The 266,076-nt window shown below is 39.5% G+C and overlaps 2 protein-coding genes, 1 long non-coding RNA gene and 1 pseudogene across 12 annotated transcripts; 2 read left to right on the forward strand and 2 right to left on the reverse strand.

Moving 5' to 3' along the window:
- Positions 1-8,664: 8,664 nt before the first annotated feature.
- NQO1 (NAD(P)H quinone dehydrogenase 1) lies at positions 8,665-28,950 on the forward strand. The gene is made up of 6 exons (XM_016188819.2): positions 8,665-8,973; positions 19,290-19,454; positions 19,571-19,701; positions 23,946-24,059; positions 24,879-24,980; positions 28,052-28,950. Exons 1-6 carry the CDS (start codon positions 8,967-8,969, stop codon positions 28,355-28,357), a joined length of 825 nt encoding a protein of 274 aa, XP_016044305.1. The 5' UTR covers positions 8,665-8,966; the 3' UTR covers positions 28,358-28,950.
- On the reverse strand, positions 18,402-28,103 carry LOC132536754 (uncharacterized). The gene is made up of 4 exons (XR_009548268.1): positions 28,029-28,103; positions 26,567-26,675; positions 23,735-23,822; positions 18,402-18,481 (listed from the first exon to the last, which is right to left on the reverse strand). It is a non-coding gene; the product is annotated as an uncharacterized LOC132536754 (long non-coding RNA).
- Positions 28,951-34,261: 5,311 nt separating the features above from the next.
- Positions 34,262-140,781, reverse strand: NFAT5 (nuclear factor of activated T cells 5). 10 transcript variants are annotated; one of them, XM_060185248.1, is made up of 16 exons: positions 140,295-140,781; positions 138,436-138,489; positions 102,780-102,905; positions 84,195-84,753; positions 79,759-79,951; positions 73,145-73,335; positions 69,393-69,565; positions 63,837-63,971; positions 63,662-63,714; positions 58,204-58,336; positions 54,763-54,843; positions 50,387-50,535; positions 45,429-47,907; positions 44,083-44,326; positions 37,717-43,326; positions 34,262-37,682 (listed from the first exon to the last, which is right to left on the reverse strand). In XM_060185248.1, exons 1-14 carry the CDS (start codon positions 140,365-140,367, stop codon positions 44,091-44,093), a joined length of 4,635 nt encoding a protein of 1,544 aa, XP_060041231.1. In that variant the 5' UTR covers positions 140,368-140,781; the 3' UTR covers positions 34,262-37,682; positions 37,717-43,326; positions 44,083-44,090. The 10 variants fall into 10 exon arrangements, with proteins under 10 accessions (XP_060041231.1, XP_007524642.2, XP_060041234.1 ...); XM_007524580.3 differs by having other exon boundaries at positions 54,763-54,846; XM_060185251.1 differs by lacking the exon at positions 54,763-54,843.
- Positions 98,455-99,578, forward strand: LOC103114858 (large ribosomal subunit protein uL14-like; annotated as a pseudogene).
- Positions 140,782-266,076: the final 125,295 nt, after the last annotated feature.

A 266,076-nucleotide genomic window follows, 5' to 3' on the forward strand; every position in this document is an offset into this window, starting at 1 on the left:
CTCTCCACCTGCAGGGGAGTCACTTCACAAGCAGTGAAGCAAATCTGCAGGTGTCTATCTTTCTCTTCCCCTGTCTTCCCCTCCTCTCTCCATTTCTCTCTGTCCTATCTAACAACATCAACAACAATACAACAGAAATAAAACAACAAGGGCAACAAAAGGGAAAATAAATAATTTAAAAAAAAGAATAGGGAGGATATCAAGGGAGGGAATGGGATACAGAACTCTGGTGGTGGAAATTGTGTGGCACTGTACCCCTCTTATCCTATGGTCTTGTTATATTTTTTACTTTATAAATAAATAGGGAGTTGGGCGGTAGCGGAACCGGTTAAGTGCAGGCGGCGCGAAGCTCAAGGACCAGGCGGGCATAAGAATCCTGGTTATACTGGTTATATCCCCTGGCTCCCCACCTGCAGGGGAGTCACTTAACAGGTGGTGAAGCAGGTCTGCAGGTGTCTGTCTTTCTCTCCCCCTCTCTGTCTTCCCCTCCTCTCTCCATTTCTCTCTGTCCTATCCAACAATGACGACATCAATAACAATAACTACAACAACAATAAAAACCAACAAGGGCAACAAAATTGAAAATAAACAATAAAAAAAGAAAAAAATTAAAAATTAATTAATAATAAAATATAGAATTTTAACTTTTATTGATTTTAATGACTTAATACAAATTATATATAGGAGAAAAAATTATATAGAGAGATAATTGTTAGTGAGGAGAAACTAACCTTTATACTTTGCTAGTGGTAATGTACAATAGGATAATTATCCTGGAAAATAGTTTGGCAGTTTCTCAAATGCTAAACACAGTTATCAGCAATTCTACTCTTACATGTCTATGCGATGTAAGTGAAGACATATGTCCACAAAAAAAAACTTGCACACAAATGTTCATAGTAGCATTATTCATAATAGCATAGAGTAAAAATAAACCAAATTCCCATCAATTAACAAATGGAGTCTCCTCTCCTCTCCTCTCCTCTCCTCTCCCAGATCAACTAGAATACCAAAGGAGACCACCCGGACCGAAACAAGACAGGACAAGAATGACCACAGGAACCCAGTAAATCACCCGTGAGTACAAACACGCGTGGCTGGTGACAGAGAGGAGAGAAGAGCCTAAGGAGAGATTAAGTGACTGCTAACAGTTCAACAGTTTATCAGTGGAGACACCACCTCCAGTCTGCTCCACAACAAGGGGACAGCTGAAGGGAGGAAAGGACTCCCCAGAGACTCACCAAGTGCAACTCTGAGTCTCCATTGCTACTACCCTCAGAATCTGGAGCAGCAACAGGGAGGGACACCAGGGGACAGAGATCTAACCGGGAAACTCAGGAGAAGACCTATACCTCGGTGGCATAGCTGAGGGGCTGTGAAAGTCTCTTTGCATAACCACTGGATTATCTCTGCCACACCCTGCTTTATCTCTTGGTCAGGAGTCAGTGATTAAGCTAAGAAGCCTATTGATAGTTTAAAAGCCCTCAGGCTCCCATAGCCTACAGGGAAGAAAAAAAAAAAGGCTTTTACACCACTGAGCTCCAACTCAGGGATTGAAAAAACTGTTAACTTCCACCACGGTAAACCCTTTAATTAAATTACTTAGACACAAGTCAATCCAGGCAATAGTGATCAATAATTTGAAAAGTACTGATAAAGGGAACTCATAACATAATATATAAAATGGTTAAAACAACAAGAAAAAATATTGGAGACTCGAACCAGGACAAGAGTCCAGCTAAAAGTCCTCCAGAGGGTGAAGCACAAAACAACGAGTTCAACATCCAAACATTAGCTAAGGAAATAATAACAGGAGTGAGTAAAGAATTTGAAAAAATTGAAATCAGAAATGCAGGAACAACAAATGAGAATATGGAAGAAAATTCTAATTATCTCATGGTTATTAGAGAGCTGAAAGCTGAAATCGCTGAGCTAAGAAGGCAGCTAGCTGAACAAGCTAAAACAGTATCAGAGCAGGGCAACAAAATAGATGAACTCCAGAAAGCAGTAGAGGGCAGAGAGAATAGAATCTATGAGGCTGAAGACAGAATTAGCAAGATTGAGGATGAATTAGAGACAACTAAAAAAGAAGTAAGAGATCCCAAAAAGAGATTAAGAAATGCTGAAAACAACAACAGAGTCCTATGGGATGACTTCAAAAGAAACAATATACGCATTATTGGCTTACCAGAGGAAGAAAGAGAAGGAGAGGAAGAAAGCATTCTCCAGGCCATAACAGCTGAAAATTTCTCTAGTCTAGACAACACCAAAGACATAAAGATTCAAGAAACCCAGAGGGTCCCAAACAGAATTAACCCAGACCTAAAGACACCAAGACATGTCATACTTAGAATGGAAAGGAATAAGGATAAAGAAAGGATCCTCAAGGCTGCAAGAGAAAAAGAGTCACCTACAAAGGAAAACCCATAAGATTAGCAGCAGACTTCTCCATACAGACACTACAGGCCAGAAGAGAATGGCAAGATATCTATCGAGTGCTCAATGAGAAAGGCTTTCAGCCAAGAATACTATATCCTGCTAGACTGACATTCAGACTAGATGGAAGCATCAAAACCTTCTCAGACAAGCAACAGTTGAAGGAAGCAACCATCACTAAGCCTGCCCTGAAAGAAGTTCTGAAAGGTCTCCTATAAACAACCAGACCACCACAAATAGGACATATATCAAAACACTCTAAAACTCTACAAGAATGGCGTTCAAATATCTTCAATCTTTGATATCAATAAATGTCAATGGCCTGAATTCACCTATTAAAAGACACAGAGTAGGAAGATGGATCAGAAAACACAACCCAACAATATGCTGTCTACAGGAAACCCACCTAACTCAACAAGACAAACACAGACTTAAAGTGAAAGGATGGAAAACTATCATACAAGCCAATGGCCCACAAAAAAGGGCAGGAACAGCTATTCTCATATCTGACATGATAGACTTTAAAATAGGTAAGATTAAAAAAGATAGGAATGGACACTACTTAATGCTCAGAGGATCAGTCAATCAAGAGGACTTAACAATTATTAATATCTATGCACCCAATGAGAAGCCATCTAAATACATCAAACTTCTACTGAAAGAGCTACAACAATATATTAACAGTAACACAATCACAGTAGGGGACTTCAACACCCCACTATCTCAACTTGACAGATCATCCAGGAAGAAAACCAGTAAAGACATAAGGGAGCTAAATGAAGAGACAGATAAACTAGAACTATTGGACATTTTCAGAGTCATTCATCCCAAGAAACTGGAATACACATTTTACTCAAATCCACATGGATCATTCTCAAGGAGAGACCATATGTTAGGACACAAAGACAGCATCAGCCAATTCAAGAGCACTGAAATCATCCCAAGCATCTTCTCAGACCACAGTGGAATTAAACTAACACTTAACAATCAACAAAAGATTAGTAACAGTCCCAAAATGTGGAAGCTCAACAGTATACTTCTTAACAACTTCTGGGTCAAAGAGGAAATCAAGAAGAAATCAAAATGTTTCGAGAGTTCAATGAAAATGAAGACACAAACTATCAAAATATTTGGGACACAGCTAAAGCAGTCCTAAGAGGGAAGTTCATAGCTATACAAGCACACATTAGGTAACAAGAAAAGGCACAAATAAACAGCCTGATTGCACATCTCAAAGACCTAGAAGAACAACAACAAAGGAATCCTAAAGCAACCAGAAGGACAGAAATCACTAAAGTTAGGGCAGAAATAAATAACATTGAGAATAGGAAAACCATACAGAAGATCAATGAAAGTAAATGTTGGTTCTTCAAAAGAGTAAACAAAATCGACAAACCTTTAGCCAGACTCACAAAACAAAAAAGGGAGAAGACCCAAATAAATCGGATAGTAAATGAAAGAGGAGATATCACAACAGACACTGCAGAAATTCAACATATCATGCGAGGCTTCTATGAACAACTATATGCCACCAAGCTAGAGAACCTGGAAGAAATGAATGATTTCCTAGACACCTACCAACTTCCAAAACTAAGTAAAGAGGAAGTGGATAACATGAACAGGCCCATCACAGCTAATGAAATTGAAACAGTTATCAAAAATCTTCCCAAAAATAAAAGTCCTGGACCAGATGGTTTTACAAATGAATTCTACAAAACTTTCAAAGAAGAACTAATACCTCTACTCTTAAAAGTCTTCCAGAAGATTGAAGACACTGGAATACTCCCTGCCACTTCTATGAAGCCAACATCACCCTGATACCAAAAGCAGACAGGGACACAACCAAAAAAGAAAACTACAGACCAATATCTCTGATGAACATAGATGCGAAAATACTGAACAAAATTCTAGCCAACCGGATACAGCAGTATATCAAAAAGATTGTTCATCATGACCAAGTGGGGTTTATCCCAGGCATGCAAGGTTGGTTTAATATACGTAAATCAATCAACGTGATCCACCACATCAACAAAAGCAAGACCAAAAACCACATGGTCATATCAATAGATGCAGAGAAAGCCTTTGACAAAATACAACATCCCTTTATGATCAAAATACTACAAAAAATGGGAATAGATGGAAAATTCCTGAAGATAGTGGAGTCTATATATAGCAAACCTACAGCCAACATCATACTCAATAGTGAAAAACTAGAAGCATTTCCACTCAGATCAGGTACTAGACAGGGCTGCCCACTATCACCATTACTATTCAACATAGTGTTGGAAGTTCTTGCCATAGCAGTCAGGCAGGAGCAAGGAATTAAAGGCATACAGATTGGAAGAGAAGAAGTCAAACTCTCCTTATTTGCAGATGACATGATAGTATACATGGAAAAACCTAAGGAATCCAGCAAGAAGCTTTTGGAAATCATCAGGCAATACAGTAATGTGTCAGGCTATAAAATTAACATTCAAAAGTCAGTGGCATTCCTCTATGCAAACACTAAGTTAGAAGAAATTGAAATCCAGAAATCAGTTCCTTTTTCTATAGCAACAAAAACAATAAAATATCTAGGAGTAAACCTAACCAAAGAAGTGAAAGACTTGTATACTGAAAATTATGAGTCACTACTCAAAGAAATTGAAAAAGACACAAAGAAGTGGAAAGATATCCCATGTTCACGGGTTGGAAGAATTAACATCATCAAAATGAATATATTACCCAGAGCCATCTACAAATTTAATGCTATCCCCATCAAGATCCCAAGCACATTTTTTTTGGAGAATATAAAAAATGCTATAAATGTTTATCTGGAACCAGAAAAGACCTAGAATTGCCAAAACAATCTTGAGAAGAAAAAACAGAACCGGAGGCATCACACTCCCAGATCTCAAACTGTATTATAGGGCCATTGTCATCAAAACTGCTTGGTACTGGAACATGAACAGACACACTGACCAGTGGAATAGAACTGAGAGCCCAGAAATGAGGCCCCACGTATGGACACGTATGGACATCTAATCTTTGACAAAGGGGCCCAGATTATTACATGGGGAAAGCAGAGTCTCTTCAACAAATGGTGTTGGAAACAATGGGTTGAAACATGCAGAAGAATGAAACTGAATCACTATATTTCACCAAATACAAAAGTAAATTCCAAGTGGATCAAGGACTTGGATGTTAGACCAGAAACTATCAGATACTTAGAGGAAAATATTGGCAGAACTTTTTTCCGCATAAATTTTAAAGACATTTTCAATGAAACGAATCCAATTACAAGGAAGACTAAGGCAAGTATAAACCTATGGGACTACATCAAATTAAAAAGCTTCTTCACAGCAAAAGAAACCACTACCCAAACCAAGAGACCCCTCACAGAATGGGAGAAGATCTTTACATGCTATACATCAGATAAGAGTTTAATAACCAACATATATAAAGAGCTTGCCAGACTCAACAACAAGACAACAAATAACCCCATCCAAAAATGGGGGGAGGTCTTGGACAGAATATTCACCACAGAAGAGATCCAAAAGGCCGAGAAACACATGAAAAAATGCTCCAAGTCTCTGATTGTCAGAGATATGCAAATAAAGACAACAATGAGATATCACTTCACTCCTGTGAGAATGTCATACATCAGAAAAGGTAACAGCAGCAAATGCTGGAAAGGGTGTGGGGTCAAAGGAACCCTCCTACACTGCTGGTGGGAATGTCAATTGGTCCAACCTCTGTGGAGAACAGTCTGGAGAACTCTCACAAGGCTAGAAATGGACCTACCCTATGACCCTGCAATTCCCCTCCTGGGGATATATCCTAAGGAACCCAACACATCCATCCAAAAAGATCTGTGTACACATATGTTCTTGGCAGCACAATTTGTAATAGCCAAAACCTGGAAGCAACCCAGGTGTCCAACAACAGATGAGTGACTGAGCAAGTTGTGGTATATATACACAATGGAATACTACTCAGCTGTAAAAAATGGTGACTTCACCATTTTCAGCCGATCTTGGATGGACCTTGAAAAAATCATGTTGAGTGAAATAAGTCAGAAACAGAAGGATGAATATGGGATGATCTCACTCTCAGGCTGAAGTTGAAAAACAAGATTAGAAAAGAAAACACAAGTCGAACCTGAAATGGAATTGGAGTATTACACCAAAGTAAAAGACTCTGGGGTGGGTTGATGGGTGGGGAGAATACAGGTCCATGAAAGATGATGAATGACATAGTGGGGGTTGTATTGTTAAATGGGAATCTGGGGAATGTCATGCATGTACAAACTATTTTATTTACTGTTGAATGTAAAACATTAATTCCCCAATAAAGAAATAAAAAAAAACAAAAACAAATGGAGAAACAAAAATATGGTCTGTTCATTTAATCAAGTATTGTTTTATTTATAAAAAGGAAAGCACTGAGAGGGGGTAGACAACATAATGGTTATGAAAAGAGACTCTCATGCCTGAGGCTCCAAAGTCCCAGGTTCAGTCCTTTGCTCCATCATAACCAGAGCTGAGCAGTCTGCTCTGATAAAAAACAAAACAAAACCCAGATCAAACCTAGGATCTATGGTGTGCAAGTCCTATGTACTTCCGCTGAAAATCTCTCAACTTCTGTTTTTCCTTCTTTTGGCAGTATGTCTTTTATTTGTTTGTTTTCTGCTCTGTAGGACGAAGAGTTTACTTTAATTATTACTATGTCGGGCCAGAGAACTAGCTTATAGTATAGGGCAGGTGCCTTGCCATGTGTGCTCATGTTCCAGTCCTGGCACCTGATAGCAATAGAAGTTCTAATGCTGTGGTGTCTGTCTCTTTTTCATTCTGTCTTGCTATCTGAATGAAAAAAATGCTCCAAGAGTGTTAGGTCCCCAACTTTATTTTTTAGGCCCCTGGTTTTAAAACACACACACACACACACACACACACACACACACACACACACACTTTACTCTCTAAAGATTTAGAGACTTGTGGTCCAGGAAGTGGTGCAGTGATAAGGCTTTGGACTCTCAAGCATGAGGTCCTCAATTCAATCCCTGGTAGCACATGTACCAGAGTGATGTCTGGTTCTTTCTCTCTCCTCCTATCTTTCTCATTAATAAATAAAATCTTTTTAAAAATGTAAGGACTTTGGCTCTGTTCGGTTCAGTTACTGTACATAGGACTTTGTGTACAGTCATAAAACCTTACTACCTGGGGGCTGGGTTAAGGAAATACATTATCATGCATACTGACCTGGGTGCCAGCCCTGTTCCCCAACTGCACAGGGGTCCATTTCACAAGCAGTGAAAAGTTCTGTAGGTGTCTTTCTTTACCTCTATCTCTCCTCCCCTCTCAATTTCTCCCTGTCCTATCAAGTATAACAGGAAGGAAAAGAAAGGGGCCAGGTGATCACACACCTGGCTGAGCTCACATGTTACAATGTCCACAAGGACCAGGGTTCCAGCTCCGGGCCCCCAATTGCATGGGGGGAAGCTTTGGAGTGGTGAAGCCGGGCTGCAGGTATCTTTCTGTCTCTCTCCCTCTCAATCTCCCCTGACCTTCTTGACTTCTGGCTGTCTCTATGCAACAGATAAATGAAGATAATTTTTTAAAATTAAGAAAAAGAAAAAATGGGGGAAAAGAGGCTACTTGGAGTGGTGTCAGTACCAAGCCCCAGAGATAATCCTGGTGGCAATAAACAAACAAAAAACTTATCTGAAGAGAGTCCTCTCATGTGGTGTCTGAGCTCAAACCTGGCTACACAGGTAAATAAAGCAAATAAGGCAAAACATCTGCATTATTTACTGAGCTAACTCTCCAACTCTGTCCTGGTTATTTTTTAAATGCTTTTCAGTTACAACTATCTCCCCACCAACCATGAACTGGGGGTGAAGCCCAAGTCAGTAAATTCCCGGCTTATGTGGAATAGCGATTTGTCCCTAGAAATGCAGAATCTGAATCTTACAAAGGAAGAAATACATTTACTCTCCCAGAAACAAGTCTCTTCGTTTGGCATACTTGTTTGTCTCAACCCCCTAAATCCAAGACTGAAGTCACAATGACTCAGCGGAATCCTAGTCTAAAAGGCCTACAGTCCTCCCCACCTCCTTTTGTCAGCTGTTCCAAACTGAGGTTGGGTGGGGAGAGACATGAAAGGGTGCGCCCAACCAGCCTCCAGACTCCACTGGAAACTTCCTGCTTCTGTCTCTAGGTTGTTTCAGGATGAGGCCAGATGGGGATCCTGTCCACCTTACCTCCCCTCCCCCCACATTCCCCACCTTCTGGGGCCCTTCTATACTTAAATTCTTGAGGACCCCTCCTCCAACTCCCAGACTCCCTTCCTTCCTAAAACTGCAGCCAACGCCCTACCATGCACCCCGCCCTGCTCAAGGGGGCTGGACTTGCGTTGCTCTGGGTATAAAGTACCAGAGGTTCTCAGGCGGCACCCAGTAGCCACCCAGGTTGCAGCTGCAGAACCTTGACCCGGCCAAGGTCGCCCCGGCAACCAGCACCTCAGCCAGTCAGCACGCAGCCTGAGCCATGGCCGGTGAGTGAGCTGCAACCCTGCAGGAGCCCTGAAGGGGCCCAGGATGAGACCGGGGCAAGTGGGAGCTCTTTGATCCCATCCTCACAGACTCTGGTGGGCGTTAGGGAGACTTGATCTTGGGAGCAAAAATCTCCTCCCTAGCAGGTAGAAAACCTGGCCACGGGAGCCCAGATTCGGCTCACTAACATTCCTCCTTTTACCTGAGAGTGTCTATCTTTCTCTCCCCCTCTCTGTCTTCCCTTCCTCTCTCCATTTCTCTCTGTCCTATCCAACAACGACGATATCAGTAACAACAACAATAATAACCACAACAACGATAAAAACAAGGGCAACAAAAGGGAAAATAATTTGTTTTAAGTTAAAAAAAAAGAGGCAGTAGTGCAGTGGGTTAAGTGCAGGTGGCACAAAGCTCAAGGGCAGGTGTGAGGTTTCTGGTTCAAGCCACCACACCCACGTCCTGGGGAGTCACTTTACAGGTGGTGAAGGAGGTCTGTAGGTGTCTTTCTCTCCCCCTGTCATCCTCTCTCTCCATTTATCTCTGACCTATCCAACAACGACATCAATAATTACAACAATAAAACAACACGGGCAACAAAAGGGAATAAATAAATAAATAAATAAATATAAAGAAAAAAGAAGGTTCCTTCCTTCGCTGAGGCAAAAGGCTATCTTTTTGTAACTTCCTTCTGGACCTAGTGCTGCCTTGAGAAAACATGCAGAACTGTTTCTTACCTAATGTAAGGGAAAGAGACTGTTTGCACTTGACAAATTACAGTTAAGATCTCTTTGAAAGTGAGGAAACTTTTTTTTTTTTTGCCTCCAGGGTTATCACTGCACTGGGGCTTGGTGCCTACACTACTACGAATCCACTGCTCCAGGTGGCCATTTTTTTCCAGTTTTATTGGATAGGAGAGAGAAAAATTGAGAGGGGAGTGGGGATAGAGAGGGAGAGAGAAAGACACCTGCAGACCTGTATCACTGCTTGTGAAGTGACCCCCCTGCAGTTGGGGAACTTGGGACTCGAACCGGGATCCTTGTGCAGGTTCTTGTGCTTCATACTATGTGCGCTTAACCCAGTATGCCACCACCTGGCCCCCTGGATCTGCTTTGTACACTGCTATATCATCAAGTACCTACAACAGTGTCTGGTCTACACTAGATGCTCCCCACATGGTGGGGAGGCTGAGAGGATGGGTTAATGACAGCACTTGAATCTCATAGTGAGAAAAAACAGGACAGTGGGGAAGGAATTAGGACACTAGGACAAAGAAGTGAAGGTACACTGGGGGCATATTTTGGGAGTTGAGATTAGAAAGTCAGCTATTAACACATGGAGAGAGCTAAGTATTGTCAGATGTGTTTGTTTCAGTCAGATTAGGGGTAGGGAGCTTTTTTTTTTCTGCCAAGAGCCATTTTATACTTATTATTTGTGGGCCATACAAAATTGTCAGTTTAAGGGGCAGTTGGTGGTACACTGGGTTAAGCGCACATAGTATGAAGTGCAAGGACCCACTCAAGGATCCCTGTTCAAGCTCCCTGTGCCCCACCTGTGGGGACGGGGTGGGGGGGGGGTCGCTTCACAAGCAGTGAAGCAGGTCCCCAAGTGTCTCTGTTTCTCTCCCTCTCTATCTTCCCCTCCCCTCTCAATTTCTCTCTGTCCTATCCAATAAAAATGAAAAATGAGCAGTGGATCCATAGTGCTGGCACTGAGCCCCAGTGATAAACCTGGAGGCAAAAAAAAAAGGAAATTATCAGCTTAAAAATTAATGTTGATAAGGGAGTCGGGCAGAGCGCAAGGACCGGTGTAAGGATCCTGGTTCGAGCCCCCGGCTCCTCACCTGCAGGGGAATTGCTTCACAAGCTTGGGTGAAGCAGGTCTACAGGCGTCTTTCTCTCCCCCTCTGTCTTCCCCTCCTCTCTCCATTTCTCTGCTCTATCCAACAACAATGACAAAAATAACAACAAGAATAATAGTTACAACAATAAAACAAGGGCAACAAAAGGGAATAAACAAACATTTAAAAAAATTAATGTTGGTATGAAAAAAAGGCTCTAAGACACTGAATTTTAAGTCCTGCCTGTGGTTGCTTTGGCAGGATGTTCCTCACCCTTGAATTAGATGGAAGATACCATAACATGAGAAGCAGAAATGAATGTTTAACTAGAGATATTAGCAATAATTTCATTTATCACCCCCTGAATTAGATGGTAAATAGCATAACATGAGAAGCAAAAATAAATGTTTAACTATCAACAATAATTTCATTTACCATTCAAGACTAAGTTTAAATGGCAGTTCCCTCAGAAGGCCTTTTCTAATCTGCTAGCCCTGAACAGAATTGTTTTTTACAATATTTTATTTATTTTTAATTAGAAATACAGAGAGAGAGAGAGAGAGATATCAGAGCACTATTTAGCTCTGGCTTATGGTGGTGCTGGGGACTGAATGTGGGCAGGCTAGTTTTCCATTGTGGAACTCTGTCCCCAGCTTCACCTATCAGGCTGGTGCCATGAATTATTTGTGTTTCAGTTTTGCTGCCTTCCTTTGGGTAAATCGTGAGAAAGTTTTACTTGTCATATAGTTAGTTAGTTATGTGCCAAGAAGGGCATTGAACTCTCTAAGTCCAAAGAAACATTGTCCATTGAAGGGGACCAAATTAAGCCCACATATTACCAAGTGCAAGGACCCAGGTTTATGCCCCCGCCTCAGCTCTCCACCTATAGGAGGTTGGTTTCACAAGTGGTGAAGTAGTTCTGCAGGTGTCTTTCTCTCCCTCTCTCTATCTCCCTATCCTCTCAATTTCTCTATACTAATAAAATTAGAAAGGAAAGGGAGTCAGGCGATAGCACAGCGGGTTAAGTGCAAATGGAGCAAAGCTTAAGGACTGGCATAAGGATCCCGGTTTGAGCCCTGGGTTTGAAACCCCAGCTCCCCACCTGCAGGGGAGTTGCTTCACAGGTAATGAAGCAGGTCTGCAGGTGTCTTTCTCTCCCCCTCTCTTGTCTTCCCCTCCTCTCTCCATTTCTCTCTGTCATATCCAACAATGACATCAATAACAACAACAATAATAACTACAACAATAAAACAAGGGCAACAAAAGGAAATAAATGAAAAATATTTTTTTAAAAATAATAATAACTACAACAATAAAACAAGGGTAACAAAAGGGAATAAATAAATATTTAAAAAAATTAGAAAGGAAAAAATGACCATTGAGAGAGGTGGATTCAAAATGCTGGCACTAAGCACCAGGTGGTGGTATACCTGGTTGAGTCACATGTTATAATGCACAAGGACCCAGGTTCCAGCCCCCTGGCACCACCTGAAGGGAAAGTTTCACAAATGAAGTGGTCCTGCGAAGGTCTCTCTTCCTTACTCCCTTCTCAGTTTCTGTCTTATCAAATAACATAATTAAAATGTTGTGCAAATGGCGACACAGTATTATGATGTCTGTGCAGTTATTTTCTGAGAAAGTCAGCATGACTGTGCAATAATTGCATGGTAACATGAGCGCTCTAGTAGGAATGCCACTGACTTATCAGCGCCTATAATTGTAAATGAATGCTCTGTCAACTGTTTTTACTATCTCCTACCATTTTTTTTTCATACCTGCTAGGGTGTTTTGAAGGACCAGTATATTCCAGATACAGAATTTTGTTGGTTATGTTTCTTTTCTTTTTTTGTTTTCTTTTAAATTTTTTAATATTTATTTTTTCCCCTTTTGTTGCCCTTGTTTTTTTATTGTTGTAGTAGTTATTATTGATGTCGTTGTTAGGACACAGAGATATGGAGAGAGGAGGGGAAGACAGAGAGAGGGAGAGAAAGGCAGACACCTGCAGACCTGCTTCACCACCTGGAAAGCGGTCCCTTGCAGGTGGGGACCCAGGGGTTCGAACCAGGATTCTTATGCTGGTCCTTGCGCTTTGCGCCAAGTGCGCTTAACCTGCAGTGCTACCGCCCGACTCCCCTGGTAGGAGGTACTTAAAGAGAAGTTAACCAGGGGGCAGAGTGGTGGTGTACCTGGTTGAGTGCACATGTTACAATGCACAAGGACGCAGGTTTGAGTCCCCAGTCCCCACCAGCAGGAGGAAATCTTCACAAGTGGTGAAGCAGTGCTGCAGGTGTCTGTCTGTCTCTCACTCTCTGTATCACCCCTTCCCTCTCGATTTCTGGCTGTCTCTATCCAATAAATAAAAATAAAGACAATAAAAAGAAATTAAAAAAGAGAAGCTAACCAGAATTATATCTACCTTTCACTATCCAAAGCAAATATTCCTATGAAAGCATAAATTGTGTAAAGAGGAAATTATCATCACCACCATTATTATTACTACTACTATTACTATTTTGCCACCAGGGTTATTTCTGGGACTCATGATTAGTGCCTGCCTGATTAGTCCACCATTCCTGGTGGCCATATATTTTTTTTCCTTCTGATAAAACCAAGAGAAATAGAGATAAAGAAAGAGGGGCCAGATGGTGGTATACCTGATTAAGTGCACACAATTTTCAAGGACCCAGGTTCAAGTCCCTGGTCCCCACCTACAGGGGGAAAGCTTCACGAGTGGCGCAGGTGTTTCTCTTGTGCTCTATCTTTCCCTCCCTTGTCTCTTTTGCTCTATCGTTCCCTCCCTTCTGTCTGTCTCTATCCACTAACAAATAAATAAAAAGATTTTTAAAAACATTTAAGAGATAACTGCAGCACCGTCTCACCACTGTGAGGTTTTACCCCCTTCAGGTGGGGACTGGGCACTTGAACCCAAGCCCTCAGGGTAACGTGTGCACTCTACCAGGTGTACCACCACCTAGCCCCCAATTACTATTAATTTATATGAACCGCTTAATAGCATTCCCCAGACCTCCAAAAATAGCCTATAAAATTATACCAAACATTGACATATGGTGCAAATAGGAATATCACACTTTGCACACAGCCAATACAAAGTAGCTCCCGGCTCAGGAGCCTGGCAGGGCCCTGCCCTGCTCTGAGCTGCTGCAAACAAATGCTGAACTCTGTTCTTGCTTTCTCACTTTTTCCATAAAAAAACAAAGAACCTCTTTGGATTTCTCTTGGTTCATGAAAACAGTCACAAACATGATCTTGTATATAAGTGAAGTGGTACAGTCCAGACTTTCAGACAGTGAGAAACACCTGTATTGTGGTGAGCATTTAACATTCCATACCCTTATGAAATCATTCAGGTGTACACCTGAAACTCATATACTGTCAACATCTCAATTCAAAACCAAAGTAAGTGGTCTGGGAGGTGGTGCAGTGGCTAAGGCACTAGACTCTCAAGCATGAGGTCCTGAATATGATCCCGGGCAGCACATGTACCAGAGTGATGGCTGGTTCTTTCTCTCCTCCTATCTTTCTCATGAATAAATAAATAAATAAATAAATAAATAAATAAATAAATAATATAATATATATGCAAGCCATGAGGATTAAAAACAAACAAAGCTGGGCAGGGATAGATAGCATAATGGTTATGCAAACAGACTCCCATGCCTGAGGCTCTAAAGTCCCAGGTTCAATCCCCTGCACCACCATAAACCAGAGCTGAGCAGTGCTTTGGTAAAAAAAAAAAAAAAAAAAAAAAGCTATCTTCAGTACACTTTGATGTGACTAATGCAAAGGTAAACCACAGGGAAAATGCATGTCAGAGCTTATTATACTCACCTTTCTTCCCCATGTAAGTACCATGCACTAACTGATTTCACGACTGGAACATCTTCTTTCTTCCAAAGATATTAATTACGTTTATGAGCTGATAAGAAAGGTGGGGGTGGAAAATTGTTGAGGCAGCCTCTGGAGTTCCTTTCCTTTTTCCCAGTTCATCCAAAGCAAAAATATATCATTTCCATAGCATTCAACTGTTCATCATATTTATCTGAGTTTATAGTCTGGAGTCTAAGCTTGGAAATCCTCGTTCTGGAAGTGAAAAGCCCTGCAGCCTTGGCTCGGCTGCATTTAAGGCAACAGGGCCTGGCTATAACAGGTGTGGTTAGTAATAAAGGCAGAAAGAGGTTGAAGGTGATTTTCATGTTGTTTTTCATTAGACAAAAAAGTTGCAGGTGTATTTGCTCCCTGCTCCGCCCACTGTCACAACTGTTAAGATTTAGGTATGAAAAAGGAGCACCAATTATTAGGGAAAACTGTGGTAGTAAAGGTCTTTTTCTCTGTACTCCTCCCGACACATTGTTACATGAATTTACCTATTTCTACATATATATAAAATATTTATGAGGCCAGGCACACATTACCATGCACAAGGACCCAGGTTCAAACTCTCCCCACCTGTGGGTTGGGGGGCTACACTTCACAAGTGGTGAAGCAAGTTTTCAGATGCCTCTCTCTCTTTCTCTCCTCTTCTTCCACCCCTCTCAATTTTTCTCTGTCCCATCAAGTAAAATAAGAAAAAAAAAAAAGAGAGAGAGAGAGAATAAAAAGTAAAAAATGGCTGCTGTGCTGAGCTCCAGTGATAAGCCAGGTGGCAATAAAAAAAAATAAAAGAGGTGGGGGAGTCGGGTGGTAGAGCAGCTGGTAAAGCGCAGGTGGCACAAAGCACAAGGTCGGGCTGTAAGGATCCCGGTTGGAGACCCCGGCTCCCCACCTACAGGGGAGTCTCTTCACAGGCGGTGAAGCTGGTCTGCAGGTGTCTGTCTTTCTCTCCCCCTCTCTGTCTTCCCCTCCTCTCTCCATTTCTCTGTCCTATCCAACCAACAACGACTACATCAATAATAACTACAATAAAACAACAAGAACCTGCTTCACCACTTGTGAAGTGACCCCCCCGCAGGTGGGGAGCAGGGCTCAAACCAGGATCCTTACAATCATCCTTGTGCTTTGCGCCACCTGCACTTAACCTGCTGTGCTACCGCCCGACTTCCATATTCACCCCATTTTACCATTGAACAATACAGCAAGAGTATCTTTCCAGGTGACTAGATGTAATTAACTCAGCAACAACACAATATTTTGTAGTGTGTATGTACCATAATTTGTTCAGTGTTTCCTATACATAGGCAATTGAATTTTATCTATATTTTTTTCCAATGAAAAGAAATGTAGAGGACCAGGAGATAGCTCACTCAACAGAATACATACTTTACCATATGCCTGGACCTGGGTTCGAATCTCCAGCCACCACAAGGCATCACCATGCAAGAGAGAGGCTTCACCAGAGGTGCAGTGCTGCTGTGATGTCTTTCTTTCTTTCTTTCTTTTTTTAATATAGAAAGTCATAACATTTTGTGGAAACTCAAAACAGGTTGGTTAAGTTAATTGCTTAGTTTTTGTTGGTGGTGCTGTTTTTTTCAATTTCTTTATTTAGGATTAATGTTTTATATTGGACAGTAAATACAATAGTTTGTACATGCACATAACATTTCTCAGTTTTCCACATAACAATACAACCCCCACTAGGTCCTCTGTCATCCTTTTTGGACCTGTACTTGCCCCCTCACCTACCCCAGTCTTTTACTTTGGTGCAATATGCCAATTCCAGTTCAGGTTCTACTTGTGTTTTCTCTTCTGATCTTGTTTTTCAACTTCTGCCTGAGAGTGAGATCATCCCACATTCATCCTTCTGTTTCTGACTTATTTCACTTAACATAATTTCTTCAAGCTCCATCTAAGGTGGGCTGAAAATGGAGAAGTCACTGTTTTAAATAGCTGAGTAGTATTCCATACACAGACCTTTTTTTTTTCTTTTTAAATGAAATGATTTTTTAAAAATTTATTTTCCTTTTTGTTGTCCTTGTTGTTTTTCATTGTTGTTGTTAGACAGGACTGAGAGAAATGGAGAGAGAGGGGAAGACAGAAGGGGGAGAGAAAGACAGACACCTGCAGACCTGCTTCACCGCCTGTGAAGCAACTCCCCTGCAGGTGGGGAGGCAGGGGCTCGAACCGGGATCCTTTCACCGGTCTTTGTGCTTTGTACCACGTGCGCTTAACCCACTGCGCTACTGTCTAACTCCCTGGTATACACAGATCTTTTTGGATGGGTGTGTTGGGTTCCTTAGGATATATCCCCAGAAGAGGAATTACAGGATCATAGGGTATGTCCATTTCTAGCCTTCTGAGACGTCTCCAGACTGTTCTCTACAGGGGTTGGACCAATTTACATTCGCACCAGCAGTGCAGGAGGGTTCCTTTGACCGCTGTAGTGTCTTTCTTTCTCTGTCTCTCACCCTTGATCTGGAAAGGGGGAGAGAGAGAGAGAGAAAGAGAGAGAGAGAGAGACACTCTACTGCAAGTGGTGGGATTACTCAGGTGAATAGCCCTGAGGAAATTTCTGGTGGCAAAAACAAAGTAATAATCCTTGTTTATAAAGCCTATGTCCTGTTACTTTCAGTCTGTAGGATAGATTCCTTAAAGTTGGAGAGCTAGATGGAAGATTTGTTTGCTTTTTAAAAGTTTAAGAGATTCACGGTGGGGTAGATAGTATAATGATTATGCAAAGAGACTCTCATGCTTTAGGCTCTGAAGTCCCAAGTTCAATCGCCTGTACCACCATAATCAGTTGAGAGGGAAAGAGAGAAGGAGAAAGAGAGACTCCTGCAGACCTACTTCACCACTCAATAAGCATCCTTCCTGCACCTGGAGAGTGGGGGCTTGAATCCAGGTCTTTGTGTTTGGTAGTGTGTGCACTCAACTAGTACACCACTTCTTGGTCCCTACAATAGTTTTTTTTTTAGATAGAGACAGAGAGGTAGATAGAAAGAGAGTATGTGTGTGCATGTGAAAGAGACCATAGCACTGAAGCTTCCTTCAGTGCAGTGAGGGTCAGTTTGAATTTGGGTCTTGCACATGGCAAAGTAGCACACTATCCAAGTGAACTACTTAATCAGTTTATTTTATTTTACATTTTATTATTTTATGTTTTACCAGAGTACTGCTCAACTCTGCCTTGTGGTGGTGCTGGGTATTGGACCTGGGAGCTTAGATCCTAAGGCATGATTGTTATTTTGCATAACTATTATGCTGCCTCCCCAGCAATTTTTAAACTTTATTTGTTTTTTAAGAAGTTATTTATTCATGAGAAAAACAGGAGAGAGAGAAAGAACCACACATCATTCTGGTACATGTGCTGCCAGGGATTGAACTCAGGACCTCATGCTTGAGAGTCCAGTGGTTTATCTACTATGCCACCTCCCAGACCACACAATTTTAAAATTTAGATGTTTCCTTTTCCAGAAAAAAATTTTTTTATATCTAGTTGTAGTAGCATAATTAAAAAAAAAAGGCAGGGATAGAAAACATAATGGTTATGCAAAGTGACTCTCATGCCAGAGGCTCCTAAATCCCAGGTTCAATCCCCTGTACCACCATAAACCAGAGCTGAGCAGTGCTCTGTTTTCCTTTTTTTTTTTTTTTAAAGTAATAGTAACTTGGGCTGGGGAGACAGCATAATAGTTACGCAAAAATACTTTGATGTGTAAGGTGCCAAAGGTCCCAGGTTTAGTCCTCAGCACCACCATAATTCACAATTGAGCAACACTCTTGTGAAAAAAAAAAAGAACAAAACAAACAAAAATACTTTTAAAACAGCAGACACATTGACAAGTGCACATGTTCTAAAGTGAATGTGCATACACTGAACTCACATTTGTGTGATCAACACCTAGATGAAGAAACAGACCATAGACAATAGCCCTAAAGCTCTTTCTACACTTGGGCAGTCACTTCCCCTATGACAAAGGAAACCACTGAACTGACTTCTCACATCTGTTAACTTTCTAGGGGCATGATTTATTTTCATACAGATTAGTAAGCATGGCAGTACCATTTATTTAAGTTAGTTGCTGCTTTCCCATTGTACTGAAATGTCACCTTTACTTTGTGGTATTTGCAAGGAGGGATGCCTGGTTACAGTGATAGAACTCCATAACCAGGAGTTGGGCGGTAGTACAGCAGGTTAAGCGCAGGTGGTGCAAAGCACAAGGACCAGCGAAAGGATCCCGGTTCGAGCCCCCAGCTCCCCACCTGCAAGGGAGTCACTTCACAGGCAGTGAAGCAGATCTGCAGGTGTCTTTCTTTCTCTCATCCTCTCTGTCTTCCCCTCCTCTCTCCATTTCTCTCTGTCCTATCCAACAATGATGACATCAATAACAACAGTAATAACTATAACAATAAAACAACAAGGGCAACAAAAGGTAATAAATAAATAAGTAATTAAAAAAAAATAACTGTATAACCTAATGTCTTGACAGAGTTGTCCCAATCATTATGAATCCTGCTTAACTTTGTTCTTGGTTTGTTTATATGGTAAATGATTTTCTCCCAGTGACTTCTGTGCTCTTTAAACAGTCAGGAAAGCCCTAATCGTTCTGGCTCACGCAGAGAAGACATCCTTCAACTATGCCATGAAGGAAGCTGCTGTAGAAGCTTTGAAGGCGAAAGGCTGGGAGGTGGCTGTGTCAGACCTCTATGCCATGAACTTCAATCCCCTCATCTCCAGAAAGGACATCACAGGTAGGAGGAGCACTGTCATTCCCCACCTTTAATGAGGTCTTTGTGCAACTTCTTGCCTGTGGGTTCTCTGGCCTGGTCTTAGTCCCCTTTAGCCTCAGCCTTTTTCCTCTCTGCAGGTAAACTGAAGGATTCGGAGAACTTTCAGTATCCTGCCGAGTCTGTTCTGGCTTATAAAGAAGGCCGTCTAAGCCCAGATATTGTAGCTGAACAAAAGAAGCTGGAAGCTGCAGACCTTGTGATTTTTCAGGTGTGGTAGGACATCAGAAGGGGTGGTAGGACGCTTGAGTTCTTACTGTCCTAGACTTGTAGCTTAATTGGCTCTGTTGTGTCAGAAGTCGCTGGCCCACTTTATCATATTCTCTCTAAAGAAGGGAACTGTTTTCAACTATGCAGTATTGCATAGATTTACAGATATTGAGTCTCTGGCTGTACTGTTCTGAAAATATGAATATGACTATAAAGATGACATGTGAACCTTAAGTTCCCCCCATCCCAGATGTTTAATCTTTCTATCAACCAGTGATTCCTTGTGGAATTGCTTAGTCTACAGTCCTCCCTCTTTCTGGCGTGAAGCATGAGAAATTAATTCTCTGTGGTTGAGGCTCTCCCACATTTTTTCTTTTACATTTATTTATTTATTTTCCTGTTTGTTGCCCTTGTTTTTTATTGTTGTTGTAGTTATTATTGTTGTTATTATTGATATCGTCATTGTTAGATAGGACAGAGAGAAATGGAGAGAGGAGGGGAAGACAGAGAGGATGAGAGAAAGAAAGACACCTGCAGACCTGCTTCACTGCCTGTGAAGCGACTCCCCTGCCTGTGAAGCGACTCCCCTGCAGGTGGGGAGCTGGGGGCTCGTACGCTGGTCTTTGCGCTTTGCACCACTTGCGCTTAACCTGCTGCGCTACTGCCCGACTCCCGCTTTCCCACATTTTTAACACCATACCTACTGAGTTCTAGCAGCAAACTGGCCTTTTGTCTCCGGGAAGCTGCCTCACTATTTAACAGATTTAGTAGTCAGTATTGGAACTGTTTATGCTTCTTGTCACTCATTTTTAATTACTAATACCAAGCTTTTTCTTCTACTGATTTCAACTAGTATTTTTGATGCTGAACATGGACACAGGACACTTCACAAAAAAAGATTATACTAACTCTGGTTTCTGCAGTTATTCAATCAGTTGCAAAAGATTCAAATCCCAAAAATTCCTAGTCACTATCGCAAGAGGATGCTTTCTTGGTCTAAGCTTCTAACTGCATCCAACCCTATGGAAGCCAAAGCAGCAGCAGTAGTCAGGTCTGCACCTCACAATCACCATTTCTTTTTTTTTTTTTTTTTTTTAATTCCAGGGTTATTGCTGGGACTGCTCCTGGAGGTCATTTTTTCCCCCTTTCTTGTCCTTGTTGTTTTATCTTTGTTGTGTTATTATTATTGTTTGTTATTGATGTTGTTGGATAAGACATAGAGAAATGGAGAGAGGAGGGGATGACAGGGGCTGGGGAGAGAAAGACACCTGCAGACCTGCTTCACCGCCTGTGAAGCAACCGCCCCTGCAGGTGGGGAGCCGGGGGCTAGAGCTGGGATCCTTGCATTGTTCCTTGCGCTTTGTGCCATGTGCGCTTAACCCACTGTGCTGCTGCCTGACCCTCTCAATCACCATATCTTAAAATTGGAAAGAAACTTGGTGGTCTTTACCTTAAGCTTCTTTTTTTAAAATTTTTTTATTTATAAAAAGAAAACATTGACTAAATCATAGGATAAGAGGGGTACAACTTCACACCATTCCCACCACCAGAACTCTGTATCCCATCCCCTCCCCTGATAGCTTTCCTATTCTTTTTTTTTTTTGAGCACTACTCAGCTCTGGCTTATGGCCGTGTAGGGGATTGAACCTGGGACTTGAGAGCCTCAGGCATGAAAGTCTCTTTGCATAACCATTATGCTATACCCCCACCCTAGCTTTCCTTTTCTTTAACCCTCTGAGAGTATGGACCCAAGGTCATTGTGGGATGCAGAAGGCTGAAGGTCTGGCTTCTGTAATACCCTAAGCTTCTATCAGGGGCATACACTTGCTCTACTATGTTGGGTGGGTTGTACACTGCAAAAATAGCAACATACTGAAGGACAATGTCAATTTTGCATTTCTGTATATTCTTGAAACAGTTTTCTAACAGATGGGAGTAAAACTTTGCATTCTAGCAAAATCAGCCTTTGATGGTAGTCTTTAAATTTGTGAGAAAGTGGGAGTCAGGAAGTAGCGCAGTGAGTTAAGCGCATGTGGCGCGAAGCGCAAGGACCAGTGTAAAGATCCTGGTTCGAACCCTCGGCTCCCCACCTGCAGGGGAGTAGCTTCACAGGCGGTGAAGCAGGTCTGCAGGTGTCTATCTTACTCTCCCCCTCTCTGTCTTCCCCTCCTCTCTCCATTTCTCTCTGTCCTATCCAACAATGATGACATCAATAACAACAATAATAATTACAACAATAAAACAAGGGCAACAAAAGGGAATGAATGAATGAATGAATGAATGAATGAATAAAATTTAAAAAAAAGTTGAGAAAGCAGTGCCTTAATTCACATCAAGGTGCCAAAGGACTAACCCCCTGATTAATCTTCTCACTTCTCCAGGAACAACTTGAGGGACAGTTCACTTTTATTTTTTAAATATTTATTCCCTTTTGTTGCTCTTGATGTTTTATTATTATAGTAATTACTGATATCATTGCTGTTGGATAGGACAGAAAGAAACGGAGAGAGAGGGGACGACAGAGAGGGGGAGAGAAAGATACCTGAAGACCTGCTTCACCACTTGTGAAGCAACTCCCCTGCGGGTGGGGAGCCAGGGGCTCAAACCAGGATCCTTACGGTCCTTGTGCTTTGTTTTGCTCCACGTACATTTAATTCACTGCTCTACCACCCAACTCTCTGGGACAGTTCACTTTTCATGCCCCTCAAGCTAATCCAATTCCATTTCAGCTTGGAGTCAAGAACATTCATAGAGGACCTATTTTCCTGAACAACCTACACATTAACATAAAAACCTTTAGATTTGCCTGCTCACAATGGAAAGTCATAAATGTGAGAATGTGACAGGCTAATGGAGATCACTGAAGCCCTTCTTTTCATAGGTGAGGCACATGAATCATAGAGAAGGTAGGAGGCTGGTGAAGCAAAGGTCAAGTTGCTGGCAGATATATTCTTTCACTCAACCCTGTGCTCTGTTTAAAAACTCTATCTCCATAGCCCCCCTTTCTGTTTGTCAGCCCTTTTCAGATATTGCTTAAGTCTATTAAATTCTGCAGATTCCTTCTCTACCTTAGTTTGCTTTTACTCTGTGCATGTTCCAGTTAAGTTGTCTTTAAATATTTATTTATTCCCTTTTGTTGCCGTTATTGTTATTGATATCGTTGTTGTTAGATAGGACAGAGAGAGGAGGGGAAGACAGAGAAGAGGAGAGAAAGATAGACACCTGCAGACCTGCTTCACCGCTTGTGAAACAACTCCCCTGTGGGTGGGGAGCCAGGGGCTTGAACCGGGATCCTTATGCCGGTCCTTGTGCTATGTGCCACCTGTGCTTAAACCACTGCACTACTGCCTGACTCCCTAAATTGTCCTTAAATTGTGAATCAAGGAGAAGAAGGAATACTGGTATTCTGCTTGTATGAGGACTAGAAGCTAAACAAGACTTTTTTTTAAAAAAAAACTTATTTATTATTATTATTATTATTATTTGTTTGCCTCCAGGGTTATCACTAGGCCTCAGTGCCAGTACTAAGAATCCACTGCTCCTGGCGGCCATTTTGTTTTCCATTTTTATTGGGTAAGACAGAGAGAAATTAAGGAGGGAAAGATAGAAAGAGAAAGACAGGGAAACACCTGCAGTCCTGCTTCATCACCTGTGAAGCTTTCCCCCTGCAGGTGGGGACTGCGGGCTTGAATCCGAGCCCTTGCACATTGTAACGTGCACTCAACCAGGTGCGCCACCATCCAGTCCCCCCTAAACAAGACTTTCTCATGCACTTCCCTGGTAAATCTTGGTCACACTAGCCACCTGTTTGCATGTGAGTCATTCTGTTTATTATACACATAGGGTTTAACATCCATGAGCCTAAGTACATGTTTAGGATTTTTAGTACCACACCTACTAAAACAAGCTCTTGGGAAGCTAATGATTTAGGCATTACATTGAAGCAAACATTGTACTCCTTGTGATTTAGACTTTATTGCCAAATATGATTTCACATAAATACCTTACCTGCAAATAACCTGCTTCATACTCACCCAAGATCTGTATCTGCAGGCAGAAACAGGAGTGCCCATTTAACGGGTCAGGGATGGAAAGTTTCTGTTCTTGCAGTTATTCAGTCCCCTGCAGAAGGATAATAAGGACCTGAAGAAAGGTTTGCAAGGGACATATAGAGAGCTGCTAAGTTCTGTTTGCCTTTGGTGCTGGAGGTCCCCTCATGTGACTGCTTTGTGCTCTTTTACACAGTTCCCAATGTACTGGTTTGGACTTCCTGCTATCCTGAAGGGCTGGTTTGAGCGAGTGTTCATAGGCGAGTTTGCTTACACATATGCTTCCATGTACGACAAGGGACCTTTCCGGGTAGGTGAATGATTCTATGATTCTGCTTTTTTTTTTTTTTTTTAACAGAATCTTCCCTGAGGCAAAGTTTGAACATAATTAGATATGAAAATCAGACTTCAAGTCCTTTCGGGTGCATGATAAAGCTTTTATAGTTGAGATGACATGTTTGGGACTTGCTTTAAATCCAAAAACACTCCATTCTGAAAAGGAGTGGTGCAGGGGTTGAGTTCTGAATTCACAAATGTGAGGTCCTGAGTGTAGTCTCTGGCAGTGCACATGCCAGAGTGCTGCTCTACTTTCTCTATCTTGTGATATAAATAAAATAAAGATTAAAAAAATTTTTTTCAGAGGAGAAAAAGGAAGCAAAGGTTTAGATAAAATTAGAGTGGCAAATAGGGAATGCAAAAGCTGGAAAGTGGGTGCATCATTCTCTTCTTTTTATATACTTGAGATTTTCCATAAAAGTGAAGTCTGTCATCATTTTTCAGACCCAAATATGCAAAAGAAATATTTTTAGATCTTCTAAATCACAGGCCTAAAACTTTAGATTAAAACAACAAAGAACTTCACCTAGGCTCCAGCCAGCGCTGACTGTGTCACAGAACAACTTGCACCCAGCTCACCAAACCCAAATAAATATATGGGATCCTGGGCTGCCTGCCTGACTAAGTCTTCCAGGCTGGTACTTCTGCAGAGTCATGCTGTGTGGCTCAGAGAAGACAAGGTGTAACATAAACAGCAAGTAGGATAACTTTTGTGTTCTTTTCTCTAGGGCTATTTAATTAACTTCCTGTCACCAGGGTGATGATGTAAACGGTCATGACTTTTCTCTTACAGAATAAGAAGGCAGTGCTTTCCATCACCACAGGTGGCAGTGGTTCCATGTACTCTCTGGAGGGTGTCCATGGGGACATGAATGTCATTCTCTGGCCAATTCAGGTACTTTATTGTTATTATTATTATCTTTATTTATTCCCTTTTGCTGCCCTTGTTGTTTCATTGTTGTAGTTGTTGTTATTAATGTTGTCGTTGTTGGCTAGGACAGAGAGAAATGCAGAGAGGAGGGGAAGACAGAGAGGGGGAGAGAAAGATAGACACCTGCAGACCTGCTTCACTGCTTGTGAGGTGACCCCCTTGCAGATGGGGATCCGGGGGCTTGAACCAGAATCCTTACGCCAGTCCTTGCGCTTTGTGCCACCTGTGCTTAAACCGCTGTGCTACCACCTGACTCCCTATTGTTATTAGTATTTACTAGAGTACTGTTCATCTCTGGTTTATGGTGGTGCTATGGGGCTGAACCTTTGAGTTTTTGTACCTCAGGCAGGAAAAGCTTTTTGCATAACCATTATGCTATTTTCCCCAGCCCCTGGTACCTCCTTTATTTTTATTTTTTATTTTTATATTTACTTATTTTTTGACCAGAGCACTGCTCAGCTTTGGCTTACTGTGGTGCTAGGGATTGAACCTGGTACCTCATAGCCTTAGGTTGGAAAGAAAGTCTGTTGTGTACCACTGTCTCCCTGGCCTCCAGGTACCTTCTTTTTCAGTGAACTTTCAGGGGGATTAATTAATTGAGCTTTCTTTGGGGTTTAAAACCTCAAGTTCACAGTTGAAAGGAGACCTGATATGTGAAAATTAAAGCACAGTAAATAAGAACTAGACAAGGTTTTCTTTTTTAATATTTATTTATTCTCTTTTGTTGCCTTTGTTTTATTGTTGTAGTTATTATTGTTGTCATTGTTGTTGGATAGGAAAGAGAGAAATGGAGAGAGGAGGGGAAGACAGAGAGGGGGAGAGAAAGACACCTGCAGACCTGCTTCACCTCCTGTGAAGCGACTCCCCTGCAGATGGGGAGCGGGGGGCTCAAACCGGGATCCTTACGCCAGTCCTTGCGCTTTGCGCCACCTGCACTTAACCCGTTGCACTACCGCCTGACTCCAAGGTTTTCTATAGGACTTGTTCCCTCTCAGCTCCTGTACTTATAGAAGAAAGCATGCCTTCATGTATTCAAATATCATTCTGTCCCAAGCAAGGACCGTCTTGTGGCCTCCAAATTTGTTCAACCATGTGGCCAACTCTTACTAGATAACTGCTGTTACTCTTCAATTTTCCTGTCTTTCATGTTGTTCCTACAGATTCACATACTTAAAACTCAAAGAAAGGTGGCGCAGTGACAGGGCTCTCAAGCATGAGGTCCTGAGTTTGATCTCCGGCAGCACATGTGCCAGAGTGATGTCTGGTTCTTTCTCTCTCCTATCTTTCTCATTAATAAATAAAATAAAATCTAAAAAAAAAAAAACCCAAAGAAATTTAGTCCTTATAGTTGGGGAGATGGCTCAGTGTGTGGAATGCAAGGTTTGTAGAGGGTCTTGAATTTGATTCTTAGCACCACATATGTTGGAGTGATGTTCAGGTTCACTTTCCCTCATTGATAACTACATTAATTTTTATTTTTTTAGTTAAGCTAATAAAATTGAAGTCTGGGGGGGCAGGAGATAGCTCACCCAGTAGGGCACATGTCTTACCTTGTGAGAAATCCTGGGCTTGAACGCTGGCACCATATGGCAGTCCTATGACACAGGGGAAGCTCCAGAGATAGTGGAGAATTGCATCTTTCATTGTTTCTGACTGTATCTGGAATAAAAAGAATGAAAAAAATTGGTCAGGAAGCAGTAAATTCATACATGTGGGAGGCCTTGCCCTCTGAAACCAAACCAAACCAAACCAACCTGAAGTTGAAATAGGCTTTTTGGGGTGTTGGGGAATGGCAGCATTGGGGGATGGGGTGGGGGAGAGAAAGAGAGAGCAATATCATTGCACTGGAGCTTCCCCTGAGGCTACTGTACTCCCCATGTAGTGCTGTGGCTCAAACCTGGGTTGTGTGCACATGGTAAGGAAGGCCGCCTATCCAATGAGGGTCTCTTCGACCTGAAATAGGTTTTTTGGTGGTTATCAAGATAATATCTCTTAAATTTTTTTTTACTTTATCTTCATTTATATATTGGGTAGAGACACCAGAAAAGGAGAGGAAAAGGGGAGACAGAGAGACAGAAAGATACCTGCGGCACAGCTTTACCACTCCCAGAGCTTTCCCCTTGCAGCTGGGGATCAGGGGTTGGAACCTGGGTCTGTGTACATTGTAACGTGTGTTCAACCAGGTTCACCACTACCTGGCCTCAATAATCTCTCTTTTTTAAAAAGTTAGTGGTTTATAAGATTATAGCATTACAGGGTTATCAATCCACACCATAACTACCAAAGGTCTCCCATAACCACTATAACTCTTTTTTTAAAAAATATTTATTTCCTTTTGTTGCCCTTGCTGTTTTATTGTTGTAGTTATTCTTGTTGTCATCGTTGTTGGATAGGACAGAGAGAAATGGAGAGAGGAGGGGAAGACAGAGAGGGGAAGAGAAAGATAGACACCTGCCCGTGAAGCTACTCCCCTGCAGGTGGGGAGCCGGGGGCTCGAACTGGGATCCTTATGCTGGTCCTGTGCTTTGCGCCACGTGCACTTAACCCGTTGCACTACTGTCCGACTTCCTACCATTATAATTCTTACAAAGTTCAAGATATAAGAGGGTTGGAAAGAGCTAATGAAGTGTATACTACTGGAGAATAAGTAATATTTTAATACTCATCTAATTATACAGAGAGGCATTAAAAGGCACATATGCACATCTTGGCAAGTTACCTGCTAAGAAGCTGAAACTCTCCCTTATGTAATACAATTTTTGGCAGAGGTTCCCAAGCTGGCACAGTTTCGATATTTTATTGATTTAAAGAAGAGCACAGCTAAGCAAACTCCAATAAATAACAATTAGGCATAGAGAGAGCAGAAGGTGAGAGACTGTGGCTGTGAACTGATAAGTCACTCCATGGTACCTCTGATCTCCACATCCAGGTGTTCCTAGGAAACCAAGATTCTCTCTCCTTGTTTGTATCAGTGTATGGAATGAGTTCTACAGGGTTTGTTCTGTAACTTACCTCTGCGTTTTGTGTATCCTTAGAGTGGCATTCTGTATTTCTGTGGCTTCCAAGTCTTAGAACCTCAGCTGATGTACAGCATTGGGCACACTCCAGCAGACACCCGAATTCAGATCTTGGAGGGATGGAAGAAACGCCTGGGAAGTATTTGGGATGAAAAGCCATTGTCTTTTGCTCCAAGTAATCTCTTTGATCTAAACTTCCAGGCTGGATATTTAATGAAAAAGGAGGTAAAGGAGGAACAGAAAAACAAGAAAGTTGGCCTTTCTGTGGGCCATCACTTGGGCAAGCCCATTCCCACTGACAACCAGATTAAAGCAAAAAAATAAGATTCACAGAATTTATTTCCTTCTAAAATATAGCCCACATCTAGGTTTCTTCCTCAAATTTCCTTAATTGACTTTAGTTTTCAAGATGTGTTTTTCTTTTCCCAAAGGAATGAAAGAGAATATAATCATATATTTTGGAATAACTTTATTATTAAATGTAGCTGATTCTTCTGATCAATGTCATGACAAAATGATTAGACTTAAGGGGTCACTTAGGATGTAGAGCAGGGGAAGATATAGAAAGATGCTAAACAATATAATAAAAGGCCCTCCTTTTAAGAGAAAAACATTCATTTTGGGCCAGATATGACTACACAGCATCCAACTCCTCAATGATCTATTTTTCTCTTAAATTGTCTCTCTGGTTTATGGCAGAAAGGACTAGCTCAAAGAAAGAAATGACTGAATCTGCCAGGCCTCAGGGACTTGTTTAGTAATTAGGATTCTATGGTTGTTTATGATATATATTGGTTTTAATAACTACAGTGACTAATATGCCTAATATATGTGTTACTCTTTCTTCAACTTGTGTTTATATATAGTATGAACATGTACCTTGGAATGAAAACCTAATAAAAGTCTCTTTACCTCAACTTTCTAAAGTTAATGTCTGCATAAATAAACCAGCATGTATACATACTACATTTGCTACAATAGATAAACCAAAGAAAGGAAATAGTACCCTTAATACTTAAAAAACAGTGGGCCAGGCAGTAATGCAGCAGGTTAAGCGCACATGGTGCAAAGCGCAAGGACCAGTGTAAAGATCCCAGTTTGAGCCCCCGGCTCCCCACCTGCGGTGGGTGGGGGTGTTGCTTCACAGGCAGTGAAGCACGTCTGCAGTTGTCTATCTCTCCCCCTCTGTTTTCCTCTCTTCAGTTTCTCTGTCCTATCTAGCAACCACAACAGCTATAACAACTACAACAAGGGCAACAAAGTGGGAAAAATGGCCTCCAGGAGCAGTGGATTTTTAGTACAGGCACTGAGCCTCAGCAATAACTCTGGAGGCAAAAAAAAAAAACCCAAACAAACAAAAAAAACACCTTAAAAACAGCCTTCTATAAAGTTATTTCTGACTCTTACCGACATTTCCCCTGGCATCATTGCTAAGTACTGATTTTCCTTTTAAAGAGGTGTTCAGCTCCCATAGCTTTAGGAGCAAGATTGTAAGCTTGGAGTTTCATCAACTTAGGTAAACAAGTTTAGCACAATCGTCCAACTTGACTTTTTTAATTGGTTAAGTAGAATATGGTGAAAGGCCACCCTCTGGTGGTGCACTGAAAGAAAACATGAGAAATGATACAAAGCTAAGCTGTCCAAAACTGGGATCAGTCTTGTACCTGTCAAGGAAATGCTGCTGTCTGGCTGAAAAAAATCTCACTTGCTAGATCCTAGGTACTTCTTCTACTACACTGTCCACAATGACAGGTGACTGATGACTGACTGGATGCTTGTCTGAAAATATTTTGGTGGGCTGGAGAGGGGTAGGGTATGTGCCTGGCCATGGCATGATATGAGAAATGCTATGGCATCAAGGAGAAACTCCAGTGCTAGTGTGTCTCTCCCTCACTGAATGAAAAACAGTCCAGATGGGCTGAAATCATACAAGCCTAAGTACTCCAGCTCCAGGAGAAGAATTTATAGCCTTTATCCTCACTGTAATTCAGAGTAAATTTCTAAAAATTGCAAAGTGGAGTGAAATAAAATCCATGTTTTTTTTAAAAAAATTATTTATTCCCTTTTTGTTGCCTTTGTTGTTTTATTGTTGTAGTTATTATTGTTGTCTGTCTTCATTGCTGGATAGGACAGAGAGAAATGGAGAGAGGAGGGGTTAGACAGAGAGGGGGACAAAGACACCTGCAGACCTGCTTCATCGCCTATGAAGAGACTCCACTGCAGGTGGGGAGCCGGGGGCTCGAACCAGGGTCCTTATGCCAGTCCTAGTGCTTTGCGCCACATGCGCTTAACCCACTGTGCTACCATCTGACTCCCAAAATCCATGTTTTTTAAATTCATGTGATTTATCCTAAGAAATCAATTTCTATAAAAACAGACTCATGGGAGTCGGGCAATAGTGCAGCAGGTTAAGCATACATGGCGCAAAGTGCAAGGACTGGCATAAGGATCCCAGTTTGAGCCCCTGGCTCCCCACCTGCAGGGGATTTGCTTCACAAGTGGTGTATTTCTCTCTCCCTCTCTGTCTTCCTCTCCTCTCTGACATCAGTAATAACTACAACAATAAAACAACAAGGGCAACAAAAGGGAATAAGTAAATAAATATTTTTTAAAAAGAGGGAAAAAAAAAGACTCATAAGGGCCAGGTGGTGGCACACCAGGTTAAGTGCACATAGTACAAAATTCAAGGATCCAGGTTCAAGTCTCCGCTCCCCACCTGCAGAGGGGTCAGCTTCAGCTTCATATGCAGTCAAACAGGTCTGTAGGCGTCTTTCTTTCTCTCCTCTACCCCTCTCCATTTCTTTTTGTTTTTTACTTTTTTTTAAATACTTTTTATATATATATTTATTTTATTTATTTTTTTCCCTTTTGTTGCCCTTGTTGTTTTATTGTTGTAGTTATTATTGTTGTTGTTGGATAGGACAGAGAGAAATGGAGAGAGGAGAAGACAGAGAGGAGGAGAGAAAGATAGACACCTGTAGACCTGCTTCACCGCCTGTGAAGCGAATCCCCTGCAGGTGGGGAGCCGGGGTTCGAACCGGGATCCTTATGCCGGTCTTTGTGCTTTGCACCACCTGCGCTTAGCCCGCTGTACTACAGCCCGACTCCCTCTCCATTTCTTTCTGTCCTATCAAAAAAAAAAAAAGGCTCCAGGAGTAGTGCTGGCACCGAGCCCCAGCAATAACCCTAGAGGCAATAAATAAGAACAGACTCACAGTCAATAGTTCCTTTGGATATGGCCAGTGGAGTGAACAAGACTGCTTGGAGGGAGTCGGGCGGTAGCGCAGTGGGTTAAGCGCACGTGGTGCAAAGCGCTAGGACCAGCATTAAGGACCCTGGTTTGAGCCCCTGGCTCTCCACCTACAGGGGAGTTGCTTCACAGGTGGTGAAGCAGGTCTACAGGTGTCTGTCTTTCTCTCCCTCCATCTGTCTTCCCCTCCTCTTTCCATTTCTCTCTGTCCTATCCAACAATGACAGCAATAAAAACAATGATAATAACCACAACAACGATAAAACAAACAGGGCAACAAAAGGGGAAAAAATAGCCTCCAAGAGCTGTGGATTCATGGTGCAGGCACCGAGCCCAAGCAATAACCCTGGAGGCAAAAAAAAAAAAAAAAAAAAGAGCATAACAGTAGCAACACCTTTGGAGAGCAGGACTATTAAGTGTTACTGCTGAGAAACTATAGCTGTTTTTATATTTCTTAAGTCCCAAATGTCTCTGACCAGGGATAAATGATATTCCAGTTACCTTATAAAGCTGGCTTATATGGCTGGTGATAATTTGCTCCTCACAGCACAGCCTTTCAAATTCTGTAACTTAAATCATGTAATACGAGATTATAAATTTTTCTGGCAGTCTGCTATTGTCTCATCTTTAAATTCATCTTTTGCCCACATATACTGCTACTAGGAATAACGTTTTTTTTTTTTTTGCCTCCAAGGTTATCACTGGGGTTCGGTGCCTACACTATGAATCCACTGTTCCTAGTGGCCATTTTTTTCCGTTGTTGCTGCTGTTGTTGGATAGAGAGAAATTGAGAGGAGACACCTGCAGCCCTGCTTCACTACTTGCAAATCAACCCCTCCCCCATAGGTAGGTAGGGAGCCGGTGGCTCGGACCAGAATCCTTGTGCAGGTCCTTGCAAACCTCATTACGTGTGCTTAACCCAGTGTGCTACTACCTGGCCCCCTAATTTTGATATTTATACTTACTACCTTCTTTTGTCACTGGACCGTCTATCTGGAAAAAAAAACTTGATGGAAAGACACCATAGCACCACAAGTTTCTTTAGTGTTGTAGGGGCTGGGCTTGAACCTGGGTTGTGCACACGATTAAGTCAGATACACTTATCCAGGTAAGCCCAAAATTAATACTAAATTTCATTTGGTTGTAAGTCCTTGCTAGTGCTGATTTAAATCAGTAATGTCAGGAGACAACTTTTAGATACAGTTAGAACAATGGAACTATTGTTGAAATACACATATGGTCTCTTAAAGGGACAATGCATTTAGATGTATACATAATACTATATTAAATTCAGTCAGTCATAGAAGCAACATTGTATTTAATAAGGCATATTGTCTAAAAGCAGTGCACTTAATGAATGTTGTAGTTATTTATTATATTCATACCCATGCACTATCTTTATTAGTATTTAATCTCACATTTATAGCGTAGCTGGTGAAAACGTATTTTTTTTTCTTTTTACTGGAGCAGTGTTCAGCTCTGGTTAATGGTGGTGCTAGGATTAAATCTGTGACTTCAGAGCCTCAGGCATGCAAGTTTTATGCATAACCATTATGCTATGCCTCCACCTATACATAGGTGCACTTATACATAGGTTTAAAAATATTTTCCCAGAACAGTTTGGAGAACTCTCAGAACACTAGAAATGGACCTACCTTTGTGGTCTGGGGGGTGGTGCAATGGATAAAGCATTGGACTCTCAAGCTTGAGGTCCAGAGTTCAATTCCTGGCAGCACATGTACCAGAGTGATGTCTGGTTCTCTTTCTCCTCCTGTCAAGTCTCATGAATAAATAATATCTTAAAAAAAAAAAAAAGGGCCTACCCCTATGACCTGAACTTCAATTCCTTTCCTGGGTATATATATCCTAAGGAGTCAAACACACCATCCAAAAAAAGTGTGTATACCTATGTTCATAGCAGCACAATTTGTAATAGCCAAAATCTGGACATAACCTAGGGTTGCTGAGAAAGCTGAGTGGCAGGGCCAGGTAGTGGTACACCTGGTTAAGCACTCACATTACAGTGGGCAAGAACCTGGGCTCAAACCCCTGGTCCCCACCTGCAGGGGGAAAGCTTCACAACTGGTGAAGTAGGGCTGCTGGTGTCTGTTTCTCTCCCTCTTATCTTTCCCGCCTCTATCCAATAATAAATGAATATATATATACATATATATATATGTGGCTGAGAGTTGTGATATATACACAATGGAATACTACTCAGCTATTAAGAATAATGAATTCACCTTCTTTACCTCATCTTGGATGGAGCTTGAAAGAATCATGTTAAATGAGATAAACCAGACAAACGGAGAATGAATATGGGATGATTTCACTTATAGCCGTTAAGTTACCAATAATTGTATTTACTGCAAACCATTAATATTCCCAATTAATAAAATCCCATTATCACCTAAAATCATACTGAGTACCATTAGTGATAATTTATTATATGTTCCACATTCTAGTAAACACTAATCTATATAGATGGAAATAAAAGAGATTACTTCTAGATGTGGGGTTGAAGATAGGGAGACATGAGTTACACAAAAGTATATCCATGCTCCATAATTGCTACCATGTATTTAAATTTTTTTTATTTTAAAAAAATATTTATTCCACTTTGTTGCCCTGGTTTTTATTATTGTAGTTATTATTGTTGTTATTGATGTCGTTGTTGGATAGGACAGAGAGAAATGAAGAGGGGAAGATGGAGGGGGAGAGAAAGATAGACACCTGCAGACCCGCTTCACCACTTGTGAAGAGACTCCCCTGCAGGTGGGGAGCCAGGGGCTCGAACTGGGATCCTTATGCTGGTCCTTGAGCTTTGTGCCACGTGCGCTTAACTCGCTACACTACCGTCCGATTCCTTTTCCTCGTTTTTCTAACTTCAGTACATATTCAATACTTCTCAAAACTGACCCACGAATATGCATCCATCCACAAAGATTGAGAAAAAAAGACAGTTGTCCACTGCAAACTGAAAACTTTCAATATTTTATTTTTGACTGCAGCTGTTTACAGAAATATAGTTGCGATTATACAAATGTTCCAATAGAAGCAAAATATCTTTTTAATATTTAACAAGTTATCACAGGTAGCTTAAAAACATAGATGCAAATGAAATTCCCCCAGATAATAAACTGAAAATAACTGGTGTCAGTGCTCTGAAATCCCAACTATGAAAGCTGTATACACAAAAACATACCCCTTATTATCACTGCAGGACAATGGAAGAACGCAGTTCAGTGGTTGATCAGAGTGCTCAAACTAGTAAAATCAAATAAAAATTTAAATGGCAGAATGGTAGTTAGACCAAAAAAAAAATAATAATTAAATAATTGCAGTACATTTGTTAAAAGTCTAAGTAAAAGAAGTGAGTGAAACTCAGTAAAAGTTGTAAAAAAAAAAATAGCAACAACTACTTGGAGCTTATCAACTAGAAGTAAGGGAATAAGATGAACAGATATTCATTAGATCAAAAGGTTCTTAGCTAAGGTCATCGGAATCAGTTTGTAACTACTAAAGTATAAATACTTCAGTGCATTACAGTTCTTTATTGGACATATTAGTCTGATTCCAAACCTACTCTCAAACATCTAAGATGGTTGTGTGTGTGTGTGTGTATGTGTGTTTTTTGTGTGTTGTCCTGAGGTTCTAAAATAATAGTAAGCAATCATTATAAACTAATTCAAATGAGGCAAATTACTTCTGGAAAGGGATGATGTGATTAAACATGGGGATTTTAAAAGGAAATAATGTAAGCTGAAGTTAACAGAACTGTGGTAGAGATGACCTGGGTATACAAATCTATTGTGGAGGCCAGGAAGAAAGCATAATGTTTACACAAAAGGATTTCATGTCTCAGGCCAGGAGAGTGCAGGTTTAATCCCCAGCAATGCTGAGCAATGCTTCTGCGGGGGTGGGGGGTGGGGTTGGGGAGAGAAAATAAGTAGGAATGTAACCAGAGTACCTCCCAACAGTCTGCCTACTTATTTGCCAGCACCAAAGTTTGTAGAGTAAGCCACTTACAATTTCACTGCTAGTATTAAGCAAAGATAGCAGTGGTGAGTTTTATAGTAGTATATATTTCTATTTTGTAATTTTCATTTTTCTTTCATGAATTAATTGGTGATTTGTAAACAATGGCATGAAGATTAGAACAATTATTTAGGTACTGAATTATACAGGGAGAGTAAAATAAATGAGAAAAAAAAACTTATATTGGTTAATTTACATTTACTATGAAACACTAAGGAGAAATGTCCAAATTATAAAATGTATTTTACTATTTAATATTTATCTTAGTAAATCTCTTATCTAAAGCATAAGTTCTAGCAATTATTATATCTACTGCATCAGTTCTCACACAATGGAAGCTACTTTAAAAGAAGTTAAATCTATTAAAAAAAATAAATTAAGGTGCTCTGTTGATCTGGCTAGCCATCTTGATCAATATCTCAGACACAACTATAAATGCAAGGAATGACAAACACTTTCTTCTGAGAAATGGCCTAGCCAGGTAAAACTGTGGTCTGCTGGTAAAGAAAGAGGCAATGAAAAGAAAAGCTTGTATTAATCACTGCCTACAATGTACCCATTTTATGGATCAATAGGAGACTTTAGCACCCATCAAATATATTAGCTACTTAAATGACTAAATTGAAATAAAAATAGAACATTGCACCTATTTAAGTTGTTAACTGTAAACGTTTTAGTTAAGTGGTAGGAAAAATGCCGAAGTTAACTAGATTATCAGTAACCAGACTAATTATGTATGTACATAAGTTATATGCATGTTCAAAAGCAGTACTGAGAATAAGTTATCATTGCCAATAAAATGATCATTGATAACCAGGTTAAGTTGAATTTACATAAACAATAATATATAATGGCACCTGTACAAATGAAATGAGAAGTCTATTTAGATTTTATTGTATATAGTATACAGTAAAATATAGAGTATTTTATTGTATAGTATTTTTCTGTATGTAGTATATACAGTGGCTCCAAACTTTAATGTACATCATCAGAATAACCTGGAGAATTTGTTAAAATACATATTGCTGGCCCTACTCTAGAGTTTCTGATTCAGTATAACTGGGACAGGGCCTACAAGTTTGCATTTCTAACTAGTTCCCAGAGGATAGTGATGTTAGCTGGTGGGGCTGAGGACCATATTTTTGAGAACCACTGTTTTATACATTCTGTACATGTAGAAAATTATATACTATAATGGTCTCACACATATGAAATAAGTATAAAGGAAAAGGGATGGCTCCAATGAACTTTCAAACATATGGACTAACAAGCTCAACATTTTAACGTTTTCAAAAAGATTTCCTAAAGTATAATTATTTCCTGTCAATTACATTACTATAGTCTTAAAAAAAAACAAACCAAAAACTCAGAAATTGACTATTGAAAATGTATTAAGAAGGAATCATCACTATACAGCATTCTTGACCTCTTTGGAATGATTAAAGTGCATAATCTCACAGCATACTACAAACACTGCATGTAAGTTTCCTATCTTCAGTGCCACTAGTAGTCATGGAAGTACTTGCAATTATCACATGGACTAAGCAGCTCTATCCCATAACTACTATTACCTTACCCCTGTTGTTAAATGGCCCTTTTTAAAGGTACCATCACTGTGATAAAGAAATGGAACGCAGGCAAAATGAACAAGAGAGGGACACTCAATCCAACTGTATGTAGATGAAAGGAATATCTTGGTTATGAAACAACTCAGATATAATGTCTTTTAAATTTTATATTATTTATTGAGAGAGACAGAGACAGAGAATGAACCAGAGAGACCAGAGCAGTAGCACTATGGCATACACGGTGCTGGGGATCAAATTCAGAATCTCATGCTTACAATTTCAGAGTTCTGCCACTGTTACCTCGTTTTTCCTAGGCAGATTAACTGAGGTTCGTCTGATGGGCAAGAAGCGCTCTATAGGGAGTTGGGCGGTAGCACAGTGGTTAAGTGCAGGTGGCGCAGAGCAAAACGACCAGTGAGAGGATCCCAGTTCAAGCCCCCAGCTCCCCACCTGCAGGGGAGTCGCTTCACAAACGGTGAAGCAGGTCTGCAGGTGTCTATCTTTCTCTCCCCTCTCTATCTCCCCTTCCTCTCTCCATTTCTCTCTGTCCTATCCTACAACAAAGACATCAATAACAACAATAATAACTACAACAATAAAACAACAAGGGCAAAAACAAAGGGAAAATGAATAAATAAATATTTAAAAAAAAAGGAAAAAAGAAAATACTAAAAAAAAAAAAAAGTGCTCTATAATGGATTATTTAGCCTTGCTTAATTGGAAAATCTGACAATACCACTTCCAAAATATCAAATATATGCTTAGTATTGAGATGTAAACCCCCCATCTGACCCTCCCCCCAAAAAAAACCACATACACACACACACACACACACACACACACACACACACAGACATGACTGTTTCTTAGAAGTACTTTGGGTTTCTATCTTTTGAATGGTATTTTAGATTAAATTTCTAAGTTCTCTTTCAACTGAAAACTTGTTTGTGGCTGTATAGGTCTATTTTATAGTTGTCAAGTAATTTAAATTATTTCTAAAGAAAAAAAATTTGTATTATTGGGGTACTATGTAAACTATGTATTAAATGATTTCTTTTCATCTACTTAAAATCAAAAAAGATATTTTAAATATTTCCTTCCTGAAATTTAATCCACATCAGTTGTGTGTATGGAGTGTTTCAGAGACAGTGAAATTTTCATCAGCATTCATTTAAGACCTATCATTAGTTAATTGAAAAGACAGATTTAATTAATTTACATACAGCCCAAACAGTGTAATTCTACAGTATTTTACTTAACCTTGCTCAAAGGAACAATTCTAGCAAGGTATTTTCTATTACACTTATGCTTCCAGATGTTAGAAACATACAAAGTTGTTTTCTTATGGTGGTTAAAAATGGAGAAAAAAAATGACTACATGGAAAAAATTTAAGTTGAATTTACTTAAAAGCACTTGTTTGTGTGTCTGTTAATAGTGAAAAATGAAACTATATGGGCACTGTCATGAAAAAAAAGGCACTTTTATCCAAGTATTTAATCTAGATATAAAATATTAAAATACTTTTCCTGAAAGTTAAAATATAATTTATTAATAAGTGAGGCAGAATGAATGGCATAAAAGTAAAGATCAAACAAGTATTTTGAGCACTGGGACAATTCACAAATAATACAGTTATCCTCCTACTTACTAGCTTAGAAAAATTATTTCCATGATTTATCTTTAGTAGCATGAACAGGAAGAGGAGGAGACATCTTTTCATATAATTTATCTGCTTATTACTTCTTTCACTGAGTCCCTCAATAACAAAGGTATGGCTATCTTGGTTAAGGATAAATCCTGTGGTCATGGAACAGATTAAGATGAATAGGTCTTATACTTCTCAATCTGAAAAATAAACATAATATATATTAAAATATATTTCACAGTGCTGGAAAATGTAACTCACTTGGATGGCACACTTTTAACAACTATGTGACCAGGTTTGAGTATAGATGCCATCACAGTGGAGAAAGCACTGGTGCTGTAGTTTCACTTTCTGTCTCTCTGCCACTATTATCTATCTGAAAAAGTCATCTCAGAGTGGAAATGACAAAACAAAAGAGATTTCACCAGAAAGATGAAACATCCTCAAATTACTCCTAGTGAATATCTATAAATGGCCAATTTGAGACTTTAATTTTGATCTTTTAATTATTGATCTGTTTAAAGAGATTCCACCTTTCCAGAACAAGAATTTGGATTGTGTGACTGGTCCTTCTCATAACCTGAACTATATTGGATATATATTTTTTTCCTTGATAGGGATAGGGAGAAAAGAGATATACTGAGAAAAATGCTTTTGGCTTACAGAATTTATAAAGTAGTTCAGGATATTACAAGATGGGGAAATGGTACTAAAATTACAAACATGTTTTTTATAATAGCTCTAATGGTCTTAATAATTTCCTTAGTTCTAGAGGGACACAGATGTAACTTCTTTCTCATTTCAACTAACTTTTTTTTTTTTTAGGCATACTAACTCAGGTTCTGATAGGCAAGAAATAAACTATAATGAAATTCCCAACATAGCATATCCCATATTCCAAAAAAAAAAAAAAAAAAGGAATGCATGAAGAAAGGAATAAAGAAAAGGATGGAAGGAAGACTCCTTACTAATACTGCTTTTATAATAAGCAAAAACTTGTTCTAGGAGGGCTGGCAAAAAAGCTCACTTGGAGAATGTGCTGATTTGCCATGTGCATGACCCAGGTTTGAGCCAGGCCGTCACTACACTGAAGGAAGCTCTGGTGCTGTGGTCTCTTTTACTCTCTCCTCTCTATTGCTGCCTATCTCTATCTTAAAAAAATCCCTTTTCTAGGGAAGCCATTTAAAAATGAGATTTGCATTGGTAAAGAACTTTAGCCAAATCATAATGGTAACATGTTAAATTTCAGAAATAAAACATGAGTTTTAATTATCTACCCCATGTTGTTGTAGATATACAATGGGAATGACAGTAAGGAATAAACAGACACAGAGATAAGCTCCAAGCATTAAGTTGTGTTGTAAAAAGCAAGAACAAGTGAATTTAACAATGGAAAGGAATAAATGTGGCTTATGCTTTACTTAGTCCTTCTGCCATAAATAAATATAATAAATTGTTTCCAAAGCCCTTGCTGGCTCACTGAGTTTCTCCTGTAAGTAACTATAATTTTTGCAGAAACTGCAATTAGCACAAATATCAACCACTGACCACTGAATAACTCTTTAATAAGAAGACAAATGGGCAATTCTTAACATACAATTTGATTACTTTTTGTGATCAAATTGTATGTTAAGAATGTTCACTTAACATTGACCTTTACAGGAAAGAACATTTAACAATGTTAAAAATAAATCCATCACTATTGAATAAGAATATGGTAGCATAGCACAGCCCTTGTATAAATAACCACAAAGTTTATGAAAATAAAAATTGGGTATTCAGCCTTCACTCAACCAAACCACTACAGTTCAGGTATATGTTCTGAACATTAGGTAATATAAAACAGAAAATTGGTCCCTGGTGACTTGGCATTGGCAATTAGCATTTTATAAATAAATCCCTTGCTAAACAACAGAAGTCAGCACACAAGCCAGTCTTCTTTTCATCACTTTATCCACAGAACAATGCTAACATTCTACCTGGAATTTGGTGAGCAAACAATTCCCAAGTCTGTTCTGAAATTTAGAAAAAAATTCAGCAAATTTAGAGAAAAAATAGTATTTTACTTTTATTTTTACACCTCTTGGGTAAACTTTCTCTAATATTAGTCAACTCTGTGCAGTTAGCTTTACATTTTAAAGTTGAAGCACTGGATTGTGTGACTGGTCCTTCTCATAACCTGAACTATATTGGATAATTTTTTTTTCCTTGATAGGGCTAGGGAGAAAAGAGATATACTGAGAAAAATGCTTTTGGTTTAGAGAATTTATAAAGTAGTTCAGGATATTACAAGATGGGGAAATGGTATTAAAATTACAAACATGTTTTTTAGTGTCTTTATAAATAAAAGGCATAGAATACAGAAAGCGAATTAATAGTAACAATAACAATAATAAAATATTAAATATATAGTGAGCAAAAACTGAACGGCTCATTCATGTGAAACACCATCTGACACAACTGCCTAGGTGGGTTTCCTTACTCTAACATTTTGCTGAGTGAAAGATAACAGCAAACACACAGTAAGCTGTCTTTAGCTCACTAATAACATCAAGGAACTGCCTGGTGGAATGGCCACAGATGAACAAGTCATTTGTTTCAAAAGATACTTAAATACTCAATAAAGACATAACAAACCCCCCCCCCCTCACTGTTATCAGACGCCACGTTGTGGTAGAACATCAGACAAACTCATAAATTTACCACAAAAATGTGTGGCAAAAAAAGAATAGTTTATATATATGTATATATATAAATTTCTATATTTATGCCAATGTACTCACTCAGTACAAATAGCAAAATAGTATACCATTTCCTAAATACAAAATATAGCTTTCCAAAAAAATGAAACACACATTAGATATAAACCATCCAAAACTTGAACGATTGAAAACTGTATTCAAAATTAAATGACCCAGAGTAGGTCTCTTTCTGAAAAGTTCCCTTCATATCAGCAAGAAGCCTGTACTACTGAAAACGTAATTCAAAGCCTCTCAATCAGAGAGAGAAAGAAAGGGCTGATGGTAGAAGGAAGAATATATGAGAACAAGGAGAAAAAATAAAATGAGAAAAGTACATTCAAAGAACCAAGGAAAATCATGACAAAAAGAAAAAAAGGGGGGGGGGATCTGGTTGTATAAACAAACCCATCACCACAATTCAACACAGATTAACTTAAACGTATAGGATAGAAACAGAAAAGTAACCTTCGACAAACAAATGACAGGTTATTTTTTATACACTAAGAAAAATAAACAAAATGGACAGGAATACTAAAATCTTATCTACATATAGAAGCCACATACAACTTGGCCTTAAACTGTATTAACAGCTTTCTACATGCCAAAAGTAAAGACATAAGCATGTGTCCAGACAATGGGTTGTAGTGAGAAGCAAGCATCCTAGACACTCAAAACTGTGTAATGCTACAACCGCAAATTCTGGAGTGTGTTATTTTGCTCTCTATAAATGTAACATGAGTAATTCATCACTTTAAGTCAATGATATGACCCTGTAAAGCCCAAAGCTTATGGGAACCATCAGATAAGTGTCTACTTCAAACCATAAAGCACTGAGGTGGCAAATGAATTACACTCACTGCAGCTCAGAGAGAAGTGATGTTTCAAGAAATTTTAAGTTTGCCTTTTTTTTAAAAAATAAAATTTATACTGTTTCCTATTAGAGGGAAAATTTTGAAGACTTCAGAACAGCACCGTTCATAAAAAAAAAAAATGCATTGTTTCTTGTTTCTCAGGAATGAGGACACCCCCAGCCCCATCCCTATGCTGCAGGAGTTAGTTGCTGGGTTACCCCAGATTAAAGTGGCCTTTTCCTTTAAGTTACTATCGGGTCACGAAGCTAATATTATAGTACTAATTGTCTAAAATAAAGTGGAAAAAGAAGAAAGATAATATAAACAGATGTAAAACGGGAACAGAGGACCAAAACTGGGTTAAGAAGATAACAAACTCAAATTACTCAGTTTAAACTACTGTAGGAGGATGTCAGAACATAATCTACCATATATTCTCCCCTTCATATTTTACACAGTAAGATAACTATTTCTCAAAGTACAGTTATGGCTAACCCCCTTAATAGAAATATAGAGTTAATAACTCTGAAAAATAAAATCAATAGCATTCCAGCTATCCCCAGTTTGTAAGTATGTTATGTTGTCTGTCTTGGTGTTAAATAAAAAGATGTCTTATCTGTGTAGAGTTCTCAATACAGCTTAGTTATCAGAATGTTATTCTTTCAGTTACTCCATAAAAATTGGAAAAAGAAACCTTTCACTTTGGCCAAAAGCTGTGCTTTTTATGCTGAAAAAACAAAAAATCACAGCCTTAGTTCTATTATTTGAACTTTACATTTTCAAAAGCCATTATTTGATTAAAACAATACAGGAAAGGAGAAATGAATACCAAAAGTAAACATGACAATATGAGTTATTATCTAATAGCAATAATAACCAAGTTATCCAGCTTTTGAATTTAAACTTTATAAAAGAAACAGTGCCTAGGAAAATAGCAAGAATTAATGGTGTTAGCTGGAAATTCAAGTAGATTCTCAGTCATTACTGTTATTAGGAATGAAAAATGAAGATTTAACAATGGTGGTTAATCACTGCAACAGGCAGCACAGGTGTGCTCTTTTGCAGTCAGTAAAATCTACCTATTTACTCAATCACAGTTTTACATGTTTTGTTTTGCTTTTAAAGTAACAGTTGGACAATCCTCATGGAGTCACAAGATCTCAGGATATCTTGGGATTGGGATTTTCTTCAGGAAAGTTCTAAAAAAAAAAAAAAGAGATTTAACATAACTTATCAAGAAGGGATAGTATTAAAGTACAGGCCACCCTGAATTATTACAAAAATAAGTATATTATAGTACTTTAAATGATACTTTGTTAGAGTAAAACTTCCACAGATTTTTCTGTAATCATACTTATTTCTTGAAGAAGATGAAAATGAGATATCAGAAAGTTTAATACATGGTATACTCATTGGCTATTGTCTTTGCAAAGCAAAGAGACTTAGAATCAGAAGAAATGTGCACTGTGTTTTGTTTTTTGCCAGCACAAAACTCAATTCTGGTTTATAGTGGTATAGGGCATTGAATCTGAAACTTTGGTGTCTCGGGCATTTAAGTCTTTTTGTGTAACCATTATGCTATCTCCTCAACCCCATAAATGCTTAGTGTTAACAATATGGCCACTAGCTAGCAGTTGGAATAGTTTATTCAGAGTCAAAAGTAAAAATGTATGGTCCGGGAGGTGGCACAGTGGTAAAGCTTTGGAATCTCAAGTATGAGGTACCGAGTTTGATACCCAGCAGCACATGTGCCAGAGTGATGTCTGGTTCTTTCTCTCTTCTCCTTTCTCATAAATAAATAAAATCTTAAAAAAAAAAAAAAGTAAAAATGTACTACTGTCTTATGAGAATGGTGTATCTTAATATAGTGCTATTATTACCTATCCCAATTTCCTAAGAATGATACAAATTACTGATATTTTTAATAAGACAGAGAGCCAAAATCCATTACTTACATCTTCAGTTAAAAGGAGCCAGTCAAGTTGTTCCCTTGGCTTTGCAATGAAACAAGTAAATCAATCTTTTCAATGTTCTGGTTTGTGTTTATAGAGGATGCCAGTGGAGAATTCTCTGGCATTTGCTGAGAAAGAAGTGTAGTCACAGGTGATTGCCCCTCATTTTGTGGTTGACCTGGCTGATTTATGGCCATCAACTGATCTGGCAATGTTGCTGGTCCAGAAGATAAAAGCTGACTACAGTCTGCAGAACATTTAAAATAGAGAAGCTACTTGATTAGCTGTTTCTTGTTAAGATTCATGAGACAACACCTGTTTGTTACTAGGGGAAATTCACGACTGTGCTTAAAGAGTACAGAATTAGAAGTGAGGCATGTGACAGCCCTCCAGAAAAGATCTTCACTGAACCACAATTCATCTTAGGTTTCCTCTAAGCTGTACAAAAATACAGCTTTTTAAAAAAACTTTTTATAATTTTTTAAAAATTATCTTTATTTATTGGATAGAGACAGCCAGAAACCAAGAGGGAATGGTTGACAAAGGAGAAAGAGAGATAGACACCTGCAGCCCTGCTTCACCACTTGTGAAGCTTTCCCCCTGCAGTTGGGGACCAGGGACTTGAACCTGGGTCCTTGCACACTTTATTGTGAGCTTTTAACCAGGTGTGCCACCTCCTAGCTCCTGTAATGACAATACTTAACACCATAGTCCTGTACAAATCACGGGTATATAAACATTAAGTATAGGTTTCTACTTCCCTGGAAATTACTTTAAATGGTTGAGATATTTTCTGTCTTTGCTGTTTCATTTTCTTTCAAATTTATAGATGAAAGTGGCAAACAACTTCATATAGATCACTACATTTAATCGTCCCCGTAGTATCATTGTCAAGTATTTTTTTGTCACTGTTTTATTATTTAATGAAATGTGCTGGAACTTTGTGCCTGCACAATTTTACTGTTCCCAGTGGCCACCTCCCTACTCCAATTCTAAGAAAGAGAGAGGGGAAAAAGAGAGCATGAGGAGAAAAGAGACACCAGCTGTTGTGAATAGTGCTCCCATGTGTGTAGGGGGTGATCTGAACCTAGATCTTCATGCAAGGTAATGTATGTGCTCTTGCTGGTGAGCTATCTCCCAATCCCTAACCACCATTGTAGGTAAGGAAATGGAGGCTCATGCAAGTCAGATAACTTGTCAAGACATCAGTTGATAAATCCTATTGTTGGGACTTGAATTCACTGTACCTATATACTATCTGTGCTCATAAAACTGAATTTTACTTTCTTCTAAGTAACTTGGCCATTTCAATCAACAATATTTAAGAAATGAGAAAATATTTTTCTTACTATTTTGAATGCCAAATAAGAACATTCCTGAAGTCTGCTGAGATGAGCCAGGAGAATTCTGTATTTGGCTCATTGTGCCTCCTGTAGTGTTGTGAAACAAAGTAGTCTGTGGTTGAGGTGAAGATGTGGCTCCTTGAATTCCAGACATGTTGTTCTGAGGGGAATAAAGAGGAGACTGTTGCATGTCTTGTTGATTTATACTGGTCTGCAATGCAGACATGGATGCTGGAGAGAGGAAGAGTGTTACTTGCTGCTCTTGAGAACTGGGTGACCCTTGGACCAGCTGAATCTGAGGAGAGCTATGGAACAAGGAGCTCTGTGATGATTCAGGCTGAGTAGGACCTGGATTCTGAAGTGATGAAACCGTGGGCTGGTTCTGAAATTGCATGGGCTGCTGCTCTTGATTCATTGGGGCCATGCTATTTTGTTGATGGAAAATTGACTGACTTTGTTGCTCCTGATTAGCCATTGGATTTTGAGTTGGGTTGAATATCATGTTTGGTGGTGGCTGCTTCTGAGACGCCATTGTAGCCATGGTGTTCTGATTACTGAATAAAATGTTCTGCTGCTGTTGCTGTTGTTGTTGCTGCTGCTGCTGTTGTTGCTGTTCCTGTGATGGAGAGTTATTTTGGATGGCAACCATTGAGTGCTGTGACTGAAAGATTGTTCCTTGTTGGTTCTGAGGCATTGGATTAGGGGGGAGAGAGCTCAGGGATACCTGAGCCTGAAACAGACCTTGCTGAGAGGACTGTGCCTGTTCTTGGGAAAGCATAGATGTCTGGATATGTGATATTGGAGCTTGTTGTGGGAAAGCAGCTTGCTGCTCAGTGTTTGAAGTTGACTGAAGTGGAGAAATTGAGTTCTGAGCTGCAAAAAATGAAATCTGTTCTTCTTGGGTTACTGTGTTAGTTTGAAGATTATTCATTGGACTCTGGGAAAGAAATATACTGGCGGACTGCTGGTCTTGAGGAACAGAAGAGCCCTGTAGCACAGCCATGGTACTTTGAGAGTGAAACAGCGGAGGCTGCATCTGTTCAGAGGAGGTGGTAGAAGTCTGGTTGTGGACAATAGGACTAGGACTATGAAACATAGAACTTTGTGTTTCCTGGGAAAGGTTCTGAGCATCAGCAATAGGATTTTGAGGATGAAAAAGTTGAGCCTGTGAATGAGAAGACTGTTGCAAAAAATTTCCAGACTGTAGTGACATCATTTCATTACTTTGCTGGAATAAACCATTACCTTGTTGCTGGGCACCATTCTGAACACTCATCATACTTTTCGTAGATGAAAAAAGATTAACTTGAGGTTGATTGTCTCCACTATGCTGCATCTGAACCATTGTCTGAAAGACACTGTTCTGAATCTGTTTGGCTTGTGCTCCAGTTTCTTCTCCATCTCCTGGACTTGCTGTTGGAAACATGGTAGTGCCAGGGGTTGCAGCCTGTTGTGTGGTAGTTGTAGTAGTTTCATTTCCAGAAACTGCAGGAGGAGAAGAAAATAACTCACACTGCATTTGCATGTCTTCACTGGAAGGTAATGCACTCATCATATGAGAAGTTTGTTGGTACACTGGAGATTGCTGAAGGTTTCCATTTGCTGAAGCAGTTGAAGGAAACAGCTCTGATTGAATCTGGGCAGCTGCCTGGCAGATACTCTGTTGCATCTCCATTACCATTGCAGCAGAAGATTCCATCACTTGCTGTTGCTGTTGTTGCTGCTGTTGATTAGATAATGTGTTTTCAGTCTGGGGGTGAACACTTTCAGCTATTAAATTATCTGGCCTACTATGAACTGCTGGTTCTGTTGAGGAAAACATTCCAGGGCTTACATTATTCTGAATTTGACTGACTTGTTGAAAGATGTCTGCACTAAGCTGTTCTTGAACATTCTCATTACCATCTGGAGCAGAAAATAAAACTGAAGATAACTGTTGTTGTGCCTCTAAAACTTGTTGAACCAAGTCAACATTTCCACTGCTGCCACTAGCAGTACTGCCTGTAAAACTTCCTGCCTGTAACTGTTGAATTGTATTCTGTAGCTGACTCACACTACTTGGTGATGGAAAAATATTTGATGAAATCTGCTGCTGTAAAGTTTGTGCTTGTTCTTGTAGTGGTGACTGTTGCTGCTGCTGTGATGCCTCAGTCAGGTGTGACAAATTAACTATTGTACCATCTGACTGTAATACCTCTCTAGATTGAGTTTCTCTTGTCTGAAACTGTGTAGCCTGTTGCAGTAGTGCATCATTATTGGGCAGCTGACTAGAAGCAGAAACTGCAGGAAAGGTACCAGGCTGTGAAATGTCCTGTGTTTGGATAGTTGTCAGGGTCTCTGGATTGTATGCCTTGGGTTGTATTTGTTGCTGCTGTTCATTTTCAGAAGGTAAATGAGAAGATGATGATGATGAAAAAGATGCACTTCCTGCTATGTTAGAGATACTTTCTAATGTTTGTTGAGTTGATCCAACTGTTTTTGTAGCCTGACAAAAAAATCCCAAATAACATACACAAATATTAAAAGAATTCATATAATACTTCAAGAAGTATTAATCTAAGATAGATATATATGCAGTTTTTTCACACTATATTATTTTTGGGAAACAGGCTTAAGACAGTATGTTTGATTGCCATAAGAATTACTTTTTTATATAAGTAAAAGATAGTCAAACAAAAGTAAAGAAAAATCAATTACTAACATGTACAAGACAGTATTAACACACTAATTCTATAGTTTCTAAACTAATAGCAAATTGAAAACTAATCTATATTTTGTGAACCACTAACATTTTATTGAGGAAAAACAAATGGGAGGGAGGGTGCTATCAAAAAAAAAGACTGAAGAAAATAAAATTAAAAGACATCTCATTTTTTTAAATTTTCTTTTTTTTAAAAAAAATTTATTTATTAATGAGAAAGACAGAGGAGAGAGAAAGAAGCAGACATCACTCTGGCACATGTGCTGCCGAGGATCAAACTCAGGACGACCTCATGTTTGAGAGTCCAAAGGTTTATCACTGCGCTACCTCCCGGACCACATCTAATTAAAAAAAATATTTATTTATTTATTTATTTATACCCCTTTTGTTGACCTTGTAGTTTTATTGTTGGAATTATTATTGTTGTTGTTTTTGATGTTGCTGTTGTTGGATAGGACAGAGAGAAATGGAGAGGAGGGGAAGACAGAGGGGGAGAGAAAGATACGATACCTGCAGACCTGCTTTACTGCTTGTGAAGTGACTCCCCTGCAAGTGGGGAGCCAGAGGATTGAACTGGGATCCTTACACCAGTCCTTGCGCTTTGCGCCACGTGCGCTTATCCTGCTGCACTACCGTCCAACTCCCAAAACATCTAGTTTTTTAAATGCCAAGTCAGTACTTTCTACCAGGCATAGGTCTAGATAGTATATTGATTTCTCCCATGTCAAAAAAATTATTATTGAGAGTCACTTTACAGGCCATTTTTGGAAGCACAAATGCATTCTCACTAATTGCATTTAAAACTCACTAAATTGTATTCAAAAAGAAACAAATATGAACTAGGAAAATTAAAAACAATGAAAATAGGGAAAAGAAAACAAACCATCGAGAGACTGAGAAGGGAGGGGAAGATAGAATGGGAGAGCAAGATACGTGTAGCACTGTTTCACCACTTATGATGCTACCAAATACTGCGAAGGGGTGGGGAATAAATAGAATAGGGGCTTGAACTCAGGTCCTTGTGCATGTTAACACTCTACTGGGAACACCACCATTTGGCTCCACAAAATATACTACTTTTTGGGGTCGGGTGGTAGCCAGGGGGTTAAGTGCATGTGGAACAAAGTGCAAGGACCAGCGTAAGGATCCCAGTTTCAGCCCCTGGCTCCCCACCTGCAGGGGTGTCACTTCACAAGCAGTGAAGCAGGTCTGCAGGCGTCTATCTTTCTCTCCCCCTCTGTAACCCCTCCTCTCTCAATTTCTCTCTGTTCTATCCAACAACAACAATATCAATGGCAACAATAACAATGACAGCGATAACAAGGACAACAAAAACAGGAAAAAAATGGCCTCCAGGAGCAGTGGATTCATAGTGCAGGCACTGAACCCCAGCAAATAGCCCTGGAGACAAAAAAACAAAAAAACGGGGGTTTCCGGAAGATGGCGGACTGAGAAGCTGCTAGTGGCTTGAGCTCCGACCACATCGATGGGAAACGCTCAAACTGTGTCCAGAGACTTCATGTGTGGAATGACAACCCTTCAGCTTCATTACTCGGGTGAGACCTTTCCTTACATAGTATTCTCTAATTACATCCCAGGTGGTTCACTTTCTAACAAAAACCCAAAACCTAGATATACACCAGGTTCTGTGAGAGAGAGCATATTTTCACACGTATCCATAAACTACTGCAAAATATATACCTGAAAGCAGAAGTACAGTAGAGTTTACAGCGAGTACCCCCCTAACACTTCCTCTCCACTATTCCAACCTTTGGGTCCATGATTGCTCAACAATTTGTTTGGCTTTGTATTTTAACTCTCTTTTCAGTCACCAGGTTCCAGATGCCCTCAGGATGCCGGCCAGGCTTCCCTGGACTGAAGACCCCACCAATGTGTCCTGGAGCTCTGCTTCCCCAGAGACACACCCTACTAGGGAAAGAGAGAGGCAGACTGGGAGTATGGACCGACCAGTCAACGCCCATGTTCAGCGGGGAAGCAATTACAGAAGCCAAACCCTCCACCTTCTGCAACCCACAACGACCCTGGGTCCATGCTCCCAGAGGGATAGAGAATGGGAAAGCTATCAGGAGAGGGGGTGGGATATGGAGATTGGGTGGTGGGAATTGTGTGGAATTGTACCCCTCCTACCCTATGGATTTGTTAATTTATCCTTTCTTAAATAAAAAACAACAACAACAACAACAAAACACATTACTTTTCATACCCCAGTTTAAGATGTGGGGCAATAGTCAATGTAACTCACCTTAAAAATTGGGGAAGATCGCTTTTCTGCTGTTACTTCCATTGGAGTAACGTCTTCACTCTTAATCATACTGCTTGATATGAGTGGAGTCATCAGAGCATTAGGGAGAATATTTACCTTGTCTAAGTTACATCCAGTAGTTTTCATTGCTGCACACACACACACACAAAATAGTTTAAAATCACAAAACCATCAACTACTATATTCTATAGTATGTTGACTATTCACCATGATTTAAATGTCTGTTTTTTATGCTATGATAGTACCATGAGATACAAAATTAGTGTATCAAAGTGTACCCTTTCATTTTTGAAGTAGCACTGACTTGACAACTCCGGGTTTGAGCCTGAGATGACAGATTAAATACCAAAGAGCTTAACCAGCTAAGTTTATTAAGCTATTACTCTGTCTCTTCCTAGACCCATCCAAGGTATACTGAAATATACTGCTTAACACCACTAGGCTATATTGCAATATACTACTGGGGACTCTCTAAGAGGTTACCATTACTTCATCACAACTGCCATACTTTTTTTCTTACCACATGTCATCCTCAAAGTATAAAGTCTAGGGAGTCAGGCGGTAGTGCAGTGGGTTAAGCACATGTGGCGTGAAGCACAAGGATCGGCGTTAGGATCCTGGTTCGAGCCCCTGGCTCCCCACCTACAGGGGAGTCGCTTCACAGGTGGTGAAGCAGGTCTGCAGGTGTCTGTCTTTCTCTCCCCCTCTGTCTTCCTCTCCTCTCTCCATTTATCTCTGTCCTATACAACAACATTAATAACAACAATAATAACTACAACAAAAACAATAAAAAACAACAAGAGCAACAAAAGGGAAAATAAATATTAAAAAAAGTATAAAGTCTCTTAGAAGCAACCCAGGTGTCCAACAACAGATGAGTGGCTGAGCAAGTTGTAGTATATATACACAATGGAATACTACTCAGCTGTAAAAAATGGTGATGTCACTGTTTTCAGCCAATCTTGGATGGACCTTGAAAAAATCATGTTGAGTGATATAAGTCAGAAACAGAAGGATGAATATGGGATGATCTCACTCTCAGGCAGAAGTTAAAAAACAAGATCAGAAGAAAAAGAAAAAAAGAAAAAGTAGAACCTGAAATGGAATTGGTGTATCACACCAAAGTAAAAGACTCTGGGGTGGGTGGGGAGAATACAGGTCCATGAAGGATGATAGAGGACCTAGTGGGGGTTGTATTGTTATATGGGAAACTGGGGAATGTGTTATGCATGTACAAACTATTGTATTTACTGTTGAATGTAAAACATTAATTACCCAATAAGGGAAAAAAAACAAAAACAAAACAAGATGTCTAGAAATGGAAAAAAAAAATTACTTATTTACTCATGAGAAAGATAGGAGGAAAGAAAGAACCAGATATCACTCTGGTACATGTGCTGCCGGGGATCAAACTCAGGACCTCATAGTTGAGAATCCAATACTTTATCCACTGTGCTGCCTCCCAGGCCACAATGGTTTCTTTTTAATACCTCCCCCCCCTTCCTTTTTCAAAAGAATGAAAAATTTGGCCATAAATATTTCTTAGTAATATTATGTATTTGCAAGGTCCTAGGTTCATTCTGCAGTGCTACATTAATAAAAAGAGAAATTATCTAAGACTTTGTAAGAACTATCGTGGTTATCATCTGGTTGGGGGTGGGGAGGGGCACAAAGAACATTGGTAGTGGGTGTGGAGTAGAAATATATCCCTGTAGAGTTGGGCGGTAACACAAGCAGGTTAAGTGCAGGTGGCACAAAGCGCGAGGACCTGAGTAAGGATCCTGGTTCGAGCCCCAGGTAAGGGGTCAGGAGGTGACACACTGCGTTAAGTGCACATAATAGGAAGTGTAAGAACCCATGCCAGGATCCAGGTTCAAGCCCCCGACTCCCCACCTTCAGGGGAGTTGCTTCACAAGTGGTGAAGCAGGTCTGCAGGTGTCTTTCTCTCCCCCTCCTCTCTCCATTTCTCTCTATCCTATCTAACAATGATGACATCAATAACAACTACAACAATTAGGGCAACAAAAGGGAAAATAAATAAATATAAAAAATATTTTTAAAAAAGAAATATACCCATGTAATCTTAAACTCTTGTAAACCATTATTAAATCACTAATATAAATTCATGTTAAATTTAAAAATTAATGTATAAAACACATAAAAAGACAAAAAGTTTAAGCAGTAAGGTAGTTTACTATGCAATTTAACTTTATTTTTAGCTTTATAGAATTATTTTCACCAAGTGAATATATTCAAGTGAATACAAGTGGTCTCACTCTTTTTTCTTTTGTTTACCAGAGCACTGCTCAGCTCTGGCATATGGCGGTACGTGGGATTGAACCTGGGACTTCAGAGCCTCCGGCATGAAAGTCTCTTTGCATAACCATTATGCTATAACCCCACCCTCACTCTTTTTTTTTTTTAAACATAGCACTGCTCAGCTCTGGCTTTTATGGTAATTGGAGGATTGAACCCAGGATTTCAGAGTCTCAGGCATGAGAGTCTATTTGCCTAACTATTATGCTGTCTCCCCTACCCTTACTTTCTTTAATATCTTGGTTTCCTTATTGTGAAAAGAAATAATAACAAATTATCTATCTAGTAAAGTTTGGAAGATTGAGATAAATTCAGCAAAGAGCTTGGTATATAGCCTCAGTACTTAATATATGCTCACAGTGTAGATTTGTAAAATTTCCTTTAGTTGAATCAGACCATCTTGTCAGTTTACTTCCTAGTGCATAATCACTTATTAATCTATTGCAGAAAGTGTTGGGGGGGAGCTGGATGGAGGGGCACTCAGCTGAGTGCACATGTCACCATGCCAAAGCACCACTCCAGTATATGCAGTGCTGAGGAGCAAACCAGGAAGTCCAGACATGAAATACTGATGATCTACCAGTTGAGCTGTTTGCCCAGCCACAAATATTTTAGTTATAAACTTTAACTCATAAACTTCAAGCAGTAATATCTAACTAAAAGCTATAGAGTTACAGCAATAAATCAATGTTCATTATGTAACTGACATAAATAATGGAACACAAGCATCAAAAAGTTGTATTAGAAATTTGCTAATGGGAGTTGGGCAGTAGTGCAGGTTAAACGCACATGGCGCCAAGCGCAAGGACTGGCATAAGGATCCTGGTTTGAGCCCCCAGTTGCCCACCTCCAGGGGAGTCGCTTCACAGGTGGTGAAGCAGGTCTGCAGGTGTCTGTCTTTCTTTCCCCCTCTCTGTCTTGCCCTCCTCTCTCCATTTCTCTGTCCTATCTAACAATGGCAGCATCAATAACTACAACAATAAAAAAACAAGGGCAACAAAGGGAAAAATAAATAATAAATAAATAAATTTAAAAAAAAAGAAATTTGTTAAGAAGGCCAGGAGATAGTTCAGCTAGTAGAATATACATTTTACCATGCATGAAGACTCAAGACTTGAGACCCTACAACCAAGGGATAATCCATGAACTATGGAGCACAGCTGTTATTGTTCTCTCTGTCTGAAATTATAAAGGAAAAAGAAAAAAAAAGTCCTCTAGGAGCTATAGAATTATACAGGCACAGGCCTCAGTGAGCGAAAAAGTAAAAGAAGTCTGCTAAGAAGTGAATCAACTCCATTATATTATAATACCCTACAGATATCTTTATAGTCTTCTGGGACTGGAAAATGTCCTAAGAATAGTAATTGAACCTAAGGCAAGTATATTAAAAGAAAAACTACTTATTATTATGAGGGACAGAATGAGAGAGAAAGAAGAAAGGGAGGACTAGAGCACTGCTCAGCTTTGGCATAAGGTGGTAGGTATTGAAGACTAAAATATAACCTGTGACCTCTGAGTTCTCAAACATGCAAGTTGGTACTCTGCTAGGCTGAGTTATACCCAGTCCCTAATGCAGGTTTTGTTTTTTTCAAATGTCTACAGTACAAATTTGTTTTTTCATTTTTGACTTTTACAATATCAAGTACTAATCTTATTGGTAGTAAGAAGTTTCAGAGAGTTTAATTCACATTAATTATTATTGTTCTTTCATATATTTTTCATGATGATTGAAGGAAAAATGTCAATTTTATTTTCCTTTTTGTTTTATCAGAGGACTGCTCAGCTCTGGTTTATGGTGATGCCGGGGATTGAACCTGAGAGCTCAGAACCTTAGTCTTAAAAGTAACTGGCGTAACTGTTTGGCTGTCTCTCCAGCCCTCAAATTTTTGTATCTGGTACTTAAGCAGGTATTTATTTGCAATATGGAGGTAGTCAGCTAAGTGTTCCCAGGACATAAAAGAAAACATGATAGCAGGGTTTGCTATAGGAAATATGAAGGACTATATATTTATTTATTTTGAGAAGATTCAATTTACTACCTTTCATGGCCTCTTCAAAAGAACAAGGTCTTGCTGGACTAGATATTTCCTTCTTCACGTTTACATTCAAAGCACCAGCAGCTGCTATTAAACACAAGAGTTTTACTTATTTTAATTTATTCATCCTAACAAAATATACATTTTAAATTCTACAAATGGAGTATTATATCATAAAAAAATCATCAAATACTTTGTCTAGTAGAAATTTTAGGTTGAGATGAGTTTTTGTAGCCACCAGCCTATACTCAAAAATTCAACAGTCTTTATATAGGCAGGAGTATTTATACTTAGGTATGAAAACAAAAGCAATAGCAACTTAAAAAAGTATTTTAACAATACTTTGTTTTTTCATTTTGTCAGAGGTTTAATGGTTTATTTTACTTATGAGAGAGATGATGAGTAGTGGGAGAGAGAACCAGAGCATCACTCTGGCACATGTGATGTCCAGATCTGAACTCAGAACCTTAGGACTGAGACTCTTAACACATTATTCACTGCCTCTTGCTGTATCTCATATTTTTTAAAGCAGAGCACTGCTTAGTTCTGGTTTATGGTGGTGGTGGGTTTTATGTCTGAGGCCCTTAGAGGCTAAGACAAGAAAATCTTTTGCATAAGCATTATGCTATCTCCCTGGCCATTAATGAAGACATTAAAAACTTATCAAATATACAGTGACACTATAATGAAAATTCATTAGTCATCTATAAGTGATCTATTTAGAATATGAATTCAGAAACACTAATCAACTGTTCTAAATTAAAAGAAAACCTGATGACTATACTGAATGTATTAATTATGAACATTTTTTCTTTAAATACCTGGAGAAAATAATCTTTACTATTAATAACAGAGAATTACTGGGTGATGATATCTAGTCTTAACCTGACTGATTGTGAAAACTTTAAAATTTAATGGGCCTAAGAATAGATAATTTCTGAATGATCACATTAAGTAAATTCCAAATAAACAGGTCTTTGCTTAAAATAATTATGTAATGGCTTTATTTAAGTAGATTTAATATCCATTTTTTCTTTTCCTTCTATTTATTTATTACTGGACCAAGACAGAGAGAAACTGAGAGGAGAGGGGGAGAGAGACAGAGAGACAGACACCTGCAACCCTGCTTTACCACCAGTGAAGTTATCCCCTTGCAGGGGAAATAACCCAGGGGATTGAACCTGGGTTCTTGCACAGTGCAATGTGTGCACTTAACCAGGTATGTCACCACCTGGTCCCCTTCTTTCTTTCTCTTTTATCTTTCTTTCTCTTTTTTGTCTCCACTAGCATTATCATTGAGGCTTGTATCTGTAGGATGCCATGCTTCCCAGTGATCATATATTCATTTGAGAGAAGATGAGATGCAGAGAAAGGGAGAGGTAGAGGGGTGAAGGAGGCAGAGAGGAGAAACACCTGCAGCAATTCCCCTTGCTAGTTACTACAAAGAGATGATTTTTTGTGATAACATTAAGCAGCTCAAAATAAATTAAAAAATACAAAACCTCAGCGTTGTCTAGAGAGCAGAAATTTTTATTTTTATTTTTTTTATGTTGGGTTCCTTAGGCTATATCCCCAGGAAAGGAATTGCAGGGTCATAGGGTAGGTCCATTTCTAGCCTTCTGAGAGTTCTCCAGACGAGAGCAGAAAATTTAATATTAAACTCTGAAGGGGCCAGGTGGTGGTACACTTGGCTGAGTGCACATGTTACAAAGTGCAAGGAGCCAGGTTAAAGCCCCTAGTCCCCACCTTCAGGGGGGAAGCTTCACGAGTAATGATGCAGGGCTGCAGGTGTCTCTATGTCTCTTTCCCACTCTACCTCTCCCTGTCGGGTTGCATCGTGAGGGAGAGAGAAGAGACCGGATCGGAGCAGGAACACAAATTTTTATTCACTTGGGCACCTCACAGTTGGGTGTGGGCACGGTGGTTCTGGCCAGGTGGAGCTAGCAAAATGGATGCCTCCTGCTATGCGCAGCAACCCTTCTCTGAGTCAGGTTGCCCAAGTGAGGAAAAAGACAAGACAGAGAAAGGTGTAAGCAGGAGGGCTTTTATGGGAGAAATTCTGGAAGTGGCAAGTCGGACAGGACTGGACAGGAAAGGGGGTAGAGAGAACAAAGCACTCTGGGAAACTAGGGTTTCAGCTCTCGCAGGAATGGGCGATACCCTGAGGGTATCTGCACAATTACCCAACATCCCTCCCTTTTCAATTTCTGTTTTTATCTAATAAATATAAATAAATAAAAAAAGGATTAAACGCTAATACACATCTACTTCCCTTCCGAGAAATTAAGTGTATCATTAGTAAGATGTTTTAACTACCATTATTATTATTTTTTTCCTCCAAGGTTATTGCTGGGGCTCAGTGCCTGCACTATTAATCCACTGCTCCTGGAGGCTATTTTTCCCCCTTTGTTGCCTATCGTTGTTATTATTATTGTTGTTGTTGCTGTCACTGTTGTTGGATATGACAGAGAGAAATTGAGGAGGGGAAGACAGAGAGAGGGAGAGAAAGATAGACACCTGTACACCTACTTCACCGCTCGTGAAGCGAACCCCTTGCAGGTGGGGATCTGGGGGGGGCTCGAACCGGGATCCCTGCACTGGTCCTTGCACTTCATGCCATGTGCGCTTACTTAACACTCTGCACTACCGCCTGGCCCCCTCTACCATTAATTTTAAGTCAAACTTTTAAACATTTTCTTTGTGTGTGTGTGTGTGTGTGTGTGTTTATTTTTGAGGCCTTCCTAGAAAAAACAGTAAGAGCTGGCAAGATAGCTGCCCTGCATAGCGTTGTGCACATGACCCACCTTCAACCCCAGCCCCCGCTATACTGGAGGAAGCGTTGGTGCTGTGGTATCTTTTAAGATCTCTGTCTGAAAAAGTTGGCTCAGTAAAGTTCTGGTGACAACAGCCATCGGGGGAAAAAAAAGAGAGAGCGCAAGAGAGAAGAAAAACTAGTAAAACTATTTTATCTTTGAGCATATTTTTGTTGAAACCAGTACACTGCTTCTAAACTTTGCATTTTCTGATACTATGCTAATATTTATAATTTTTCATTCTGAGACAAATAATAAGATTTCACTGGCGCTGTTATACACATACTGACATATTTTTGTAGCAAATTCAAACAAGATAGACAATTTTGAAAAATTCATCCATGACAAATGAGAACACTAAGTGAGTAAGTAATTATCAATACTAGCTACAACTGGTGTCCTAGTAAGAGAGCAAAAAATCTCCTTTAGATGACAAATGACATCAACTTGTCCATGTAAGAATTTTGGAAACAAGAAACAAATTAAAAAACTGTAGCATTAATTAACAATGTGAATTAATTAACGTTAACAATGTTCATTTTTGGTTGGTTTGTTGTTTTTCTACATATCATTCTAAAGAGCTAGAAATTATTATTCACTTTAGTTCATGTCTTTTTTTATTTTTACATACCTGGGTCTGGAGTATAAGTGAATGGCTGAACATCATGAGATCTTCCAGCATTGGTCACTACATATATTCCCACAGATACAGGCAAAGTTATATGTTGGTCATGATACGGGGGAACCTTCACAATAAGATGGTTCTAATTTAAAGAAAATTACGAAAGTCAGAATATTTAAAATGAAATAAAAATTATGATTAAGCATCTTTGCTATTAGCTGTAGTTTTAAAACTCTGATGAGAAAAAAAAAGTATTTCAGATTCACAGGCATTGGGACACTAATCTGAAGATTACTTGGTACTTTCTCAAAGGGACTTCCTTGTACTTTTTGCAAGATAATGTGAACCACATTTGGAATTTTTCTTTTTATCTTTAATTATTTATTGGATAGAGACAGTCAGAAATCAAGAGGGAAGGGGGTGATACAGAGGAAGAGAGACAGAGAGACACCTGCAGCCCTGCTTTAACACTTGTAAAGCTTTCCCCCTGCATTTGGGGGCTGGGGGTTCGAACCTGGCTCCTTGTGCACTGTAACATGTGTGCTCAACCAGGTGCACCACCACCTGGTCCCCCACATCTGAAATAAAAAAAAAACAACATTTATTCCCTTTTGTTGCCCTTGTTTTTTATTGTTGTTGTCGTTGTTGGATAGGAAAGAGAGAAATGGAGAGAGGAGGGAAAGACAGAGAGAGGGAGAGAAAGACACCTGTAAACCTGCTTCACCGCCTGTGAAGCGACTCCCCTACAGGTGGGGAGTCGGGGGCTCAAGCCGGGATCCTTATGCCGGTCCTTGCGCGTTGTGCCATGTGTGCTTAACCTGCTGCACTACCGCCCGACTCCCCACATCTGAAATTTTATCTTCCTCCCTAGTATATTACAGTAATGGTAAGGAACACCAAAGGGAAGTGATTATTTTTTCTACTAAGACATAAGCTTTTCAGGAGTTCGATGCTGATGGCTGCAGGTAAAGACAGTTTATTGAAATTTTTTAGACTACACCTGGTTGACTCAGTTGAATGCATGTGACATCTAACCAAGGCCAAGGTCAAGGTGTCAATTTCTGAGTCCTCAATTTGTTTCTGAGAAATCTTAAAATACTCTTGAAAATAGTTAAAATTATACATCTATTCTGATTTATAACATTTGCAGAATGCCTCCTGAGCCCACGTAACTCAAAAAAAATTGTGAGGTGGAAAAAACATGTATAAATGGAAGCTGGGCGGTAGTGCAACAGGTTTAGCGCAGGTGGTGTGCAAAGCGCAAGGACCAATGTAAGGATCCCGTTTCGAGCCCCTGGCTCCCCACCAGCAGGGGAGTCACTTCACAGGTGGTGAAGCAGGTCTGCAGGTGTCTTTCCTTCCCCCTCTTTGTCTCCCCTCCTCTATTTCTCTCTGTCCTATCCAACAATGACGACATCAACAACAATAATTACAATAATAAAAAAAAAGGCAAGAAAAGGGAATATTTTAAAAAAACATGTATAAATGTGTGGACACTTGGGCAGGGGTAGATAGCATAATGGTTATGCAAAGAGACTCGTGCCTGAGGCTACAAAGTCCCAGGTTCAATCCTTGCACAACCATAAGACAACTGAGCAGTATTCTGGTAAAAAAAAAAAAAGAAAGAAAATGTGTGCACATTCATTAAGTCCTGGGGTACAACAATCTGAGAGAATATATGCAATTATATCTTGGAACATAAAACAAACAACACATATTTACATTAATAATAACTTTAAAAATTTTAATTTATAAAAAGGAAACACTGACAAAACCATAGGATAAGAGGGGTACAACTCCATACAATTCCCACCACCAGAACTCTCTATGCCCTTCCCTCCCCTGATAGCTTTCCTATTCTTTATCCCTCTGGGAGTATGAACCCAATGTCATTGTGGGATGCAAAAGGTGGAAGGTCTGGCTTCTGTAATTGCTTCCCCGCTGAACATGGACATTGGCGGGTTGATCCATACTCCCAGCCTGTCTCTCTCTTTCTCTAGTGGGGTAGGGCTCTGGGGAAGTGGGGCTCCAGGACACAGTGGTGGGGTTGTCTGCCCAGAGAAGTCTGGTTGGCATCATGTTAGCAAAAATTAAAAATACATTCTTTAAAAATACTTTGATATTTATTTTTTTGCCTTTAAGGTTATCACTGGGACTCGGTGCCTGCGTGATGAATCCACTGCTCCTGGAGGCTATTTTTTCCCTCTTGTTGCCTTGTTGTTTATAGTTGTTGCTATATATTGTTGTTATTGCTATTCTTGTTGGATAGGACAGAAATTGAAAGAGGAAGAGAAGACAGAGAGGGGGAGAGAAAGACAGACACCTGCAGACCTGCTTCACCACCTGTGAAGCAACCCTCGACCCCGGGGGTCTGTCAGTAGCGCAGTGGGTTAAGCCTATATGGTGCAAAGCGCAAGGATAAGTGTAAGGATCCCAGTTTGAGCTCCCCACCCGTAGGGGAGTTGATTCACAAGCGGTGAAGCAGGGCTGCAGGTGTCTGTCTTCCCCTCCCCTCTCAATTTCTCCCTGTCCTGTCCAATAATAACAGCAACAAAACCAATAATAATAACAACAACAATGATAAGGATAAACAAGGGGGAAAACAGCCTCCAGGAGCAGAGGATTTGTAGTGCAGGCACCAAGCCCAGCAATAACACTGGAGACAAAAAAAAGAGAGAGAGACAGAGAGAGATGGTGAGATGAATGAGCTTATGTTATTTTAAAAAAATATTTATTCCCTTTTGTTGCCTCTATTTTTTATTGTTGTTGTTATTGCTGTCGTTGTTGGATAGGACACAAGAGAAATGGAGCGAGGAGGGGAAAGAAAGATAGACACCTGCAGACCTGCTTCACCGCTTGTGAAGCGACTCTCCTGCAGGTGGAGAGCTGGGGGCTTGAACCAGGATCCTTACACCAGTCCTTTCGCTTTGTGCCACCTGCGTTTAACCCTTTGCACTACTGCCCGATTCCCGAGCTTATGTTCTTTTGTATTTTTAACTTATTTGGGAAAATCTGTAACTGAAATTATTCTTGGGTCAGGAGATCTTGGGTCAGTGGGTAAAGTGTATAGTCCTTGGTGCCATCCTTGGCACCATAGGGGAATACCATGGGTAGCAAAGGGAACTTGTAGATCATGGGATAGTGCTTATGTGCTTTTTCCTTTCCATTCTCCCACTCTTAAGTATGCACAATTAGGAGAAAAAATTGGGCTGGTATGGGAGAGGGCACTTGATAATTACTGTGCATGCACAATGCCTTCAGTTCACTCTAGCATACTAAAAGAAATTATTAGCCTGAATAAAAGTTGTTTCTTAGTAATCAGCAACAGAGTCAACATATGAAAGTGTGATGTGCTCAGGAAGGTGGCTCAAAGGTTGAACACCTATCTACTATGTGTTAGGTCATGGGTCCAATCCCTGGCACTACATAAAAATGAAAAGGAAGGGTGCCAGGCGGTAGTACTCTGTGTTAAGCATACATAGTGTGAAGTGCAAGGACCTGCGCAAGAATCCGGGTTCGAGTCCCCGACTCCCCACCTATAGGGGGGTCACTCTGCAGGTGGTGAAGCAGGTCTGCAGGTGCCTTTATATATATTTAAAAAAATTTTATTTATTTTCCCTTTTGTTGCCCTTATTTTTATTGTTGTAGTTATTACTGTTGTCATCCTTGTTAGATAGGACACAGAGAAATGGACAGAGATGGGGAAGACAGAGAGGGGGAGAGAAAGATAGGCACCTGCAGACCTGCTTCACCACTTGTGAAGTGATGCCCCTGCAGGTGGGGTGTTGGGGGCTGGAACTGGGATCCTTATCCTTATCTTTGCAATTTGCACCACGTGCGCTTAACCCGCTGAGCTACTGCCCAACTCCCATGTTTTAATTTTTTCTTAACATTTTTTTTTAGCAGGTGTCTTTTTCTCCCCCTCTACTTGTGACTTCTCTGTCCTATCTAAAAACAATAATAACAGCAACAATAAAAAAAAAAAAAAGGTAACCAGGAGTAGTGGATTCATGGAGCAGCGGCACTGAGCCCCAGAGATAATCCTGGAAGCAAAAAAAGTAAAAGAAATGTGAACACTAAATGTAAAGGGATATTTTGGCTCCTTACTCAGGGAAAAAAACAAAAAAACAACCAACCTCTTACTACACTTGCACTGAAGAATAAATTTTAGAAATCTTAACTTGGGGGCTGGGCAATGATGATGAGCATACATATTACAATGTATAAGAACATGGGTTCAAGCCCCAAGCCTCCCACCTGTCTTTTTAAAGATAGAGACCACACTACTGGAGCTTCCTTCAATGCTATGGGGACTGGATTTGAAACTGGCACATGGCACATGGTAAAGCAGAACACTACCTAAGTAAGGTATTTTGCCAGTCTTTGCCACACTAATTCTTTTTTCTGCCTCCAGAGTTATTGCTGGGGCTTGGTGCCTGCACTATGAATCCTATGCTCCTAAAGGCCATTTTTCCCATTTTGTTGCCCTTGCTGTTTTATTGTTGTAGTTATTATTGTTGTTATTGATGCTCTCGTTGTTGGATAGGACAGAGGGAAATGGAGAGAGGAGGGGAAAACAGAGAAAGGAAGAGAAAGACAGACACTTGCAGACCTGCTTCACTGCTTGTGAAGCTACTCCCTTGCAGGTGGGGAGCCGGGGGCTTGAACCAGGATCCTTATGCCAGTCCTTGTAATTTGTGCCATGTGCGCTTAACCCACTGCACTACTGCCTAACTCTCTCCCTTTGTTTAAATATAGCATATTAAGATCATCCAAATTCTTAGAGCTAATAAGTATTAGTAAAGAAATGTTTTGGGAGTCGGGCAGTAGCGCAGTGGGTTAAGCACACGTGGTGCAAAGTGCAAGGAACAGCATGAGGATTCCGGTTTGAGCCCTGGCTCCCCACCTGCAGAGGAGTCACTTCACAAGCGGTGAAGCAGGTCTGCAGGTGTCTATCTTTCTCTCCCCCTCCTCTCTCCATTTCTCTCTGTCCTATGTAACAATGATGACATCAATAACAACAATAATAACTACAACAATAAAAAAACATGGGCAACAAAAGGAAATAAATAAGTATTGAAAAAAAGAAATGTTTCATTTATTATCAATGATAATTTACTGATGTTCTCAACTTTTCAAAATAGAGTAATAAAAAAAATTCTACCTCAGTTAAAGAAAAACAAGAAAGAGAGGAATGGAGACAGCATACTGGTTATGTAGAACACTTTTCACACCTGAGGCTCCAAGGTCCAGGCCCAGTCCCTTGCACCACCACAAACTAGAGCTCAGCAGTGATTTGGTGAAACAATTAAAAAAAAAAAAAATCAAAATCAAGAAAGAGACTTTAAATGATTTACAATAACCATATATGAAGAGGAAATTTATCTGCTGATTCAGGAAAATTATTGAACAAAAATGAATTTCTCAGAGAACAAATAAGCAAACAATAAAAAGGTTTACATTATACCTGATGAAATAATTCCATGTCGATTTCAGCTTCTGACTTCCAAGAGCTTTCATCTATTCAAAATAAAAATAGTGATATATTAAATGTTTGAATATGTTTCTTTATAAATATGATTATATCTTTTAACAAAAATAAAACATGAAACAATATCTGTATTAGTATTATATCTACTTACCAGAAACATTTTCTTGAAAAATAACTTTAGTCCCTTTCAGAAAATTCTTGCCTATTAAAAATACTTCTTCTTCTCCTTTCACTGAACAGCTATGCAAACTTTTCTTTAATATTTCTGGCACTCCTGCTGGCTGAGCTGTGAGTAAATATAAACATTCCATAAGCAGAGCCACAAATCATATTATGTATGCTATATTGACACATAAAATATTTAATTTTTCCTCCAAATATTACATAGTTCCTAACAGAATAGACTCCACATTAAACAGAATTAAAGCCATTATTATTTAAACATTAACTTTTATTTTTTCCCTAAGTAATTTAGCAAGTTGACTCATGCAAGTAATTACAATGTTTAAAAATTATTTTACAAAAACAGTCACCTTTCTAGTATTCTAAAAAGTAATATGCTTTGAAGCTGTTTATACTCCCCCTTTCCTCTCAATTTCTGGCTATCTTTATCCAATAAATAAATAAATAAAGATAAAAAAATAAAAAAAAATTTACATAGTATCACCCTTTTTCTTAAACCCTTTTTAGTTTTCCCTCCAGTTATCGCTGGGGCTCAGTGCCAGCACTATGAATCCACTGCTGCTGGAGGCTAATTTTCCCATTTTGTTACTCTTGTTATGGCTGTTATTGTTATTGCTATTATAGCTGTTGTTGTTGGATAGGACAGAAATTGAGAGAGTACGGAAAGACAGAGAGGAGGAAAGACATCAGCAGACCTGCTTCCCCACTTGCAAAGCAACCCCCTTGCAGGTGGGGAGCTGGGGGACCGAACCAGGATCCTTATGCTGGTCCTTGTGCTTAGAGCCATGTGTGCTTAACTCACTGCACTTCTGCCCAGACCCTCTACCCTTTTTCTAAAGTTGTGGGACAGACAGATAGAAATAATAAGAGTAGCAACTTGTTAAATTCAGTCAGTTGGATACAATAAGTATTAGAAAGCTATGATTAATTTCTCCCTATTAAACAGAAAAAATATTTGTTATTGTTGGAAGTTACTACTTCAAGTCAACTTTTTCAAACAGAGAGATAAACACCACAACACTAAAGCGTCCTAGTGCCATGGGGCCAAGGGCCCTTTCTATTTATATTATATATTATTTGTGGTAATTAATTAATTTATTTATTTTGCCTCCAGGGTTATTGCTGGGGCTCAGTGTCTGCACTATGAATCCACTGCTCCTATAGGCTATTTTTTCCCTTTTTTTTGACCTTGTTGTTATCATTGCTGTTGTTATTATTGTTGTTAGATAGGACAGACAGAAATCGAGAGGAGGGGCAGACAGAGAGGGGGAGAGACAGACACCTGTAGACCTGCTTCACCGCTTGTAAAGCAACCCCCCTTGCAGGTGGGGATCCGGGGAGGCTCAAACCGGGATCCTTATGCCAGTCCTTGCACTTCGTGTCATGTGCGCTTAACCTGCTGCGCTACTGCCCGGCCCCCTATGGTAATTTATAAAAGATCATTTAAAAAAGGGAAATGTCAGTCTTCAGGATTGTCACTATCATGGTATAATTTCAATTCTAAAACTTCTTCCTAGCCTATTTCCTGTATTTCCCCTCTCCTGCTACTGTAACTATTCAAACCTACTCTGACTTTTTCAGATAGAAACACACACAGAGAAAAAGAGATAGAGAAGTAAAGAAATCATAACACCATGGTCTGGGAGATGGCACAATGGATAAAGTGGCGAACTCTGAAGCATGAGGTACTGAGTTGAATTCCCAGAAGCACATGTACCAAAGTGATGTCTGGGTCTTTCTCTCCTCCTATCTTTCTCATAAATAAAAAAATAAAATATTTTTAAAAATCGTAACACTAAAGCTTCCTCCAATGCAGTGAGGGCTGGGCTTGAACCTGAACTGCATGCACGGCAAAGTAGTGTACTATCTTAGTGAGTTATTTTGTTGTTTGACTTACTTTAATTTTAAAGGTTTATTTATTTATAAAACAGAGAATGAGACACCAGAACACCACTCAACTCTAGGATATGAGGTGACAATGGTTGAACTTGGGGCCTGATACTTTTATGTCCTGTGCTCTACTACTGAGCAAACTCCCCAGTCTCACATTTTATTTTGAAAAATGGGTTAAAAGAGCCAGGCAGTGGAGCACCCAGTTAAACGCATATTACCAAGTGCAAGGATTTGGATTCAGGACCCCTATCCCCACCTTCAGGAGGAAAGCTTCATGAATGGTGAAGCAGTACTGTCTCTCCTGTATCCTCCTTCCCTCTCAATTACTCTTTCACCTAGCAAATAAACAACAATTTAAAATAAAGTTAAGAAAATAAAAAATAAATTAAAATTTAAAAAGGTTAATAAATACATGATTGCAGGAATAGAGACAAAATAATGATCAAATTAAAGCAAAGAGGGCAGGGAAGATACCATACCATAATGGTCATGCAAAAAGTCTTTCATGCCTGAGGCACTAAAAGTTTCAGGTTCAATCCCAGCACAACCATAAGCCAGAGCTGAACAGGACTTTGGCAAAAAAAAAAAAAAAAAAAGTCAAAAAAAAGAAGAAAAAAAAAAGCTGAATTATATGGTATGTCAGTTATGTCTTAGTAAATTATTAAAAAAAAAGAAAAAAGCCTCTTCTATGAAGAAAAGTGAGCCAAATTGTACATTTTAAATAATACATGAAGTGCCTATATGACAATATCCACTAATAAATTATAGGTGATACAACTTAAGATTTATATTCATTACTCAATTATAAAAACAAAAATCTTTCTTATACTATATAGTGTATTTCAGTTTAAAACAATGGAAAAGTAAAATCAAGTATCTCCTTCACCTGTCATGTATTGTCTTGAACAAAATATTTTTTTCCTGTTTTGTTAGATAAAAAGAGAATCAAATTTCTTCTGTTCTATTAATATCACCAAGCTGACACTGGTATCGAATGGTATAATGTAGTATAATTATTAATAGGAAATTCCATTGAGCAATATTCACTAGAGTAGAGGAATAACTTTTAACTACTGAGTAGCTGCAAATGAGAATTTGGGCACCATTAACCTAGTTATATATATATATATTTTTAATTTTTTAAAGTATTTATTTATTTCCTTTTGTTGCCCTTGTTGCTTTATTGTTGCAGTTATTATTGTTGTTACTGATGTCGTCATTGTTGATAGAGAAATGGAGAGAGAAGGGGAAGACAGAGAGGAGGGAGAAAGATAAGACACCTGCAGACCAGCTTCACCACTTGTGAAGCAACTCCCAGGCAGGTGGAGAGCTGGGGGATTGAACTGGGATCCTTACTCTGGTCCTTGTGCTTTGTGCCACCTGCGCTTAATCCCCTGCGATACTGTCCAACTCCCCCTAGTTATCTTTCTTTCCCCTTTTCTGAGACTGCCTAACTGCACCAGAATGTATTTTAGAATGTTTCCCGTTGGTAAGAGACTTATAATTGTGAGGATAGATTTGACTGATTGTATAGATGTATCTTACTGTCAGGGAAAACTAACATAATCCTTCAACTCAAATATGGCTAGATTACTTTACCTCACAAAAAGAACCTGCTAGCCTTATCAGGTAATTCCTGACTTCCAACTCAATCAAACCCTGTATCCACAAAGTCTTTTCTAATATTCTATTAAACTTTGTCCCCAACCCCTGTCCCCCTGTCCCCGGCAGTGTTCTACTGATTGTAAGCCACTGTACACCCCTGAATCCATGGATTTTTCCCCCCTAGAATAAAGGGTATCTAATTCATTACACTAAACTACAAACTGAATGAGCAACTATTCTCTTTCGTTCTTTTGGAGGAGGTTCTAGCAAGGGAGTGCAGCTACACACATACCCTTGGCCAAAGATTGATCTATATTCATTATTGAATAAGATTGATCTATATTCACCCTCTCACTAAGAATGCAATTTAGAGAAGTGAGCACAGAGAGTGGTGAGGGAGGAAGGGGATACCTGCCTAGTCAGCCAGATCAATCCTCGCCATCAATGGGGTGACATATATTGTAGCCAGATCACCTCTCACATCCATAGTTTTTTGATTTAAACTATAAATTATAAAGAAGCAATGGCATAGAAAATTATACTTAATGAAAAATTTCTTCTAAATATATTTATTTATTTGATAGACACAGAGGGAAACTGAGGTGCAAGGTGGGGGGGGGGAGATACCTGCAGCACTGCTTCACTGTCACCAGGGTTGTTACTGGGGCTTGGTGCCTGCACCATGAATCCACCACTCCTGGCAGCCATTTTTCCTTTTCTTTCTATTTTATTGGTTAGTACAAACAGAAATTAAGAGAGGTGGTGTATTGCACCAAAGTAAAAGATTCTGAGGTGGTTGGGGGGATAGTTCAGGTCCTGGAACAGGATGGCAGAGGACCTAGTGGGGGTTATATTGTGTGGAAAACTGAGAAAAGTTATGCATGTACAAACTATTGCATTTACTGTCGACTGTAAAAAATTAATCCAATAAAGAAATTAAAAAAGGAAAAAAAAAAGTAATTGAGGGAGTTGGGCACAGCGGGTTAAGCGCACGTGGCGTGAAGTGCATGGATTGGCATAAGGATCCTGGTTCAAGCCCCCAGCTCTCCACCTTCATGGGAGTTGCTTCACAGGCAGTGAAACAGGTTTGCAGGTGTCTATCTTTCTCTCCCCCTTTCTGTCTTCCCCATCTCTCTCCATTTCTCTCTGTCCTATCCAACAACAACGACATCAACAACAACGGTAACTACAACAACAAAAAACAAACAAAAAAAAAGGGCAACAAAAGGGAAAATAAATTTTAAAAAAAGGAGTCTTAAAAAAAAAAAAGGGAAATCAGGTGGTAGCGCAGCAGTTAAGCACAGGTGGAAGCCCAAGGACCAGCGTAAGGATCCTGGTTCGAGCCCCTGGCTCCCCACCTGCAGGGGAGTTGCTTCACAAGTGGTGAAGCAGATCTGCAGGTGTCTATCTTTCTCTCCCCCTTTCTCCATTCTTCTCTGTCCTATCCAACAACGACAACATCAATAACAATAAAACAAGGGTAACAAAAGGGAATAAATAAATATTTAAAAAGAAAGAAATTGAAAGAAATGGGGAAGATAGGGAGAAAGACACCTGCAGACCTACTTAACCATTCATGAAGCATTAACCCTGCAGGTGGGGAGTGGGATAGAGCCTGGGTCCTTGTGCATGGTAATATGTGTGCTTAACCCAGTGTACCACCACCTGGCCCCTGTCTTATTTTTATATTCTGAAACAAGCAGTGTTAGGATTATAGGAATTTTATCATGCGATGAAGATAACTTGGAAAACTTCTGGCTTTGCTGTCTACTTCTCTTTACCTATTCCAAGTACTTTGATAATCAATAGGAAATTACAAAATGCTACATGCTTCTTGAATTTTACTCAAGAATTATCCACCTTTGTTTAGTCTAGAAAATGTAGGTAATATTAAAAAAAAAAAGCACTTTAAATTGTATATAACCATAAGAAGGAATAAATAAAGTAACTAAAGTTTATGATTGTCTAAAAAGAGAAAAATGAGAAACCTTTTATATATTTAATATCTCCATGTTTTATTACTTACTACATAAAATTGGGGAAGAGGGTGTTTGTAGTGTCAAAGTAGTGCCGTCTTTCCTTGTGATGTTAACTCGGAAAACCAATCTGGCACGAGTGCTTTTCTTCTTTGAGCCGGCAATTCCTATTCTGGCTTCAACATCGGCATTCCTCAATTTCAGTATCCCCACACAATCCACCCTAAATACAGGGGAAAAATACATTATTGATATTTCTGCTGTATAAACATTCTTAATCAAGTTTCTTTTTATTAAAAAATATGTAATACAATTTCAGGTTTCCAAATTCAAAAGATCTAAACTGAAGTATAGATCCTGAATATCCATAAATTCCTAGCTTGCTAATTTTTGACTATATTGGAAAAATAAGAAGTAAAACCATTGTTTAAATCTGGACACAAGGAACAGCTTGTTAGAACAGCTTGTTTTGTCAGGAGTCAGGCAGTAGTGCAGAGGGTTAAGCGCAAGAACCGGTGTAATGGTCCCAGTTCGAGCCCCTGGCTCCCCACCTGCAGGGGAGTCACTTCACACAAGTGGTGAAGTAGTCTGCAGGTGTCTTTCTCTCCCCCTCTGTCTTCCCCATCTCTCTCCATTTTTCTCTGTCCAATCCAAAGACAGCAGCAACAACAACAACAATAACCGTAACAGTGATAAAACAAAAAGGGCAACAAAAGGGGGAAAAATGGTCTCCAGGAACAGGGGATTAGTGATGAGGCACCGAGCCCTGGCAATAACCCTGGAGGCAAAAAAAAAAAAAAAAAAGCTTTGTGGACCAGGAGATATATAACACCCACTTAATCATATGCAAAGAACCCAGGTTTGAGACCCTGGCACCACATGGGGGTACCAAGCACAGTAGAAGTACCATGATAGGTAGACGAATGCTGTGGCATCTCTTTTTCTCTGTCTCTTGACTTTCTCTTGGAGAAGTTAAAAAAAAAAATCCACTGGGAGTAGAACTGCAAAGCTGTGATAGCCTCAGAGAGGCCCTAACAGGAAAACAAAATTAAAAGAATACATTTGCTGTTATTTTAAAAATTAGTAACTTGGGAGTTGGGTAGTAGTGTAGCGGGCTAAGCGCACGTGGTGCAAAGCGCAAGGACTGACATAAGGATGCTGCTTTGAGCCCTGGCTTCCCACCTACAGGGGAGTTGCTTCACAAGTGGTGAAGCAGGTCTGCAGGTGTGTGACTTCTCTCCCCCCGTCTTCTCTTCCTCTCTCCATTTCTCTCTGTCCTATCCAAAAACAACGACAACAATAATAACTACAACAATAAAACAACAGGGGCAACAAAAGGGAAATAAACAAATATTTAAAAATATAAAAAAAAACTTAGTCTCTTTGATTTTGCAGTTAATTAAGGCACTATTCAAACAGCAGCCCAGAAATGGCACAGTGACTAGAACATTGGACTCTCAAGCATGAGGTCTGAATTTCATCCCTAGCACTACAATCTCTGTCCCAATAAATAAAATAAACAATAAAAAAGGTACTAATTCTGGCCAAGTGGTGGGACACCTGGTAAGTATACATGTTACAGTGCACAAGAACCTGGGTTCAAGACCCAGTCTACACCTGCAAGGGGGGGGTAGCTTCACAAGTGGTGAAGCAGTGCTGCAGGTATTGCTGTCTCTTCCTCCCCTTTCAATTTATCACTGTCTCTATGCAAAATAAATACTTGCTAATTTAAAAAAGGATACTAATAAAACAGACGGAATGGATTAAAACAAATATTCCATCTACTAATGAGAGAGAGAATCAGAACATTACTCTGGATGTGATATGCCAGGACACCATGCACACAAGTTTGACAGTCCATCCATAGTGCCATCTCCCAGGATACCAGAGGGAATGGATTTTACTTTCAAGAGAAAAAGAAAAATTTATTTTGGTGAAGTCTGAGAGATAGCAGAGATAGCACCAGCTAGGGTGTTTGAATACTGGCACCATCTAAGAGATGATGTGGCACTGGAGTGGCACTGGAGAAAGCTCCAGTGCTATGTATGGTGTCTCTTCTCCTTTATGAAGGAAAAAGCAGCCCTGCTGAGAGCAGCAGAACTGTGCATACATGAAGCCCCAGCTTACAGAAAAAAAAAAAAAGATAATCTTTCAAAACTATGAACTACTATATATGTTATATATATACTTCTTTTTTTCCCCCAGCACACTGCTCAGCTTTGGCTTATGGTGGTAAAGGAAACTGAACCTGGGACCTTAAAGTCTGAGGCATTAGAGTTTCTTTATTTAACCAGTATAATATCTCCCCAGCATATGTTATGATATAGTACTTACTGTTACGAAAAATGCTAACTAAGTGAAAAACAGATTACAAGGGGCTGGGCAGTGGTGTACAAAATAGAGTGCACACATTATTATGCACAAAAGTCCAAGTTCAAGTCCCTGGTCCTTACTAGTAGGGGGAAAGGGGGAGTTTCTCAAGTGGTAGAGCAGTGCTGTAGGTCAGGGTCTCTACCTCCCTTCCCCTCTCCCTCTCTGTCTTTTAACAGTAAAGGAAGAAAAAAAAAAAAAAAAAAGAAAAACAAACATAAAAAGGTTCTTCAAGATAAAAACAAAAAAGAAAGCCAGATTACAAACCAGTAACCTGTAGTAGTTAATAATGCATCAATTTTATCAGAAAAAAGAATGGAGGGGGCTAGGCGGTAGTGCAGTGGGTTAAGAGAACATGGCAAAGCGCAAGGACTAGCTCAAGGATCCCAGTTCCAGCCCCAGTTCCCCACCTGCAGAGGGGTTGCTTCACTGGTGGTGAAGCAGATCTGCAGGTGTCTATCTTCCTCTCCCCGTCTTCCCATCCTCTCTTGATTTCTTTTTGTCCTATCCAACAACGACGACAGCAATAACAACAACAATAAAGAACAAGGGCAACAAAAGAGAAAAATTGGCGTCCAGGAGCAGTGGACTCCTAGTGCAGGCACCGAGCCCCCACAATAACCCAGGAGGCAAAAAAAAGAATGGAGAGATGATTTAAAAAATAGTGGTTATTTCTGGGAAGCTGAGTTTTAATGGATTTATTTTTAGTTTATTATTATTTTATATTATTATTCTGTATTTTAACTTTATTATTCTTTTTTTTTTTTTTTTAAAGATCTTATTTATTTATGAGAAAGGAGGAGAGAGAAAGAACCAGACATCACTCTGGCACATGTGCTGCTGGGGATTGAACTTGCGACCTCATGCTTGAGAGTCCAAAGCTTTATCACTGTGCCATCTCCCAGACCACTATTGTTCTATATTTTAAATTGATTTTGTCAACTATATACATCTACTTTTATAATTAAAAAATCATTATTAAGTATTTTTCAAAACTTCCCTTTTTCAATTAATGTCTTGGTAACAGAAAAATAAATAGTTCTAGTATATATTTTAACATTGTAAACTAAAAATAGGTGAATTTAGACCAACAATATGCTTTATAGAATAAGATGAACTAAAGTATCATAGTTTCAGTTAATTTTAATGAAAGAGGAATTTAGAAGTGACCAATTTATCTGCCATCTTCTTTTTTTAATAATGTTATAAATTCCAAAATAAAGTCTGTATTGTTTCTTGAAAAGCTAACATTCACCAGGTTTTCATTTCCATGTGAATTCTCTTGCAAGAGGTAAAGGAATTTTAATCTATCACTGTTCTGCAATACTTTAATACAACATGCACATTTTTCTTTTATAATGGAAACTAAACATGTTTCCTTCCTATTGCAAAAGTGTAATGTGCAATAAAAACATTTTTACTATAAACTTACGCCAGTGTCATGTTGTTACTTGGATCAAGGCCAACTTCTATAACAGTAGTGCCTTCAATGTCCACTTCTTTGCATGGAGTTGTATTTCGCCCAGTTACCCTACAGGCCTGGTAAAATCCATGTGGTTTCACACGGCCAGAGTCATTGCCTACAAACACTTGCAATACTACTGGTTCGTTATGACCTTCCAGCTGTATTCAGACAACACAGAACATAAAACATTAATTAGCTTTTCAAACAATCAAATATTTGATTATAAGATCAAACATTTAAGATCAAGCCTTATATTTACAACTGGATTACTATAACTAATTTAAATCCTTAAGAAAGATATAGAAGAAGCAGGAGAAGTCCAGAAATAAAGCCCAGGATTTGCATGCATAAAGTCCTAGTTCTACATTGTACATGCTAGAGGTGAGTGGTAGTCTGGTTGTTGTCTTTCATAAAAATAAATAAATTTAGTGGCAATGTGTTGATAATTCTTTAAAGGAGAATTGTTTAAATTTCTATAGAAAACTACACCTTGAGGCTGGATGGTGGTACACTTGGTAGAGTGTATACATTACAAGGACCCAGGTTCAAGCCTCTGATTCCCACCTGCAAGGGGGAAGCTTCATGAGTGGTGAAATAGTACTACAGGTGTATTAAATAGCTCCTACGCTATTTAATATTTACATCAATGACCTCCCAGAAACTTCTTCAAGGAAGTTCATCTACGCCGATGACATCTGCTGTGCAACTCAGGCATCCAAGTTCGACATCCTCGAGGAAACACTCACGAAAGACATGTCTCTGATATCTGATTACTGTAAAAAATGGCGACTAATCCCTAGCACTGCAAAAACGGTATCATCTGTTTTCCATCTACACCATGCCTCGGCCTCTCGTGAGCTTAATGTGCAGCTTGGCGATACGAGAATCCGGCATGAAGCCCAGCCAGTCTATCTTGGCGTTACTCTCGATCGTACTCTGTCATTTCACAAACATCTCATAAAAACTGCAGCAAAGGTGGGTGCGAGGAATAACATCATTGCAAGACTGGCCAGCTCCTCATGGGGTGCAAGCGCTTCCACACTACGATCATCATCTCTGGCATTATGCTATTCCACTGCAGAATACTGTGCCCCAGTATGGTTCCATAGCCCCCATGTCCACTTGGTTGATTCCAAACTATATTCCTCCATGAGGAATTTCTGGAACCATCCGTTCCACCCCGGTTCCATGGCTGCCAGTTCTTAGCAACATCGCCCCGCCAGATATTCATCGGGATGCGGCATCATCTAAGTTCATTTCCCACGTCTACGCTTGACCGGACCTGCCAATATATGCGGATATCTTCGCCCACCCTGTCCAACGCTTGACATCTCGTCACCCAATCTGGTCCCCTACGCCTACACTGAACTTCTCTGTTCCAGACTCTTGGAAACAGAGTTGGCAGTCAGCTGAGGTAAAGAACAAACACCTCATCACAGACCCCTGCAAACGTCAACCGGCTTTGACCTAGCACGTTATGATTGGGCCCTCCTCAATCACTATCGAACAGGCCATGGCCGGTGCGCCGCTATGTTCCATCGCTGGGGAGCCAGAGACGACCCGAACTGCCCCTGCGGCTACAGACAGACTATGACCCACATAGTCAACGACTGCCACCTCTCCAGATTCAAAGGAGGTCTCGAAACTTTACATCAGGCTCAACCTGACGCTGTTGACTGGCTACGAAAGAAGGGCAAACGCTAGAAGAACTACAGGTGTCTCTCTGTCTCTCTATCTTCCCTTCCCTCTCAATGTCTCTGTCTTTATCCAAAGTAAATAAATTAATAATTTAATAAATTATTAGTGTAAATAAATGAATAGTGTAAAGTAGCATTTTAATAAACATTTAGGTATTTAATGATAAATTAGCATTTCTAATTAATTGTACAATTAGATGAGAATATATGAAATAAGGCCAGTTAATTTATTCCCTATCAGATAGGCAATTAATAATACTCTGACTAGATAAATACTTAGACAAAGCATGACTTACTGACCAAACTTAAAATGCCTGGCTAGGTAAATATTTATATATAGCACAACTTATATTCCCCACTTGCCCATTATCTGTTCTGGGGGGATTCAAAATGGATGAATGTGATGAGCAGGAAATAAAGGTAAAAACAATGTACATGTGACCAAGCTTAAAAGCTGTCATGGGAGAGGGGCAGGCAGTGGCACACCTGATTAAGCACATATATTACCATGTGTAAGGACCCAAGTTTGATTCCCCCACCCCCACTCCACTGTGCAGGGGAGATGCTTTATGAGAGGTGAAACAGGTCTGCAGGTGTCTTTCTCTTTCCCTCTCCATCATCTCCTTTCTCAATTTCTCTCTGTCCTACTCAATAAACTAGAGTGAAAAAAAGAAAAAAAAAAAAAAAAAAAGGAAAAACATCCCTTGGTAGCAGTGGGTTTATAGTGCTGGCACTGAGTCCCACCAGGTGGCAATTAAAAAAAAAATCATGGGTAAGTTTTTACTGAGAAATATTCTTTGTAACAAGGTATCCCAGCTGCTGAAAACTGAACTCCCTACCTTTCCTTTAGTCTAAGTTCTAAAATGATGAGAAACTCATTTGTTACCCTATTTGTTTAAAAAAAAAATTTTTTTTTTAAATTAACACCAGGCTTATCACTGCACTTGGTAACTACATGATGATTTCACCACTCTAGGTGGACTTTTTTTTCTTTCTTCCCCTTTTGGATAGAGACAAAGAGAAATTCAGAGGGAAGGGGAAACAGAGAGGAAGAGACACCTGCAGCACTGCCTTATCACTTGTAAAGCATGCCCCCAGCAGGTGGGGACTGGGAGCTTTGAACCTGAATTCTTGTGCTTGGTAATATGTGCACACTACAGGGTGTGCTATCACTTGGCTCTAATATTCTATTTCTTCCCTTATTAGTGATTCAATACTAATTTACAAAATTATAAGGCAACGGGTATAATTCCACAACTTTCCCACCACCAGAGTTCTGCATCCCCATTCCTTCCACTGGAAACTACATTAGTTCTCCCAACATCACATATATGGGTTGACTATTACTTATATAACTATATTTTTATATATTGGCCCATTTTTTTCTATGGTCCTGCCCTCTATTCCTTTCTAAGTCATACCTAGTACTTCTGAGTGTCCTGATGGAATTGGAGTTCAGTGCCCTCTGGTTATCTTCCTCTAACATTTATCCCTCTGGGAGTATGGACCAACATTTTTTATGGGGTGCAGAAGGTGGGAAGTCTGGCTTTCTGTAACTACTACTCCAGTGGACATTGGGTGTTGGCAGGTCAATCCATATCCCCAGCCTGTTTCTATATTTCTCTAGTGTAATATCCTATTTATTTTAAGTTTATCATGAACTTAATTTATTTTTAGTTATCTTTTTTAAAGTGTAGTAGAAATTCCAAGTTTTTTTTTTAGCTTTTTAAAAAAATTATCTTTATTTATTGGATAGAGACAGCCAGAAATCAAGAAGGAAGGGGGAGATAGAGAGGGAGAGAAACAGAGAGACACCTACAGCCCTGCTTCACCACTCTCAAAGCTTTCCCTCTGCAGGTGGGGATATTTTTTAGTTAAGCTTTATTTGATATAGGCAGCCAGAAATTGAAAGGAGGGGTCGGGGGAAGACAGACAGAGAGAAATTTGAAGACCTGATTCACCACTCACAGAGTTTTCCCTCTGCAGGTGGGGACTGGGGGCTTGATCCTAGGTCCTTGCACACTGTAACATGTGCACTCAACCAGGTGTGCCATCACCCGGCCCAATATTCTATTTCCTTTTTTTTTTTTTTTTTTTTGCCTCCACAGTTATTGCTGGGGCTCAGTGCCTGCACTATGAATCTACTGCTGCTGTAGGTTTTTTTTTTCCTTTTGTTGCCCTTGTTGTTTTATTGTTATTATTATTGTTGTTGCTATTATTTTGGTCATTGTTATTGGATAGGAAAGAGAGAAATCGAAAGAAGAGGGGAGAAAGGGAGGGGCAAGAGAAAGATAGACACCTGTAGACTTGCTTCACTGCTTACAAAGTGACCCCCACCCCCCGTAGGTGAGGAGCTGGGGGCTCAAATTGGTTCCTTAGGCTGGTCCTTGGGCTTTGCACCTTATGCGCTTAACCGGCTGCTCTACCGCCCTGCCCCTGGCCCAATATCCTATTTCTTAAAATGAAAACCTACCATTTCTAGGAGCTGGACAGTGGTGCACCTGGGTGAGCATACATATTACCAAATGCAAGGACCCAGATTCAAGTTCCCATTCCTAATTCCTAACAAGCGGGGGCTTCATGAGTGGTGAAGCAGTGCTGCAGGTCTCTCCCACTCTCCTTATCTTCCCTTAGTTTCTATCAAATAAATAATATATATTATTGGATAAAGACAGAAATTGAGAGGGGAGGGGAGACAGAGAGGCACCTATAGCCCTGCGTTATCAGTTGCGAAGCTTTCCACCTACAGATGGGGACCAGGGGCTTGAATCTGGCTCCTTGTACACTGTAATGTGTATGCTTAGCCAGTTGTGTAAGCTGTAGCTGATCAGTGCTCTTGTCTCTCTTTATTTTGCCTCCAGGGTTATGACTGAGGCTCGGTGCCTGCACTACAAATCCACTGCTTCTGTTGGCCATTTTTCCCATTTTTGTTGCCCTTGTTATTATTGCTGTTGGATAGGACAGAGATAGGAAATCAAGAGAGGAGTGGAAGACAGAGAGGCAGAGAGAAAGACAGACACCTGCAGAACTGCTTCACTGCTTGTGGGGAGCTTCTGCAGGTGGGGAGCCGGGGGCTTGTGCCAGTCCTTGCACTCTGTACCATGTGTGCTTAACCTGCTGCACTACTGGTCCCCTCTTTCTTTTTCTTGTAAGAGGAAAAATAATAAAATCCATATAGTAACAACAAAAATTTTAGTAGTCCAGGAAGTCTGCAGTGGTAGAGCACCAGATTTGCAATCATGCTGTACTAAGTTCAAACCCCAGCATTTTATATGCCAGAACAATGCTACACTTGTCTCTTTCTCTTTCTTGAAAAATTAACAACCATTTAAAAAAACTATCTGGGGGTAGGGTGACAGCATAATGGCTATGCAATCATCTTTCAAACCTGATACTCCAAGATCTCAGTTTTAATACCAAGCACAACCATAAGTCAAAGCTGAGTAATATTCTGGTAAAAATTAATCAATTCTGGGGGGTCGGACGGTGGCGCAGTGGGTTAAGTGCACGTGGCGCAAAGCACAGGGACCGGCGTAAGGATCCTGGTTCGAGCCCCCGGCTCCCCACCTGCAGGGGAGTCGCTTCACGGGCGGTGAAGCAGGTCTGCAGGTGTCTTTCACTCCCCCTCTCTCTCTGTCTTCCCCTCCTCTCTCCATTTCTCTCTGTCCTATCCAACAACAAAGCAACGTCAACGATGGCAATAATAACCGCAACAAGGCTGCAACAACTAGGGCAACAAAAAGGGGGAAAAATGGCCTCCAGGAGCGGTGGATCACCGAGCCCAGCAATAACCCTGGAGGAAAAAAAAAAAAAAAAAAATCAATTCTGGGGCTAGGCAGTGATGCATCCAGTAGAATGTGTATTACCAACCACAAGGGCGAGGGTTCAAGCATCCTGTCTTCACTTGCAGGGAGCTGGGAGAAAGCTTCATGAGTGGTGGACTAGTACTATAGGTATCTCTCCTTATTAAAAAAAAAAAAAGAGGGGATCCCCTAGGGAGAAGTAGAGTTGTCATGAAGGCAGCATGCCCCAGAAAAACCATGGTGGGGAAAGAAAAAACAAAAAACACTGTTTTTAAATTTTACTATACCCCTTCCTCCCTCCCTCTATGTCTGTCTCTATCTCTTTCTTTCTCCCTTTCTTTCCCAGAGCACTGCTCAGCTTTGGTTTATGGTGGTGCCTGGTATTGTATCTGGGACTCTGTGGAGTCTCAGCCATAAAAGCCTTTTTTGTACAACCATTATGCTACCATCCCAGCTCTATAATATCTCTTTTAAATTCACTTAGTTTTTTTTAAAGATCTAAAATATGAAAAGAATCAAATAAGATTGTTACCAATGTGAAATATAAGGGAATAATTATTTCCAGATATTTTATTTATCAGAAAATATTTATTTAAATGAAGTTGGTATAAAATGAACAATATCTGAATTATAGTTTTTTAAATTTTAAATAGCTAGTAATTCTACTATTTTAATGCAAGCAGTTTTTTGTTGGTTAAAAACAAAATAACGTGGTATGGGAGGTGGTATAGTGGGTAAAGCACTGGACTCTCAAAAGCATCTGGTCCTGAGTTCGGTCCCTGGCAGCATATGTGCCAGAGTGATATCTGGTTCTTTCTCTCTCCTATCTTTCTCATTAATAAATAAAATCTTAAAAAAAATAACTGGGCTGAGGACATAGCATAATAGTAACACATAAAGACTTTCATGACTGAGGCTCTGGGGTCCCAGGTTTCATCCCCAATACCAACAAAATCCAGAACTGATCAATGCTCTGGACTCTCTCTCTCTCTGTACTTTACATTCATTAAAAATAAATAAAAATATTTTTTAAAATAACTAAAAAGTAAAATTTTCTTATATTGCTAAACAAAGTAAGTACCTTTACTGTAGGAAAGCCTTGTTGTGTTCTATCTTTTACTGAGCCGCGGCTACCTTCAGTTAAGTACCGTGCTCGGTGCTGGGTCTCAGGCTGTACAACTATCTTCAGTTCTTTTCCCTCACTTTTAACAGGATACTGTCCACACAACATAGGGCTCTTCTTTACTCCAGTTCCTTTTTGGTTTTCCAATGTTCTGAAAAATCAAAGCACAACATGAAAAAGGTATCAGAAAGTTTTCTATAGAAGTGAACTAAGATGAAGGAAGAAACAAGAATAGCAGTTAACACTGAAAAACAACTGATTTTCCTACTTAAAAAAAAACAGCTAAGGGAAGAGACATTTCATAACTAACTATCTTTCAAACTTTGCAATAATGTCTAACTAAAATGATGTCAAAGTATAAGAAAGCACATCAGAGATGGAAGACAAATACTTGTCCATGTGGTAGGAAAATTAAGTACAATAAGTCATTTAACACTGAAAATATGTGATGAAAATGAATAGCTTTAAAATAGATTTTAAATAATCCACATACATTTTAAAATAGAGTCAAGAGCCTTCTTTATTTCTCTATGTATGTGAGGTTTATCTGTACCTGAAAAAAATCCAAGAGCCAATAGATGACTGAGGACAAAAGAAAGGGGGGGAGGGAGAGTGAGAAGAAGGGAGAGAGGGAGGGAGGGAGGGAGGGAGAGAAGAGTGAGAGACCCTCCCAAAAACAACAGATCCCAAGAGGAATAATATAGAAAATCAATGGTGACTAAGCAGTCTAAACCTTGGCTGTATTGTTTACTCTTCCAACTCTAATTACACTGTTACCTCAACCATCACAAAAAGAAGAAAGGCTTTACCCATACTGTAACCAGGAACTGGTTGAATCCCATTGATAAGAAATGAACAGAAGAATGGAAGGGAAAAAGATGCATAAGAATGCAAAAGATTGACTAGATAAGACAGTAGGTTCTGAGGGTAACTACTGTGCTCTATCATTTTCATATTCCCTTCACTTTGCAGTTCCTAAAATAGTAAATGCTGAAAAACTATCTGCTTATGAAAATGAAGAGTTAAAAAATAAGGGGGGGGGGTAAGAGAAAGGAAAGCATGGGGAAAAGGAACTTCTATAATATTAAGACAAGAAGACTAGATCCTAATGGATCAAGTAATGTCATTCTGGTAAATTTCATAGAATTAAGTTATATATTACCTGTGTAAGTCACTTAAGGGGCCTAAAAGAATAAATTATCTCTATAAAAAGCATCAAGTTGGTGTAGGGATAGATCACATAACGTTTATGCAAAGAGACTCTCATGCCTGAGGCTTCCAAGGTCCCAGGTTCAATCCCCCAGGCACCACCATAAGTCAAAACTGAGCAATGCTTCAGTAAAAAATAAATAAAAATTATATATATGTGTGTGTGTATATATATATATATATAAATAAATTTTTTAAAGTATCAAGTTATAGATGGAACAATGGACACTAAGTGCTAACTTCATTTTATCACATTCTGGGTAGATAATTCAAACACTTGATCTGAATATTAAAAAAATCTCCAAATTTGCATCAAAATGAACTAAAAGAAAATAAAACAAAATGCTAACAGCAGTTTTAGTAAGTTGCAAGATTATGGTTTAATTTTTTTCTGCACTTTGAAATATTTATTAATATTTATTAATATTTATGAATCTTAGAAAAAGAAACACTTTAGACTGCATAAAAAATTTTAGACTATCAATTAATATGGTATGGCAGGGTTTTCATATTCATTTGTCTAGCCAACCTAATGCTTTTGAGAATAAACAGTGATTTTTATTGTTTTAATAAAACAGAGCATTTTTGAACAAAAACTATTGTGACATTTGGCACACAGTATAGCTTAATGCACAGTGCAAGTAATTGTGAAGCTAGCCTTTAAAAAAACCTAATATATTTATTCTTTAAGTGAAAAAACAGAAGACAGACATATACCTATACATGACTGTAAAATAATGAAAACATCAACCAATTTTAAGAAAGTAATTGTTCAAATTATTGATTTTTATAGCACAATGACTTAGAAAAAAACAGGAAAGTAGGCAAAACCACTCTGGCATTAGAAGTGTCAAGTGTTCGGAAGTGTTACAACGGCATACTAGCTCCTTTGCCCTGTAAATGTTCTAGTTTTCTTTACTATAAAAATATTTTTCATTATAAAATGTCTATTACTGGTTTCACATCCAGATGACATATTTTAATATCCAGTCTAGAAGAGATGCAGAATCACTAATTCTTTGAACATTTAGTCAGAATTTAAGGATAACATGGATAGGAAGATTTAAATCTAAATACTAAGCACATTTTTAAAACATGGTTTACTTTCTAAACAAATTCTAATTTTATATATTTTAATAACACAAAATATTTCCATTTTGAAGGTTAGTTTCTGTACACATATGCTCAAGAGCACATTTCTAAATACTTGCATTATGTATTTGTAATTATGGCACATTAGATCCAAGGTTATATACTGTAGCCCTCAAAATATTTCTAAAATTCTTTCATGTTTCTGATACCTTTCTTATTAAAGAATATAGGGTTTTGGCTTGAAATCTTCCTAGTTTTCAAAAATCTACTTTCCTATATATTTATATATCTTTTCTCTTTTTACTGATATGTTTTATAAATTCAAAAATTCCTTCTATCATTTCCATGTATGCTAGTGTTAAATATTTTTTGTTACCTAAGGAAGCTGGATATTTCTTCTGCTGCTTGATGAGTTTCTATTCCATGAATTAGTTCATGAGAGATATTTTTCTTGACAATTATTATTATACTTTCCCTGGATAACCTCAAATCATTTCTAAGATATATTTATCATACAAAAGCAGAAGTAGAAAAGATGTAGGTCACATTACCTCTTTAACAGCAACTGAAAATAGTATGTTGACTACTCTTGTCAAAGTATTCTTCTTTATTTGAAACTTTTAACATTTACTTCAGTATAAAAATGGAAATCTCTCCTGGAATTTAAAACTTTTTTCTACTGAAGTTCAAATAAACACATACCATACTTAAGGGTAGAAAAGCATGAGCCTTATAGATCTTTGTCACTATGTTTAGAGCCTTATTCTAGATGTAATAGTTCTACAAATATTGTGTTCTAGAGTTCTTGACTCTATTAATGACAACATTTTAAGAAAGAGTATACAATATTTTCTTTTAGATATTTCCTAATCTGGATTTTCTGGGAAAAAAATCTTTTTTAAACTGGTATTTTTATGTAACTCTATCACTCCAAAGGAGTTCTAAATAAAAATAAAGAAGGCAGTAGTATTGATTATGGCTCAAATGGTGGAAACTACTTTAAAATGTAACAAGGGAATACTTAAGGACTAATAAGGCCCAGGAGGTGGTTCAGTGGCAGAGTGCATGCCTGGAATGGGTAAATTTAATAACCAGCTCCACATAAAATGATGGAGAGATGATCTGGTCTCAGTTTCTCTTGTCTTCTCTTACACAAAGTAAAAAATAAAGTTGAAATAAAACAAGTTAAAATAATCTAAAAAAGAAATAATCCATGTAATCTTCAACTAGAATTTTAACATAAAAAGATGAGTGGCGTTATCAAGTAGTAAACCAATCTAAAGCTCTCTATCACTTTGTGGAAACCTGAAATTGCAGGAGTCAACTAAAGGGTCATATCTCATACCCTCAAAACAGTAATCAATCAAAATTCAGTGAGATATGTTACCAAATTATGTTGAATATTCTACAGAAGACTAAAAGGCCAGCAATTAAATATTAAAATAAGAGTACTGAAGAAATAAAAAAAAATCTTCACTATGGCAATAAGTACTCTATAAAACATAGCTATTGAAATATATTTAGTAAATGCAATGAATTAAAAAACACATTCAAATATGTACCATGATTCTATCTACCACCTTAAACCTAAGCAACAAAAAAAAACTATCCTAGGAATATATACTTTTAAAAACCCTGAACTGTACAATATTATAGGAGAAAAACACATGAATCTAAATGATGAGAATAAAACCATAAATTTAGTCTTCTCAAAAAAAAAGTACAAACTCGACTTTTGTGAATGTTATGAGCTGTAGCTAAACTCATTAAACAGCTAGTTATTTCTATGAGCAAAAATCTTTTAAGCCTTTTAAAGTAAAATCCATTTTAAATTCATAAGTTATTTAAAAAATTATTTTGAATTTCTACCATTTAATCATACTCATAACAGAATACCTATCGTTAAATTCTATTAGCATTTTATTTTTTTCTAGAGTGGAACTTGGTAATTTGAAGTCAAATTTTTCCAATGACAAAATTAGTAGTTTTGCTTTATATGCAAATCTGAACTGAGCAGTTAATAAAAAGTGGGAATTTCTTTTTATGTTTTGCATAATGGTGATAGAGCTTTAAAAAAAAATGTGAATACCAACCCATTTCCTGCTTTTGAGTTGCCTTTGTTGTCCGTGGTAAGCTGAGAAAGCACATAGTGAGGTGCTTTGGCACTGTCGGCATCAAATATATCCATATTAGATTCTTCACAATCTCGTCGTTTGACCCCCGGTCTCTGCTTTGGATTTCGTTTTCGTGATTTACGAGGTACCTCAGTGTTATCATTGTAGGAACTGGTGCTCATGTTACTGAAGTTGGAGGGGGAATCCTCCATCCACATACTGCAGCTCTGCTCAGATTCCAATCCACACCCCTCATCCTGGCAGGACATCCGACTGTTATCCAGCAAGTCCTCAGGTGGTGGTGAGATGTACAAGACTGTGTGCCTCTTCGGTGTTGATGGATGCTGCTGGACTGTGTTACCAGTTAACTGCTTTTCACTTACCCCTCTGTTACTTACCCCCAAGGCTGAGGAGCAGCTCTCCACTTGCATAGCCTTGCTGTCGGTGACTGAGGTAGAATAAATGGTAGGGCTGGAAGAGGTGGTAAAGGAGCTGCAAGCACCGCCCATGGAGGAAGAGGAGGGAGCTGAAGAAGCATCTGCAGTGTACAATTTAAGAGTAAATACACTATACATGTTTTCACCTATGCTGGCTAGCAGTCCCATTGAAAATGTGATTTGTAAACTGATTGTTTCTCCCCAAAATGAATAGTTGGAATTTGGTTAAGTTTTAGAATATAAATGCTTCAAGCAATACAAGGCCTAAGATATACAATTTTTAAAATGTCCAAATAGCATTATTTTACTGGTGTTATAATCAATGATTAAAAATTCTAATTTAATGTTTTAAGCTGTAAAGCAAGAATAAAGTTTTTTATTGCCTCAGCCAGATGTTCTGTTGAATTCAAATCATTTTAAATAATAAGGAAAACCCCAATATGAAATATATGCTTGTGGTCCACATTCAATGCCAATTAAATGATTCATTATGAAATTTGAAAAGTGGGACTGTGCTTAGCCACAAAATATTAAAGTAAGTTTCTAACCTATGAAGCAGAGAACTACAGGTCATTTTTAATGCAGACACTCCCTGCTTCAGAGGCAAATCCTGGAATAAAAATATGAGAAAATAAATGAGAAAAGAGCTGCTGATTATTCCAGATATCAATTATAAAATGAGAAATAGAAAAAATATATAATCAACTGAATTGGAGGCAAAATGGAACTGGTACCATCACTATGATTGTAAAATCTAAAAGTATGTTAAGTTTGAAAAAGGTTTGATTTGTAACATGCTAGACTGTAGAAGATAAACAAGCTGACCAAAGAGGGCTTCCAGAAATTGGAAGTGATAGTTCAGAACTATCATCTCTAAAACAAGTAAATCCATCCTTTATAGCAAGATAAGGAGCAGGGAAGAAACTGATTATTGAATGGATTTTCCTTATAAAGTATTTGATGTCACAATCAACAGTTAGTTACCACTGTCCATTTCCTCACTCCTTAAGAGTCTATATTATTTTAGTTATTAAGGGAATTTTCTAATATGAGCAACAGTAACTTCTATTGGCTCAAGTCTAACAAAAATAATTAAGCAGATAAAAAATCTCTGGAAAGGATCAGAATTAATTTTATTGGACAAAGAATTAAAATTATTTTACAAAACCATTTACCTATTGTGCCTAAAAAATAAAATTTAAGCGTAACTTTTCAAAATGTGTGGCAACTAGCAGAATAGCTAATTGAAAATACTACTTTAACCCTTAAAAGCATTATCCCTGAGGCACACCAATATTGTAAAGGTTGAAAATCATCAGTCTTAAAATTTTTGAAGTACCAGTTTATCTTGTGTAAGCTATGGGAATGTTTAGAGTCATACACATGAATAAAAATTGGTAACTTGACAGTTAACTAAATGTTTAAATCTAAAATTATTTTTTAACTACAGCCACATTTGCCACTGTTTTTTAAAGTGGTATGATAAAACTTAAAACTGATGTGCAGTTATTGAATTTGTAATATTCACAGTAATAACAACTGAAATGTAAGAGCACCAATGTTTAATTAAAAGTCCAGTGCCAAAATCTATTTTAAAAAAACAAAAATATAAATCAAAATATTTATGTCACTGGAAAGAATTAAATTTGCACATAATATATCATGACTGTCAAAGCTGAAGAGCACAGAAGTTAATATAATTCTCAATAACATAATCTGCATAATGCCACACAGATTCCTCTCAACTAAGATAGTAAGTCAAAGAACCTAAAGCAGTTAGATGATATCAGTTCCATTTTCCAATCTGTATCCTTGTCAAATGCAGTAGCTGAAATTGGAAAATTCAGTCACTTTAAACTGCATTCCAATGTAAAGAAAAAATTGTCAATTTTGTTTCATGCATTAATGCAATGTTTTCTTAGTAAATAAATATTTTAAAAGAATTGTGAAAACTACAAAATCTAAATGCTAATGTCAATGACAGTTTAGGAGCTGATTTGTAGCCACTTTGAGTTTAAATATAAAAATGTTTTCCTTGTTTTTTGAAAATCACTGGAGAGTACATTTTAGAAAACATAATAAAAATATATCTAAAATCCCTCCATCTGTTCCAACTATTGGTAAAAATAAAGCTAATTTTTGTGTGAATATGTGAACCTATGTTCTTCATTTTCAGAGAAATACAAGTATGCAGCATGCAATATTTGCAGTGGAACACACAAAGCATGCAGCATGAATGCTGTGAACTTGTATTTCTACAATGCATCCCTCCCCCCATTCTGAATCTAAGTACCATGCACATGAAAATGCAGAATATGAACATCTCAGGGATTCCTGTCCATGACAGATGGAAAGTATAGGTGAAAAGCAATCATGAAATCAAAATCAAGTTATATGGCATTTATGAATAAAAAAAAAATTTAATGTACGGTAATACCTCACATTACTCTTTGAGGTATATGATTTTTTCCTTACAAATCTTATCAAAAGCCACCAATTGATATAATCATATTTAAGTGTCTGTTCTGGGACAGGTATGCCAAACTGTGATCTCATACCCTACATAAATTAAAATACTCTACACATATTCTTTGGATACCTAACACAAAATATTTTATATTTTACCTGAAGTTCCCTGGAAATACTTATTAAATAAAAAAGTTAATTAGCACAAAACTATAAAACTGAAGACATAAACTGTCAGAAGACAGCAGTATGTATGCATACTTCAATTTTAAAATATCACCTTTTTAAAAGTCTCTGTTTGATCCTAAATTACAAAGAAACTACTAATTTTAAGATGATAACAAGTGAGATAATCTTTTAAAACTATAAAACTCCTTACAATAGTGTTATTGTTGCTCTGTTGATGATACTAATGGTGCATACAATCTTTCCATCAAGTTGTTACACTCTGGTTAGCAAGAGAATACCCAAGTACATTAATAATGCCAGGTAAGGTGGTAATGTGGCAGTGAACACCGTGAGAGCATGGAAAACCCTAGTATCTAACATTGTACTTTGGAGTCTAGTACATTCAAAATTTTATTAAACTATTTATGGGAAACCATTCTTTTACATACATATTATATTAAAATTAAATTAGTAAATAAATGTACCAATGTGTCCTTAATTGACACATTAGATAATTGTAAAGAAAAAGATCACTATTAAAAGTGCTTAGAACATATAATATTAAAGAGAAAAGGGTTTAGAAGTAATTTAAGGGTTTACAGGTAAATATCTGCTATTTCTGCAGAGTGAGCTAAAGACTTTATTTCTTGAAATTATATACAAGTCAAATTATTTGTGCATTAATCTATACATTTGCTATAAATGAAAACTGTTAATACTGTCTAGTAAAATGAATGCATAAAATAATATCAAGAGCTATTTCAGAATTTTAAATTCTAGTTTTTTATTTTCAAACATTCCCAGAAAGTAGTAAAAGATATTCCTGGGAATACTGTAAGTATATTTTAAACATCTAAATGACCTTTTGGCCACTATGCTATTAAATATCAAGAAATAGCTTAAATGGCATTTTACAGAACTAAATACTAACACAACCCTGCCTAATTTATATATTTTTCTAATTTGTGAATTCTTAAAGACAAAATATACTGCCTTTTTTTTTTTTTTTTTTTTAGTTTGAATGCCCATTTTTACCTGTTAAGAATATAGAGACTAAGTTTCACTATGACATAGGAAAAGCACAAAGGGCCAGAGAGGTGATATGGTACTGGAAGGTGGTGTCTGAGTGAAAAATGTGGACAAGAAGTGATGAAACGACACCACATTCAAGCCTTCAGGCTCCACAGAAATAGAAGAAGCCTTCAGCAGAAAGATTTTTTTTTTTTAGAAAGATGTTTTAATAGTTGATTTTATTAGTTCCTTAGATCCCTTGCCAATCCTTCATAAAATTGGAAGTTTTTCTTATGTTTATCTTAAAATTATTTTTTAAAATATTTATTTTCTTTATTTATTCCCTTTTGTTGCCCTTGATGTTTCGTTGTAGTTATTGTTGTTGTTATTGATGTTGTTGTTGTTGGATAGGACAGAGAAATGGAGAGGGAAAGACGGAGGGGGAGAGAAAGACAGACACCTGCAGACCTGCTTCACCACCTGTGAAGCGACTCCCCTGCGCTACCACCCGACTTCCATTACAATTATTTTCATACCTAGCATGAATAAATGTTTATCATTTATGAAAAAATTGTGTGAACCTAGAATTTTATTTTTCTATAGAAGTTTCTGTGATCATAAAGGGCACAGAAAACCAAAGGGAAAACTGACAGACCATCGCTACAACTTACTAATGAAAATTCATAAGCTTGAAAAAAAAGCAACACAGTGTCCTATTTTTAACTCTAATAATTTTGTTTTTTAGCAGTAGCCAATTATTTAACCAAATGCAAGCAGTGATGGTAAACTTATATGTGTATGTATATATTTGTGTACATGTATATGGCTACTTTAAAAAAAAATTATTTATTCCCTTTTGTTGCCCTTGTTTTATTGTTGTAGTTATTATTATTGTTGTCATCATTGTTGGATAGGACAGAGAGAAATGGAGAGAGATGGGGGAAGACAAAGAGGGGGAAAGAAAGATAGACACCTGCAGACCTGCTTCACTGCTTGTGAAGCAACTCCCCTGCAGGTGGGGAGCCAGGGCTCGAACCGGGATTCTTAAGCTGGTCCTTGCGCTTTGCACCACCTGCGCTTAACCTGCTGGGCTACAGCCTGACTCCCACAGCTACTTTTAAGAATGGATGAAATCATTAAAGTCAACTATGGATATTCGAAGTAGTTAGGATAAAAAGTGGCAGATAGGATAGTATATCTACATGGATATACCAGAAACTGAAAGTATTATTAATCTGATGAAAGTATGCTTTAAAAGGTAGAACATACTGAAACCCATATAGATTTTATATACTCTTTGAAATTCCCTCTCATGTATAAAAAAACCTAAAAGAGAGATAAATTTGGGGGGCAGTATGTGGCTTATCTAGTAGAGCATATACATTACCATGCATGAGGACCTGGGTTTGAGCCCCTAGCCACTACATGGGAATGCCTGCAAGGGAAGAAGTTTCATGAGCAGTGGAGTTATGCTAGTGTCTCCTCTTCTCTGTCTCTTTCTCCTTATTCAACTCTTACCCTTTATCTAAAGTAGTGGTGGATATTTATTGGATACCTATAACTATAATTTGCAGGCCACATAAAATTATCAACTTTAAAAATCATCATTTAATGTCACTGAAAAAAGCTGTAATTGTATTGGCAGGTTCAGGCCGTGTTATTTTGTGCACCTTACATGGCTGTGGGTCAGATGTCCCCCTCCCTTGATCTAGAGAAAAGAAAAATAAAATGGCTGCCAGGAATGGTGGAGTTGTGCAGGCACTCAGCCCTAAAAATAACCCTGCAGGCAAAAATACATTTTACATTAAACTTTTAACAGAAAGCTTTGAAACCAGTTATAGTCTATGTAGTCCTCAAAAGAAACAAATACTTCCCACTGATTTCAAATATATGACAGAATGTTCTAGAAACCTAAGGTGGATGAGCAAGACATGTGTCCCTATGTAGCCATCCCCAGGGGGCAAGCACAGCAGTCTGCAGCTCTCCTGCCACAGAAGATCTCAAGTCCAAGCTACAGTACTGCTGTACTGCTGGCTTCTCTGGAGTTTCTGTTTTGCTGGGGGGGAGGGGGGTGCGCACAACGGGACGGGACGCAATATGTAGTTTTGAAGTTTATTTAACAAAGAGTCAAACATTCATTATTGAAAATGACATTTCACTAAATTTCTAAGAAAAAAACGTGATCACTAGTATGTACATATGCACACATCTTCTAAGTTTTAACATCAGTGCAAAATAGAATTTCCTTAAAAAGTCACTTAAACAAGTCATAAAATGCTGCAAGTGTGCTAAGTTAACCAATAGTGGAACGGAGAAGGAGTGAATTACTAACTGTTCTGAAAATAACCATATTAAACAATACAGGATGTTTGGGAAATTTCCAATGTAAAACACTTGTTTAATCTTAGCTGTTTTTATATATTTTATTTTTCTTACTGGTAACAATGACTTCAAATCTAAAAATCTTGTCTGATAAAAGTCACCAGAAACAAGAGCATATTTTCAGATAACAGAAGGGAGATATTCAGAGAAAAAAACGCTAAGGCCAACATTCATGTTGCCAAGGAATTGAAAAATCTAGAACACACAAAGTGGCTGCAAACTTGCTTTGTTAACACCTTACATGCCAACCTTCATTTTCTACTTTTCTTCTTCTTCTTATAATATTAATGTAAAGTCTGAAACTTTGCAAAATCTTTTAGTTTCAATCAGTAACAATTCACTATTTAGAAACAAACAAAAAAGGTAGGAAGTAAAGCAGGGTGAAAGGAAGGAAGAAGGGAAAGAACGAAGAAAGAAAGAAAAAAAATGACTTATGAAGAAGTCTGAAAATGAGACCGACCTATACCCTGGGTGAGACTGGATGGGTTAAGTGTCTCTGGCACTATTTGTCTTCACTATTGACAGACACTGTCACACAACCCACCACACGAGGCCTGTCTCTGAATGGCGAAGCTAGAATGCAAGTTAAGTATTATTAAGGAAAAAAAAAAAAAAAAACAACTAGCATCCCAGCATACAAAATATAAGCAAATCAGATTACATTATAAGACAAAACAAAAACCAGAAACAAAAAATTGTAGGGTCAATCATTCCATTTACATGTTTAAAACAGATTCAATTTCCCATTTGTACTATTCCCACCCAATAGAAGTCTACATGCTACAATAGTCAATGCTCTACAACAAACTTAAAAAATTAAAAATCAACATTCAAATAAGGGACTACGGAAAATTTTCTTATTCAAATTTTTATTAACTCATATTCACCAATTTGTTCTCCGGTTTATTAATGCAATCTAATCCATAAACCAGAATGTTCTCTCTCTCATATTCTTATGCTGTGTCCTTAGCCAAGCTCTTTTAAAAAGTAGAGGGCTATTTATTTATTTATTTTTGACAGATCCCTTGACTTCTTCAATGTTCCATATATACTTATTTATTTCCTTTTTGTTGCCCTTGTTGTTTTATTGTTGTTGAAGTTATTATTGTTGTTGTTGGATAGGACAGAGAGAAATGGAGAGAGAAGGGGAAGACAGAGAGGGGGAGAGAAAGACACCCAAAGATCTGCTTTACCACCTGTGAAGTGACTCCCCTACAGGTGGGGAACTGGGGGCTCAAACCGGGATCCTTATGCCAGTCCTTGCACTTTGCGCAATGTGTGCTTAACCCGCTGCGCTACCGCTGGATTCCCTATTTATTTTTAAAATATATTTGTTTATTTATTTATTTATTTATTTATTTAGAAGATAGAAGGAGAGAGAAAGAACCAGACATCACTCTGGTACATGTGTTGCCGAGGATTAACTCAGGACCTCATGCTTGAGAGTCCAAGGCTTTATCTACTGCGTGCTACCTCCTGGACCACTGCTTTTTATTTATTTTATTTATTTTTCTTGCTTAACACAATATAATATACTCAGCCATAAGAAAGGATGAAATCCAGCTTTCTGCTACAACACTGATTAAACTGGAGGATGCTAATGCTAAGAGAAATGTCAGAAAAAGACAGACAAATAGTGAACAATTTCATTCATTCACATATATGATGTAAAAACAAAACAAGCAGACAAAATCTGACAACAAACCCTGAGATTCTGACACTCAACTAAGGTTACTAAAGAGAAAAAGGACAGGAGAATGAAAGGATGAAGGGCATTCAATGGACTATGGTGGAGGGATGGGGATACCTTGGTGGTAGTGGACACAACAACATAATTTAAATGTAAGTCAAATTGTACCCCTAGACCATATAAGATTATACAAACCAGTTATCTCTATTAAAAGAGTGGAAGAGAATGTTTTGATCAACATGAACTGTAACACACACACATATATATTTTAGAAATATTTGTATTTTAACAGTAAAATAATCTTTTTAGTTTCTCAGGCCAACTTCTATACATTTTCTCATATCCACTGCAAAAAAATGATCAATTTATACTCTAAAGTTATATATGTTATTGTGCATAAAAGGTTGGATCCTGGGAGTCGGGTGGTAGGTAGCGCAGCAGGTTAAGCGCATGTGGCCTGAAGAGCAAGGACCAGTGTAAGGATCCTGGTTCGAGCCTCCGGCTCCCCACCTGCAGGGGAGTCGCTTCACAGGCGGTAAAGCAGGTCTGCAGGTGTCTATCTTTCTCTCCTCCTCTGTCTTCCCCCTCTTCTCTCCATTTCTCTCTGTCCTATCTAACAATGACAACATCAATAACAACAATAAAAAGACAACAAGGGCAACAAAAGGGAAAAATAAATAAAATACATTTTTTAAAAAAAAGGTCGGATCCTAGAGACTCTACTTTATCTAATAATTAGCATTATTGCTGAAGCTGAAAAGGTTTGTTAATAATTTATTAGTGACTTTCCCTCCAGGTCTTTAAACTGTCAGGTAGGATACTAAAAAAAGTTATGGGGGGGGGGAGGGTAGGTAGCATAATGGTTATGCAAAAAGACTCTCATGCCTGTGACTCCAAAGTCCCAGGTTCAATTCCCTGCACCACCATAAGCCAGAGCTATGGTTAAAAAAAGAGAAAAAAATTGAGTTCTCCTAAAACAATTATTTTTTTTACCTTGTTAAGAGTACCATAAATGTATTCATAGACTATTTATTGTTTTCTGAGAGACAAAATGCTTATAACACTTGTTAAATGTCCTGCTATAGAAATGTATCTTTGTCCTATTTAACACAAAGTATCTCAGCACAGTGCAAAAATATACAAGGCCATTTGTCCAAACCCAGATTGGGGTTTATTGTACCAAAGCAAGGAACTATGGGGAAGAAGGAGGAAAAGTAGGCAGGGGGTGAAAAGAACTTTGAGGTCCTATTATATACAGATGGAAAAAGACCTAAAAGCTGTGGATAAGTGTTCTGCAGAAAATTTTCATATGGGGAGATGAGAGATTATACCCATGTGCCAAGAACTGCACTGTATTATTATTAACCTTACAATGAAAATGATGAAAGAAAGTAAGAAAAGAAGGAAGGAGGGAGGGAGAAAGAAAGGGAGGAAAGAAGAGAATTTACTTAGGGGCTGGGGAAAAAGCATAATGGTTATGCAAAAGACTCTCATGTCTGAGGCTCCAAGGTTCTAGGTTCAATCCCCAGCACCACCACAAACCAGAGCTGAGCAGTGCTCTCTTTGTGTGTGTGTCTTCCCTCTCTGCCCCTCTTTGTATGCCATTAAAATGAAATAAATTTTTTTTTAAAAAAAGTTCTCCTAGGTTAACTCCAAAGATAAACAATGAACTCTGGGTCATTATGGTGTACTACTGTAGTTGTATGGATTATAGCAAATGCAGTGACAGTGGGAGAGATTGTGAGTATATAGGGACAGAGGATATACTGGAACTGTATTTTCCACTGAAGTTTTCTGTGAAACTAAAACTTCTAAAGACAAAGTCTATTTTAAAAAAGTAAATGTAACATCAGATCTTTTCTTAATCATTTTATGTATCTAGAATACTGCATGAGACCTTGAAATAAATTTTATCTTTAAAGACACACACAGCATTGATTATAATAATTGTTTTTTCACCTCTTTCCTACTGGTGAAAAGACAGTTTCCATCACCTAGTGATTTAAGTACTATGGGGTAACATCACTGGTATTGAATGAAGATATTTAAAATTCAGAAAGAACATTCTATTTGAAATAATGTAAATGCAAAAGGGAATAATCAACTGCCTAGGCCCAAAAGGATAAATTATAAACTGTTCTATTATAAGCCCTGATAAATGATCCTACTACTTTATCATTTCATTAAAAAATAGTGGAAAGATGGGGGTTGTAGTATATGGGAAACTGGGAAATGTTATGCATGTAAAAACTATTGTACTTCCTGTTGAATGTAAAACATTAATTCCCCAATTAAAAAAATAAAACAATTTAAAAAAAATAGTGGGAAGAAATCTAGGAAGAACTCTTAAGCAATCAACTTTGCAGAATCAACCTCTCAGGAACAATGTGTTTTCTCTATAATTCATCAACCTCTTTCAATGCTTCTTTTCAATGCATAGGTTCCTCTTAAGAAAATGTCAATGGGGGGAGAATAAACCAAAAAGTAAATCTGTGGACCATGTGCCAGTATATCCTGACTGATTCAATAACTTAAAAAATAGGCCTATAGAAATTGGGTAAGAATGGAAAGAAGCAAAATCAAGTTTTTTAAAGTTTATTTTTTAAAAAGTGAGAACTACTTTAAAATGTTACTAACACATGGGAGGTAGGTCAGTGCAGAGTGAATGATGACCAAATGTCAAGAACTGTTATGTATTCTACATATATACCTTCATAATAACCAAATGTTGTCAAGTTCCATGCATATTATAAGACATTTGTTAATTTCTATAAGATTCCCCCTATCTGACAGAAATCAGGCTCATATGACATCTCTGATTACAAAGACAATGTCTGATACCCTACTAAAAAATAAGTGAATAGGTAGAATAAATTTTGAACCAGTGGGCTAGAGAAATATACATACTCGCACTTAAAGAAAAAAGGCTAATGCACCCTTACTAATGGAAAAATAAATTGATCAAGAGGGTCAGCAAGACAGTTCACCTGGAAGGGTACCTGTTTTGCTATGAATGAAAGTCAAGACTTGAGTCTCTGGTACACTGTATGGGAGTACTACAGCATTGAGGGAAGTTTTGTTGCTCTGGTGTTCCTCAGTACATGCATGTGTGCCCTATCTCTTACCACTTCCCATGCCCCACCCACCCTCCCACTTACTAACCTACCTACCTACCAATTGAGAAAATAATAAGCTTTACTTATTATATTAGTAATGTTAGTGATATGAAATGTCCACTTCTGTGCATTGATTTCTTAATGTGAAAGTATACAAAACGCATAGATTTAGAAATGGTATTTATTTTATATTTTTATTTGGCTTATGAATAAGAATCTGTTAGTTTTAAAATCCTAACCTATAAATTATATTACTACAAAATGTACATATCCTATCAGAAATTGTATGAATTTCAATATTTGTGAAAACTGTTGCTGGGTCCATGAGATATCTCAGCATATATTTAAATATATATGTGTGTGTATATATATATATATATATATTTAAATATATACAAATACACTTGTATATTTAAATATAGAGCACCTATTTAAAAGAAATTCTGGAGGCAGCAGAGGCACAGATTAAACTCCCGGAAAAACCATATGCTAGAGTTGAGCAGTGCTCTAGGTCATTCTCATAATGAAACAAATAAAATTTTAATAATAAAATTTCTGCTAAAAATTACTAAGAGGGGATCAGGCAGTGGTGCACCTGGTTAAGTGCTCACATTACAGTGCTCAAGGCCCCAGCTTCAAGTCTCTGTTCCCCAAATGCTGGGGGGAAAGCTTCACGAGTGGTGAAGCAGGACTGCAGGTGTCTCCCTCTCTCTCAATTTCCCTCTGCCTCTATCCAGTAATAAATAAATAAATAAAAATATTTTTTAAATTATTAGGGGGAAGGGAAGTAAGGAAGTAACAACAGGTTCTATGTACTTTTGCCACTGAGAATTTACCATACAGGTAGCTTTCTGAATTGGTTGTTTCTGAATTACCAAAGCCCAAGTTTGCCTATGCTTTTCACTGGAATAATGTAAACATTAGCATAGATCAATATACATATATTATCTTTTCATACGTATGAAAGTACACATTTAGATTTACTATGTAATTTCTATAAAATGACAAAAGAATAGAGTTTTTAAGCCTAATGACAACATATTTGGGATTAGGATATTTTCTTCTGAAAGTAGTTTCATTTTTTATTTAATGTAGGATTGGCATACAGAATAACCAACATCAACTCACTTTTTAGTTCATAGCATTAATACATAAATTATACAGACATATTACCTTTCCTGTTAGTGAGCTCTGAGTTTAATTTTAGGGATAGTATACTACATAAATGGCCCAGATTCTGAAATGTTTACCTGGTTAACTGAGGAGAACATTGTCAAAGGCAAATTTTCTCTTCAAATTTAGTAAACTCAAGAAAATTCAAACTATGTAACAATAATTAACACAAATAAGTATTTTAATAAATTCAGTGGGCTACACAATTCTGTTGCTATAAATGAGTTTCATTAAAAACTGACATTCTCTTAGAAGTTACATTCTTTTTTGTAGTTTCTGAAACTAGTATGTGAAAAATGTTTTTTTCCAACTTAGTATACATTTCTTATTCAAGGATATTGTGTTTATAAATTGAAGGTATTTGTGAACACTTGGTTATGAATAGTTTATAAATCCCTATGACATTAATTTAGGTGATTAAGATTTCTGAAATAATTAAAATACAGCTTTTTTTTATTATACAGTATTTAGTTTCCAGTGTCTTCTCCTATAGTATAAATAGCACTCAAGTAAGTAATTTCAGTATGAAGATTACCTTTTAGGCACTTGAGATTTATTAATTGGTATGGCAGAGAATTCAAAGCACTAGCTCAAGTGTTATATGGATTGTTTCATGTAGAATTATTAAATTTTAATAACATATAACACATTTAACTTATTCTTTAAAATCTATAGTGATAATATCAATATAGTTAACATAAAATTGTACTATGCATACTGTCAGTATGTATACTTATACATGTTAAAAAGTGTTACAAATTGGGAGTCAGGTGGTAGCGCAGCTGGTTAAGTGCACGTGGTGCAAAGCACAAGGACCGGCATAAGGATCCCAGTTCGAGCCCCCCACTCCCCACCTACAGGGGAGTTGCTTCATAAGTGGTGAAGCAGCAGGTGTCTATCTTTCTCTCCCTGTCTTCCCCTCCTCTCTCCATTTCTCTATGTCCTAACAACTACGACAACAATAAAACAAGGGCAACAAATGGGAGTAAATAAATATTTAAAAATAAATAAATGTTACAAATCACTGGTGCACTTAGGCTATGTTAACTTTTAAAACCTCTTCCACTTACTTATGAGAGAGAACCAGAGTATTTTTTATATTTTTTAATTTATTTTTTACTGTATTTATTGGATAGAGACAGCCATAAATCTAGAGGGAAGGGGAGACAGAGAGGGAGAGAGACAAAGAGACACCTACAGTACTGCTTCACCACTTGTGAAATTTACCCCTGCAGGTGGGGATTGGGGACGTGAACCTGGGTCCTTGTGCATTGTAAGGGGTGTGCTCAACCAGGTGTGCTACCAGCTGGCCCCAGAGGTTTTTGTTTTTGTTTTTTTTTTAACCAGAGCACTGCTCAGCTCTAGTTTAAGGTAGTGCTGGGGGTTGAACCTGGAACTCTGATGCCTCTAGGCACAAAAGTCTTTTTGCATAACCATTATGCTAACTCCCAGCCCTAGAGTATCACTCTTGAACATGCAATGTTAATAATCAAACTTGGAACTCATGCTTGTGAGCCCAGTGCTTTATCCATTGTGCTATCTTCATGGTCAAGACTTTATTATTTCTAAAAATATTACTATTACTGAAAAATAAAACAGCAATTTTATGAAAACAAGAAAATCACTTCCAATTACTTATTATAAGGATTCTCTGGTTGAATTATGAAACCTATGGCAAGATTAATTCAGTGTTTAGTTCAAGAGCTAAAAATTTTTAAAAAAGGGAGTCGGGCGGTGGCGCAGTGGGTTAAGTGCACGTGGCGCAAAGCGCAGGGACCGGCGTAAGGATCCCGGTTCAAGCCCCCGGCTCCCCACCTGCAGGGGAGTCGCTTCACGGGCGGTGAAGCAGGTCTGCAGGTGTCTATCTTTCTCTCCCCTCTCTCTCTGTCTTCCCCTCCTCTCTCCATTTCTCTCTGTCCTATCCAACAACAAAGCAACGTCAACAATGGCAATAATAACTGCAACGAGGCTGCAACAACTAGGGCAACAAAAAGGGGGAAAAATGGCCTCCAGGAGCGGTGGATTCATGGTGCAGGCACCGAGCCCAGCAATAACCCTGGAGGGAAAAAAAAAAATTTTTTAAAAAGGCCTTTCTGTCTCTTTCTGGCGTTCAAGATGTTGAAGCGAGGACGTAGTGGGTCCTCTGGGGCCAAATTCAGGATCTCCTTGGGGCTTCTGGTCGGGGCTGTGATCAACTGTGCTGACAACACAGAAGACAAAAATTTATAAATATCATCTCCATGAGGGGTATCAAGGGATGACTGAACAGGCTTCCTGCTGCTGGTGTGGGTGACATGGTGATGGCCACAGTAAAAAAAGGCAAACAAGAGCTCAGAAAGAAGGTACATCCAGCGGTGGTAATTCTACGAAAGTCATACCAGAGAAAAGATGGTGTATTTCTATATTTTGAAGACAATGCGGGGGTCATTGTAAACAGTAAAGGGGAAATGAAAGGTTCTGCCATCACAGGACTGGTTGCAAAGGAGTGTGCAGACTTATGGCCCAGGATTGCATCCAATGCTGGCAGTATTGCATGATTTTTCAGTGTATTTATAAAAATTAAAAACTTATTTGTTCCCATAAAAAAACTTAAAAAAGATTTCTTTAAGATTAATTTTATTTATTTCAATATGAGATAGAGAGGAGTTATTCATATGAGAGAGAATCAACCAGAGTATCACTTTGATCTACTTGGTACAGGGGATTAAACCAGAAGCCTCAGGCATGCAAGTCCTGGGCTCTACTACTTGAGCTATTTCTCTAGCAGCTAAAATAAAAATTTCAAAGAAACATGACACAGGCACCTTAGCAAAATATCATATTTGATATGAATAAACATGTTACAAAAAAGACAACAAAACAATAATTCAATTTATACAAGTGAAGATTAAAGTTTATTGTTCACATCTATGGAAGACCTCCCCCAATATAAATAAGGTAAATCTAAGAACAAAAAAATAGACATTAAGTTGCTTCAAAGCAATATATGACTGGCATTTGACCTATGTAAGAAAAGTACCTGCTACCTGCCGTTATCTCTTCAAAAACACAAAATCCTGAAATAATTTTTACATGCTAGTCCTTTATAGCCTGTTTTATATGGTTCACCAAAAAAACAAACAAGAAAATAGAACCTTTCCATGATTCAAATTTCCACTAGACCACTTTCTTATTTTGCAAATCACTACAATTATGTATGTTAGGGAAATGGCCATCATATTAACCACTGAGAGACTACAGTTTTGTTCAGAAAGTCTGTATTTCTAGAACTTTCATTCATTTACATACTGTAACTATTTTTATAGTGGGGGGAAAAAAAGTAAGTCTTTAAAAAATGTGGAGGAGTACAGATTTCAGACTGGTGATTTTCATCTACCTCTCACAGACTTTGACATCAGGCCCCATGAAGAGGGGATCAGTTGTATAGAAGTGAGCCCTCTTCCCCCACCCCCAGTCCTGGGACTTACCGGATAAAAAGATGTTATTGATGGATGGGAGTATGTGAAAATGTGAGTAGTGTAGAGGCAGAAAAAGGTTTGACAGACACTCCTATCCAATATTCTGGATTGTGGATTAGCAGCACCATGTTTACTCATTCTCTCAGTAATACATAAAGGGAAAAAATCTAGATTGGTGAATCTGAGAAACACATTTTAAATAATTAAATAATAAAGGATGAACAAGAATATCTACATTATGCCCAGCCTCTAAATTTTAAATTCATTTAGAACTTGTTAAACACAAACCTTTATGGCAGAACTAGAAGTCTGTTCCCACCAGGCCCTCATACCTGACAGCAGCCAATCCGGCTCCTTCAAAACTCTGAAGAATTAACTATATCAAGAGTCATCATTTTTATGCATTTCATATTTAAACAACAAATGCTATGAACTGAAAAAAGAAACCCTCAATAGTTTAAATTAATGTGTTTTTCCTAGAGATTTTGTCTTTAGACTTGGGATCAATGAGTAATCAGTAATTTGTTCCAAATACCTGACTTTGACAGCTGTCATTGAGGAGATTAATAAATAAAGTGACTTTAATGATATATATTAATTGATCTCCCCACAACAGTTATTCTGTAATTTACATTGTTTTATAGCTATAGCTATATAGTAAAGTCACCATTGTACTAAGAAGACATTAGAAACCTTGGATAAGACTATTTACTACTAAATGTAAATTTAAGTGAAAAACTACTAATGACTTGGTTTTAGAACTATAAGAAAACTGGCAAGGCTTTCTCTTTATTCTCTTCATCATGCTTTACGATGTCATCGCATTTACTCTAATAAGGCTTTACTACTTCAGAATATAGTATATAGTTAATTATATATTCATGATTCTTCAACTAATAGCTTTCCATCTAAATTATATAGAGAAATTTTTCTCAAGTATATGAAAGATTAACATTACACTTCTGAGACTGTATTTGATTTATTTAAAAGAAAGAGTTCTTTTTCTAGATAACTTTTTTTCCAGCTTTTAAGAGGAACTGGATCTACTGTCAATATGTGTTAAAAAGCACAGAAGAAACAGACTTTTAGTTCTATCAACATTTAACATACCTCTAAAACAATCATAAAAAATAAAAAGAAATAAATCAGTTAGTCAATTTCTACCTGTGGATTTAAAGTGAAATATTTTATTTAAAAAGAACTCTTTTGAAAACTAGACATAATACTTTAAATTCCAGGAAAAAATATTTACAGACATTTTAGAAACCAGTGGATATAAAAAACCAGGTCATTTTTACCAATTTGATTACTAAAATGTTCACAGTTAAATCCACAGAATCTGTTAGAAAATGTCTGGCAACACATGAACAGTGAACAGGGCTGATAAGTTTCTTTGTCATTTCTTTGTTTTTCTGACCTCAACCAGGAAGGCTACATACTGCACTACATAATTCAGGAGAAAACTGGTTAATGGTATATAGGTTAATGCATATGAGAAAATATTTGAAGTGGAACAATGTTCTCATTTAAATCATGGCCACTTCACTGTTCTTTTTAAAATGAAAAGAATTTATTGAAAGTAATGTTCTTAATGGACTTTATGTGCTATCTTAAAAGACTAGAGGTTATCATGTCAGACAAGAAACCTCCAACTAGTAGAATAGATAAAACTTCAGAGTGTGTATATATATATATACATACATATATATATATATATATATAAAACTTTTTTTTAAAAAGATTTTATTTATTTATGAGAAAGATAGGAGAGAGAAAGAACCAGACATCACTCTGGCACATATGCTGCCGGGGATCGAACTAGGGACCTCATGCTTGAGAGTCCAAAGCTTTACCACTGCGCCACCTCCCGGACCACATATATATTACTTTTTAAAAAAGTTAAATACTTAAGTCTATAAACCAACTATAAAGAGAATAATGGTTGAGCAATCTAATATTACTGAAAGCATGCTTAATGATTTATCAAGACTTTTTCCTATTAACTTGTCCGTTAATTTTTAATTATAATCCAAAAATTTGAACTGATTATATATAATTATCAAGTGTATGATTTGAGAGCTGAGCAATAATAAACATGAAAATTTCAAATACTACTTTCTATACTTATTGATACAAGAAGGTATCTTTATATAAGTATTATATTCAAATCTCCCATTACTTTTAACTGAGTTTAAAATACATATACAGTGAGACATGCTTTTAAATGTAGGAAAAGGTTATAGTAACATACTACAAACAGAAAAGAAACTTGAGCAGTTGAAATTTTTTTATATAAAATAAAATTTGGCAATTGATCAAATTGTAAAAAATAACTGTTAAGAGACTCAAATATAATTTTCTGTCCATAGCTTGATATTTAGCCTTTTTAATGTGTATTAATTAACAAGTTTTAAACTCATTTTCATCACTGAGAACAAAGTTAACTCTAGAAAACGGTACTACAAGATGTGCTAATGTGGAATTTTAAGGAATAATAGTTATATAAAGAAACTTGTAAATTTTTAGCATTGCAAGTGTGTATTTTAAAACTTCTTAAGCAAACCCTCAAATCACACTCTTTTAGATATAAACTTTTCCTGCACTGTTCATGTTGGCCAGAGAACATAACAGTTTTCTTTAATAAAGTAAAATGAAGTGCATACCAGCAGCAACTACAGCTGGAGGAGGCGAGCCTGCCTCACCACCACTTGTCTGACTCATTGATGCTACGGCTGTTTCTCTAGATGGAGGTAACTGTAACTCCTTTGGGAGAAGATCATAGACAGATTCTGTGGGGGGGGGGGGGGGAAGAGAAAAAAAACTTTTAAAAGAATGTTAATCAACAATCTAACACGAGCATCAAATTAATCTCTCTTTACTTAAAAGTAGAACTATATTACACACATACCAAAAAAAATTAGAAGTCTCCATTTAAATATTGTTGTAGATTAACAAATATTTTTTTTAGCTCTACCCTCTGCTTCCTTCTTGCCTTAACGTATATGTTCAAGAAGGCTCCAGAAAAAGTTGCTAAGTTTTATTTATCTTACTTTTTTTTTTTCTCCAGAGCACTACTCAGCTCTGGTTTATGGTAGTGGTGGGGACTGAATTTTGGAGCCTCAGGCATGAGAGTTTCTTTGTATAATAATTATGCTATTTACCCTCGCCCTTAAGTTTGTTAAGTTTTAAAGCTAGAAGAACACAAGAGATGTGAAGTAATGAGATAATCCATTATCTTCTTTTGTAATACATAATAATTGTAATATACCATCCTTTAAAAATTTAATATAAAGTCAACATATCAGCTTTATGTTGACTTTATTCAGACCACCAGCCTAGGCCTGTATTTTTTTTTAAACTTCAGTACCCTTTAACATAGATACATATGTTTTTGTTTTGTTTTTCTTTGTTGTTTTTACCCAAGCACTGCTCAGCTCTAGATTATGGTTGTACAGGGAATTTAACCTGGGACTTTTTTTTCCTTCTAAAGAAGCTTTTAAAAAAAGCTCAACCGTATCAAAGTAAGGACTACAAAAGTCAAATAAGGGCAAGAACTGGCATACTTTAATGATGACTCTTTAGTCACTATCATGCCACCCCATCATCTGGAAGTCCTGAGTTTCCCATACAGACATGATGGGTCTAGACCTCGAATAGATCCCTCTCTCCATTGTCACTGGTCATCTCCATCAGGAACAATACAATAAACCCCTTTGTGGACCCCCATAGGACGTTGCCCTCAATGTGGATCAACAATGGTAGAGAATGTTCCATCCTTCAAAGGGAGGATGGACAACATACTCTATGCTACACCTGAGGAAGATGGGTCCTGAAATTGGGACAGCTTGGAACATTCCTACTCATGACCACAGAATGTGAGCTCAGATCTGCAGGGATACAGAAGTTACATAGGCTCCTAAGCTGAAATATGGACCCCAGATCAAATCGATGGGGTCTACTGTCAACAATATTTACACCTTTCCCCTATTGGGGAGTGACTCTCTTCCCTGATCCAGCTTTCTAGCCCTTTTTCCAGCCATGACATCATATCCCCAGGTAACAAATTGGGTCCACCAGCATATCAGATGTCAGGTTCAGGAAAAAACTAGTATAGTCATGGACCCTTTAGAATAGTACAAAAGTAGGCCTAATAGCTATCTTCAAAACAGAGACCCCAAAACTTCATCTGCAATATTCCAGCCTTTAGGTTCATGATGAGTCAACAATTTGTTTGGCTTTCTAAGTTAACTCTTTTTTCAGCCGCCAGGTTCCAGATGCCAACTGGACCTCCTACCAATGTGTCCCCAGAGTCCCACCATACTAAGGAAACAGGCTGGGAGTATGGATTGACCTGCCAATGCCCATGTTCAGTGGGGAAGCAATTACAGAAGCCAGACCTTCCACCTTCTGTACCCCATAATGACCCTGGGTCCATACTCCCAGAGGGTTAAATAGGAAAGCTATCAGGGAAGGGGATGGCATACGGAGTTCTGATGGTAGGAATTTTGTATAATTGTACCCCTTTTATCCTATGGTTTTGTCAGTGTTTCCTTTTTATAAATAAAAATTTTTTTAAAAATGTGATAGCTCGGGAGTCGGGCGGTGGCACAGCGGGTTAAGCGCAGGTGGCGCCAAACCCAAGGACCGGCGAAAGGATCCGGGTTTGAGCCCCCGGCTCCCCACCTGCAGGGGAGTTGCTTCACAAGCGGTGAAGCAGGTCTGCAGGTGTCTTTCTCTCCCCCCTCTGTCTTCCCCTCCTCTCTCCATTTCTCTCTGTCCTATCCAACAACAATGACATCGATAATAACTACAACAATAAAACAATAAGGACAACAAAAGGGAATAAATAAATATTTTTTAAAAATGTGATAGCTCAAAGAAATATTTTTACTCAAGGCATCTCAAAGTCTAGAAAGGTACAATTAAAGCATATTAGTAAATCAGAGAGTATAAATTTCTAAATTAGATTAGAATCACTATTTTATCACAGATTAAAGACCATCAAATCTTGTATTTTACAATAATTTAATTGTCCATAAAATTAAAAAACAGCTATTATTTATTTATTAATGAGAAAGATAGGGAGAGGGAGGGCGAGACAGACATCACTCTGGTACAGGTGTTGCTGGGGAATCAAACTCAGCACCTCATGCTTGAGAGTCCAATGCTTTATCCCATGTGCCACCTCCAAGACCACCATTGTTGTATAATTTCTAGTCAAAAGTAATTCTCAAAAGATCCTCTGAGAGAAACACAGGCACCAGAGCACTGATCAGCTCAGCATATGGAAGTACCAGGAATGGAATTTAGGACCACTGGTGATGTCAGGAGATAGTGGAGCCATCCAAGGCACTGTGTTCAGGACCTCTGCAGCCTCAGTCATATGAACAAGTCTGTTAAGTTACCACTGTTACTATTATGCATCTGAGTAAAGTTTTAGAAATAATTGTTTGAAATTCAAATACAATGGCTCCCCAACTCTATCCTTATTATTAAAAGCCACAGACTTTAACAGATTTGTCTTGTAGTCTAAGAATCCCAATATTCTAATAAAAAAAGAGTGTTAATTACTTGCATGAGTAGTTAAAAAAGTAAAGGTAGCCACCAAGTTGCAGATGCTACCATGATGCCACCCTGACTTCTCTGAGAAGATGACCTCACTAATGTGTCCTGGAATTTCACCTCTCCAGAGCCTTACCCCACTAGCAAACAGATTGGGGGTGTGGATTGACCTGCTAATATCCATATTCAGCAGAGAAGCAATTACAGAAGCCAGACCTTCCTCCTTCTGCACACCACAAAGAATTTTGATCTGTATTCCCAGAGGGATAAAGAATAAGAAACCTTTGGGGCTGGGTGGTGGCCCACCTGGTTGAGTGCACATGGTCAAGGACCCAGGTTCAAGTCCCCAGTCCCCACCTACTGGGGGAAAGCTTTGTGAGTGGTGAAGCAGTGCTGCAGGTGTCTGTCTCTCTTTCTCTTTATCACCCATTTCCCTCTCAATTTCTGCTGTCTCTATCCAATAAATAAGTAAAGCTAATAAAAAAAACAATAAAACCTTCCAATGGAGGGGATAGGATACGGAACTCTGGAGGGAATTGTGTCCCTGTTATCCTACAGTCTTGTTAATCATCATTAAAGCACTAATAAAATTGAAAGAAAAGGTAATCATTTTATCCTTGGCTTTTAGTTAACTGACTTCAAAATTCATAAATACTCTGATCCTCTCAGTCTCTCTCCCTCTCTATCTCCCCCTTCCATCATCACCACCGTCTTTCAGCCTCTATCTGGGGGGAAAAAAGCAATTCCACTGGAAGCACTGGGAACACATAGGCTTGAAGTCTCAGCAAAAGCCCTAGTAGTAAAATAAGGTTTTTTGAACAAATCCTATTACCTAATACTTGAAATTTCCATCTTCAAAGCACATGGCAAATTAGACATCTGTCTGAATATATCATGCTGACTGAAATTTGGAACTTGTTAAAATGCTGCTTTTATAAAAGCCTTAATTACTTTCATCTTTCAGATAATATATGGGGGCAGAGTAGGGAGATGCTGTATATATAAATAACATATCATCAAATATTGATCTTAAAAAGCAATCATCTTTCTCAATCCACATTGAAACCAAGAGTTATACGCATAAAGAGAAACACTTAAGTCTTTTAATTTTGTCCAAACAAAAGAAAAAAAAAAAAAAAACTAAGTTGAAAGGAGCCAAGATGGTGACTTGTAAGCAGTGGCTGGTGTGAGCTCCAACAAGCAGAAGCTTGTGACCGGGGATTCTCTGACTAGGGTTCCAGCATCTGGAATATAATATTGGGCTGGGGTAGATAATGGTTATGCAAAGAGACTCTTGTGCCTGGGGCTCCAAAGTCCCAGGTTCAATCCCCCACACCACAATAAACCAGAGCTGTTCAGTGCTCTGGTGTTTCTCTCTGTGTCTTTCTCTCTCTGCATCTCTCTCAAAAATAAAATAAATAAAATACTTTAAAAAAAAGTAATATTGAGTCTACATTAGAGGTATAATTACTAACAGTAGTCCTTTGGAAAGCAACTAAGTGAATATATTTTAAATTGTTATTAATAATATTGTCATTCAGTTTAAAGATGAATGCAAATCAAATATTTTTTCCTAGTCAAAGACAACCTCCTAAACAAAAGCTATGGTACTTTAAACCCAGGAAAACAAGTCTCAAGTATGTACCCAAAATGTGAGTTAAAATTAAGAAGCTCCGGGAGGCTATTTAAATGCACTCTTGTTTTTAATTTTAGAAATGATTTTATTCTTATCTTAAAAAAATAAAAAATTGTCTATTTATTTACAGAGGTGGGGGAATCAGGGCATCACTCTAGCACACATGGGATGCTCAGGATGGAACTCAGGACATCATACTTTATCCTACCACTTCCCAGGACTCTTAAGTTTTGTTTTCTTAGGATTTCATTCCTAGGTCTGCTAATGTCAGGCAGGTACATTTTTATTGTCTGATATTTTTCTTTTTTGCTACAAGAGTAACTGGGGCTCGCACTAGTGCCTGCACATCAAATCCACAGCTCTGGGTGGTCATTTTCTTTTCTTTTTAAGGATTTATTTATTTATTTATGAAGAATGATATTCAGAGAGAGAAAGAATCATATATTATTCTAATACCTGTGCTGCTGAGGATTGAACTTGGGACCTCATGCTTGAGTTTCCAATACTTTATCCACTGTGCTACCTCCAAGGTAGGGAACAGGGACCCACACCCGAGTCCTTGCACATAGTACTATGTTTACCTAACCAGGTAAGTCACTGCCCTGGCTCCCTTTTTTCCCCTTCTCAACAAAAATTTAATAACAATTATTGCTACCATTTACTGAGCTTGTGGGGTTGGGTACATATACATAGTCTCACTTAATATGGATATATATAGAGAAAGATCGAGAGGTGAGGATGAGATAGACACCTGCAACCCTGCTTCAACACTTGTGAAGTTTTCCTCTTAAATGTGGGACCGTGAACGTAAGCCTGGGTTCTTATGCGCTGTAATGTGTACTCTTAACTGGTATGCTATGGTTCAGCCCCTCTCAATTAAAAAAAAAAATCCTGTGAGGGAAATTTTACCAATAAACAATTTGAAGTAACAGTGAAACAGGAATACTATGGAGTTGTCAGAAAAGTTTGACATGTTTTTGTTTTTCTATGCAAAAATACACCATGACTTTTCCAACAACCCAACAAATGATAAAACAAAAAAGGGAGAGATAAATAAAAAGTTTAGGGGAGTTGGGTGGCAGCACAGCGGATTAAGCGCACATGGTGCGAAGCACAAGGACCGGCATAAGGATCCCAGTTCAAGCCCGACTCCCCACCTGCAGGGGAGTTGCTTCATAGGCAGTGAAGCAGGTCTGCAGGTGTCTTTCTCCCCCCCTCTTCTCTCCATCCTATCTAACAATGACGACATCAATAACAACAACAATTTTTTAAAAAGGGCAACAAAAGGGAAAATAAATAAATATAAAAATTTTTTTTAAAAAAGTTTAACTATTGGGAGTCGGGCGGTAGCACAGCGGTTAAGCGCAGGTGGCGCAAAGCACAAGGACCGGCATAAGGGTCTCGGTTCAAGCCCCTGGCTTCCCACCTGCAGGGGAGTCGCTTCACAAGCGGTGAAGCAGGTCTGCAGGTGTCTATCTTTCTCTCTCCCTGTCTCCCCCTCCTCTCTCTATTTCTCTCTGTCCTATCCAACAACGAAGGCATCAATAACAACAACAACAGTGATTACAACAATAAAACAACAAGGGCAAAAACAAAGGGAAAATAAATAAATATTTATTAAAAAAAATTTAACTATTTCTTCTAATGGGGGATGACGACAAGATGAGACAGAAGAGGAATAGAATAAAGTAGATTAGACAGTGGACTTGAAGTGTTCTTTCTACTGAAATATATAATCAAACTAATAATTACAGTAAACATTTTAATACAATAAAAATTAAGGCTATACACAGTGTATAGCCTCACAGATTTGTAGTAGTAAGTTATATGATAATATCACTCTAGTGCACAGGGACCAAGGTTCAACCCCCCCAGCCCTACAATCACCACGGGGGGGGGGGGGTTCTGCTCTATCTTCCTTTTCTTTCTCAATTTCTCTATGTCTATCCAAAAATAAATTTAAAAAAATTTTAAAATAGCACTCTAAGTTTATATATACATGTTTTTATCCCCAGTTCATCCTTGGTAACCTGGTAATTAGTACCCAATATTCAACTGCTTTAACACAATATATAGCCAAAACTGTCAGAGAGCCCACCTACTTTGTTTATCTAAAGACTATGGATTTACTTTCAGGTAATAAAAAAATCAGGTTGACTACAACTAATACTTCTGAAAAACCATACAAGAGGAACAACGGAGAGGAGATATCTCTGTTAAGTGACCAGATTTTATCTAATTTTATGATTTTGAAAATCATTTAATTTTAAAAAATGGAAAAGATTTTGTCAAATAAGCAGTTAACTGAAAATATCATGGTAAATACTCAGTACAGATATTAATTACTCAACAGATATTTCCTTGATACTTGATATAAGAACAATGTAATATTGGGAATGTCCATTTATGCATCTTGTTTTAAAAACAAAAATTTGAGGCATTCTGTCCCTGATACACATGTGCCTGACACCTAATAACTTCCCCACTGAAAGATACCTTTGGGTTTGCTGTTGTTCTGAATATTCAGTCAGTATGGTATAAATAGCTTTACAAGAGTTATTAGAAAAAACACAGAATTTTACTTTCTAAATTCTCTATACAAAGCTATTTTAGCATTCCTTCCCACCCCCACACTAAAAGATTTTCAGAAAGTCCTGACAAATAGTTTAGAAACCAACTGCTAAGTCCTTCATTTTTATATTAACTATCTCAGTAAGCTGGTCAATCCCAAGGTTAAGGTTTTACGTCAGACATTCTAAAATAAAATACTTGCCACCTCCACTGTGCCAACATAATTCTGCATTGAAGAGAGATGGCATTCATTCTGTTAAAAACACTTCAAGGCTTGACAGTCATCATACTTGGCACCTCCCCTGGAAAAATGCACTGGCTGCAAGTCTACTGGATATTTGGTTTCCAAAAGATAATGAAGTCCAAGAATAATTGACAGACGGTGCTCTGTTTAACAAATTTTTATCATCTAAGCTTAGTAAATTCATTAGTCTGCTGTTGTATGAGTGACTTTGCTCAAAGAGACAAAAATGACAGCACTGGAGTTCTTCCTACCCCCTTGGTCCAACCTGTGAGATATCTATTCAGAATTAAAATGATTTAAAATAATACACAGCATGTAAATATAATAATATGGGAATTATAAAACTAATTTGAGTCCTATAGTCATTTAAACATATTAACTTTTCATTTAAAAACTTCACAACTGCAACCCAGGAGGTGGTATGTTTAATTTTAAGCGTGGAATCTGAATTCAATCCCCAGTACTGCATGTGCCAGAGTGGTAGTTTGGTTCTCCTCTCTCCCCCCCCCCATAAGTGAATAAATAAAGCTTTTTCTTTAACCGCTTTTTATTTGTGATTAATAGTTATTGAATAAATCTTTTTTAAAAACCTTCATAATCATTTTATAAATAACTCCACTACAATACAGAACTAATTATACTATAGTCTACTCTAGAAGGAATAAGATTTTCAAAGTTGTATATAGGACAAAAATATGCACAGCTTATTTATAATTTTCAAAGAATTTATAGGAATAACTTTTCAAAAGTGGCAAGGAGGACCTAGGGCTGGGTGTCAGAAGCCTAAGGGGGTGAAGAAGATATCTACGGAGTTGGGGAAGGCCTGGCAAGAGATTTCAGGGTCTAAACAGGATGAGTATTGGGGTGGGGGTTGGGGGGCAGGATAAAGAGTCCAAGTAGAATACAAGCAGAGTAGAGAATATATCATGGGTAGGTAGAAGAGGGAAGAATGAAAAGATGATGCAAGAAAGAAGGATACAAGTAATTTATATGCAACAGCAATGCATGACACACAGGAAGCCTACTCTGGGAGGTTAAAACCCAAACAAAATGAGAGTGTCCAGTAGGATTGGTAATCTATGCAAAATGAGAATGACATCTGTGGGAGGGAATGAAGGGACCCCAGGATAGGGTGTCAAAACCCAAGCCTTAAGGAGTATGTCTAAAGGTAGGGTTGCCTGGGTTAAGTGGATAGAGTGTGCCCATCTGAAAGAGTACTGACACCTAGTATGGGGTTGGAAATTCCAAGACTGAAGAGGACAGTCACACTGATGGGTATCCCAAAATAGGATACTAGGAATTCAAGTTGGGTAAGAAAGATGTCCATGGGAGTTGAAGGAACAGGGGCAAATAGCAGCTTTAGTTATCAAAAAATCTGAAGATAAGGAAAACAGGATGGTATTTGTCTGATGGGAAGTCAGAATCCAAGTAGAATGAGGTAGATGGTCACATGGAAAGATTAAGTGTGGGTATTACAGCACATATGAGTTGAAGAAAGTATTTATGTAAGAAGAGGATAGCAGCCACAGCCTGTAGGCAAAACACAGCAGAGCATCTTGGATAACTGTGTATCAATGTACTGGAAAAGCAGAAATAGCAGACTGATAAACAGATGATTAACTCAAGTAAATACATTAAGACTAATGAGAATCAAGCTTCTCAATGTCAAATAGAGAAGTTGCGAATATAATGGGGGGGAAAAAAAGTAGAAACCTGACCGTATTGAACTATAACCATAGAAATGTGTATGAACTCGGTGTGTATAGGAAGGTTAAAAAAAAAAAAAAGGAGTAAGTATATGTATTCTCTAGGTTGGTCCTCTACTAAAGTCCTATGAGCAGCAGCACCCAAAAAATAATGAAGCAAAATGAGCACAGCCAGTATCTAGATCTTGGTTTCTAAATACTCTATCTTGAGATTTAGTTTCCTAATTCTATGTTCTGAGAATACCAGTTTTCTTGGCTTTCCCAGATCCCTAGCTCTTCAAATCATGATGACCACTGGCTCTACATGGATTCCCCCTTTCTGCATCATGGTCTGAAAACTTTCTCAAGGCAGAAGAACAGGGCACTTGTGAGGTGCAACTCATCCTTTCCAATCTCTGCAACCCAGAGACCAATGACCTTCACTGCCTGATATTAACTGTAAAACAAACTGGAGGCTGGATGGTGACACACCCAGTTAAGTGCACATATTACCAAGTACAAGGACCTCAGTTCAAGCCCCCACTCCCCACCTGCAGGGGGTCCGGACCCACCGTGACGAAGCAGGTCTTACTCTTCCTTTCTATCTCCCCTTCCTTTCTCAATTTCTCTCTGACCTATCTAATAAAGAAAAGAAAGGAAAAGAAAAGGAAAGAGAAGAAAATTAGTGGTCCAGGAGATGGTGCAGATTTGACTCTCAAGCATGAGGTCCTGAGTTCAATCTCTGGCAACACATGTGTTAGAGTGATGCCTAGTTCTATTTCTCTTTCCTCCTATCTTTCTCATTAATAATATCTTTTTTAAAAAGGGGGTGGTGGTGGTGGAATGGCCACTGGGAGCAGTGGGTTTGTAGGGCCATAATCCTGGCAATAAATAAAATAAGCACAGTAAAACAAGCTTTCTTCCTCCCTTTTTTTTTTTCTTTTTAAATCTTCTGACTTCTCGGTTTCAGCAAGAGGTCAAATCTAGTCAGTAACTCTATAGTAGCTAAAAGCAGAAGATTACACTATTGTAATTTTAACCAACATCAATATGCTCTTTGTTCAAAAAGACTATCACCATATTTACTTGATAATCTCTAATATATTTGAAGAGTTTTCAAATTACTTAAATTTTCTTCAATATTTAAGTGCTCTTTCTATATTTAGAAAACACTGAATTAAGTTCTTCCAAGTTTTCTTTTTAAAAAGTCAGCCATATAAAATAAGTTAAGCATACAGTAAGTAGCCTATGCCCCCAATGAACTGAAAATCTAGTTAAATTAAATAATATGTATATGAAATATTTAGAGGAAAGACTAGATTATACATTATTGACTGCTGTTTTAATTGAGGACTATAAGAGGGTAATCTTGAATAATTAATAATTAATCTTTTAAGTCCTATATAGTATTATCAGTACAAATCTATCATAACACTAATTTAAAACAATAAGTAATTATCACAGACTCAAATATCTTTTAAAATCTAGTTTTGATTGTAGCAACATTACTGAAAACATCAACTGTGGAACTGGTAGGTAGAGCAGTGCTTAAAGTGATGGGCTTCAAACCATGAAGTCCTTAGTTTTATTCGGGGCATCACATGTGCCATCTGTAAATACCATCATTTTAAAATTTTATTTATTTATTTCCTTTTTTGTTGCCTTTTTTTTTTCATAGTTGTAGTTATTGATGTCATTGAATAGGACAGAGAGAAATGGAGAGAGGATGGGAAGACAAAGAGGGGGAGAGAAAGAAAGACACCTGCTTCACCGCTTGTGAAGCGACTCCCCTGCAGGTGGGAAGCTGGGGCTCGAACCGGGATCCTTATGCCGGTCCTTGTGCTTTGCGCCACCTGCACTTAACCCACTACACTATCACCCAACTCCCAATACTATCATTTTTATCTAAAACACTATCTCAGAGCTCCTTTCAAATGGAAAAAAACTGTTTCTGGTATCATAAAGTAACTTTTCAACTGTTACCACTTCCCAAATCAGCTTTGTCAGACTCTCTAGTTTTAAATACATATTCTTCCTGTATATGAATGTTACCAGAATACCTGTCACACATTGTTCCATAATTGCACACACCATTCCATAATTGCCAATTTGTCTTTCTGCATTTCCTATACACATCATGAGGACAGTGGCACTGTCTCCTCAGCAACAACAATAGCAACACCTGGCACAAACTGGCATTCTTCTGATGAATGCATGAATGAGCAAGGAAACAGATGCTGTGGGGACATATATGACTGCTAATAGATCATATAAAGAATGAAGAGGCAGAAGGGTCAGAATGAAAAAAGAAGCCAGAGAAGAGTCAGAGGGAAGACTGGAGAGTACAGTTTTCAAAATAACAGTTCTAAGAATTGACTGCCAAAAACTAAAAATGTCTCATTTAGTTCAAATAAGAAAAACTTGGAAGAATGTATTTATTTGATGTGGCAAAAGAATATATATTCCTTGATACTTTTGCCCAATAACAAAGGAAGTACGGGGAAAGAAGCCAGAAGGCAAAGAATTGAAGACCAAATAGAAGTGAAAAAATAAATTCACTTGGTTTGATTAGTTAAGTCAATATTGTGAGATAACTATATACAGAGGATAACTAGTAAGTATTTCAAATAGTGTAGTATTTATTACATGAAGGAGGATAAAGAGAAAGGGGAAAGTCACATGATTCCTTAGAAATATCTACAAAGTAGTACTATCCTTGTTGTGGGTACCAATGATATTTATTTATTTTTTTAAAGATTTTATTTATTTATGAGAAAGACAGGAGGAGAGAGAAAGAACCAGACATCACTCTGGTACATGTGCTGCCGGGGATCGAACTCAGGACTTCATGCTTGAGAGTTCAAAGCTTTATCACTGCGCCACCTCCTGGACCACTACCAATGATATTTATAGAAAACAAGAGCAATAATTACAATAATGAAAGTGCAAAGGTAGTGGAACTGGATCTTGATTAAGTTCTATCACTTATTATCTCTATGACTTTGGGCATAATACAGTTAAAGGTAATAATACAGTGAAAATGAAATAATATCTACCTTCTTATCAGTATAAGCAACAATGTGTATAACATGCCAACTGTTGTACTGTCTAGGGTATTGTAAGCATACAGTATGATTGTTATTATGATCATTAATTTATTCAAAAGCAATTTATGATGAGTTAAGAGTATTACAGCTTTAGAAGATACCTGTCCTTGAAGAGTTTCTTTTCTCCTTAAATGAGGAAAACAGATAAACAAGGAGATAGTTTTAAAAATTCAAAGTGTGACCAAAGTAAAAACCCTGTGGTGAGGGGTAGACATGCAGCTTCCTGGGCCAGTGGGGGGTGGGAGTGGGTGGGAGGGATGGGTCACAGTCTTTTGGTGGTGGGAATGGTGTTTATGTACACTCCTAGCAAAATGTAGACATATAAATCAGTAGTTAATTAATATGAGAGAGGGGAAATCAGTTGTATGTCTCAAAGTTTCTCAAAACACAAACTGAATCTTTTTAATATATAGGCTGTGTATTTGATATGCGTACTCTCTCAAAAGCCTAGACCAAGTAGATTAGAAGCATCCAATAGCACAGCTATATACAAGATACTGGATACTGTACAGAAAACCATAACAAAAGGATTTTTCAAAGTTAACCCAATTACCAAACAATGTGATGATAACATTAACTATCGATTGTCTTTTTGAACCCTAAGACAGCAGGAACCTCACATCTCCACTAGAGAGCCCCTACTTCCCCCAGTCCTGGAACCCTTGGATACGGCCCACTTTCCCGTATGCCTCTCCCAATCCATACCAAATAATATTGCATCCGCTGATCACAACCTAACCAACGCAACGATTGCCACCTCAACATGCTTCACCTCAGACTGTGTCCAGAGACTTCACGTGTGGAATGACAACCCTTCAGCTTCATTACTCGGGTGAGACCTTTCCTTTTATAGTACACTCTAATTTCATCTCAGGTGGTTCACTTTCTAACAAAGTCCCATAACCTAGATATACACCAGTTTCTGTGAGAGAGCTTATGTTCACACGTATCCATAAACTACTGCAAAATATATACCTGAAAGCAGAAGTACACTAGAGTTTACATGAGTACCTCCCTAACACTTCCTCTCCACTATTCCAAGCTTGGGATCCATGATTGCTCAACAAATTGTTTGGCTTTGTATGTTAACTCTCTTTTCAATCACCAGGTTCCAGATGCCACCAGGATGCTGGCTAGGCTTCCCTGGATTGAAGACCCCACCAATGTGTCCTGGAGCTCAGCTTCCCCAGAGACACACCTTACTAGGGAAAGAGAGAGGCAGACTGGGAGTATGGACCGACCAGTCAACGCCCATGTTCAGCGGGGAAGCAATTACAGAAGCCAGACCTTCTACCTTCTGCAACCCTCAATGACCCTGGGTCCATGCTCCCAGAGGGCTAGAGAATGGGAAAGCTATCATGGGAGGGGGTGGGTTATGGAGATTGGGTGGTGGGAATTGTGTGGAGTTGTACCCCTCCTACCTTATGGTTTTGTTCATTAATCCTTTCTTAAATAAAAAATTAAAAGAAAAAAATATATATAAATAAAAAAAAAATTCAAAGTGTGATCAATGTTAAAGAGGAAACAAACAGAAACCTGTAATAAAGAATAATGTGGGAAATACATTAAGTTAAAATAGTCAAGAACTTTAGCAAGTTCCTCCCTAGCCTTACCTCCCCGTCCCTACAGGATCTAGAATATTTTCCTTTCTTCCTTGTTCTTCCAATACTTTCTTCTATTAATTACTTTCTTCTATCAATTATATCCAGTTCTTCATCTTCAACTCTCTCCATAAAAGGGCATTACAACAGAAGTTGTATTTGCTTCTACTACATCATTAAAATTCTTGTCAGTGGGTCCTTAGTTTGATCTCTGGCATCACATATGCCAGAGTGATGCTCTACTTCTTTCTCTTACTAGTAAATATATCATTTAAAAAAAAAATTATTGGGGCTGGGGAGACAGCATAATAGTTATGCAAAATAACTTTCATGCCCGAGGCTCTGTGGTCCCAGGTTTAGTCCCCAGCACCACCATAAACCAAAGCTAAGAGGTGCTCTTGTCTCTCTCTCATCTCTTTGTACCTCTCTTATTAAAATAAACACAATTCTGCAGGGGAGTCGCTTTATGAGTGGTGAAGCAGGTCTGCAGGTGTCTATCTTTCTCTTCCCCTCTGTTTTCCCCTCCTCTCTCTGTCCTATCCAACAACAATGACATCAATAACAACAACAATAAAAAAACAAAGGGCAACAAAAGGGAATAAACACAATTAATTTTTAAAATTCCTGCTACCAATAAACTCCTAATTGACTAATTTGCAATTTTTGTCATTTACTGCTTTCTCCTACTCACTCAAAACTTCATTTTTTTAACTTTTTTTTTTATTATTGTTGTTGGATAGGACAGAGAGAAATGGAGAGAGGAGGGGAGACAGAGAAGGGGAGAGAAAGATAGACACCTGCAGACCTGCTTCACTGCCTGTGAAGTGACACCCCTGCAGGTGGGGAGCCAGGGGCTCGAACCGGGATCCTTTTGCAGGTCCTTGCAATTGCGCCACCTGCACTTAACCCACTGCACTACCGCCCAACTCCCTTCTTAAGACTTCTATTTCTTTCCTAAGTAACATCATCTCTTAAAATCTCCTATTTTCATGCTCCTTAAATATTCTGATCCTCCATATCCAGAGAAATGTATCTTCAACGTGCTTTATACTTTATGACCTTTCATTTGGAAAATTCTTTCCTTAGATACCCCTACAGTTTATCTCCTCAGTTCCTTCAGTTTTCTGCACAACTCTGAAACATTTTGACAAACCTATCTAAAATAATATCTCTCTCAGATTTTTCTTTAAAAAAAAAAATTGTTCACTTACTAATTAATGAGATGGAGGAGGCCAAGAGGGGGAAGAGCAAGATGGGTAAGGAGATGGAGAGTGAGGGGGAGACTGAGCATGCCATTCTGGCACATTATGCCAGAGGTTGTACTAGGAACATGCTTGTTCATGCTTGAACACCCAATGCTTTAAATACTGCACCACCTTCTGAAGAGATTGCACCTTTAAGCGCTTTCTTATTCATATGCTTCCTAAATCCACTATTTTTTCTCATTCTCTGACATTTGAAAGTTTAGATATAGTTCATATAACATAAAGTTCACTCTTTTATAAAGTGTACTACTACTTGGCTCTGAATATATTCACCAAGTGTTGTAGCCATCACCACTATCTTATTTCAGAACACTTTCATAAACCAAAAGGAATCCCTATGCCTAATAGCCTTTCCCTGCTACCTTGTATCTTTAGTCCCTGACCAACCATTAATTTACCTCTGTCTCTATGGATCTGACTACATTCACCCTCTGATGACTGGTAATTATTTGTTTACTCTGTTTCCAACCACCAGAATATAATGCAGCAAGGAGAGGGACATTCATCTAAAAATGAATGCTTTTGGAGCATAGTGTGTACTCAGATGCTTCTGGGGCATAGTGTGTACTCAGTATCCCACAAGCATCTTAATTTCTACATAACCCCAGCATACTAATTCTTTGCTTGTGCATCATTTTAAAGTAGCACTTGTAAAATTATTCTGAAGTATGTATTCCCTGCTAACAATGGCAGTGAACTCTCTTTATATATCAAGTACTAAACACAAAATATATTATGTGGTCACCTTTCCAAATACAATATTCAATGTATTGATGACATATTTGTGATTAAAACTAAGTATTTAGGGGGCTGAGTGGTGGCACACCGGGTTGAATGCACATAGTGTGAGGTGCAAAGACTGGCTCAAGGATCCCAATTCGAGCCCGCTCCCCACCTGCAGGGGGGTCACTTCACAAGCGGTGAAGTAGGTCTGCAAGTGGTTATCTTTCTCTCTGTCTTCCTCTCCTCTCTCGATTTCTATCCTATCCAACAACAATAACAGCAACAACAATGGAAAAAATAGCCACCAGGAGCAGTGGATTTGTAGTGTAGGCACTGAGCCCCAGTGATAATCCTGGAGGCAAAAACAAAACAAAACAACAACAAAAAACTAAGTAATTAAGTACCATTATTCAGGGCTAGTGATAAAATGAAAAATCTATAGGCTCCTGGTAGACGCCCACTTCTACATTCCAGCGTCCCAGTGGCTGGCTCTGATGGTAGCCAACCTGCTCTCACCATAGTCAGCGCCTTGATTGTTTCTAACCAATCACCTTGTGCTGCGCCAAGTTTGAATATGATAAAAGCTGTGTGCTGCAGGATGAGCTTGTGCAGGTCTGGTAGGAATCGGCCTGTAACCTGTTAACATAAAATAAGCCTAACTCCCTTCCCTCCATGTGGCCTCAGTTCTCGTTCTTTGGTTACTTTTGAGGTTTATTATGGAATTTTTTTTATTACAATGAGATAGCATAATGGTTATGCAAAAAGATCTTCATGCTTTATGCACCAAAGATCCTAAATTCAATCCCCAGTACCACCATAAGCCAGAGCTGAGCAGTGCTCTGGTAAATAAATAAAACTTAATAAGCATCATTTCAACAAATCATAACTTCCAACGTTAGTTTCTCCTTGACTCTTTTTCGTAACAGTTGATTACTTTTTTTGTTTGTTTGTTTTTGGCCTCCAGGGTTATCAATGGGGTTCGTGGTGGCACTAAGAATCCACTGTTTCTGGTGGCCATCTTTTCAATTTTATTCGATAGGGCAGAGAGAAACTGAGAAAAGGGCGATAGAAAGGGAGACCTGCTCAATCACTTGTGAAGTATTCCCCCTGCAGGTGGGAAGCCAGGAGCTTAAATCTAGATCCTTGCAATCAAGTACTATGTGTGCTTAACCAGGTGCACCACCACCCAGTCCCATAACCCAATAGTTATAACTTAAAACACAACTTATTTGTATGATGTCTCACCAGTAAAACACAAAATAGGCACTAAACTGGGTGTGCCACCACCCAGTCCCCTAAAATGTCATTATCAACTCCATTTTACAAATGAAGAAAATGACAGGCCAATTTGTCAATTAAGAGCAACAGCACAACAATATTGCTGTTGGGTTGGCAAAATAGTTAAATTGGATAGTGCACTATTTTGCCATGTGTGCAATTCAGGTTCTAGTCTGGCCACCACTGCACCCAATGAAGTTAGTGCTGTGGTGTCTGTCTCTGTCTCTACTTGAAAAACAAACATTGCTGTTAAGAAACTAATCCCACGAAGTAGGATAGTAAATGTTCCTATAACTAGGCACTAAGTCTTAGAATTGGACCTCTTGTACAGCATAGATTAGGGTCACACAATATGACTTCTGTGAACCACATTATAATAAAGAAATTGTCTGAGGTAACATAGAGCAATTACCTGGAGGTAGTAGAGGCAATTTTTTTTTTAATTTTCCATTTTGTTGCCCTTGTTGTTTAACATTATTGTGGTTATTGATGTTGTTGTTGGATAGGAGAGAAATGGAGAGAGGAAGGGAAGACAGAGGGGGAGAGAGAGACACCTGCAGACCTGCTTCACTGCCTGTGAAGCAACTCCCCTGCAAGTGGGGAGCCAGGGGCTCGAACCTGGATCCTTATGCCAGTCCTTGTGCTTTGCACCACGTACGCTTAACCTGCTGCACCACCACCCAACTCCTGAGGCAATGTCTTTTTACCCTGCCCCAAATATAGCCATAAGAATGTGTTTAGTAAAACTTAGAAATAATATGTGGTAAATTGCTTATCCTGTCAGGCTATGGAAAGAATGGGGAGCAAGAAAAAAAATCATAGATCACAAATTATATAGCATTAAATTTAAGATGATTTTGTCTATTTTAAAATCTGTTTTCTTCTTGTAATCTTTCATTCTGAGACAAAGTAACTATGAATGACAAGTTCTCAATATTTACAAACTGAAACATCTTTCCCCCCAAAATGCTTAACTTTGACAAACTTTTTTAAATAAATGTTTAAACCTAAAATTACTAGAAAACCACTTGTATATTACACACACACACACACATGTTGTCTAAAACAAGATTTGTCAATTTCTTGGTTCTTTCAAAATATTTGTGTTTAACTACATATTACTTAGCCTTCTTTAAAATCTGTACAGACAGGGTTGGGGAGATAGCATAATGGTTATGCAAAAAGACTTTCATGCCTGAGGGTCCAAAAGCCTCAGGTTCAATCCCCAGCACCATCAAAAACCAGAGCTATGCAGTGCTCTAGTAAAAAATAAATAAATAAATCTGTACAGAGGAGACTGAGAATTGCCAAGGTAATGAGCTCTCTAGAGACCTGGAATATCAAAGATACCTATGATGGAAGACAAAATACACAGAGAAGGAAGCATGGTATGGAAAGCAACAAAATAACTTCCTATTACTTATCAAATAACAACGAGAACTTCTCTGAAGTCCTAAATTTGGAATTCAACAGCTTTACCCTGAAGACTCGAAGGAGTAACTTAAGTCATTACAAGAAACATACTCTATAACTTGAAATTTCTACTCAACCTTACTTAAATACCAAATTTAAACATATTACTTTCTTCTCTGTCTATTCCTAGCTGTTTTAGCTGATAAACTCTTTCTTTGTGCTTATCTTTAGCAAATTTTATCCTCTGACCTTCTGAGTTGATGCTATATATATATTTAGAGTTTAGCAATCCAAAAGGAGATGTGCTTATCTGTCCTGGTGGAGCACATCCACATATGGCTTGCTAAAATGGTACTTTTCTTTTTCTTTTTCACAGATATACTACAGACTCCCTTTATGTTTATTTCAAAAGCTCAGCAATATGCAATTAATGGACAAATAGATGAATTATTCTACTAAAAAGTAGAAGTCCAACACACTGAGAAGGATCCTTCATGTAATGTTCTGGTCTTTGTTTCGAAGATAGATAGTGGTGAATATTGAAACAGTTCTTAAAGAAGAAAGTTCATAAATACTTTTCCACCAATATCTTTGTTTCCATTTCTAAATGCATGGGTTCTCTTCAGGGAATTATTACAATCTAAAATGTTATCTTCAAACTAGCTTATTTCTCATAGTTCACTTTTTCCACTTCACTTACATTCATATAAAATAGCTGTGTAACCCTGGCTGGGGGTATGTATCAAATTGCCAACATTTATGTCCAGTAGAGAAACAATTACAGAAGCCAGAACTTCCACCTTGTTTCCCAAAAGGAATTTTGGTCCATACTCCCATAGGGGGGAAAAGTACTAGGGGGAGATGACTAGAGGGCTCTGAACTCCAATTCCATCAAGAGTGAAAGAAAGGAAAAAAGGAAGGACATTCAAAGTAGCAACAGGTGTTAGGTGTGACTTAGAAAGAGAAAGAAAGCAGGACCATAGAAAAAAAAGGGCAAATATATATAAAAACAGTTATAGAAATAATAGTCAACTCTTATCTTTGACCCTGGGAGAACTTTGACCCTGGGAGAACCACTGCAGTTTCCAATGGAGGGGATGGGGACACAGAACTCTGGTGTATATTATAATTATTATTATTTTTAATTATTATAATTATAATATTATAATTGAATTATAATTATTTTTTAATTATAATTTATAAATTTATAAATTTTTATTTTTATTTATAATTATAAATAATTATAATTATAAATTATAATTATTTCATAATTTTGTAAATCAGTATTAAATCACTAATAAATTTTTCTTAAAGAAAAAAAACCAGACTGGTAAATTTCACAATTTGTTCCTATGCTGACTGACAATTGATGTCCCTGATAAGAGCTATTAAGTTAAAGAAATTCTATTACTGGTGTATAACAGGTCAAGGCACATCTAAATTTAAGGGAAAACACACTCTGAAGTGTATACAAAAATAAACAAATACAGTAAAAATATTTGTAGCTAGCTTTTAGTTTTGGGTTACCTTATTACTTTAAGAATTAGCCACCATCTGTATTCTAAAGGTTATAACTACAAGTGGCCTACTTTGATTCTACCAAAATAGTATAAACAACTCTGATTACACATCTATTATTAAATAACTTTAAGAATAAATCAATTTCCATATTGGGGAAAATATTAAGTTTATAGGTCAAGCTAGGTATCCATCAGAAAATTTTATCTAGTGGGACAAGGCAGGGGCACATCTGATTAAATGCAAGCCCCTGGTCCCCCACTTGCAAGAGGAAACCTTCACAAGTGGTAAAGCAAGGGTTGCAAGTGTTTCTGTCTCCTTCCCTCTCCCCTCAATTTCTTTCTGTCTCTAATAAGTAATAAAAACTGAGGTTAGGTAGTGGTGTACCTGGTTAAGCACTCATGTTATAGCACACAAGGACCCAGTTTCAATCCCCCAGCCCCCACCTGCAGGGGGAAAGCTTTGCAAGTGTTGAAACAGGGCTATCGACCCCTTCCCCTCTATTTCTGGCTGTCTCTATTAAACAAATAAAGATATTTTTTTTAAAAAAGTAACACTAAAAAAAAAGTGTTTTTGAGGCCAGGCAATGATGCACCTGGTTATGCATTCACATTACAGTGCGCAAGGACTCAGGTTCAAGCCCCTGATCCCCACCTGCAAGGGGAAAAAAAACTTTATAAACAGTAAAGCAGGGCTGCAGGTTTCTCTCTCCTCTATTTCACCTTCCCCTCTCAATTTCTCTCTCTATCCAATAATAAATAAAAATATTTTTTAAAAGGGGCCGGGTGGTGGCGCACCTGGTTAAGGGCACGTATTGCAATGCACAAGGACCTGGGTTCGAGCCCCCGGTCCCCACCTGCAGGGGGAAAGCTTCATGAGTGGTGAAGCAGGGCTGCAGGTGTCTCTCTGTCTCTCTCCCTCTCTATCACCCCCTTCCCTCTTGATTTCTGGCTGTCTCTTTCCAATAAATATAATAAAAAAATTTAAAAAAATAAAAATATTTTAAAAAGGAAATTATATTTGGTATAAAAGTACTTGACATTTTATAAAAAGAAAAAAATACTGGAAATTACCAAAGTGCCTAGTGTATGCTATTATTTATTAATAAAATATACTTATGCACAGACTAAGATATAGTTGCCAGTAAATATATATGATTAATTTGGGAGTCAGGCGGTGGTGCAGCTGGTTAAACGCAGGTATCGCAACATGCAAGGACCAGGATAAGGATCCCGGTTCAAGCCCACGGCTCCTCACCTGCAGAGGAGTTGCTTCACAGGCGGTGAAGCAGGTCTGCAGGTGTCTATCTTTTTCTACCCCTCCCCCCGTCTCCCCTTTCTCTCTCCATTTCTCTCTGTCCTATCCAACAACGATGACATCAATAACAACAATAAAAAACAAGGGCAACAAAAGGGAAAATAAATAAATGTGAAAATTAAAAAAATATATTAATTTAACTATACTAACTGAATCATATTCAGTCTCACAAAAATATGTAAAAATTGAGCTGTAAAAATAATTTTCTTAAAATCTTTTCAAAGATAAAGTATTAGGTTGTTGGAAAAGGCATTACATGTTTTTCTAAACAAAAATGTGTCTTTTATGCATGTACAAACTATTGTATTTACTGTTGAATGTAAAACATTAATTCCCCAATAAAGAAATAAATTTAAAAAAATGTGTCTTGACTTATCCAACAACTCATTATTTTGGTAGGTGAGAATCATTAAAGAGTCAAATTAAAGAAAACAAATGAAGTACTTTAACATTCACACAAAGCAAGTATTCAAAAAAAGGGCAAGTATTCAACTACCCAATACTGTCTTTTATCCAGGTCCCTGATGAATATATTCACCTATATTTATCTACCAGTTATCGAGGATCCTCATTAACCTCTATCTAACTAATAATACAAATACAAGAGAATATCTTTTAGAGAGTTAGTAGGATTTACAGTTTCCATAGTTACAGAAGCCTCACTTCTCTAATGTAGCTTTTCTTCTTTTTGGCTCACTGCCACAAGTCTGTGACATGTATCGGAAAACTGCAATCCTCCTGCTACTATTAAATATAAACATTTGCTTTCCAGAAATCAACACAATGAATCAACCATGCATATTAATAGTGAAAAAATTATAATCTAAATGAGGTTAATGTGTCTACTTCATGAATTTTTCAAAGTCAGCTGTAATCTAGTTTGGCTCATCAAATTTTTTTTGATTAGTGATGTTTAGATCATTCCATTTACATTTAAAATTAAAGACTTAAGGTATACATAAAACAAGAGAAATTCACTTTATGAAAACAGAAGGACGAAAGCCTTAAATAGTTTCCTTGCCACATTTACCTCTGTCACATTTACTTTGCCAAAAAAAAAGTCACTATGCTCTTAAATATAGCTTAAATATATTCAACAGCACAAGCAGCATTTTTTTTCTTTTTCTTTCTTTTTTTTTTTTTTTTTTGCCATTAAACCTATATAAAGGAGGGCTGGGAAGACAGAATAATGGTTATGCAAACCAACTTAGACGTGTGAGTCTCTGAGCTCCCAGGTTTAATTCCCAGCATAAGCTAGAGAACTGAGCAGTACTTTGATTACAAAAAACAAACAAACAATATAAATGGAGAATAGCTTACCAGGTAGGGTGCCCACCTTGCTATGTGTGCAACCATGTTTAAGTCCTGGCACCAAACTAGAGCATCATGGATTTGGGCGAAGCTCTGAGTATGTATGTAGTCAGTCAGTCAGTCATTCAGCATCTCTGTGTCTCTGTCTCTCTCTTACTCTCCCTCCCAATCTGAATAAAAAAGGTGGCCCAGGAATAGTGAAATACCCTGCCATATCAAAGAAGAAAAAAGGCACAGAAACAGTTGTCCTAATCAGTAAAATGAAGTAGTCAGTTCTATAACATTTTTCTTTTCTTTCCATTTTATTAAATAGGACAGAGAGAAATTGAGAGGGGAGGAGGAATATAGCATCCCTGATGCAAGTGGGGCGCAGGGACTTGAACCTGGATCCTTGCTTGGATCCTTGAGCTTAGGACCATGTGTGCTTAACTGGGAACACCACTGTCCAGCCCCCTAAAATAGTTTAATTTAACATGGCCATGGAGGCAGATCAGCAGGTAGACAGCAAATGTCAATGTGTCAGGCTTGGGTTCAATCCTTGGCACTATATAGGCTATGTCATGCTCAGAGGTTTCTGGATCTCTCTCATAAATCAAGTATTTTTTAAGAATAAACAAAATTATGCTCATAGATGTTTCAGATGTAGAGAAGCCACTATGGAAAACAGAATGGAGATTCATAAAGTAAACTACCATATGATCCAGCAAATCTATTTCTGGATAGTTATCTGAAAAACTTAACTTTTGTTTTCTATTTCAGGTAAGTACATAAACACAGTTCTCCACTATCACAAATTATACAGCTGAGTTTGAAATCTTTCTTTTGAAGAGATCTACATCACTGTGTTCATTGTAGCACTATTTACAATGGCCAACACATGTAAACAACTTAGCATCTACTAACAAAAAAAAAAAAAAAAAAAGAAAGAAACCTTAATATATACATACATATGAACATAATGGGATATTACTCAGCCATAAAATAAAGAAATCCTGCCATCTGGGACAACATGATAACCTTTGAGGGCATTACACAAATAGAAATTAAGTTTGACAGAAAAAGGCAACTATGTATTACCTACCAGTGAAATCTTTTTATTTTATTTATTCATGAAGAAGATAGGAGGAGAGAAGAGAGAGAGAGAAAGAAAGAACCAGACATCACTCTGGTACACACGCTGTTGTGATTGAACTCAGGACCCCACACTTACGAGAGACCAATGCTATATCCACTGTGCGTGCCACTTTGCATATCACACATATGGAATCTTTAGGGGGAAACATTGGGTGGACCTTCTCGTGGTGCATCCCGTGAGTACCCACTTATTGGGGAAACTGACGATCCTTCCTAGCCAACTGAATCCACATGGATCCCAGTCACTTTCAAAGCCAGCAACAAGCAGACATCAGGCTCAACCTGATGCTGTTGACTGGCTACGGAAGAAGGGCAAACGCTAGAAGAAGAAGAAGGGGGAAACAAAAACAGGCTGAACTCACAGATACAGAAAACACTGGTGGTTGCCAGAAGCAGGGGGTAGGTAAGGGACACATTGGGTGAGGAGTTAAAATAATCAAGTTCTGGGTTATACTGTGGAGTATGGTGGCTAGTTAAAAATATAGGGACTAGGTAGTGGTGCACCTGGTTAAGTGCACACATTACAGTGCAAGAGGATCTGCGTTTAAGGCCCTGGCCCCACATAGAGGAGAAAAGCTTCACGAGTAGTGAAGCAGGGCTGCAGGTTTCTCTGTCGCTTTTCCTCTATCTCCCTCTCCCTTCTCAATTTGTCTCTTTTGTAAAATATTAAAAAAACACTTTTAATATTTTAGTGCACATTTTGGGCCCTCCTCAATCGCTATCGAACAGGCCATGGCCAGTGCGCCGCTATGTTCCATCGCTGGGGAGCCAGAGACGACCTGAATTGCCCCTGCGGCTACAGACAGACTATGACCCACATAGTCAACGACTGCCACCTCTCCAGATTCAAAGGAGGTCTCGAAACTTTACATCAGGCTCAACCTGACGCTGTTGACTGGCTACGGAAGAAGGGCAAACGCTAGAAGAAAAGTGCACATTTGAAAACTGTGGAAAAAGCAAATGTTAAAAATTTTCAAAGGACCAGGCAATAGTAGACCTGGTAAACTCACTTTACCTTGTGCAAGGAATGAATGGTACCTGCAGGTGGCAAACTTCACCACTGGTGAAGCAGGACTGTAGGTGCTTCTTTTTTCTCTCTCTTTTTTGTTCTATCTCTCCATCCCTCTCTAAATTTCTCTCTGTCCTATCAAATAAACAATAAATAAATGTTAAATTCTCATCAAAAGAAAAGTGTATGGTGATGGTTAACTAAACTCACTATGGTAATAATTTCCCAAAATATACATATATCAAAGCATTGTTATACATTTAAAATGCACTATGTATTTTAATTATGTCTCAATATCCTAATCAAGCAGGGTAGAGTGGTAGCACACCCAGTAGAATACACGTTACTATGGGCAAGAACTAGGTCCCCACTTGAGGGGAAAGCTGTATGAGCTGTGAAACAGTGCTGCAGGTGTCTTTCTCTCTCTTTCCTTTTATTTCCCCCTCCTCTCTTAATTTCTCTGTCTCTAACAAAAAAGAAAAAAAAAAAGGGGGAGTGTGGAAATAATAATGATCATGCAAAATAAAAGACTTCCATGCCTGAGGCACTGAGGTCGCAGATTCAATCCCTAGCACCACCATATGCCAGAGCTGAGTGGTGCTCTGATCTTTTGGTGTGTTCCCTCTACCTCTCCCCAATAAAAAATACATATATATTTAAAAAAAGAAATAAAAATGGCCAAGAGTGGTTTATTTGTAATGCAGGTAACCCTAGTGGTAATTAAAAAAACAGATAACTGAATCCCTGCTTGCAGGGAGAAAATAAAGAGGTGGACCAGAGGGTAGTACAATGCATAAAGTTACTGAACAATCAAGTAAAAGTTCTTAGTTCAATCCCTGGCAACACATGTACCAGAGGGATGCTTTGGTTCTCTCACTCTCCTCTTTCATAGATAATCTTTTCTTAAGTATCAGGAAGTAGCAATCTGGGGTTACTGAAACATTCTACATCTTCACTAAAGTGATTACATATATACACTTGTTAAAATTTGATGGGGGCTGGCAAAAGAGCTCACTTGAATGGAGTAAAACTTTGCTATGTGTGTGACTCAGGTTTGAGCCGAGTCACGACTGCACTGAAGGAAGTCTATCAAAAAAAATCAGGTATCATTTTATTTGTTATTGAGGAGGTTAATGCTTTACAGTACATGATATGAGTACAATTTCCTTTCTTTCTAAGTAAAATTTCATTATGTACCAGGATCCCACCATTTTCTTCCACTCTTCCCCTCCTGGGTCATTTTAAGTGGGTATACCTCTGTAGCTCTATTAAAATGGTTTGCTTACATTTATCAGTTTAGCTGCTGGGGTGAACACTTGTCCTCCACTCCACAGAAACTTTTTTTTTTTTGCCTCCAGGGTTATCACTGGGGCTGCGCTGAGTGCCTGCATTATGAATCCACTGCTCTTGGAGGCCATTTTTTCCCATTTTTGTTGTCCTTGTTGTTATTATTGTTGTTGCTATTGCTGTTGTTGTTGGATAGGACAGAGAGAAATCAAGAGAGGAGGGGAAGAGAGGGAGAAAGAAAGATACACACCTGCAGACCTGCTTGTGAAGCGACAACCCCCTGCAGCTGGGGAGCCGGGGGCTCGAACCGGGATCCTTGAGCTCCGCACCATGTGCACTTAACCGCTGCACGACCGCCCAGCCTTCCCTCCTCCACCCCAAGACACTTTTTTAAAGTCTATTCTCTTTTTTCTGCCAACAAGATTATTGTTGGGGCTTGGTACCAATACCTGAATCCACTGCTCCTTGAGGCTGCTTTTTTTTTTTTCATATAGGACAGAGAGAAACTGAGGAGGGGAAGATACAAAGATAGACACCTGCAGACCTGCCTCACCACTTGTGAAGAGTCCACCCTGCAGGTAGGGAGTGAGGACTCGAACCTGGATCCTTGAGCATGGTAATGTGTGCGCTTAACCCAGTGTGCCATTGCCCAGCCACCCCCTCTCCCTTTTTGCAAGTAGAGGGTCAGAGATCAAGAGGGGAAGAGAGACACCATAGCATTACTCCACCATTATGAAGCCTTTAAGTATAGGTACTCGAACTCAGGTTCTTGTGCATGATGTCTTTGCTCTACCAGGTAAGCCATTTCTCAGTGTCCCTAAAGATGATTTGTTTAAAAAAAAAAAAAAAAAAAGTGTCAAGAGATAGCTTATTCACCAGGACCTGTATTTTGCCACGTATTCAAGTGCGAACAGAGGAAGTTCCAGTTCTATGGTATACTTCCCTCCTCTCTTCTCACCTCTATATGTGAAATGAAATGAATGAAAAAGTCAGCCCAGGAGTGTTGGAATCAGGTGTGTGTAAGGCCCTGGCACCATGAAAAAAAGGATCCAGACAAGAGCAACCAACCAACAAGCAGAATGCAGAGACTACCACAAGAAAATGGAGGGCTGAGGGGACAGTATAATGGGTATGCAAAAGTCTCTCTCTTATGCCTGAGGTTCTGAGGTACAGATTCAGTCCCCAGCACCACCAAAACCAGAGCTAGACAGTTCTCTGGTATCTCTCCCTCCCTGATTAAAATAAAGTGAATAAAATATTGTGATGGAAATATAGGCATAAGAGGGAAATTTTGGGATAGTGAAGTGAACAAAAAGCTCTATGGAAAATTCAAAAAGCATTTTAGTTTCCTAAGTCCTCTAACATTTCAGTTATTCTTTCTCATAATTCTCTTAAAAGATTTATGAGAAAAAAATCAGAGCATCACTCTAGTACGTGTCAGGGATTTATATCAGGATGTGCCACGACTGCAAGTCCTGCACTCTTCCACTCCACCACCTCATGGGACAATTAAAACTTTTTTTAAAAAAAAATTAGTGATTAAATGGTGGTTTACATGATTATAAGATTACAGGTTATAGTTCCACAATGTACCTATCACCAAAGCCAGATTATTCTTGTAACTATTATGTAAGCAAGAGTTCACTATTAAATGAGTTAACCTCTTTACTGAAAGGAAAAACAACAACACTATTTCTTAAAGGGTCTCCTGGCAAAACCAGAATTAAAAGCCTAACCTTCTAATACCGAGAAGACATTTTAGGAAGTTTGAAAAACAAAACAGACAGAAATAGAAGCCAGAACACCACTCTAGCACATGCTGTTCTGGGGACTGAACACAGAACCTCAGGCACGCAGGTCTCAAAGTTCTACCAGTTGAGGTATCTCCCCGTATGTTTTAAGTCAATTTTCAAAAACTAAACCTAAACTTATAAAAAATAATTAAGGTGGCCAGCAGTGGCACATGTGGTTGAACACACACATTACCATGGGCAAGGACTGCCCCCCCCCGACTCCCCACTTGCAATAGGGATACTTCACTATCAGTGAAGTAGGTCTTCAGGTGTCTATCTTTCTCCCTATCTCCCCTACTCCTCTCAATTTCTCTCTGTCCTATCAAATTAAACAGGGAAAAAAAAAAAGGAAAACATGGACTGGCTAGAGTTGTGGATTTATAGTGCTAGTACCAATAAACTGCTAATGGCAATTAAATAAATAAGTAGTCAACAACTTATCTCACTAGAAAATTTCTACCTTTTCTTACCTACAAAACCCAGGCACAGTGGTTAAGTACATTCGTACAGTGGATAAGGCATTGAATTCTCAAGCATGAAATAAAACCAAGTATCATATTTACTAAAGGACTAATAACATTTTGAATGAGCAGGGAATATTAATCTTTCATGGCTGGTCATCAGTAATTGCTATCATATTTATCAAGTAAATACTATCAAAAAAGAGAAAAAATATATATTGCAATAGACATCATCAAAAAATAAAAGTAACTTAAGGAGGACAGGTGGTAGTGCACCTGGCTAAGTGCTCATATTGCAGTGCACAAGGACTCAGGTTCAAGTCCCTGGTCCCCCCCACTTTCAAGGGGAGAGCTTCACAAGTGGTGAAGCAGGGCTGCAAGAGTCTGTCTTTCTCTTAAGCTTTCTTTTAAATTATCCTTATTTATTTATTGGATAGAGACTACCAGAAATCAAAAGGGAAGAGGATGATAAGAGAAGGAGAGAGACAGAAAGATACCTGCAACACTGCTTCACCACTTATAAAGCTTTCTCCCTGCAGGTGGAGACCAGGGGCTTGAACCTGGATTACGGAGCCAGAGACAACCCGAACTGCCCCTGCGGCTCCAGACAGACTATGACCCACATAGTCAACGACTGCCACCTCTCCAGATTCAAAGGAGGTCTCGAAACTTTACATCAGGCTCAACCTGACGCTGTTGACTGGCTACGGAAGAAGGGCAAACGCTAGAAGAAGAAGAAACTGTGCATTATAACGTGCGCTCAACCAGGTGCACCACCACCCGGCCTGTCTTTCTCTTTTTCTATTTTTCCCCTCCCCTCTCACTTCTCTCTATCTCTATCCAATAATAAGTAACTATATTTTTAAAATAAAAGTAACTTAAAGATCTAATGTAAAACAAATCCTTTATGAGGTTTTATTTATATTTAAAAGCTGAATTTATGTGTAATTTATTCTTTAAAATGTTGCCTTCTTGTTAAATTGGAAGTTTACATTTATTATATCTATAAAGAAGATTTTAAATGCTACAACAGCAAATAAGATACATGAGTCTGTTATATAATTTGAAATAAATCTCAGCAATAAAGTCAATAATGTAATTTTTTTTTCAACTTTTAAAAAAATATTTATTTTCCTTTTGTTGTCCTTGTTGTTTTATTGTTGTAGTTATTGTTGTCGTTGCTGGATAAAACAGAAATGGAGAGAGGAGGGAAAGACAGAGAGGGGGAGAGAAAGATAAGACACCTACAGACTTGCTTTACCGCCTGTGAAGCGACTCCTGTAGGTGGGGAACTCCAAATAATGTAAGTTAATAAGCAATACTTCTACTAATGACTGTCTTTTAACTCCCTAAATTGAATAAGACTATTTTCTATCATTACATAGTCAAGACCAACTGATATCTCTGATTAATTTGATCTTTTTTTCCCCTAATTACCTGTTACTCTTAACAGGAAATATAATCTGATGAACCAACTTTTTCTAGTAAAGCTACTTTTTATACACATATAATATTAATCAATATATATATTTTTCTGTACCGCCACTTTCAAATTTTAGGAAAACACCTGGGATAGTTCCAGTGAAATCAAAATTGACTTAAATTAAGATTAGGATAATAACCATTAAATATGAGTTTTTATGCTCCTACTTTAATAAGCAATAGAATTCCAGTACTGAACTAAAATAATGAAACAAAGGTTAAAAAGAATTACAAAAACAAGTGACAGGAAACCAGAGAAAGATGGATCCTAGAAGTTAAGATCTGAGGCTGACTTTTGCTATATTTGAAATTCATTTACTTATTTCCACAATTATATTTTTTAGTTCATAATAGGGGCTAATACATACTAAATAAGAAAATAATCCAGGAGATGGGCTGTAGCGCAGCGGGTTAAGCGCAGGTGCCGCAAAGTGCAAGGACCGGCTCAAGAATCCCGCTTCAAGCCCCCAGATCCCCAACTGCAGGGGAGTAGCTTCACAGGCGGTGAAGCAGGTCTGCAGGTGTCTATCTTTCTCTCCCCTGTCTGTCTTCCCCTCCTCTCTCCATTTCTCTCTGTCCTGTCCAACAACAAAGACATTTCTCTCTGTCCTCACCAGCAATGACAGCAATGACAATAACAACAATAATAATCGTAACAATACGATCGATAAACAAACAAGGGCAACGAAAGGGAAAAAATAGCCTCCAAGAGCAGTGGATTCATAGTGCAGGCACTAAGCCCCATAGATAACCCTGGAAGCAAAAAAAAAAAAAAAAGAGTATAAAAAATTAAAAATAAAACATAAAACAAGAACACTAGGAAGAGATATAAACAGTGCTAATAATAATTCAGAAGTATTTCATAAAGTAAATAAAACACTGCTATTTTTTAGGATTTTCAGTTATGAACTGTAAAACATTATGTATAGTATTTTATAGAATAGGGTCTTGAACCTGGGTCCTTGCACACTGTAATGTGTGTGCTTAACCAGGTGTGCCATGGCCTGGCCCGAATTCGGATTTTCTTTAGAAAAATCCTCCCATCTTATATCTCAAAATTGTTCTTTTTCAATAGAGATGTGAGAAACAACATCTTTTCTTTCTAATTAAATTTTTTTCTCTCAGCACTCCAAAGAACCCTTGTCTTCAAATCTAAACTATGAACTATTTGTCTTTCAATATATATGAAATAACTTCTTTAAATAAAGTAAATGCTTTAAAAGGAAACATGCAAAACCAGAATCAAACATGTACCTACTTTGGTCTTCATTTCTAAGTAAGGTACTTTCACTATAACTGCAACATTGTCTCTTATTTTACTAAGAGATACTCATGTACTGGGCCAGGCAATGGCACAACTGGCTGAGTGCTTATGTTACAATGCTAAGGACCTCCCCTTTTGAGCCTCCAGCCTCCGGCTCCCCACCTGCAAGGGAGTTGCTTCACAGGCAGTGAAGCAGGTCTGCAGGTATCTTTCGCTCCTTCTGTCTTCCCCTCCTCTCTCCATTTCTCTCTGTCCTATCCAACAATGATGATGACATCAATAACAACAATAACTACAACAACAATAAAAAGACAAGGGCAACAAAAAGGGAAAATAAATAAAAAGTTAAAAAAAAAACAATGCTAAGGACCAGGGTTCAAGCTCCTGGTCCTCACCTGCAGGAGGGAAAGCTTCACAAGTGAAGGAGGACTGCAGGTATCTCTCTCTTTAGTAGTTCGTGCACTTAACCAGGTGCACTTTTTTTTTAAAGAGAATTTATTTATTTATTTATTTATTTATTTACATCAAAGCACTGCTTAGCTCTGGTTTATGGTGGTTTGGGGGATGTTTGAACCTGGGACTCTGGAGCCTCAGGCATTAGTCTCTTTGCATAACCATTATGCTATCTACCCCTGCCACCCTCTTCCCTATAAGTCACTGAACTTCAATAAATCTTAATTTCCTCAACTATAGAATGGGAAAATAATAAGCATCACCAAGAGTTGTTATGAGGAGCTAAAGAGCTCACATAGTAAGGTGCCTGCATTGCCACGTGCATGGCCCAGATTCAAGTCCGAGATAGAGTACAATTGCACCGATGTAAGTTTTGATGCTGTGGTGTGTCTCTCTTCCTCTAAGTGAATAAAAAAACTCAGTCTAGGAGAAGTGAAATTGTGTATGTTCAAGGCCCTGGCTCTGCCTTCACCACCCACCCCCCAGAAAAAAAAGCATAAAAATAGAGTTCTTAGGAGAATCCAGTTAGTTTGTACCTATAACGTTCCTGACAATGTGTGTGTGTGCGTGTGTGTGTAAATGTTTTAAGCTTTTATAATCAGAGGCTGGGGAGAGAGCTCACTCACTAGAGCTCATGCTATATCATAGGTTCAACTCCCAGTACCCCAGGGAACACCATGGACAGTACTAGTGGGAGCTCCTTCGGTGGTAGAATGGTGCTATGGTCTCTCTTCCTCTATCTCTCAAAGAATGAAAAAGCTGGGCCTAGGAGGCTGCTCAGGAGCACCAGGAATGCAGAGGACTCTGTGTTTGTCCATTCTCTGGTGCTGCATAGTAACATTAAGAAAATATTTTTAATCAGCTAACATTTACTATGGGCTAGGTTAAATGTTTTATGTGAAATTGCTTCAAATAATCAAAACAAGCTATGATGATTATTTTAGTATTTTCCCCATATAAAAAAGAGACAAAAGATGAAATGATTACGCTGAGGCTATGCATAAATGCCAGAGCAAGGATTTGTACCCAAGTATGGCCTACAATTTTAACAAATTGACTCTCTTATATCTTAAAAAAAAGAGAGTCGAGTAGACTTGGTAAAACAAACTATATAGATTCCCTATAATGAAATAACATTTTAAAAATTAGCATAAGAAGTGAGTTACTATACTATAGAAGGTTTTGTTCATTAAATGATATATCTGTTATTTATTTTAAAATAGTACAGCTTGGCAGCCAGAGATGTAGCTCAGTGGAAGAACACATGCCTCACATGTATATGTCTATAGATTTGATCCTCAGCATGAAAAAGTAAATAAATTAGAGAATATAGTACTTAAGTAAATTAAAGAATACAGTAAATTAGTACCTATAAAGTACAAAAGAAACAATAGGAGGCCAGGTGGTGGGGTACTTGGTTGAAGGCACATGTTACAATGAGGCCCCAGTCCCCAACTGCAGGGAGAAAGCTTTGTGAGTGGTGAAGCAATGCTGCAGGTGTGTGTCTGTCTCTCCCTCTCTATCACCTCCTCCTCTCTCAATTTCTGACTGTCTCTATCCAATAAATAAATAAAATACTAAAAATTGTTTTTAAAGAGACAAGACTACACATACGTTTATGTTTAAAAATTGATTCTGAATATGTGTGTTCATTATTTCATTCTACTTTTGTGTACTCTTTAAACAGTCCATAATAAAAAGTTTAAAATTTGTGGGGTTGAAGACTAGCTCACTGGGTAGGGCACCAGTGTTGTCATGTGTGGCCTAGATTTGAAGCTTGGCACACATAGGAGTTGCTACAGTACTTGAGGGAGCTCTGTAATGTGCTATTTCTTCCTCTCTTCTTGTCTCTATTTTAATTAAAAAAAAAAAAAAAAAATCCAGGAGCAGTGAAATCCTACATGGGTGAGGTCCTAGTGGTACCAAAAAATGAAAGAAAATAAAAGGTTAAAAATTAAATAGAGTGCATATAATAATTTCATTACATAAGCACAGAACTTTGCTTTCTTATTTCTCATTATTTTTTATCATCTCATTATTGTTTTTATTATTTGATAGAGGCAGCCAGAAAACAAGAGGAATGGGGATATAAAGAGGGAGAGAGAGAGAAACAAAAAGACACCTGCAGCACTGCTTCACTATTTGTGAAGCTTTCCTCCCACAGGTGGGGATCGGGGGCTTGAACCCAGGTCCTTGCACATTATAGTATGTGTGCCCAACCAGGTACACCACCATCACCTGGCCCCCCAGCACAGAACTTTCTTATGATACGTTATATCACAGATATAAAACGTCATGATATACTTGATAATTAAACATTTTTATCTTCTATATATGCAATCTGAAAACAGTGATCTTAAATAACTAAGTACTATTTAGAATAGTACAAATGTAGTTACAAAATACTTGCTTAAGTAACACTCATAGTCGGCTAAGGAGATAGCACAATGATTATACAAAATATTTCATGCCTAATGTTCCAAAGACCCTGTTCAATCCATGGCAGCACCTTAAACCAGAGGTGAGCAGCGCTCTGACAAATACTGAAAGTAATAGTGGTAAATACGTAATTATTCTTCATGTATCTCATGCCTGATAATATCCGATTCTGACACTTCGGTTTGTTGCTCAGAAAATGAATACTTTTGTACAGATATATATGATTCTATAACATGGTTATAAACTGAACAAAATAAACACAAACCAGAGTTTTTTATCTGCTTCACTAAAAAAGAAGAAAAAAATCCTAAAAATTTCTCATTTCAAATCTATGGGTGTCTTACAAGTATAAATGTAATCAACAATCTGAAAATCATTTATATGACCTAAATTAGATACTGCTCTAGTCAAGATTAAAGGGAAAAAACATCAAGTCAGACTTTAAGCTTTTTCATACATATCAGCTCAATGAATTTAAAAAATTATATTGGGCTGTTGGAAATGTCATAAAGCATTTTTGCATAGAAAAACACAGAAAAATACATTATAACTTTTCCAACAACCCAATGTATACTTTTATAGAAAGAATATTAAAATGGTGTGATAAAAAAAATCATATACCCCAGATTGGGGTAGATAGCATAATGGCTATGCAAAGAGACTCTCATGCCTGAGGCTACAAAGTCCCAGGTTCAATCTGCAGCACCACCATAAGCCAGAGATAAGCAGTGCTCTGGTAAAAAAAAAAAAAAAAAAAAAAAAAATTCACACACCCAAGGTCCATTACAAAAAAAGAGAGAGAATCGCTCCCTCCCCCCCCCCCCCCCCCCACTGTCACAGACTACCACATGGAAGGCAAACACGTAAAATCAAGTCAAACAAATATTTAGGACATTTTCAAAGAAAATTATAAGATATCTAGTTACTGACTATATATATTTTATAGAAGTAACTGGGCTTTGGATTTAAAATTTTAAAAAGTACCAACCAAAATACAAAAAAAAAAAAAAAAAATAGCACTTTTTTTTTCTGTGTGACTTTTTTTTCCAAGTCTTAGTTTCTTAGATTACCTATAACGGGGAAATTAATATTGTTGCTGTCTAAGGATTACAAGATTCAGAGATGATAAATGTGAAGTTACTTCTAAAACTATGAAAACAGAATAGTCTCTTTTGCCTTAAAGTATTAGAATTAACACAAAATTAGTTCTCCTAAGTAACTTTAGCTTAAAGTATTCTATGCTGTCTATTGGCATTTCCAAAACTTTATAAAAGCCTTTTTTAGGGCAAAGCTCAATCATCTATTGTCTTCCCTTATCCTTAAAAATAGTGCAGCACTAATGACATTAACACTTTTCTAATAAACAATATACCATTTTGAAATGTCAGTATGTAAAGTTCTAAACTCCGAATTTTCAAACTAAGTAAGTGTTTAGTAACACTGCTATATTCATGAGTTTAATGTTCGAGCCTTTCCTATTCAGTTTGTAAAAATCTAGATTTAAAATTTGGAATCCTAATGGAAAGCGTCTACATAATTTTTAAAAATAATTTTGTTCCCCAAAGGGTTCTCAAAGCAAATGCAACAGCTAACAGATCAAACACAGCAACTGAAACATTCAGCTGCTCTAAAAGAAGGATCAGGCTCTTTAAGGAGAACTAGATTGTGTGAGTTTGCAAAGTTTCACACTTTCTCACTTAAACTTTGTTTCAGAGAAAGTCTTTGCATAGTCACACAACATGCTTTTAAAATGGCAATTTGCTAACCTTCCAATAGTCCAGCTCTATGAAAATTCTGTGATGGGTGTAACTTCAGAGAATCTGAAAAACATAAAAAGCATTAAGTGTTTTTTATGCTGAATAATTTTTTTAAAATGAAGCCAAGGATAGCATACATCTCTTATATAACTGTTATGTATCTTTATGAGCTAGAGTTCATCATATCCTCTGCAAAAGAACGCAGAATTGTCTCTACATCGGTCTCCATGTTAAGTTTAGACTTTCATAAAGCATCTGTTTCATGGAGATTTATCCGATGACTACTGCTTAAAGAGTGTTAATGTCTTGACTATTTTTAGCACCTTATTGTGCCATATTTGCCCTCCTCTAAGAATCATCTCTTGACTTGCTTGGTCTCTTCCTTCTTCACACTCAAAAATTACAATTATTTCTAAACTACCTCAGGTAACAGTGCCCTAAAAATCGCCTTACAGGACGGTGACTGCCAACTAAAGTCATGGGAGCAACAGACAATGGCTACAGTCACTAGGTACTCTGTGTACAAACTTGGTCGTCCGTCGGTCGGTCTATAAAGTCCACTACCTTGCAGAGCAAACCGTATCTCCCACTGATTCACTTCCACAACGTGAAGATACCAACGTGAACCTGAACAGGGAGGGATCCCTCTTTTTTTTCTGGAAGTGGTTGGGATTAGCACTCACACATCAAACCAGAATTGGAGAAATGATGTGAGGAGGCTCACAACAGCAGTGTTGTCTTAACGGGGTGAGATGAGTAGCTTATAACCCAGTTAAGTCTGGGTTATAAGACTCTGCTCCCGGCGGCCCTATGGTATTTTGGGTTTTGTTGTTGTTGTTGTTTTACAAAGTGAGTTAGTGCAGCGAGGGAGCATTTGGGTGACCGGTTCTCACACATTCTTGTAGTGCCCAGCAGAGGAATCTAACCCCGGCCAGGTACCAGCTCAAATATCAATGTTTGAGGGTCTTGGGAAATCAATCCCCTTCACGCCTCAGCTAAGAGCGTTTAAAATAAAATTAATTTTTTTAAAAAAGGAGAATCTCGGTGCAATACTCCCCCCCCACCCCACCCCCCCCCACCCCCCCCCGCGCAACAAGCCCTGGAACAGCAACGAAGGGAAGGAAAAAAAAAAAAAAGAGGAGGAAGAGAAAAAGAGGAACAATTCTAGAAGAAGAAAGAGAAGAAGAAATTCTCAAAGGACGGGCTTCAGGCAGTGCCTGACCGGATACCCCCTGGGACAGGAGAGAAATCAAAGTGATCCAGAGCGAGCTCCCCGTCTTTGCAAAAGAGGGAGAAGTAACCCGAATACTCCGGGGGAGGGGGGAAGGAGAAGGAAGAAATTTCGGGTCCTTTGCAGCCGCGAGAGGAGATGCCGGGGAGCGAGGAAGCCGCCTGCCGGGTTGAGGGGGGCCGTCCCAGCGAGGGGAGGGAGTGGACTAGGCCGGAGGGAGAGGGGGGGCGGGGTGGGACGGCGGCGCAAAAAACAACCTGGAGGGGGAGGAAAATGGTGACCCCGCACCTCGACGCTGCTCCCACGCTCCGCGGCGCGTTGGGGGCAACTTGGCCTGGGGCGCCGGGTCCCGGGCAGCGCAGCTGCGGCGCGCGGACCGAGGTGGGGCCCAGTCCGAGGACGTCCCCGACCCGGGAGGCCGCGGGGCGCTCGGGGGCGAGGGGGTACGGGGGTGAGGACTCTGCGGGCGAGCGGCCGCCACTGCTCCCGGGGGCCCCCGGCCGACCACCAACGCGACAGCCCCTGGCACCCCAGCCCGGCCCGACAACGGGCGGCCACCTTCCCCCGCCCCCCGCCGCCCGACGGGGTCCCCGGGCCGCCTCCCCGCCCCCACGGCCCAGCCCCCAGCCTGACTCACCTCGCGAGTACAGCGACTTGGGCGATTCCAGGTCTAGGTCCGCGCTGAGCAATGAGATGAAGTCCGAGGGCATCGCAGCTCGACCCAGCCCGGCCCGAGGGCAGCGGGTGGGGGGGGGGCGGCGGTGGCGGCGGCACCTCCTCTCCGGGACCGCGGGCACCGAACCGGGGGCGGTGAGGCGAGGCGAGGCGAGGCGAGGGCGGCCGCCGCTGCCTCCTCCTCCTCCACCTCCTCCTCGAGGGCAGACTCACACCGGGCGGAGGACCGAGCGAGCGGCGGCGGCGGCGGCGGCGGCGGTGGCGGCGGCGGCGGCGGCGGGCGGGCGAAACTCCACGGGGACTGGCTCCCCCGCGAGCCAGGAAGGGGGGTTCAGGGCGGGGTGAGGAAGACGCGGAGAGCCAACGGGTCCGCTCCGTGCTGCTCCTCCGCGAAAACTGACGGTCGCCGCCACCGCCGCCGCCGCTGACAGGAATCCGGGCCCCGCCCCCCTGCGGGGCACTGCGCAGGCGCGGAGGAGGGGGGCGGCCCGAAGCCGGGAAGAGCCGGCCCGGCCGGCTGAGGGCGTGGAGGCGCGCTGGGGAATGGCATCAACAAGGGCTTCGCTTCCTGCCTCCGCGGCCGGCGCTGCTGTTCCCGAGCCGGGAGAGAGCCCCGCCGCCTGGAGGGAGGGAGGCTGGGAGGTGTCCGAGCCTGGGGCCCCGGGGAGGGAGAAGGTATTTGCACCGATCTGGTGACGGCGAGCCCCAGGCGCACGGCCCAGCGCCCAGGAGGAGGAGGGAGCGTCTGGGGGGAGCGGGCATTGTGCACCCTGAGGAAAAGGGCCAAGCCGGCTGTTCTGGGGTCTCACCAGGACGGAATTACTTCTCTTGCTCCACCAGCGTTTTGAGTTGGCCAAAGAGCGGTCAAATTCATTTCTTAATTAGGAAATGGCAGACCACAGCCTACAAACCCCACTTACTGTATGTGTGTACATATTTTTCCCCCTCAATTAAAGTACCTCCCCCCCAACACACACACACACACACACACACACACACACACACACACACACACACACACACACTCTCTCTTCTTCCCACCTCCCTTCTTTCCTTTTTCCCCCTCCTGTCACCCATTAGCGGCTTTAAAAATATAATCTTCCTGATAGTGCTGGGGGTAGTCAGATTAATTCAGCTTGGAAAAAAAGAAAACAAAATTTTGGAGCATAATTTTTTTTTTTTTGTTTGGATCATATGAATCCTCCTGGCTGCTCTACAGAAGGGGAGATGTGGAGGGTAGAAGGGTGAGGGAGAGCAAACCTAAGAACCACTCTCCAGTTTATCTTTCATTTTTTCTTACCTTTGGATTCGGCAAGCATGGAGGAAGAACACATTTAATTGAATTTTTGCTATTCTTTTCATGGGGCTAAAAGTTTCCGTTGCAAAAACTGAAAGTCCTCACACCGCAGACTGTTTCCTGAGTCTAATAGACTTGTGAGAAATTTTTAATCAAGTTATTAAAATATCAATTGGAGTGGAGGGTATTCATCTTGGGAAATAATTTTAATCTTGTGTGTGTGGACTATTGATGCCAACAACCACCTGGGACACGTTTTTTAAGCTACTAGCTAGACGTGGTTTCTTTTTGTTGGTTTTATCTATAAAAAATTAACAAATCATAAAAATCTGTTAAATTATATGTTAAATGCATTACAGATGTTTTATATAATGTATGCAATATGCATAAGTAATACAGACACACACAATTTACAGAGACTTTGCCCCAGCAATGTGGGCAATTCTTGTGAATTTGGAGTGCTGGGGAAGGGGGAGAAGCTCTCAGAAAAGGAGGCCCCAGTACAGATGTCTCTGGGGTGGGGCTATTTGCAAAACTTTACCTGCAGACCTAGAATTTAAACTTGTGTCATCAGAGTCTTTCCATCTGAGCATCTGATTCAGGTTGCACAATTATCTTCACTGCATTCAGTGTAGTAATTAATCAGCCCTGTGAACATTTTCTTCCTGTCACAAGAAAGTATTTCAGAGTCACCCCATGATGGCAAAGCAGAACAGGAAACTACCTCTACGTCTGTCCATACTGTTTGGAACAGTTCCAAGGGAAGTCCTTTCATATCTAGGAAGAGCCCCACTCATTTGAGAGAAGATTCAAACCTGGTATTGCCCAACAAGCCAAGACTTTTGAATTGGAGTCCTCCCCTCTCCATCATCAACCAGTTAATGGAGGAAACTACAATGCACTGAGACTAACCCCAATACTCAAAATGTTGGATGACTCACTCTGAGCATTTCCCTTTTCCCCAGCCCTATGTAACCATTCAACAAACTTAGGGTATAGGAAATCCCCAGTGCTCTTCTGACCCTAATTAACGAGTCAAGAATTGGCATGGCCTCTTCCTTCCCCTATCCTGATTTCCCCCAGCAAAAATGCTTTGTTTTTCATATTAATCAGACTTTCCCTGATAAGGTCAGAGCAAAGTAAAGCATAGTCACTCACCAAAGTATGATTTGACCTAGACCTTTGAGTTCCCTTGGACTAGGATTTTTGGAGGGGCTCAAACCCCAGCCCATCAAGCTCTCTGTCAAACAGTGACTATTATCTAACTGGAAATTTGAAAAGTTATTGGTTCCCCCACTTTGTCCTTTTACAGAGACATTTTAATTGCTTAGATGCTTACTTTTCATGACTGTACTTTGTACTAACATAAAGACCTGGATTTTAATTTTGTTCTTAAAATTTGCAGTGACTGAAAACTCATTAGTAAACAGTATTTGCTTGGATTTGACCATAAAATATAATGTGACCAGGTTCACATTTAGGTTACTAAAAAAGATTATCTGATGCTATGTCTTTTAGTAAGTTATATTAATTCCAATGATATTTTCCTCTAGGGTCATTAATGCCTAGTTACTTTCCCCTTTATATGACATTTGAAATAGCCTAAAGTTGTATGTTTAAAACTACCTCATTATCCACACATAAAACTTTCTCTGTCTGCAATAAAAAGTAAACATTAAGCACATACAATTTGGAAATTTCCTCTCATTGAAAATTACAATAGAACCATGGGACAAAACATAAAGCAGGTTTACTACTTTGTAGAATTCCTTTACGTTAATTCCCAATCATATATCACATTATCTAGCTACTTGATTAAAATTTCACAACCCAGAGGTTGTATAGATTATGCAATGGAGTGGTAGTTTTTTTATATTGATGGTGTGTTCTTTAACCCCTCCTGAACCTGTTTAGGCACTTCTTGAATTGTGTAGCTGGATCTACTCTAAATGAAAAAGGTTCAAATATCAACCTCTGAAAAGGAATTAAATAAACTCATACAGAACAGAGGAATGTGTTGTCACAAGATCTACAGAATCTCTGTCATTGTAATACAGTTAAAGCTGTTAAAATAATTTTAGTCACACGTATATTGTAAAGAACCTGTTAAACAAACACAAAATCTGAAAGGAAAATTTCCAGGGCAATTTAAGTCATATACAAAAAAAGTTTAGACCGCAAATTATCTTTGCCCCACCTTGGGAGCAGTCCTTAGTAATAATGGAGAACTGATAGTGGTGGGAAATAGTAGGACCGTATTTGGGCTGTAATTGTAGCCAAATTCTTATTTGACTATGTTTATGTGTCATTTTCCATTTTTAAAACATGTTCAAGCAAATATTTCTAAATGTTAAATTCATTTTTGATAGTCTTACCATTGAGTTTAGGACATTCTCACTTTGTACATCTTTCAAAGTGTCTAAATCTCATAATCAGGCATTTAATTCACTTTGAAGATGAACGTACATTATGGATTGGTCTGAGTCAGAGTTTTCATCTAAAGTTTTATATAGAGACCAATTCATTTCTTCAAGATCTAAAATAATTGCATGTCCTAAGGTACAGTGCAATAAGCTTAAATCTGGAAGATTTGCGAACAATTTGAGAAAGGAGGCAAAAGCCAGAAAAATTAGAAGAATGGCTAAGGAGGAAAAAAATGTAATTAGATCATCTTCACTTTTTAAAGTTATCCTAATAGATTATTCACACTCACGGTTCTGCAGTTACCTTATCTCCACATATCAAAGTGACATGAAAAAAATTTTTTGTTTATATTTTATTTGTTTTTATAATCTAGAGAGCACCAGTCAGCTCTGTCACATGCAGTTCCAGGATCAAACATAGGGCCTCATGAAATCAAGTTCAGTGATCTACAGCTGTGCTCTCCAGCCCACAAGTGAAAATAATTAAATAGGAAAATAGAGCCCCTGACACCACTGGAGTCTTTTGCAAGCTTAATTTCAATTTTGGACCACTTTTTTTCACTTAGATAGAGAGTGGGAGGTGGGGTTGGGAGAAGTGGCACCTTGGGTTCGCACCTAGTATGAAGTCCAAGCACCTGCCACAGATCCAGGTTCAAGCTCCCAGCTCTTCACCTGCAAGGAAGAAACTTCACAAGCAGCAAAGCAGGTCTGCAGGTATCTCTCTTTCTCTCTCCCTCTTCCTCTCTCAATTTCTCTCTGTTCTATCCAATAAAATGAAAAAAAAAAAAAATGGCCACCAGGAGCAGTGGATTCATAATACCAGCACCAAGCCCCAACAATAACCCTGGAGGCAAAAGAAAGAGAAAGCGAGAAAGAGAGAGAGACCAACAGCACCAAAGCTTTCCCAGTCACCATAGCACATTCATGTTACCCAGGCTTTATCTTGGGTTACAAGCATGGCAATTCAGACACCCTACTCAGTAAGCTCCAGCCCAGAGGTAGAGATGATTTTACAATTTCCTATTACTGTCTCTCTTTACTCAAGGACTCTTCTGAGAGAGATAACAGAATGGTTTTTGCAAAACTATTTTCATGTCTGAGGATACAGACTCCTAGGTTCAATCCCCCACACTACCAAAAGTCAAAGTTGAGCAGTGCTCTGGTAGAAACAAAGAAGGAATTTTAACCTGAAGTTTATGGTTTTGCTTCAGGCTATCTGTGATCTGTCTAAGCTTGTATTAAAATGTCAGCTTGTATCTACTTGCTTCTTTTATGGGGATGAAGGCCTTTAACTTTCATAAGATTTGGGGTGGGGGTGCAAATCCATAACTCAGAAAATATAAAGAATATTCTCATTTTGGAGGGTAGGGGCAGAGACTCATGCATGTGCAGTTTCACTCCTTGACCACATGGATGGAGACAGAAGAGATACCACAGCACCAGAGTTTCCTCCAGTGCCATGATACTCCAATGTGGTGCTGGTGTTTAACAAATCACAGGGCATGTACCAAGACCTGGTAAACTGTCTTTCTAGTCCCACACTTTTATTTTACTTTCTTTTAATGGCACTGCAGTCTTATACACGTGTAATTTTATTGCTCCAAGACCTGTTTTTTCACTCCTCTTATTTCAAAAAATGATACAGAGAATGAAATAGAGGAGCCGGGTGGTGGCGCACCTGGTTACAATGCATAAGGACCTGGGTTTGAGGCCCCCCACCTCCGTCCCCATCTGCAGGGGGAAAGTTTTATGAGTAGTGAAGCAGGGCTGCAGGTGTCTCTCTGTCTCTCTCTATATATATATCACCCCCTTCCCTCTTGATTTCTGGCTGTCTCTAGCCAATAAATAAAGATAGTAATAAATAACAAAAATTTTAAAAAACTGTTAAAAAGAGAGAGAGAGAATGAAAAAGACACTATGGCATCAGAATTTCACCAAGTGCCACGGTACCCCCATGTGGTGTCAGACTTTAAACCTGGGTCTAGCACATGGCAAGATATGTGTCCTCCTGACTTAGCTATTTTCAGGTCCTGGGAAAAACTATTCTCTGAAAAGAAAATCCATTTTGGGGTATGATAAGGTGACTCAATAGTAGAGCATCTGCCTTGAATGTGTGAGCACTTAGGTTTGCCCCAATATCACATGAGAACAACAAAGACAAAGTGAGTAGAACTCCATGGATGGTAGAACAATACTCTGTGTATGTTCTTCCTCTCTCCCTCTTTCTTTCTCCATATACTCTCTATTTTTCTCAAATAAAATTAAAAAATAATAATAAACCAGGAAAGTGGGCACCAGCGAATATGTTAGGTAGAAAGAATATGAAGCTATTACAAAGATGACTGTAAGTAGTTAATTTTCAGCCTGATTGTATTGCAATATATGGGGCAGGAGAAACAGCACATTGTTTATGCAAAAAAGACTTTCATGCCAGGGGCTACAAAGTCCCAGATTTATCCCCAAAGCACCACAAACCTAACTGAGTAGTACTCTGGCCAAAGGAAAAAAAGGAAAAAAAAAAAACTAATTGCCACAAAACCACCAGCTGGGGCTGCCGGTTTCTTTCTGCCATTTTGGGGCCTATGGAGGTCTGCTGTACTTGTGAAGCTACAACTACGACTGGGAGGCTGTGGTCCAAAGCCGTTATTGCTGGCCGTAAGTGGGATCTCCAGAACCAGAGGGAGCACATGAATCTTCTTAAAATTGAAGGAGTTTATGTTTGAGATGAAACTGAATTCTACCTCCACAAGAGATGCACTTATGTATATAAAGCAAAGAACAACACAGTGACTCCTGGAGGCAAACAGAACCAGAGTAATCTGGGGAGAGGTAACTTGAACCCATGGAAACAGTAGCATGGTTCAAGCAAAGTTCCGCAGCAACCTTCTTGTTAAAGCCATTGGACACAGAATTTGTACCCATCCAGGATTTAAATTTATTGAAAAATAAAATTATAGATTTGTAAAGAAAAATAAAATAAAACAAAAACTATGATTACTTTAAATGAATCAGCTGGGTTGTATAAACACAGGTTTTATGACAGGTTCTAGAGTTGTGTACATGTGTTTAGAAATAAGTTATCCTGGAGCTCCAGTGGCACAATTATAATTGGCTATACAGAAATAAGTTATCCTTTTGTTTTCTTAACTGATAGAGTGGAATAAGAAGGAATGTCATCTAACACACATCACTCTTCTACTACCCCCTGCAGCTGATACTTCTTTCCAACCTTAAGTTCCTACAGTGGTTAAAAGAGACTAGACAGTTTCAGGACAAAGTCCTGAAGTACAAATGTTTACATTGTGATGCATCACAGCTATTATGTGTTGATACAAATATCCCAAGAAATACCTGGACTTCAGTGGACTTTGACAGTGGATGGTCAAAGAAATTCCAAGTGTTTTTTTTTTTTTTTTTTGTAACTTTATTGAGGATTATGACTAAAAACTAGGGTTAGGGATACAACGATAAAATTATTGACTTGGTCATCCACAACTAAGCTTCAGGATTGATGGGCTAAACTGAAGTTATTGTATAAACTAGACTGGCTTTAGAAATAATGCATGCCATCTGAATGGTATTTTGCTTCAGTTGGATAAGGCAATATAGAGTATTTCAAACGAAGGAAAAGACATGTTAGGGATTGGTCCACAAATGTTGAAATATAAATCGGGTCTTAGGGAGAAGATACATAGGGTGTTTATTTGTTTGTCATCTCGTGGGCCTCAGCAATCTTAGATGACTTTTTTTTTTTCAGATAGAAAGAGAAACAGAGGGGAAGAGGAAGAAAGGAAGAGAGGGAGAGAGGAAGACACTGAAATTTCCCCCAGTAAAGAGGGAGCCAAATTAAAACATGGGTGATAGTCGTAACAAAACAGAAGCACTATCCAAAAGAAATATCTTGCCAGCCTGAGAATATTTGTTTATTCAGTTTCACTATGTGCAAAAAAAAAAAAAATTCTATTTCTCTGTCAAAGCCCATCTCAGGTTTTCATCTGTTAATTCATCCTAAACCCTTTCAAGTGACATTAGTTGTTCTTCCCTCTGAATTCCTATAGTATACTATTTAAACTGCCAATATAATGATCATCATGGTGAATTACACTTCACAGGTCTCAGTACATTGTCAATACTTGGTTGTGCAATTTCTAAGAAGGTCAAAATAAGTAAATACATTCCTGCCTCAAATACCTTTCAGCTGATCAGGATCATAGACCTTTAGCACCTAGAGAGAATGAAACAAACTCTCTAATACGTCATTTATTGATATTTTAACAGGATTTTGGCACTAGGTACAGAGATTAATAGAATAAAAGAAGAGACTAAGAGATAAGAAAAGATAAAAAGCCTCTAAAATTATGCCAAGGATTTTATTCTTTATTTTACAGGCATGAGGGGAAGGAATTCAGGACATCATCTGACCAGAGAGGTATCTCAGTTGATAAAGCATAGGACTTGGGGGTTGTATTGTTATGTGGAAATGTTATACATTTACAAACTATTTCACTGTTGACTATAAACCATTAGTCCCCTAATAAAGAAATAATAATAATAATAAAAAGCATAGGACTTACATTCATGAAGCCCAGATTCAATCCCTGGCACTGTCTATATAGGAGCCATGTTCTAGTCTCTCTCTCTGACTAAGTGAAAAATAATTTAAAAAAAAAAAAAAAGCCATAACAACATCATACGTGGCCTGTGTAATATAACATCTTTCTCACTCATAAATAAAAATAAATATTTAAAATAAATAACTTAAACAGAGCTATATTTTGAAAGAAAGTAAGATATAGCAGCAGGGAGAGTAAACTGGCAACTGAAAATCTTGAATGGCACAGTGGATAAAGTGTTGGCCTCTTAATCATGAAGTGCAAAAGCTTGATTCCTAGTAGCACATATACCAGAGTAATGTCTGGTTCTCTTTCTCTCTCCCCATCTCTCTCATTAGTAACCAGCAAAATCTTAAATAAAACAAAGACCTAATTGACTTAAATTAAAAAAAAAAAGAGTACAGCCCAAATAAATGGGAAAAAAAAGAATTGTACAATTAAAGATTTTGGATAAGTAGAATCAAAAGAATTCAGAAAATGCTTAAATGTTGAGAGCAAAGCAGGAAAAAGTCTGAGAATATTTAAGGAGAGATAATGGACAGAACCTAGATATAACCTAGACCCATGAGATAGGGCACATATGCACGTGTATCCATAAGTTAGGGGAAATATATACACCTTAAAGTGAAAGTGTGCAATGGTCTGCAGTGACTCAATAAGTATAGCAAGCAAGTAGAAAGACCTAAAAAAGACATCATAAAGTACTTAATCAAATATTTTCTACTTAGAACTAGATACCCTCCTCACCTACTTCCTGTTTTACTTCCCTCAATCACTCTAAGTCTAACCCTGTCAGATAAAGTAAGGATTACAAAAGTTGGGTAAGGGCAAGAGATCAACACACTTCAACGATGGCCCTTTTGGTCATTACCAGACCACCCCATCATCTGGGGCCCTAATTAGGGAGTCTTTGGATTCCTGTATAGATCTCTCCACCATCACTGTCCAACGCTTGACATCTCGTCACCCAATCTGGTCCCCTACGCCTACACTGAACTTCTCTGTTCCAGACTCTTGGAAACAGAGTTGGCAGTCAGCTGAGGTAAAGAACAAACACCTCATCACAGACCCCTGCAAGCGTCAACCTGGCTTTGACCTAGCACGTTATGATTGGGCCCTCCTCAATCGCTATGGAACAGGCCATGGCTGGTGCGCTGCTATGTTCCATCGCTGGGGAGCCAGAGATGACCCGAACTGCCCCTGCGGCTACAGAAAGACTATGACCCACATAGTCAACGACTGCCACCTCTCCAGATTCAAAGGAGGTCTCGAAACTTTACATCAGGCTCAACCTGATGCTGTTGACTGGCTACTGAAGAAGGGCAAACGCTAGAAGAAGAACTGGCCACCTCCTTCAGGAACAACGTCATAAACCCTTCTGTGGGCCTCTACAGGACCACAATGTAGAACAACAGTGGTAGAAATTGCTCCACTCTGCAGAGAGAGGCTGGCCAACATACTCTGCCACTAGAGGAAGATTGGTCCTGAAATGAGTGCAGCCTAGAACGTTCCTACCTATTACCATGGAATTTGAGCTCAGACTGACAGGAATGCCGAGGTTACACATGCTCCTGTGCTATGATTAGACATGGGTTTGAGGTCAGATCTATGGGGTTTACAGTTAACAGTATTTATATAATTTTCCCATATTTGGGAGCTATTCTCTGCCCTGGTCCAGCTTTCTAGTCCTATCCTCAACTCTGACATCATTTCCCCAGACAATACCTTTAGCCCACCTGCATGTTAGCTGTTGGGCTCAGTCAAAAATTAGTAAAGTCATGGGCCCCTTAGAACATACCTAAAATAGACTTTCTAGCTTATTCCAACATGAAAACCCTCATCTGCTATATTCATACTTTTAAGTTCCTGGCGAGTAAGCAAATTGTTCTGCTTTATATCTTAATGTTTTTCAGTCACCAAATTGTAGATGTGGCATCATTGTAGATGCTATCATGATGCCAACCTGACTTCCCTGGGCAGACAACTACACCTGGAACCCCACTCCCCAGAGTCCTGCCCCACTAGGGAAAAATAGTAACAGGCCAGGGGGTAGTGATTGACCTGTCAATACCCATGTCCAGCAGAGAAACAATTACAGAAGCCAGACCTCCTCCCATCTTCTGCACCTCATAAAAATCTTGGTCCATACTCCCAGAGGGATAAAGAATATGGAAAATTCCAGTGGAGGGGAGGGTGTATGGAACTCTGGTGGTGGGAATTGTATGGAATTGTACCATTCTCATACCACAATCTTGTTGGTCATTACTAAATCACTAATAAAAAAAAAATAAATAAAAAGAGGGGGCCTGGCGGTAGGTAGGGCAGTGGGTTAAGCGCACATGGTGCAAAGTGTAAGGATCAGCTAAGGACCAGCACAAGAATCCTGGTTTGAGCCCTGCATTTGAGTCCCCAGTTCAAGCCCTGGGTTTTCCACCTGCAGAGAGGTCACTTCACAACTGGTGAAGTAGGTCTACAGGTGTCTATCTCTCTCTCCCTCTCTGTCTTCCCCTCCTCTCTCGATTTCTCTCTGTCCTATCCAACGACAACACCAATGGAAATAATAACAATAACAACAACAACAAAGGCAACAAAATGGGAAAAAATGGCCTCCAGGAGCAGTGGATTCATTCTGAATCCCAGCAAGAATCCTGGAGGCAAAAAAAAGAGAAAAAAAGGAAAGATCATGGGAAGATAAAATTTTTTATTTTTTTATTTTATTTTTTATTTATTTATTTTTTATTTAAGAAAGGATTAATTAATAAAACCATAGGGTAGGAGGGGTACAATTCCACACAATTCCCACCACCTAATCTCCATTTCCCACTCCCTCCCCTGATAGCTTTCCCATTCTCTATCCCTCTGGGAGCATGGACCCAGGGTCATTGTGGGTTGCAGAAGGTAGAAGGTCTGGCTTCTGTAATTGCTTCCCCGCTGAACATGGGCATTGACTGGTCAGTCCATACTCCCAATCTGCCTCTCTCTTTCCCTAGTAGGGTGGGTCTCTGGGGAAGTGGGAAGATAAAATTTTGAGACATTCATAACAGATTCATCACTGTACTGATAATTTAATAGCTTTAATGTCCCTCCTCTCCGAAAAAATTAATAGAAAAGCAAAAACTTGAACCACCCAAAATACTTTACCTGGAATAGCAAAATCTCCTAACAATAAAAAAGTTATCATATATTTACTTCATATAAGTAGTAAATTCAAGTAAACATAATTTGCTGGAACTCAATATAAAATTGACAAAAAAAATCTATATAAATAAGTAAACCCAGATTTTACTCCAAACATACTTGAGCATTAAAATCTTTTAAATGCTCACTTTCAGAGTAGCTAAATGTGGAAGAATTTCAAGAATCCTAAAGGTCAATCATTCTTCCAAAGAAAAGAAAAGTTTTATAAAAATAAAAGCAGCCATTATGTCTTTAAAGAAAATTAATTTGCAAACCTCCCAGGAATGAAAATTCAGATCACTGAAGTCTGATGTGACTTCTTCCTCCTCTAGAAACTCCAATGATTTTTTTTCAGGCTCTTGTTTGACTTGCTTCCCATCTCTTTAATGCTTTTCCTGTTCCTTCCAATACAGACATGTTCTTACATCTTTTTTTTTCTTTCTTTTTTAAGGCCTTGTTTATTATGAGAGAGAGAGAGAGAGAACTAAAACATTACTCTGGCACTTAGGGTTCTGGGCATTGAATTCAAGACCTCATGCTTGAAAATCCAGTGCTTTATCTACTAGGCCACCAAGCTCTTATATCTTGATGACAAAATGGTGCCAGCAGTCTAGCATCATCCCTACGAGGAATAAGTCAAGAGAGAAATTACAACCTGCCTCCGCACCCCATGGAGAAAAGTCAGACCACTCAGGAGAAATGTATGAGCCTACTGGATATTCCAAAAGGAAACATTTTCACTTAGTATATGCCAAGATCTAGAACTTGAGCTTCTGGTTCCGAGTCACTTCACTTTTCTAGTCTATCAGATACCCTCTGGTAGACTTTAACATACATAAGTATAGACAGCATCCATGAAACCTTTCTCTGAGTCATATGAATGGTTATATATGCTCCTTTGATAACTTTTGACCACAGTGGTATGTGAATTCTGCTTTTTAAAAAGATGTTTTATTATCTGTATTTATTTGATAGAAATAGCCAGAAATTGAAAAGAAGGGGGATATAGAGAGGGAAAGAGACAGAGAGACTGTTGCACCAAAGTAAAAGACTCTGGGAAGGGTCAGGAGGAGAGTACAGGTTCTGGAAAAGGATGACAGAGGACCTAGTGAGGATTGTATTGTTATGTGGAAAACAGAAATGTTATGCATTTAAAAACTATTGTATTCAAATACAATATATTTATATACAAATATATATACAAATATTGTGTCAAATGTAAAACATTAATCCCCCAATAAAGGAAGAAAAAAGAGAGATAGAGAGAGACCTGAAACACTACTTCACCAGTTGTGAAGCTTTTCCCCACTGCAAGTGGGGACCGGGGGCTTGAACCTGGGTCCTTGTACATTGTAACATATGTGCTCAACCAGGTGTGCCACCACAGGCCCAAGGTATGAGAATTCTGTAAAGAAAATACCAATTCTATCTAGAAGACATTAAAACTCATTGGGCAACATATCTAAAGATACCCCGTTCCAACACTCAAAGTAGAAGTTAGATTAGGGAATGGGATTGAACAACTCCTGAGCAGTGCTATAGGTTATATCTTCTTTCATATTCTCTGGAGGGAAAGCAACTAGAGTAATTCTTCATAAGCTCTTGCTGTTTTCCTACTCCTAAATGTTTTTTGATGCCCTCTTGCATCCAAAAAGAGGTATTTATTTAATAAATATAAAGGGCAAATGTACTTCTACTTGACTCCAAACTGACAGGGCTAAGTTCAGTCTTCTCTTGGCCTCTTTTGTACTTGGTTTTTAAATGTTTTGATCCTTGGCCCAGACCTTATGAAACTATTTTTTTTTAACTTTCTTTATTATCTTTATTTATTTGTTGGCTAGAGACAGCCAGAAATCAAGAGGGGTAGGGGAGATAGTGAGGGAGAGAGACAGAGAGACACCTGCAGTACTCCTTCACTGCTCGTGAAGTTTTCTCCATGTAGGTGGGGACCAGGGGCTCGAACCTAGGTCCTTGTGCACTACAACATGTGCACTTAACCAGGTGCGCCACCACCGAGCCCCATAAAACAAATCTTAAGGGGCTGGGCTATGGCCCACCTGGTTGAGCGCACACATTATAGTGCACAAGGGTTTTGAGCGCACACATTATAGTGCACAAGGGTTTGGGTTCAAGCCCCCATTAACTACTTGCGGGGGGGTGTGGGACGTTTCACAAGTGGTAAAGCAATGTTTCTCTCCCTCTTTCTTTTTCCTCTCTCAATTTCTCTCTGTCATATCAAATCAAATAAAATCAATAAAATTTTTAAAAGAATAAATTTTCAGGTCCATTATTATCTATGCAAACAGACTCTCATGCCTGAGGCTCCTAAGTCCCAGGTTCAATCCCTAGCACCACCATAAGCCAGAGCTGAGCAGTGCTCTGGTGTTTCTCTCTCTGTGTGTGTGTCTCTCTCTGCATCTCTCTCAAAAATAAAATTATTAATAAAAAAGGTAACCTCCCTCTCTGAAATATTGTAATTCTATTTTTTTCCTACTTTGTTTTTAACTTAGCCTTTTAAAAATGGAAAACAGCTAAGCACTTTATGGAAAGGGAGAACATTTCATTGATTTTATTTTGTTATTAGCAATTTAACAGTGGCTTGCTTACAAAATTATAATAGGAATATAGTTCCACACCACCCCCAGCCCCAAATGAAAGGAGCATATTTTTTTAAATCTAAATTTTGGAGAAAAAGAGATACCTCTCATAAATGAAATGACATAAGTGTATACAAGGTATCAGGTTATTAGTCAAAAGCTTTTGTTATTTATATTTGCTAGGAAGCTTCTCATAAATTGTCTCTTGCCTGAAATTTTCTAAAACTTAAATTCCAGTCTTCAGGAAGCCTAGTCTCATTAATCTCAACTATTCTGATCCCTTTAATTGAACTAAGATAACTGGTTCTTCCCTTTTAGCTTCCAACCTTTCTAACATGATTTCTTATACTCATTTTTTTATCTCTTCAGTTAAATCGTAAACTTGTAAAGATCACAGCCCGACACTTAGCACAGGGCTGAATTTGTAGTGAGTAATCAATAGTATTTGAACAAGGAATGAATGAATGAATGAATCAAAATTTTTTTCTTTTCTCAGAATTCTCTCCTCTATGCATGCTTATTAACTGTATCTCAGAGTCATTATCAAGGTAATTTGTATCCTAGGAAGCCAGCTTTAGAAAGCCCTTTATTCTCTACCTTTAAATTCTCCCTACCATCGTACATTTAGCTCAGCCTAAGGAGTCAGTGCTCAGCCACCTAATTGTTTCACCTAGGTCCCTTCCCATTTTAACTGATTAAAGGTCTTACCTTCAGGAAATTCTTCTTATGTCTAAATTAAATTCTGCACACAGCCATTTCCTCTTCCTTTGCTCTCTAAATTCACAGAACACAGCAGGTAACATTTTTATCAACGCTTTATAAAGGACAGAATGGGTTGAGTTTTTGTTAATAAAAATAAATTATATGGTTATTTGACTCTGAGAAGACAATATATGTTCATTATAAAAACTAGATGAATATATATATATACATACACTAGATGAATAGACATAAAAACTAGCTGAAAAAATGAATAAGACTACTTCATCCAACTCATAGAAAGGCTCATTATATTTTCAGAGTCTAAGTACACTTGATTTTCACATTGTGAGAACTGGCTACACGATATATACAACTACTCTGATTTTTTTTTTTTATTGAACCATAAAACTAAGTACACATATCCTTAGAAATATGGCAGTAGAGTATTCCATTATAGAACATATGTCAATTCACTTGGACAATCTTCTACTTTTAGAATTGAGTTTAAGTTGTGGTATATATACACAATGGAATACTACGCAGCTATTAAGAACAATGGACTCACTTTCTCTTGGATGGAGTTAGAAGGAATTATGTTAAGTGAGCTAAGTCAGAAAGATAAAGATGAGTATGGGATAATCCCACTCATAAACAGAAGTTGAGAAAGAATAACAGTAAGGGAAACTCAAAGCAGGATTTGACTAAATTTGGAGTAGGCACCAAAGTAAAAATCCTGGGTTGAGGGTGAGGGTAGATGTTCAGCTTCACAGAGTGGGGAAGGGGAGGGGGAGATGGGATGGGACACAGTCTTTTGGTGGTGGAAATGGTGTTTATGTACACGCCTATTTAAAAAAAAAAAAAAAGGAACGCAGGACCCGGGGGGCAGCTGGCTTTACCACCCTCCATTGGAATTAGCAGTAAAACCTGTGGCCAGAAGCCAGCTAGACTAGGGCCTGTGCCTAAGACACCCACCAGTGGAATTTGAAAAGCCTGTGGCCAGCGGCCAAAAGGAGTCATCCCCTAAGTGGTAGAGGGTTTGCCTAACTAGCTAGCACTTCAGATATCCAATAACCATACAGGTCAAGAATGCGGAGTTGGGCAGTAGCGCAGCAGATTAAGTGCATGAGGCGTGAAGCACATAAGGATTCTGGTTTGAGCCCCCGTCTCCCCACCTGTAGGGATGTCGCTTCACAGGCGGTGAAGCAGGTCTGCAGGTGTCTATCTTTCTCTCCCCTTCTCTGTCTTCCCCTCTTCTCTCCATTTCTCTCTGTCCTATGTAACAATGAAGACATTGATAACAACAACAATAAAAAACAAGGGCAACAAAAGGGAAAATAAATAAATAAATATAAAAAAATAAAAAAAAAAAGAAGTAGAGAATGAAGGATGCCTGCTTCCACCTAAGAGCCCTCCAGGCGTTTGGGGTGTCTCGGTTGGCCTCCCTGTTCGAGAGGTACCTGACCTGGACTGGCAGTCAGGAAGGGCTTCCTGTAGGAGAGGACAGCTGAGCTGAGCCTTAAAGAGCAGCTGGGTGGCCTTGGTGAACTCGATGGAAGGTGGAGTGGTGTAGTGGTGCATCTCCTTTCTGTCTCCTCTACCTTTCTCACACTCTCTGTATTTCACTCTAAACTAAAGAATAGAGCTCGAGAGATAGCATAATGGCTCTGCAAAATCTCATGCCTGAGGCTCCAAAGAACCCAGGTTAAATCTCTCACACCACCAGAAGCCACAGCTGAACAGTGAGTGCTCTAGTGAAACGGTGAAAGGAAGGAAGGAAGAAGGAAGAACTGTTTCCCTCTATTTGTCACAAATACAAGGAACCAGAAACCCCCAGCACATCTGGCTGTAGACCAGTGACTAAAGATGTTCCTGATTCTTAAAGCAGGGGTTGGGGGAGAGGGCTCTTTAATGAAGAGAGCTGCAATCTCTCATTGTGGTGTGGGGCATGACACAGTGGATAAGCCACTGGGCTCTGGAGTATGTGGTAAATTCAACGCCTGGCACCACATATGCCAGAGTGATGCTCTGGTTCTCTATTTTTCTTTTCTTTTGTTTTTTAAAGATTTTCTTTATTTATTAATGAGAAATATAGGAGGAGAGAGAGAAAAAAAAACAGATATCACTCTGGTACATATGCAGCCAGGGATTGAACTCAGGACCTCATGCTTGAGAATCCAGTGATTTATCCACTGCGCCACCTCCCGGACCACAAGGTTCTCTATTTTTCAATCTCTTCTCTCCTGCCCTCGCCTTCCTCCTCCTCCTCTCTCATACAGAAATAAGAATAAATACTAAAAATAATAATGGTCCAGGAGGTAAATTCTCAAGCATGAGTTCCTGAGTTCTATCCTGGCATCATGTGTACCTGAGTAATGCTCTGACCCCCCCATATTAATAAATAAACAAAATCTTTAAAAAAAAGAATTGAGTTTAACCTCTTTCTTGAAAAAGCTTTGTAAATATTGATACCACTGAGATGAGCATCCTTTATAGTTAACCTGTGCTTACAGACTTTCCTTCACTATTTGCTTTGGACACATCCCACAGCAAGATTTACTTTGGTGAGCAGTCTTCTTCTGCTTCTAGCATTTGCCCTTCTTCCGTAGCCAGTCAACAGCGTCAGGTTGAAAGCTGTCAGGAGCTGCTTGTTGCTGGCTTTGAAAGTGACTGGGATCCATGTGGATTCAGTCGGCTAGGAAGGATCATCAGTTTCCCCAATGAATGGGTACTCACGGGATGCACCATGAGAAGGTCGATCCAATGCATCCCAGTAAGAAGAAGTAATGCATGAGATGGGAGAGAGTGAAGCAAGTCCACAGTAGATTTTCCCCATTATTTTGGGACCTAAAATATGTTTGGCTTGCAGGTCCCAGAGCTTACTCAGCATAACATAATGCAATAGTTTTAAAATATATTCCCATAGTACCACACCTGGAAATCTGAACTCTCTGCAGAGCACCACAAAAATGCTGATAAGGAAACTGAAAAATCACAAAACACATAGCTTCATGCTACATCAGAATCCATGTTATTCAAGTACCTGGAACAGACACCCATAAGACATTCATTTAAAACATGCAACAGAGAAAAAGTTAAAATTGGGAAAAATTAAGCCCACTGATTATTTTTCTACTCTAAATCAGGAATAGACTGATTGATATTATTTGATTTAATAGAGCTCAATACTGACTGGTACACAGTTATATTCAACCACTCAATTGCATAAATCCCTTAACTCATTATGAAGTCTATCCCCTCTACAAAATGAGTCTAATAACAACAATCTCTTTACACCAGCAAAATAACTCACCTGGATAGTGTGCCTACTCTGCCATAATGTCATATTCATTACTGAATCATGGTAAAAACAAATAAATAAGCAAAGAAGAACTTAAAAAAGGAAATTTCTAGGGTGGCAGATACCATAATAGTTATGCAAAGAGAAGAGACTCTCATGCCTGAAGCTCCTAAGTCCCAGGTTCAGTCTCCTGCACCATCGTAAGTCAGAGCTAAGCAGTACTCTGGTTAAAAAAAATAAAAAAAGGGAATTTCTTTACCCTATTAAAGGTTAAGATAAGATTAGTCAAAAATGACAAAATAAACAGTGGCTCAGTCAAGATAAGAAATAATTTTTCCCATCTTATTCAAAGGTTAATGGTTTACAGTACAATTGTTGATAGATAGGTACATCAAGACACCAAGGCCCAACCTTTCCCTCCCCAGAGTCTTTTGATTTGGTGCAGTATTATCTGACCCAGTGCAAATTTTGCTTTGTTTCCCATTTCTTTTTTTTTTTAATTTTTAATTTTATATTTATTTATTTATTTATTTCCTTTTGTTGTCCTTGTTGTTTTATTGTTGTAGTTATTGATGTCGTCGTTGTTGGATAGGACAGAGAGAAATGGAGAGAGGAGGGGAAGACAGAGAGGGGGAGAGAAAGATAGACACCTGCAGACCTGCTTCACCGCCCGTGAAGCGACTCCCCTGCAGGTGGGGAGCCGGGGCTCGAACCGGGATCCTTATGCCAGTCCTTGTGCTTTGTGCCACCTGCACTTAACCTGCTGAGCCACAGCCCGACTCCCCCTGTTTCCCATTTCTGTACTTGTTTCTTTTTCTTTCCTTTCCTTTCCTTTTTTTTTTTTTCCCTTTTGCCCCTTTGTCCCTTTCCCTCCTTACCCAGAGTCCTTTGCACGGGTCCTTGCACTTCGCACCATGTGCGCTTAACCCACTGCGCCACTGCCCGGCTCCCAACTGGTGTCTTTAGTCATACAAAGTAATCAAGGACATTTCAAAATTCAGGTATGAAAGGTAGACTTTGACTAAGGAGGGCCTTATTTCATATTTTAGCGATTTGTTCCAAGGACAGAAAATTCTACAAAATATCAATGGGCAACTACCTCTAAAATAACCAGTGAAAGGTCTTTGTTATAAGACCAATCATCTGTAGGGTACTCAAAAATGTCAGAAACTGAGAGAATTAATACATAGTTGTCAACATCTACTTTAATTTATGACATTGAAAATGTTAAGCTTTCTTATGTGTAGGTGAAGACACAAAGTGGTCCCTGATTCAGAGGCATGCACAGAACCTGATGAGGGAATTATACCTTAAACTAGAGCTCGAAATGTATTCCACATAGAACATTACATATGTTTGGGAAATTTTAGGTTGAAACTCTCTTTTTAAAAAATTTTTTAGGTTATATGGTTTGAAGGCAATTTTAAAAACATCTTTTCCTTTTTTTCCTTGTTGGGGAGATTAACAGTTTACAGTTGACAATAAGCTACAATAGTACATGTGTAACATTTCTCAGTTTTCCATATAAAACTCTAACCTCTCTCCCCACCTAGGTCCTTCACCATCACGTTCCAGGACCTGAACACAAGTTGAAACTTTTACCTTGAATTTTTTTTTTTTTTTTTTTACCAGAGTACTGCTCAATTCTGGCTTATGGTGGTGCTGGGGGTTGACCCTGGGACCTGAAAGCCTCAGGTATGAGTCTGTTTACATAACCATTATGCTGTCTTCCCTGCCCCCTTGAGCTTCTTTTTTTTTTAAAAAAAAAATTATGTATCTATGAATTTATTATGAGATAGAGAGACACCAGAGCATAGTTCAACTCTGGCATAAGGAGAGGCCAGAATTAACCTGTGACCCAAGTTTTGAGCTCTTAACGAACAGGTTGAACCACCCCCCTCACACCAGCTGTATCTTCATTTTCGTTACTTTTGCTATCTTACTACATACTGTAAATCAAGGGTTGGCCTGAACAGGTAGGATTTCCCAAATTCATAAGGCAATGGAATACACACACACACACACACACACACACACACACACACACACACACACACACACACATATATTTTTAAGCAGAGCACTGTGCAGCTCTGGATATAAATCTTGTATGCTACTACTGTGCTCAATCCTTTCCCTCCATGGATTCATTTTGCATCCCTCTAGCATATGCTGTGCCAGGGATCTAACTTGGAACTTCACTTCATGCATCTACTGCATCATGCCCTGTGCTGTGCCACCATGGCTTTACTTTAATCTACTAAAAACTCTTGAGTGGACCAGGCAGTGGTGCACCCAGTTAAGTAGACATAGCACTATGGAGAAGGACCCACACAAGGACTGGCATTCGAACCCCTCCTACCAACCTGCAGCAGGACACTTCACAACTGGTTAAGCAAGTCTGCAAGTATCTGTCTTTCTCTCTCCCTCTTTATGTCCCCCTGTCCTCTCAATTTCTCTCTGTCCTATCAAATAAAATAGAAAAAGAAAAGGAAAAAAATGGCTGCTAGGATTGGTGGATTCAGAGTGCTGGCACTTAGTCACAGCCATAACCCTGGGGGATGAAAAGGGGGGTGCTCTGTTAAGCAAAGGTCCAGGAGATATCTCACTGGATATAGCACATGTTTCACTATGCATGAGGACTTGGGTTTGTTACTTTCCCCCACCCCTACCCCCATCACATGTGAGCACCACTCAAAGGGGAAGTTTCTCAGTGAAGCAGTGATATGGTGTCTCTCCTTCTTTCTCTGTCTCTCACTCTGTCTTTCTGACCCCACAGGCTATCTGAAAAAAAAAAGAGTCTACCAGGAACAATGGAATTGTGCAGGCATGAAACCCTGGCAACAAAGTGTATAAAGAGTAAAAATAGGGGCCATGTGGTGGTGCACCTTGTTGAGCATACATATTATAGTGCACAAGGACCGGGGTTCAAGGCCCCGGTCCCCACCTGCAAGGGGAAAGCTTTGCAAGTGGTGAAGCAGGGCTACAGGTGTCTATATATTTCTATCATCCCCTTCCCTTTCAATTTCATCCAATAAATAAATAAAGATAAAAAACTAAACCTTAAAAAAGAGTAAAACTAAAAGTAAAATAAGGATAATTGAGCAGGATCAAGTATAAGGAGCAAAAGATAAGGAGATGGCAATACTAATAATAAAATAATAGTAGTAGCTGTCAGTTCTACCAATCTTACAGTTAAGCTCTATTGTATGTTTCATATTGGTTTGGTCTCCTTTCCCCTACCTCTGGGAGAAATTGGTTTGGCCCTTGCTAGTTTCATGCCTCACTTTCTCCCCGCCCCCTATGCTACCTAGTTCCGGAGTTCTTGGCACAGCAGTGTGAGGGGATGCAAGTCAGATCTGTGTGGTGATTAGTTTAAGGGTCTCTCTCTGCTGCCAGAGCAGAAAGACAGGAGAGCACATGTTTGCCCTCTCGTGAATAAAGCCTCTCTGCCCAGCTATGTGTCTCTGGTTGTCTCTGTCTACCGCTGCGAAGCTAGCCCAGCCTGTTGGAGCCCCAAATTTTAATGACAAATGGCACCCACATGGACCTGACCTGCGCATTTCTCAGATAAGTGAAGACAATTTGGCTACCTATGCACTATGGCCTTCTCTTCTGCTTGTGAAGAGATCTCCAAAGGCCTCTGCCCTTTCTTCACAAGACTGTTTCTGGAACATTTATCTCTGGACCACTCTGTGGTTTCCACCCAACGCCAGCCCGCAGGAGCCCAACGCCAGCCCGCATGAGCCAGCTTTCCGCCGCGTGGCACGGGGCATTGGGCACGGGCTCCCTCCACGCTGCTTGGACCACAGGGCACCTTGGCCCACGCCTTCTGCACGGCCGGCCTGCCCGCCCTCCTGCTATGAAGTCTGGGCAGATCCCGGACCACCCAGAGACCGCGGGCTCCCTGCCAAGCTGGGCCCCCTGGCAGAGATCCCAAAATTGGGTCTGAAGGCAGATGAGCTAGACTACGCAGAGATTCGTCTAGAGATCACAACCTACAATTCCTAGAAGTGGAGCTGCGTGGGAGGCCATCTCCAGAGGGTGACCCCCCCCCCAACAACTAAGACAGTATAGATCTAAATTCCTGTTTAAAATGACATGTCTTCGTAACAAAGGTTTCTCTCCTTGTGTATTAAAGACCATGTTTACGTATGTGTTTAAAGTTTGGTAAACATTAACTTTAAGGTTAAAAATGTAACTTTAAGGCTATATTCTTACCAGACAGAGTTAAATGAAAACAGTTTTCAACGTAATTCTCATAAAGATAAAATTAACTTACATTTAAAGTCTGAGTTAAAAATTAGTTAAAAATCAATATATTTTAACTAAGTTAGTCTAAAAAAAAAAAAACCTGCGCACACCTAGGGTGTGTCTCCGTCTTGAATGGGCGTAACAAAAGCTTAAAAAGATGCTGTTGATATGTAAAACTCTCAAATTCCTTCTCAATTAGAAACATTAGATCGCGCTATGGTTATGCTAATGATTCTCATGCATGAGGCTTTTTTCTTTCCATGCTTCTTATGTTTACCTTTCCACATTCTATTGTTTAAACTTTAAACAACCTTAAAATCATACTAAAAAAGACTTCCAATTGTAATAGAGTTATCAATTGTGGTAAACTTCTAACCTGCTACGAGTTTTGTTTCATAGTAAGTAAATTGCAGCTGTCAAGTTATCTACAGAAAAGCAGAATTCCAGCAGCTGACCTTCCTCATACAACGTTCCACCCCCTGGCAATTCTTCGGTGGACATCTGCTTTGGACTGGCACTTTTATCGGACTCACTGGTACACCTCTTGGACACTTTGCAGCTTCCCTTTATGCTGCTGGGTTTCTCAAAGACTGACTGCAGCCAGCTGCCTTGAGACTCTAAGCCTTACCCCTCCTCCCATGCTAGAAAATGCCCGTCGAGGCAAGTAACGCCCCCCAGAGGCAAAAAAAGGTCCCCCTTCAGGCCTTCCCTTGGCAGCACACTGGTTCTTGTTACTCACTTACATGTTCCTCCATGTTTGTGCCAGTTTCTTTTTTTTTTAAAAAAAATGCCTGTACAATATAGGTTTCTGTTCACCCCACACCCCTTATACTACTATGGTCATTTAGTTAAAAAGAAAAGGGGGAATTGTTGCTATGCTTCACATTGGTTTGGTCTCGCTCTCCCCCTACCAGGAGAATTGGTTTGGCCCTTGCTAGTTTCGTGCCTCTCTTTCTCCCCGCCCCCTATGCTGCATAGTTTGAGAGTTCTGCCGGCAGCTGCCAGATAAGAAGGATGCAGGACAGATCTGTGTGGTGATTAGTTTAAGGGTCTCTCTCTGCCGCCAGAGCAGAAAGACAGGAGAGCACATGTTTACCCGCTCGTGAATAAAGCTTTACTGCCCAGCCGTGTATCCCCGAGTCTCTGCCGCTGTGAAGCTAGCCCAGCCTGCTGGAGCCCCGAACTTTAACGACAAAGCTCTATGCAAAACACTTTGTTTTCCCACATTATAGTTGTTATATCCTAGATATATATATATTTATTTTATTACATACAGTGTAAATGTGAGAAAGGTGATGCTCAAAGGGGTCAAGTATGTGACTCAGGCTCACATAATAAATACTTGGGGGAGTCGGGTGGTAGTGCAGTGGGTTAAGTGCAGGTGGCACAAAGTGCAAGGACCAGTGTAAGGATCCCGGTTTGAGCTCCCAGCTCCCTACCTGCAGGGGAGTGGCTTCACAGGCAGTGAAGCAGGTCTGCAGGTGTCTTTCTCTCCCCTCTGTCTTCCCCTCCTCTCTCCATTTCTGTATGTCCTATCCAACAACAACATCAATAACAATAACAATAATAATTACAACAATAAAACAACAAGGGCAACAAAAGGGAATAGATAAATAAATATTTTAAAAAACAATTAAAAAAGGAGTCGGGCGGTAGCGCAGTGGGTTAAGGGCAGGTGGCGCAAAGCATAAGGAGTGGAGTAAGGATGTCGGTTTGAAGCCCCGGCTCCCTACCTGCAGGGGAGTCGCTTCACAGGCGGTGAATCAGGTCTGCAGGTGTCTGTCTTTCTCTCCCCCTCTCTGTCTTCCCCTCCTCTCTCCATTTCTCTCTATCCTAACAACGACGGCATCAATAACAACAACAATAATAACTACAACAATAAAGCAACAAGGGCAACAAAAGGAAATAAATATTTAAAAAAAATAAGTACTTGGAACTGGAACCTGAAGATGCACTCTGAGAACTCTCAGTGCTGGAAGCAAGTGGAAAGGGGTACATGTGTCAGGCTCAAGGTGAGTTCTCAATATTTATATAGCCACTGAATTTCATATATTATCATATTCACTCCATGAGGTCAGTGTTCCCATGCTACAGATGAGGTAATTTAGATTTTATATTATTTTATATAATCCTATCCTGTTCAGGATTCCCACACAGGGAGGAGTTTAAGATGACAAAGGGTCGGTTTGAGCCCCCGCCTCTCCACCTGCAGGGGAGTTACTTCACAGGCTGTGAAGCAGGTTTGCAGGTGTCTATATTTCTCTTCCCCTCTCTGTTCCCCCCCCCCATTTCTCTGTCCTATCTTAACAATGATGATATCAATAACAACAACAATAATAACTACAATAATAAAAAACAAGGGCAACAAAAGGAAAAAAAATAAATAAAAAAGATGACAAATATTAATACACCAAAACAACCCTATACATCACTATAAATTCAAACCAGCCATAAATAGGATTAAAAACTGAATCAACCTTAAGGAGCAGCTTAAGGATCCCAGTTCAAGCCCCCGGCTTCCCACCTGCAGGGGAGTCACTTCACAGGCGGTGAAGCAGGTCTGCAGGTGTCTATCTTTCTCTACCCCTTTCTGTCTTCCCTTCCTCTCTCCATTTCTCTCTGTCTTATCTAACAAGGATGACATCAATAACAACAACAATAATAACTACAACAACAATAATTAAAAAATGAATTAACCAAATAAAACAAAAATAAATGTTCAGGCTATAAGATCAAACTACTGGTCACTAACCAGGAGAAAGTGGAAGGGAGACCAACGAATTAGGTAGAAGGGGTTAATTGCATAGTGTACAGTGGAATTAGACTTTCAGAGGTGAACTTAATGTAGAATATATAGAAGGCTGATTTATAATGATGGATATTTGAAACCTATAGAGTGGAATAAGTCTATATTACTTTGAAACTTGGTAAAAACAACTATAAGAAAAAATCACTTAGGGGGCACACATGGTTAACTGCATATAGTACTAAGCGCAAGGACCTGCAATGATCCGGGTTTGAGCCCCTGGCTCCCCACCTGCAGGGGGGATGCTTCACAAACAGGGAAGCAGGTCTGCAGGTGTCTATCTTTCTCTCTCCTTCTCTATCTCCCCCCTCTTCTCTCGATTTCTCTCTATCCTATCCAATAAAATGGAAAAAATGGCCACCAGGAGCAGTAGATTTGTAATGCCAGCACTGAACCCCAGCGAGAACCCTGGAGGCAAAAACAAACAAAAAATTTATTAAATATTCAGTTTCCAGAGTATTAAGTAAAAGGGAAAGATTATTTAAAATTTTAATAAAATGATAACACTTGAACAAAAAAAGATAATTTTTAAATGCACAAAAAACACTTATTTTATATATCTCATATAAAATACTTATGGGGGGGCCGATGCTGGTACATGTATTACCTTGTGTAAGGACTTTGGTTTAAGCCCCTGCTCCCCACCTGTGAGGGGGAAGCTTCACATGTGATGAAGCAAATTTGCAGGTGTCTTTCTCTCTCACTCTCTACCTCCCCCTTCCTTCTCAATTTCTCTCTGACTTATCAAATAAAATGGGGGGGGGGTAAGCCACTAGGAGTGGTGGATTTGTAGTGTCAGCACTGAGTCCCAGCAATAACTCTGGCAGCAAAAATAAAATAATGGAATACCTGTAATAGGGACTGAGCAGTAGTGCACCAGGTAAATTGCACACATTACTATGAATGAGGACTAAGGTTTAAGCCCCTGGGCCCCATCTGGGACCCATCTGCAGGTATGTTCTTCTTTCTTTCTGTCTTTATCAAAAAAGAAAGAAAAGTTTGCTGGGAACAGTGGAGACACTAGGCACTGAGCCAGAGCAATAATCCAGAGGCAAAATAAAAAAAAATATATATATATGGGGACATATAATTGCTTTCTCCCTATCTCCATCCCTGTCTCTACTCCATGAACTAAGTGGTAAAATTCCAAATTCATGATAGAGGTTGGTGGATAAATCAGTCTTTGGCTTTATCTTCAGTATTTTGGCAAGCAATTATTTATTTATTTTGGTAATCTCTGAGGTAGTTTTCAATATTTTTACACCTCTCAAAATATAAAATTTTTAAAGCAAAATGGGGAAAAAAAATGAAAGCAAAGTAGTAAAAATGATCATCCTTTTATTATTTTCTTCTGCTTTTATATAATTTTTGAAATTTTGTAATAAGCAAATCTATAAAGGAAGGGGAACTACCAAATCATTTCTCTTGTAACATTTTGCTCTTAGTAAATCTAGTCTTAATATCTTTATTAGTTAATTCCAATATAGAATTTATACTGTAGGGCCAGGCAGTGGTGCACCTAGTACAGCACACACATTGCCATGCACAGGACTGGGGTTCAAGCTCCTGGTCCTTTGCAGCAAGAAACCTACATGAGCAATAAAGCAGTTCTATAGGTTTCTTTCTCTTTCTTTTTATTTCCTTCTTCTCTCTCTCTCTCCTTCTCTCTCTCTTTTTACCTCTAGAGTTATTGCTGGGGCTCGGTGCCTATACCACAAATCCACTGCTCCTGCAGGCTATATTTTTCCCTTTTGTTGCCCTCGTTTTATCTTTGTTGTGGTTATTACTGTTGTTGGATAGGATAGAGAGAAATGGAGAGAGGAGGGGGAGACAGAGAGGGGGAGAGAAAGATAGACATCTACAGACCTGCTTGTGAAGTGATCCCCCTGCAGGTGGGGAGCCTGGGGCTTGAACCAGGATCTTTACACTGGTCCTTGTGCTTCACAAGGTACACTACCACCTAGTCCCTGGAAAATCCCATCTTGTCCTAACAGTACTCCCATGCTCAGATAAGTGGGCTTAAGCCTTCACATGAGCTCGGAATCATGTGAATATGAGTCATGGACAAGATGTCAAAGTCTATTGTCCCTGATTTCTAAGAACTAGAATATATATTTGCTTGCACGTGTGCAAATTCTGACTTCCTGAATTGTGGTTACTATCCAGAAACAATGAACACATTCAAAATTAGTAGAAACGAGGTATTCACTGGAATTAAATAGGGCTGCTCTTCTAATCTGTTTTATCATTTGTTGCTTTGATATTAAAAGTTGGATAACAGCAGGTGTGAGTGGGTAAAATGACTCTTCATCATAGTCACATGGGGAAGCTAGAAAACTGTGCATAGTACGGAAACCTTTTTTTTTTTTTTTTTTTTTTTACTTTTTGTAGCTATCTGAGCTAGCAAAGCTTGAATTTCCAAGTCTAGTGACAGATTTATTTTAATATAATTGAATAATAGGAGTTTTCCACTGTTAGAAAGTTTTATCCATTTCACTACTTAGAGGATTAAAAGAAAATCTGACCTGGTGTTTTATGGAGCTTTCTCTTCCCAGGGAAGAGAAATTGGGAACACATGACCCTGAATATTACCTATTTCCGATGCATCTGACTAAGCACAGCATATACTAACTAGATCATTGCCAACAGTTTAAAGTCTGCCTTTCACCTCTTTTGTCTTCAAATGATTGGGTTTTAACTGAGGGGAAGAAACCTTAGAAAACATTGAATTACTCTCATTTTACAGGTGAAATTAGGGCATTCTTTTGGCAGGAACTAGTGAAATTAAACTTATACCACACTAAGACCCAGAAATACCACTCTTGATAGATACTAAAGAGACATTAAAAATGTTCTTTCTAGTATTCCTTGCAATATAAAAAAATTGAAGCAAATAAAATTTCCATCCGGGAAGTTGGGTGGTAGCGCAGCAGTTAAGCGCACCTGGTGCAAAGCACAAGGACCAGAGTAAGGATCCCGGTTTGAGCCCCCAGCTCTGACCTGCAGGGGAGTTGCTTCACAGGCGGTGAAGCAGGTCTGCAGGTGTCTTTCTCTCCCCATCTCTATCTTCCCCTTCTCTCTCCATTTCTCTCTGTCCTATCCAACAACGAGGACATCAAGAACAACAACAATAATAACTACAACAATAAAACAAGAAGGGCAACAAAAGGGAATAAAAAAAACTCTTAAAAATTTTACAATGTGTTTACAGGGGTTGTAATATAGCTCAACCACACCACTCAGATTCGAGTTCAGGCCTACAGAAAGAACCACATGGAGTACTATGCACAAGAGAATCTTTATAAGTAGTGGAGTGGTACAATAGTATTTCTTGTCTTTCTAGCTCCTTTTTTTTTTGCCTCCACAGTTATCTCTGGGACTCCGTGCCTGCACTACGAATCCACTGCCCCTGGTAACCATCTTCATTATGAAGCCAACTGCTAGAGACAACACAAGTGCCAGTCATCAACTATGTACTAGCTCCAGGTCTCATACTAAACCTGTTATAGAAAGATGTTTAGTACATAGTCAGAAGTTGCCTGCTACAGACTGAATTCTGAATAAATAAGTTTATGTCAATGGCCTAGGTTTTTGAAAAGGAAACTAGCTGTGAAAGTACAGAGATGTCAGGTTCCTCTCAGGAGAGGTAAGATAGACTGAGTTTTACTGCATAATTATACATTTCAGATGCTGTCATCTAAATCTCACTCACCTGGCACAGCTTGGGCAGACTGCCATGAACTAAAGATGAAACCAGCTATTGAAACAAGGAGACAAGCTACAGGTCCTATTATCCTTGTCAGAGGTATGAATATCTGAAATAATCAAGCAAAATGCCGTCAGGATTTACCATAATTCTCTAAGAATTTGAACAAAATTAAATTTCCCTTTGCTCTACTCTAGGCCTTTAAAACAAAAATAAATCCTATATAGTGAGAAATGGGAAAGACCTATTAGGTCACCCAATACCTTCATCCCTAGTGGCCATCAGAGTTGGGAGTCCCCAGTTGGAAGATGTGATCAGATCTTTTACACTCCTTTCCTTAATGAGGCCAAAAGGGACTCCTTGGAACCAAGGTATCTATTTTAATATTTGAAAAAATTAGGTTTTATAAGTACATTTGGGGGTTGGAGAAATAACTCATCAGGCAGGTCACACACGTTGACATATTTGACCCAGGTTCAAGATCTGGCATCACATGGGTGTGTTTGTAGTACTTTAGGGTGTCTCCACCCTCCCCTTCATCTGAATGAATAAAAGTCAGCCTGAGAGTGGTGAAGTCACTCTTGAGACCCTGGCTTTAGAAAATTGCATTCTGGGAGTTGGGTGGTAGTGCAGTGGGTTAAGCGCATGTGGCGCAAAGGACTGGCGGTTCGAGCCCTGGCTCCCCACCTGCAGGGGTGTCGCTTCACAGGCAGTGAAGCAGGTCTACAGATCTCTCTCTTTCTCTCCCCCCTCTGTCTTCCCCTCCTTTCTCCATTTCTCTCTGTCCTATCCAACAATGACAATATCAATAACAACAACAATAATAACTACAACAAAAAAAACAAGGGCAATAAAAGATAAAATAAATAAATATTTTTTTAAAAATTGCATTCTATCTTAACTTCCTCATTTTCTCCCTGAAAAACAATGTGCCTTGACAGTGATCAATAGAAGTTAGTATTCTCTTTCCTATAACTGTTCAGGCCCAGACAGCACCAGTGGCAGTGCAATAGATTTTCATGCCTAAGATACCAGAGGTCATATGTTCAATTCCGTGTACTACTAGAAGCCAGAGTTGAATGATGCTCTAGTGATGTGATGAATAAATGAATGAATGAATGAATGAGTGAATTAATGAGTGCATGCATGAATGAATGAATGGTGACACATCTGGTAGAGCACACATGTCACCTTGCTTGAGGGACCAGAGTCCTGGAGGGGGACAGGGGCAGAAACTTCATAAATGGTAGTGGAACTGCAGGTATCTTTCTCTACCTCTCTCCTCTATTTTTCTGTCTCTACTAGAGAGAAATAAGGTCACCCAGGGGGATGAAGTCCTCATTTTACAGGCATCAAGCCCCAGAGATAACCCTGGTGACAAGGAAAAAAAAAGAAGAGAGAGAGAGAGAGAAGGGAGCCAGGTGGTAGCACAGCTGGTTAAGCGCACATAGTGCAAAATGCAGGGACTGGCACAAGGGTCCTGGTTCGAGCCCGTGGCTCCCAACTTGCAGGGGGGTCACTTGACAAGCAGTGAAGCAGGTCTGCAGATGTCTATCTTTCTCTCCCCATCTCTGTCTTCCCCTCCTCTCTCCATTTCTCTCTGTGTTGTGCAATAATGGCAGCAAAGGTAACAAAAATGGGGGGAAAATGACCTGCAGGAGCAGTGGATTTGTGGTGCAGGCACTGAGACCCAGCAGTAACCCTGGAGGCAAAAGAGAGAGAGAGAGAGAGAGAGAGAGAGAAGAAGAGGGAGGAGGAGGAGGAGGATGGAGGATGGAGAGAGGGAAGAGGAGGAAGAGGAGGAGGAAACCTAATACTCAAAGAGGAGTATATGGTTCCAAGTTGCACAGCTCTTTATGGCAGTTATTCTCCAACTTCTTGATCTTCTCTTTCCCTAAATTTGGGAACAATAAAATAATTTATGTGTGTGGATACAGCATATATAAATATATAAAAATAAATGTGTATATGAGGATATATTTGTACAAATATAGGTGTACTCAAATGAGACATAAATACAATAAATGTGAAATCCTAGAATGGAAAAAAGACAGCAGAAAAATCACTGTCTGAGGTTGGGAAGACAGCATAGTGGTTATGAAAAAAAAGGCTTTCATGCATGAGGCACTAAAGGTTCCATGTTCAAACCCCAGTACTACCATATGCCAAAGCTAAGCAGTAATCTGGTTAAGAAAGAAAGAAAGAAAGAAAGAAAAGAAAGACCAATATCTGATTAGTATCCGGAGTATTAAAGTAGTAATATGTAATAGTAGAAGTAATTATAGTAACATACAGTAATACTAATAAGACATTATAATAATATCAATATTAGAAATACTATTTAACAGTATACATTATAGTATGTAATAATATTAATATTTGATATTGCCAACATCAATGTCTCAGTACTTAAAATTATTTATTTATTTTTCTTTTTTAAATGCCACTACTGGGGGAAAAGTTCTCAGTTTTGACAAATGTTTCATGTTATACAATAGGAGAAACTGAGTAAAGAATATAAGGAACCAGGCAGGGGAGATAGCACAATGGCTATGCAAAGAGACTCTCATGTCTGAGGTCTGAAGTCTCAGGTTCAATCCCCCACACCACCATAAGCCAGAGTTGAGCAGTCTCTGGCATAAATAATAATAATTATTATTATTAAATTAAAAAATTTTAAAGTATATAAGGAGCCTCTGTACTATTTTTGCATGTCTTTTGTATATCTAAAATTACTCCAGAATGATAGTATCCTCAGAAAGTAATAAAACAATAAAACAAATTCAAGCAAAAAACAAAGTTTAAAGGAACAACAAAGGGGTCTTGTGGTTCTATGTTTAAGTTCTAACAGCTTTTAACATCTCAGTGGATCTCTTTTAAGTTTCTTCTTATGTAGTGTTTATTCAAACCAGCCTTTAGATATTCTTTTCATTAAACCTTCGTGTGGTTCTTGAGCTTGAACCCAGGATCTCACATATGAATGTTTTGTTTGTTTTATTTTTACCACTGAGCTATCTTCCCATTTCATTTTTTTAAGAGCGAGAAAATAAACTTTTTCCACCGTCAATGGAAAATGCTCCACTTATGAGGTGCCTGGGCTCAAACCCATGTATGAGCTTCAAATATGCAAGGCAATTCTCTATTACAGAATCACCTTGCCAGCTCCCATCTCACTTACTCCTCTAAATGATCATATGATACTGGTGTTATGGTCAAATGAGGAAACTGCAGTTCAGAAACATAAATAACTGGTTCAGAGTCACATCCAGCAAATATCTGGAACTAGATTCAAAGCAAATATACCTAAATCCAAACTTCATGCTGTTCCCAGGGTCTTGGAGGTTGTGCACTGTACAAGGGTACTCAGTTCAGGGCTTACATGGACCTTGTTCTGTGCTCCCTCAGTCACACATTCTGACAAGCACTGTATCTACCTAGAAGGTGAGTCCTCTGTTACTTGATGTGAAGGCTTCATCTAGACCTGCACTAGTACTTTCCTTTCTCTCCAGGAGGATGGCAACACTCAACATGTCTATGGTTATTATAGAAAATGGTGAATGCATGTTAGTAAGAAAAAAGAATGTGATTTGGGATGTGTTTCTTGTTGCCAATAGTGAGGAATGGGAAGTGGGGTGTGTTCTATAAACATCAGGAAACATAGGGTGTGGAATTTCATAATATGTGATAGCCAACCCATACTTTGCAGATGATGGACACACATTTTTGGTCCTCTGATGTTAACCAGTAGCAGAGGATTCAAAACACAAAGTAAGTTCAGTTATCTTATTCAAAGCAATGTGTTCCACTTGCCAGGAATGGAATTTTCACACATTTAAGCTCAAAGCAAAATTTCTGGGAGGGATCTCAGTGAATCATGAAGTCAGCCACCACGTGCAGGGGCTCTGAATAGGAGGAAATTGGAACAGCAACATACTGAGTTTTTCAACTTTGGCCTGTGGGCAGCACAGGATTCTGAGCTTCAAGTGACCTTCCAACAGAAAAATCACCTTTGTTCATATTAGCAGCGCAGTGTTCTAAATAATTCACTACCAAAAGAAGCTGTACAGACTGCCCCTTTGAGAGAAGGAAACCACTCTCACTGTGCCGAGCCCAGCATTAAGTACTTTCATCTGGCCTCACAAATATGCCCATATTTCCATGAAGAAATTACCATTCTCTTTTATTTAAGGGTGCAGAAACTCAGACCCAAAGAAGAGAAGTGACTTGCATCCATGTTACACAAACCCAAAGAAAATGCAAAGGATTTTAACTTGAGTACATTTGACTCTGAAACAGGTGTTTTTTTCTAAATGTTTTTTTTAAATATTTATTTATGTATTCCCTTTTGTTGCCCTTGTTGTTTTATTGTTGTAACTATTGTGGTTGTTGTTATCGATGTTGTCATGTATAGGACAGAGAAAGATGTAGAAAGGAGGGGAAGACAGAGAGGGGGAGAGAAAGAGAGACACCTGCAGACCTGCTTTACCACCTGTGAAGCAACACCCCTGCAGGTGGGGAGCCAAGAGCTCGATCTTTATGCTGGTCCTTGCACTTTGCTCCACCTGCACTTAACCCGCTGTGCTACCACCCGACTCCCCCTAAATGTTTTAAAGTAACTTTGCAAAAGCTATATGTCTTTTAAATTGCTTAACTTAAAAAAAATTAACTGCTTCTATGGCATATGCTATCCCTTCACTATGATTTATATTCTGACACCAGATGGCAAAATAAAAACCAACAGTCCTTTCTAGCACTCATACAGGTTATGATGACATTTATCTCCACCCAATTAAGATCTAGTTTTCAACTTGCTGCTAGAAGGAGGCAAGGCACAACTTTTTTTCAGTCATCCTGAATCCTGCTTCATCCACTGCCAGTCATTTCTACTATGCTGCCAGAAGTTTGACCCCCAAAGATGTCAAAGTTATGTGTATAGTATGCACTGGTGGAGAAGCTGGTACCATATCTGCCCTGAGCCCTAAGAACAGCCTCCTCAGTCTTTCTTTAAAAAAGGTTGGTGAACACTCATGTCCAGCAGAGAAACAATCATGAAATCCAGAACTCTCACCTTTTTCATCCCATACAGAATAGAATTTTGGTGAGTATTGCACCAAAGTAAAGGATTCCAGGGGGGTGGGGTGGGGGATGGGGGGTGGGGTGGAGGAGGGGAGTTTCCAGGTTCTGGAACCTGGTGGGAGAGGAGGACTGAGGTATGTGTGGGGGGACTTACAGTGTTATGTGGAGAACTGAGAAATGTTACACATGTACCAATTACTGTATTTTATTGTTGACTGTAAACCATTAATTCCCCCAACAAAAGGGAAAAAAAAGAATGTTGGTCTATACTCCAAAAGGGGTTAATGTTAAAGGAAAATGACCAGAGGGCTCTGAACTCCAATTCCACCAGGATCTGGAGATAAGAGAGGAAAAAACAAAACTCTGAAGTAGTAGGTGTGATTTTGAAAGGAAGAGAAGGCAGGACCATAGCAAAAATGGGCAAACACATGTAAATGTTGTTAGATATAGAAATAATAGTCAACCCATATCTGTAATCTTAGGAGAACTACTGCAGTTTCCAATGGAGAAAATGGGGATACAGAACTCTGATGGTGGGAAAGGTGTATAATTATTACCCCTGTTATCTAATAATTTTATAAACCAGTATTCAATCACTAATAAAAATTAAAAAACCCAAAAGTTGGTGATGATATGTCAAAGGAGATTTTAAAGGCTCTCAGAATTACTGTGAAAGGTCTGGCCAAGAAAGTCCCAGAATTAAGTGGTATCTTCTGCCTTTCTGGTCATCAAGAGATAGAAGGAAGCAGAAAAGCATTAGTTACAGTGGAAACATCTCTTTTGATGAGACTGTCAACACTGGCCCACAGGTGAGGCATGGATCATTGCTGAAGAGTTCATTGTGGAACCACTAAAGAGTTCCAGGGGGCTAATCAGACTGTGGGCTGCAGTGCTGATGGTCATACCTTCACTACATGATCAGTGGTGCTGTGGGATGCCTGGCTACTTAAGAACAACAAAGGCAGATATTTCAATGAAGGATTATTTGACAAAAAAAAAAAGATTTAAATAAATTTGATATGGTGCCACAGGAACAGATTCCACATTGGTATAATGTGTTTACCTTGACATTTTCCACCATACCATGCATTTTTTTATTTTAAGATTTTTAATACTTATTAATGAGGAAATAGGAGGATAGAGAAAGAACCAGACATCACTCTGGTACATGTGCTGCTGGGGATTGAACTCAGGACCTCATACCTGAGAGTACAATGCCTTATCCACTGTACCACCTCCCAGACCACCATCCTTTTTTTTTTTTTCCTTTTACCAAGGTTAGTGCTAGGGTTTGATACCTACACAACTCCAACATTCCAGGTGGTTATTTTCCCTTCTTTTAAAATTTTTTTTTAAATAAAGGGTGAGTGACAGAGCTAGATAGATAGTTAGATATAGAGATAAATAAATATTTTTAAAGGGGGGGGAGATAGATAATGGCTATGCAAAGAGACTGTCAAGCCTGAGGCTCTGAGGTGCCATGTTCAATTCCCTGCACCACCATAAGTCACAGCTGAGCAAAGCTCTAAGAGAGAGAGAGAGAGAAATAGCTAAGGAAAGACACTTGTACTGTTTCATCATTCCCCTGAATGATGAAAATGTTTCATCCATTCATCTTTTATTTTTAGTGAGATCATGAAATTTTGCTTACATTCACTTTCATTTGTTATATCATAGCTTCAGAATAAATGGTAATTTATCTTCTAAGTTATAATTAAAAACTTTTCTTCTTTCCTCAGTTTCTCTCCTTCTTTTTTTGTTTGCTTTTAAAAAATATTTATTTATTTATCCACCCTTTTGTTGCCCTTGTTGTTTTATTATTGTAGTTATTGTTGTCTGTCTTCATTGTTGGATAGAACAGAGAGAAATGGACAGAGGAGGGGAAGACAGAGAGAGGGGAGAGAAAGGTAGACACCTGAAGACTTAATTCACTGCCTGTGAAGCAACTCCCCTGCAGGTGGGGAGCCAGGGCTCAAACTGGGATCCTTACTTCGGTTTGCACCACATGCGCTTAACCTGCTGTGCTACCACTCAACTCCCCTTCTCCCTTTCTTTTTTATTGCCACCATGGTTATTGTTGGGGCTCAGTGTGAGCACTACTCAGCAGCCATCTTCCTTTCCTTTTCTATTTTTACCTTTTATTTATTTATTTATTTTTTAACCAGAGCACTGCTCAGCTTTGGTTTATGGTGGTATGGGGGAATGAATCTTAGATGTTGGAGCCTCAGGCATAACAGTCTGTTTGCATAAACATTATGTTGTCTCCCCCACCTCCCTTTCTATTTTTATTGGATAGGACAGAGAGAAATTGAGAGGGGAGGAGGAGACAATAAAAAAGAAAGATACCTGCAGACCTGCTTTGCTGCTTGTGAAGTATCATTGCAGGTGGGGAGTGGGGGCTTGAACCTGGGTCCTTCTGTATAGTAATGCATTCACTTAACTGTACAACTGCCCAGCACTCTGATTGAAAACTTTTCATCTAAAGACTTTCAAAGGGAAAGAACTACCATAGGGATTTTGTGACTTTACATACTTCTGAAACACCATTCATTTATAAGTAAATGCTTCTAGTTAAACAGACACAGGCTCAGTTAGTTTTTCTAATACGCCAGCCATGACAGTATACTACTGGAAAATCAAAACGGAGACTAGCCAACTCATAATTTCTGTCACTAATCTATACACTTAGATGACCAAAAACAGTAACTTAAATTTCTTTTTTTTTTAATTTTTAAATTTATTTTTTGTTGCCCTTGTTGTTTTTATCATTGTTGTGGTTATTATTAGTATTGTTGTTATTGATGTCATTGTTGCCGGATAGGACAGAGAGAAATGGAGAGAGGAGGGGAAGACGGGGAGAGAAAGATAGACACCTGCAGACCTGTTTCACCACTTGTGAGGAGACACACCCCCCCCCCCCCCCCCCCCCGCAGGTAGGGGCCGGGGGCTCGAACCAGGATCCTTACGCCGGTTCTTGGCACTTAGCGCCACGTGTGCTTAACCTGCTGCTGCTACCGCCTGACTTCCATTTAAATTTCTTAATGAGAAGCAATGGGGACAAAAAATTGCATTTAAAGTGTTTTTTTTTTCCTCCAGAGTTATCGCTGGGGCTCGGTGCCAGCACTACTAATTCACTGCTCCTGGAGGTTGTTTTTCCCATTTTGTCGCCCTTGTTGTGGTTGTTATTGTTGTTATTGGATAGAACAGAAAGAAATCGAGAAAGGAGGGGAAGACAAAGAGGGGGAGAGAAAGACAGACACCTGCAGACCTGCTTCACTGCTTGCTGAGGCAACCTCCCTGCAGGTGGGGAGCCAGGGGCTCGAAGCCCAATCCTTATGCTTGTCCTTGCACTTTGCGCCACCTGCGCTCAACCCGCTGTGCTACCGCCCGACTCCCTCCTTCTCTCTTTTTAAATTAAATGGCTTACAATACATTTGGTGGTACATGCATAATATTTCTCAATTTTATGTATCTTTCTTTTTTCATTAGGAGTATAGTTTTTCACTGCTCCAGTCACCAAGGCACCACCATTATTCTTTAGTAAACAATTGTGGTGTCAGCTAATTGTGGTATCACTTATTTATAATATTTTCTTTTCCCAATTTTTATTATGAAAACTTTTAAACATGTAGACAAATTGGAAGACTTTTCAAGGGTATATTCCTATACTCATCACTTAGTTTCTGCCACTAATATATCTATTTTTTAAAGATTTTATTTATTTATTAGTGAGAAAGATAGGAGGAGAGAAAGAGCCAGACATCACTCTTGGTACATGTGCTGCTGGGGATTGAACTTGTGACCTCATGCTTGAGAGTCCATTGTACTACCTCCCAGACCTCTGTAATTTATTTCTTAAAATAAATTTATTTATTTATTTATTTTTGCCTCCAGGGTTTTCACTGGGGCTCGGTGCTAGCACTATGAATCCACTACTCCTAGTAGCCATTTTTCTTTTTTTTTTTAAATTTTATTTTTTTTAATTTTTAAATTATTATTTTTATTTATTCTTTTTGTTGCCCTTGTTTTTTTATTGTTGTAGTTATTATTGATGTCATTGTTGTTGGATAGGACAGAGAGAAATGGAGAGAGGAGGGGAAGACAGAGAGGGGGAGAGAAAGACAGACACCTGCAGATCTGCTTCACTGCCTGTGAAGTGACTCCCCTGCAGGTGGGGAGCCGGGGGCTCGAACCGGGATCCTTCCGCTGGTCCTAGTGCTTAGCACCACCTGCGCTTAACCCGCTGTGCTACCGCCCGACTCCCGCCATTTTTCTTTAAATTTTTTTTTTTATTATTAGACAGGACAGAGAGAAACTGAGAGAGATGGGAAAGATAGAAGGAGAGAGACATAGACACCTCCAGACCTGCTTCACCATCGGGAAGTTTTCCCCCATGCAGGTGGGGGGGGGGGGTTAAATTCATCTTAAAATTCATCTTTTAATATATGGCAAGCATTTCATGTGCATTATCTCATTTAATCCATCAAATACTCTAAGACTACTAATATATATATATATATATATATATATATATATATATATATATATATATATATATACCTACATACATATTTTCCCCCCTCCAGGGTTATCGCTGGGGCTCAGTGCCTGCAACTATGAATCCACTGCTCCTCGAGGCCATTTTTCCCATTTTGTTGCCCTTGTTGTTGCTATTATTGTTGTTGTTGTTGTTGGGTAGGACAGAGAGAAATCGAGAGAGAAGGGGAAGACAGAGAGGTGGAGTGAAAGATAGACACCTGCAGACCTGCTTCACCTGCAGGTAAGGAGTTGGGAGCAGTAACCGGGATCCTTACGCTGGTCTATGCGCTTCGCTCCCTGTGCCACGCTACGGCCTGGCCCCCTATTACTACTGTTTAATGAATCAGAATTAATGCTTTATTATTGAGTTGGAGTGGCAGGTAACATGTACGCTCAACCAGGTGCGCCGTCACCCGACCCCTTGGAGTGGCAGGTAACAAATTTGTCTGCAAAGTTTCTACTCTAGTTATAATCACAAAGATAAAGGTCATGCAAATTTAACGGAATTTTATTAGTTCAGTTAATCCTGGAAATTTGTTTTCTGAATCCAGGTGTAAAATTCAGCAAAGGAGTGTATGTGCTGAGCAGCAAGGCATTTGTTCTTTTAGATTCCTAGATGGGGTACTGATCCTTTTATTTAAAGAGAGAGAAAGCAGGGAGATGGGTGGAAGCCCAGCAAGTTAAGTGCATGTGGCGCAAAGCCCAAGGGCAGGCGTAAGAATCCCGGTTCGAGCCCCCAGGCTCCCCCCCTACAGGCGGTGAAGCAGGTCTGCAGGTGTCTAACTTTCTCTGCCCCTCTCTGTCATCCCCTCCTCTCTCCATTTCTCTTTGTCCTATCCAACAACGACGACATCAGTAACAACAACAACAACAACAATAACTACAGCAATAAAACAAGGGCAACAAAAGGGGAAATAAATATTTTTAAAAAAATTTTAAGAAAAGAGAGAGCATAGATACATGCACAAGCATGTCCACAGTGTTATTTAAAATGAAACCAAAGCAGAAAAACAGTTGATAAGGCATGCTCAACAAAGGATATCTATGCCTGAATTCTCAGTAGCCTCAGATTCAAATCCCCAGTACCCCCATATGTCAGAGTTGAACACCACAATGGTATCTATCTATCCCTCTCCCCTCCCTCCCCCTCCCTTCACCCCTCTTCTCCCTTTTTCACAAAAGAAAAGAATGTTTAAAACTGTAAAAAGTGGATACAGATTGGAGCAACAGTTCACAGGGTAGGGTTCCTACATTGCCATACACATACCAGGGCTCAATGAGCTCAGGTGCTGTTTTCTCTCCCCTCCTTTTCTCCCTCCACCTCCCTGTTCCCCTGGATGAAAAAAAAATGTTCTGGAGAAATAAATCTCCAGCATGTGCAATGTCCAAGCTCAACAAAAAAGGAGGGTGAGTGGGGAAGGAGATATACACTAAAACAAGCGTCCTTGCCAATTTTTTAAACTATTTATTGGGGGTTGGATAGTAGCTCACCAGGTTAAACACACATAATGCTAAGCACAAGGACCAGCTCAAGGATCCTGGTTCAAGCCCCTGGTTCTCCATCTGCGGGGGGGGGGGGGGGGAGGGTTGTTTCATAAGCGGTGAAGCAGATCTGCATGTGTCTTTCTTTTCTTTCCTTTTTTTAAATCTTTATTGGATAGAGAAAGCCAGAAACTGAGAGGAGGAGGGGAGACAGACAGGGAGTGAGACTGAGAGACACCCGCAGCACTGCTTCCCCACTTGCAAAGCTTTCCCCCTGCAGGTGGGGACTGGGGGCTTGAACCAGGGTCCTTATGCACTGTAATATGTGTGCTCAACCAGGTGTGCCACCACCCAGCTCCTGCATGTGTCTTTCTTATCTTACACTCCTCTCTCAGTTTCTGTCCTATTCAGCAATAATGGAGAAAAGATGGCCGCCCGGAGCAGTGGATATGTAGTGCAGGCACTGAGCCCCGGACATAACTGTGGAGGCAAAAAAAAATATATATATATATATTTAAGATTTTTAAAATTTATTTATTAATGAGAAAGATAAGGGGTTGAGAGAAAGAACCAGATACCACTCTCATACATGTGCTGCCAGGGATTGAACTCAGGACCTCATGCTTGAGAATCCAGTGCTTTATCTACTGTGCCACTTCCTGAACGCCCTGCCATTTTCTAAAATAAAATATTTATTTATTTATTTATTCCCTTTTGTTGCCCTTGTTTTTTTATTATTGTTGTAGTTATTATTGTTTTGGGATAGGACAGAGAGAAATGGAGAGAGGAGGGGAAAACAGGGGGGAGGGAGAGAAAGATAGACACCTGCAGACCCGCTTCACTGCTTGTGAAGTGACTCCTCTGCAGGCGGGGATCCGGAGGCTCGAACCAGGATCCTTACCTGCCAATTTTTTAAAAAAGAAAATCATGGGGGCTGGGAGGTGATGCATCAAATTAAGAGCACATAAGCGCAAGGACCCCTGCAAGGATCTCGGTCGGAACCCCCCCCAACCCCTGCTCAACACCTGTAAGGGAGTCGCTTCACAAGTGGTAAAGCAGGTCTACAGTTGTCTATCTTTCTCTACCTCTCTGTCTTCCTGTCCCCTCTCAATTTCTCTTTGTCCTATCTAACAACAACAACAATGGAAAAAAGATGGCTGCCAAGAGCAGTGGATTTGTAGTGCAGGCACAGAGCCTCAGTGATAACCCTGGATGCAAAAAAAAAAAAAAAAGAAAGAAAATCATATGAAAGAGAAAATACATTTACAGTACTGTCATGTGTTTATGTATACCACAGATTTATACTGTATCTTGACAAAAAAAAAATCACATGCTTATGAACCCAGTAGTTCAGACTTGTGTTGTTCAAGGATAAACTATATAAGGTACAACAACAAAAAACTGCAAGCATCTTTCACTGTGCATTCACTTCTTGAATATTTTCTATATCCAGATACTGGGGACTAGCTGGGGAAGGCAGTGTATATAGGAATATTACCATGTCTCTGGGTCACCTCAAATGACTAGCTTTGAGAAGACTCCTCCATCTGATAATACTTAGAGCAATGATTCTCATCCAGGGACTGTGATTTCCTCAGGGGACATTTGACAATGTCTGCAAACACTCTTGACTATCACAACTTTTAGGAAAGGGGGTGTGAGGAGAGTGCTACTATTACTGGCATCTAGTGAGTGCCTGTCTGAAATGCTGCTAAGCAATTTATTATGCACAAGGCAGACCTCCCCCCCCCCCCCCCAGTGTCTGGTCCCAAGGTCTACAGAGCTGAGGAAACTGAGCATCTTGGGATTCTTTCCTGGAAATTACAGAGATAGAGAAACCTGGAGAGGTAGCATAATGGTTATGCAAAGACACTCTCGTGCCTGAGGCTCCAAAGTCCCAGGTTCAATACTCCACGCCACTATAAGCCAGAGATGAGCAGTGCTCTGGGAGAGAGAGAGAGAGAGAGAGCAAATAGAAGGGAAGGGAAGGGAAGGGAAGGGAAGGGAAGGGGAGGGGAGGGGAGGGGAGGGGAGGGGAGGGGAGGGGAGGGGAGGGAAGGGAAGGGAAGGCAAGGGAAGGCAAGGGAAGCGGAGAGGAGGGGAGGGGAGGGGAAGGGAGAGGAAGGGAGGGGAGGGGAGGGAAGAGGAGGGGAGGGGAGGGTAGGAGAGGAGAGAGAAGCGAGAGAGAAAGAAGGAGGAGGAGGAGAAGGAGAAGAAGAGGAGAGGGAAGAGAGAGAGATTGAGAGAGAGAGAAGAGAAGAGGAGAGAAGAGGAGAGGAGAGAGAAGAGAGAGAGAAAGAAGAAGGAGGAGGAGGAGAAGGAGAGGAGGAGAAGGAAGAGAGAGAGAGGTTGAGAGAGAGAAGAGATAAGAAGAGAAGAGAGGAGAGGAGAGGACAGGAGAGGAGAGGAGAGGGGAGGGGAGGAGAGAGAAAAGGGAGAGAAAGAAGAAGGAGGAGGAGAAAGAGAAGACAAAGAGGAGGAGAGGGAAGAGAGAGAGAGAGGTTGAGAGAGAGAGAAGAGAAGAGAAGAGAGGAGAGGAGAGGAGAGGGGAGGAGAGAGAAGAGAGAGAGAGAAAGAAGAATGAGGAGGAGGAGAAGAAGAGGAGGAGAGGGAAGAGAGAGATTGAGAGAGAAGAGAAGAGGAGAGGAGAGGAGAGGAGAGGAGAGGGGAGGAGAGAGAAGAGAGAGAAAGAAGAAGGAGGAGGAGGAGAAGGATAAGAAGAGGAGGAGAGGGAAGAGAGAGAGTGAAACCTGGAGAGGAAGTTGTCCAAGAAGAAAATGATAGTCACGAAGATATATGTGTGCAGGGAAGATCACCTGACTGGTTGCAGAGGTTGCTAGACAAACCTATGGGTAGAGATAGTCCCAAATTACTTAGAATCCTGTTCCAAAAGTTAATTTGTAAATTGCTTCTTTGGCATATGTTGGATCCCCCTGCCTGCCTCCCTACAGAAGACCATATGGTGATAAAAATCAGAAGACCTGGGTGGAATCCCAACTCTGCAATAATGAAAATCACTTTACTTTTCTGAGTGCCCATTTTCTTATTTGTGAGCTGGGGATGGAAACACTCCTCTACCCATGGCTGAGAACAGGTGTTTGAGCATGCCTGGTTCTCCAAGAAGGCACAAATGTGACAATAGTCATTACTATTACTGCCTGTATGTTCATAATGTATCAGTAACTCAAAAGAGTGGTTACAAAACAGTGCATATTGTGTGTGTCCAATTTTTGTTCAATATGAATATCTGCAGAAAAGATAGTCTAGAGGTAATTAAACCAAGTGGATAACATAAATTGTCCTAAATGGGGAGAAATACCCAAACACAGAACAGAAACAAAGCATATCAGTTTTGGAGTAAATAGACAAAAGTTATTTTTTTTAAAAGAATTTATTTATTAACTAATGAGAAAATAGGAAAGAAAGAAAGAACCAGACATCACTGCCAGGGATTGAACTCAGGACCTCATGTTTGAGAGTTCAATGCTTTATCCACTGATCCACTTCCCAGACCACTATTTGAACTCTTAAAAGTTGCTTTTCACAAAAGATATTTTATGTTACAAGAAAATACTTAGGCTGCAATATAGGCAAAAACAGAAGAAAGACAGAAATTGCATAGATGTGTAGAATATGGTGTTGCTGGGATAGCCTGAGGGTGCTTCTTCCCGAGCTAGTGCTCTCTGGGTTGGAGAGAACTCAACTGGAGCCGATCTAGGCTGCCGCGTGGGAGAGGGATCAGGAACTCGTGCAGCACTAACTTCGCAGGAGATACACTCTGGAACTCTCGGAGCCGGAAAGCAATTTCCAAGTGTCTTTAATCAGAAGAGCAGCTGTATTTATACTCTCCAAGTAGGGTGGAAACAGGATGTGACATAGAGAGGGTGGAGCGAAAAGTGACTGGTGGAAGATCAGGGTGTGACAAGGAGAGGGGGTGGAGCAGGTGAGAATTCTACCACTGAACCACCAATGCCCTGGAGGGAAGGTGGTGCTTTATGTAAATGTAAAAGTGATTTATGTAAATAGACTGCACCTTTGAGTGGGATCAAACTAATCTCATACAGACATACTGGTGTTTAAGGGGGGGGGGAGCTGGCATACTATCCAACATGGTGTCATTAGCCTTTTTTGGCTATTGAGTGCCTGGAATGTGGTTAGTCTAAATAGAACTGGATAGCAGCATTTCAAAAAAAGTATTTGACAGCTTTTAAAAGGTTGAAGACTATCTTAATAATCTTACATTGAATCTAGAATTAAATGATAATACTTTGGATATATTGAATATCTAGATAATTAAAATTTAATTTAAGCTGTTTTTTTTTTTCCTTAATGAAGTTATCAAAGTATCTAAAATGACTATGAGAGGTTTGGGGAGATACTCAATATTAGAGCACAGGACTTGTATGAGGCCCCAGCAGAAGCCCCAAGCTCAATCTCCAGTACCACACAAGGCAGAGTGGAACAGTGCTCTGATTTTCTCTATCTTTGATAACTACAAATACTTATTTACATAATAAAATAAAATTGCATGTGTGGCTGATATATCTACCTCATACTTTTTAAATTGACCACAGAATAAATTTGACCACAGAATGAACAAAATACAGAGGTAAAAAAAGGAATGGAAAAGTACTAAACCCACCACTGTGACTAAATCTAAACAATAGGATTATGGGTGACTTTTTCAGCTGCTTTACACTTTTTGGTGATATTTAATTTTCCTGTGGAATGCCTATAACTTTGTGGTAATTTCAAAAGGGAAAATGAATCTAGAACCTCTCCTGTGTTGTAGGACAAAATTGACCCTTCTTGTGATTTTTTTCTTTATTTTATGTATTTATTTTAGATAGAGATAAATTGAGAAAGAAGCGAGAGATATACATAGAGACACACTTGTAGCAAAATTGGTGAAGCTTCCCACTGCAGGTACAGACTGGAAACTTGAACTTGGGTCTTTGAACACTGTAATGTGTGTGCTCAACCAGATGTGCCATCATTCAGTCCTTCAAACTGTCCCTTATTAAAATGATTGCATCCAATGAGGAGTACTATTGTTGTGGCTGGGAAAATGTTTTCCTAGATCCTTACTGACCTCACCCTCTGCTCCCTGCTGTTCCTGGGGGTGGGGATCTACCTCAGACCTTCCCCATAAAACTGGAACAGAAGGTATGAGGAGTGTGAGGAGCAGCTCTGTGGATGCTCAGAACATCCCTGGGCAAGGAAATGAGTCATGCAGTGAGTCAGCCCCGCCACCCTGCTTTCATTCTTGGTATTGTTCCACCTCAGTGCTCCTCTGTCACCCGTTCCCCCAGACATGTGGTCAACATGTTAAGCCTGGTGGCAGCCCAGGTACAACCCCCCTCTCCACCCTCATCTCTCTAACACCAAGGGCTCCTGAGCTGTCTCATTCATGGTACAGCCTGTGGTTCTCACCTGACCGCTCACTGTGGTGTCTACCTGTTAGACACAGGCATTCTTAGCATTCCTACTTCAGAGAGAGAGAGAGAGAGAGAGAGAGAGAGAGAGAACTGAGGTGCAGAAAGGTTAAATAGTTGGCCAAGAGCTTATAGTGAGGAAGAGGCCAAGGCAAGATAGGAACTTGGGCCTGTTTTCCCCAAAGCTGCAAGACCCCATTGCTCTGCCTTACTTAGGAGTTCTTACTTAACTGCCCAGAGAAAATTGAGGAAAAATTAACATGTATCTTCCTACTCCCCGGGCATCTGAAGTGCAAGTGACCTGTTTGCTCTCTTCTAGGGTATCACTGGGAAAGAGGCAGAGTCTGGTCTCAGACACTTAAAGTCATGAAATGACTGGAGGGAGGGGACGGTGCTTATGTGACTCTTCAGGGTGAAATAGGTGAAATTTTTGTCACCGGGAGCCACAGGAAGTAGATATGTGCAGTGAGAAAGGATGGTCTCAGTTCTGCTTCCTCCTGAAAACAAGAACCCACCTAGTCAAGGAGGCCAGTCCAGCCTTCAGTTTATTAGCAGGGTGGGCGGGGCCAAGGCTGAGTAAGCACATGCTCATGTGACATGGCTGCTACAAGAATGCCACCCCCTCACAGATTCCACCAGAGGAGAGTCATGCCTGGGGATTAAGCATTTCCCTTTCTTTTAAAAAACCTTCTTGATTTATGGTGTAATTTGCTGTTTTGGGTGTCACACAGTCACATGGTTCAAAAATTATGTAATATATACAATTTATATAATTTTTGAATCATGCGAATGTATTGCACTTACTCAAGTTTTTCTTTCTTCAAGTTATTCTTTCTTCTACTTAGTCCAGCTTCTAGTCTACTTCTATGGTTGGCACTGTTTTAGTGCCTTGTATATCTTTTCAAAAAAATTATACATATACAAATAAACACACATATACAGAAGTACACATTGTTATCCTGTTATTTCTATAAAATCTGTAAGATCTTCCCACAAAAGTAACAATGTTGGGGAGAAGGGACCAGGAGATGGCTTACTTGGGAAAGCACATACTTTATCATGTGTAAAGACCTGAGTTCAAGCCCCCTACCACCACATAGGAGCACCTGCACTGAGAGTAGTAGAGTGATGTTGTGGTGCCTTTACTTCTCCCTCTCTCTTTTAATATTATTTTGTTTATTTTTATTATCTTTATTGGATAGAAACAACCAGAAATCAAGAGGGAAAGAGTGATAGGGAGAGAGACACCTGCAACACTGCTTCACCACTCATGAAGCTTTGCCCCTGTAGGTGGGGACCAGGGGCTTGAACCAGGCTCCTTGCTCATTGTAACATGTGCACTCAACATATCAGGCAATCAATGCATCCTGTCACAACCCTCCCTCCCAATTATTTAACCTTTTGTAGTCATCTTTTTATCTCCAACTACAACCATTAACAACCACTGTAATATTTTCTGCTCCTATAGTTCTGTTTTTACCAGAGTGCCATGTAAATGGAATCAAGCAGTACCTATTTTTTGTCTTCTTCCACTTAACAGAATGCCTTTGTGTCTATGACTATCCTCCTTAAACACATCCGATCTCATCTGATCTCAGAATGCATTTGTCATTCTACCTGTTACTGCTATGTACGTTGTATATTTTATTTCTGGGGGCTGGTCAGTGGTGCACCGGATTATGTGAACATACTATGAAGCGCAAGGACCTGCGCAAGGATCTGGGTTTGAACCCCTGGTTCCCCACTTGCAGGGGGGGTCACTTCACAAATGGTGAAGTAGGTCTGCAGGTATCTCTCTCACTCTATATCTCCCCCCTCAATTTCTCTCTGCTTGTCAAGTAAAAATAAATGAATAAACAACAACAACAAAAAAAAAACCCAGAAAAAGTGGAATCATAGTGCAGGCACCAAGCCCCAGTGACAAATATATATTATTCCTTGTTATTAGACAGTTGTATTACATTGTGTGGGCATATTATACTCTGCTTATCTATTCTTCAGTTGAAGGACATTCAGGTGGTTTGAAATTTGGGGCAATTATGAACAAAATGATTACCAACATTTGTGCATAGATTTTGTGTGACTATGCACTGTCATTTCTCTTATGTGAGAATATAACATGGAGTTGATGATTTGTATGGAGACTGCATATCATTTCATTTTGTTTTTATGCTTTTTTTTGAACTGCTCCCAGGATGATTTTTCCCTTCCTTTTTATCATATATGCATATGGAGAGAGAGAGAGAGAAGGACCATAGCACTGATCTACCACCCATGGAATTTCCTCCAGTGTTGTGATGCTCCCAATGCTAGGGTTATAACCCAGAGTTCCTCACATGACCTACTGGGTGAGTTGCCCTCCAGCTCCTTATATAATTTTAAATCCTTACAATAACTCCAAGGTCTAGTCTTATTAGCTCCCTTCCCAGAGGAGAAATTGGAGGGAAAGAGGTTTAGTAGTCTCTCTCCCAAATCACCCGGCAGATAAGTTACAGAGGTGGAACTTGAATCCAATGTGACAGGGGGAAAAAAAGAAGAGAAGAGAAAAGAGAAGAGGAGAGGAGAGGAGAGGAGAGGAGAGGAGAGGAGAGGAGAGGAGAGGAGAGGAGAGGAGAGGAGAGGAGAGGAGAGAAGAGAAGAGAAGAGAAGAGAAGAGAAGAGAAGAGAAGAGAAGAGAAGAGAAGAACCTCTTCTGGCAATAACAATAGAACGCTCTTTCTGCCGAGAAGAGAAGAGAAGAGAAGAGGAGAGGAGAGGAGAGGAGAGGAGAGGAGAGGAGAGGAGAGGTGAGGAGAGGAGAGGAGAGGAGAGGAGAGGTGAGGAGAGGAGAGGAGAGGAGAGGAGAGGAGAGGAGAGGAGAGGAGAGGAGAGGAGAGGAGAGGAGAGGAGAGAAGGGAAGAACCTCTTCTGGCAATAATAGAACGCTCTTTCTGCCCCTATGTTAAAAAGGGGGCAGTAACACCCAAGGTGTAAGGGCTAAAGGCATTACTATCACAAAAAGCTCACTTTCTTTCTAATTTTGACTTTCTTACAAAAATTCAGACTTTTGGTTGAGAGGAAATCCTAGCAGGGGCCCCTCTAGGCTGGCAGTATGCTATGCTCTATTGCTTCAAGAATACCAGATTTCCCAAAGGAAACAATTCCGAGTGTTTATGAGTGGGCATGGAATGTGCTCTTAAAAGTTTATAGTTCACTTAACATGCATCATCTCATCAGAGAACGATTTCATGAGGGGGTGGACTTGTCTCTCCTTGTTACCCACCCACAGAGACACCAATACCTGATGAGCATCCTGCAGAGGAAGCCTATTTGTGACCCTTATTATTTCATTTGATTCCTCCCTTTGTGCAATGACAACATGACCATTTCAAACACCCTCCTAGCATGCCTGGATTGGTAAGGTGATGGCCTGGAAAGGGCATGGGCCTGGGGCTCCAGTTCTTCCCTCAGGAGTTTGTCAGGCACTAGCAGGTGTTTGCAAATGTTGAATCCCTTCACTTTCCCTATCAAAGGAGACAGGTGCCCAGCAAACAAACAGGGCACCACCCCATTCTGTGCCTTCAGTTTTCTTTTTATTTCTTTATTGGGGGATTAATGCTTTATATTCAACAGTAAATATAATAGTTCGTACATGCATAACATTTACCAGTTTTCCACATAACAATACAACCCCCACTAGGTCCTCTGTCATCCTTCTTGGATCTGTATTCTCCCCACCCACCCACTCCAGAGTCTTTTACTTTGATGCAACATGCCAATTCCAGTTCAGGTTCTACTTGCTTTTTCTCTTCTGATCTTGTTTTTCAACTTCTGCCTGAGAGTGAAATCAGCCCATATTCATCCTTCTGTTTCTGACTTATTTCACTTAACACGATTTTTTCAAGGCCCATCCAAGATCGGCTGAAAATGGTAAAGTCACCATTTTTTATAGCTGAGTAGTATTCCATTGTGTATATATACCACAACTTGCTCAGCCACTCATCTGTTGCTGGACACCTGGTTTGCTTCCAGGTTCTGGATATTACAAATTGTGCTGCCAAGAACATATGTGTACACAGATCTTTTGGGATAGGTGTGTTGGGTTCCTTAGGATATGTCCCCAGGAGAGGAATTGTAGGATCATAGGGTAGGTCCATTTCTAGCCTTCTGACAGTTCTCCAGACAGTTCTCCACAGAGGGTGGACCAATTGACAATCCCACCAGCAGTGCAGGAGGGTTCCTTTGACCCCATAACCTCTCCAGTATTTGCTGCTGTTATCTTTTCTGATGTATGACATTCTCACAGGAGTGAAGTGGTATCTAATTGTTGTCTTTATTTGCATTTATCTGCCAATCAAAGACTTGGAGCATTTTTTCATGTGTTTCCCAGCCTTTTGGATCTCTTCTGTGGTGAATATTCTGTCCAAGTCCTCGCCCCATTTTTAGATGGAGTTATTTGTATTCTTGTTGCTGAGTTTGGCAAGCTTTTTTTTTTCTTTAATATATTTTGGTTATTAGCCTCTTGTCTGATGTATAGCATGTAAAGATCTTCTTCCATTCTATAAGGAGTCTCTTGATTTGGCTAGTGGTTTCTTCAGCTGTGCAGAAGCTTTTTAATTTGATGTAGTCCCATAGGTTTATGCTTGCCTTAGTCTACTTTGTAATTGGATTCGTTTCATTGAACATGTCTTTAAAAGTTATGCAGAAAAGAGTTCTGCAAATATTTTCTTCTAAGTATCTGATAGTTTGTGGTCTAACATCCAAGTCCTTGATCCACTTGGAATTTACTTTTGTATTTGGTGAAATACAGTGGTTCAGTTTCATTCTTCTGCATGTTTCAACCCATTGTTGCCAACACCAGATGTTGAAGAGATTCTGCTTTCCCCATTGAATAGTCTGGACACCTTTGTCAAAGATTAGATGTCCATAGGTGTAGGGGCTTACTTCCGGGCTCTCCATTCTTTTTTTTTCTTTTTAAATTTTTTTAAATCTTTATTTATTTATTAGATAGAGACAGCCAGAAATCGAGAGGGAAGGGGGTGATATAGAGGGAGAGACAGAGAGACACCTGCAGCCCTGCTTCACCACTCGCAAAGCTTTCCTCATACAGGTGGGGACTGGGGGCTTGAACCCAGGTCCTTGCACATTGCAACATGTGTGTTCAACCAGGTGTGCTACCGCCTGGCCCCCGGGCTCTCTATTCTATTCAGCTAGTCAGTGTGTTTATTCATGTTCCAGTACGAAGCAGTTTTGATGACAATGGCCCTATAATACAATTTGAGATCTGGGAGTGTGATGCCTCCACTTCTGTTCTTTTCTCTTAAGATTGTTTTGGCAATTCTAGGTCTTTTCTGGTTCCAGATAAACATTTGTAGCATTTGTTCTATTCTCCTAAAAAATGTGGTTGGGATCTTGATGGGGATAGCATTAAATTTGTAGATGGCTCTGGGTAGTATATTCATTTTGATGATGTTAATTCTTCCAACCCATGAACATGGAATAGCTTTCCACTTCTTTGTGTCTTTTTCAATTTCCTTGAGTAGTGACTCATCATTTTCAGTATACAAGTCTTTCACTTCCTTGGTTAGGTTTACTCCTAGATATTGTATTGTTTTTGTTGCTATAGTAAAAGGAATTGATTTCTGGATTTTAGTTTCTTCTAACTTAGTGTTTGCATAGAGGAATGCCACTGACTTTTGAATGTTAATTTTGTAGCCTGACACTTTACTGTATTGCCTGATGATATCCAAAAGCTTCTTGCTGGATTCCTAACGGCTTTCTATGTATACTATAATGTCATCTGCTAATAGGGGGAGTTTGACCTCTTTTCTTCCAATCTGTATCCCTTTAATTCCTTACTCCTGCGTGATTGCCATGGCAAGAACTTCCAACACTAGGTTGAATAATAATGGTGATAGTGGGCAGCCCTGTCTAGTACCTGATCTGAGTGGAAATGCTTCCAGTTTTTCACCATTGAGTATGATGTTGGCTGTAGGTTTGCTACATATAGACTCCACTATCTTCAGGAATTTTCCATCTATTCCCATTTTTTAGTGTTTTGATCATAAAGGGATGTTATATTTTGTCAAAGGCTTTCTCTGCATCTATTGATATGACCATGTGGTTTTTGGTCTTGCTTTTGTTGATGTGGTGGATCACGTTGATTGATTTTTGTATATTAAACCAACTTTGCATCCCTGGGATAAACCCCACTTGGTCATGATGAACAATCTTTTTACTATACTGCTGTATCCGGTTGGCTAGAATTTTGTCCAATATTTTTGCATCTATGTTCATCAGAGATATTGGTCTGTAGGTTTCTTTTTTGGTTGTGTCCCTGTCTGCTTTTGGAATCAGAGTGATGTTGGCTTCATAGAAGCTGGAAGGGAGTATTCCAGTGTCTTCAATCTTCTGGAAGATTTTTAAAAGTAGAGATATTAGCTCTTCTTTGAAGGTTTTATAGAATTCATTTGTAAAACCATCTGGTCCAGGACTTTTATTTTTGGGAAGATTTTTGATAACTTTCAATTTCATTAGCTGTGATGGGTGTGCCTTCAGTTTTCACATGCAGATAAGTGGACCAGGTCTAAGTTTATTATATAGAATATAGTGGCGGGGGCCGGGCAGTAGTGCAGTGGGTTAAGCACACATGGTGCAAAATGTAAGGACCAGAGTAAGGGTCCCGGTTTTAGCCCCTGGCTCCCCACCTGTAGGGGGGTTGCTTCACAAGTGGTAAAGAAGATCTGTAGGTGTCTATTTTTCCCCCTCTCTGTCTCTCCTCCTCTTTCAATTTCTCTCTGTCCTGCCCAACAACATCAGTGGCAACAATAACAATAATGACGACAACAAAGGCAACAAAAGGGAAAAAATGGCTTCCAGGAGCAGTGGATTTGTAGTGCAGGCACCGAGCTCCAGCAATAACCCTGGAGGCAAAGAAAAAAGAAAGAAAAAGAAAGGAATGAAAAGAAAAGGAATATAGTAGCATATAAAACCTTCTTTTCAGTTATATTTATACAGGATGGATTAAGGGGAAAACTGAATCTTCTTGTCTACACAAAAGGCCTACCCTCTTCAAGCAAATCTGAGTTGATAAAGTCATGGAGAAGCTATTGGAAGCAGCAGGGAGAAGCCTTCATCTTATTTCCCACATAGGGCCAGCCCCACACAAAGAGCCTAGGGGATGTGTCCCTGGGTCGTGGAATAATTGGACCCTCTGCCTCCATTTCTGGACAAAGCTTGTGAGTCTCTGTACAATGGGAATAACAATAGCATTTGCCTTCTTGGACTGTGGGACTGGGGACCTGAAGGACATATGTACTTTGCTTAGTTACCTCATTGGATAGTTTTTAAGTGAAATGAGCCCATGTTTATGAGGATGAATGGTATCCCATGACTTCCATTTGGCCTACATTTAGGGTAACTAACTTGCTCTGATTTGCTGTCAACATCCTACAATCTGTAAAACTTCTTAGTCTTAGACGAATTAAGATAGTTGGTCACCCATCTTACACAGCCATTTTAAGAAAATAAAGCTCAGGGGCTGGATGGTGTTGTACCTGGTTAAGTACACTAAGCTCAAGGACTTGAGCAAGGATCCAAATTCGATCCCCCAGCTTCCCACCTGCAGGAGGAGGACACTTCACAAGCAGTGAAGCAGGTCTACAGGTGTCTAACTTTTAAAAAAAATATTTATTTATTTATTCCCCTTTTGTTGTCCTTGTTTTATTGTTGTAATTATTATTGTTGTTATTGATGTCATCATTGTTGGATAGGACAGAGAGAAATGGAGAGAGGAGGAGAAGACAGAAAGGGGGAAAGAAAGAAAGACACCTGCAGACCTGCTTCACCGCTTGTGAAGCGACTCCCCTGCAGATGAGGAATCAGGAGCTCCAACCAGGATCCTTACACCGCTCCTTGCACTTTACACCACCTGTACCCGCTGCACTACTGCCCAACTCCTGATGTCTAACTTTCTTTCTCCCTCATATATCTCCCTCCTCTCTCAATTTCTCTCTGTCTTACCCAATAAAATGGAAAAAATATAGCTTCCAGGAGCAGTGGATTTGTAGTGCCAGCACCAAGCCCTGGCTATAAGCCTGGAGTCAAAAAAGGAGAGAGGAGAGGAGAGGAGAGGAGAGGAGGGGAGAGGAGGGGAGGGGAGGGGAGGGGAGGGGAGAGAAGAGGAGGGGAGAGAAGAGGAGGGGAGAGAAGAGGAGGGGAGAGAAGAGGAGGGGAGAGGGAGAAAATCAAGCTCATGTGGGGGTAGATAGCATAATGGTTATGCAAAGAGACTATCATGCCTGAGGTACTGAAGTCCAAGTTCAATCCCCTGAACCACTGTAAGGCAGAGCTGAGCAGTGCTCTGGTAAAAATAAAATAAAAAAGAAAGAAAATCAAGCTCACAATCAAAGCACAAACTTTAGAGTTTAACATTAAACACTCCAAATATCTAGAACTTCTTAAAGTTTTGGGGCCTTGAAAGTCTGTGCCCACATTTGCACATGGAAATAGTGGGCTGGGGGTGGAATGGTAGCAGCTTCTCTTACATGAATTGAGCACACACCACTTTGCCATAGACTCTATCACTCCATATTGTCTTGTACCCATCAACCCACTCACTCATTCATTATACCTGTCCAGCCCCTGCAGCATTGGAGATCCAATCTCTGGTATCAATTCACCCTAACCTCTAAAGAGTTTAAAAGCATAGTGATAAAACTTCAAAACATTACCCATTTCTCCTTTTCAAATGGTCAAAATCAGAGGCATTCTAGTGGCTACAAAGTACTATTCATTTTCCCACTGATGTTAATTAAAAACAAATTAATGGAAACTTGTAAAAATCTACACTGCCATAAAAGTAAAGTATTGTTAATTTCTAATAGAAAAGAAAATGCAGGACTACCTGGTTAAGTGCACACATTATAGTGCATAAGGACCTAGGTTCAACCCCCCAGTCCTCCCTTGCAGGAAGAAAGCTTCAGTGCAGTGAAGCAGGTCTGCAGGTGTTTTTCTGTCTCTTTCCCTCCCTATTTCTCTCTTCTCTCTACATTACTCTCTGTCCTATCAAATAAAATAAATAAAGCTTATTTAAAAAATAAAATGCAAATTCAGATGTTTTCCTCTAAATTGATCCTTAAGCACAAATTTTAGTTACATATAAAAATGTAAACTAGTTCACAGGATAAGAGAGCATGAAAAAGCGAGTCAAGAGAAAGAGAAAGAAAGAGAGCAAGGGAGAGGGAGGTGGGGGGAGGGAGAGGATGAAGAAGAGAGTTGATTTAAAGGCTTCTATAATCAAACTACAAACCAGTGGGAGTGGATGTCTGGATCCAGGGTCAACTGGATTCAGAATCTTGGGCTCTACTCCAGGTAGTACTCAGTTCCAACTTTCTCGTGCGAATCAGCTCCATTCTCTCAGGCAAGCTTCTGTGTGTGGAGAATGAAATGAGCAAAGAGAACTATAAGCGCATACCTTTACTATTTGAGCCACAAAAGACAGGGGGGTAGAATGGTTGGTGAGTGGTGGTGGTATTTTGATCTCTACCAGTTAGAAAAAAAATCCTAGGAAAAAGTTCTAATTGGCCTGGCTTATTCTCTATGATTGGGCCTGGACCAAATCAATAGTCTGCTTCTAAAAAGAAGGGACAGTTTGGACAACCTTCTCTACAACCTAGTTTTTTTAGTACTATCTAGTATGGAAGTCATGATTGCTACTATATGCCAGGTACTGCTTTCATTAGTTTGCACATATTATGCCATGTAGTCTTCTCTTTGACCCTCTAGGGAAGTTTACTATTCCTATTTTATAACTGAGGGGATTGAGACACAAAGAAGTGAAGTAGTTAGGCAACTTGCCTGAGCAGCAGAGTTGGATTGTGATCCCAGGTGGTCTGGCCAGAAATCATATGGCTGCAGAGTATCATAACTACCTATACAGAGAGAGGTGCATACTACAATATAAAAGACTTGTCACAAATGCCCATGTTCTGGTGTGTTCAAAGGTATGACCACTAACGGTGTGGCTTCCCATCTGTGAACATGGGTGGGGGACTGGGTGAGAGGTCCCCCAGATTCCTGCCATGCCTGCTGCCTGTGCTGAGGAAGCTGGCTTTGATCTGCCCCTGGAGCCACTGGGCACAGTGCTATCTGTTCATCTAGCCTCTGCCAGGCGCTTTGGCCTGAACTCGCTGCTGGGTTTTTTTTTTTTTTTTTTTTTTTTTTTTGCTTCTCACTAAAAGTGCTTCCAGTGACCTGAGTTCTTCATCAGGAATCAGAAAAATCATATTTTGGTGTGTGTGTGTGAGAGAGAGAGAGAGAGAGAGAGAGAAAAGACAGAGTTGTGTTTTTGGTCCCAGTTCTGTCCCTAACAGAATACAAACAGCAGTATGTTCTGTTGTTTGTCTAGGCTTTAGTGGAATGCAATTCAGTCAAACAAATGTGTAGTGACTTTCTATAATGAGTCTAGGAAGCAAGGGTTATAGCAGTAAATGAGAAGCAGACTCTGCCCTATATATATAAAAAAAATCTACTTTTTAAAAATCCTTGTTTCTAAACTACCTCCTTTCCTCTTAGTTACACACACAAAAAAAGACCACTTAGAGGTCTGGATCCCTCAACCAATTAATTCCTCTTATGGGCCAGTCTAATTGCTCTTAAATACTACTCTCATCCAAAGCTGGAATGTCTTTTTACTTTCTCGGTGGCTAAATCAGATCTTTAAATCAGGCCATGCTTATGTCTGATAGCTGACTCCCTTTATCATCCCCATACTGGGTGAATTGATTTGCTCCCTGTATTTGTTAACTGTAGAAATTAGGCTTATCATTGCTGCCTTGCTCTTCTTTGGAATTGTCCTTTATTGACTCTTTTCTCCAGGCTTAAGATACCATGTTCTTATCACATGATTTACCTTCTAAACACAGGTGATTGGTTATGAGTGATCACCTGACACATGTCCATAGGCTGAACTGAGCCAATCAGCTTTCTGTCCCTCAATATTCTGACCCCAAAGTCTCTGGGAGCATATGAGTATGATTAGAGATCAGAAGGATATTTTGATGTCCAGATGTGAATCTTGCAAGCAAGTAAAATCCTACTAAAATAAATAAATAAATAAATAAATAAATAAATAAATGAAGATGCAGGAGGTGAGAGCCAATCTTAGAGGCATTGCTCAGGGAGAAGGGAGGAAGATCAGTCTGATTTGCCAAGTCAAGTCCCAACATATCCCTTTCAATTCTACTGCCTAATCTTGGATGTCTGGCTTACCTCTCATTAAATTCAATTATTTTGAACAAATTTGACATGGCCTTAGTTTCTTACTACCAAACCAACTGTGACTAGAGCATCAAAATATTTTGACCATACCATCATTAGCTAAGTTATTGTGGTAAAGTGCAAGATGGTCTGCCTTTCTCCTTTTAGTTGTTGTTACACTGTCACCACTTTCCCTTGCTTTTGACCTAGCACAGTGATCCTAGTACCATACAAAGAAAACTTGGTGCCTGAATGAAGGAATGCTCACTTCAAAATTTCTCTACCGGGCTTTCCAGCCTTCACTTGTCTAGCCCCATATCTAACCTCATTTCCCACTACTCCTCACTACACACCCTTGATTGCGGTCAAACCAGTCTCACCAAGACATCCAACTCATTTCTCTGGGTCTTTCCTCATGCTGGAATGCCCTCCTCCCTCTTCTTCACCTACTTATCGTTCTAATAGCAGCCCCCTCCTTCTCCATTCATCCTTCAAGTATTTACTGAATGCCCACTCTGAATCAGACATTATGCTAAGTGCCAGGCTACAGCAGAAAATACATCAGTTGGCTGACAGTCACTGTGCTGCTTATTGTCTGATGGTCTCTCTCCCTGAAGTCTTCTCCAAGAGTTCCCAAGTCTCACTTCATCTCTTTCCTTTCTTACCTTTTAAGAGATTAATTCTCGGTACCTCACACCCTTGTCTGTAAATATTTTTTCATGAGGTTGTTTTACTCACTGAGTTACCTTCTGCTGACAGCACTGTGTGCCTTGAGGACTTGAGTCTGAAGTCTGTCCTTTTCTATGTATATTAAAATCACTTAGTACAGGGGACAAGGTAGGCACCTAAGAATTCTTCACTGCCTGCCTACTTGATGGAGAGTCTCTTGCCCTCTTGGCCTGGAAAATGGAAGGACAGAGGAGTATTTGTCTCTGCAAACCCAGGAATAAACATCAGTCTGGGTTTCAGCTGATCCCAATAATGCTGGCCATAGAGCACCATCTAAATCCAGGGTAGAGATGAACAAATAGAGGTTTTATTTGTTCTGTTTAGTGCTGGGCACTCTAGGGGGTGGGGGAGGGGAGGTTTTACAGACCTCTTCACCACAAACCCATGCTAACAAACAAGAAGCCACTTCTCTGGCTGCCTCTTGCCTGTACAACGTCCTTCTACCTAGGAGTCAACTCCCTTGTCTCTGATCTTCTGAAAGACACCTTTCAGTTCTGTATCTTTACTGAGTGGGAGGGAAAATAATAGAGGCCCTAAATTTCATTCTTTCCCCAGACATAAGCAAAGGTAGTTCATCCCAAACCAGGTTCAGCAACTCTCACCACAGAATTTCTCTGCATAAAGAAGGTACCTTTTTGAAACACAAAGTTCCTCTTTCAACTCAGGAAGGGAAGAAAAATATAATCCACTAACCAACCCCAAAACCTGCACTTAGCCAAGATCCTGAGGTCAGTGGCAGGCTTGAAGTGAGTCATTTCTCACTTTGCTCTGACTGCATCAGGGACAGGCAGCTGAGAGTTGCTTGGTGCCCAGCAGAGACCTCATGCCCCATCTATGCCTAATTCTAACTTCCGTTTTGCTTGTAAGTAGGGCCTTCTTCACTAATGCAGTACAGGATTTCAGTTCAAGATGGCTGCTTGAATCCAGGGACTGAATTCTGAGAAAGAAGCTAGTATATCTTACTAGGAAGTCCTTTTTAGTCTAAAGCTCAAAGACCAACTTGCTCCATCTTTCTGTCCCATGTTAAGAGACACTTCACAATGCCTTTGAAATGAGGTGTTACATCACAGGTATTCACAGCTTTACACAACAATAAAAGTTAGCAATTTCTGAGCTTAGTGTTCCTAAGTATCCTGTCCTTGCTAAACATTACTTGTAAGTCATCTCATTAGATTCTAAAAACAAACAAAACAAACCTTAAATATGGAAACTGAGGCACAACAAAGTTAGGTGACTTGTTTACAGTTAGTATGTGACCAAGTCAGGATTTAGACCCAAGCCAGCGGACTCAGAAACTTGTGGTCTTCATCACTAATGGTTTTCTTGTCTCATCTTTTCTAGGACTCCCCACTCTTCAAAGTCTACGAGATATCTGCAGCCCTCTGACCCTCCTTTATCTGACATGCTTCCTTTTATCTGTTAGCACCTCTCAGGGCCTGTTGTAATAAATAGTAAGTCATTCACGAAGCATATTTGGAAAACCTATGAACCAGGTACAGTTCTAGAAGACTGCTTTTCTGAGTATGCTGCACACAGGAGCACCTTTCACCCAGAAGTGATATTATTGAGATAACTGGAAGCTGGGCAGTGGCACACTGGGTAGATCACACATATGTGCAAGGACCTGGGTTCAAGCCTCTGGTTCTCATGTGTGAGGGGAAGCTTCACAAGTGGCAAAGCAATGCCGAAGGGATTTACTCTGTCCCTCTCTGCCCCCCATTTCTTCTAAATATCTCTCTATCTCAATATATATATATTTAGAGAGTTGGGTGGTAGCGCAGTGGGTTAAGCACACATGGTGCAAAGTTCAAGGACTGGCATAAGGATCCCGGTTCGAGCCCCTGGCTCCCCACCTGTAGGGGAGTCGCTTCACAAGCTGTGAAGCAGGTCTGCAGGTGTCTAACTTTCTCTCCCCCTTTCTGTCTTCCCGTCCTCTCTCCATTTCTTTCTGTCCTATCCAACAACGACACCATCAACAACAACAATAACAAAAAACAAGGGCAACAAAAGGGAAAATAAATAATAAAAAAATTAAAAAAATAAAATATATATATTTAAAAAGAGAGAACTGAGGAACAAATAGGTTTGGTGGAGGAATATCAAGGGTTTATTATCAAATTTGAGTGACATCATCAAGAGAGTGAAAAATAGATAAAGAGTTGACATCTAAGGACCATGTCTTGAGGTATGGCAACATTTAGGGGTCAAAACAGTGATGAGAAACCAGCAGGAAAAGACCAAGAAGGAACAGACAAGAACGTAAGAAGAACCCATGAAGAGGAAAAGATTAATTGCTTCTGACTAGTCAGGAAACAAATGGGCTAGATCAGATAAAAAGAACAAATGCTTTAACTAAATAGTTCTCTTGTTTAGCTCATATGTATATTCAACTAGACTACTCACCCCATGGCAAGATTGGGAAGGACAGATATCTTGTCCCAGAGTTCTGTGCCCTACTCCCTTCTACTCATCATACATTTCCCCTTCATTCTGTGGTTTCCCATTAATTCCTTCCTTTTCTTAGCTGGGTTCCAGGGTCTCATTTATTAGCATAGGGATAATCTTAGGCCTAAGTAAATGATCTCTTAAGCAATTCATTGCTTCTCAGAGTTGTCAAAGGAAGTTGCCACCTCTACTTCCAAGAGAAGATTGAAGGGATAAACTGAGGAATGGTAGGTAGAAGAGAGAGACACAGACAAAATATGTAGACAAATTCTGCTTTGAAAACTATCTACCATAATAATTTGTTATTATAAGGAAGCAAAGGAATTTATCTTGGGACTACACATCTCCTTGGATTTATTATAATCATTAATGAGCATTTTCTAGTTAGATCCATCCTGAAATCTAGACTCGGATAAGGACTGAGAATTAAATTCTTCTGCACTGAGTTTTTCCCTGGCAGGTGAGGGAGACAGGCGTGTCAGAGCCTGGGAACTGGAAGAAGAGAGACTGGAGAAAGATGGCTGGCAAAGAATTCCTAGGGGTGGGGCTGAGCTGAGATACCTGTTTTAACAGTGAGGACTAGCATTAATTTTTTTCTAGGAATTTTTATTGAACTAACAATACATATACAAGAAAATTTTTCATACACTGAACACACCTATATAACTAGAACACAAGTCAAGTCACTCAGGAGTCCCCCCATATTACCTTCCAATCATGCCTCCACCTAAGAGCAATCACTACCCTGACTTTGAACAGCTTGGACTAGTTTTGCCTGTTTTTATACACTATGTAAATGTGTTGTGCTACTGACTTCTTTCATTCAACACTGTATTTGTGTGGTTCACCCATACTGTTGTGTATAGTTGTAGATCTTTTATTCTCATTGCTATAGACTATTCCATTATATTACCATTAGCAATTTCTTTATTCCCCACACACTCCCCTTCCTTTTCTTGCCTTTTTTTTTTTTTTTTTGCCTCCAGGGTTATTGTTTGGGCTCGGTGCCTGCACCAGGAATCCACTGCTTCTCAACACTATTTTTTCCCCTTTTGTTGCCCTTGTTGTTTTATTGTTGTTATGGTTATTATTGTTCTTGTCATTGATGTCATTGTTGTTGGATAGGACAGAGAGAAGGGGAGACAGAGACGGGGAGAGAAAGACACCTGCAAACCAGCTTCACTGCTTGTGAAGTGACCCCTTGCAGTTGGGGAGCTGGGGGCTCGAACCAGGATCTTTATGCCGGGCTTTTTTTTGCCACCAGGGTTATCACTGGGTCAGAGTACCTGCACTATGAATCCATTGCTAATGGTGGCCATTTTCTCTCCCCCCTTCCTTCACCCTTTAGTTTTTTATTAAATAGGATAGAAAGAAATTGAAAGAAGGGAAAATAGAAAGAGATACCTACAGACCTGTTTCATCACTTAGGAAGCTTCCCCTCTACAGGTGGGAAGCAGGAACTTGTGCATGATAATATATGGTAAAACAAACGCACCAGCACCTGGATCCTTCCCCACTCCTTTTAAAATTCAATGGCAGGGAATGAACATAGGCATTGTGATGTAAAACAGTGCTGAGTAAACTCTCTGGCACAATAGTCTGTTCTTGATTTTTTTTTTTTATTCTGAGAGGGAAGAAAGGAAGAAACACATTTAGAGGAGAAAAGAAAGAAATAAAGAAAGAAAGAGGTGTAAATAACATAATGATTATGCAGTGTCTCTTATGCCTGAGGCTCCAAAGTCCCAGGCTCTGCCCTGCACTACCATAAGCCAGAGCTGAGTAGTGGTCTGGTTAAAAAAGAAAAAAAGAAAAGAAAAGGTGGGAGCAGGGCGGCAGTGCAGCAGGTTAAGCGCACATGGCCCAAAGCACAAGGACTGGCATAAGGATCCTAGTTCGAGCCCCCAGCTCCCCACCTGCAGGGGAGTCGCTTCACAGGCGGTGAAGCAGGTCTGCAGTTGTCTTTCTCTCCCCTTCTGTGTCTTCCCCTCCTCTCTCCATTTCTCTCTGTCCTATCCAACAACAAAGACATCAATAATAACTACAACAATAAAACAACAAGGGCAACAAAGGGAATAAATAAATAAATGTTTTAAAAAAAAAGAAGAAGAAAGAAGAAAGAAAAGGAGAAACTCCACAACCCTTCTCCATCCATGGAAACCCCCCCCACAGCCCCCCCCCCCCACCGCCCCAGTGTTGCCCATGCTGCTTCCAAGCAATGCTAGAGCTTGAACCCCGGACCTCATAAGCAACAAGATTAGTGTCCTACCAGATGAAGTATATCTTTGCCCCTGTTTTATCCCTTCTCATGTTGGTTAGTTGTTTCCATCTAAGACTATTACAAATAGTCATGTTATAAACACATTTGGATTTATCCAGTGTTCACTCCCACTATCCCAGCCAACAATTTATATTGAAAAAAATTTAAGCATGCACACAAGTTTAAAGACTTGTAAACATGTATATGTGAGCCACTTAGATGCTAAATTAAACTTTACTGTATTTACTTTAACATTGATATATCCTTCTATCCACTCATAAATTCACTCTCTCCCACTTTGGATGCATTTCAAAGTAGGCTGCACAATGCAACACATTTTACACCAAACATTTCAGTATATGTGTCATTGACAAAGGTTTAACATTTATTCATGGGCTTCTCTTTGAGGGTAAATTTACACAAAGTGAAATGCCTGCATGTTAACAGTATCATTCAATAAGCTTGAGAAATGCATACATCTGTGTAGCCCAAAATCCCTATCAAAATATAAAACATTATTATCATCGAGAGAGCACCCTCATGCCCCTTCTCAGTCAATTTTCCTTACAACCATTGTGTTCTCTTTTTTATACTATAGATTAGGTTTGCCTGCTTTAGAACTATATAAATGAAATCATACAGTGTGTACCTTTTTGTCTAAGGCTTTTTTAGACAAAAACAAGCAAACAAGCATAATGTTTTTGAAATTCATTCATGGTGTTGCATGAATAAGTAGTTTGTTCTTTTCATTGCATAATTATATCACAATTTGTTTACCCACCCTCTGTTGACTAACATCTGGAATGTTTCCAGTTTGGGGCTTTTTAAAGAAAAATCTTACTACCACTCTCATACTAGTCTTTTTGTGCACATAAGCTTTCAGTTCTCTTAAATAAACAGCTAAAGTTAAAATTGCTGGGCCATCAGGACATGCTTAGTTTCATATGAAATGACCAGGCCTTTATTTATAAGCAGTTACATGATTTAACTCTCCCAAGAAGACCAGAGAGTTAATATTGTTCAATACCTTTGCAAATATTTGTCATTCTCAGTATTTTTAAGTTATTCTGGTACTTATGTAGTAATACATCATTGTGGTTTTAACTTGTATTTCTCTGAAAACTACTGATTTGAGCACAGTTTTAAATGTTCATTGACCATTCATCTATCTTCCTTTGTGAAATGCCTGTTCAAATATCACCATATTTTTATTGGGTTGTCTCTTTGCTTTTGAATTATAGGACTTCTTCTTCTTCTTCCTCTTCTTCTTCTTCTTCTTCTTCTTCTTCTTCTTCTTATTATTATTAGATAGAGACACATATAAATCTAGAGAGAAAAGTGAGGTAGAGGGGAAGACAGAGGGGGGAGAGAAAGATAGACAGACCTGCTTCACCACTTGTAAAGTGACTCCCCCCACCGGTGGGGAGCCAGGGGCTCGAACTGGGATCCTTATGCCAGTCCTTGCACTTTGCGCCACCTATGCTTAAGCTGCTGCACTACCACCGACTCCCATCAAAGACATTTTAAAAACTTAGATCAAAAAGAGTTCTGCCAACAGGCTGAGGGTATAGATAGATCTGCCAACACCCATGTCCAGTGGAGAAGCAATTACACAAGCCAGAATGCCTATCTTCTGCATCCCAAAAAGAATTTTGGTTCATATTCCCAGAGGAGGAGAAATGATAGAGGGAAGATGACCAGAGGGCCTGAATTCCAACTCCATCAGGACCCAGAAAGAGAAGAGGAAAAAAGGAAGAGCATTTGGAAGTAGTAATAGATGTAAGTGTGACTTAGAAAAGAAGATGGGACTATGGGGAAAATGAGTATATATATATATGGGGAGGGAGGGAGAGGAAAAGAAAAATAATAGTCAACCCATATCTGTGACCTGGGAGAACTACTGTAGCTTCCTTCCAATGGAGGGGGTGGAGACACAGAACTCTGGTGGTGGGGACAGTGTGGAATTATACCTCTATTATCTTACAATTTTGTAAATCAATATGTCACTAATAATAATAATAATAAAGAGTTCTGTCAACGTTTTCCTCTAAATATTTGGTGATTTCTGAAAGGAGAAACACAAAACTTGGACTGCTTTGGAGTATTACACCAAAGCAAAGGACTCTGGGGAAGGAGGGCAGGAAGAAGGCTTGGGAGGGTGGGCTTTGAGGGCCTAGTGCCTGACGACGGAAAAGGACTTAAGCAATTATTCTCTATCTCTACCTTGTTGAGAAATTTTGTCAGGAATAAATATATTTCAAATTTTGTTATGTTTTTCTACTTGAGATGACCAACTTTTCCTGCTAATATGACAAATTATATTGATTTCAACTGCATCCTGAGATAAGTACCACAAATTATGACAAATTATCCTTTTCATGTACTTGCAGATATTATTTAATATTTTGTTGTGGATTCTTGCATCTCCAATTGTTCATGAGGGATGTTAGTTTATAATGTTCTTCCTTTCTCTTTCTTCTCTCCCTCTCATTTTCTTTCTTCTTTCTTTTCTAATAACTTCGAGTTCAAATATTTGGGTTATATTGCTCTCACAAAATAAATTGGAAAACAATCCCTATTTTCTGAAAGAGCTTGTGTAACATTGGTTATGTAACATTATGTAATATCTTTTCATAAGTATTTCATAAAATTCACCAATAAACCATCTGTGTCTGGAGTTTGCTTTATAGGAAGGTTTTTGACAATGAATTTAATTTACTTTCTAGCTTAAAGATTGTTCAGAATTTCTGATTTATTTTGTTTTGGTTTTGATAAGATGTGATTTTTGCACAGAATTCATCAATTTCAGCTACATCTTCTAATTTCCTCGCATAAAGTTATTTATGACATTGTCTTATTAGCTTTTTAATGTCTTTATTAGTAGTAGTGATTGCTTTTTTAAATTTCTGATCATTAGTAACCTGTCTTCTCTATTTACTTGTTGGCAGAAGGTGGTCAGTCAAGCTAGGGGTTAATTTTGTTAATCTTTTCAAGTAACCTATTTTTGTCAATTTACTTTTTATCTGCTTTCTTTTTTATAATTTCTGTTCTCATTATTTCCTTTCTGTTACTTATTTTAGGTTTACTTTGCTATTCTTTTTATAGCTTCTGAAAGTGAAACCAAGGCCATTATCCCTTCATATTACATTTTAGAAGTAATTGTTTTGGATCATAGAGATAGCTCACCAAGTAGGGTGTGTGTCATACTATGTGTGTGACCTCAAGACCACATAACAGCACACAATACCAGCAGAATCTCCTATGCTATCCTATCTCTTCCTCTTTGTCTCCCTCTGTCTTGATTTGAATGAAAAAACGGGTCAGGAGTAATGATGTAGCCCATATGCAAGTCTGGGTGTACTCCTAGGAACAAAAAAGATTTGTTTTGTTTCACTTCTTAAAGTTTGATGTGCTTTATCTTCATGGTTATTCAGCTCAAAATGTTTTCTAATAATTTCTTGGCCCATTTACAACTGTGCTATTTAATTTCCCAATCTCTCTCTCTCTCTCTCCACATATATATATATATATATAATTGTTACGCAGTCTAATTTTATTGTGGTAGGATATTCTGTATGGTTTTAGCTCTTTTAAATTTTTTGGAACTTATTTCATGGCTCAATACATGATTTTCCTTTGTGAATACATTAGGAGCACTTGAAGATAATGTGTATTCTGTTTGGTGTATTGTTCTATGAATATCAGTGTGACCAAGGTGATTAATAATAGTGTTCCTAATCAGGGAGGCCTGAGATTCCCAAACAGACATGATAGGCCTAGACCTTGAATTAATCCCTCTCTCCATTGTTACTGGTCATTTCTATCAGGAACAACACAATAGAACCCTTTGTGGGCCCCCATAGGACCTTGCCTTCAACTTAGATCAACAATGGTAGAGAATGTTCCATCCTCTGAAGGGAGGATGGACAACATACTCTGTGCTACACCTGATGGGTCGATATTGGGGCAGCTTGGAATGTTCCTACTCATGACCACAGAATGTGAGCTCAGATCTACAGGGATGCAAAGGTCACATAGGCTCCAAAGCTGATTATGGGCCCCAGATGACATCAAATCGATGGGGTTTACAGTCAACAATATTTATACCCCTTTCCTGTATTAACTAGGGAGCTATTCTCTTCTCTGATCCAGTTTTCTGGTCATTTTTCCAACCATGACATCATCTCCCCAGACAATAACTTGGATCCACCTGCATATCAGATTTCAGGCTCAGGAGAAAAAAAGAAAAGGAAAAAAAAAAAACCTATTATAGCCACAGGCCCTTTGGAATATAACTAAAATATGCCTACTACCTATCTACAAAATGGAGGACCCCCCAACTCTTCATCTGCACTATTCCAGCCTTTAGGTCCATGATTGTTCAACAATTTGTTTGGCTTTATATGTTAACTCTCTTTTCAACCACCAGGTTCCAGATGCTAGCATGATGCCAACCAGACTTCCCTATGACACCACCAATGTGTTCTGGAGCTCCACTTCCCCAGAGCCCTTCCCCACTAGGGAAAGAGAGAGGCAGGCTGGGAGTATGGATCGACCTGTCAATGCCCATGTTCAGTGGGGAAGCAATTACAGAAGCCAGACCTTCCACCTTCTGCATCTCACAATGACCTTGAGTCCATACTCCCAGAGGGTTAAAGAATAGGAAAGCTATCAGGGAAGGGGATGGGATATGGAGTTCTGGTGGTGGGAATTGTGTGAAGTTGTACCCCTCTTATCCTATGGTTTAGTCAATGTTTCCTTTTTATAAATAAAATAATAAAAAAATAAACACATACACATATAAATAAATGGAAACATGAAAAAAATAATAAGTGTTCAAATCTTCTATGTCTTTACAATTTTTTTGTCTAGTTTATTTATAATTACAGGGAGATGAGTATTACAGTGTCTACCTATGATAGTGTATTTGTGCATTTCTCCCTTTAATTCTATCAACACATCAGTTTTTCTTTCATGTGTGATTAATATGCTCCTGGGGATGATATTGATTATGAGATTTCCTTTTTTATCGCTGATAATCATTTCAATTTTCAAGTCTAATTCACTTAGCCACTTCAGCTTTCTCATTTACTGCTTACTGTTTCCATGATTCATCATTTCCCATTCATTTCCTAACATCTCTTATGTATCTCTTATAAAAGACTGAGCAGAAGTGGTTCATTCATTTTTATCCATTATAATAATTTTTGCCTTTAAATCAAAGTGCATTCATTGGATAACAAAACTTTTTTTTTTTTTTTTTTTTGCTATTAGACTTATTGCTGGGATTCAGTAGCTACACTCTACTGTTCCCAGTGGCCTTGTGTTTATTTATTTATTTTTAATTTTTTTTAAAATCTTTATTTATTTGATGGAGACAGCCAGAAATTGAGATGAAGGGGGAAGATAGAGAGAGGAGACAGAGAGATACCTGCAGCACTGCTTCACCACTTGTGAAACTTTCCCCTGCAGGCGGGGATCAGGGGCTCAAACCCAGGTCCTTGCACACTATAACACGTGTGCTCAACCAGGTGTGTATTTATTTATTTCTAATAGAGGGTAAGAGACAGAGATACAGAGAGGAGGAGAAAAGAGTGAGAGATATAGAGACACTTACAACACAGCTCTACCTTTCCTGAAGCTTCCCATCAGCAGGTGAGAACTGGTGGTTTGAACCCACATCTTTTTACTTGGTAATGTGTGTACTCTACTGGGTCAGCCACAACTGACCCCTGGATAATTAACTTTTAATGTAATTACTCACATGGTTGATATACATCTGCGATTTATAAAAAAATATATATATATTTATTTATTTATTTGTGAAAGAGAGAACAAGAATATTACCCTGGCACACGCAATGTTGGGGATAGAACTTGGAATCTCATGCTTGATCCTCTGTGCCAACTCTCAGGCTGCTTGCCTACCATTTTAATATCTGCTTTCTGTTTGCCCTGTACTATTGTGTTCCTTTATCCTTTCTGACTTTCTTTGTAGTTAATTGCTTTTACAGAAATAGATTATTTTAACTACTTTACTTTTTTTAAAACTTTTTCTTTTTAAGATTTTATTTATTTATTTATTTATGTGGAAGATAGGAGGAGAGAGAAAGAACCAGACATCACTCTGACACATGTGCTGCCGGGGACTGAACTTGGGACCTCATGCTTGAGAGTTCAATGCTTTATCCACTGCACCACCTCCCAGACCATGACTATTTTAGTTTTTTAATGCAGCACAAAGGAGTGAACTCAGGATCTTACATATGCACAACACTGCTGAGCACACTCCCTAGCCCAATATTCCTTCCCTCCTATCCTATCCTATCCTATCCTATCCTATCCTATCCTATCCTATCCTATCCTATCCTATCCTATCCTATCCTACCCTACCCTACCCTACCCTACCCTACCCTACCCTACCCTACCCTACCCTACCCTACCCTACCCTATCCTATCCTATCTTTCCTTACCTACCATCCTTCCTTCCTTTCGAGAGCTACTTCAGCACAACTCCACTGTCAATGGAGCTCCCCTCGTGTCCCCAATGGTGCCAATGCTCAGAATCAGGACCTCACACATACTAAGATGTGTGGTCTACTAGGTGAGCTATCTACCAGCCCTAATTACCTTTTACTTTTTGGAGATCTATTCTCATCTATCTTGTATTACAGTTATTTACATTTTAAAGTGGTTACTGGAGGAATTAAAAATAATTACCTTTAACATTACATAGTCCATTTAGAGTTAATATTGTTCCATTTTATATAGAATGTTACAGCTATACAACTTATAAACTTCAAAATACAAGGTTAAATTTTTAGCTTGAGATATCCATAAGTGAATGCCTGTTCTGACAAAGTTATAAATCCTAGATATGGGATAAAGTTTGTGGTATTGTGCACATGTGTTCATGTGTCCATAGGTAAGGGGTAATTCTTACCTTTAAAGTAAAAGTATGGGGGTCTGGCAGTGACACACCCACTTAAGCACATAAATTACCCTACATAAGGACCCAGGCTCAAGTCCCCACTGCCCACCCGTAGGGGGGAAGCTTCACAACTCGTAAAGCAGGTCTTCAGGTCTCTCTCTTTCTCTAATGTTCTCTTCATTGCATTTCTTTTATTTATATTTTTTTAAATATTTTTATTTATTTACTAATTGTTGGATAGAAACAAAGAGAAATTGAGAGGGGAAGACATAGAGAGGGAGAGAAAGAGAGACACCTGCAGCTCTACTTCACCACCCATGAAGCTTTGCCCCTGCAGGTGGGAACCAGGGGCTTGAACCTGTGTTCTTGTGCACTGTAGGTGTGCACTTAACCAGGTGCACCACCACCAGACTCCCTCTCTCCCTATCTCCCCTGACCCTCTCAATTTCTCTCTGTCCTATTAAATGAAAGGAAACATAGAAATAAAAAAGGACAGGGGAGAAATAACCTTGGCAGCAATAACCTTGGTGGCAGAAAAAAATAATTTAAAAAATTGCTTAATAGTCTTCTGTGATTAGACTTAGACCTATTAACTTATTAGCTTGGCAACCTAGTAGAATGTCCAAAAGAAGGCACAAGAAATTCTCCAATTATTTGTTACTTAGCTCTAGACATTGTCCTCACCTACCTCTACTTAACTACCCTCATACACTCTAGCTACTAAACTAACTATACAAGAGATAGTAAATAAGGTTTATTTTTCCATCTTTTAATGTTATCTGGCAGGGTATCAACATTATTATCACCATTTGCCAATCTTTAGAAGAAACACTGTATACAACTGACCAAGTTATTGCCTCTAAGGTAATATTTATTATAAATATCAAACAATTAAATGCAAACAAAAAAAACTTGAACTTAGACATAAAAAAAAAAAAAAAAAAAAACTTGAAGTTAACTTAGATGTCACTAAAAATCTAAGTCTACTTCCTTCCTAACTCAAGACTGGGTTCCATAAATGTAAAAAATGGCATTTAAGGACTTAACAACTGGGAGAAAGTTTAAGCTTGTCAAAGAAGGGACTATAAAAACTGGAAAGGGAAAAGAGATGAGCTCACTGAATGGTGGCCATCTTATTACCTGGGATCTTAGTCAGAGAATCCTGTATTTCTCCCATAGATACGATAGGCCTAGACCTCTAAGGGATCCCTCTCTTTGTCATTATTGGGCACTTCCATTAGGATTGTCCTCATTAGCACTTTGTGGGCCTCTCTAGTACTTTACCTCCATTACAAACTAGCAACAGGCGTGACTATCCCACTATTTGAAGGGAGGTTGAGTCATCTTCCTATGCCACTCAAGAAGAACTGGTCTTATAATGTATGCATCCTAGAACTCTCCCAGCTGTGACCACGGACTGTGAGCTTGGACAGACAGGGACCCAGAGACAGGGACACAGGCTCCTGTGCTAATTATTAATACACATGGGCCCTGGGTCAGACTGATGTGGTAAATGGCTTATTGTATTTTCTTTCAAGTTTGGGAGCCACTCTCTACCCTAATACAACTCTCAAGTTCCATTTTCCACTCTGACACCATCTTCCCAGATAATATTCAATATTTCTAGTCCACTTTCATATTAGATATTAAGCTTAAGCAGAGATGACTGATGTCCTGGGCTCCTAAGAATGCATCTAAAATAGACATCTTAGTTTCTTTCCACCCTATGATCCCTATTCTCATTAGCCCTAATCCTACTCTTTGGTGGTCCCTGTTTATGAAACATTTTTCCTACTTCATACCTTACTGTCTTTCAACCACCAAATTCCAGATGCTACTAGTATCCCACCCTGATCTCCCTGGCATATAACCTCGCCAACATGTCCCAGAAGATCATCTCTCCAGAGCTCCACCCCACTAGGGAAAGATAGAGAAAGGCTAGGGGGTATGGATTGATTGGCCAACATCTATGTTCAGTGGAGAAGCAATTATAGAAGTCAGAACTCCTTCCTCTACACCCCGAAAGAAATTTTGGCCCACACTCCCAGAGAGGGGAGTGTTAGGGGAAGATAATCAGAGGCCTCTGAACCCCAGACCCACCAAGTACCAGAATATTTGTGACCAAGAATCTTTGTTTTTGCCCCATCACTGAGAGGTAAGAGAATTTAAAGAACACTTGAAGAAGTCAGGCCCTGTTTCTTTTACCTGAGAGGGAGGAGGAAAAAAAGGACACCCAGAAGTTATAATAGGTATAATAGGTATGGCTTGGAAAGGATGGGGGGCTTTAGAAATAAATAAAAATAGACATCAGCTTCCACACGGGTCATCCATTTTTGCTCACATGTCCCATATGCTTCTCTGGTGTGTGTTTTTTCATTTTCCTGATTAAAAGCTTAAAATATCAGGGGGAAAAAAATGAGGAATACTTAAAGTTGGGGTGAAAAGTAGGGGAGAAACCTTTAACAATAAAATAAAAGGGGGCCAGGAGGTAGCACAGCGGGTTAAGTACTCATGGCGCAAAGTGCAAGGACCAGCTCAAGGATCCCCACCTGCAGGGGGGTGATTTCACAAGCTGTGAAGCAGGTCTACAGGTGTCTATCTTCTCTACCCCTCTCTGTCTTCCCCTCCTCTCTCCATTTCTCTCTGTCCTATCCAACAACAATAGCAATAACAACAACAACAATAATAACCACAACAACAATAAAACAACAAGGGCAACAAAAGGGGAAAAAATAGCATCCAGGAGATTCATGGTGCAGGCACAAAGCCCCAGCAATAATCCTGGAAGCAAAAGAAAAAAAAATAAATAAAAATCATTCATTTGAGTCTTATAAATGAAGAAAAAGAAGAAGGAAGAATAGGAGAAGAAGAAAAAGAAGAAGGTAAAGGAGGAGGAGGAGAAGAAATATCATGGTATATATACTCAATGGAGTACTACTTAGCAGTTTAAAAACAAAAAAACTGCATTTTGTTCTTTGGGACAAATTGAATGGAACTGGTAGTGATTATCCTTAGTGAAGTAAGTAAGGAAATGAAGGACAATTATGGGATGATCTTATTCACATGTAGAGTATAAAAAATTGAAACACATGAACTCGAAAAGAGGAAAAAAATTTATACATAGTCAATCCATACCTATGATCTTGGGAGAACTATGGTGGCTGTTGTTGGAGAAGGGTAGGGGTACATATCTTTTGGTGGTGGCACAATTATAGTCCTAGTATCATATAATCTTATAAATCACTAGTAAAAATTTAAAACATTAAAAAGAAAAAAAATCTTAAGTAGGGTGAGGGAGATAGTTCATCCAGTAGAATGTACACTTCACCATGCCTGAGGACCTTGGTTTGAAACCTGGCCACCACATAGGAATCAAAGGGAAAGCTTCTCAAGAGGTGAAGCAGTGCCATGATTATTTCTCTTTCTCTCTCTTCTTCTCTGTCTCTTACCCACTATTTGGAAAAAAAGAAATCAGAAAGTGTGTGTGTGGGGGGGGGGGAGACTACACTGAGAGTGGTATAATCAAACAGATGCTAAGTCCCACAGGCTAAATAAATAAAGAAAAAAATCAGACCCATTCTAAATAAATGAAGGGGGAAAACTATTTCTTACATTTATTACTTCTGGTGCTCTTTATACTTCTTTTTAAAAAATATTTATTTATTTATTTTCCCTTTTGTTGCCCTTGTTTTTTATTGTTGTTATAGTTATTATTGTTGTTATTGATGTTATTGTTGTTGGATAGGACAGAGAGAAATGGAGAGAGGAGGGGAAGACACAGAGTGGGAGAAAAGATAAACCTGCCTCACCACCTGTGAGGTGACTCCCCTGCAGGTGGGGAGCCGGGGGGCTCCAAGGGGATCATTACGCAGGTCCTTGCGCTTTGCACCACGTGTGCTTAAAACCCACTGTGCTACCGCCTGACTCTCGACATTTTTTAAAAAATATTTATTTAATTCCCTTTTGTTTCCTTTGTTGTTTGATTGTTGTAGATATCATTGTTGTTGTCGTTGTTGGATAAGACAGAGAGAAATGGAGAGAGAAGGGGAAGACACAGAGGGGGAGAGAAAGACACCTGCAGACCTGCTTCACCCACCTGTGAAACGACTCCCCTGCAGGTGGAGAGCCAGGGGCTCCAAGCGGGATTCTTAACACAGGTCCTTGCGCTTAGCACCACGTGCGTTTAACCAGCTGGCTACCACCCGACTCCCTGCTCTTTATACTTATAAAGATCCAAGTTTCTATCTAGTATAATTTTCTTTTTTAAAAAATAAATAAATAAATAAATATACATATATATTATTTATTAATGAGAGGGATAGGAGGACAAAGAACCAGACATCACTCTGGTTCATATGCCACTGGGGATCAAACTCAGGACCTCATGCTTGAGTGTCTAACACTTTATCCACTGTGCCACCTCCCAGGCCACACATCTGGTATCATTTTCTTTCACTCTGAAAGGCTTTTCTTTAGCATTTCTTTTTTATTTTTAAAAATATTTTAAATTTTTATCTATTTATTGGAAAGATACAAAGAGATAGAAACAGGGTGATAGGGGGTCGGGCGGTGGCGCAGTGGGTTAAGCGCACGTGTCACAAAGCACAGGGACCGGCGTAAGGATCCCGGTTCAAGCCCCGGGCTCCCCACCTGCAGTGGAGTCGCTTCACGGGCGGTGAAGCAGGTCTGCAGGTGTCTATCTTTCTCTCCCCCTCTCTCTCTGTCTTCCCCTCCTCTCTCCATTTCTCTCTGTCCTATCCAACAACAAAGCAACGTCAACAATGGCAATAATAACCGCAACAAGGCTGCAACAACTAGGGCAACAAAAAAGGGGGGAAAATGGCCTCCAGGAGTGGTGGATTCATGGTGCAGGCACTGAGCCCAGCAATAACCCTGGAGGGAAAAAAAAAAAAAAAAAAGAAACAGGGTGATAGAGAAAGAGTGGGGCCAGGCAGTGGTGCACCCAGCTAAGTGCATATAGTATGAAGCATAAGGACCCGCTCAAGTATCCTGGTTTGAGTCCTCATTCTCCACCTGCAGGGGGAACACTTCATGAGGTGTGAAAAAGGTCTGTGGGAGTCTCTCTTTCTCTCTCTCTCTCTATATATATATCACCCTCTTCTCTCAGTTTCTCTCTGTCCTTTTCAATAAAATGGAAAAAATGGCTGCCAGGAGCAGTGGATTCTTAGTGTCAGCACCAAGCCCCAGTGATAACCCTGGAGGCAGAGAGAGAGATACCCTGACACATTGTAATATGTGCACTCTGCAGAGTACAACACTACCCAGCCGACCCTTTAGCATTTCTTATAGTACAGATATACTAGCAATAAACTATCTTTGGTTCTGTTCATCAAAAACATTTTTTATTATTTTTAATTATTGGGTAGAGACAGCCAGAAATCGAGAGTGTAAGGGGAGGTAGAAAGGGAGAGAGACGCCTAAAGCACAGCTTTACCACTTGCAAAGCTTCCCCCCCCCATAGGTAGGGATCAGGGGCTCAAACCTGGGTCCTTGCACATTGTAACATGTGCACTCAACCAGATGTGCCACCACCCAGCCCCTCAAAAATATCTTCATATTTAATTTTTATCTGAGTACTATCTTTTTTACTGATTCATTTTATTTTATTTATTTATTTATTTTTTACCACCAGGGTTGTTGCTGGGGCTGGGTGCCTGCACTGTGAATCCACTGCTCCTGGAGACTGTTTTTTCCCCTTTTGTTGCCCTTGTTTTTTTTTTTTTTTTTAATCATTATTGTGGTTATTATTGTTGTTGTTATTGATGTCATCATTATTAGACAGGACAGAGAGAAATGGAGAGAGGAGGGTAAGACAAAGAGGGGGAGAAAAAGATAGACACCTGCAGACCTGCTTCACCGCTTGTGAAGCGACTCCCCTGCAGGTGGGGAACCGGGGGCTCAAATAGGGATTTTTACGCTGGTCCTTGCACTTTGCGCCATGTGTGCTTAACCCACTGGGCTACTGCCCAAACCCCCCCCCCCCTTATTTAGTTTAAATGGTTCTCTGCTGAGGAACTAAACTGTAGTACTCTCCTGTTTCCCATAAACTTCCAGGAAAAAGTCTGTTTTGCTGAAGTCTTAACCAGGAGAGAGAACCATGTTTGTGGGGCAAAAACACTGTTCAGAGAGAAGTCCAGCAGGGACAGAGAATCAAAGCAGCAGAAACTGAAAACAGAAGAGGCTACAGACCAAACAAACTATTCTCTTCCTCACTTGGAATGTTCCTTGGAGAACATTCCAAGGTTGTTACAATGAGGCACAAGACTTTCATTTTGGATGTTAGAAGAAAAGTAATGTCAGAAACTTAGAGCAGCAGGGCACATTCCAGTTACATAAACAAGGAATTTTATTTAGCATGACAAGTATTATTATTATTATTATTATTATTATTATCCTCCAGGGCTATTGCTGGGGCTCGGTGCCTGCACCACGAATCTACTGCTCCTGGAGGCCATTTTTTCCCCTTCAGATGCCCTTGTTATTTTATCATTGTTGTGGGTATTATTATTATTATTGTGTTGTTGTTGCTGTCGTTGGATAGGATAGAGAGAAATGGAGAGAGGAGGGGAAGACAGAGAGGGGGAGAGAAAGACAGACACCTGCAGACCAACTTCACCGACTGTGAAGCGACTCCCCTGCAGGTGGGGAGCCGGGGGCTCCAACCCGGATCCTTACGCGGTGCACTTAACCCACTGCGCTACTGCCTGACTCCCGACAAGTATTATTAAGTGCATAATGTATGCCTTCAACTCTCCAGGTCTCCAGCAGGACTTTCGGAAGTCTTGTTTCTCAGCTGGGGAGTGTGAAGCCTGGGCAGGAAGGTCAAGGAGGTCCCTCCATCCCATTGGTCTGTGGGGCTTGCTGAGTCCGTGACATGCCTAGGAAAGCTTATCACCAGCCAGAGGCTGCCAGATGTGTTCCAAAATCAGGTAAACTTGTCAAAATAGAGAAAGTTCTTTTCATTGTCAATGACACCAAAGAAATTTCCCTGACATATCTATTGCTCAGCTCACCAAAGCCAGACTTGTCTGGAGTGAGTGGTATGAGAACCTCCTCTAGGGAGAGATCTTCTCTTCTGCAAGGCCAAGTCTATGGAGAGTGAGTGAGGCACTTACCTCAAGTGCAGAATTAAAAAAAAAAAATTATATTTATTTTCTTTTTGTTACCTTTGTTGTTTTATTGTTGTAGTCATTTTTGTTGTTGTTATTGATGTCATCGTTGTTGGATAGGACAGAGAAAAATGGAGAGAGGAGGGGAAGAAAGAGAGGGGGAGAGAAAGATAGACACTTGCAGACCTGCTTCACCACTTGTGAAGCAACTCCCCTGCAGGTGGGGAGCCAGGGGCTCAAACTGGGATCCTTACGCTGGTCCTTGTGCTTTGCGCCAAGTGCTCTTAACCTGCTGCGCTACTGCCGACCCCCTCAAATGCAGAATTTAAGAGCACCAGCACAAACCTCAGCAATCAAAATAAATAATGCTATACTGATTATTATTATTACTATTATTATTACTATCATCATCATCATTAACCAGAGCACTGTTCAGTTCTGGCTTTATCGGAGCTGGGAATTGAACTGGGACCTTAAATCCTCAGACATGAAAGTCTTTTGCATAAGCCACTATGCTATCTCCCTAGCTCCTGAAATATTTTTTAATTATTTATATTTATTTATTTTCCCTTTTGTTGCCCTTGTAGTTTTTTATTGTTGTATTTACTATTGTTGTTGTTATTGATGTTGTCATTGTTGGATAGGACAGAGAGAAATGGAGAGAAGGAGGGGAAGACAGGGAGGGGGATAGACACCTGCAGACCTGCCTCACCTCTTGTAAAGTGATTCCCCTGCAGGTGGGGAGGCGAGGGCTGGAACTGGGATCCTTATGGGTCCTTGCGCTTTGCGCTACTGCCCGACTCCTGCCCCCGAAATATTTTTAAATAAAATTAATAAAAATTTTTTGTGGTTGACTCTGGGGCTTTACCATTCCAAGTTAACTTTCTCAAATTAAAAAAAGAAAGAGGGGTCCGGTGGTGGCACATCTTATTAAGTGTTCTCATTACAGTGCACAGACCCAGGTTCAAGTTCCTGGTCCCCACCTGCAGAGGGAAAGCTTCACAAGTGGTGAAACATGTCTACAGGTGTCTCTCTGTCTCCTTCCCTCTCTATCTCCACCTCCCCTTTCAATTTCTCTCTGTCTCTATCCAATATAATAATAATAACAACAATAATAATAATGGAAGACAGAAACAGTAAAACAGAGAGGAAAGGAAAGACCTAAGTGTCCTCCAGTGTGATAGAGGCTGGGCTTACACCTGGATCATGTGCATGACAAAACAGGAACCCTCCCAGTTATCTTGCTGACGTGTGTGTGTGTGTGTGTGTGTATGTAGAGAGAGAGAGATTTATTTATTTTATTTTATGAGAGAGAAAGGTCAGAGTATCATTCCAGCTTATGCACTGCCAGGGAACAAATTGGAGTCCTGGGCTCTACCTGTCAAGTCACCTTCCCTAATATAGCAGGGAGAGCTTGCTTCAAAATCTTCCCTGTCACCAAAGTAAACCCCCTAAACCATTTTGGTGATCAAAGGGTGTGTGGTTTTGTTTTTTTTCACACATAGAAAAAAATGTTTACTGGTGATACTAGTAATAACCAAGTGAGGAACTAGGATAAGTTCTGAACACAGGTTCACTTAGAAGTTTTAAAAACAGAAGTTCTAGTAGATGTTTGAATTCCAGAGTTAAAGTTCACCAGTTAAAATGATTCCAAATTTCTAAATCTTTATGTGAGAGGATTGAGAAATAAAAGAATTTGAGTGTAATGTGTTACATTTTTATAACACACATTAGTGTATTCATGTATTTGAAGTGTCAAATGATGGGCCTAGACCTCTATCAACAAGAGTATAATTTATACAATATGTAAATTTCATTCAGTTCCATTGTATATCAGTAGAAGCATCATAGTCTAACAGGGAAAGCTCTAGAACAGGAAACCAGTTGTGATGTACATATTGCCTGTATCAATTTGGGCAAGTCATTAAATGTCCTTCAGTCTCACTTTTCTCATCTATAAAATGAGGCTACAGTTTACCTTAAATATCTTTTTTTTTTTTAATTGTGGAAAGATGAACACTAGAAGTTTCCAAAATGGATTTAAAATGTGCATGCGGGAGGCAGGGCTATGGAGCAGCAGCAGCTGTGTTTCTCTCCTCTTCTCTCCCAGGTCAACCAGGAATACCAAAGGAAACCATATGGGACCACAACAAGGAAGGTCTAGAACGACTTCAGGAACCCACCAAATCACCAGTGAGTGCAAATACCCGTGGCTCGTGCACAGAGAGGAGCTTAGAGAGAGATTAAGTGGCTGGTAACAGTCTGGCAGTTTACCAGTTGAAGCACCACCTCCAGTCTGTTTTACCAACAAAAAGATGGCTGGGGGAGGAGAGGACTCCCCTAAGACTCACCAAATGCAACTGTGAGTCTCCATTGCTACTGCCCTCAGAGGCTGGAGCAGCAGGGGGTGGCCTGTGCTGACACTCAGGGACAGAGAACTCAGGAAAAGATCTACACCTTTGTGGCCTAGCGGTAGGGCTGTGCGGTGGGAGCCTTTCTGTGTTGGTCTCCTGAGGAGAACATAGTGAATACTTGCCATAGAACCTACAGACTATAAACAGGACTTGTTTAGAAACTCACAGGGCCCAGCAGGGCTACCTGGCTTTGCAGAGAAGATGAATTGAGCCTGGAGCTCTAGATCCTTGGGGTGTGAGAGTCTGTTTGTATAACCACTGAATTATCTCTGCCCCACCCTGATTTAACTCTTGGTCAGGAGTGAGGGATTAAGCTAAAGAACCTACTTATAGTTTAAAAGTCCTCAGGCTCCCATAGTTTACAGGCAAGAAAAAGGACAAAAGAGGCTTTAAAAGGCACTGTGCTGCAACTCAGGGATTAAAATAATATTGAAACAACTGTCAATTTGCACAACTGTGAGCCCTTTAAGTACCTTACTTAGACAAAGATCAATCCAGGCATGAGTGATCAGCAATTTGAAAAGTACTGAGAGAGGGACCTCATAGCATACTATATAGAATAGTTAAACCAGCTAGAACATTGGAGGAATGAACCAGGACAAGATTCCAGCTAAAAGCCCCCTAAAGGCTGACGTACAAAATAATGAGGTCAACATCCAAACACTAGTTAAGAAAATAATCACAGGACTGAGTAAAGAGTTTGAAAGAGTTGTCATCAGAAATGCAGAAACAACAAATGAGACTCTGGAAGAAAACACTAACTATCTCAAGGTTATTAGAGAGCTGAAAGCTGAAATAGCTGAGCTAAGAATACAACCAGCTGAACAAGCTAAAACAGTATCAGACAGGGTAACAAAATAGATGAACTCCAGAAAACAGTAGAGGGGAGAGGGAATAGAATAAATGAGGCTGAAGACAGAATTAACAAGATGGAGGATTAATTAGAGACAACTAAAAAAGTAAGAGATCTCAAAAGAGATTTGAAGATACTGAAAAAAACAACAGAGTGCTATGGGATGACTTCAAAAGAAATAATATATGCATTATTGGCTTACCAGAGGAAGAAAGAGAGGGAGAGGAAGAAAACATTCTTCAGGTCATAATTGCTGAAAACTTCCCTAGTCTAGACAACATCAAAGACATAAAGGTTCAAGAAGCCCAGAGTGTCCCAAACAGAATTAACCCAGACTTAAAAGACACCAAGACACATCATATTTAGAATGGAAAGGAATCGAGTGCTCAATGAGAAAGGCTTTCAACCAAGACTACTGTATCCTGCTAGACTGTCATTCAGACTAGATGGAGGCATCAAAACAACAAGCAACAGCTGAAAGAATCAACTATCACCAAGCTTGCCCTGAAAGAAGTTCTTAAAGATCTCCTATAAAAAGTCAGACTACCATAAATATGCCCTATATAAGAACACTATAAAACTCTACAAGAATGGTGTTAAAATATCTTCAATCTTGATATCAATAAATGACAATGGCCTGAATTCACCTATTAAAAGGCACAGAGTAGGAAGATGGATCAGAAAACACAACCCAACAATATGCTGTCTACAGGAAACCCACCTAACTCAACAAGACAAACACAGACTCAAAGTGAAAAATGGAAAACAATCATACAAGCCAATGGCCCAAAGAAAAGGGCAGGAACAACTATTCTCATATCTGACATGACAGACTTTAAAATAAGTAAAATTTAAAAAGATAGGGATGGACATTACTTACTGCCCAGAGGATCAGTCAATCAAAAGGACTTAACAATTATTAACATCTATGCACCCAATGAGAAGCCATCTAAATACATCAAACATCTACTGAAAGAGCTTCATCAATATATTAGCAGCAGTACATTCTTAATAGGGGACTTCAACACCCCACTCTGTCAACTGGACAGATTATCCAGGCAGAAAGTTAATAAGAAATGAGGGAGCAAAATGAGGCGATAGATAAACTAGAACTATTGGACATTTTCAGAGTCACTACACCCAAGAAACTGGAATACAAATTTTACTCAGGTCCACATGGGTCAGTCTCAGGGATAGACCATATGTTAGGCCACAAAGACAGCATCAGAAAATTCAAGAGCATTAAATCACCCCAAGCATCTTCTCAGACCACATTGGAATGAAACTAACACTTAACAATCAACAAAAGATTAGTAATAGTCCCAAAATGTGGAAGCTCAGCAGTATACTACTTAACAACTACTGGGTCAAGGAGGAAATCAAAGAAGAAATCAAAATGTTTCGAGAGTTCAGTGAAAATGAAGACACAAGCTATGAAAATATTTGGGACACAGCTAAGGCAGTACTGAGAGGGAAGTTCATAACCATACAAGCACACATTAGGAAATAAGAGAAAGCACAAATAAACAACCTGATTGCACATCTTAAAGACCTAGAAGAAGAAGAACAAAGGAACCCTAAAGCAACCAGAAGGACAGAAATAACTAAACTTAAGGCAGAAATCAATAACATTGAAAATAAGAACATCATACAAAAGATCAACAAAACTAAATGTTGGTTCTTCAAAAGAGTGAACAAAATCGACAAACCTCTAGCCAGACTCACAAAACAAAAAAGGGAGAAGACCCAAATAAATCAGATTGTAAATGACAGAGGAGATGTCACAACAGACACCACGGAATTTCAACATATCATGTGAGGCTTCTATGAACAACTATATGCCATGAAGCTAGAGAACCTGAAATAAATGGATGATTTCCTAGATACCTACGAACTTCCAAAAATTAAATAAAGAGGAACTAGATAATATGAACAGGCCCATCAGAGCTAATGAAACAGTTATCAAAAACCTTCCCAAGAATAAAAGTCCTGGACCAGATGGTTTTAAAATGAATTCTACAAAACCTACAAAGAAGAACTAATACCTCCACTTTTAAAAGTCTTCCAGAAGATTGAAGACACTGGAATACTCCCTTCCAGCTTCTATGAAGCCAACATCACTCTGATACCTAAAGCAAACAGGGACACAACCAAAAAAGAAACCTACAGACTAATATCTCTGATGAACATAGATGCAAAAATATTGAACAAAATTCTAGCCAACCAGATACAGCAGTACAGTAAAAAGATTGTTCATCATGACCAAGTGGGGTTTATCCCAGGGTTGCAAAGTTGGTTTAATATACAAAAATCAATCAACGTGATCCACCACATCAATAAATGCAAGACCAAAAAACTACATGGCCATATCAATAGATGCAGAGAAAGCCTTTGACAAAATATAACATCCCTTTATGATCAAAACACTAAAAAAAAAGAAAATTCCTGAAGATAGTGGAGTCTATATGTAGCAAACCTACAGCCAACATCATACTCAATGGTGAAAAAATGGAAGCATTTCCACTCAGATCAGGTACTAGACAGGGATGCCCACTATCACCATTATTATTCAGCATACTGTTGGAAGTTCTTGCCATGGCAATCAGGCAGGAGTAAGGAATTAAAGGGATACAGATTGGAAGAGAAGTCAAACTCCCCCTATTTGCAGATGACATGATAGTATACATAGAAAATCCCCAGTAATCCAGCAATAGGCTTTTGGAAATCATCAGGCAAAACACTAAGAGGTGTCAGGCTACAAAATTAACATTCAAAAGTCAGTGGCATTCCTCTATGCAAACACTAAATTGGAAGAACATGAAATCCAGAAATCAGTTCCTTTTACTATAGAGACAAAAATAATACAATATCTAGGAGTAAACCTAAACAAAGAAGTGAAAGACTTGTGTACTGAAAATGATGAGTCACTACTCAAGGAAATTGAAAAAGACACACAGAAGTGGAAAGATATCCCATGTTCATGGGTTGGAAGAATTAACATCATCAAAATGAATATACTACCCAGAGCCATCTACAAATTTAATGATATCCCCATCAAGATCCCAACCACATTTTTTAGGAGAACAGAATAAATGCTACAAATGTTTATCTGGAACCAGAAAAGACCTAAAATTGCCAAAACAATCTTGAGAAGAAAGAACAGAACCGGAGGCATCACACTCCCAGATCTCAAATTTTATTATAGGGCCATTGTCATCAAAACTGCTTGGTACTGGAGCATGAATAGACACAATGACCAGTTGAATAGAATACAGAGCCTAGAAGTGAGGCCCCACACCTATGGGCATCTAATCTTTGACAAAGTGGTCCAGACTATTCAATGGGGAATGCAGAGTCTCTTCAACAAATGGTGTTGGAAACAATGAGTTGAAACATGCAGGAGAATGAAACTGAACCACTATATTTCACCAAATACTAAAGTAAATTCCAAGTGGATCAAGGACTTGGATGTTAGACCACAAACTATCAGATACTTAGAGGAAAATATTGGCAGAACTCTTTTCCGCATAAATTTTAAAGATGTCTTCAATGAAATGAATCCAATTACAAAGAAGACTAAGACAAGCATAAACCTATGGTACTACATCAAATTAAAAGCTTCTGCACAGCTAAAGAAACCACTACCCAAACCAAGATAGCCCTCACAGAATCGGAGAAGATCTTTACATGCTATACATCAGGACAAGAGTTTAATAACCAATATATATATTTTTTAAAAAAAGCTTGCCAAACTCAGCAACAAGAAAACAAATAACTCCATCCAAAAATGGGGAGAGGACATGGACAGAATTTTCACCACAGAAGAGATCCAAGAGGCCGAGAAACACATGAAAAAATGCTCCAAGTCTCTGATTGTCAGAGAAATGCAAATAAAGACAATAATGAGATACCACTTCACTCCTGTGAGAATGTCATACACCAGAAAAAGTAACAGCAGCAAATACTGGAGAGGTTATGGGGTCAAAGGAACCCTCCTGCACTACTGGTGGGAATGTCAGTTGGTCCAGCCTCTGTGGAGAACTGTCTGGAGAACTCTCAGAAGGCTAGAAATGGACCTACCCTATGATTCTGCAATTCCTCTACTGGGGACAATATCCTAAGGAACCCAACACACCCATCCCAAAAGATCTGTGTACACATATGTTCTTGGCAGCACAATTTGTAATAGCCAAAACCTGGAAGCAACCCAGGTGTCCAACAACAGATGAGTGGCTGAGCACGTTGTGGTATATATACACAATGGAATACTACTCAGCTGTAAAAAATGGTGACTTTACCATTTTCAGCCGATCTTGGATGGACCTTGAAAAAATCATGTTGAGTGAAATAAGTCAGAAACAGAAGTATGAATATGGGATGATCTCACTCTCAGGCAGAAGTTGAAAAACAAGATCAGAAGAGAAAAAGCAAGTAGAACCTGAACTGGAATTGGCATGTTGCATCAAAGTAAAAGACTCTGGGGTAGGTGGGTGGGAAAGTACAGGTCCAAAAAGGATGACAGAGGACCTAGTGGGGGTTGTATTGTTATGTGGAAAACTGAGAAATGTTATGCATGTACAAACTATTGTACTTACTGTTGAATGTAAAACATTAATTTCCCAATAAAGAAATTATAAAATAAAATGTGCATGCAAGGCCTGAAAACATAAAATACACAGAAGGCAACTTAGGTTATACTCCTCCACATTGCCTTAGAGATATGTCTTTGGGGACTTGATCCCAGTGACAAGGGAAACAAAAGCAAAGGTAAACAAATGGGACTTCATCAAACTAAAAGGCTACTTACTGTACAGTGAAAGAAATTTTCATCAAAATGGAAGGCACCTCACTGAAAGGGAGAAAATATTTGCAAGCCATATACCCCAGAAGGGATTTATATCCTCAAAATATAAAGAACTTACAGATGCCCCCACCCACCCCCATACAAAACACCTTATTTTTATAACAGGCAGAGGATCGGAATAGACATTTCTCAAATGAAATGTACAGGTAGCCAACAGGCACAGGAACAAATGTCTATTGTGTTTTATTATTATAGAAATGCAAATTAAAACCACAACAAGATATTACTTCACACCTATGAGAATGGCTGTTATCCAAAAAACAAGAAGAAAGAAGTGCTGGTGAGAATGTAGAGAAAGGAAACCTTTGTACACTGCTGGTGAGAATGTAAACTAGCACAACCATTATGGAAAGAATACAGAGGTTCCTGGAAAAATGAGGAAGAAGGATTCCATATGACCTGTTATTTGGAATTACCACTCATGACTACTCACCTAAAAAATATAAAGACACTAAGACATATATACCCCCGTGTTGATGGCAATGCTATTTATAATAGACAATAGTTGGAAATAACTCAAGTGCCCAATTACTGACTTGAAAAAGAAGATGTGGAATAAATATATCATTAAATATTACTTAGGTATAACAACGTGCATGGAGAGGGTTCATGCTTAGTTAAATAATTCAGATGGATTAAGACAAACACCATATGATTTCATTCACAGCAGTACATAATGAAACAAAACAGAAACCTAGGAGATAGCTCACCTGGTAGAGTACACACTGTCCCATGTGTGAGGACCCAGGCATGGGTCCTATAGATTTATATATTCTGGACATTTTACATAAACAGATCACACATTATGTGGTTTGACCTCTTTCACTTAGGCCAATGTCTAGGTTTACCCATGTTGTAGCATGTGTCAGTACTACCTTCATTTTTATAACTGAATAATATCCTATCACACAAACACATGTGCATTTCCCTTACCTATTCATCAGCTGGTGGGCCTTTAAATTGTTTACATGTGGGGGGCTATTGTGATTAGGGTTGTAATAAACATGGTATACAATTTTTTGTTTGGACATGTTTTTAATTCTCAGTTATATGGCAAGGAATAGAAGTGCTGGCTCATATTTCTCTTTAAACTTTTAAATGGAATAATGTATTGATGATCCTTTTTTAAAAATTTGTTATGAGGTTTATAACTGAGGCTTGGTGCCTGCATGATGAATCTACTATAACTGATAATCATTTATTTTCTTTTATTCCCCCTTTTTTTAAATAGAGACAGAGAGAAATTGAGAGGGAAGAGAAGATAGACAGTGAGACACCCACAGCACTGCTTCATCACTCATGAAGCTTCCCCCCTGCAGGTGGGTACCAGGGGCTTGAACCAGGATCCTTGTGGGATCCCTGATCCCACCCCAGCTTCTTCTAAAAGCAGCTAGCTAAGAGCTCAAGGTATAAGTTGCACTGTTTTTATATATAACTTTAGCTTTGGAAATCACACATTGTTGCTCTCATTACATTCTCTCTTTCATCTGAATTAGACCTGATTCATGGGGCAGGAGCCCCACACAAGGGGGAGGAAAGGAAACCAGGAAAAGCAAACTGAAGAGACCATTCTGCAAGCTGGTTATATTACATGGAATATGTTGCCTGCAACGCTCTTTTCTATGCTGTTCCTGAGATGACCCACTTTACAAACCCTAGACAGGAGGTACAAAAATGCATGTCAACATCTGTAGGATCCCAGTAGCACTTGTGGATTCAACAACCTGCAGGGGAGCTTCCTGACTCTCCTGCCAGGAATTTAAGAAGGAGCACCTACCTGTACTATATAGCAGAAATAAGATAAAACAAACAAACAAACAAAAACCCTCCAAGCCTGCTTGCTGTCCTTAATGTCCTTGATATTGACCTCCTTTGTTTTTAACATCAATTAAACTTTCCTGGAATGTCATTTGGGTTATTTAATCCACTCCTCAAATCCACTTTCTCTCCTGGCAAATGAACAAGTACTTATTAAGCATCTACTGTGTACCCAAGAGCAAACTCCAGGTTCATTTGAGACTAGTATAGATGGATAAGCCAAAAATGTCCAGGCGTAACCAAAATAGATTGTTGTCAGACCCACCTGTCTTGAGGCTTCAATAGCAAGGAACTGAAAAGGATTTTGAGTTAGCATTTAGAGAAGTCACAGCCATGAGAATGCTTTCACGTTTATTTTCATTTAGAAAACTCTTGAGGATATGCTATAAAAAGAGAGATTAAGGAACAATAAAGAAGACTAAAGACACCACACAGTAACGTATAATGCTTATTCTGGACTAGCTCCCAAATAGGGGAAAGGTATTAAAAATATGTTGCCAGAAACTGGTAAGACTGGAATATGAAGGCAGTAGATAGCATAATGTTTATGTGAAGAGACTTTCATGCCTGAGGCTCCAAAGTTCCAGGTTCAATCCCTCGCACCACCATAAACAACAACAACAACAACAACAAAAACCCACAACACTGGAATATGAACCACTGAGTAGATAACACTAAATCATTTATTTATTTATTTATTTATTTATGCCTCCAGGGTTATTGCTGGGGCTCAGTGCCTGCACCACGAATCCACTGCTCCCGCAGATCATTTTTTCCCCCTTTGTTGCCCTTGTTGTTCCATCATTGTTGTAGTTATTATTATTGTTGTTGTTGCTGCTGTCATTGGATAGGACAGAAAGAAATGGATAGAGGAGGGGAAGACAGAGAGAGGGAGAGAAAGATAGACACCTGCAGACCTGCTTCACCGCCTGTGAAGCGACTCCCCTGCAGGTGGGGATCCGGGGGCTCGAACCAGGATCCTTTCGCCAGTCCTGGAGCTTTGTGCCATGTGCACTTAACAACACTAAATCGATTCTAACTTTTCTAACTTTTAGACCCACAGTGTGGTTACATAATAAAACATATTCATTCTTTGAAAACATGCTGAAGTATGCAGTGATAAATGTGACTGAATTTTAAGAGAGTTAGGAAAAACTTCTACAAAGATGCGTATATGTGTACACATACATATATGCATCTCTGTGTATTTATAATATTCATATATATGAAAGGAGAGTGAATAAACTAATGACAAAGTGTACATAGTATCAGGGTGAAAGAAACACTGGAGCTCTTCACACTGCATTTGCTGCTCTCTTGTACATTTGAAAAAAAAAAAATCAGTGCTCCACAATCATGAAGTTCCACATTGTTTTTGTCCTGGTTGCTGTCATGTGGTAATTTAATGCAAACAAGGCATACACTCTGACACTGAGCCACCTCTCCAGCCCCTAGACAAAACATTTTTAGAGATTATGTTTTTATTAATGAGAGAGAACCACAGTAAAACTCTGGCACATGTCTTGCAGGGATCAAACTTAGAACCTGATGCTTGAAAGCCCAATGCTTTATTCACTGTACAGTGTCCCAGACCACCAAATAAAAATATTTTTAGGGAGTCGGGCTGTAGCGCAGTGGGTTAAGCACAGGTGGCGCAAAGCACAAGCACCGGCATAAGGATCCCAGTTCGAGCCCCGACTCCCCACCTGCAGGGGAGTCGCTTCACAAGCGGTGAAGCAGGTCTGCAGGTGTCTATCTTTCTCTCCCCCTCTCTGTCTTCCCCTCCTCTCTCCATTTCTCTCTGTTCTATCCAACAACAATGACAGCAATGATAACTACAACAATAAAACAACAAGGGCAACAAAAGGGAATAAATAAAAAAAATAAAAATAAAAATAAAATATTTTTAAAAGAAAAAGGAAACTCCCAATGTCTTCTATGAAGTTCAGGGTAGACTGATGTCAACTGTTCCCTCATGGAATATGGAGTGGTAGCCAAAATCAGATGGGTAACATTTATGCACATGACTAAGTCTGTGGTCCAGGTTGCCAAAGATGACATTTGAGTTGACAATATCTCCTGGTAGCTATCAGGAACCTTTGTACTGTTTCTGTGACCCTAAAGTCAGTCCTTGAAAATGATGACCTTAACTGACTGCATATCTGACTTCAGTCTGGTGTCTGTCTCAAAAGCTCCTCCATAAGGTCCCAGGTCAGACAGCAGCACAACTTGCCCTCTTGCTCTGAAAGATTAAGTGGATCCATCTGCTGAGTTGAGCTCTGGATCAGAAGGCATAGCACTCTGATTCCATCTAGATCAGAAGCAGCCTGGCCAGAAAGCCATGGCCAAAACCCCTCCCTGTTTCCAAGACCATGCCAGGACTGAAGATCTGGTCTGATGCTGTTGATTTCAGCCAGAGGAAGAATGCCCCTGCCCCGTGATGCTGCTCAAACTCAGAAGTCAGTGTTTATGCTCTTTGATTTCTATTCCACTAGGTGGGTAGGAGGTGACTGGGAGCTCTACTCAAAAGAAACAGGTTCAGTCAAGAGCCAGAGGATAACCAAGTTAGACACATTGGCCCTTCAGACCTTAGAACTCATTAAATGTGAACTCCACAAAACAGTTTCAAAGCCAGTCAAGGCTGGGTATCACTATTTGCCTTCTAGAACCAACCTACTGACTTCCAATTAGCAGTGAGAAGTGGAAAGGCTACTTGCTGGCCCCCAGAGCTTCAAAGAAGAGGTCAAGAAAGTTCCTGAAAGGAGCCTCAATTGTAGAGCAAACATGGGAAGAGAAGACCTTTTAGTGTCTTTAAAAGTGGTTACTGGGACTTTTCAAAGTCAACCCAATTACCAAATAATGTGATGATAACATTAACTATCCATTGTCATTTTGAACCCTAAGACAGCAGGAACCTCACATCTCCACTATAGAGCCTTTTTTTCTCCCAGTCCTGGAACCTTAGGATAGGGCCCACTTTCCTGCATATGCCTCTCCCAATCCATATTAAATAATATTGCATCAGCCGATCGCAACCTAATCAACGCAACGATTGCCACCCAACATGCTTCAGCTCAGCTGTGTCCAGAAACTTCAGGTGTGGAATGACAACCCTTCAGCTTCATTACTCAGGTGAGACCTTTCCTTTCATAGCATTCTCTAATTCCATCCCAGGTGGATCACTTTCTAACAAAGTCCCAAAACCTAGATATACACCAGGTTCTGTGAGAGAGAGCATATGTTTACACGTAACCATAAACAAGTGCAAAATATATACCTGAAAGCAGAAGTACACTAGAGTTTGCAGTGAGTACCCCCCCCCCCAATACTTCCTCTCCACTATTCCAACCTTTGGGTCCATGATTGCTCAACAATTTGTTTGGCTTTGTATGTTAACTCTCTTTTCAGCCACCAGGTTCCAGATGCCGTCAGGATGCCAGCCAGGCTTCCCTGGACTGAAGACCCCACCAACGTGTCCTGGAGCTCAGCTTCCCCAGAGACCCACCCTACTAGGGAAAGAGAGAGGCAGACTGGGAATATGGATCGACCAGTCAACATCCATGTTCAGTGGGGAAGCAATTACAGAAGCCAGACCTTCCACCTTCTGCAACCCACGACCCTGGGTCCATGCTCCCAGAGGGATAGAGAATGGGAAAGCTATCGGGGGAGGGGTGGGATATGGAGATTGGGTGGTGGGAACTGTGTGGAGTTGTACCCCTTCTACCCTATGGTTTTGTTAATTTATCCTTTCTTAAATAAAAAACAAACAAACAAAAAATGGGACTCCCGCTTCCCCAGAGCTCTGCCCCACTAGGGAAAGAGAGACAGGCTGGGAGTATGGATCAACCTATCAATGTCCATGTTCAGCGGGGAAGCAATTACAGAAGCCAGACCTTTAACCTTCTGGACCCCATAATGACCCTGGGTCCATACTCCCACAGGGATAAAGAATAGCAAAGTTATAAGGGAAGGGGATGGGATACAGAACTCTGGTGGTGGAAATTGTGTGGAATAGTACCCTTTTAATCCTATGGTCTTGTCAGTATTTCTATTTTACAAATAAAAATTTAAAAAGGGGAAAAAAAAAGAAAGTGGTTATTTTAATTATCTTTATTTATTAGAGACAGAAATTGAGAGGGAAGGGGGCGATAAAGAAGAAAGACAGAGAGGCAGGCATCTGTGGCCCTGCTGCACCACTCGCAAAGCTTTTCCCCTGCAGGTGGGAACTGAGGGCTCAAACCTGGGTCCTTGTGCATTGTAACATGTGCTCTCACTCAACCAGATGCATCACCACCCGGCCAGGTTACTGGATTTTGATGACCCCAACAAGCCATTGACAGCTGACCTCCTGCTGGAGGTTAACTATCTACACCTGCCTCCTGCTGGTTAACATTCACAGATGGTATTCTTGGCTTTTTGATTGCCAGAGACCAGGAAATGAATCACAGATCCAACACACACACGTAGCACGTTCTCAAGAACAGAATATATGTCAACGCTAACCAAGTGCCAGACTATTTTCTTTTATATATATTTTTTTCTTTGCAAGTTTCTTTTTATTTTATTTATTTTCCCTTTTTGTTCCGGTTGTCTTTTTATTGTTATTGTAGTTATTATTGTTGTTGTTATTGATGTCGTCATTGTTAGGACAGAGAGAAATGGAGAGAGGAGAGGAAGACAGAGAGGGGGAGATAAAGACACCTGCAGACCTGCTTTACTGCCTGTGAAGAGACTACTCTGCAGGTGGGGAGCCGGGACTCGAACTGGGGTCCTTACACAGGTCCTTGCACTTTGCGCCATGTGCGCTTAACCCGCTGCGCTACCCCATGACTCCCGCCAGACTATTTTCTTTTTTTTTTTATTTCTTTATTGGGGAATTAATGTTTTACATTCAACAGTAAATACATACTGTACATGCATAACATTCCCCAGTTTCCCATATAACAATACAACCCCCACTAGGTCCTCTGTCATCCTTCTTGGACCTGTATTCTCCCCAGCCACCCACCCCCACCCACACCCCAGAGTTTTTTACTTTGGTGCAATATGCCAATTCCATTTCAGGTTCTACTTGTGGTTTTTTTTTTTTTTTTTTCTGATCTTGTTTTTCAACTTCTGCCTGAGAGTGAGATCATCCCATGTTCATCCACTTAACATGATTTTTTCAAGGTCCAACCAAGATCGGCTGAAAATAGTGAAGTCACCATTTTTTATAGCTGAGTAGTATTCCATTGTTTATATATACCACAACTTGCTCAGCCACTCATCTGTTGTTGGACACCTGGGTTGCTTCCAGATTTTGGCTATTACAAATTGTGCTGCCAAGAACATATGTGTACACAGATCTTTTGGGATGGGTGTGTTGGGTTCCTTAGGATATATCCCCCAGGAGAGGAATTGCAGGATCATAGGGTAGGTCCATTTCTAGCCTTCTGAGAGTTCTCCAGACTGTTCTCCACAGAGGTTGGGCCAACTGACATTCCCACCAGCAGTGCAGGAGGGTTCCTTTGACCCCACACCCTCTCCAGCATTTGCTACTGTTACCTTTTCTGATGTATGACATTCTCACAGGAGTGAAGTGATATCTCATTGTTGTCTTGATTTGCATTTCTCTGACAAAGACTTGGAGCATTTTTTCATGTGTTTCTCAGCCTTTGGATCTCTTCTGTGGTGAATATTCTGTCCAAGTCCTCCCCCCATTTTTGGATGGGGTTATTTGTTGTCTTGTTGTTGAGTCTGGCAAGCTCTTTATATATGTTAGTTATTAAACTCTTATCTGATGTATGATATGTAAAGATCTTCTCCCATTCTGTGAGGGGTCTCTTGGTTTGGGTAGTGGTTTCTTTAGCTGTGCAGAAGCTTTTAATTTGATGTAGTCCCATAGGTTTATACTTGCCTTAGTCTTCTTTGTAATTGGATTCGTTTCACTGAAGATGTCTTTAAAATTTATGCAGAAGAGAGTTCTGCCAATATTTTCCTCTAAGTATCTGATAGTTTGTGGTCTAACATCCAAGTCCTTGATCCACTTGGAATTTACTTTTGTATTTGGTGAAACAGAGTGGTTCAGTTTCATTCTTATGAATGTTTCAACCCATTTTTTCCAACACCATTTGTTGAAGAGACTCTGCTTTCCCCATTGAATAGTCTGGGCACCTTTGTCAAAGATTAGATGTCAATAGGTGTGGGGGTCCAGACTATTTTCTAAGCACTTTCTAGGTACAACTCATGTAGCTACCTTCTTCCTCCTCTAAGAACCTTATAGTACTGTCATTATCCCCCTTTCACAGATGTGGAAGCTGAGTGCAGAGAGGTAAAGTAACATTCCTAAGGTCACTGACCTAGTGAACAACAATACAGAAACTTGAACCTCAGTCTCTGACTTGAGCCTGTGCTTTCTACCACTTCCTTATTTGAGGTTTCCTATTTTGTGCTATGTGCTGTTTCTATTAATAAATAACTTTTAATTGAGGAAATAAATAATTTTTAAAAACCATCTATAGACAGGAAGAGATGGATAAGGGGTCTGCAAAGCAGGCTGATAAAAGGTAGGAAAAATGAATGGGTCTCACTGTTACCTAGTGTACTTTACAATCCGTAGCATCATATCATTCATTCATTCACTCAGATTTATAATTTATTGTCCACATTGCAGCCTAGGAGGTGACACAGTGTGGGTAGAAGGCCTAAATTGCTAGCGAGAGGGCACAAATTTGCTCCCTAACACCAATATATACAAGCGTAATGCTCTGACTTCTCTTTCTCCCTCATTAGTAATTAAATAATTCTAAAAAAAATTAAAGAACTCAGGGGCTAATAAGTGTTCAAATAGGAGGACACAAGTGGAGGACAATTAATGAAATAAATCCTGTGCCAAAAGAAGGATGAAAGAGAGACACCTGCAGACCTGCTTCACCGCCTGTGAAGTGACTCCTCTGCAGATGGGGAGCCGGGGGCTTGAACTGGGATCCTTACGCCTGTCCTTGCACTTTGCGCCACCTGCGCTTAACCCGCTGCGCTACTGCCTGACTCCCAAGAAGGAAGATTTTAGACTAAGTGAGTTAGAGCAGTATGAGACACAGAAAAGAACTTTTTTTTTTTTTTGCCTCCAGGGTTATCTCTGGAGCTCGGTGCCTGCACTATGAATCCAATGCTCCTGGAGGCCACTTTTCCCCCTTTTGTTGCCCTTGTTGTTCATTGTTGCTGTTATTATTATTGTTATTGCTGTCATTGTTGTTAGGTAGGACAGAGAGAAATGGAGAGAGGAGAGAAAGATAGACACCTGCAGACCTGCTTCATCACTTGTGAAACGAACCCCCTGCAGGTGGGGAGCTGGGGGTTTGAACCGGGATCCTTACCTCAGTCCTTACGCTTTGTGCTATGTGTATTTAACCTGCAACGCTGCCTGGCTCCCTAGAAAAGAACTTTTCATGCATGTGGAGGGGTACAGCTCCAGGAAGCCAGTTCTGATCTCTCCCTACAAACGCAGATTGCAAGGCCTTCCTCAGGTCACCTGTATCCACTCCCTACCCCACACAGCATCCTTATATTACCACTTCTCAATGGCTTTGAAATCTACTATATGCTTCTCTGTCTGCTATCAATTTCTACATTGCCAGTGCTAGGCACAGACTAGTCACTGAGTGTTCATGGAATGTCTTCCCAAATGAAAAAGGCTCTGAGAAGAAAAGAAGAAGCAGGAAGAGGAGGAGGAAAGAATAAGAAGGAAGAGGTGGTAGTGGAAGAGGTGGAGGAAGAAAAGGAGAAGGAGAAAATGGAGGAGGTGGTGGAGGAGGAGATGAAGAAGGAGGAAGAAGAGCAGGTGGAGGGGAAGGGGAAAGGGAAAGGGAAGAAAGCATAGGTGTACTAAGAGGAATGAGCAGGCAGTTCACCTGAGCCAAGGGCAATGCTTCTCCAGAAAGAAATATGAGAATCACCTATGGATCTTGGGAAAATATGAATCCTATGGATCTTGGGAAAATATGAATCCTATGGATCTTGGGAAAATATGAATCCTCATTCAGAAGTTGTGGGGTAGTGGCTGAGAGTATCTATCCCCCACAAGCTTGTTGGTGATACTGACACTCTTGCAACCCACTCTGATTTGCAAGAGAATCGTCCAAGAGAGACTCATTCCACACTCATCTGCTCCTCCTGATGCCTTTGCACAGCCTTAGCCACCAACTCCATTTTCTCTTCTTTCCCAACTCAGGTTTGAAAACAACCTACTTTGTTCCTGCAGTCTCCACAAAGTGTGGACATAGAGAAGGGACTTCTGTGGTGCAGGACAACTCCCAGGTCACAAGCTGGAACACAGGAACTCCAATACCTTTGACAGAATTTTGTTCAGGATGTGAAGGGAGAGCTGAGGTGGGGACCCAAGGCCCACTATAATCCTCATCTGTACCACCAGTGCTACTCAAATCAAAGAACAAGTCAGTACTTCCTATGTGGTTTTCCCATACTTACTCCCCTCCTTCTCCTCCTCCTCCTCTTCCTCCTTCTTCTTCTCCTTCCCCTTCCTTATCTTACTCTTCTCCTTCTACTCCTTCTTTTCTTTTTTTTTTTTTTTTAATTTATAAAAAGGAAACACTGACAAAAAAAAACATAGGATAAAAGGGGTACAACTCCACACCATTCCCACCACCAGAACTCTGTATCCCATCCCCTCCCCTGATAGCTTTCCTATTCTTTATCCCTCTGGGAGTATATAGACCCAGGGTCATTGAGGGTTGCAGAAGGTGGAAGGTCTGGCTTCTGTAATTGCTCTCCCACTGAACATGAGCGTTGACTGGTTGATACATACTCCCAGCCTGCCTCTCTCTTTCCCTAGTGGGGTGGGGCTCTGGGGAAGCAGACCTCCAGTACACATTGGTGGGGTTGTCTGGTTGGCATCATGCTAGCATATGAAACCTGGTGGCTAAAAAGAGAGCTAACATACAAAGCCAAACAAATTGCTTATTTTCATAAACCTAAAGGCTGGAATAGTGCAGATGAAGAGTTGGGGGGCGTGTGTCTCCGTTTTGTAGGTAGCTAGTAGGCATATTTTTAGTTATATTCCAAAGGGCCTGTGGTTATACTAGTTTTTTTTTCTTTTTCCCTAAGCCTGAAATCTGATATGCAGGTGGATCCAAGTTATTGTCTGGGGAGATGATGTCATGGCTGGAAATAGGACCAGAAAGATGGATCAGGGAAGAGAGTAGCTCCCAGATATGGGAAAGGGGTGTAAATATTGTTGACTGTATCATTTTCTTTACCTACAGGGTTATCATTAGGGCTCCGTGCTGACACTACCAGTCCACTGTTCCCAGAGGCTATTTTTTTTTATTATTATTGGATGGAACAGAGAGAAATTGAGAGGGCAGAAGGAGAGAGAGAGAAAGAGAGAGAGAGAGAGAGACCTACTACAGAACTGCTTCACTGCTGCAGTTGGGAACAGGGCCTCAAACCCAGGTCCTTGCACATAGTACTATGTGTGCTTAATTGGGTGTGTCACCTCCCAGCCCCTCCATACTTAGATCTTTCTCACCTGAAAATTCCAGTATGTACCACCACTGGAAAACGGCAAGGTGTGTCCTTTTTAGCGGGTGGAAAGAGGTGGCTTCTCAATAGCTCAGTCCTCACTGGATTCCCTCTCACCTCTCCAGCCTAAGGTGTCAAAAGCTACCTTCTGTTCCAAGTCCCAGGGCACCTTACCATCCCTGCTGACTCCTTTATTTCTTCCCATTTCATTGGAAATAGTACTGACACTATATTATTTTTTATTATCTTTTATTTATTGGCTAGAGACAGCCAGAAATTGAGAGGAAGGTGGAGATATAGAGAAAGAAAGACAGATGGACACCTTCAGCACTGCTACACCACTTGTGAAACTTTTCCCCCTGCAGGTGGAGACCAGGGGATTGAACCCACTGATAATAATTTCTTACTATATTTTTTTTACTTCAGCTCTTTCTGAGTGTGCCTTCTGTTTCCTGCTAGGACCTCAGCTGATACAGAATGTTACATTTTTACCAGGTACAAGATTCAGATTTGGGCTAAGCCAGAAAAGTGAAACTCTAATCACAGAGTTGAGGAGTTGGAAGGGGTCCAGAGAGGGAAGGTATTTTTGAAGAGAGAAGTGTTGCCAGAGTTTCTCAGTGCCTTGAAAAATAACTACATCATGGCCTTGTGGTTAGTTTCTTCATGATTTTATGTTCTTTAGCCTTCATGAGCTGGGAAGCTGCTGTGCTGCAGACATGGTGTTCAGGATTGTGAGCTCAGGCCCCAAGTCCCAAAAACTCAAGTTCAGAGACACTCGGGCGAGGGCAGGATGAAAGCTCTGCAGTGAAATTGAAAGTGACAGGCAGCCAAGCAGGTCGAAGCCAGCAGAGATAAGAGCCTAATCAGAATTTAGACAGAGAACACTGGCAGAACAGTAGACTGAAGCTTTGTTCCAATGCTGGGGACCTGGAGGGACCTCAGGAGAGGGGGAGGAGGATTCTCAGGATCTTGGAAAAAGCAGAGCCTCAGCCCCCAGATTAGAGCCTTTCTGTGGCTGCCTCCAGGAAGCCTTCCTGAACTCCCAGAGTATTTTGTTCAATCCTCCCCTTAGCTTTTACTACACACTTCTTATGTCTCTGTTCAGACACTATATTTTGTTTTTCATGAAGGAACTCAGTCAACCCTCTCACCCACATTTTTTATTTTAAAATATTTATTTATTAATGAGAAGCATAGAAGGAGAGAGAAAGAGCCAGATATCACTCTGGTACATGTGCTGCCGGGATTGAACTCAGGACCTCATGCTTGAGAGTCCAATTCGTTATCCATTGCACCACCTCCCAGACCACTCACCCACATTTTCTTTTTTTTTTAAATCTATTTCTTTATTGGGGAATTAATGTTTTACATTCAACAGTAAATACAATAGTTTGTACATGCGTAACATTCCCCAGTTTCCCATTTAACAATACAACCCCCACTATGTCATTTAACATCCTTCATGGACCTGTATTCTCCCCACCCTCCCACCCCAGAGTCTTTTACTTGGGTGCAATATGCCAATTCCATTTCAGGTTCTACTTGTGTTTTCTTTTCTGATCTTGTTTTTCAACTTCTGCCTGAGAATGAGATCATCCCATATTCATCCTTCTGTTTCTGACTTATTTCACTCAACATGATTTTTTCAAGGTCCATCCAAGATAGGCTGAAAATGGGGAAGTCACCATTTTTTACAGCTGAGTAGTATTCCATTGTGTATATATACCACAACTTGCTCAGCCACTCATCTGTTGTTGGACACTTGAGTTGCTTCCAGGTTTTGACTATTACAAATTGTGCTGCCAAGAACATATGTGTACACAGATCTTTTTGGATGGATGTGTTGAGTTCCTTAGGATATATCCCCAGGAGAGGAATTGCAGGATCATAGCGTAGGTCCATTTCTAGCCTTCTGAGAGTTCTCCAGACTGTTCTCCACAGAGGTTGGACCAATTTACATTCCCACCAGCAGTGTAGGAGGGTTCCTTTGACCCCACACCCTCTCCAGCATTTGCTGCTGTTACCTTTTCTGATGTATGACATTCTCACAGGAGTGAAGTGATATCTCATTGTTGTCTTTATTTGCATTTCTCTGACAATCAGAGACTTGGAGCATTTTTTCATGTGTTTCTCGGCCTTTTGGATCTCTTCTGTGGTGAATATTCTGTCCAAGTCCTCCCCCATTTTTGGATGGGGTTATTTGTTTTCTTGTTGTTGAGTCTGGCAAGCTCATTATATATGTTGGTTATTAAACTCTTATCTGATGTATGACATGTAAAGATCTCCCATTCTGTGAGGGGTCTCTTCGTTTGGGTAGTAGTTTCCTTTGCTGTGAAGAAGCTTTTTAATTTGATGTAGTCCCATAGGTTTATACTTGCCTTAGTCTTCTTTGTAATTGGATTCGTTTCATTGAAAATGTCTTTAAAATTTATGCAGAAGAGAGTTCTGCCAATATTTTCCTCTAAGTATCTGATAGTTTGTGGTCTAACATCCAAGTCCTTGATCCACTTGGAATTTACTTTTGTATTTGGTGAAATACAGTGATTCAGTTTCATTCTTCTGCATGTTTCAACCCATTGTTTCCAACACCATTTGTTGAAGAGACTCTGCTTTCCCCATGTAATAGTCTGGGCCCCTTTGTCAAAGATTAGATGTCCATAGGTGTGGGGCCTCATTTCTGGGCTCTCAATTCTATTCCACTGGTCAGTGTGTCTATTCATGTTCCAGTAACAAGCAGTTTTGATGACAATGGCCCTATAATACAGTTTGAGATCTGAGAGTGTGATGCCTCCGGTACTGTTCTTTTTTCTCAAGATTGTTTTGGCAATTCTAGGTCTTTTCTGGTTCCAGATAAACATTTGTAGCATTTTTTCTATTCTCCTAAAAAATGTTGTTGGGATCTTGATGAGGATAGCATTAAATTTGTAGATGGCTCTGGGTGGTATATTCATTTTGATGACGTTAATTCTTCCAACCCATGAACATGGAATATCTTTCCACTTCTTTGTGTCTTTTTCAATTTCTTTGAGTAGTGACTCAATTTTCAGTATACAAGTCTTTCACTTCTTTGGTTAGGTTTACTCCTAGATATTATATTGTTTTTGTCTCTATAGTAAAAGGAATTGATTTCTGGATTTCAATTTCTTCTAACTTAGTGTTTGCATAGAGGAATGCCACTGACTTTTGAATGTTAATTTTGTAGCCTGACACCTTACTATATTGCCTGATGATTTCCAAAAGCTTCTTGCTGGATTCCTTAGGTTTTTCTGTGTATACTATCATGTCATCTGCAAATAAGGAGAGTTTGACTTCTTCTCTTCCAGTCTGTATCCCTTTAATTCCTTGCTCCTGCCTGATTGCTATGGCAAGAACTTCCAACACTATGTTGAATAATAATGGTTATAGTGGGCAGCCCTGTCTAGTACCTGATCTGAGTGGAAATGCTTCCAGTTTTTCACCATTGAGTATGATGTTGGCTGTAGGTTTGCTATATATAGACTCCACTATCTTCAGGATTTTTCCATCTATTCCCATTTTTTGTAGTGTTTTGATCATAAAGGGATGTTGTATTTTGTCAAAGGCTTTCTCTGCATCTATTGATATGACCATGTGGTTTTTGGTCTTGCTTTTGTTGATGTGGTGGATCACATTGATTGATTTACATATATTAAACCAACCTTGCATGCCTGGGATAAACCCCACTTGGTCATGATGAACAATCTATTTGATATACTGCTGTAACCGGTTGGCTAGAATTTTGTTCAATATTTTTGCATCTATGTTCATCAGAGATATTGTTCTGTAGTTTTCTTTTTTGGTTGTGTCCCTGTCTGCTTTTGGTATCAGGGTGATGTTGGCTTCATAGAAGCTGGCAGTAGCGCAGCGGGTTAAGCACAGGTGGAGCTAAGCGCAAGGACCAGCATGAGGATCCCGGTTGGAGCCACTGGCTCCCCACCTGCAGGGGAGTCGCTTCACAGGCGGTGAAACAGATCTGCAGGTGTCTGTCTTTCTCTCCTCTTCTCTGTCTTCCCCTCCTCTCTCCATTTCTCTCTGTCTGATCCAACAACGACGACATCAACTACAACAACAATAAAAAGACAACAAGGGCAACAAAAGGGAAGATAAATAAATAAAATTACAAAAAAAATATTAAAAAAAAAGAAGCTGGCAGGGAGTATTCCAGTGTCTTCAATCTTCTGGAAGACTTTTATTTATTTATTTTTCTTTTATTATTTTTTTTCTTTTTTATTTAAGAAAGGATTAATTAACAAAACTATAGGGTAGGAGGGGTACAACTCCACACAATTCCCACCACCCAATCTCCATATTCCACCCCCTCCCCTGATAGCTTTCCCATTCTCTATCCCTCTGGGAGCATGGACTCAAGGTCACTGTGGGTTGCAGAAGGTAGAAGGTCTGGCTTCTGTAATTGCTTCCCCGCTGAACATGGGCATTGACTGGTCAGTCCATACTCCCAGTCTGCCTCTCTCTTTCCCTAGTAGGGTGGGTCTCTAGGGAAGCGGAGCTCCAGGACACATTGGTGGGGTCTTCAGTCCAGGGAAGCCTGGCCGGCATCCTGATGACATCTGGAACCTGATGACTGAAAAGAGTTAACATACGAAGTCAAACAAATTGTTGAGCAATCATGGACCCAAAGCTTGGAATAGTGGAGGGGAAGTGTTAGGGGGGTACTCACTGCAAACTCTAGTGTACTTCTGCTTTCAGGTATATATTTTGCAGTAGTTTACGGATACGTGTGAAAATATGCTCTCTTTCACAGAAACTGGTGTATATCTAGGTTTTGGGACTTTGTTAGAAAGTGAACCACCTGAGGTAGAATTAGAGTATACTATGAAAGGAAAGGTCTCACCCGAGTAATGAAGCTGAAGGGTTGTCATTCCACACGTGAAGTCTCTGGACACAGTCTGAAGTGAAGCACGTTGAGGTGGCAATCGTTGCGTTGGTTAGGTTATGATCGGCAGATGCAATATTATTTGATATGAATTGGGAGAGGCATACGGGAAAGTGGGCCCTATCCAAGGGTTCCAGGACTGGGGGAAGTAGAGGGTCTATAGTGGAGATGTGAGGTTCCTGCTGTCTTAGGGTTCAAAAAGACAATAGATAGTTAATGTTATCATCACATTAATTGGTAATTGGGTTAACTTTGAAAAGTCCTTTTGTTAGGGTTTGTTGTACAATACCCAGTATCTTGTATATAGCTGTGCTATTGGTTGCTTCTGATCTACTTGGTCTAGACTTTTGAGAGAGTCTGCATATCAATTACACAGCCTATATATTAAAAAGATTCAGTTTGTGTTTTGAAAAACTTCGAGACATACAATTAATTTTCCCCCTCTGGAAGACTTTTAAAAGTAGAGGTATTAGTTCTTCTTTGAAGGTTTTGTAGAATTCATTTGTAAAACCATCTGGTCCCGGACTTTTATTTTTGGGAAGATTTTTGATAACTGTTTCAATTTCATTAGCTCTGATGGGCCTGTTCATGTTATCCACTTCCTCTTTACTTAGTTTTGGAAGTTGGTAGGTATCTAGGAACTCGTCCATTTCTCCCAGGTTCTCTAGCTTGGTGGCATATAGTTGTTCATAGAAGCCTCGCATGATACGTTGAATTTCTGCAGTGTCTGTTGTGATATCTCCTCTTTCATTTACTATCCGATTTATTTGGGTCTTCTCCCTTTTTTGTTTTGTGAGTCTGGCTAAAGGCTTGTCGATTTTGTTTACTCTTTCGAAGAACCAACATTTACTTTCATTGATCTTTTGTATGGTTTTCCTGTTCTCAATGTTATTTATTTCTGCCCTAACTTTAGTGATTTCTGTCCTTCTGGTTGCTTTAGGATTCCTTTGTTGTTCTTCTTCTAGGTCTTTAAGATGTGCAATCAGGCTGTTTATTTGTGCCTTTTCTTGTTTCCTAATGTGTGCTTGTATAGCTATGAACTTCCCTCTTAGGACTGCTTTAGCTGTGTCCCAAATATTTTGATAGCTTGTGTCTTCATTTTCATTGAACTCTCGAAACATTTTGATTTCTTCCTTGATTTCCTCTTTGACCCAGAAGTTGTTAAGAAGTGTACTGTTGAGCTCCCACATTTTGGCACTGTTACTAATCTTTTGTTGATTGTTAATTGTTAGTTTAATTCCACTGTAGTCTGAGAAGATGCTTGGGATGATTTCAATGCTCTTGAATTGGCTGATGCTGTCTTTGTGGCCTAACATATGGTCTCTCCTTGAGAATGACCCGTGTGGATTTGAGTAGAATGTGTATTCCAGTTTCTTGGGTTTAGTGACTCTGAAAATGTCCATTAGTTCTAGTTTATCTATCTCTTCATTTAGCTCCCTTATGTTTTTATTGATTTTCTGCCTGGATGATCTGTCAAGTTGAGAGAGTGGGGTGTTGAAGTCCCCTAGTATGATTGTGTTACTGTTAATATATTGCTGTAGCTCAGTAGAAGTTGGGTGTATTTAGATGGCTTCTCATTGGGTGCATAGTTGTTAATAATTGTTAAGTCCTCTTGATTGACTGATCCTCTGAGCATTAAGTAGTGTCCATTGATATCTTTTTTAATGTTATCTATTTTAAAGTCTATCATGTCAGATATGAGAATAGCTGTTCCTGCCCATTTTGTGGGCCATTGGCTTGTATGATAGTTTTCCATCCTTTCACTTTAAGTCTGTGTTTGTCTTGTTGAGTTAGGTGGGTTTCCTGTAGACAGCATATTGTTGGGTTGTGTTTTCTGATCCATCTTCCTACTCTGTGTCTTTTAATAGGTGAATTCAGGCCATTGACATTTATTGATATCAAAGATTGAAGATATTTGAACGCCATTCTTGTAGAGTTTTAGAGTGTTTTGATATATGTCCTATTTGTGGTGGTCTGATTGTTTATAGGAGACCTTTCAGAACTTCTTTCAGGGCAGGCTTGGTGATGGTTGATTCCTTCAACTGTTGCTTGTCTGAGAAGGTTTTGATGCCTCTATCTAGTCTGAATGACAGTCTAGCAGGATATAGTATTCTTGGCTGAAAGCCTTTCTCATTGAGCACTCGATAGATATCTTGCCATTCTCTTCTGGCCTGTAGTTTTTGTATGGAGAAGTCTGCTGCTAATCTTATGGGTTTTCCTTTGTAGGTGACTCTTTGTTTTTCTCTTGCAGCCTTGAGGATCCTTTCTTTATCCTTATTCCTTTCCATTCTAAGTATGACATGTCTTGGTGTCTTTAGGTCTGGGTTAATTCTGTTTGGGACCCTCTGGGCTTCTTGAATCTTTATGTCTTTGGTGTTGTCTAGACTAGAGAAGTTTTCAGCTATTATGGCCTGGAAAATGCTTTCTTCCTCTCCTTCTCTTTCTTCCTCTGGTATGCCAATAATGCGTATATTGTTTCTTTTGAAGTCATCCCATAGGACTCTGTTGTTGTTTTCAGCATCTCTTAATCTCTTTTTGAGATCTCTTACTTCTTTTTTAGTTGTCTCTAATTCATACTCAATCTTGCTAATTCTGTCTTCAGCCTCATAGATTCTATTTTCTCTGCCCTCTACTGTTTTCTGGAGTTCATCTATTTTGTTGCCCTGCTCTGATACTGTTTTAGCTTGTTCAGCTAGTTGCCTTCTTAGCTCAGCGATTTCAGCTTTCAGCTCTCTAATAACCATGAGATAATTAGTATTTTCTTCCATATTCTCATTTGTTGTTCCTGCATTTCTGATTACAATTTTTTCAGACTCTTTACTCACTCCTGTTATTATTTCCTTAGCTAATGTTTGGATGTTGAACTCGTTATTTTGTGCTTCACCCTCTGGAGGATTTTTAGCTGGACTCTTGTCCTGGTTCGATTCTCCAATATTTTTTCTTGTTGTTTTAACCATTTTGTATATTATGTTATGAGTTCCCTTTATCAGTACTTTTCAAATATTGATCACTATTGCCTGGATTGACTTGTGTCTAAGTAAGTTAATTAAAGGGTTCACAGTGGTGGAAGTTAGCAGTTTTTTCAATCCCTGAGTTGGAGCTCAGTAGTTTAAAAGCGTCTTTTTTTTTTTTTCTTCCCTGTGGGTATGGGATCCTGAGGGTTTTTAAACTATCAATAGGCTTCTTAGCTTAATCACTGACTCCTGACCAAGAGATAAAGCAGGGTGTGGCAGAGATAATCCAGTGGTTATGCAAAGAGACTTTCACAGCCCCTCAGCTATGCCACTGAGGTATAGGTCTTCTCCTGAGTTTCCTGGTTAGATCTCTGTCCCCTGGTGTCCCTTCCTGTCGCTGCTCCAGATTCTGAGGGTAGTAGCAATGGAGACTCAGAGTTGCACTTGGTGAGTCTCTGGGGAGTCCTCTCCTCCCTTCAGCTGTCCCCTTGTTGGTGGAGCAGACTGGAGGTGGTGTCTCAACTGATAAACTGCTGAACTGTTAGCAGTCACTTAATCTCTCCTTAGGCTCCTCTCTCCTCTCTATCACCAGCCACACGTGTTTGTACTCACGGGTGATTTACTGGGTTCCTGTGGTCATTCTAGTCCTGTCTTGTTTCGGTCCGGGTGGTCTCCTTTGGTATTCCTAGTTGATCCGGGAGAGGAGAGGAGAGGAGAGAAAGCAATCTGCTGCTCGTAGCTCCGCCTCTTACGGGCAGAGGTGGATAGTTGTAATAGACTGACCAGCAAGATCTAGGATGTTCATTCTCTGGCTCTGTATAAGTTTGCTCCCACATTTTCTTTTTATATTAATTTATTTTTCCCTTTTGTTGCCGTTGTTGTTTTTCACTGTTGTTGTAGTTATTATTGTTGTTGTTATTGATGTCGTTGTTGTTGGATACGACAGAGAGAAATAGAGAGAGGAGTGGAAGACAGAGAGGGGGAGAGAAAGACAGACACCTGCAGACCTGCTTCACCACCTGTGAAGCTACTCCCTTGCAGGTGGGGAGCGAGGGACTTGAACCAGGATCCTTATGCCACTCCTGGTGCTTTGCGCCACCTGTGCTTAACCCGCTGTGCTACCACCTGACTCCTTTCACCCACAATTTTTAATGGACACTTCACATCCCATTTTATAGCTATGAAAACTGAGCTTTGGAAGGGCCAGAGGGTGATACACTTGGTTGAGTGTACATGTTACCATGCATAAGGACCCAGATTCAAGCCCCTGGTCCTCACCTGCAGGAGGGAAGTCTTCACTAGTAGTGAATCAGTGCTGCAAGTGTCTGTCTTGTTCTCTATCTTACCCTCTCCTCTCTGTCTCTCTGCTTCTATCAAATAAATAAGTACATATTAAAGAGAGAGAGAAAAAAACTGAACCTTGGTTCAAGTAAATAACCTAACATTTTATAAAAAAGACACTGGAAGAACCAGATTTGTAACCCAAACAGCATGGCTCTAAATGCATACACTCAATCACTGTTATCATTTACTCTGATTTCAAGCTCTTAAAGGAATAACCACATCTATAATACCCCAAGGATGAGCACTTTGCATGGGGTATATATATATTTTTTTGCCTTCAGGGTTATCACTGGGGCTCATTGCCTGCACTATGAGTCCACTGCTCCTGGAGGCCCTTGTTTTATTTTGCTATTTCATTGGTTAGGACAGAGAGAAATCGAGAGAGGAGGGGAAGACAAAGAGGGGAAGAAAAAGACACCTGCAGACCTGCTTCACCAGTTGTTAAGTGACCCCCTGTAAGTGGGGAGCTGGGGGTTCGAACTGGGATCCTTGCATGGGTCCTTGTGCTTCATACTATGTGTGTTTAACACAGTGCAACACACTGAGGTAGGTCTTAGTATCACCACCCCCACCCCCACACACATACTTCACCAAGGATGAAATTTCCATGACTTTACATCACTCACCCATGGGTCTGCTGCCAGGTTGGTGGTGGGGTAGGACCAGGGTTTGAACCCAAGAGACCAACTCAGAGTTCATGGCCCTAGCTAATATATTCTGCCAGGGCAAGGCCAAAATTATTTTTAAATAGTTTGTAGAGTGCTTTTAGAAAAATGATGAAGAAAACCATTTTCTGTATGTCCCCCACAGTCAATTTTCCCCATTAAAACATCTATTAGTGTGGCACACTTGTTATAACAAACACACCAATGTTGACATGCTATTATTAACTAGAGTCTATAGATTATTCAGAACCTTAGCTACAGGAGCCCAAATCCAGGATGCTTCCATAAATGCAGTTGTTGGGTAGGGTAGATAGCATAATGACTATGCAAACAGACTCTCAGGCCTGAGGCCTGAGGTCTCCAAGGTCCCAGGTTGAATTCTCCAACACGACCATAAGCCAGAGCTAAGCAGTGCTCTGGTAAAGGAATAAGTAATTAACTAATTAGTTAATTTTTATAATTTTTATAACTACTGGATGGTTTCACTCATATGTGGAATCTAGAGAATTGATACACATGAACTTGAAAAAAATACAGAAGTGGGGCCAGGCAGTGGTGCACCTGATTAAGTGCACACCGGTGGGCAAGGACCCAGGTTCAAGCCACTGGTCCTCATCTGCAGGAGGAAAGCTTTATGAGTGGTGAAGCAGAGCTGCAGGTGTCTCTCTCTATCTTAATCTATCTCCTCCACCCCTCTCAATTTCTGTCTCTATCCAATAATAAATAAATTTAATTTTTAAAAATACAGAAGCAAGAAGACTTTCTAATACTTGTCAGAACTATGGTGGTCATATTTGGGAGTGGAGAGGGTGGGGACACAACGCTGGTGGTGGGTATGGTGTGAAACTATACACTGTAATTTACTATCTTGTAACCCCTACTAATAACAAATAAAAAATGGAAAATAGGGAGTCGGGCGGTAGCACAGAGTTGGTTAAGTGCACGTGGCGCAAAGCGCAAGGGCAGGCATAAGGATCCCGGTTTGAGCCCCTGGCTCCCCACCTGCAGGGGAGTCGCTTCACAGGCAGTGAAGCAGGTCTGCAGGTGTCTTTCTTTCTCTCTCATTGTCCATTTCTCTCTATCTTATCTAACAACAACATCAATAACAATAATAACTACAACAATAATAAAAAAAAGACAAGGGCAACAAAAGGGAAAATAAATAAATAAAATTTAAATATATATATATATATATTTGAGGGGCCAGGCACACCTGGCTAAGTGCACACATTATAATGTGCTAGGACCTGGATTCAAGCCCCTGGTTCCCACCTGCACGGAAAAGCTTCACAGGCGGTGAAGCAGGTCTGCAGGTGTCTGTCTTTCTCTCCCCCTGTCTTCCCCTCCTCCATTTCTCTCTGTCCTGTCCAACAATGACGACATCAGTAACAACAATTAATAACTACAACAATAAAACAACAAGGACAACAAAAGAGAATAAATAAATAAATGGAAAATAATAATAAAAATTACTTTCCAGGGGTCCAGCAGGCTGTTGGCACACCAGGTTAAGTACACATTAAGTACCAAGTGCAAGGACCCACACAAAGATCCCTGTTGGAACCCCCTGCTCACCACGTGCAGGGGGTCGCTTTGAAGTGGTGAAGCAGGTCTGCAGGTGTCTTTCACTCTCCCTCTCTATCTTTCCCTTCCCTGCTGATTTCTCTTGGTCCTATCCAAAAACAACAATGGCAAAAAGATGGCCTCTAGAAGCAGTAAATTCATAGTGCCCACACTGAGCCCCAGTGATAATTCTGGAGGCAAAGAAAAAAAAAACTTGTTTCCTTAGGCTTTCTTGGTTGTGACAACTTTTCAGATTTGTGTTTTGTTTTGTTGTTTTATGAACTCAGTGGTTTTCAAATTTGGGGTTTAGAAACAGGCTGGGGGTATGAATTGACCTGCCAACACCCATGTCTAACAGAGGAGCAACTATAGAAGCCAGAACTCCCACCTCCTGCATCCCATAAAGAATTTTGGTCCATACTAGAAGTGTTAGGAGAGAGGACCAAAGGGCTCTGAACTCAATTCCATCAAGACCCAGAGAGAGAAGAGGAAAAAAGGAAGGGCATTCAGAAGTAGCAATAGGTGTAGATGTGACTTAGGAAGAGAAAGCAGGACCATAAAAAGGAGGGGAGCAAACATATAAAAATATTGTTATAGAAATAATAGTCAACCTGTATCTGTGACCTTGGGAGAATTGCTGCAATTTCCAATGGAGGGGATGGGGACACAGAACTCTGGTGGTGGGAATGGTGTGGAATTATACCCCTGTTATCTCATTATTTTGTAAATCAATATTAAGTCATTAATAAAAATTTTTAAAATGGGTGGATTTACTCTTCATTATATGAGCAAGATAGCTTTTTTTTTTTTTTGGTATTATCTTTATTTATTTACTGGAGACAGCCAGAAACTGAAAGGAAATAAGGTGACAGAGAGGGAGAGAAATAGAGACACCAGCGTCCCTGCTTCAACATTCACAAAGCTTTCTCCCTGCAGGTGGGGATTAAGGACTTGAACATGGGCCCTTGTGCATTGTAACGTATGTGCTCAACCAGGTGCACCACCACCCAGCACCAAGATAGCTTACTTGGATAGTGCAATTGCTTTTGTCATGGGCATGACTCAGGTTCAAGCCCAGCCCCCACTGCACTGAGGGAAGTTTTGGTGTGGTAGTGCTTTTTTTCTCTCTCTGTCTCTGTCTTTCTATCTGAAAAAATCATCTTGGAGTAGTAAAGCCCAAGTGACAATTCCACCCCATTCCCAAATGCATTATATAAAATTGGTCATCAGTCAGCAGGAGGGAAAGGGACAGGATAAAGGAAAATTGGGATCCTGGTGTGTCTCCTATATACCAGTTAAGAGGAGATGAGAGGGGGTCAGACGGTGGTGCAGCAGGTTAAGCTCACGTGGTGCAAAGCACTGTTGTGTGCAGGCCGCGGAGAAGAGAGACAGGAGGTCCAGAGTGAAGGGGAAACACAAATCTTTATTTGCGTTGGCACCTCAGAGTTGGGTGCTAGAGAAGCAGGTTGGCCACGTGGAGGTAGTGAAAATGGCCGCCTCACATAGTAACCTTTCCTGAGTCTGAACACCAGAGTGAAGCGCTGGCAAGAGAGCGAGGTGCAGAAGAAGAAGGGCTTTTATAGGAGCAGCTTTCGTGAGAATGGGAAGGGGGAGGAGTAACCATAGCACTCCAGGATAGGATAATAACTCTCGTGAGAATGGGAGGGGGGAGGAGTGACCAAAGCACTCCAAATATCTCAGGGAAATAGACACTGCCCTAAGGGCACAACATGGCGAAACAGGCACTCCGAGAATGTCCCAACTCTTGCGGGAACTAGCAGTAGCCTGAGGGGGCAACATGACAGATGTGGCTGCATATGCACAATTTCCCAGCAAAGCGTAAGGACCGGCATAAGGATCCCGGTTCGAGTTCCTGGCTCCCCACCTGCAGGGGAGTAGCTTCACAGGTGGTGAAACAGGTCTGTAGGTGTCTGTCTTTCTCGCCCCCTCTCTGTCTTCCCCTCCTCTCTCCATTTCTCTCTGTCCTCTCCAACAATGAATGACATCAACAACAATAATAACCACAACAAGACAACAACAACAAGGGCGACAAAAGGGGAAAAAAATGGCCTCCAGGAGCAGTGGATTCATGGTACAGGCACTGAGCCCCAGCAATAACCCTGGAGGCAAAAAAAAAAAAAAAAGGTTGTGCCTGTGTTAAAGAATGTACTGTAAAACATTAGCCCCCCAATTCAAAAAATAGCTCTGTTGTGTTAAGAAAAAAAAAATTACATTGCTTTTAACATTTTTTTATTATCTTTATTTATTTACTGGATAGAGATAGCCAGAAATCAAGAGAAGGGGGGGGAATAAAGAGGGAGAGAGACAGAGAGATACCTGCAGACCTGCTTCACTGCTTACAAAGGTTTCCCACTGCAGGTGGGGACCGGGGGCTCAAATCCCAGTCCTTGTGCACTGTAGTGTGTGCTCTCAACCAGCTGCGCCACCACCTTGACCCGTTTTCAAGTTTTATCCATGTTACAGCATCTGTCAGAATTTTCTTCCTTTTTAAGACTTTTTAAGACTTCCTTTTTTTCCACTGTATATCTAAGTCCATATTTTATCAATCTACTTGGCAGCTTCTTTTGGCTATTATGAATAATGCTGCCATGAACATGAGTATACAAATATCTCATACAGACCTGCTTTTGATTCTTTTGCATATATAGCCAGAATTGGAATTGCTAGATTGTACTGTAATTGAGAAACTGTCAACTGTTTTCTATAGAAACTGTACTAATTTACATTTCTACCCTGCTGTTCTGATTTCTTCCAATTTTCCCCAGTTTCCAAATTTCATCAACACTTGTAATTTTCCATTTTTCTTATAGTTAGAAGTCATCTAAGTGGATGTCAGATGATATCTTATTTTGGTTTTGACTTGCATTTTCCTAATGACTAGTAATGTTGAACATCTTTTCATATGTGTAAGTCATTTGTATATCTCTTTGGAGGAATGTATATTTAATTCCTCCACCCATATTTTAATCATGCCACTTGATTTTGTGATTGACTTGCAGAAACTTTTTATATCCTAGATACTAAGCCCTTATTACATATGTGATTTGCAAATAGATTCTCCCACACTCTGTAGACTGCCTTTTCGTTAGTTTGATTATGTTCTTTGATGAACAACCTTGACAGTTTTGAATACTAGCTAGGTATGCTAGATATCCTGGATTAGAATTTGTGGGGGACAGGGAGGTCAGGAGGAGGCTGAGCAGGTTAAGCACACACACATAGCTCAAAGAGCAAGGACCGGTGTAAGGATCCTGGTTTGAGCCCCCAGCACCCCACCTGCAGGGGGGTCGCCTCATAAGCAATGAAGCAGGTCTGCAGGTATCTATTTTTCTCTCCCCCCTTTCTCTCTTTCCCATCTCTCTCGATTTCTCTCTGTCCTATACAACAGCAATGGCAACAATAACGACAACAAGGGCAACAAAATAGGAAAAATGGCCTCCAGGAGCAGTGGATTTGTAGTGCAGGCACCGAGCCCCAGCAATAACCATGGAGGCAAAAAAAAAAAAAACTGATGACAAAATTGAATTTATGGGTTTTAGGAAGAACGATCAAAGTTAAAGTGCCATTTTTCATTACATATTTCAAGGTTGCATTCTATCAGCATTATTTATGACTGTTGGTGCTAAGTCCCCAAATTTCCAAATTGCTGAGTTACTCTTTTCTACCCTCTTCTTCTTTTCCATATTGTTCTCTTTGGAAGGAAGTCATTATGTGCAATGTTAGTGGTTTTTCCACACTACATACATCTTTATAGTCTATCAAACTCATCTTTAAATTTTTTGCTTAAACATTGGCTACAATACAATCTAGTAACATATTTTTATACTTTAAACCCTTTTTATTGTGGAAAATTTCAAGCATAAGCAAAGAGAACAATGTACCTAACTCCTGATTTCCACAATTGCCAAGATTCTGCCATTTTTGCTTAATCTTTACTTCTATTCACTCCCCCCACCATATTTCATGATTATTTATTTGTTTGTTTGTTTGTTTTTACCAGAGCACTGCTTAGTTCTGGTTATTGGTTGTACCATTGAACCCTCTGGTGCCTCAGGCCATGACCATTTTTTTTGCCTCCAGGGTGATTGCTGGGGCTCAGTGCCTGCACTACGAATCCACTATTCCTGGTGGCTAAGTTTTCCCTTTTGTTGCCCTTATTGTTTATAATTGTTGTTATTATTATTGTTATTGCTGTCATTGTTGTTGGATAGGACAGAGAGAAATCGAGAGAGGAGGGGAAGACAGAGAAGGGAAGAAAAAGATAGACACCTGCAGACCTGCTTCACCACCTGTGAAGTGACCCCCATGTAGGTGAGGAGCTGGGGGCTCGAACCAGGATCCATACACTTGCTCTTGTGCTTCATGCTATGAGTGCTTAACCTGCTGTGCTACTGCCTAGGCCCCCATCATCAGTTTTTTATATCTTCTCAGCACCCTTTTTGTTTCAGGTAAAAGTCATACTTGCTAACGTGTAAATCCTAGGATATAGGATTTTAACAGGCAGGTACAATTGTGTGGTGTACACCCCTTCCATAATATAGAGCATGTCCATCACACTGCTCTTGGACTCATTTCACTCATTACCTTTTACCAACCTATACAGAGACCACGTTGTGATTAGTTTCCCACTCAGTTTAGTTTTGGCCACATAAATGCCATATAAATGTGATCATAATCTGGATCTGGACATGCCATATTTTGCAAAAGTTGTAACATGACAGAAAATGTTACTGTATTTCTCTGGGAAAACTTTCAGAAACTCCTTCCTAAGGCACTTCTTTATAAAGTAAAAGTATATGAAACTGACAATAACATTGTAACATATGAAGCAGAATAGTTCCTTTAGGGATTAATAATATATACAATCATAGTGATAATAATAATAATAAGGACTGATATTACAGGAAGGCAGTTTCTTTCCAAATTTAATTTGAAAGTGTTTAAACTTTTGGAATTTTTAAAAAATTTCTTTATTGGGGAATTGTTTTACATTCAACAGTAAATACAATAGTTTGTACATGCATAACATTTCCCAGTTTTCCATTTAACAATATAACCCCCACTAGGTCCTCTGTCATCCTTTTTTGGACCTGTACTCTCCCCTACACCCAACCCAGAGTCTTATTTTGATGCAATACACCAATTCCAGTTCAGGTTCTACTTGTGTTTTCTCTTCTGATCTTGTTTTTCAACTTCTGCCGAAGAGTGAGATCATCTCACATTCATCCTTCTGTTTCTGACTTATTTCACTCAACATAATTTCTTCAAGGTCCATCCAAGATTAGCTGAAAACAGTGAAGTCACCATTTTTTATAGCTGGGTAGTATTCCATTGTTTATATATACCACAACTTGCTCAGCCACTCATCTGTTGCTGGACACCTGGGTTGCTTCCAGGTTTTGGATATTACAAATTGTGCTGCCAAGAACATATGTGTACACAGATCTTTTGGGATGGGTGTGTTGGGTTCCTTAGGATATGTCCCCAGGAGAGGAATTGCAGAATCATAGGGTAGGTCCATTTCTAGCCTGCTGAGAGTTCTCCAGACAATTCTCCACAGAGGGTGGACCAATTGACATTCCCACCAGCAGTGCAGGAGGGTTCCTTTGACCCCACACCCTCTCCAGCATTCTCACAGGAATGAAGTGGTATCTCATTGTTGTCTTTATTTGCATTTCTCTGTCAATCAAAGACTTGGAGCATTTTTTCATGTGTTTCTCGGCCTTTTGGATCTCTTCTGTGGTGAAAATTCTGTCCATGTCCTCTCCCCATTTTTGGATGGAGTTATTTGTTTTCTTGTTTCTGAGTTTGGCAAACTTTTTTTCTTTAATATATTTTGGTTATTAGCCTCTTGTCTGTTGTATAGCATGTAAAGATCTTCTCCCATTCTGTGAGGGGTCTCTTGGTATGGGTAGTGGTTTCTTTAGCTGTGCAGAAGCTTTTTAATTTGATGTAGTCCCATAGGTTTATGCTTGCCTTAGTATTCTTTGTAATTGGATTCGTTTCATTGAAAATGTCTTTAAAATTTATGCGGAAAAGAGCTCTGCCAATATTTTCCTCTAAGTATCTGATAGTTTGTGGTCTAACATCCAAGTCCTTGATCCACTTGGAATTTACTTTTGTATTTGGTGAAATACAGTGGTTCAGTTTCATTCTTCTGCATGTTTCAACCCATTGTTTCCAACACCATTTGTTGAAGAGACTCTGCTTTCCCCATTGAATAGTCTGGGCACTTTTGTCAAAGATTAGATGTCCAGAGGTGTGGGGGCTTACTTCTAGGTTCTCTATTCTATTCCACTGGTCAGTGTGTCTATTCATGTTCCAGTACCAAGCAGTTTTGATGACAGTGGCCCTATAATACAATTTGAGATCTGGGAGTGTGATGCCTCCGGTTCTGTTCTTTCTTCTCAAGATTGTTTTGGCAATTTTAGGTCTTTTCTGGTTCCAGATAAACATTTGTAGCATTTGTTCTGTTCTCCTAAAAAAATGTGGTTGGGGGGTCCGGTGGTGGCACACCTGGTTGAGCGCACATGTTGCATTGCAATGCTCAAGGACCCAGGTTCGAGCCCCAAGTCCCCATCTGCAGGGGGAAAGCTTTGCAAGTGGTAAAGCAGGTTTGCAGGTGTCTTTCTGTTCCTTTCCCTCTCTGTCTTTCCCTTCCTCTCGATTTCTGACTGTTTCTATCCAATAAATAAATAAATAAATAAATAAGTAAAGATAATAAAAAATGTTTTAAATATGTTGTTGGGATCTTGATGGAGATAGCATTAAAATTGTAGATGGCTCTGGGTAGTATATTCGTTTTGATGATGTTAATCCTTCCAACACATGAACACAGAATATCTTTCCACTTCTTTGTGTCTTTTTCAATTTCCTTGAGTAGTGACTCATCATTTTCAGTATACAAGTCTTTCACTTCCTTGGTTAGGTTTACTCCTAGATATTGTATTGTTTTTGTCTCTATAGTAAAAGGAACTGATTTCTGGATTTCATGTTCTTCCAACTTAAGGGTCTCCATAGAGGAATGCCACTGACTTTTGAATGTTAATTTTGTAGCCTGACACCTCTTATTGTTTTGCCTGATGATATCCAAAAGCTTCTTGCTGGATTCCTTAGGTTTTTCCATGTATACTATCATGTCATCTGCAAATAGGGAGAGTTTGACTTCTTCTCTTCCAATCTGTATGCCTTTAATTCCTTGCTCCTGCCTGATTGCCATGGCAAGAACTTCCAACACTATGTTGAATAGTAATGGTGATAGTGGGCAGCCCTGTCTAGTACCTGATCTGAGTGGAAATGCTTCCAGTTTTTCACCATTGAATATGATGTTGGCTGTAGGTTTGCTACATATAGACTCCACTATCTTCAGGAATTTTCCATCTATTCCCATTTTTTTAGTGTTTTGATCATAAAGGGATGTTATATTTTGTCAGAGGCTTTCTCTGCATCTATTGATATGGCCATGTGGTTTTTTGGTCTTGCATTTATTGATGTGGTGGATCACATTGATTGATTTTTGTAAACCAACCTTGCATGCCTGGGATAAACCCCACTTGGTCATGATGAACAATCTTTTTACTATACTGCTGTATCTGGTTGGCTAGAATTTTGTTCAATATTTTAGCATCTATGTTCATCAGAGATATTGTTCTGTAGTTTTCTTTTTTGGTTGTGTCCCTGTCTGCTTTTGGTATCAGAGTGATGTTGGCTTCATAGAAGCTGGCAGGGAGTATTCCAGTGTCTTCAATCTTCTGGAAGACTTCTTTTTTTTAAAAGATTTTATTTATTTATTAATGAGAAAGATAGGAGGAGAGAGAAAGAACCAGACATCACTCTGGCACATGGGCTGCCGGGGATCAAACTCAGGACCTCATGCTTGAGAGTCGAAAGCCCTATCACTGTGCCACCTCCCAGACCACCTTCTGGAAGACTTTTTTTAAAAAAAATATTTTATTTACTTATTAATGAGAAAGTTAGGAGAGAGAGAAAGAACCAGACATCACCACTCTGGTACATGTGCTGCTGGGGATTGAACTCAGGACCTCATGCTTGAGAGTCTAGTGCCTTAGCCACTGCGCCACCTCCCAGACCACCTGGAAGACTTTTAAAAGTGGAGTTCTTCTTTGAAGGTTTTGTAGAATTCATTTGTAAAACCATCTGGTCCAGGACTTCTATTCTTGGGAAGGTTTTTGATAACTGTTTCATTAGCTCTGATGGGCCTGTTCATATTAACTAGTTCCTCTTTATTTAATTTTGGAAGTTCGTAGGTATCTAGGAAATCATTCATTTCTTTCAGGTTCTCTAGCTTCATGGCATATAGTTGTTCATAGAAGCCTCACATGATATGTTGAAATTCTGTGGTGTCTGTTGTGACATCTCCTCTGTCATTTACAATCCGATTTATTTGCGTCTTCTCCCTTTTTTGTTTTGTGAGTCTGGCTAGAGGTTGGTCGATTTTGTTCACTCTTTTGAAGAACCAACATTTACTTTCGTTGATCTTTTGTATGATGTTCTTATTTTCAATGTTATTGATTTCTGCCCTAAGTTTAGTTATTTCTGTCCTTCTGGTTGCTTTAGGGTTCCTTTGTTCTTCTTCTAGGTCTTTAAGATGTGCAATCAGGTTGTTTATTTGTGCTTTTCTTGTTTCTTAATGTGTGCTTGTATGGCTATGAACTTCCCTCTCAGTACTGCCTTAGCTGTGTCCCAAATATTTTCATAGCTTGTGTCTTCATTTTCACTGAACTCTCGAAACATTTTTATTTCTTCCTTGATTTCCTCTTTGACAGAGTAGTCGTTAAGTAGTGTACCTGCTGAGCTTCCACATTTTGGGACTATTCTAATCTTTTGTTGATTGTTAAGTGTTAGTTTTATCCACTGTGGTCTGCGAAGATGCTTGGGGTGATTTCAATGCTCTTGAATTTGCTGATGCTGTCTTTGTGGCCTAACATATGGTCTATCCTTGAGACTGACCCATGTGGACCTGAGTAAAATTTGTATTCCAGTTTCTTGGGTTTAGTGACTCTGAAAATGTCCAACAGTTCTAGTTTATCTGTCTCCTCATTTACCTCCCTCATTTCTTATTGATTTTCTGCCTGGATGATCTGTCCAGTTGACAGAGTGGGGTGTTGAAGTCCCCTGTTATGAATGTATTGCTGCTAATATATTGATGAAGCTCTTTCAGTAGATGTTTGATGTATTTAGATGGCTTCTCATTGGGTGCATAGTTGTTAATAATTGTTAAGTACTCTTGATTGACTGATCCTCTGAGCATTAAGTAGTGTCCATCCTTATCTTTTTAAATTTTATTTATTTTAAAGTCTGTCATGTCAGATATGAGAATAGTTGTTCCTGCCCTTTTTTGTGGGCCATTGGCTTGTATGATAGTTTTCCATCCTTTCACTTTAAGTCTGTGTTTGTCTTGTTGAGTTAGGTGGGTTTCCTGTAGATAGCATATTGGTGGGTTGTATTTTCTGATCCATCTTCCTACTCTGTGTCTTTTAATAGGTGAATTCAGGCCATTGACATTTATTGATATCAAAGACTGAAGATATATATATATATATATACATATACATATACATATACATATACATGTATATATATATATATTTTAGCCAGAGCTAAGCAGCACTCTGGTAAAAAAACAAAAACAACAACAAAAACAATAGGAAAACAGGAAAGCTTTCAGTGAAGGAGATGGGATATGGAACTCTGGTGGTGGGAATTCTGTGGATTTGTACCCCTCTTATATTACAATCTTGTCGGTCATTATTTAATCAAAAATAAAAAATCCTTAAGAGTCTAACAACAGAAGAGTACCTAAGTAAGTTGTGGTATATATACACACAATGAAATACTACTCAGCTACTTAAAATGGTGAATTGACCTTCTTCACCTCATCTTGAATGGAGCTTGAAGGAATCATGTTGAGATAAGCCAGAGATATGGGATGATCCAAATCACAGACAGAAGTTGAAAAATAAGAACTAAAGGGAAAACACAAAGCAGAACTTGGACTGGATTTGGTGTATTGCACCAAAGTAATGGACTCTGGGGTCAGGGGCAGTGTTCAGGTCCTAGAACATGATGATGGAGGAGAACTTATGTGGGGAGTTAGAGTGTTATGTGGAAACTGAGAAATGTTACACATGTACCAACTACTTTATTTATTTATTTATTTATTTTTATTTAACAATACAACACCCACTATGTCATTCATCATCTTTCATGGACCTGTATTCTCCCCACCCACCCACCCACCCCAGAGTCTTTTACTTTGGTGTAATACTCCAATTTCATTTTAGGTTCGACTTGTGTTTTCTTTTTAATTTTTTTTTATTAAAGAAAGGATTAATTAACAAAACCATAGGGTAGGAGGGGTACAACTCCACAATTCCCACCGCCCAATCTCCATATCCCACCCACTCCCCCGATACCTTTCCCATTCTCTATCCCTCTGGGAGCATGGACCCAGGGTCATTGAGGGTTGCAGAAGGTAGAAGGTCTGGCTTCTGTAATTGCTTCCTCGCTGAACATGGGCGTTGACTGGTCGGTCCATACTCCCAGTCTGCCTCTCTCTTTCCCTAGTAGGATGGGTCTCTGGGGAAGCTGAGCTCCAGGACACATTGGTGGTGTCTTCAATCCAGGGAAGTCTGGCCGGCATCCTGATGACACCTGGAACCTGGTGACTGAAAAGAGAGTTAACATACAAAGCCAAACAAACTGTTGAGCAATCATGGACCCAAAGCTTGGAAAAGTGGAGAGGAAGTGTTAGGGAGGTACTCACTGCAAACTCTAGTATACTTCTGCTTTCTTACTTTGGTGCCATACTCCAAACTCAGTCAATTTCTGCTTTGCGTTTCTACTTCTTTTTTTTTTTTTTTTACATGCATAACATTCCCCAGATTCCCATTTAGCAATACCACCCCACTATTTCATTCATCATTTTTCATGGACCTGGATTCTCCCCACCCACCCACCCACCCCAGAGTCTTTTACTTTGGTGTAATACTCCAATTCCATTTCAGGTTTGACTTGTGTTTTCTTTTCTAATCTTATTTTTTAACTTCGGGCTGAGAGTGAGATCATCCCATATTCATCCTTCTGTTTCTGACTTATTTCACTCAACATGATTTTTTCAAGGTCCATCCAAGATCGGCTGAAAACGGTGAAGTCACCATTTTTTACAGCTGAGCAGTATTCCATTTTACAGCTGAGCAGTATTCCAACTTGCTCAGTCACTCATCGGTTGTTGGACACCTGGGTTACTTCCAGGTTTTGGCTATTACAAATTGTGCTGCCAAGAAAATATGTGTACACAGATCTTTTTGGATGGATGTGTTGGGTTCCTTAGGATATATCCCCAGGAGGGGAATTGCAGGGTCATAGGGTAGGTCCATTTCTAGCCTTCTGAGAGTTCTCCAGACTGTTCTCCACAGAGGTTGGACCAATTTACATTCCCACCAGCAGTGCAGGAGGGTTCCTTTGACCCCACAACCTCTCCAGCATTTGCTGCTGTTACCTTTTCTGATGTATGACATTCTCACAGGAGTGAAGTGATATCTCATTGTTGTCTTTATTAGCATTTCTCTGACAATCAGAGACTTGGAGCATTTTTTCATGTGTTTCTCGGCCTTTTGGATCTCTTCTGTGGTGAATATTCTGTCCAAGTCCTCCCCCCATTTTTGGACTGGGTTATTTGTTGTCTTGTTGTTGAGTCTGGCAAGCTCTTTATATATGTTGGTTATTAAACTCTTATCTGATGTATGGCATGTAAAGATCTTCTCCCATTCTGTGAGGGGTCTCTTGGTTTGGGTAGTGGTTTCTTTTGCTGTGAAGAAGCTTTTTAATTTGATGTAGTCCCATAGGTTTATACTTGCCTTAGTCTTCCTTGTAATTGGATTTGTTTCATTGAAAATGTCTTTAAAATTTATGCCGAAAAGAGCTCTGCCAATATTTTCCTCTAAGTATCTGATAGTTTCTGGTCTAACATCCAAGTCCTTGATCCACTTGGAATTTACTTTTGTATTTGGTGAAATACAGTGATTCAGTTTCATTCTTCTGCATGTTTCAACCCATTGTTTCCAACACCATTTGTTGAAGAGACTCTGCTTTCCCCATGTAATAGTCTGGGCCCCTTTGTCAAAGATTAGATGTCCATACATGTGGGGCCTCATTTCTGGGCTCTCAATTCTATTCCACTGGTCAGTGTGTCTGTTCATGTTCCAGTACCAAGCAGTTTTGATGACAATGGCCCTATAATACAGTTTGAGATCTGGGAGTGTGATACTTCCGGTTTTGTTCTTTTTTCTCAAGATTGTTTTGGCAATTCTAGGTCTTTTCTGGTTCCAGATAAACATTTGTAGCATTTTTTCTATTCTCCTAAAAAATGTGCTTGGGATCTTGATGGGGATAGCATTAAATTTGTAGATGGCTCTGGGTAATATATTCATTTTGATGATGTTAATTCTACCAACCCATGAACATGGAATATCTTTCCACTTCTTTGTGTCTTTTTCAATTTCTTTGAGTAGTGACTCATAATTTTCAGTATACAAGTCTTTCACTTCTTTGGTTAGGTTTACTCCTAGATATTTTATAGTTTTTGTTGCTATAGAAAAAGGAACTGATTTCTGGATTTCAATTTCTTCTAACTTAGTGTTTGCATAGAGGAATGCCACTGACTTTTGAATGTTAATTTTATAGCCTGACACCTCTTAGTGTTTTGCCTGATGATTTCCAAAAGCTTCTTGCTGGATTCCTTAGGTTTTTCCGTGTATACTATCATGTCATCTGCAAATAAGGAGAGTTTGACTTCTTCTCTTCCAATCTGTATGCCTTTAATTCCTTGCACCTGCCTGATTGCTATGGCAAGAACTTCCAACACTATGTTGAATAGTAATGGTGATAGTGGGCAGCCCTGTCTAGTACCTGATCTGAGGGGAAATGCTTCCATTTTTTCACCATTGAGTATGATGTTGGCTGTAGGTTTGCTATATATAGACTCCACTATCTTCAGGATTTTTCCATCTATTCCCATTTTTTGTAGTTTGATCATAAAGGGATGTTGTATTTTGTCAAAGGCTTTCTCTGCATCTATTGATATGACCATGTGGTTTTTGGTCTTGCTTTTGTTGATCTGGTGGATCACATTGATTTACTTACGTATATTAAACCAACCTTGCATGCCTGGGATAAACCCCACTTGGTCATGATGAACAATCTTTTTACTATACTGCTGTATCTGGTTGGCTAGAATTTTGTTCAATATTTTCGCATCTATGTTCATCAGAGATATTGGTCTGTAGTTTTCTTTTTTGGTTGTATTCTTGTCTGCTTTTGGTATCAGGGTGATGTTGGCTTCATAGAAGCTGGCAGGGAGTATTCCAGTGTCTTCAATCTTGGAAGACTTTTAAAAGTAGAGGTATTAGTTCTTCTTTGAAAGTTTTGTAGAATTCATTTGTAAAACCATCTGGTCCAGGACTTTTATTTTTGGGAAGATTTTTGATAACTGTTTCAATTTCCTTAGCTGTGATGGGCCTGTTCATGTTATCCACTTCCTCTTTACTTAGTTTTGGAAGTTGGTAGGTATCTAGGAAATCATTCATTTCTTCCAGGTTCTCTAGCTTGGTGGCATATAGTTGTTCATAGAAGCCTCGCATGATATGTTGAATTTCTGCAGTGTCTGTTGTGATATCTCCTCTTTCATTTACTATCCGATTTATTTGGGTCTTCTCCCTTTTTTGTTTTGTGAGTCTGGCTAAAGGCTTGTCGATTTTGTTTACTCTTTCGAAGAACCAACATTTACTTTCATTGATCTTTTGTATGGTTTTCCTATTCTCAATGTTATTTATTTCTGCCCTAACTTTAGTGATTTCTGTCCTTCTGGTTGCTTTAGGATTCCTTTGTTGTTCTTCTTCTAGGTCTTTAAGATGTGCAATCAGGCTGTTTATTTGTGCCTTTTCTTGTTTCCTAATGTGTGCTTGTATAGCTATGAACTTCCCTCTTAGGACTGCTTTAGCTGTGTCCCAAATATTTTGATAGCTTGTGTCTTCATTTTCATTGAACTCTCGAAACATTTTGATTTCTTCCTTGATTTCCTCTTTGACCCAGAAGTTGTTAAGAAGTGTACTGTTGAGCTTCCACATTTTGGCACTGTTACTAATCTTTTGTTGATTGTTAAGTGTTAGTTTAATTCCACTGTGGTCTGAGAAGATGCTTGGGATGATTTCAGTGCTCTTGAATTGGCTGATGCTGTCTTTGTGTCCTAACATATGGTCTCTCCTTGAGAATGATCCATGTGGATTTGAGTAAAATGTGTATTCCAGTTTCTTGGGATGAATGACTCTGAAAATGTCCAATAGTTCTATTTTATCTATCTCTTCATTTAGCTCCCTTATGTCTTTATTGATTTTCTGCCTGGATGATCTGTCAAGTTGAGAGAGTGGGGTGTTGAAGTCCCCTAGTATGATTGTGTTACTGTTAATATATTGCTGTAGCTCTTTCAGTAGAAGTTTTATGTATTTAGATGGCTTCTCATTGGGTGCATAGATGTTAATAATTGTTAAGTCCTCTTGATTGACTGATCCTCTGAGCATTAAGTAGTGTCCATTCCTATCTTTTTTAATCTTATCTATTTTAAAGTCTATCATGTCAGATATGAGAATAGCTGTTCCTGCCCTTTTTTGTGGGCCATTGGCTTGTATGATAGTTTTCCATCCTTTCACTTTAAGTCTGTGTTTGTCTTGTTGAGTTAGGTGAGTTTCCTGTAGACAACATATTGTTGGGTTGTGTTTTCTGATCCATCTTCCTACTCTGTGTCTTTTAATAGGTGAATTCAGGCCATTGACATTTATTGATATCAAAGATTGAAGATATTTTAATGCCATTCTTGTAGAGTTTTAGAGTGTTTTGATATATGTCCTATTTGTGGTGGTCTGGTTGTTTATAGGAGACCTTTCAGAACTTCTTTCAGGGCAGGCTTGGTGATGGTTGCTTCCTTCAGCTGTTGCTTGTCTGAGAAGGTTTTGATGCTTCCATCTAGTCTGAATGACAGTCTAGCAGGATATAGTATTCTTGGCTGAAAGCCTTTCTCATTGAGCACTCGATAGATATCTTGCCATTCTCTTCTGGCCTGTAGTGTTTGTATGGAGAAGTCTGCTGCTAATCTTATGGGTTTTCCTTTGTAGCTGACTCTTTGTTTTTCTCTTGCAGCCTTGAGGATCCTTTCTTTATCCTTATTCCTTTCCATTCTAAGTATGACATGTCTTGGTGTCTTTAGGTCTGGGTTAATTCTGTTTGGGACCCTCTGGGCTTCTTGAATCTTTATGTCTTTGGTGTTGTCTAGACTAGAGAAATTTTCAGCTATTATGGCCTGGAGAATGCTTTCTTCCTCCCCTTCTCTTTCTTCCTCTGGTAAGCCAATAATGCGTATATTGTTTCTTTTGAAGTCATCCCATAGGACTCTGTTGTTGTTTTCAGCATCTCTTAAACTCTTTTTGAGATCTCTTACTTCTTTTTTAGTTGTCTCTAATTCATCCTCAATCTTGCTAATTCTGTTTTCAGCCTCATAGATTCTATTCTCTCTGCCCTCTACTGCTTTCTGGAGTTCATCTATTTTGTTGCCCTGCTCTGATACTGTTTTAGCTTGTTCAGCTAGTTGCCTTCTTAGCTCAGCGATTTCAGCTTTCAGCTCTCTAATAACCATGAGATAATTAGAATTTTCTTCCATATTCTCATTCGTTGTTCCTGCATTTCTGATTACAATTTTTTCAAATTCTTTACTCACTCCTGTTATTATTTCCTTAGCTAATGTTTGGATGTTGAACTCGTTGTTTTGTGCTTCACCCTCTGGAGGACTTTTAGCTGGACTCTTGTCCTGGTTCGAGTCTCCAATATTTTTTCTTGTTGTTTTAACCATTTTATATATTATGTTATGAGTTCTCTTTATCAGTACTTTTCAAATTATTGATCACTATTGCCTGGATTGACTTGTGTCTACGTAATTTAATTAAAGGGTTTACCGTGGTGGAAGTTAACAGTTTTTTCAATCTCTGAGTTGGAGCTCAGTGGTGTAAAAGCCTTTTTTTTTCTTCCCTGTAGGCTATGGGAGCCTGAGGGCTTTTAAACTGTCAATAGGCTTCTTAGCCTAATCACTGACTCCTGACCAACAGATAAAGCAGGGTGTGGCAGAGATAATCCAGTGGTTATGCAAAGAGACTTTCACAGCCCCTCAGCTATGCCACCGAGGTATAGGTCTTCTCCTGAGTTTCCCCGTTAGATCTCTGTCCCCTGGTGTCCCTCCCTGTTGCTGCTCCAGATTCTGAGGGTAGTAGCAATGGAGACTCAGAGTTGCACTTAGTGAGTCTCTGGGGAGTCCTTTCCTCCCTTCAGCTGTCCCCTTGTTGTGGAGCAGACTGGAGGTGGTGTCTCCACTGATAAACTGTTGAACTGTTAGCAGCCACTTAATCTCTCCTTAGGCCCCTCTCTCCTCTCTGTCACCTGCCACGCGCATTTGTACTCACGGGTGATTTACTGGGTTCCTGTGGTCATTCTAGTCCTGTCTTGTTTCGGTCCGGGTGGTCTCCTTTGGTATTCCTAGTTGATCCGGGAGAGGAGAGGAGAGGAGAGGAGAGGAGAGGAGAGAAAGCGATCTGCTGCTCATAACTCCGCCTCCAGAACAGGAAGTCCTCCGACTGAAGATATTTTAATGCCATTCTTGTAGAGTTGCAGAGTGTTCTGATATATAGCCTATTTATGGTAGTCTGACTGTTTATAGGAGATCTTTGAGAACTTCTTTCAGGGCATCTTGGTGATAGCTGATTCCTTCATCTGTTGCTTGTCTGAGATGGTTTTGATGCCTCCATCTAGTCTGAATGACAGTCTAGCCGGATACAGTAGTCTTGGTTGAAAGCCTTTCTCATTGATACATATCTTGCCATTCTCTTCTGGCCTGTAGTGTTTGTATGGAAAAGTCTGCTGCTAATCTTATGGGTTTTCCTTTGTAGGTGACTCTTTGTTTTTCTCTTGTAGCCTTCAGGATCCTTTCTTTATCCTTATTCCTTTCCATTCTAAATATGATGTGTCTTGGTGTCTTTTAAGTCTGGGTTAATTCTGTTTGGGACCCTCTGGGCTTCTTGAACCTTTATGTCTTTGATGTTGTCTAGACTAGGGAAGTTTTCAGTAATTATGGCCTGATGAATGTTTTCTTCCTCTCCCTCTCTTTCTTCCTCTGGTAAGCCAATAATGCGTATATTATTTCTTTTGAAGTCATCCCATAAGTCCCTGTTGTTTTTTTCAGTATCTTCTAATCTCTTTTGAGATCTCTTACTTTTTTAGTTGTCTCTAATTCATCCTCCATCTTGTTAATTCTGTCTTCAGCCTCATTTATTCTATTCCCTCTCCCCTCTACTGTTTTCTGGAGTTCATCTATTTTGTTACCCTGTCTGATAATGTTTTAGCTTGTTCAGCTGGTTGTGTTCTTAGGTCAGCTATTTCAGCTTTCAGCTCTCTAATAACCTTGAGATAATTAGTGTTTTCTTCCAGAGTCTCGTTTGTTGTTCCTGTATTTCTGAACAATTCTTTCAAACTCTTTACTCAGTCCTGTGATTATTTCCTTAACTAGTGTTTGGATGTTGACCTCAGTATTTTGTGCTTCAGCCTTTAGGGGGCTTTTAGCTGGAATCTTGTCCTGGTTCATTTCTCCAATGTTTCTTCTAGTTTGTTTAACCATTCTATATAGTATGTTATGAGGTCTCTCTCTCAGTACTTTTCAAATTACTGATCACTCTTGCCTGGATTGACTTGTGTCTAAGTAAGGTAATTAAAGGGCTCACAGTTGTGGAAATTGACAGTTGTTTCAATATTATTTTAATTCTTGTGTTGGAGCACAGTGGCTTAAAAGCCTCTTCAGGGAGTTGGGCAGTAGTGCAGCGGGTTAAGTGTATGTGGCGCAAAACGCAAGGACCGGCATGAGGATCCTGGTTTGAACCCCTGGCTCTCCACATGCAGGGGAGTCGCTTCACAGGCAGTGATGCAGGTCTGCAGGTGTCTATTTTTCTCTCTCCCTCTCTGTCTTCCCCTCCTCTCTCCATTTCTCTCTGTCCTATCCAGCAATGACGATATCAACAGCAATAATAACTACATCAACAATAAAAACAACAAAGACAACAAAAAGGAAATAAATATATAAATATATTTTTTAAAAGCCTCTTTCATTCTTTTTCTTCTCTGTAGGCTATGGGATCCTGAGGCCTCTTAAACTATAAGTAGTCTTCTTAGCTTAATCACTGACTCCTGAGCAAGAGATAGAGCAGGTGGGGCAGAGGTAATCCAGTGGTTATGCAAAGAGACTCTCACAGCCCCACCTCTAGGCCACAGAGGTATGTATAGATCTTCTCCTGAGTTTCCTGGTTAGTTCTCTATCCCCTGGTGTCAGCACAGAGTCCCCCCTCCCCCCACCCTGGGCTCCAGCTTCTGAGGGCGGTAGCAATGGAGACTCACAGTTGCATTTGGTGAATCTTAGGAGAGTCCTCTCCTCCCTTCAGCAGTCTTTTTGTTGGCAAAACAGACTGGAGGTGGAGTCTCAACTGGTAAACTGCCAGACTGTTACTAGCCACTTAATCTCTCCCTAGGCTCCTCTTTGTCCGGGAGCCCCAGGTATTTGCACTCATTGGTGATTTAGT

The sequence above is a fragment of the Erinaceus europaeus genome, chromosome 2, assembly GCF_950295315.1.
Source record: "Erinaceus europaeus chromosome 2, mEriEur2.1, whole genome shotgun sequence".
NCBI lineage: Eukaryota > Metazoa > Chordata > Mammalia > Eulipotyphla > Erinaceidae > Erinaceus > Erinaceus europaeus.

Bases quoted from the DNA above. Each gene is read 5' to 3' on its own strand.
- NQO1 (XM_016188819.2), top strand. The intron at 19,455-19,570 runs GTAGGAGGAGCA...TCCTCTCTGCAG, and splicing joins CTCCAGAAAGGACATCACAG to GTAAACTGAAGGATTCGGAG. The intron at 24,060-24,878 runs GTAGGTGAATGA...TTTCTCTTACAG, and splicing joins ACGACAAGGGACCTTTCCGG to AATAAGAAGGCAGTGCTTTC.
- NFAT5 (XM_007524580.3), bottom strand. From the start codon at position 140,367: ATGCCCTCGGACTTCATCTCATTGCTCAGCGCGGACCTAGACCTGGAA. The intron at 84,754-102,779 runs GTATGCACTTCA...TGTACACTGCAG, and splicing joins TCCAGCTGTAGTTGCTGCTG to ATGCTTCTTCAGCTCCCTCC. The intron at 50,536-54,762 runs GTAGTAAATTGA...GTGTGTGTGCAG, and splicing joins TTTTGAAGAGGCCATGAAAG to CAATGAAAACTACTGGATGT.